The 233,156-nt window shown below is 48.6% G+C and overlaps 7 protein-coding genes and 1 non-coding gene across 22 annotated transcripts in view; 3 read left to right on the top strand and 5 right to left on the bottom strand.

Moving 5' to 3' along the window:
- The window catches only part of Tjap1 (tight junction associated protein 1), a 26,336-nt gene extending 12,874 nt beyond the window's left edge, over window positions 1-13,462 (bottom strand). For 2 of the 11 annotated variants that reach the window (XM_052745465.1, XM_052745455.1), the window contains exons 1-2: window positions 12,750-13,139; window positions 2,313-2,442 (exon numbers count right to left, since the gene is read on the bottom strand). The gene's annotated coding sequence lies outside the window, so the exon portion shown is untranslated. Of the gene's footprint in view, window positions 1-2,312; window positions 2,443-2,528; window positions 4,240-8,630; window positions 8,695-12,749; window positions 13,140-13,347 lie in introns of those variants that run through there. The other 9 variants (XM_052745457.1, XM_052745456.1, XM_052745462.1 and 6 more) reach the window with 9 other exon arrangements.
- Window positions 13,463-19,604: 6,142 nt separating this feature from the next.
- On the bottom strand, window positions 19,605-19,711 carry LOC128115082 (U6 spliceosomal RNA). Its single transcript, XR_008219979.1, has one exon. It is a non-coding gene; the product is annotated as a U6 spliceosomal RNA (small nuclear RNA).
- A 10,767-nt stretch (window positions 19,712-30,478) lies between these two features.
- Dlk2 (delta like non-canonical Notch ligand 2) lies at window positions 30,479-35,171 on the top strand. 2 transcript variants are annotated; one of them, XM_052745473.1, is made up of 6 exons: window positions 30,479-30,701; window positions 31,194-31,324; window positions 31,588-31,651; window positions 32,777-32,907; window positions 33,345-33,489; window positions 34,247-35,171. In XM_052745473.1, exons 2-6 carry the CDS (start codon window positions 31,249-31,251, stop codon window positions 34,983-34,985), a joined length of 1,155 nt encoding a protein of 384 aa, XP_052601433.1. In that variant the 5' UTR covers window positions 30,479-30,701; window positions 31,194-31,248; the 3' UTR covers window positions 34,986-35,171. The 2 variants fall into 2 exon arrangements, with proteins under 2 accessions (XP_052601433.1, XP_052601432.1); XM_052745472.1 differs by having other exon boundaries at window positions 30,594-30,701; window positions 32,777-32,889.
- Abcc10 (ATP binding cassette subfamily C member 10) lies at window positions 35,130-54,824 on the bottom strand. The gene is made up of 21 exons (XM_052745471.1): window positions 54,602-54,824; window positions 50,528-51,749; window positions 50,190-50,417; window positions 48,576-48,732; window positions 47,821-47,930; window positions 46,259-46,338; window positions 45,077-45,248; window positions 43,777-43,875; window positions 43,192-43,381; window positions 42,521-42,598; window positions 41,892-42,086; window positions 40,729-40,882; window positions 40,386-40,566; window positions 38,904-39,247; window positions 38,494-38,663; window positions 37,860-38,020; window positions 37,346-37,608; window positions 36,325-36,470; window positions 36,149-36,246; window positions 35,902-36,014; window positions 35,130-35,606 (listed from the first exon to the last, which is right to left on the bottom strand). Exons 1-21 carry the CDS (start codon window positions 54,760-54,762, stop codon window positions 35,441-35,443), a joined length of 4,488 nt encoding a protein of 1,495 aa, XP_052601431.1. The 5' UTR covers window positions 54,763-54,824; the 3' UTR covers window positions 35,130-35,440.
- A 53,634-nt stretch (window positions 54,825-108,458) lies between these two features.
- Window positions 108,459-159,880, top strand: Znf318 (zinc finger protein 318). 4 transcript variants are annotated; one of them, XR_008219950.1, is made up of 11 exons: window positions 108,459-108,994; window positions 111,278-111,429; window positions 120,275-120,917; window positions 122,227-123,684; window positions 126,010-126,109; window positions 128,495-128,799; window positions 133,642-133,842; window positions 144,873-145,025; window positions 157,111-158,203; window positions 158,882-159,174; window positions 159,494-159,880. XR_008219950.1 is itself a non-coding variant. In XM_052745474.1 (10 exons), exons 1-10 carry the CDS (start codon window positions 108,512-108,514, stop codon window positions 138,438-138,440), a joined length of 6,711 nt encoding a protein of 2,236 aa, XP_052601434.1. In that variant the 5' UTR covers window positions 108,459-108,511; the 3' UTR covers window positions 138,441-139,376. The 4 variants fall into 4 exon arrangements, 3 of the variants coding, with proteins under 3 accessions (XP_052601434.1, XP_052601436.1, XP_052601435.1); XM_052745474.1 differs by lacking the exons at window positions 144,873-145,025; window positions 157,111-158,203; window positions 158,882-159,174; window positions 159,494-159,880 and adding exons at window positions 134,303-134,402; window positions 134,887-135,005; window positions 135,291-139,376; XM_052745476.1 differs by lacking the exons at window positions 157,111-158,203; window positions 158,882-159,174.
- On the top strand, window positions 157,109-159,880 carry Crip3 (cysteine rich protein 3). The gene is made up of 8 exons (XM_052745477.1): window positions 157,109-157,171; window positions 157,453-157,547; window positions 157,919-157,976; window positions 158,072-158,203; window positions 158,882-158,953; window positions 159,080-159,174; window positions 159,268-159,325; window positions 159,494-159,880. The coding sequence occupies exons 1-8, from the start codon at window positions 157,129-157,131 to the stop codon at window positions 159,553-159,555; spliced, it is 615 nt and encodes a 204-aa protein (XP_052601437.1). The 5' UTR covers window positions 157,109-157,128; the 3' UTR covers window positions 159,556-159,880.
- Window positions 159,881-160,446: 566 nt separating this feature from the next.
- On the bottom strand, window positions 160,447-170,022 carry Slc22a7 (solute carrier family 22 member 7). Its single transcript, XM_052743799.1, is given in 11 exon segments — window positions 160,447-160,480; window positions 160,709-160,806; window positions 160,808-160,916; window positions 161,408-161,516; window positions 161,623-161,837; window positions 162,280-162,389; window positions 162,700-162,886; window positions 164,954-165,130; window positions 165,230-165,333; window positions 165,924-166,081; window positions 166,084-170,022. Coding segments are annotated over 11 exon segments (1,533 nt in total). The 5' UTR covers window positions 166,316-170,022.
- A 6,860-nt stretch (window positions 170,023-176,882) lies between these two features.
- On the bottom strand, window positions 176,883-222,449 carry Ttbk1 (tau tubulin kinase 1). Its single transcript, XM_052745478.1, is given in 16 exon segments — window positions 176,883-180,002; window positions 180,633-182,209; window positions 201,765-201,812; window positions 201,814-202,327; window positions 205,097-205,275; window positions 205,448-205,679; window positions 208,637-208,791; window positions 211,170-211,295; window positions 211,371-211,463; window positions 212,053-212,118; window positions 212,331-212,435; window positions 213,115-213,255; window positions 213,486-213,559; window positions 214,124-214,271; window positions 218,780-218,941; window positions 222,333-222,449. Coding segments are annotated over 15 exon segments (3,951 nt in total). The 5' UTR covers window positions 218,888-218,941; window positions 222,333-222,449; the 3' UTR covers window positions 176,883-179,617.
- Window positions 222,450-233,156: the final 10,707 nt, after the last annotated feature.

The following is a 233,156-nucleotide window of genomic DNA, read 5'->3' on the forward strand; positions in this document are numbered from 1 at the left end:
CACTGTGTTGCAAGGGTCGACCCTACAGCAAATGGCCCGGCAATGCAGCCCTGAGAACTACCCATGAAGAGCCCACCTCTGCAACAGAGCCCTCCACTCTGCCTGCTGTAAAGAGAGCAGCCCTCAGTCCAAGGCTGATTTAGCCTTCCCCACTGCACCCCACCCCCTTTCCTTTGCCTCAGCCCCCAGTTTCCGGCATGCAGCTGTTTCTGAGGTACATGAGCAAAGCCCTCAGCAATCCTGGGCGCGTGGCAGGCAGGCAGGCAGCCAGCGGCTCACAGGGTGGGGCCTGGGCAAAGATGCTGCTCTGAGCTGATGACTAGGGTAGGAGATGCCAGTCTGTGCCCAGACCAGCCCTGCCGCCCCTCCAAGAGCGATACATGCCTCTGGGCAAGTGCAACCTCACCCTCTTGGGATAAGCTGCCTCTAGCTTTCACCTGTCCCCTGCACTAAGCTGAAGGCCCAAAAGGGAGAGAATCATTCTAAGCACAGTCATCATGAAGCCTCAGAACCAGCACGGGTGACCTGTGAGAACTCCCCTGGTTCCCCACCTGAACAAACACCTTGTCTATCCACTTGGCCTCTCACCCAGAAAACACTTGACAGGAACAAAGGGTTTGAAAAAGACTCCTGATGCTGATCCAAGCAAACCAAACCCTCCCCAACCAAAGGAGTGCCAGAAATGTCCAAGTCCATGGCCTCACTTGACAGCAGACTCTATGCCCTCTCTTAAGGAAGAGAAAAGCAGCAACTCTGGCCAGGCTTCCTTTTCGCTTTTCTAGTCAGAGCCAAGCCCAAACCGCCTTCAGCTTGCTAACTCCCTACATTCTTAGGGAGCCTGGAAGCATCTATGTCCCTCATATTCACACACACCCTTCCCACACTGTAGTCAGGTCCCCCCTGCCTTCTCCCTCTCAGTCAACAGGAACAGAAACGGCCTGGAGGGCTTGCAAGTCTCAAGGCTCCAGGCCAGCCTCACCTTCAGAGCCTGGAGCCACAGTTTATGTACAGAGCTACTTGTTGGACCACCAGAGAACAAGGCAACTGACCTTCTTGGGACTGTCAGACGTCCCTTCTCTGTTCCAAAGATGGAAGAAAGGGCCTAGGGTAGCAGCTTCTCCATGCCAGGCAAAACTCACCCATCTCCGGGAAAGGCCAGGACCTTTCCTGCGCCTAAGGAATCCAAGGTCCTGCCTCGGCTCGCTGAGGCGCCCTTCCCAGTTCTCGGTTAAAGTCCGCCTGACACTGAGTGGAAACAGTAAGAGACCAAACTCCACCTCCCAGAGCAATGGTGACCAGCGGGAACATCATTACACAGATCCCTGAATCTGGCATTCAGCTTACTCCTCTCTCTGACCAAGAAGTCTCCAGAGCCAGGCCAAGGTAAGCCTCATTCTCCCAACCAAGAAGAGAACCTAGCTGGGCAGTGATGGTGCATGACTTTAATCCCAGCACTCAGGAGGCAGAGGCAGGTGGATCTCAGGCTGGTCTACAGAGGGAGTTCCAGGAAAATCAGGGCTACATAGAGAAACCCTGTCTCGGGGGGGGGGGGGGGGGGAGATAATAACCTAACTTCCTATTCTGAGTGAGAATAATGGTGGGACCATCCACATTCATTCACCCTCTAGATAGAGGGAAGAAAACTATCTGGGGTCTGGAAGGCGTATTCCTATCCTCCTCTTCCTGTCTCTGAGCAAAGAAGTGGGAACAGAGGGAGAGTCTCCAACTCCTTGTCGCTAAAAGCACAGGAATCAATTTGTTTGTGGGGGACTGAGGTGTCGCTATGGAAGAAGGGGAGAGGCAGAGGAGTCCTGTAGCAGGCCATCTCTCTTCTGACCATGAAGGGGGTGGTGGTTTGAATGAGACCGGCCCCTTAGACTCATACACCTGAATGCTTAGACCCCAGTTTGTGAAGGAGTAGGAGGTGTGGCCTTGTCCACTGGGGTGGGCTTTGTGGTTTCATGTGACTCCCAGCATTCCTAATGTCTGTCTCTGTGTGCTGGTCTGTTTCTGTCTCTCTCTCCCTCTCAGCTGCTCTCTCACTCTGTCATCAGACTCAACCCTCTGCAACTCTAAGACAAGTTCAACGCTTTCTTTTCTAAGTTGTCTTGGTGTTTCACACAACAACAGACAAGTAACTAAGACAAAGGAGGTATATCCCGCCCACATCATGGAAAAGAGGAAAGGCAGGGGCCCAGAAGGCGGAGGGAGCAAGGCTGAGGGAAAGAGGCAGGCAGCCTGGAGAGAAAACAGGAGGACGCACACTTCTGGGGGCACCCCAGGGCAGGTTAGCTAGCCAGAGTCAGACTCACAGGGTTAGTGTCTTCTCGCCAGCCAGCCAGCTCTCCTGGTTAGTGGTGTTAGCAACAGACTCATGGCAGACGCCCTCCAGGCACTCCATATAAACAGACAGCTGGGTGTGTGAGCAGCCCAGCTCTGGAGCTGCAAAGAGAGAGCACAGAAGACCAAGCTGCAGGATCCCTCAGGACTACACTGTACTCTCGTCCAGGAAAGCACCTCCAACTTACTGTGGGACTCAGGGGCTTCCCACCACCAGAAAGCACTCCTGGAGAGACCAACACTCCCCCTTGCCAACAGTGAGTCCAGCTTACTGACCCATACAACAAGGCTCTCTGGTTGGCCGAGAAGGCAGCTATTGTGGAAAGCTCCCAGTCTCTCTAGTTCCCAAACACTGCTGCCAGGCTGCACCAGGACTCTGAACACTGGCTTGTAAGAACCAACCCGCCCACAGCTGCAGCTGCCACCCGGCCAGGCCTATGCCCACAGACTCCGAGGGAAAGAACTCGAAGAGACTGTGGGGGTCAAAGGCTGTGACAAGTGCTGCTTCAGAATACACAGTACAATGGAGCAGTGTCCAACCTAGGCCAGAGCTGGGCCACTCAGGGAAAGGTGGCACACTGCCACCTCAGTTTCCACAAGGCCAGACAGAGGGCTTCCCAGGGAGCCCTCAGAGGACCCCAGAAAGTGCAGATGAAAGCCAGCCAGGCTCCCCAGCCTCCAACGGGCTCTTGCACCCTCTCAGAACCCCAGTCCTCCCAATACAGCAAGCCAGGAGAAGCACCACCACCTTCCCAACGCCTCCAGAAACATCCGGGGACGTGCTATAGTCCAGCTTAGAGACCTGGAAGTCAGTGCCAGCCACAACACTGGAATCTGACAAGATGGGTCCCCTGGGGCAGCAGGACCGGAAATTCGCTTCCAACATATCAGGAAAGAGCAGAAAGCTCCTCAGCCCTGCTTGAGAAGCCCTGCAGGCAGAGCAGTGATGAGCAAAATGGGAAGTACCGCTTCCATGCTGCCCCCATGAGGGGCTAGCAGTCAGCCCAGTTGCCCAGGACACTGAAGCAGGAGGGTGACGAGTTCAAGACTAGCCTGGGCAACTGAGACTCTGTCTCAAAATTTTAAAAAAAGGGGGAGGGGGAATGTGTGCTGAGGATATGGCTCAGTAGTAGAGTACTTACTTAGCATGTGTTAGACCCTGGATTTATTCCCCAGTATGGCACCACAAGAAAGTGCCAACAGATTCCTGAATTGCCCACTTACTGAGATCCCCATATTGCTCTGCCTACTGTCCCCAAAAGTTAAAAAAGCCTGCATGTGACTGAAGAAAAGACAGTGTGGTCTCGAGCAGTGGTTCTCACCCTTCCTGACACTGCGACCCTTTAACACAGCTCCTCATGTTGTGGGGACCCCAACCATAAAATGATTTCTGTTGCTACTTCATAACTGTAATTTTGCCAATGTTATGAATTGTAATGTAAATATCTGTCTTGTCCAATGGCCTTAGATGACACCCATGAAAGGGTTGTTTGACCCCCAGAAGAGTCTCGCCTCACAGACTGAGAACGCTGGTCTAGACAACCCCTAACTCCCTAAAGATTAGGAGGAAAGCCTGCCCACTGACGGACAGCCCTCAGAACCCTTACCCACAGGCACTCCAAGACAACAGCTAGCTTAGCTGATTAGCCTTCTAAAGGGAAACCAGCAGGTGTGCTGTGGAAGCACTCAGGAGGAAGAGGTGGTTGGAGCTCTGTGAGTTCAAGGCCAGCTGGGTCTACATAGTGAGTTCCGGGACAGCTACGGCTACACAGAAAAGCTCTGTCTCAAACAAGCAAAGAAAAGAAGAGAACACTGGGAGTGATGGTGGATGACCAAAATCCCAGCACAGAGTCTGGGGAAGGAGGATTGAAAGCTGGAGGCTAGCCTGAACTAACCTTGTCTCAAAAAAGCAAAATAAATAAATAAATAAATAAATAAATAAATAAAATAAAATAAAATAGTAGATCCAATCTAGCCTGGGCTTCAGAGTGAGATTTTGTCTGAAAAGGAAAAAAAAAGTCCTAAGTGAAAAGTTCTTTGCACCCTGATAAGCCTCTCTGCCAACGAAGCAATCCAATCAGACCGAATCAGACCGAATCAGACCAAATCAGACCAAATCAGAAAAAACCCCAGTTTAATGGGTAAAGCGTTCCCGGGTGATTCTCCAGAAAGGAGACTGGACGAGAGACTGAAAAACGACTGTGTCTGTTTTCTGGGAGGCAGTTTAAATATCCTGTGGAAGTGGTCTTGAGCATCTCTGGGGGAGGAGCCGTGTTTGGCGGGACTTTCTGAATGGAAGGGTCTGGGCAGAGAGATGGGGCTTCCACCAGAACATTCCAGAGTCTTTGGGTCTATGGATGCCAGGGTGCCAGCGGCTGAAGTGGAGCTTCCATCGGAACACTAAGAACTGAAAAAGTCATACCAGAGAGCTCTCATCTGCTTTAGCCTGCTCAGGAAGGATGGTCTGGGTCACATGGCAACCAGAGATGCTTAGCACTTTCTCACGGGACTTAATGTTTGCCTTCAGCTAAGGACCTTGCTCCTAAGTAGCCTCAGACTCAGATTTTCCCCTAACAGAGGGAAGATAGGTTAACAGTGACTCAGTGTGGTACATGCTTCGAGATCACTGAGGACAAGAAACTAGCTCAGGCAGAGATTTGTGGCCAGACAACATTGCTCTTCAGAGAACTGGAAGCTCTTCCTGATCTGACTGCAGATTCATGCTGGAGTGCCTTGCATGGCTGAAGAGATCCTGACTTCTAGAAACGAATTCCTGTGGCATGTGTTGAGAACTGGCATCTTAAAGACTGTCCCCTCACGACAGTGGAAAGGAAAATGCAAACAATAGATGATGACTAAATTCAGGGAGAGCATCAGGGGAGCCGTGGCACAAGACCACGGGGGCCTGAAGTCTGCCTTACTCAGTGCCTGCACACATCCCTCCGGGGTCCCAAAGCACTCTGTGCTGACTGGCTTGTCAACTTGACACAAGCTGGAGTCATCAGAGAGGAGGGAGCCTCAATTAAGAAGATGCCTCTATAAGACTGAGGTGCAGGTAAGCCTGTAGGGCATTTTCTTTATTAGTGATTGATGGGGGAGAGCCAAAGTTATGTGGGTGGTTCCACCCCTGGGCTAGTTATCCTGGGTTCTGTAAGAAAGCAGGCTGAGCAAGCCATGGGGAACAAGCCAGTGAGCAGCACCCCTTTGTGGCCCCCACATCAGCTCCTGCCTCCAGGTTCCTGCCCTGTTTGAGTTCCTGTCCTGACTTCCTTTGATGATGAACAATGATGTGGAAGAGTAAGGCAAATAAACCCTTTCCTCCCCAAGTTGCTTTGGTCACGGTGTATCATCACAACATGGTAAACATGGTAAACTAAGACACACTCCCTCTGGTCACTGGCTGTACGTAACCTTCTCTCTAGTGATTACGACCCACTATCCACTGGTCACACACGGGGGAGGTCACCTCCCCAGGACTGGGGAAGCTGGCAGTCACACGGTGGTCCACCAAGGTCTCTGCAGCCCAGGACAGGAGCAGCGCTGCAATCTGACTTTCACAGCTGCTCTGACGGTGCTCCCGTCCTCATGCTGGAGTCCTCACTGTTGCTTCATCGTAAGAAAGGAGACACCTCCATTTTACTCCCTACTCAAAAATGTTCCTGGCTTCTTGACAGAAATCAAGAAGCTTACTCTAGCTTGAATTTAAAAAAAAAAAGGGGGGGGGGGGACTGGAGAGATGACTGACTGCTCTTCCAGAGGTCCTGAGTTCAATTCCCAGCACCCGCATGGTGGCTCACAACCATCTGTAACGAGATCTGGCGCCCTCTTCTGTATACATAATAAAAAAATTAAAAAAAAAAAAAACTCCTTATCCACAGAGTCTCAAAACTGAGATTCAACAAATATTTAAGGACTGTCTTTCACATGCCAAGAACCATGCTATGTGTTATGATCTCACTGTCTCTAAAGTTCAATACTCTGGCAAATCAAAACAAACAAAAAACCACAGCACTCCCATTTCGTAGAGAATGAGACCAAGACTCCTACAGGTAAAGAAACTTGTCAACACTGCACAGCTGGCATAGTCCTATCTGAAAACAAGCCCATCTAGCTCCAAAAGCACAGCCACTCACACAGCTCCCAGCACTCACTGCACCAAATCCTTCCAACTGGGCGGAGATGTCCCCACACATGGTCAACAGAGTGCACTCACAACATACTGAGCACTGGAAAAGAGGTTCTAACAAAGACCCAGAGGCTTACAGTTTGGAAAGGAGAGAAGGAAGGCATGCACCAGGCATGGCAGCGGAGACCTGACCTACAATCCAGGCGTTTCGAAGAGAAGGCAGACGACAAGTGTGAAGTCACTCTGGGCTACACAGCAGTGGTGGTGGTGGTGGTTGTTTTTTAAAGGGGTGGGGAGAAAGCTTCTCATAGACGTGCCAAAGAAGTTAGGTCCTGGTGTGGAGACATTATGGACTGAGTGCAGTGGCCAGGTCAGAGGGGCTAGGTGAGGGACGACTAGAGCGGGGAGGGAGCAGTGAGGAACAGGACAGAGGGAGTGGCATGGCAGTGACGCACTCTAAAGGGCTGTACTGGTCTGTTTGTGCCAACTTTACACAAACTAGTCATCTGCAAAGAGGGACCCGCAATTAAGGAAAGCTGGGACCACTTTCTTGATTAATAAATGATACAGAAGGGCCCAGCCCACTGTGGACAGCAGACTGACCAAGCTATGGGTCAAACCACAGTATGAATGGGCCCCTCCATGATCTCTGCTTTGGTTCTTGCTCTAGCTTCCTCAATGATAGATTGTAACATGAAGTGTAAGTGAAAAAACCCTTTCCTTCCCAAGTCACTTTTCAGTGTGGGTTATTTTTGTTTGTCTGTTGTTTTTCTGAGGCAGGGTTTATCTGTTTAACAGCTCTAGCTGTTCCGGAACTCACTCTGTAGACCAGGTTGGCCTTGAACTCCACCTGCCTCTGCCCCTCTACCACCCAGTGCTGAGACTAAAGGTGCTCACCACCACCACTCAGCATCTTTTTTTAATGTGCACTGGTGTTTTGCCTGTGTGCGTGCCTGTCAGGTCCCCTGGAACTGGAGTTACAGACAGTTGTGAGCTGTCATGTGGGTGAAGGAATTGAGCCTAGGTCCTCTGGAAGAGCAGTGTTTATCACAGCAACAGAAAACAAACCAGGACAAGGGCCAGAGAGCGAACCAGAGCGCGAAGTGCTTTTTTGCACGCCAAGCTAGAAAGGATAAACCTGAAATGAAATAAGGGAGAACCGCAGCATTTCCAAAGGCACAGGCCGGGTTTGGTTTTTTTGGAGACAGGGTTCTGGAACTCAAATGTGCCTTGGTACCTGAGTGCTTGGGTACAGGTTTGCCCTCATGCTTGCTAGGGCAGAGGCTAGCCGGATGCAGGGAGAGAATGCCTGTCACACCTCGTTCATTCTAATGCGCCTCAGCATTTTAAACACTCACACTACCCCAAGTGCTGGGAATATGAAAGTAAATGCGACAAGTCCTTGATCTCAGGACACTTAAAGCCTGTGAGAGTCAGACAAAACAAAATAGGCAAATACAGTATCAGACTCAAGCCCAGAAGATAAAGAGAGACAGAGTCCGAAAGAAAGGGGCATTTAAGACAAGATCTGAAGGGAGCAAGGAGAGGTGTCCAGGAATATAAGCCTAGGAGCTCGAAAAAACTGAGCTAAGTCCAGACGGCCGCTGAGAAACTGTCTCCCGGGTGTTGTGGCACATGCCTCGATGCCAACACACCGGGGGCACAACTGGCAGATGTCTCTGAGCTCCAGGCAAGACAATGCTGCATAGGGAGACCTTGCCTCAAAAATAAAGAAATAAAATAAAATAAAAAAGCATGATGCCCTCTTCTGATCTCTGTGGGTATCTACATTTATGTGCATATAACCACACATACACACAATTGAAAAAAAAAAAAAACTCTTTAATCAGGAGGTGGTGGCACATAACTTTAATCTTAGCACTCAGGAGGCAGAGGCAGGCAGATCTCCGAGTTCAAGGCTAGCCTGGTCTACAGAGCAAGTGCCAGGACTACACAGAGAAACCCTGTCTCGAAAAACAAAACAAAATAAAAATCTTTAGAAAAAATAAAAGCACACAGACTCAGCTTATCAGGGGGTTCTTCAAATCTGGTGAGAAGGCAATAAAGGGATGAGATTTCAACGTCATGCTCAAATATGGGCATTTCAGGAGAAAACTAATTTAAACAATGGTAAGACAGGAGGACTGGTTCAAAACCCCCCTACCTTCACCGGCAGCCTGGTTACTTGCTAAGATGGAACCGAAGGCAGCAAGTCCGCAGATTTCGACAACAACACAAAGGTGCACTCCGTTAAGAGAACGAGTTGCAGCATGTTTCACTCCTGCACAAATCAAATCAAGGCGAAGTATGCTACCCTGGGACCGGTGGCTTCTAGACAAGGGGGAGAGCACAAGAAGGCCAGGTACCACAGCAGACAGGAAAGGTCACGATGGGGCCAGGCCAGATGTCTCAGGGGGAGTCCACAGACCTGGGCCTCCAAGTCCCCTCAAATCCGGTTATACACCAGGCACGTGCCCACTGGCAGGCTGGAGAGTCACTGAAGAAAAAGATGGCCCTAAGGGTGTGTTAAATAGACAGGACATGACTCAGACAAGAGCCAGGTAGTCAAACCTGAAGCTGGCCTCCGCCCTCAGGCTGCGGGCTGCCCCTGCCTGGGAACGGAGACTCACTTACACCCTGCACCAGGCAGCACAGCTTCAGGATAGGAACATCTGTTTTCCACTTTCACCAAATGTGAGAGGAAGAAGCTATTTAAAATGCCACCTATCTTTTCCTCTGCGTAGGCTGCTACTTTGAAAAGAATGAGAACATACAGACTATGAATTTAAAACTGTGACTACTTTATCTCCTCGTGTCAGTGATCAAAACCAAATGACAGCCTTAATGTTTACATCTACATTGACACAAAGGAACACATGCCTCTTAGAGCATGCTTCGAGTGCTGTGCTGTTTTGAAAATAGGTTTGGTACGTAGCCCTGGCTAGCCTGGACTCCCAAGGCCATCCTCATGTCTGTCTCTGGCCAGGGGCACTGCCATGCCTGAGTTATAATAGATCCCAATGTCACTTTGCAATGGGTAGTCACCAAACTGAATCCTGAAAGGAGAGAACGGGTCTGGCCAACATGGCACAGTGGGCTTCCTGAGCACTTCCTCTGCCTTATGTATTCTTTCTAAGAGTAAACAGAGGCCTGAGATGAAGTGCTGGGTTCCAGAAAAGACACGTTTCCCATGGGTGTACCTCTAACCAACCAGACAAACAAGCCAGAGCTGCAGCTCGCCTCTGGGTCTATTTAAAAGTTAACTGCACCACTCTGGAAGCTGAGGCAGAAGGATTATCTAAAGCCCGGAAGTGTTGTGGATTCAGTTCAGTGGTAGGGTTCATGCCTAGCTATGTGAACTCCAAGGTTCCAGAACCACAGAACAACAAAGTGTTCAGAATGCTGTGGCAAGCTGGGCCACAAAAAAAAGGTAACTTCACATTCATACAAATATTTGGGTGGGGAGGAGGCTAGAGAGCTATCTCAGCAGTTAGGAGCATGTACTCAGAGGACTCAAGTTCAATTCCCAGAACCCACATCAGGTGGTTCACAGCATGTGTAACTCTAATCCTGGGGGATACTATACTTCCACCTTCCAAGGGCACCTGCAGTCACACGCACACACCCATACTTACTTACACACACACACACACACACGATTAAAAATAAAGTAAATATATTTTTTAAATAGTAATGTGAGATAGGTGCCCTCACTGTCCCCTCTGAGCAATGAGAAACTGAGGTGCACAGAGCTATGCAATTAAGAAAGGTCAAATACGACAGTCAGATCCAACTAGCAACCTGGCTCTCTGCGTCAGTTTTAATTCTTTTGTTTTGTTTCTGAAACAGGTGAAATATGTAACTTGAGGATGGTCCTGAACTCCTGACCCTCCTGCCTCATTTCTCAAATGCTAAAGTTAATAGCGTATACCAGCTTCAATTCTTTTAGACACTCAACAAGTTGTTCTTTTTTCATCTCTCGCCCGTCCCTTCTTGGAAACAGGGTCTTTGTAGACAAGGCTGGCCTCAAACTACCAATCCTCTTTCCTTAGCCTTCTGAGTGCTAGGACTACAGGTGTGTGGAGTTCTACAGTTCTAGCTGATTACAATTCCCAAGGACTCACATACACAAATTCTCCTCAGGGGAAAAAAAAAAAAGGTTCCCAAACCTCCAGAAATGAATTTACAGCTAAATCTCATCAGATCTTCAGGTTCCTGGAAACCCTGAGGCCAGACTAGTGACACTGACTGAAGGTGTCCCATCTGGAGTAAACTTCTGGTGGTGAGAATGCATGTGCAATGAACGAGATATGATTAGTGAGTTTCTAGATCACGCCAGACCTTCCAGTTCAATCATCACACAGACGCAGGTCCCAAAACAGACTCCACTACGAAACCTGACTCCACTGGGCACAGAGCTGTACTCCTATACAGTCAGCTACCTGAGGAGCTGAGATGGGAGGGTCAACTGAGCCCAGAAGTCTAAGTCTAGCCTATAAAACTACCTCAAAAAAGAAAAGAAAAAAAGAGAGGGGGAAATAAAAAAAAAAAAAAAAAACACAAGCTGGTCACAGTCACTCATGTCTATAATCCCAGTAACTGGGAGGGACATGAGTTAGGAAAAGAGCTGTTCAAGACCAACCTGAGTGGGTTCCAGGCCAGACAGAACCAAAGTGAGACTATCTTCAAAAAAACAAACTGGGCACTGGAGAGATGGCTCAGCAGTTCAGCGTATATACTGCTCTTGTAGAAGACCCAGGTTCAATTCCCAGCACCCACACAGCAGCTCACATCTGCTTGTAAACCCAGGGGATCTGATGCCCTCTTCTGACCTCTGAGAGCTCCTGCACACACATGGTGCACACACACTCAGGTAAACATAAATGTATAAAAAACAAATAAATAGGGGCTGGAAAAACGACTTAGCAGTTAAGGGCACTGGTTGTTCTTCTAGAAGACGTTGGTTTAATTCTCAGCACCTACACGGCATCTTACAACCTTCTGTAACTCCAGTTCCAAGGGAGTTGACACCCTCTTCTGGCCTCCAAGGGCACCGGGCACACATGTGGTACATAAACATATGTGCAGACAAAGCGCTCATAAACATAAAATAGAAATAAATATTTTAATTAAAATAAATATTTAAAATTAACTACTTAAGCCAGGCATAATGTTCCACACCTTTAAAGCCAGCATTTAAGAGGCAGAGACCCATATATCTATGAATTCAAGGTCAGCCTTGTCCACATAAAGAGTTCTAAGCCAGCCAGGGCTACACAGTGACTCAAAAACAAATCCCAGCACTCGAGAGGCAGGTGGATCTCTGTGAGTTCGAGGCCAGCCAGGGATACACAGTGAAACCCTGTCTCCAAAAAAAAAAAACCAACCCACTAACAACAACAACAACAACTCTGTGTCTGCCCAGGACAGCAGCGGTAAGGACTGTACTTATACTCTGCCTTCAGTCCTTTCTCTCCAGCAGCGGGTCCACTGTGTGGAAGGCCATGATTCCTCTGAGCAGCTAAAACAATTATTGTTTTCTTTTCAAATGTGATTTGACGGATGAAGAGAAAGTTAACAGAAGAGGGCAAGTCCATAATTTTTCTTGCCTTTATCACACTGGTCCAACCGCAAAGTAACATTTTATCAGAGGTCTCAAGGATACAGTGACCTAAACTTTCCCCAAGTTACACTGACCCCTTACTATGTAAGCTCATCTGGATTTCTTCCTATTCCTACCCTCTTCCACTCACCTGGGGACACAGCTCCCCCAGGCCACACCCAAGGAACACTAAGTGAACTTTGCTTACCAAAAGAAAAAACGGAAAAGCAGACATGCAGCTTTTGGGACATTTGGGAGTTGCCCATAAAAAGACCTCAACCTCAGTGAACCCCATCTGAAATTTGCTTTCTTATAACTCTATCATGTCACCCACAAAAGGTCTACTTCCAGGCAGAATGTCAAACTGATGGTGTGAGGGGGAAATGGAAGAAGATATGGTGCACAAGTGGGAAACTGCTTTGTGATGGGAATGTGTTAAAATACTTCTAGCCTGTTCTTTGCCCTGAGTTGCTTATACAGATGAAGGCAAACAAAACTCAATTCTACACCAACTCCCAAGAGGGAGTCAGCAATCTAACCAAAACACCAACTTTAAGGATCACAGTCAACAGACAAACTCTCTAGAAGAGCAACTTTCTCATATTAACTGACCCTCCAAGCCCATGGATCCTCTCCCAGGGAGAATGCCACTCAGAAACCTGTCTTTGGAGACCATCTTACCCGCTCTGGGGTTGGGCTGGGGCAAGTCGCTACCTCTTCTTTCCGGGCAGGCAGTGTGGTTTCTTCCAGACCCTGGGGCCCCTGGGTCTTCAGCTGAAATGGGACAAATGTTGCTACAGGAGCTATGGAAAGGCTGACCTAAGCTTGGCAGAGGGTCATTTGACTGCCTTCGGTCCGCTCCTTGGGAGGCCCGCCCTGCAAACTCCAGATCGATCTCTCTCCCAATCCTTCCCGACCGCAAGTACAAGAGCCCTTTCCCTTCCCACTGGCCTGAGGGAGTCAGGCCTCCGTCCCAAACTCAGGTTTCTTTACTCTCGGAGAAGCAATTCTTTTTCAATTCGCGAGTGATTGCTTCTCCGGACTGCGAACCACACCCACTTCTGGCCCCCCTCCCCCTCGCCCCATCTCCTCCCCTAGGGCAGCCACAGGATTACAGGCCCCCTGCCCTCCGCCCCCATCGGTGTTGGTTGTTTTTTTTTTTTTTCTTCTCGCCTCCAACCCTCCTCCATCCTCCACCTCGGAGCTGGTCCCTCCCTCCATCCCTGCTCCATGCCAGGGTCCCGCAGGCCCCCCACGTCTCGCCTCCCAGCTCGCCTACTCAAAATCCCACAACAAACTTTCCGCCGGGGCCGAGTCTTCAGGCCGCCATCTTGCCGCGGGGCAGGCCGGGTAGGGCCCAGGGCCGCGGGAATCCCCACGCACCCGGCGCCGCGCGTCATCGGGGGCGGGGCCTGGGGGCGGGGCCTCGGGCAGAAGAACTGGGACTCCTGGTGATGCCGGGTCGGGGTGGGAGTTTCCTCCAAGCAGGCGTCGGAGACCTGGCGGGGGGAAGAAAGAAGGTGATGTCGGGAGTAGGGCACAACCGCGGGAAAGGGGGAAAGACTGTCACTGTGGGAAAACTGGGGAACACCGCTCAGAAATACAGTAGGAGATGCCCCTCATCCCAAGAAAAATACCAACACACCGCCAACCTCCTCACCTCCCACCCCTGCCCAGCAGGCTCTCAATGGCTGGCCTAGAACTCACAGAGATCCGCTTGCCTCTGCCTCCAGAGTGCCACGCACGGCAAAGAAAAATGCCAGTTTTCGTCCTGACAGAAGACAACACATGGCCCAGTTCCCATCACCTTCGCCAAGCCCATTTCCCACCTCTTCCAAAGTTTTCAGGTTCCTGAATTATCCTTTGTTATCGGAAAATGGAGCCTTTTGATCCAAAATGTAGTTCCAACCCCCCCACCAAGGTCAATTTTTCCTGTTCGGGGATGGGGGGAGGGTGATCTTCACACTGTAGCCCAGGCTGACCTCAAATTCATTATGTAGCCCAGGCAAGCCTCTTGCCTCACCTGGGATTACAGGTGTAAGCCTCCATGCCCAGTTTTCAGTTTTTAGCCCTCATCTTTAACTGTCACCTCTTCCAGAAAGCCTCTGATGCTCCTTTTACTGGGCAGCTCTAACAGGTCACAGACCTTCATTATGAATATCCTGTACCATAACTATTTATTAACTTATTTTATGTGTATGTACACTAAGTGCATGCAGGAGCCTACAGGGGTCAGAAAAGGATATTGGATCCTTGGGAACTGAAGTGATAGGCAGTTCTGAGCCTATGTGGGTGCTAGGAGCTGAACTCGGGTCCTCTGGAAGGGCAGCAAATGCTCTTAACTGCTGTACCATCTCTCCAGCTCCATAATTATTGCTTACTTACTGTATCCATTTTACCCTCATGTTTCTTCAAGTCAAAGGCATGTCTGAGTATATCTTTATTCCATAGCAGGTGCACGACTAGGTGGCTGGTTTTCCTGTCATGTGCTAAGGATATTTGTGCCTCAGAGTCTCCCAGTTTTCTGTTTTCTGTGACTGGAATGTTCTCCTTCTAGGTAGTCTCCGACAGTGTGTCCTTGCTCAAATGTCCTTACATCAGAGAAGTCCCTGGTCACCTCCATCACTCCCCTCCACTGTGCTCCATTTAACATTTGCTTTCATGGAGAGTATCATTACCTGACATCACAGTAAATATTTCTTTGTGTATTGACCATCTGTCCTACTACAATGAAAACTCCAGCAGTTTTTCTTTCTTCATTCAACACTACGTCCTCAGCGTCCAAATAATTGCTTGTCAAAGTAGGTACTCAATAAATATTTGTCATTCAATAAGTGATCTGGAAGTGAGTGACTGAAAGATTCTGGAATATGGTAGTGAGGAAGAAGAATTGAAAATGCAGTAAAATAAGAAAAGTCACACACACCCAGGACCACACTGGGTCCTGACAGGAATGACAGCAAAGACAAGCCCCACCTTCGACAAATGAAAACGTAGGATGAGAGCCAGCTAGAGTTCTGCATCTGGGTCTTCAGGAAGCACAGCTCTTCTGAAAAGATTCCAGGACAAGAAGCAGCCAGATAACGGAGATAGGGAGGCTTGTGGCCAAGACCTAAAGACAACATCTACCCCAAGCCCAGGCCCCTCTTGAGCAGATGGTTCCGGAGAAGCCTTAGCATCTGTCCCTCCATAAATTATCCAGTGCTCCTGCCTTCCAGTCTTCTCTGGTGACAGCCGGAACAATTGTCCCGGAATTCCATCTGCTGCTCCTGTGCTGATCCCCTGTACAGTTCATCAACATTTCATTGCACAGAAGTATCCCATTTCCCTGGCTCAAGATGGAAGTTGGGTCTGTCCCTGGGTAAGCTGATCTCCAGTACCCTCCCCCATCAACACAAACAAACACAACCTCTGCAGAGGATCCCAGATCTCTAGAGGAAGAGTCCCACATCTTTTACTTTCATTCTATTTCTCTTTCTGTCTATCTATCTATCTATCTATCTATCTATCTATCTATCTATCTATCTATCTATTTATTTCGTGTTACAGGGTCTCACTACATAGCTCTGACTATCCTGGAACTCACTCTGTAGACTAGGCTGGCCTCAAACTCAAGAGATTCACCAGCCTCTGCCTCCCAAGTGCTGGGATTAAAGGTATGCACCACAGCTCCCAGCTAGAGTCCCACATTTTATTTCCCATCCCTCCATGCTCTTCTAACACATATATTTTCTAAAAACAAATAAGATTACACTGAATAAATTAATCATATACTTTTTTAATGAAGCTCAAAATAAAGGGTTGGAGGTGCAGCTTGGGGCAGCTTGCTTATTTGACATAAGTAAGGCCCTATTTTGATCCTTCCCACCCAAAACAAAACAAAATGACTCCTGATCATTACACATCTCCACTTAATTCCCCTTAAATCGCTCATTCAGAACTTTAAAAATGAGACATTTGTTGTGAAAGAATATCACAAGCTCAAAATAAAGATAAATTAACTTGAAAGAAAAGAGTTTAAAAATAAAACTTTTAGCTGGGCAGTGGTAGCAAAAACACAGTTTTCAAAGGGAATAAGAATTTTTTTTTACTCTGGCTTAGTGGTGGTGGCACATGCTTTTAATCCCAACAACAAGAAAGCAGAAGATCTCTGAGTTCAAGGCCAGCCTGGTTTACAGAGCGAGTTCCAGGACAGCCAGAGCTACACAGAGAAACCATGTCTCTAAATAAATAAATAAAATAAAACTTCTAAAGGAAAAAAAAAATACCACAAGCTCAGCTTTTGAAGCCAGGAGGCTGCTGTACCTTTCTTTGTGACCTTGGTTGGACACACAGAGGACCAGAATTAATTCAGTTCCCTGTCTACATAGCAGTTATGAAGATGATTTCAGAACCTATAATCATACCACTGGGGAGGGAGGGAGAGACAGGACACGGAGTTCAAGATCATCCTAGGCTACATAGGGACTTGAAGACAAGCTTGAGCTACATGAGCCCCTGTCTAAAAAACAGACAACAAAAAGAGAATTTCGCCGGGCGGTGGTGGCGCACGCCTTTAATCCCAGCACTCGGGAGGCAGAGCCAGGCGGATCTCTGTGAGTTCGAGGCCAGCCTGGTCTCCAAAGCGAGTTCCAGGAAAGGCGCAAAGCTACACAGAGAAACCCTGTCTCGGAAAAAAAAAAAAAAAAAAAAAAAAGAGAATTTCAAAACTTCAAAAGGTGACCAGTTGATTTCCAGATCTCCTAACTCTTCTATTAGTTAAATCCAATAGGTCATGGGTAGAGCAAATACCACTACACACACACACACACACACTCACTCAAACTGAAAAGGTAGGAAGCTAGACATGATATCTCATGCCAATAATCTCAACACTCAGGAGACTGAAGCAGAATGATTGCAATGATCTCAAGGCCAGCCTGGTTTCCATAATGAGCTTTAGCCTGAGCTACAGTGTGAGACCCTGAGATGTGTGCCAGCATACACAGGCTTTGAGGACATTATGATAAGTGGAATAAGCTAGTTAAGAAGGACAGCAGGGGCCCAGCCTGGAGCTCAGCCTGGTGGCACAGGTCTGTAATTCTTGCTACTAGGGATGCTTAGACACAGGATCACAAGTTCAAGGGCAGCTTGGACAACTTATTGAGACCATGTCTAAAACAGAAAACCCAAAAAGGGTTTGGGGCTGTAGTTCAGCGATATTGTAATTGCTTAGCCCATAGGAGGCCACCAGCACTTCAGAAAATAAAAATAAAAAATAAAAATATGAGATGGCTATTATTTTAGTGACTTAGAGTAGTCACGTTTATAGAGATAGAAAACGGGTCCTGTTTGGCTATGCAGCCAGCAGTGAGACTGGGTGATTCCACGATCCCCATCTCTGCCAAACCAGCAAGGCTTCCCTCCACTCCAAGCCAGTGTGTGGGGCTTGGCCTTGGAATTCTGCTATCTTGTAAACTAAGCAGCTATGTTTATAGGAAAGGCAGGAAAGGGAGCTCCAGGTTTCAGAAGCATCCAGGAATGACACCTGAAGCAGCTGCCAGGGAGGCTGAGGCCGACTCACGCGGGGTCTCCGCCATCCCTATCTGCCCTGGCAGTCCAGGTGGCAGAGGCTCCACAGCATGGGAACACTTGGTACTACTGTGCCTTACGCTCGCTGTCTGTGAGCCTGTATCTGCATGTGCTCGCCGGTCTAAATGGCCCTGTTCCCTCTCCAGGCATTTCAAAAAGGAGCATACTCAACCCACCTTAGGCATGACCAACCCCCTATGACCTCTCAACACTCAGATGCCCACACTCTGTATCCACCCTAGCCTAGGTTTCTCCCTTGCCCTGGGCAGGAAATTCCAGGTATCCCAAGCATGGCATCCAGTCCCTGAGGCACACAATGGGCACACACACACACACACACACACACACACACACACACACTGGCCATAAGTGGGAAACAATAGCTTAACTTGGACTTCAGCTCTTGAACAGCTGGCTCTGACATTGGCTGCGAGGTAGGATGGAGGTGGGTGGAAAACAGGAAGCAGCAAGAGGGAGGGAACATTTGTTGCAGGACCCAAGGGCCCCTCTGCTGGCAAAACGCCCTGTGAAACATGTACTCCTTCAATACTCCAAGCACCGGCTCAGCCCGACGCTAGGACAGTGGTTCTCAACCCGTGGGTTGCAACCTTTGGGGTGGGGGGGTGTCAAGCGACCCTTTCACAGGGATCACGTTTCAAATATCCTGCATGTCAGATATTTACATTACGATTCCTAACAGCACCAAACTTACAGTTATGAAGCAGCAATGAAAATAAATACCTGAAGAACTGTATTAAAGGGTCGAGGCATTAGGAAGGTTAAGAATCACTGCTCTGGGGCCTCCACTGGACTGGCTAGAACTGGCTTAGAGAAAAACAGGACAACACAAGCGGATGATTGCCCTAACTTGGTGAGAACAAGGGTCAGATATGCATGCCCTCAGGATTCCATGAGGTCCAGAGCCCGCAGGTGCGCCTGGACTCTATGGGTGCATATGTGTGGGCAAATAAGGGCTAGAGGGGTGGTTCACGCAGTAGAGTGCCCCGACTGTACAAGCAAGCCAGACAGTGTCAAACGCTCGTAATCCCAGTACTCAGGAGGTGGAGGCAGGAGGATCACAAGTTCAGGTATCCTCAACTACATAGCCAGTTTGGACAGCCTGAGTTGTATGAGACTCAGGCTCAGAAAACAAAACAAGTAACTAATACTCACTGGGCATCTGGCACTGCCCTGGGGTTCTCTCTCTGCTCGCACCCACAGTATCTACCATCATGTAAGGCTCTGACAGCAAAAGAGGAGAAATGTTCATGGGTAGGTCAATGCATGCAAGAAAAAATGAGTGACCCCCTTCCCTAGTGTCTTGTATCTAATGTACAAGACATTGTGAAAAGGAGCCTAAGGAGAGAGGCAGAAAACTCGAGAACCCTCCTCTCAGATGGGAGTGAGGACACCTGGGGGCCCTGAAAGACAGATACTCAGAAAATACACGCTTAGGAAAGTGTGTAGTGGTTGTCTGTGCCACGCCCTGAAGCACCACCCCTAGTGAGGCAGCAGGTACCTGCCCCTTGGGTGTGGCCGCCAGGGACCCTTCAGACCTGGGACGCAGGTATGTGGGCTCTCTCTTTTCTTCCATACCTTGTGGTCTTGGATGCTGGGGCAGATCAAGGCAGAGCTCTCCTGAGAACCACGTTGGACCATGCCCCACTCCTCCAGGATTCTGAGACCAACTCCTTTATTCTGGTTGTGAGTTAACCCCCAAATAAATTCCTTTGACCATCAAATAGACTCTATGGATTTATCCCATTATCTGGCGCTCACGTGGGGCAAACTCCAAATGACTGTGCATCCTGAAGGCTGGGAGTTCTAGAGAAGTACAGCTATTGTCCAGATCTGGGATCAAAGCCAGAAATGAGCCTGCTTTGACTATTGATCACCACTGTGAAAGAAGACCTTAGCATCCCAAAGTCATCTGGGTGTCAGCAAAATCCGTTCCCAGGTTCTCCAAAGAACAGCCACCACATCATAAATTTGCATATCATCCTTGAGCAGGGGCCAAGCAAATCTTCTCTATATCGTTTCAATTTTAGTGTATGAGCTGGGGAAGCAAGCGCATTAAGTCATCTACTGAACAGCAGAAATTCAAGCCAAGAGTCGATGGGCATCAGCCAGGGTGCTCCTACCACCAGCTGAACCTGTCACTTTCCCCAAGCACAGGTCAGTGGTAAAATGGCCTCCAAAGCACACTGCCTGGGTTCATATGCCAGCTGTGGCCTCCATCTAGCTGTAAGAGCATAGACAAATGACTGAAGCTTCCTATGTCCATTGCCACATCTGTGAAAGCAGACTAAGCATGTACCCTACAGAACTGTGGGTAAAATGAACTCATGCACGGTCTCAGTTTTTTCCCATTGCTGTGATGAATGGCCCTGGCAAAGGCAACCTGAAGGAGAATGGGATTGTTTTGGTTCACAGTTGCAGCTTAGAGTCCATCACGGCAGGAAAGTCACAGCAGTAGGAGCTTGGGTGAGTCGGCAACATCATAGCCACACTCAGGTGGTGGAGAGCTTGTGTTCACCTAGCTTTCTCATTTTTGTACAGTCCAGGCCCCAAACCTGAGGAATGGTGCTACCCATTTTTTTTTAAAGATTTATTTATTATGTATACAGTGTTCTGCCTGTATGCCAGAAGAGGGCACCAGTTCTCATTACAGATGGTTGTGAGCCACCATGTGGTTGCTGGGAATAGAACTCAGGACCTCTGCAAGAACAGCCAGTGCTCTTAACCTCTGAGCCATCTCTCCAGCCCCCTCATTTTTTTTAAACAGGTTTTTTTTTTGTTTTTTTTTTCTGTTTTTTGTTTGTTTGTTTGTTTTTCTGTGTAGCTCTGGCTGTCCTGGAACTCACTCTGTAGATCAGGCTGGCCTTGAACTCACAGAGATCTGACTGCCTCTGCCTCCCAAGTGCTGGGATTAAAGGCATGTACCACCACTGCCCCAAGATGCCACCCATTTTTAATGTGGGTCTTCCCAAGTTACCTAATCAATATAATCCTTCGTCCACATCACCAGAGGCTAAAACAAGTGTTGGTCCTCTACTCATTGCTCTTCCCTTTTTATCAGACCAGGACCCCAGCCCAGGAGATGTGCCACTTACTTTTAAGGTGGTCCTCCCCCCTCAGTCAACCCTCTCTGGAATTACAGAAGTGACCAACACTGCTCCTAAGTGCTAAAGCCACTGAAGCTGACAGTGGAGATAAATTCCCAGGCACCCAGCTACAGGATAGAGCGAGGAAGTAGAGGAGGTTTTACTACTCTTTAATTTTTTATTACATTTATTTGTGCGTGCATGCATGTGTGTGCATGTAGAGGCCAGAGGACAATTTGCAGGAGTCAGTTCTCTCTTTCCACCATGCAGATACCCCGTTCAAATTCAGGTCACCCAGCTAGGTAGTGTGAACCACTGAGCCATTTTGCAGGCCCAAACGTTTAGTTCTCTCTCTCTCTCTCTCTCTTTTTATTTTAACTTTATTTATTTTACATCCCAACCACAGTTTCCCCTCCCACCTCCCCTCTGCCCCTTCCAACCCACTCCTCCTGTGTTTCTGTTCAGAAAGGTCAGGCCTCCCATGGATATTGACAAAACATGGCACATCAAGCTTCAGTAAGACTAAGCACCTCCCCTTGTATTCAGGCTGGGCAAGGTGACCCAGTATGAGGAATAGGGTCCCAAAAGTCAGCAAAAGAGTCAGAGACAATCCCTGCTCCCACTGTTAGGAGTCCCACAAGAAGACCAAGCTACAGAACTGTAACATATGTGCAGAGTGCTAGGTCAGCCCCATTCAGGCTCCCTGGTTGCCAGTTTAGACTTTGAGCGCTTATGAACCCAGCATGGTCGATTCTGTGGGTTTTCTTGTGATGTCCTTGACCCCTCTGGCTCCTACAATCCTTCCTCCCCCCTCTTCTGCTGGATTCTCCAAGCTTGGCCTAATGTTTGGCTGTGGGTCTCTGCATCTGTTTCCATCAGTTGCTGGGTGAAGTCTCTCTGATGACAGTTGAGCTAGGCACCAGTCTATGAGTACAGCAGAATATTGCTAGGCGTCATCACATTGACATTGGTCTTGACATCAGAATAGGAGTGATACGTGAGAGGATAACTTAGATATCGCCGAATGTTTAGCCTCAAGGCATACTGCAAAATGCATGATGGGAGAAAGGGGTGGGCCAGAAAGGCCACGATAGAAATGCTAGCGTGGTGAGGAAGAGGTAGACAAGGCAGAGGCATGGGACAGAAGGGTTCCTGGGCTGTGGTAAAAGGAGGACTGGACTAATCAAAGGATAAGGGAACAGAGAGAGAAGACTCAGTTACCTACAGGGTAGTGAGGCTTCTGCCAAACAGGGAAATCCAAGATGTGAGACTAGCCGGTATTCCTGGGGAGGTTTTTTTTTTTTTTTTTTTTTTTTTGGTTTTTCGAGACAGGGTTTCTCTGTGTAGCTTTGCGCCTTTCCTGGAACTCGCTTTGGAGACCAGGCTGGCCTTGAACTCACAGAGATCCACCTGGCTCTGCCTCCCGAGTGCTGGGATTAAAGGCGTGCGCCACCACCGCCCGGCCCTGGGGAGTTTTAAATGAAGGAGGGAGTGTATTAGCAAAATTCTTGCAGAGCCAGAAGTCTCGGCTGAAGTAAAGGGGTTGAAAGTGGACAGATTCCCAAAGATACTGCAACAGAGACATTTGGAGAGACAAGTCCCAGCGCAGCCCAGAACAGCCCAGCTCCACCTCCTGTCCTGGCTCTTCTTGCCAAACCCTGGTCCTACTCCAGGGCAAGAAAATGACTTTGACTCTACAAGGGACCCTCCACGGCCTCACCTGGGCCCCCGTTCCCCTGCTTCCTATACATACAAGTTCATTTCATCACAGGCTCCTTCAGCCCTCACAGCCAGTGAGGGAGAGAGGGAAGGAAGGAGGATGGGGGTGGGGGGGTAGAGGTGGGGGGGGGAGGTGGGAGGGAGAGGTAGGGAGCAGTTAGTGAGAACTTGGGATGTCTCTGTTTTACATACACAGAAACAGACACAAGAATGTCTCCAGCCTCAGGGCCCCACAGCAGATTCTAAGTCCTGGTCACTTTACTTTCAGGCACCACACTCTACCTCAGGAGACCCTGGACAGATGGAGCCAGGGCTGCCCACCACCTGTTCCCTAGACAGTCATTGGTGTCCACACACATTTGTTTTCTCCATAGGATTAAGAGATTCAGGTAAGTCAGTTGCCAGATGTCAAAGATGAGGTGAAATAGGCCGTGAGTTATATGGCAACGTTATCAAGCATTGACGCTAGAAGCATCCTTAGAGTCCATCGAACGAACTCCTTTTTACATGTGAAACTTGGGCTCAGAAATAAGAGACTTGGCTCCCATGGGACACTTCTTATGTTCCACCTGTCTTAGTCACTGTTCTATCGCTGTAAAGAGACACCATGACCATGGCAACTCCCATAAAGGAAAGCATTTAATTGGGGCTGGCTTACAGTTTCAGAGGTTTAGCCCATTGTTATCATGGCAGGGAGGAGCATGGCAGCATGCAGGCAGACGTGGTGCCCGAGGAATAGCTGAGGGTTCTACATCAGGATCCACAGACAGCAGCAAGAGAGACAGACTCTGGGACTGGCTTGGGCTTTTGAAACCCCCAAACCCACCCCCAGTGACACACGTCCTCCAACAAGGCCACGCCTCTTGTCCTTTCAAATAGTGCCATGCCCTAAGCAACCCAATATATGAGCCTGTGGAGGACATTTGTATTCAAACCACCACACCCTCGCTCCTTTTCTCACAGTTACCTGCCACTGCCCATAACAAATAACCCACTGATTTAGTGGCCGAAGACTATTTTATTACCGTTAAGATTTCTGCGTGTGGGGACTGAGGCAGGGCTCAGCTGTGTGGCTCTGACTGTCTTGGATGCAGATGCAGTCAGTTGGAGAGCTGGAGTGAAGCAGCACTGTCTGCCTGGGTGGCTGTCTGTGTTCAGGTCGTCTCAGGGCTTCTCTGTGTGGCCTCTCACCGGGGATGGTTTGGGCTTACAACAGTGATCTCAGGACACTCAGACTGATTACATGACAATTCATCATATCTCCAAATGCAACACCCCGAGAGAATCAGGTGAACCTGTGCCGTGTTTTGCCACTTGACATTAGAAGTCACATGGTGTCTCTTCTACTTTTATTACTTTTGGCAGCCTAGATACCACCTCCCAATGAGAAGAGTGTCAAAGTCACAGGGTAAGAACACGTCAGGAGCAGCTGGGTATGGTGGCGCACGCTTTTAGTCCCATCACTCAGGAGGCAGAAGTAGGCAGATCTCTCTGAGTTCGAAGCCAGCCTGGTCTACAAAGCGAGTTGCAGGACAGCCTGGGCTACACAGAGAAACCCTGTCTGGAAAAACAAACAAGAAAGAACAAACAGGGGCTGGAGAGATGACTCAGTGGTTAAGAGCCCTGAACTCAGAAGACCCGAGTTCAGTTCCCAGCACAAAAGCTGGATGATTTACAAGCTTCTGTAACTCTAGCTCCAGGGAATCTGATGCCCTCTTCTGGCCTCCAAGGGTACCTACACACATGTGAACATAAACTCATACACACATACACATAAATAATAAAAATAAATCTTAAAAATAAAACAAAAATAAGAACAACCAAAAAGAGTTACAAAGGCATAAAAGACAGTTCCCATATATCTTTTGTCCATTTTTATTTAGGGCTAACATTGTGTCACGGTATATTTGTCAAAGCTGAGAAACCACTACTAGTACCTTGGGATAAACTCCAGATTTTATTCATATTTTTCCAGATTCCCACTGCTTATTTATTTATTTATTTGTTTGTTTGTTTATAGTTTCATGTGCATTGGTGTTTTTCCTGAATATATGTCTGTATGAGGGTGTCATGAGCTGCCATGTGGGTGCTGGGAATTGAACCTGGGTCCTCTGAAAGAACAGTCAGCGCTCCCAACCACTGAGCCATCTCTCCAGCCCCTCCACTGATCATTTTTGATGGGAGTTTATCTCCTTATTTTTTATTATTACATTTATTTTGTATATACATGTGTGTAGGTGCGCATGCCTCAGCCCACATTCCGAGGCCAGAGAGTGACTTGTAGGAGCCGGTGCTTCCCTTTCACCACGTGGGTCTCCAGGATCTAATTCAGGAAGCACTTGAGGGCAAGTGCCTTCATCTGCCCAGCCACCTCACCGGCCCTCTACCAATTATTTCTCAGGATTTAATTTCAGAAACCATGTCTTATGTAGCTGACCTCACTTTGGTCAGGGTCACCCTGACTGACAAGACACATGGTAATAGAGGAGCATCCTGGGAGGCTGCAATATTTCAATGAAAAGGCAATGGTAGTGGGCCAGTGAGCTGGCTCAGCGGGTAAAGGTGTCTGCTGCCAATGCTGAGTTCGATCCCTAGAACCTACACAGTAGAAGGAGAGAACTGACTGCTGAAAGTTCCCCTTTGACCCCCACATGCAAGCTGTGGCGCATGTGCATCTGTAAACACAATAAATAATGAATAAGGAAAGCTGGAGGAAAAGGAAAGAGGCAACATGGGCCCGGACCAGGCTATTGGACGTCAAATTGTGAGAAGTAGTCAAAAGCCAAATTCTCCTTCTTCTTGTTGTTGTTTTGGTTTTGAGACAGGGTTTCTCTGTGTACCTCTGGCTGTCCTGGAACTTGTTCTGTATGGCTCTGGCTGTCCTCGAACTCACAGAGGCCTGCCTGCCTCTGCCGCCCGAGTGCTGGGATTAAAGGCGTGCGCCACCATGTCTGGCTAAGCTATTGGCAGATTTGAAGCAGAATTTGCAGGGTGTGGATTGTAAGAGGAAGAAGAGAGGCTGGGGAGAGAGAAGCAGGTACAGTGCTTGCTGAACAATCCTGAAGACTTGTCTGAATCTCCAGAACCTGCAAAAAGCTGGGTGTGCTGCAGCTTCGTGATTCCAGTGTTTCCAGAACTCTCTCTGAAGCTTGTGGACCAGCTAGGCTGGCATACCCAGCACACTGGTAAACACCAAAGATATCCTGCCTCAAACAAGGTGTCCTCTGACCTCCATATGCAGGTATGTGCCCCCACACATGTGCACACCATAAATATACATGCATGCACACACATACATACACATGCACACACACACACTTACACGAACATATATCATACATACATATGTAGGCACACACACACCATACATACACATGCACACACCACACATACACGTTGTACATATATGTGCATGCACACACACACACATACACGAACATATATCATACATATGTAGGCACACACACACCATACATACACATGCATGCACACACATACTATACACGCATACATGCACATTCACACATACATCATACATGCATGTGCATGCACACATCATACACACACACATATACACACACACACACACACACACACACACACACACACACACGCATACACACACACACACAAAGAGAAAGAAGAAGAAGGCTGGAGAGATGGCTCAGCAGTAAAGCTCTTGCTAGGCAACATGAGGACCTGAGTTTAATTCCAGAACTCATATAAAAAAGCCAAAGTTGGTGGCATGTGTTTATAATCCCTGGGCTCAATGACCAGCAGGCAGCTTTGCCTGCTCCATGAACTCTAGGCCAGTTGAGTGACCCTGTCTCAAAAAACAAGGTGGATAGCTGGGCAGTGGTGGCGCATGCCTTTAATCCAGCACATGGAGGCAGAGGCAGGTGGATCTCTGTGAGTTCAAGGCCAGCCTGGTCTACATACCCTGTCTTGGAAAAAAGAAAGACAAGGTGGATGGATAGAGCCAAGGGGGGTCAGTCCTCAGAGTCCCACATGTGCCCAAAGGGGGAGAGAGAGAGAGAGGGAGAGAGAGAGAGAGGTGAAACATGACATGATTTTGATGACTTTGGTCTAATATCCGACGGGTGGACTACCCCGATTGAGATGGGTAGCCCTGACAGAGGAAGGCTGTTTGGAGTGGAAATCGGAGCTTTGCGTTTGGGAACGCCAAGTCTGTTAATCCATGTGGAGGGTTTAGGCAGACAGGCCCTGAGTCTAGATTTCAGGGAGAAGGCTTAGCAGGGAACATAGAAATGAGAGTCTGTATCTTATAAAGCTAGATGTTCAATTGGGCTGAATGACATCGGAAAGAGAAGGCAGGAAAGATGACCTGGGGTGGAGTCCCAGGGGTGCAGAGAGCTGGGGGGGTGGGGGGATCCCTAGGGGAGTGAGGAAGTGGCCATGGCAGAAGGCAGAGAAGCTGAGAGTGACCCTAGATGTTGGGGAAGAGTTATGTCAAGTCACTTGACAGCCAGTGAGATGACAGCGGAGATTTCATGACTGGATTGGCGCTGATGGGGCGCTGGGGACCGTGGCTAGCGGCATCTTTCCACCTGGAGCTTATTATGCAGCCTAGGCTGACCTGAAATATGCAGAGATCTTACCTTAGTGCCTCCCCCCGCCAGTGCTTAGATTATAGGGGTGAGCCACCATAGCCAATCTAAACAAATACCTTTGAAGCATTTTTAGTAAAGGGGAGCAGGAAAAAATGTAGCTGGAATCTGTAGAGAACCAGTGGCTATCTCTTTGCTTCTTCTCTTAATTTTCTTTCTTTCTTTTTTCTTTTGACTTTTCAAGACAGGGTTTCTCTGTGTAGCCCTCACTGTCCTGGATCTCTCTCTGTAGACTAAGACTGGCCTCAAACTCACAGAGATCTGTCTGCCTCTGCTGCCCAAGCGTTCAGATTAAAGATGCGTGTCACCACTGAATGGCATTTTTTTTTTAAAGGCAGGCTTTCACTGTGTATCCCTGGCTGGTCTGAAACTGGAGAGGTAAACCAGGCTGGCTTCGGGAACTCATAGAGATCTGCTGGCCTCTGCTTCCCAAGTGTTGGGATTAAAGGCATGTGCCACCACATCCAGTTCTTAGCATGGACTTCTTTAATTAATGTTGGATGTATTGTAGGAGGGCCAAGGGCTGCTCCAAGGTCTCAGGGGACCCCGATGGGGTCATTTCTACTACATTCTGTTAGTCAAAGCAAGTCATAAAGTCGGCCCAAGTTCTAGGGACTCACCTCCTGCTGAGGAGCAGCCAAGCCCCGGGAATGGGTCCTCTGAGACAGGAGGCTGTGTAGTGGCCATCCTCACAAGCAATCTGCCACCCAGACTGGGGGAATTGTCTCTGTGGCACTGAGTCATTGAGAGCCCAGAACAATCTCCAGCCCCCGAAAAGAAGAAAAAAGTCATCAAGATTAGAAAGAAGTGGGAGGGAAGAGAACGGCAATGAGCTGGTGCTGACATCCCCACGGAACGAGGGGGAGGCAGGTGACTCCATCGGCTGCAAAAGCTCCCACTAGCTTTTCAGTTTGTCAGTGAATTTTAACACATTTCATCAATGAAAAGGAGTTGTTCCTTCGTCACAGCCCTTGGGCTCAGTCACTCATCAGGGAAAATGATGTTGCTCCACAGCAGAGTATCTGCCTATCGTACATGAATGGGGATCTGGGATCAATCTCCAGCACTGGAAGAAAAGTAGAGCTGCTGTTTCTCAGGAATCTGTGTTTCCACGGCCTAGGATGACATCTGTTGCCTGGTGCTGCACACAGACACTCAATACGTATTGAATGAGTTTATTTATTTTTGTATACTTTTAAAAAACTTTTTTATTTGTTATGTGCACTGGTGTTTTGCCTGCATGTATGTCTGGGTGAGGATGCCAGATCCCTGGAACAGGAGTTACAGACAGTTTTAAGCTGCCATGTGGGTGCTGGGAATGGAACCAGGGTCCTCCGGAAGAGCAGCCATTTCTCTTAACTGCTGAGACACCTCTCCAGCCCTTGTTGAATGAATTTATAATCACATACACACACACACACACACACACACACACACACACACACACACACACACAAGGTTTAAAAAATACGTGCTGCCAATACTCAGGACTAGGTTAAGTTATAGTGCACACAACCACTAAAAATTACGCTTCTGAGGACTAATAACATACGATGTGGGTTTTTAAAAAGCAGAATAGAGCATTGTAAGTACATCACAATTATACCTATGCACAAATACCTGGGTAGCAAAGATGGGGGGGGGTCCAATACCGATAACAGCTCTGGAGATCAAGGGTCACAGATGGCTCTCATTTCACCCCAGTCTTTAAGACGTTCTACATATTCACTGTGAGGAAAACAGAGACGATGAAAAGTTTAATAGGAAAAAAAGAATCAGAGCCAGGTGTGGTAAATGCATGCTTGTAATTCTGACACGAAGGAGAATCAGGAATTCAAGGTTATCCTTAGCTACATAGTAAGTTCCAGGCCAGCCTGGGCTACTTGATACCTTGTTAAAAGAAAGGGAAGGGAGGAATCAATTAATCAAGAAGGCAAACAGAGATTCTACCATCTTATCACAGAGAGAACTATTGCCAATATTGAAGTCCACTCTGTGTCTCTCCCCACCTTCCCACTCTGTGTATCTGTCAGAGAGAGAGAGAGAGAGAGAGAGAGAGAGAGAGAGAGAGAGAGAGAGAGAGATCTTCTCACATAGCCAAAGCTGCCTTCATCTTGAAATCCTCATTTTCTGAGGTCCATAGACTTCAGAAAGTTGAATAGTCACATAATATTGACATGCCAGGCTTATATTTCCTACACTAATTGTTGATACTATGGGTTTGCAACGCTTGCTAAAACAGTCAACAAAACTTAGAACAAAATAAATGATAGAAGCCATATCGTGACTCAAGTCCAGAGCGCCTCCTGTAAAAGTCAGAATGGAGAGGAAGTCAGCTATGGAGCTGGGGTGGGCGTGGGTTCTGTCAGGTGTAGACGGTGGCATTGCTCTGTCCCTGTAGTCACGTCAGTAGGCAGCCCCTCTGTACAGCTAGGGACATCACCTGCCAATGTTTTCAACTAAAGATAGGAAGTTCCGTTGGAAGACCTAGAGACTGTGTGCGGGCAGCCTTCCCCTTCTCTGGACTGTTACCCAACCAAACAACAACAAAAACACATTTGGGGGTCTTTGTCTTGCTCGGGTTTTTGAGTCATTGCCTCTGAGGGTAAAAAGGCCTACAAGGTCAGTTCTCCCCACCCTCCTAAGAAACTCTCAGTCCCAGATCTGGGGTAGTGAACGGATGTGGGGATGTTCAGAGGCAGGGACTTGCGGGGGAACACCGACAGGCAGGGGCGGTCTCGTCCGTCCGGGCAGGCTTCCCAGGGGTGGGCTTGGAGGGGAACGGGCTGAGAAGACCGACAGCAGACCGGAGAAAAGAGTGGAGCAACACTGGGGTGATATTTATGTAGGTATGGTCCATCCTGGAAGAGATAACGAGGAAAGAAAGAAGCCAACAGAGAGCAGGCGCTGACCGACGAAGCCTGTGACGAAGGCTCTGCAAGCCTGGGAGGCGTGGGCTGGTGACAGGAGGAGCAAGCATGTCTTCAGTGTGTTCAGGCTAAAACCTAAGAACCGTGAAGGGCTAATGAGAATCATGAAGGCAGCAGACAGGGGCGCGCGGAGGCGGGGCCTGGGTGGGGGGCAGAGTGGGGCAAGCGGCGGGGGTGGGGTGGGAGATGGGAAAACAGCGGGGCGCTCACCTCCGGCCCGCACTTTACAGTGTGTGCCCATTTCAGCCCCTTTGATAGTCTGATTTCGGGGGGGGGGGGGGGCGGAGAAAGCGAGGCTGGTGGGCTGGGGAGCTGGGGAGCCGCGAAGTGGGGGGGCCAGGAGGGCTGGGGGCGCCAGGGCCGAGTGGCAGCGCGAGGTGTGGCCGTGCGCGGCGGGGGTGGGCGCGGGGCGCAGTCGGTGCGGGGCGGGCCGCGGCGGCGGGAGGGGAGAGGCGGGCTCCGCCGGCACACGCCGCCCCTGGCAGGGGGCCGAGCGCGCGCGAGGAGCCGCCGCCGCCGCTCGGGGTCGCCTGCAGCCCCAGATTCCCGAGCGCTCGGCTGGCATGGCAGCCACCTCGGCGCCGCCGAGCCCCGCGGCCAGCTAGGGGCGGCCCCCCCGGCCCAGCCCGTCGGATCCCGCTTGACTCTGCGCCCTGGGGACGCGTCGCCTCCCAGCCGGAGGTGAGAAACCAGGAGGACACGGACGCGTGGAGGGGACCCCAGGCCCAAGCGCGGCGGAGCGAGCGGGGGTGGGGGGTGGGGGTGAGAGCCAGGCCTGGGTGGGTGGGTGTCGGAGGACCCGGGTGGAGACCGCTTGCGGCCGGGAACTGGGAGCCGTTCTTCCTTCCCCGGGCCCTCGGGTCCTGTCGCGCTTGCCTCTCAGCGCTGTCCCCATCCCTGCGGACCCCTCCACCTGGACCGTGATCCCAACCCTGGCCATTCCCGTCCCGTGGCCACGCTCGCCGCTACCCATCCTTGGCCTCTTTCCCGCAGACATGGCTAATGGGTTCCTGTCTCCAGTCCCTTCGCCTGCTCATCCCTTCCTCGCCTCCACCCTTTCGCTCCCCACCCTGGTCTTCAGTCCCTCTCCTTCTCCGGCTCCTGTCACTTGGAACCGGTATCAGTGCCGCTATTTCAGCGTCCGGCCGCCTCCTAGCCAGTGCCATCCCACAGGTGTCCACACGTCTGGCCGTTCATCCGTCCGTCCCTCCTGGGGCCGGAACTGACCATGCCCAGCGGCTGCCGCTGCCTACATCTCATGTGCCTGCTGTGCATCCTGGGGGCAACCAGCCAGCCTGCCAGAGGTGAGCGCGCCCCAGGGATCGGGTCGCGGCCCTGTTCAGCGGTCCTCGCTGGCACGTTGACCTCTGCCGGCTAGAGACGGCACTGCAGCCGCCCCATTCCATCCGGCCGGCGAGTCCCGGGTGATCCCTAGAATAGGACTCTCGTCGGTATTGCCATGCCCAAAGCTTGAGTCCATCTAACTACGGGAACCTCTGCCAAGTCCCGCGTCCCAGGAAGCCAGACCCTGACCCAGACTCACGCCTACTACGCCAATCTCTTTCAGCGGATGACTGCAGCTCCCACTGTGACCTGGCCCACGGCTGCTGTGCTCCTGACGGCTCCTGCAGGTACTTCCGCAGCACACGTGCGTCAAATCCTTTGCTCCCCACTTTTCCACCCATGAGCAGGTCAAAACCCAAAACAATGTCTAAGAGCTTAAGATGCTATTGTTTTCAGACAACAGGATGACCAGTTCCCCGTTCCCCCTCCTCCCCTTCCCTCATCTCCTTTTGCCTCTTACTGGAGAGCTTGGATAGTTGAGTTTTTATTCTCTCAAGGGCTTCTGTCCCTCATGATGCCCGTAGAGACATCTGCAGCTTGAGAGTTCAGAGCCTGAGAGCCCCGGGAAAGAGGGAAATAAAGAGAAGTGTTGCTTGGGAAGAAAGGCTGCGGGAGGGTGGGTGTTTTCCTTAGTGGATCCTGCAATGGCTTCACCAGGGCAGACTGGGCAAATTCTGTGGCAGAAAAGAGTCTGGACACAAGAAGTGAACCGACAAAGGCAGATTGTTACACGGGGCTCAAGTGCTGGAGTATTTGAAACTAGACATCCTTGGAGGGCTTATAAAAAAAAAAGTCACCTGGCAGTGGTGGCATATGCCTTTAATCCCAGCAAAGGCAGGTGAATCTCTGAGTTCAAGGCCAACCTGGTGAGTCCCAGGACAGCCAAGGCTACACAGAGAAACCCTGTCTTGAAAAACCAAAAACAAAACGACAGAAGTCTAGTGACTGTGAAGTGAGGCCAGGAAGATCAGGACTCCAGGTTAGCCTTATCGACTTAAGACTCTGATAAAAAGCAGGACAAAACGGACACCAGCCACTTGCTCTGGTGTCTGGAGGGACGATGACCCCGGTGACCTCAGAAGGTCACTCACTCTTTCAAATGTGTGTAACCAGACACTCCAGGGATGGCACCAGAGGCCTTTACAGACACTGTTTTGTTTCTTTAACAATACCCTTCAAGGGAGGTGTTTTCTCAGCTTCCATGTGACAGATAATGAAAAGCTAGATAAAACATAGATGCTGAGCTTGAATGCTGTTGTCTGTCTGATTGCTTATGTGTCTGTCTGCACAGCCCTCCACCTGCCTGGGGCTAGTTTGCTTTCCCTTTGGGGCTGCTGTCTGTCTAGAAGCCCTGGCTTTAACACATGCTCGTGTGTGCGCACACGTCCTGATCCTGTGTTTTGTCCCACCAGGTGTGACCCAGGCTGGGAGGGGCTACACTGTGAGCGCTGTGTGAGGATGCCTGGTTGCCAGCACGGTACCTGCCACCAGCCCTGGCAGTGCATCTGCCACAGCGGCTGGGCAGGCAAGTTCTGTGACAAAGGTAGGGTAGAGCAGCCATTGGCTACAGAGCCCATGTGTTCTAGAATGTTCTAGAAATCCATTACTATTTACTATTTACTGAGCACCTACTGTGTCTTGTTCAAATCCTCAAATATATCCTTACTGATCTCATTTCTACTTGATGTCTGAAAGGATCCTCAACATCACCTCATGATGTTGGAAAGACAGCTGCTAAAAAATTGTACCCATTTTAAACATGATGTAACTACAGTCCACAGAAGAGCTGTAGCTCCTCTAAAGTCAGTGTGACAGGCCAGGAACTTCCAGAACTCTACTTCAGTATAGCTTTCCCCAGCAGACCATAGCTGGGGATGGAGCTGAAGTATGAGCCACATGCACAGAGCTTTGGATCTGGTCCACATGGGTCCTGGGAACCGAATACGAGGGGCTATCCCACTCTTTTTATCTCCTCTCTAGATGAGCACGTCTGTACCTCACAGTCACCCTGCCAGAACGGAGGCCAGTGTGTGTACGATGGGGGTGGTGAGTACCACTGTGTGTGCCTGCCAGGCTTCCGTGGACGTGGCTGTGAGCGCAAGGCCGGACCCTGTGAGCAGGCAGGGTGAGTGCTGGGATCCTGGGGGAGCTAGACCAGAACCTGGCAGGGAGGAAAAAGGCAGGACTGTCAGTGGAGTAGGAGACTGAGGGTCAGACCCACACAAGGGCGCTTCAGGATAAAAGCCCCATTGTGGTAGTGTGCTGGGTTCAGATTCTCAACCATTTTTTTTCTATTTTATGTGTATGAGTATTTTGCCTGCATATATGGCTGTGCACCACATTCATGCTTGGTGCCCAAGGAGGTGGTGAGCCTCCATGTGGGTGCTGGGAATCGAACCCAGGTCCACTGCAACAAGAAGTGCTCTTAACCATTGAGCCAACTCTCTAGCCCCCCAGATTCTAAACCTTTTTCACCTCAAATGATGCTTTGGTAAGGAGGGTGGCGTGGGGAGGGAGGCTCCTAAGATTCCCTTTCCTTCCTCACAAAAGCAGACATGCGGCCTTAAAAGCTGGCTCTTCCTGTGGGGATTATGAAACGGCCACAGGGCTGGACTTGCCCCATTTCCGCTACAGGCCTAAGAGCCTGTGGAGATAATACAGAGCAAGCACTTCTCTGAGCCTTGACTTTGGGCCTGACCGCTGCTAACTGCTTGGGTTCCCTCACTTAGCCACACGATGTGGCTATTTTTATTCTCATTTTAAAAATAAGGTTATCTGAAACCCAGAAGGGGCAGCCTAAGGTGACGCGGCATGAAAGGGGGCGTCAGTGGTCAGGACACCGACTACTGGCGGGTTGATACCCGTGTTCTCTCCCACCCTAGCTCCCCATGCCGGAATGGCGGGCAGTGCCAGGATAACCAGGGCTTTGCCCTCAACTTCACGTGCCGCTGCTTGGCAGGATTCACGGGTGCCCGCTGCGAGGTGGATGTGGACGACTGCCTGATGCGACCTTGTGCTAACGGTGCCACTTGTATTGATGGCATAAACCGTTTTTCCTGCCTCTGTCCTGAGGGCTTTGCTGGACGATTCTGCACCATCAACCTAGATGACTGTGCCAGCCGCCCATGCCAGAGAGGGGCCCGCTGTCGGGACCGCATCCACGACTTCCACTGCCTCTGCCCCAGTGGCTATGGCGGCAAGACTTGTGAGCTTGTCTTACGTGCCCCAGCCCCTGCCACAGCGGGCACCCCACAGACACCCACCTCAGCCGTAGTAGTAGTTGTACCTGCTACAGGGGCAGCCCCCCACAGTGCGGGGGCAGGCCTCCTGAGGATCTCAGTGAAGGAGGTGGTGCGGAGGCAAGAGGCTGGGCTAGCTGAGTCCAGCCTGGTGGCCCTGGTGGTGTTTGGGTCCCTCACTGCCGCCCTGGTCCTGGCCACTGTGTTGCTGATCCTGAGGGCATGGCGCCGGGGCATATGCCCCACTGGACCCTGTTGCTTCCCAGCCCCACACTATGCCCCGGCTCGGCAGGATCAGGAGTGCCAGGTTAGCATGCTGCCAGCGGGGTTCCCTCTGCCGCCAGACTTGCCCCCTGAGCCTGGCAAGACCACAGCACTGTGATGGTGGCAGGGGCTCTCTGGCCCCCTTCCTCATCTCCTTCACACCTCAGACTGGAGGTCCGCCCTCACCAGCCCTCGGCTTTGGTCTACCCTTCCAGGGGATTTCAGCCTCACACCAGAAATACTATTTTTTTAAAACACAGAATGTAAGATAGGAATTTTATCAAATAAAATTATGAAAACGAAAGTGGGCTTCTATGGAAGAAAAACTGGCCCAGAATTCTGGGCAAAGAGGCCCACGGTGGGCCGGTTCTGAGGAAGCCTCAGCCTTCAACACACCGTGTGTGTGTGTGTGTGTGTGTGTGTGTGTGTGTGTGTGTGTGTGTGTGTGTGTGTTTTACATGGGGAAGCCAGGGTGCCCTTTTCCATCTGGGGCAGTGGAGGAGAGGTAGAACCTCAGAGGAGAATGTAAACAAGCAGCCCTGGTGGGAAGGAGCATAGCTCCCCTGGGCAGGCTCAGCGTCCTCCAGGGAGGGAGTGGGGGGCTCCCTGCTGGCTGCTCTGCAGGAGCTGCTGGAACAGTGACTGGGGCTGACTGCGCAGGACAGAGGGCGAGTCCAGTTCTACCACCCTCCCGGCTTGGAGCACCAGCACCCGGTCAGAGTTTAGGATTGTGTTGAGCCTGTGTGGGAGAAGATTGTCAGAGATGGGTACAATGTCCTAAAGAGAAAGCTGACCCGATTTCCCGCCAGGTCCCTCCAGACTGCACAGATCTGTCCCCCACAGGTTGGAGTCCCTGGTTCTGTGCTATGGGAAGAATGGTGGTGTTTTTCCAGATAATGTGCTACCGAGGGCCTGGGGCTGTACCTGAAGGAAGAGGAGCTGAGGTCCCCAGGCCTTGACCCCCTGCCCACCCAATGCTGTCTCTGGGGTCTGATCTCCCTCTGGGCCTGCACTGCCCCTCAGCGTCCTCACACCTGTGGGCAATCGTCAGCACTGTCTTGCTGGCAAAGCGTTTGCAGATGGTCTGCTGGAGCAGCTGGTCTGTCTTCTGGTCCACACTTGCGGTGGCCTCATCGATGCACAAGATCTGGACCGTTTGGAGCAGGGAGCGGAAGGAAGAGAAGACTGTAACCTACCTACAGTTCCCCACCCTCAGCTTCTCCCTGAAACCTCTCTCCAGCCCCCCTCCTCCCTCTTGGGTGTCCCTTCCTCTTGTCTTACCTTGGCATCTGTAAGAAGAGCCCTGGCCAGACACAGCAGCTGCCTCTGTCCCAGCGACAGGTTCCGGCCCCTCTCTCCCAGCTCTCCATCCAGACCACCTGGAAGCAGAGCATCTCCACTGCCGAGGGCTGCCCTTTGCTTCTCGCCTGCTCTTCAGGCCAGGGCCTGGCACTTACCCACAGCGCCGATCACCTCACTCAGGTGGCACTGCTCCAGGGCTTGCCACAGGGCCCCATCCTCATGGAGGCCCTGGGGGTCCAGGTTCTCCCGAACAGTCCCACTGAACAAAAAAGGCTCCTGGGGGATGACAGCTAGCTGGGATCTGGAGAAAAAGGACATGGGGGGCCAGGCTGGAGACGTGTCCATCTTCTGTGGCACAGATTTGCCTATGGGGCCTGGCATTTCTAAGGAAATCTGGGGGTGAGATCCAAACATCACTCCCTCTGTTTCCCACCCTTTCTCCACCAAATCATCAGTTGTCAGCCACACACCTAGGACAGCACTGGTACTGTGAGAAGTACCAAAGAGATAAAAGGCCTGGACCTGGCCTTAAGGAATTACACTTTATTGAGGTGTTCAAAGCCAGAACCAATGGGCTGACCTGTGGTACTGACCCCAGAGACGGCAGTGGTGAGGCAGGAAATGAGGTGGGAATGGGGTGCAGGCATTTCTAAGTGGGAGGAGGTCAAGGGGCGAGAAGGTCAAGCCATAAGATAAAACCATCACAACTCGAGAGAGGGCAGAAGAGGCAGGGCAGGGAGCTCTGGGCTTAGGATGAGACTTCCTTACCCTTTCCATGTTGTGGGACTGGGGGAAAACGATGCTAAGTTAAACTGGGAATAGGCATCTATAGCTTCAGATGAGGTCACTGTGGCCAAGTACACGTGACCCAGGCCCCAGGCTACACCATACTGCCTACCAAACCCGAGGCCTGAGGGCTCATGGCATCTTGGAATACAGCTCCTGAGAGGCTCTGATTTAGAAGGCAATGGCTAGTGTCTGGAGCAGAAGGTGTGCTCTGGGAAGTACAAGAAAGATGGAGATGGGGACGCACCCAAGCTGGGGTCGCAGCTGACCTGTCCTCACTTATCCACCTCATCTTCTTTGTCTGCTGACTGGCTGCCCTGAGTCTACTTACACTCCCCAGAGTAGTCCCACTGCCCTCCTCCCTCCTCACAAGTCACCTGTCCCCCAGACCTGAGCTCAGCCAGCTCCAGCTGGCTGGTGTCCACGCCGTCTAGCAGCACCCGCCCCGCGCTGGGCTCCAGGAGCCGGAAGAGCACCAAGAACAGGGAAGACTTGCCGGAGCCTGTGCGGCCTACAATGCCCAGCTTCTCTCCGGGCTCTACTCGGAAGGTCACCCTGTCCAGGGCATTTGGCAGCCCTGGCCGATATACCAACACCACGTCCTGGAACTCCACGCTTCCCTGGGTCAGCCACCTGATGCCCTGCTGGGGTGTCTGTGGGTCAGAGGCGAAGGGAGAATGATGTTGAGGACAGAGTCGGAGGATGGAAAGAGGAGATGAATGGAGAATGGCGGGTGTGATCACAGAGGTGCAGGAAACAGGGAGAGAGGAGAGGATGGACATGCACGGAGGGGACCGTGGAGAAAGGTGGCAGTCAGATGAAGAGGCTCAGGGATGTGGAAAGACGCCCAGGAGCTGAAGGCCAGGGACAGGGAAGGCTGGCCTAGGCGGCAGGGCAGACTCACCTGCGGTGGCTGGCCTCGGGGCTCCTGAGGAATGTCGCAGGAATACTCCTCCAGTCGCTCGACACTCACCATCATGCCTTCTGTCTGTGTGAAGCTGCTCACCAGGCCCGAGAGCAGGCCCGTCAAGGACAGGGCATAGGACAGCACAAGGCCCACCAGCCCTGGGGAGAGGGACAGCATCTGCTAGGGGATGTGTGTGGGGGAGGGTGTGCAGAACAAGAGGATCCAGCCCTGGACTGCAGGCGGTCAAAGGGGAGAGGAGCAGGCAGATGACAGGAGCTAGGCCGGGGCAGAGAAGGCTGGCTGGAAGGACTGGAGTCCCCTGGAGACGGACGCTCAGAGGGGGGGCGGGCAGAGACCAAGGAGGACCAGGGACAGAGCAGAAGGGCTAGGGGTGGGAGCGAGGAAAGGATGATCACAGAAGCCTTGGTCTGGTCCCAGATCCACCACTGCCTGTGGACTCCTTAGCATTAAATGGAGGGTGATGATGGTACTGATGAAGCATCCTCACAGGGAACACTGGGCAGGAGGTGACAGTGGCGGAGGAGGAGGGAGGGAGACACACCGGGGGGCTGGGTCAAGGACCTGGAATGACTTGCTCCTAAAGTAAGGGTGACGGGTCCCTGGGTGGCACCTGGGTTGGCAAGGCCCTGCTGGTGCTGTACCAGGGCGATGGCGGCGATGGCGCTGACCACGGCTGCCCCCATGAGCTGCAGTCGAATGTCCAGCCACTGCGTCGTGGCACAGGAAGCAAACTGGCACCTCTGGTTTAGCTCCAAGAGTCGCTGGTTCTCCTCCTCAAACCTGGGGAAGGAAGAGAAGCCACACCACTGCTGCGCTGGCCTCGCCCTTCCCCGGCACCCTTCCTGGAAGCCGGCCTACCACCTGCTCCACCTCACGCCCTGATTTTCACGCTTCCCAAGTGCCCTCTCCCCGCTGTCTACCCAAGGAGGACAGGCTCCTCTACTTCTAACCCTGTCCTGTATGCTCCCCCATTACCGTACCCATCCCCCCCCCCACCCCGACTCTGGCTGGGAGATGCACCTGTAAGTGGCCCCTGCAGCCCGGAGCACCGGGAGGCCTGCCAAGGTGTCAGCCAGGTGGGTGTAGAGCGGAGACAGGGTGAGGCTGCCCAGGCGCCGCAGCTCCCGGAAGGACGCTCTGTAGTGCCGCTGCACTCTGTAGTAGATGAAGCCCAGAGGCGGCAGCAGCAGCAGCAACCAGGGCAGACCGGAACCCAGCACAACCAGGAGGCCCAGCAGGCCTACGGAATTGGCCAGCAGGATGTTGAGGAGGAAGGGCAGGCTGTCGTCCACACAGGCTACATCTGAGGAGAAGCGGTTCAAGACCCGGCCCGAGGGCGTGGAGTCGAAGAAAGTCACCGGCGCCTGGAAGAGGGAGGGGGTTGGACAAGGTCAAGGGCTGAAGATAAAGAGCTGGAGGGCAGGTTGGTGAGGGGTGAGGTAGGAAAGATGGCCTTCAGTAGAGAAAAGAACAATGTATCCCCAAAGTGTGGGAAGAGAGGAATCGGTGGAACTTGGCGGGAACTACCTCAACGTGAGAAAGACTCCAGTTCCTCAGGCCAGTGGCAGCCCTACAAGGCCGTGCCAAGCATCCATTACCTTCTGGGCTGGACCCGCTTACCGCTCTTTCAAGAGCAGAGAGCTAATCTTTCTCTACGAGATGGGCACGTTAGGCCAACAAGTGAGCCGTAGACGTCAGGAGGAAAACCCTGCCCGTGGCTGGCTGGAGAGTGGCATTGCCAGTTAAAGGTGTGGTCATGGGCTGGCTTCAAACTCAACAGACTCCTGCCTCAACCTTCCAAAGGCTGGGCTTACCGGTGTGCACCACCAGGCCTGGGAGGAGTGGATCTCTGAAATAGCTCTAGATAAAAATTGCCAATAACTAGGAATAAAAATATATTCACAGAGCGGGGCGTAGTTGTGCACACCTTTAATCCCAGCCAAGATAGGTGGACCTCTGTGAGTTTGAGGCCAGCCTGGTCTTCATAGTGAGTTCCAGGACAGCCAGGGCTGCATAATGAGACACTCTCAAAAATAACAACAACAATACATGCACAAGAAATAAAAATTTAAAAACATGCATGCACATGAAACACAGGCATTCTCTAATGAACAAGCGAAAAAGATAACATATTAACCCCCTTAGTAAGGATGTGTATCGAGGAAGGGAAGGGAAGTGGAAACAGTATAGACATGAAGGGAGATAAAGAACACAAAAGGGAAAACAGGCCTTGCATGAACTACAAAGTCAAGCCTTAGCACCTCAAGTCCAAGATGAAACTCAGGAATGTTCTCTTGTTTGCCCTCTTTATGGATGAAAACAGGCTGAAACCATAGACTCAAACCCAGCCACACTGACTCCGAGGTTTCTGGTCTGAGATTGTTATACGCTGCCCCCTCTGTCAGAGGCTGCAGTGTGGACTGGGAATGTGAACGTGGTCCACGCACTGCGGGACACTGCGGGACACAAGCCAGGATCCCTCCCACCTTCCCGTCACCTCACCTTGAGGAGATGATGCAGCAGGCGGTGGTGTAAGGTGGCAGCTGCTTGAAGGGCGCCCACCGCAAAGAGCACCGCCCGGAGGAGGGTGCAGAAAGAGTTGACGCCAGCAATGGTGGCGTACACGGTGAGGTAGAAGTGGACATCTGAGGAGCCATTGGAAGCGGCTCCGAGCAGTGGGATGCTGAGTAGTGGGGAGGAGACTGTAGGTAACCCAAAGAAGGCCTACTCAGGGGTCCCTTCCCTTCTCTTTTCCCACCCTCTAAAAGACACAGTTCCAAGCCTGCCCTCCCTCCCTAGAGGTTACTGGAGAGCACCAGGCCTCCTCCCGGCCTCGGCCACTCACTAGAAGTTTCTGGAGGAGAAGAGAAGCAGCGGTGGGGAGAAGAGCACTGTGGATCCTGGGCTGGAGACAGCTGGGCCCTCCGGAGAGCTATTCCTGGCTGTCTTCAGCTGAGAGAGCCAGTGAGAGAGCCACCAGTCAGCACCGTTGCGTGTGGCTGGGCGTGAACGGGAGGAAGAAGCTGCAAACCTCATCTGCTTGCTCTGCTGCTCAGACACCACACTCTCGGCCCACAACAGTCTCCCTCTCCTGCACTCCGCCCTGGGCCTCCACATCTTACCACTACCCTTGCTTCTCCCTACTGCACACTGTCCCTAGACCTATCACCCCTCAGTTCTGTGGACAACTTGACCATTTCTGCAGAATGGAACTTGCCTGGATGGCAGATCAAAAGAGAGCTGTGGAAACCCAGCGTGGTGGTGCACACCTATAATTTCCATACTCAAAAGCTGAGGCTGGGGGATTGCAAATTCAAGGCCAACCAAACCAGCCTGAGCTGCACAGTGAGACCCTGTCTCAAAAAACCATAATAGGCCGGGCGGTGGTGGCGCACGCCTTTAATCCCAGCACTCGGGAGGCAGAGGCAGGCGGATCTCTGTGAGTTCGAGGCCAGCCTGGTCTCCAAAAAGCGAGTTCCAGGAAAGGCGCAAAGCTACACAGAGAAACCCTGTCTCGAAAAACCAAAAAAAAAAAAAAAAAAAAAAAAACCATAATAGTACATTTTTTTTTTTTAAAAAAAAGATGACTATGATGAGGGATGGAGAGATGGCTCAGCAGTTAAGAGCACTTGCGGCTCTTGCAGAGATCCCAGGTTCAATTCTCCAAATCCACATGATCATTCACAACCATCGGTAACTCCAGTCCAGAGGATCCGACGTCTCCAGACCCATGTGCACCAAACACACATGGTGCACGACACACATGCAGGCAAACATCACACAGAAAATGGATATTTAATTAAAAAGGAGGACTATGATGGAGTACTAAGTCTAGCTGACCACCGGAATCCTCAAAATTGGGGCACACTTTTTGTGCAACTGTTGTCTATGCGTGGTAAGGTTCTGAGCTTGGGGTGATTCCCAGGTGAATACAGTCATGAGCACCTGGACAGCACGGCTGGGGATGTGGTGGAGGGGGCAGCTAAGGACCTTCTGGGGCAGCCTCACCTTGCATGAGAAGCAGAGAGACGAGGATGGCGATGGCCAGGCCGCTGCCCATGGCCCTCCAGTATGCTTGGTACACATGCAGGGCCACAGCTCCCTCATTTTTGCTTTCTTCCTGCACTAGGCGACCAGATGTGCTCTGCTCCACCTCCAGCCCCTCTGCTGTTTTCTCTGGGTTCTGTACTGACAGGGACTTGCCTGTGAGAATCAGGAAGGCCTCAGAGGAATTACGCTTGACATGGGAATGTTTTACAGGAGCAGGCAGGCTTTAAAAATCATTTCCATTGTGTGCTGATAAAAAGCAGAGTTCCAGGACAGCCAGGATAAAACAGAGACACCCTGTCTCAAAAAGCAAAACAAAACAACACAACAAAAGCAGCCCAGGACTGGTGAGGGCAGCAAGCCTCTGCAGAGCATGACGGGTCCCAGAGTTTGACTCCTAGGACTTCGAGGAAAAACAAAAGAAAAACAAACATTGCCATGTGGTGACATAGCTATGATCTCTTGAGGTCAGTCTAGTCTACCCTGGAAGTTCAAGGCCAGCCTGGGCTGTATAGTGAGATCCTGTCTCATCTCCTCCATGACACACATCTAGACACAAAGGGGGAAACATCCCAGCCCCTTCTTCCCACCTGAGTCAGTCACTTGTTCCTCCTCAGCCCAGGCTGTGGGGGCAGCTTGAACCAATGGCAGAATCTCAGAGGGAGGCCCTGGAAGGCGGCAGGGGAGGAGGCTGTTATGGGTCTACACTATGCCTTTCTAAATGCGTGTGTAATCCCACCTTCCTTCCCCCTCTCTGGCCACTCTCCCCAGTCTGCCCAGGAGGACTCATTAGGTCCATTGCTGTGTGCCTGGAGTGTAGCCCACAGGCGTTCCAAAGCCGTGAGTAAGGCCCGCCCCCCACACCTGCACCGGTATCATCTGTCAATACTGCGGAACCTTTTCTCAGGTTCTACCTCAATTCCTGATATTCCGGCTGGGCCTCATGTCTCCCTACTGCTTTGCCAATGAGCTCTGCAGGTGGCCATGCCCCTCTGGACAATAATCCATCAGAGCTCTGCTGTTCTTTCTTTACAAGAAGGTTGTTCCTTCGGGTCAGGTCACTGCTCACTTCATGACTGCTTTCAAAGCTCCCAGGCAGCTAAGTTCTAAGAGCTCAGGCACAGTGCCATACACGCCCCCCCCCATCCCACCCCGTTCTCCTGTTTCCTCAGGCTGGTTCTGTGGAAGGGTGGCAGGATCCGCGACACTCCACCTGTCATTCCATATCACACCAGGGCAAGCGTTTTCTTCACCACGTTACCTGTTCGGACCAGGTGCCCGGCCTCCATCAACAGCACCGTGTCAGCCCTCTCCAGGTACTCAGTGCGGTGGGTGCACAGCAGCCGGGTGGTGTGGCCCAGCACTCCCAGGATGCACCTGTGTAGCAGGTGGTTGGCCACATCTGCATCCACAGCAGCCAGAGGGTCGTCAAGGAGATAGAACGCTTTCTCCTAGACAGAATGAACATGGCAGGCACCATGGCCCAAGCCCTCTAGCTGAGCTCAGAGGCTCTCCTAGACCCAGGTCTCAAGGCAATCAGAAGTGACAGGCGAGAAGGATTCTATGATAGTAGTAAAGACACGAGACATGACAGACTTCCCTCCAACTGAACGTAAAGTCAGAGACGTGCGTCTAGTGCTTTGCTGGGCGCCAGCACCTCAGGCCTTTATTTTTGCCTTGAATCGGAAAAGAGGGGGTAGGATAGCCAATAACTAGGAACATGGAGTGAGGGAGGGAGACATCAACAAAAATATTCCTAGCCCCTCCTCGGCCAAGCTCCCACAGTGCTAGATCACTTCCATACCCCTGACCTAACTACCTACGCACCCACCCAACCTTAACTTACCTGGTAGACAGCACGAGCGAGCGCAATCCGGGCCCGCTGTCCCCCACTGAGGGTCACACCCTTCTCCCCCACCTCTGTCTGGTCTCCAGCAGGCAGGATCTGAAGGGACAGACACTAGCGGTTAGCAAACTCCCCACACCTTCCACCATGTCTCCTTTCCTTTGTAGGAAAGATCACAAGGCCTTCTAAGCTTGAGACTGCACTTCAGTTTGGGACGAGTGATTTAGAGGAGATAAGCCCAAATTCCAACACCTGGCAGCTACTGAACACTTACTATGTACTTAACACCTTCTAGGCTGTGGTGGTTTAAACTAGAATGGTCTCCATAAGGCACTCATGTGTTTGAACACTTGGTCCCCAGCTGGTGGAACTGTTTAGGAAGGACTAGGAGGTGTGGTCTTGCTGGAGGAGGTGAGTCACTGCAGCCGGTCTTTGAGGTACAAAAGCCAATGTTATTCCCGGTTAGCCCTCTTTGCTTTGTGACTACAGTCTCAAGGTGTGAGCTGTTCACTACTACTCCAGCACCATGCCTGTCTGCCTGTTGCCATGCTCCCTGCCATGATGGTCAGGGACCTCTGCAACTGTAAGCCCTGATTAACTCTTCCATAAGTTGCCTTGGTCATGGTGTTTTATCACGGCAATAGAAAAGTAACTAAGACAGGAATTGTATCATTGGAAGCCAGGAAGATCTTATAAAGTTGGCATTATTTCCTCTCCACAGATGGGACCAAAGCACAGGTAGGTAAACCATCTTGCCTGTACGATGTGAAACAAATGATAAAGGGACACAAGATGACCGTTGATCAAAATCAAAGGCCTCCTGTCCAGGGAATTCCACATTTATCTGAGCAGGCCAGGGGTGACAACAGTCCTAGAGGAGACATGGGGATTGGCTGGAGAACTCACAGGAAAAATCTGGTTTCTCTCTTATGCTTTAAGTACTTGGCTTGTGGGTATGGGGCAACGTAATGGGCTGGGCAGCTTTCCCAAGGATTCTAAAGAAGACTTTGACTCTTCCAAACCTTCCTATTGGGTAGGCCAAGCCTCACAGAGAACTAGCCTGGTTTTGGAGGCCTCAGGGCTCTTCTAGCTGCTGTGTGCAACACCCTCCCCATGCTCCTTGGGCCTTACAGGGAAGTGGGGACCACGCAGCTGAACACTCTAGGAGACCCAGGGGCTGATGCTTGCCCTAGATGTGTGACACCTGTGCAGAAGCCCTTCCCAGAGAAGTAAGTCTAGTCTGGAGTGTTGGGGACATATGGGGAAGCAGGCAGGTGAGGGTGTCGAGACAGGTACTCACGCTGAGATCATCGTTGAGGGCACAGGCCTCCAGCACCTCCATGTACAGCCGGGCATCAAATGTCTTCCCAAAGAGGATATTGTCTCGGATGGTGGCACACTGGATCCAGGGCTCCTGGGTGGCCAGTCCAAAGCCTTTGGACAGCCCTGACACTGCCACTGACCCACAGAGCCTGCAGAGAGCCAGGGCAGCATGGGGACCAGCTCCTTACTGAGCCCTTGCATACCCAGGCCCTGTCCCCCAGATGCTTCCTCAGATGTAGCTGGCAGCCTCTGAGGTCAAGGGGTCCTAGCTGTGGGCTCACTATGGACTGGAGAAAGCAGCTCTTTGGCTCCAGCCCAGCAGCGTCCTATAGACACTGTGGAACCCAGGTGTGGCTCATCCTCACCTGCAAGCATGCCTCCCTCAAATCTTCACCCCTCTCTGGACCTCTTCCCTATGTAGCCACATCTATGACAGCAGAGGTGACCTCTCTTCTTGTTCTAACTCTATGACGTGCTACTGCAGCGGTTCTCAACCTGTGGGTCTTGACCCCTAAGCCCACCAGAAAACACAGATATTTACATTATAATTCATAGAAGTAGCAAAATTACAGTTATGAAGTAGCAACAAAAAATAATTTTATGGCTGGGGGTCCCCACAACATGAGGAACTGTATTAAAGGGTCGCAGCGTCAGGAAGGGTGAGGACCCCTGATCTAGTGTTAACAATGATCTCCCCTGCTCCTTTTCTTTGGCGAGTTTTGTCAGATTTTTTGAGATAGGACCTGCTGTATAGCCAAGGATGACTTAAACTTCTTATCCTCCTGCCTCCACCTCCTGAGAGCTGAGATTGCAGATTTATACCACTATGCCCAGTTTTATGTGGTACAAGTTAGGCAAGCGCTTTACCAGTTGAGCAAATCCTAGCCCAGATTTACTTTGACAACCTCTGAATCTCCAGACTGAAACCACCACCCTAGAAAGGGGCTGAACTTTACCCTTTTTGGTATATATGCACCCCCCCACTCCTACACACACACACACACACACACACACACACACACAAAACACACAAAACACACACACACACAAACACACACACACACACACACACTCACAACATTTCCACATACAGCAGGGGCCCAGGAAACCGCTACTGAAGGGTGGAGCCAGAGTCAGGGGCACACTGACAGTTTGTTACCTGTGGAGCTCCCCAGTGATGGCGGCCAGCAGCGAACTCTTCCCACAGCCCACCTTTCCCACGATGCCCACCAGGACGCCCTGCAGGGAAGCCACACAGTCAGCACTGCCTGACTGCGGGGGGAGGGGTTGGAGCAACAGTCTCCCTCATGATGTTCTTGACTGACCCTCTGGGCCTCTCTGGGCCTCAGGTAAGTCTTCAGGGAAAGACATCTCTCCACCCCTCGGACAGTGTGGGCCTCAGTGACGGCCTGCGTCTGTCCCAGAGAAGGTGCATGCTTTATTCTCAATTTCAGCCTATAAAAGGCCTCTGAGGGAGAGAGACCTGCCAGAGGGAAGAGGAAGGTATCTAGGACTCCTCAGGTATGCTGAGGCAGGCACAGGAGGAGGGATTCCTGTCTTTGGGGCCATGAGGCTGGGTTACATGCCTGTCACACTGGGCAAAGGCAAAGCTCTGCAACAGGCCCTTTCTTGCGATCTGAAATTTAAACCATCCTGTTCTTCCTTCATTTCTTAGTTGCGATGTACAGTCACAGAGCTGCTTCCCGGCTCACAAAGAAAATCCAGGAATGTGCAGGGGCCTTTGCAGCCTTGTCCAGGATGCCCACTCTATGTAAGCCTGGCTGACCTATCTGCAGGTGGGCATCTTTCTAGAAATGAGGGATCCGGGCTCAGGCCGCTTCTTCCTTGGCTAGAGCCTACATGTTGGAAGACCGGCTGCAGTCACACTTCTGCTCAACGGAGAGTCCGCAGACAGCGCGAGGCCAACACACAAGCCGGCCAGGAGCGCTGCAAGTTGAGGCCTGGTCCTGGGCTGCTTCTAAGATCTGTGTTCTTGTCTTGGACTCTGTGACTCATCTATGTATTCTTATTACAAATTCTTGTTTGCTTAGGCTAGCTCCAGTGGGTTTCTATGACTTCCATCTATCTATACGTAAAAAACCCCAACACATTAGTAAAATTCCTTTGAACAATTCCAGCCCTGTCTTGCCTGAACTAAGAAGAAAAACAAAACATTCAACAAAAGCCAGAAACGTGAGCCAAATGTGGTAGAGGCCATTCAGCCATTGCTGGAGAACTCTGGGTTGAGACATGGGTCAAAGGGTTAGACAAAGGTCAGGAGAGCAGAAACTCAGGACCAGAGTGAAGATGTCACCGTCCTGTGGGAATGTCCCATCACAAGCTCTTTGACTATATACGCCATGTCAGGAGTCACAAGGCATGACTTTTGTCATGAGACCACATGGGGACCACCTAAGTTGTTTGTAAAAGTCCCTGGGGTCTGTTCTGAACTGTCCTGCGGCTGGAAAGGGACACAGGAGGGGAACCAACACACCTTTGGACCAGGTGAGTGTGAGCTGCCCAGCCTGGGAGGGGCGAGCAGTGTGAGGAGGAGGTAGGGAGGGGTGGGATGCACACGTTAAGGGGCTGTCTCCCCTCGGATTGGAACCTGCACACCAAGCCCCACCTATCCTTCCCTCCCGGGACAGCTGCATCAGCCTTGGGTACCCGTCTGGGCAGCCTGCTTTTCGGGAGCTCTCCCAGGGTGTCTGCCCCACAAACCTTTTTCACGTTGAGGTGACTGATGAAGGTCTTCTGGCTCGTGCCAATCGGGTCCCAGGAGAACAGGGCTTCATGCAGCTCCAGTGCCGTGGATGGCTCCGCGGGGGGATCTAAACAGGGAAGGAGCTACTCATCCCATGCTCCTCTACCAACCACTCATCCCAATCACTCACCCCATGCTCCTCTACCAACCACTCACCCCATGCTCCTCTACTCATCCCATGCTCCTCTACCAACCACTCACCCCATGCTCCTCCACCACTCACCCCATGCTCCTCCACCACTCACCCCATGCTCCTCTACCAAGCACACATCCAGTGCTCATCCACCACTCATCTGCTGGGATGTAGTGGGGAAAGCAGTGGACGTCACTGAGTCACCTGTCCCTTATCGACCTGTCCAGAGCTAACTCAGCCAAGTCTATTGAGTCTAGCTTTTGTTCCTGACTTCTCTGGAAATATCTATGCACACAGTCCAAGAGGCTAAGGCTGGAGAGGTGACTCAGTGATTGTGAGCACTCTTCCAGAGGACCCCAGTTTGGTTCCCAGGATCCACATTATAGGGCTCACGCCTATTAACTTTAGTTCCAAGGGAACTTCTGGCCTCCATTGGGTATCTGCACACATGTGGTACACATACACATACTTAGGTATACGTACATACACAAAAAATAAAATAAGTCTTAAAACAAAAAGATTATATCACCCCCCTCACCGTGTACTGGGTTCTTCCCTCTAGCCCCTTCCCCCCGTTACCAGGGCTGTAGTAGGCCTCAGGGTTGTAGTTTGGAAGGTCGAGGAACCGCTGGATCCGGTCCAAGGATACTTTGGACTCCAAGAGGCCATTGATCACCCAGGGGAAGTTGTTGAGAGGAAGAATGAGCAGCCGTACCAGCGCCAGTGCCGTAAACACCTAAGTGGGGGTAAGGGTGAGGCATTAGTCCCTGAGTCTTGCTCTAAGGGTGGTCCTGTGGACTGATCTCCGGAGGCAAGAACAGGGCAGCAGCAGACCTAAGGAGCTGGCTGGGCTACCCTGGGGTTGGAAATGGCAGATGCCAGCCTGGTCTACAGAGTGAGTTCCAGGACAGCCAAGGCTACAAAGAGAAACCCTGTCTTGAACCCCCTCCCCCCAAAAAAGACAGAGGTGGCCATCCTAAGAATTTTAGAAATTCTGAATGTTCCTTAAGAATGTAGGTTACTATTTTTGTTTGTTGACTTTTTGAGACAGGGTTTCTCTGTGTAGCCCTGGTTGTTCTGGAACTCGCTTTGTAGACCAGGCTGGCCTCTAATTCACAGAGACTGCCTGCTTCTGCCTCCCAAGTACTGGGATTAAAGGCGTGCACCACCATGCTTGGCTGCAAGTTACTATGCTGATGCTGGAGACAGACCCAGAACCTCACACATGGTAAGCACTGGCTCCGACATGGAGCTACACACAAACCCCCAAGCTTCTCTTGATAAGCACATAACCTAGGTCACTCTGAGACTTCCTTGTAATCTGAGTGACAACAAAGGTCACTAGCCTTGGCCAGACCTAACACTAGATTATTGACCCCGGCCCCAAAGGCCACATCAATCCCAGTTAGATGGCAGCCTGGGCTACACAGGGACACCTTGTCTCTCTCTCTCTCTCATATATATATATGAATGCACTTCTCCACAAAAGGACTTAACCCCAATGGAAGTTGAAGATAAAGGAGAGGAAGAAAGGAACACCTTCACACACACAAAGAGCTCTATATCCAAGATCACAGAAAAATGCCCTCAGAGAGCACCCCTTCGCTGGGAAAGGACAAGGCAGCCAGGGGTCCTCTTTCTTCCCCGCCCCCAGTTAACACTAAGGGCCTGAGCCCACATTTCCACTCCATAGCAGCCCCTTCCCATTTCTTCCTAGGGCCGTCCTCCCCCTCTGCTGGCTGGTTTTCTGTCAACCTGACAAGAGCCAGCATCATCGGAGAGGACTTAAGAAATTGTCTCCAGAAAATCTTTCTCAACTGAGAAAATGCCTCCATAAGATCAGGCTGCAGGCAAGCCTGTAGGGCATTTTCTTAATCAGTGATTGATGGGGGAGGGTCCAGCCCACGGTGAGTGGTGCCATCTCTGGAGAGGTGGTCCTGGGTTCCATAAGCAAGCAGGCTGAGCAAGCCACGAGGAGGAAGCCAGTAACATGGCCTCTGCATCAGCTCCTGCCTCCAGTTCCTGTCCTGCCTGAGTTCCTGTCCTCACTGCTTTTGATGATAAACTGTTACATGGAACAGTGAGTGAAATAAACCCTTTCTGCCCCAAGTCGCTTTTGGTCATGCATTCCATCACAGCAACAGCAGTCTCGGCATAGTCTTGGTAACCCGAAGACCCCTCCCCAGCTCTCACCTTGGTGGCCGTGAGCTGGTGCCCCATGAGGACGTAGGTGACGAAGATGACAATGCAGGTGACGACGGGCAGAGCAGCCCACAGGTACACACAGGCTGCGTCCAGGTATTTGATGACCCGGAGTCGTCCCAACTCTTGAGACCGGAAGGCCTTTACTCGGTCCCCCAGGGCCTGCTCCCACCCGAAGAATTTGATGACTCGAATGCCACTCAGCAGCTCTGTCATGAGCTGGAGACAGGGACAAGAGAGCGGTGTGAAGCTGAGACATCGCTCACACACCTCCGCTTGGCTGCCGGGTGGGCTCTCCCTCTGGCTGGAGGACCCCAGAAGCCCCTCACCTTAACCCGGGCATCCTTGTGGTGCAGCATCTCCTGATTGCTGGCCATGATGCGGGTGGCAATCACTTTGTTGATGGGTACCAGCAGCAGTGCCAAGACCAACCCAGCCACGAAGGCCATGCCCACCTGCTGGTACAGCAGGTAGAGGGTGATGGCCAGTTGCAGAGGCAGGCCCCAGGCCTCATGGAAGCTGCCAGCAAAGTTGAGCAGCCTCTCGGAGTCGGTGCCTAGTAGGTTCAGGGCCTCCCCAGTGGGAGGGCGGCTAGGCCCAAGCTGCAAGGCCTTCCGGTAGAGGATGCTCAGCACAGCCCCCCGGGCCTGAAGCGTCACTTTCCGGAGCTCATACCCATATTGATTCTGCAGCACCGCACTTATCACAGCCCCACTGGCCAACCCTAGGACGTAGAGCAGGCCGTGGCTTAGGGGCTCCTGCCCTTCCTCCAGGAAGCCCACCAGTAGGGAGAGCAGCAGAGGCCCAGAGAACGCCAGCATGGTCCCCACCAGCTTCAATAGTCCAAGGACCAGGTAGCAACATCCAAAGGCCCCATACAGGGCCTTCCACAGTTGGGCCCCCTCCTTCCAGTGTGCTTGGAAGGCGCGGGCCAGGTAGGCAGGATGCAGCCTTCGGGGGAGTCGGCAAATGTCCTGGGGCTGCCGGAGCTCTCCACGGACTCCGCGAGCAAGCAAGGGTGCCAACCAGGCATAGGAAAAACGTGACAACCAACTCTCTCCATCTTCAGCCACCTCTGTTTCTTGACTCTCAGAGGTCAGGAAGTGTTCCTGAGTCCAGGGCTCTCGCGGCCCCCCAGGGGCTGCCCAGCCCAGTCCATAGGCCAAGACTGCTGCCAGCTGCAGAATGAGAAGACAGACACGGCCCAGGGGTCCTGGGAGAAGCGGGGGCAGGAACGTGCCTCGCTGGCAATGCCACAGCAGAGTCAGCACCAGGGCTGGAGCTGGTAGGAAGGCTGCCAGAGCCAAGGCCAAGGGTCCACGGGAGCGGCCATGACGGGAATGAACCAATGCCCACAGGGCCAGGCTGTGGGTGAACCAGGCCACAGCCGTCACACACCCTGCCAGCACCTCTAGTCCTATGGGCCCTGGGCGTGACCCCGGAGGCAGAGCAACTGGAAGGAGGTCTAGCAGCGGGAAGACAGACAGAAGGAAGGAAGCTGTGAGACGGAGGCGCCAGCCAGGACTGAAAGGTGGGATGTAATCGGAAGTCCTAGCAAAAAAGAAAAGGAGGTACATTATGGCTGACCCCAGGCTCAGACACGCCCATCACCTCCAACAGGCTAGATGAAATAAATTCCCTTTCTGGCCTGTGCATGGCCTCTCTGCTCTACTTTACCCTGGAACCCAAAGCCTTCCCTTACGGGAAGCCTTCTCAGATTGCCCAATCAATTTTCTCATTCACCCACAGGCTTTCTGATTCATTCTTTTGCTACAGGTACTAACAAGTCTGAGTTAAAGTTATATATACCATGAAGATTCTAATTAGGAAAAAAAACCCACAAATTTTACACAAAGATAAACATTTTTATAAAAAGGATCCACATGAGAGTACCCTAAATTCATCTGAAGCATCCTGGGGTGACACGTACTTATAACAGCTCTTGTCCTCTAACAGGAGAGTCTACATTTACAACACCTCAGAATTCTCTGCTCCAGCCTTCCCCCAGGTGTGGGTCTCTGTGTGACCTCTCAGCTCAAGAGGATCATCTTTCACTTCATCTATATTTTCTTAACATCAAAAATGGTTTTCACAAATGAAAGGTTTACATTAAGAATCAAATACAAGGGCTGGAAAGATGTCTCAGTGGTTAAGAGCATTTGCTGCTCTTCCCAAGGACCTGAGTTCAGTTCCCAGCAGCCATGTCAGGCAGCTTACAACTGCCCTTAACTCCAGCTCCAGAGAATCCTATACCCTCTGGACTCCACAGACTCAAGAAGTGCAACACACACACACACACACACACACACACACACACACACGAGAGAGAGAGAGAGAGAGAGAGAGAGAGAGAGAGAGAGAGAGAGAGAGCAAGCATACACTTGAACACACACATATACATATATTTAAAAAAAAAAGAATCAAATACAGGCTGGAACCAAGTGTGGAAGTACACACCTTTAATCCCAGCACTAGGAAGGCAGAGGAAGGTGGTCAGTTTGAACTCTGAGTTCGAGGCCAGCCTGGTCTACTTAGCAAGTTCCAGACCAACCAGGGAACTACATAGTAAAATCCTGAAAAAACAAAAAAACCTCAAATACAGGCTGGGTTTGGTGGAGCACATCTGGTAACCCAGCAGTTGGGAGGTAGGTTAGGAAGACCATTAGCTCCAGGCAAAACGGGGCTATTTGACACCCCATCTCAACACCTTTCGCCCCATAAATGGAATCAAACACAAGGCCAGGCATGATGGTACACCCTTGTAATCCCAGCACCAGACAGGGTGGAGATGCAAAGATCTTCATGAGTTAGAGGTCAGCCTGGTCTACACAGAAAGTTCCAGCCCAGCCTAGGCTACATAGCAAAGTTTTGTCAAAAAATCAAATAAAGAAAAATTTGTAGCAGTGAATGTCAGAATGCACTGAAAGTTCACATAAAAGAAAACTGGGCAGGGGAGGCATGGCACGGGACAGATGGCTGTTCTTTCGGAATCTGAGTTCGGCTCCAAGGACCTGCAGGATAGCTCACAGCCCTCTGTAACGGTACTTTCAGGGCACCCACTGCCTTCTTTTGCCCTCCAAGGGTACCAGACATGCATGTACTACATATAAATACATGCAGGCAAGCCCTCATATACATAAAATTCAAGAAAAAGAAAAGAAACAGAGGCTGGAAAGATGGCCTAGCAGTTAAGAGCACGGGCTGCTCTTCCAGAGGACCAAGGGGTTCAGTTCCCAGCAACCAGTTACACGGTGGCTCATAACTGTTTGAAACTCCAATTCCAGGTGATCTGATGCCCTCTCCTCTGGGTTCCTCAGGCACTGCACCCATGTGGTACACAGACATACACTCAGGAAAAATAAATAAATAAATCTTTAAAAACCGGAGGGTGAGGCCAGAGGCACGCCTTTGACCCCAGTGCTCTGGAGGCAGAAGCAGGCAGATCTCTGTGAGTTCCGGGTCAGCGTGGGCTACAGAGTGGCATTTTATTTCAACAAAACAAAACAATCAACCTGAGTCTGTTACGCTCTTTGGGATGCTGGGAAAGTTTAATCGTAAACAAAATACTTTGGTTATTTTTATTTTCCCTCACTTTGAAACGGGGTCTCACTATGTAGACCAGGCTGACTTCAAATGATCCTCCTGCCTCAGCCTCCAGAACAGCTTGGACTATAGGCATGTGCCACTTTGCCTAGCTAGGGCTGTTTTTTTTTGTTTGTTTGTTTGTTTTTGAGACAGCAGAGTCTCTCCACATAGCCCTGGCTGTCCTTGAACTCACTCACAGACAGCCACCTGCCTTTGCCTCCCAAGAACTGGGATGAAAGGCTACCATGCCTGGCCTGACTGGATCCATCAGAGCAGGCTGTGGGTAGCTGTGCTAACCTCCTCTAGGCTTTTGCCTCATTCTGCAAAAGAGACAGAAAGATTAACTTGGCCATCCAAGAACTAAATATAAAATCGGGGGAGTTTAGCATCAACATCTTACGACACTGAGCCAAGTTAGTTCTAAGGTTTTGATGTTGCTCTTCTTACTGCTTCCCTTCAGCTGAGTCTGCATCTGCTTTTAGACTAGGGATAGCACAGCAGGGTTTCATGGATCGAAGTGGTGTGCCACTGGCCCTATAACTTAAACACAAGTCATCTCTTTTAGAGAAAACGTTTACCCATGTTTGCCCCCAATCCATGGCAGTTGTGTTTGGACATTCAGAACTCTGCAAGACAAATGCATTGGCAACTGTAAGGATACGCCAGGTGCCGCACTACTTGTTTAAACGCCTTGTTTCATTGAACCCTCTCAACATTGCAACTGAGGGCGAACAGTCAGCTGCCCTACTCCAGAGACTTCGCAATTCCAGGGATACCTGGAAGAGATGTGAGTTGGCGTCTGGCTGCAGTCTACCCACCTTGGAGTGCCCAAGTAGCAGGCACTGAGGACGGCGAGGAGCGCGTGCGGAAGGACGCTGAGCACCAGCTGGGTGAAGCAGTGGCCCGTGGTGTCGCCTTCCCACAGCGGGAGCGGTCGCGCCGCATCGGTGCCACACAGCTGGGCCAGGAGCTGCTCCATAGACACCTCAACAGGGTGAAAGCCCAGAGCGACAGAGCTCCGCACACTGTGCCCAGCCAAACTCCGCCCCCTCGCCCGGACCGCCCCGCACTTCCGCCTCGCGCTAGGGCCCGCCCATTCTTGCGGTACTTCCGGAGCTAGGTAGGAAGTCTAGGTACCCAGAGTAGGCCAGTTTCTAGATCCTGGTACTCACTCTGCTGCTTCTGTCTGCAGCGCCCCCCGAATCCAGAACTGCAACCCTAAAGACGTTTGTGCCAAGTTTTAATATCCCGAGTGTTGGTGGGGAGAAAGGACGCGCGGGCAGGTCAGGGCGCTGGGCCAAGGCCGCGAGCGCCCCCTAGAGGCAGGAAGACCTGTCAGCGGATGCTGTTGGTCCCGCCCACACACAAGCCTCTGCGCTGCACACAGCTCTCTGCAGCTAGCGCCTCTGTGAGCTGCTCCCAGAGCGTGGTTGTGTTAGGGCACGTTTCTGTCATTTTGCTTGCGCAGGGACCCAGCCCTGTCCTAGTGCAAATTCATGTCATGTGGAGTGCTCGCTCCAACTTATCTACTGCGTACTAGCTGGCACATGTACACTTCTAATGTTTAAAGAGCTGGAAAGCCTTTAAACATGCCTACCATACTGAGGAATGCTTAAGGACACGTAACCGTTTATCCCCGTATCCTAAGGCTGCATGATCTTGTCGGAAATTATCTAATCTATTTGAACCTAGATTTTTTTTTTTTTTGCTATGGAGATAGTAATACCCAATTACTGTTGATTTGTATATGTAATAATAATGTGCCGGGCGGTGGTGGCGCACGCCTTTAATCCCAGCACTCGGGAGGCAGAGCCAGGCGGATCTCTGTGAGTTCGAGGCCAGCCTGGGCTACCAAGTGAGTTCCAGGAAAAGGCGCAAAGCTACACAGAGAAACCCTGTCTCGAAAAACCAAAAAAAAAATGTATATGTAATAATAATGTATATGTATAATATGTATAATAATTTGTATATGTAATAATATGTAATAAGAGCTGAAGCGGTGGCCCAGAGGTTAAGAGTGCTTCCTGCTCTTTCAGAGGACGTGAATTTGATTTCCAGTACCCATGTTAGGAGGCTCACAACTGCCTATGACTCCAGCTCCAGGGATCTAAGGCCTTCTTGGCCTCTGTAAGCACTTGCACACGTTCATATACACGTAATTTGTTTGTTAGTTTTTGATTTTTTGAGACAGGGTTTCTCTTTGTAGCCTTGGCTGTCCTGGAACTTGCTCAGTAGACCAGGCTGGCCTCAAATTCAAAGATCCGCCTGCTTCTGCCTCGAGAGTGCTGGGATTAAAGGTGGGTACCACCACCATCCGGCCCATACATGTAATTTTTTATAAAGAATGCTCAGGTCAAGTGCTTTGCTTAGTCATTTCTAAATATTTCATAGTAATGAGAAAAATGGAAAATTTTGGATATGCAGATGGATATGGGTTCGAATCCTGACCCACCAATTTTAACAGTGTGATGACATTTAGGCAAGTTACATTTTAGCTTTATGTTTACAAGGTGTATATTGGTATCTACTTCATAGGTATCTACTTCACAGGAGTGTACAGTGTTGTGGAAATAGTTTTTTCAAAAATAACTCTTGCCTTCTGAAACTGAAGACCTTGCAACCAAGTTAATGAATGATATGCCTTGAGACATTTGAAACTATGTACCCAGTCTGTTTCCCTATTGTGTATTCAGTCTGTTTAACTTGCCTGTAAGAAAACAATGTAGCCACCTTTATTAAGCCTTGGACTTCTCTGGTAATCAGCGTTTACAACCTAAGTAAAACCTATAGTTTTCATCTTAAATTAGGTATTCTTCCATGTCCCTGATCCAGACACAATTGTGTGTGTGTGTGTGTGTGTGTGTGTGTGTGTGTGTGTGTGTGTGTGTGTGTGTTAATCATTTGCTAAAAGCAGCCAATAGGTTGAATGCAACCTTAAGGAAAGCAAATATCTACCATAAATGTTGGAAGCAACATATGGATATAGGTTGATAACGCCTGTTTTCAGTTTGGGGTGCTATACTGGGTTGGTTGGTTGGTAAGTAAAGTAACTTTTTCCTTTGGAAAACCCTGTTAAATTTTTCTGTAAAAGCCAGGAGTGGTGGCACACACCTTTATTCCCAGTCTGGGGTGGGGGTGGGGTACAGAAGCAAACAGATCTCTGTGAGTTCAAATCCAGACTGTTTTACGTGGCAAGTTCCAGACCAGTCAATGCTGCAGAGTGAAACCTTGTCTCAAAAATATTTCTGGAGCCCATCTGTGATGGTGCATGCCTTCAGTCCTAGCCCTTAGGAGGCAGAAGCAGGCAGATCTCTGTGAGTTTGAGTCCAGCCTGGTCCTCAAAGTAACTTACAGGACAGCCAGGACTGTTAAACAGAAAAATCCTGTCTCAGGAGATGTGTGTGTGTGTATACCATATATATTCCATATATATACATTCTATATATATGTTTTCATATATATGATAGAAGAAAGCCCTCATCCCTTTTCAATACCATGTTTTCTGTTCTATAAATATATAGCAAAGAACTTTGTTAGGGATGGATGTCACTCACACAACCAGAGTTAATAGACAGAGTAGACAAGAGAGACAGAAGGGACAGGGAGAGAAATGGAGAACTCACATTTGGGCTCACTCTTGACTTAAACCACTCAAAGAGAAAGAGCCTTTTTTCCTCCTCGGTGTGGCATGGGCACACAGTGTCTACTTCACGTGAGGGTCTCCCTGAGGAAAAGTAGTTTAACAGATAATTGTGACGGTTCTCTTTGGGTCACAATAAGAAGTCCTATATTTCTTTCTTTTTTTTTACTTATTTATTTTTATTTTATGCATATGTGTGTATTGCTTGCATGTATGTCTGTGCACCACATTCTGCATTACCTGCAGAGGCCAGAAGAGAGACTCCAGTCCTCTGGGACTGGAGTTACAGACAGTAGTGAGCTGCCATATGGGTGCTGGGAACTGAACCCAGGTTCTCTGCAAGAGCAGGGTTCTCAACCACTGAGCCATCTCTGCAGCCCAAGCCTGGGTTCTTTTTTTTTTTTTTGAATGGAACAGAAATTTAGAAAATTTAGCATAGTGAATAAAGTCACCTGTTCTCAAGCCCAAGGACCTGAGCTTAACCCCAGGCCCACCTTGGTTGAAAGAGTGAAGTGGCTCTGACAGGTTGTTCTCTGCCCTCTACTCATGCCATAGCACATGTCACCTGCACAGACACACACTCACACACATGTACACAAACACAAAGTAAACACATTAAGAAAATAGGGTGATTACTGTGATTTTAGGTGGTACAGAGAAAGAGGATTTCGAATTGCAGGAAGCTTAGGAAATGCCGCATCTGCCCAAGTTTCCAGTTGCCATAATGAAAGTAAATGAATACGGTTAGCTATTAAATAGTTCCCAGAATCACCAGGGAAGCTGGAGAGTCAGGTTTGGAACAACTGCTTCATGAACAGTGTCTGTCTGGTAAGGGCACCTTATCTACTAGACACCACCTTGGACATCGCTAACTCCATAGGAAGTAGCTGCTGTGGACACCAGAAGGTGGGTAACAGAGTCAAAGTGTAGGAGAGGGGTGCACGTGATTGATTCAGCCCCAGTGAGAGCCAGCCACTTACTGCAAAGGAGGCTGGAAAAGCACAAATATGGCATTTTTAGTGTCTCTACGGATGTCTCATTGGTGATTGGGGGTCTAGGCTGGATGTTTCCCGGTTCTCCGCTGCTTATTCAAAGGGCTGAAATGAGAGATCACACAGATTTACAGCAGTAGAAAGGTAGCTTTTACATAAACAATATAAAGTATACAAAATAATACAAATAAGAGTCGTGTATCATGTGCACATTGATACTGACCAGAGGTGAAGGTATTCAAGAGTCCTATCTATTGATTGTTTTTTTTTATTTTATGTGTGTTGGTGTTTTGCCTTTGTGTATGTCTGTGTGAGGGTTGGATCCCCTGGAACTGGAGTTACAGACAGTTGTGAGCTGCCATGTGGGCGCTGGGAATTGAACCCGGGTCCTCTGGAAGAGCTGCCAGTGCCCTTAACTGCTGAGCCATCTCTCCAGTTCAACTGATACTTTTTAAGAGGATATTTTCCTTGGCTAACCACCACATCTCTCCTCAATGTTATCAATGCACCCCACATTCCACAGCACATTTAGGGGTCGCTCTACCCACATGAGGAATAAGAAGAAAGTTGCCAAGGTGGATGTAAGAGGGGATGGGATTTTTTTCTGGAGGATTATTAAACCAGATCCTTCAAAATTCCAAGAGAATATGTATTTTCAGGAGCTCACCGATTGGGTAGACTGACTGGTCAGAGAGCACCCGGGGTCTGTGTGTCTCTGTATCTCCCCAGTGCCGGGGTCCAGCCACACTCAGCTTCTACATGGATGCTGCGGTCGGAGCTCAGGTCCTGCTTGTGAAACAAGCACTTTAGTGACTGAACCGTCACCCCGGTCCCCAAACTCTTTCAGCCAGAATGGAGCAGCCGATTGTCAGCCCATCAGACATTTTCCCTTCATTGGTAACTACACCTCTTCTCAGCTCACAGATTTGAGTAGAATTGCAAACTGGATGTAGGAAAGGCTCAGCAGAAACATTCTTTTCCCTTGGCTACAGGGACTGGCTGAGGGAGACTATGTTAAAAGAGGGGCTGGAGAGATGACTCAGCGGCTGAGACCACTCGCTGCTCTTGTACAGGGTCAAGTTCAGTCCCCAGCACCCACATGGCAGCTCATAACCCCCTGTTACTCCAATTTCAAGAGAATTCAACACCCTTTTCTGAACCCTTGGTTTCCTGCAGGCACATGGTGCACATACATACACTCTGGCACGCGCGCGCGCGCGCGCGCGCACACACACACACACACACACACACACACACACACACACACACACACTAATTCTTTTTTTAACAGACAAGGGGGTGCTGTCTCTGGGAGGGAAGCAGCAGCCCTTGCCTGAGTTTGAAGCTGAGGGCTCTGGGCCTGGCTCACGGCAGCCCTCTTGAGTCTGGGGGAGATGCTAATGTGGAAGCAGCAGACCTCGATTTTGGCAACACCCTTGAACCTCTGTCACCCCCTCAACAGCCTTTCTCCAGCCTTATCAATGTGTTTTTAACCAAAGGCAGATCATATCTGTCACTCATTTTACCCATTTTCATGGGCTGTTCTGCTGTAATCGTTTTAAGCCTAGAGATTTGATTCTGATAACTTGACTTAGCAGCTGCAGGAGAGTCCTGGAACGGTTACTGTTCATTTTCATTTTTATAAGTCAGGGGTTCTTTCCTCTCTGACACCAAATGCAAATCTTCCCCAGCACCACTTCGCCAGCTCTCTGGGTCTTCCATGCTAACCCGGTACCCAGCAATTCAACACAGACCCCCCCAGCATGTGAAACCCATGGGTGAGGGGACCCCGTTCATGACTGTTCCCACTTCAGATGACTGATACCAGTATTAGGCACTTCTGTTTGACTTAGTTACAAGGTTGGGGGTTCCCATGATTCCCCATGCCTGTCCTTAGTTTTCATAACTAACTAAAAGAAGATCCAAAGAACTCAGTAAAATGCTTTATTTACTACCATTACTATTTATAAGGGACACATCTCAGTACTCAAATGGAGTTGCATAAGGCAAGATATAAGGGGTGTATTTGTGTGTGTGTGTGTGTGTGTGTGTGTGTGTGTGTGTGTGTGTGTGATGTGTATAGCTTTCATACCTTTTCTTGGGACATCATCTTCCCTGAACATTGGTGTCTTCACCAACCTGGAAGCTCATCAAATGTCCTTGTTGAAGAATTATAGTGTGGGACACATAACTCAGTGGACAGAGTGCTTGCCGAGCATACATGAAGCCTTGGGCTTTATCCCCAGCACTGCACAAACAGGACGCAGTGGCACAGTCCTGTTCTAGCTCTCAGGGGTGCAGACAGAAGCATCAAAAGTTCAAGGTCATCCTTAGCTACAAAGTAAATTTAAGGCCTGCCTGGAATACAGGCAACCTTGACAAAGGAAGAGGCAGGAAGGAGGGAGGGAGGGAGGAAAGAGGAAGGTGCGGAAGAGGGAGTTATTGTAGAGCCAGGCAGGTGTAGGTAGTACAGCTCTATAATCCGGCACTTCAGAATCTGAGGCAGGAGGATTCAATTTGAGGCCAGCATGGGTTCCATAAGACCCTTTCTCAATAAATAAATAAATAAATAAATAAATAAATAAACGAATAATAAATAGATAAATAGATAAATGGATAAATAAATAGCTCAGCAGATAGAGCACTTGTTGCACAAACCTGACAACCCAAATTTGATTCCTAGAACCCACATACAGGCAGAAGGAGAGAACCAAGTCCACCAAGTCATCTGCTGGCCTCTGAGTGAACACACGCTACATGCACATCATACACCAGAGAAAAAAAGCAAGACCTAGAAAGAAAGGAAGAAAATAAAACCACAGAGCTCAATCTCTAGCACTTTTCTTTCTTTTTTTTTTTTTTTTTAAAGAAGATATTGCCGCTGGGCAGTGGTGGCACACGCCTTTAGTCCCATCACTCAGGAGGCAGAACCAGGCAGATCTCTGTGAGCCCGAGGCCAGTCTGTTCTACAGAGCGAGATCCAGGACAGACACCAAAACTACACAGAGAAACCCTGTCTCTAAACAAAAACAAAAACAAACAGACAAACAAAATAAAAAGATATTGCACCAGGTGTGGTGGTACACACCTTTGATCCCAGCACTTGGGAGGTAGAGGCAGGCAAATCTCAGTGAGTTCGAGACCAGTCTGGTCTACATAGTGAGTTCCAGGACAGCCAAGGCAACACAGAGAAACTCTGTCTTGAAAAACTACAATAAAGAATAGGAGGAGGAGGAGGAGGAGGAGGAGGAGGAGGAGGAGGAGGAGGAGGAGATTGCTGTGTAATCCAGGCTGGTCTCAAACTCATGATCCCCCTGACCTGGTCTTCTGAGCATGAGTGCTAGCTGGTATGTGAGACTAAAAGTTCTAACACCTAACCACATATTTAGTCTCTGGATGTAATTCTGTATTTAACATTTGATCACAATGCCAAACAGTTTTCCAAAGTGGTAGCCACATACTGGTCAATGCTTCTTACTGACTTTTAAAAAGTTTGGCCACCATAATGGAGTCATCTAAGTGTCCTTTGATGTTAATTTGTATTTCCTTAATGTCTAATAATATCAGACAGCTTTCATGCTTGCTGCCAAATTGTACATCTTCTTTGGAGAAATGTCTCTTCAGGTCCCTAGGATAGATTTATTTCTTTTAAAAAATATTTATTTTGGCCGGGTGGTAGTGGCGCACGCCTTTAATCCCAGCACTCGGGAGGCAGAGCCAGGCGGATCTCTGTGAGTTCGAGGCCAGCCTGGTCTACAAAGTGAGTTCCAGGAAAGGCGCAAAAAACTACAGAGAAACCCTATCTCGAAAAAACCAAAACAAACAAACAAAAAAAAATATTTATTTTATTTTAGAGGTCAGAAGAACATATTGTATCCCTTGGAACTGGAATTATATGCAGTTTAATTTAATTATGGCACAGTTTCAAGGTGCCATGTGGGTGCTAAGGACCAAACCTAGGTCTTCTGCATGAGTACAGTACTAGCCCCAGAATAAGTTTATTTCTAATTAACTCATAGTCCATGATTGCAGTCCTTTAGGATTTTTTTAAAATAAATTTTTTGTTAAGAGATTTTTCTATTCATTTTACATACCAACCACAGATTCTCCTGTCCTCCCTCCTCTGGTCCTCCAGCCTTCCCCCCCAACACACCCCCATTCCCACCTCCTCCAAGGCAAAGTTTCCCATGGGGAGTCAGCAGAGCCTGGTACATTCAGTTGAGGTGGGTCCAGGCCCCTCCTCCCTGCACCAAGGCTGTGCAGAGTGTCTCACCATAGCACTATGTTCCAAAAAGCCGGCTCATGCACCAGGGACAGGTCCTGATCCCACTGCCTGGGGGCCCCCTAAACAGTTCAAGCTAAAGAACTGTCTCGCTTATCCAGAGGGCCTAGTTCAGTTCCATGGAGGCTCCTCAGGTATTGGTCCATGGTTCATGTGTTTCCACTAGTTTGGCTAGTTGTCTCTGTACTTTTTCTAGTCATGGTCTCGATGTCCCTTGCTCATAGAATCCCTCCTCTCTCTCATCGATTGGACTCCTAGAGCTCTGCCTGGGACCGGGTCGTGGATCTCTGCATCTGCTTCCATCAGTCACTGGATGAGGGTTCTATCATGACAGTTAGGGTGTTCAGCCATCCAGTCACCAGAGTAGACCAGCTCAGGCACCCTCTCGACCATTGCCAGTAGTCTATGGTGGAGTCATCTTTGTGGATTCCTGGGAACCTCCCTAGCACTCTGTTTCTCCCTATTCCCATGGTGTCTTCATTTATCATGGTATCTCTTCCCTCACTCTCCCACTCTGTTCCCATTTCAGTTCTAACCTCCTGCTCCCCTAAGCTCTCATCCCCCATCCCTTGCCTTCCATTACCCCCTCTCACCCCCAGTTTGCTCATGTAGATCTCATCCATCATAACTTCTGTTAGGTCCCTTATTTCTCTGTTAAGTTTCAGTCTGATAGATCTATCCAGTGGTTAGAGCGGTGTGTTGAAATCTCCCACTACTAGTGTGTGGGGTTTGATGTGTGATTTGAGCTTTAGTAATGTTTCTTTTACAAATGTGGGTGCCTTTGTATTTGGGGAATAAATGGTCATAATTGAGACTTCATCTTGGTGGGTTTTCCCTCTGATAAGTATGTAATGTCCTTCCCCATCTCTTTCGACTGATTTTAGTTTGAAGTCTATTTTATTAGATATTAGGATAGCTACACCAGCTTGCTTCTTAAGTCCATTTGATTGGAAAGTCTTTTCCCAGCCTTTTACTCTGAGATAGTGTCTGTCTTTAAAGTTGAGGTGTGTTTCTTGTATGCAGCAGAAGCAATGGATCCTGTTTTCGTATCCATTATGTCAGCCTGTGGCTTTTTATAGGCGAATTGAGACCATTGATATTGATGGATATTAATAACCAGTGATTGTTAATTCTTGTTTTTGTTTTTTTTTTTTTTTTTTTGGTTTTTCGAGACAGGGTTTCTCTGTGTAGCTTTGCACCTCTCCTGGAACTCACTTGGTAGCCCAGGCTGGCCTCGAACTCACAGAGATCCGCCTGGCTCTGCCTCCCGAGTGCTGGGATTAAAGGCGTGGGCCACCACCGCCCGGCTAATTCTTGTTATTTTTTTGTTGGTAGTGTTGTGTGCTTCTCTTCTTTGATATTTGTTGGTGTGGGATTATCTATTGCCTGAGTTTTCATGGGTGTGTCTAATTTCCTTAGGTTGGATTTTTCCTTCTAGTGCTTTCTGTTGGGCTGGATTTGTGGATAGGTATTGTTTAAATCTGGGCATGGTGGTACATACCTTTTATCCCAGCACTTGGGAGGCAGAGGGAGGCCAACCAGGGCTATGTAGTGAGACCCTGTTGATGATGACGACGACGATGATGGGGATGATGATGATGGTGATGATGAACAGCAAGAGATAGTTAGAAAGACAGACATCGAATTGAGTGCTGAAAACACCCAGCAGAAATCAGCTGGAGAAGTCCCATTGAGGCAGTGGGCTAGAGTTTGCAATAGAGAGAATCTCAGACAGAGTGTACACTCCGGTGAGGCTTCCAGCTAAAAAGAACAAATAGCCACGGATAGAGACGATATAATCAAATCCAGCAGACATCAACTATGGAAGTTGAGGTGTTCAGCTGGAGTTTACAGTTGAGCTTTCTCTGTGGACGAGCTTCTGGCTTCTTCTCCTGACGGCTAACATTTTATATCATGGGATAGACAAGATCAACATCCCTTGGAAATGATTTACCTTCTAAACTTTCTCAAGGATACAGTGTTTTTAATCTACTCACTTTGCTGTTTTCTTCCTTTCCTGTCACAGAGTGGTGATGGGGACAACTCATCTTCAGACAAGGGGTCCTGGAGGACATTTTGAGACAAACATGCTTGGATCAAGAATGGGGCAGGGGAACTTCACTTCCAGAGGCAGATTCTCAGTGAGCTCAACAACACACAACAATTCACCAATGTAACGTGCATTACACCCTGGATTTCAGCCACAAGTCTCTAAACCGAGGGCTTCGGTTCACTTGACATAGCAACGTTCACAAGGTGCACAGCTAATTCAATGTTTGATTCTTCTTCCCCCACTCCCCAGGTTTCTGTTTGCTGTCATCCATGCATGCATTCAGGGCGTTTTATGACTCTGAGTAGGAAGTTTGACATATAGGCCTATTTTACCATGCTGCCAGAAGTTGAGTTTGTTACTATTTTTATCTCTTCTCTTCTATTTTTAAATAATTAAAAATAGTGAGGTATAGTCTATATACCAATGTTTGCTGATTAAACGTGTAGTTCCACAAGCTGACAAATGTATGCATCCAGGTAAAGCCCACCACCATCAACAGGTAGGTTTCTATCACCTAACAAACTCTCTTTGCATCCCTCTGTGGTCATTCCCTCACTTTACCCGGGTTCCAGGCAGCCATTGCCCTGCTACTGTTGTTTATGTCTTTGGCCTTTCCAAGAATGTATAGTGGTTTTTTTTTTTAGCATTTCTTCTTAATTTTCATTTTTTAATTTTATTACATGTGTATGAGTGCTTTGCCTGCATGCATGCATCACGTGCATGCCTGGTACCTGCAGAGGCCTGAAGAGAACATTCAAACCCTTGGAACTAGCATTACAGAAGTTTATAGTCTGCCAGTGTGTCACAGGGTACTGGAAATCAGATCCTCTGGAAGAGCAGCCAGTGGTCCTAACTCCGGAGCTAGCTCTCCAGCCCCATGCAGGTAATTTTTGTTTTGCTTTGTATTTTTAAGACAGGGTCTCACTTCGTAGCCCTGGCTAGCCTGGAATTTACAATGTAGACCAGGCTAGTCTGGAACTCACTGAGATTTGTCTGTGGAGTGCTGGAATCGATTAATTATCAGCCATGCAGGTAACTTTTTGAGAGAGAGTTTCTGTGTCTTTCAGAACAGAGAAAAAGGAGTCAGTACTTAGGAGGCGAGGTGCTACTATGGATGTTTGATCTGGAAAATTCCTGCAATATAGTCGACGTCAAATAAATACTGTCCATCTCTTTTCTCAAATCTAAAGGCCTAAATTCCCTATTTAATATAAACTAATAAAATTTCAGAGCCTGGCCTTATAAGCCAAGTGTCAAAAATTAATTTAAAAATCATGGTGGCACACATCTTTAATACCAGAATTCAGTTCCAGGCCAGCCAGGTCTACAAGGTGAGATGCTGTCTCAAAAGAAAAAAAATTAACAAACATATCTCTGAAAACAAATGATGCCCCATTTCATTGAAACTACACAAGGAAAAGTATCGTTTTGCATTATAAAGCTAGTTCAGAGCTGATGGTACACCTCTGTTGTTAGAGCCCTTACCCTAGTACATTCAAGATTGAATTTGACTCCACCACTGTTGGGAGTGGTGAGTTCAAAGACTCAGATTCGACTGAGGATGTAGCTCTGTTGTTACAGTGCTTGTCCAGCTTCCAGGAAGCCCTGAGTTTGCTCTCCAGAGCTACATAAACCAGGTGAGGCAGTGTAATCCTGCAAGTCTAGCCCTGGGGAGGGAGCAGAAGGATTGGGAGTCCAAGGTCATTATCGAGGAATACACAGAAACCTGCCTTTAAAAAAAAAAATCAGGGGCTGGAGAGATGTCTCAGCAGAGATGTGTCTGGCTGTTCTTGCAGAGGACCAGGTTCAGTTACCAGCACCAACATGGTGGTCCACAACCATCTGTAATTCCAGTTCCAGGGGATCCAGTGCTCTCTTCTGGCCTCTGCAGGCACTGGGCACTCACATGGTGCACATGCATACATGCAGGCAAATCACTCATACACATAAAATAAGACACATAGACGTTCAAAAAAAAAAAACAAAACTAACGTCAGGGAGTGCAAACAGTTGTGGAAGGAGCTCCCCCTAGAGGTGGGAAAGATGACAGCCATTTCCACCCGGAACATGTGGAATCACAGTGTGATACAAGTGTTTGCAAACACTCGTGCCAAGAATAGCATTTGTCATCTATAACTGACCAGACCTTCTGCACACCCTGAGCTATGCGTGCTAGCAAACACACTTGTTTGCTAACTTACCTCACTCTCTCCATTTCTTTTGGTTCAAACAGACTGTTCTGGGCAAAACAACTGCTTGGCTCCTCTCTGGTCAGTAGACGGCCTTCTCATCTCCTTGCCTCTCTCTAATTTTGTTTCCTGGGAGTGTAACTAGGTTATGGAGGGTCTCACTATGTAGCCCTGGCTGGACTGGAATTCCATATGTGGACCAGGCTGCCCTCGAACTCCTCTATATTCACTTATTTAAAAAAATCTTTAATTTACTCCTTGTCAATTTCTTACAAGCATACAGCTATCCTGCTGCTATGTCCTCCTCCTCCCCTGCGTTGCCTGGATGCCCACTGACGCATCCCCTTCTTACCTTCACGTCCTCTTTTCTGTTTGTCTGTTTCTGTCGCTGTTATTTTTGTAAACCGCTGAGTTCGATCAGTGCTGCCTGCTGGAAGGTTAGCCAGTCTTGTGGGCTTGCTCTTGTGTAGTAACCACAGCTGAATGCGTTCATGAGTGCAATGGCCGAGGCGTGTGAGGACAGCACCTCACGGCACTTCTTCCCCATCTTCCACCCACTCTTCCGCAATGTTCCCCTGAGCCTCTGGCAGTGTGTGTGTGTGTGTGTGTGTGTGATGTAGGTGTTATACTTAAGGCTGAGCACTCAGCTGCCACAGTCTCAGCAGCTGGACAAGTTGTGAGTCCTCTGTATTCACTGCTGCCCACCACAGAAAGACTCTTCTCTGGCCACGGCTGAGAGCGGCACTAACCTATGTGTATAAACATAAATACTTAGAGGGCCGTTTGACAGCATGTCCACTTGGCAGGACCAAGTAGCAGGTTCCTCCCTAGAGCCTATGATCTCCTGAGCCACATGCTTCTGACCAGGCCCACGGTTTATCAAGGAACAAGAGGAAAGCATGGGCCACAGCCTTTACGGGGGTTTCTGAAGAAAGTACAATGCAGGACAGTAAATAGCTCAGCATTAGCTGCTTTGATAATGTTGACGGCTCTGGAACATAGGAGTAGTTTCTAGTGTTGGGTGTCTGGCCCTGAGAGATTCTGGGCAGAGGAGACATTATCCTGGAATGTGGGAGTTAGATAAGGAAATAGTGGTATGGGTTCAGGATTAATGTGGCAATTCGTCACATTTTTGCTGCCTGCAAAAGCTGGGTCCAAGGATGAGTTATACATTGGTTTGGCCCCGTGATTAAAGAATGCCAAACAGACAAACCCAGAGTGTGAGACGCCATAGAACAGCACTTCCACTGGAAAGACTAGGAGAAGGAGAAAAGTGACTACCAACATGTGACTGGGACACAGAGCAACTGTGATTTCCGACACTGTCGGTGAGCGGCAGCCAAGAGAAGGAAAAAGCAAAAACTCCAAACAGCAATTAAGGATTGTAGAGCCAAGTGTGGCCTGCAATCCCAATACTCGGGAGTCAGAGGCAGGAGAATCACAGTGAGTTCCAGGCCAGCCAGGGCTTCGTAGTGAGAGCCTGTTTCAAATTCAGGGTATCAGACTCGGTGGCTGGCATTGTAAGTCATCCCATGGGCCTCCTGTTTAAAAAAAAAATTCCTTTTTGGGGAATTAAAAGTTTTCACTGTAGAGGTCTTTCACCTCCTTGGTTAAGTTTATTCCAAGTTTGTGTGTTTTGCATTGGGACCCATTTGTCTATTGTTGGCATTAATTTTTGCACAATTGGAGTCCTGTTCAGAAAGTGCTGGAGTGTGACTCCAACTTTTTCTTCCAGCAGTTTCAAGTTTTACATTCAGGCCTTTGATCCATTTAGAGCTTATTTTTTGCAGGCTGAGAGATAAGGGTCTCACTTCATCCTTGTACATGCAAGTGTACAGTTTTTCCAACACCATTTGTTGAAATTTCAATCTTTCCTCCAGTGACTGACCATTTTGGCATCAAACTATATTAAAATCAGGTAGCTGTTATCGTGTGGACTTACATCTGAGTCTTCACCCCTGTTCCATTAATCCACATGTCTGTTCCTGTGTCAGTGCTATGCTGTTTTTATTACTGTATCTCTGTAGTATAATTTGAGGTCAGATAAGGTGAGGCCTCCAGCATTATTATTTGGCTCCAAATGGCTTTGGCTAGCTGGGGTCTTTTGTGATTCCATATGATGCTTCCATTTTAAGATTTTTTTTCTATTTCTATGAAGACTGTCAGGAGGACTTTGCCTGGGATTGCATTGAATCTGCAGATTGTTTTTGGTAGGACGACCATTTTCACAACATTACTTTTACCAATCTACAAGCAAGGGAGGTCTTTCCATTGTATCTTCTTCAATTTCCTCTTGAGGATTTAAAAGTTTTCACTGTAGGGGTCTTTTATCTCCTTGGTTATGTGTTTTGCACTCTGTTTTTTAATTTTTTTTTGTTATTGCACTCTTGCCCCTTTCAACAGGGTCTCATTATACGTAGTCATGGCTGGCCTGGAACTTGCTATATAGACCAAGCTGGCCTCAAACTCAGAGATCCACCTACCTCTGTCTCCCAAACGCTGGGATCAAGAGTGAACACCACTGCACTTGGGTTTGAATTTTTTCCTTCCTTCCTTCCTTCCTTCCTTCCTTCCTTCCTTCCTCCCTCCCTCCCTCCCTTCCTCCCTCCCTCTCCCTCCGTCCCTCCCTCCTCCCCTTCCTTCTTTCCTTCCTTTCTTTCTTTTTCTGAGATAGGGTTTCCTCTGTGTAGTCCTGACTGTCCTGGAACTCATAGACCAGGTTGGCCGTGAACTAATGTACATCAACCTGCCTCTGCCTCCAAGTGACTAAAGGTGTCACCAGGCCTGGGGATTTGTGTTTCTTTTGTTGTTGTTTCTTTGTTTGTTGAGACTATTCTGGATGGGGTTGATTCCCTGATTTCTTTCTCATTGTGTTTGTTTTTCATATATATAAAGACTACTGACTTCTATATGTTTATTTTGTGTCTCAATACTTTGCTGAAAGTATTGACCAGTTCCAGGAGTTTTTTGGTGGAGTCTTTGGGACCTCTTAAGTATTGTATCATATCATATGCAAACAAGAATAATTTAATTTCTTTTCTTCTCTGTATCCTTTTAATTTCCTTCTTTTGTCTTATTGCTCTAGTTAGGGCCTCAAGCACTGTATTGAAAAGGAGTTAGGGTAGGTGTCATTTTACCAACTGAGCTAAGACTACATTCCCAGATGTCACTCTCTTCTCTCTCTCCCTTTCCTCCTACATTTATTTATTTTGTGTTGGGGAGGGATGTGTGAAGCCAGGGGGTAACTTGAAGGTGTCAGTAATTTCTCCAGCGTGTGGGTTCCCAGCGTCAGACTCAGGTCTACTAGGCTGAGTAGCGAGTGTCTTTACTGGCTGAGCCACCGTGCCAGCCCAAGCCCTCCACCCTTCCCTCCCTCCTCCACTCCTCTCTTGTCTTTGGAGATGAGGGTCTCATGTAGTGCAGGCTGGAACTTCCTATGTAGCTGAGGATAACCTCCAGCTTCTGAGTGCCGTGATCGCATGAGTACGCCATGACACACTGCCACAGTCACTTAGTTTTCTGCTGAAGTTAGCCAGGGTCAGTTCTTCCTCGTGGCTATCCTGTCCCACCTCCACACCTGGTAGCTCCTTCTTCCTAAAGCACAGAAAGGGGAGATCTCTTCATTCTCCGATCTCTGCAGGGTGGGTAGCCTGGGGAGCCCTGAAGCCTCCACCAGGCTAATGCCAACCTGTCTTTCCAAATATGTCTTTGTCTTCTCTACCCTAAAAAGTCTCACACTCAAGCCAAATCGGCTCTGGGTGGCTTGGGCATCACCAAAATCATAATGGGATCTTCCCTTAGGATAGCCTGATCTCTAAGTGGTCTCCATGCACCGAGCTCTTGACTACATCTGAATATAAGGATTCAATACCTGTTTTGTTTGGTTTTTGGCTAAAACATTTTATGGAAAAATACAATATGTTCAAGTTGTATTTTCTTGTCCACATGTAAGATTATAAAGTTTTTACCCCAGTCTTCTGGAAGAGCAGCTGCACTTAACCACTGACCCATTTCTCCAGCCCCGCTCCCAGTTTTTCGTTAATAACTTATTTAATTTTATTTCATGTGCATTGGTGTGAGGGTGTCAGATCTCCTGGAACTGGAGCTATAGACAGATGTGAGCTGCCATGTGGATGCTGGGAATTGAACCTGGGTCCTCTGGGAGAGCAGCCAGTGCTCTTAACTCCTGAGTCATCTCTCCAGCCCCCTCCCAGGTTTTTTTTTTTGTTCTTCATACAATATATTCTGATCATGGTTTCCCCTTCCCCAACTCCACATAGATCTTTTCCACTCTCCTGACCCATCCAACTTCATACCCTTTCTTTCTCTCACTCTTTAGGAAGCAAACAGGTAAAATAAAACAAATTAAAAATAAAATAAAACAAAACCCAAACTGGAATTTAAAAAAAGAAAAAACAAGAAAAACAGAACAACAAAAAAGAAAAAAGAAAGAAAGAAAAGCAAACAAAAGAAACACACACAAAATCCATAAAAACACAAAACCAGAAAACATGATACATAAGCAAAAGACCAGTGTAGAAGTAACCAACAATCTTATTCAATAAGAAACACAGAGATGGGCTGGAGAGGTGGCTCAGAGGTTAAGAGCACCGACTGTTCTTCCAGAGGTCCTGAGTTCAATTCCCAGCAACCACATGGTGGCTCACAACCATCTGTAATGAGATCTGGCGCCCTCTTCTGGCCTGCAGGCGTACATGCAGACAGAACATTGTATACATAATAAATAAATCTTTAAAAAAAAAAAAACACAGAGCCAATACAGAGATAAAAGCCAAGAGGTCAGAGCAATAGCTAAGAGCTAAAAACCTTACCCTTCACTATTGCGGTGGTCCTACCTCTCTTAGAGACCTACTTCCTGTGTGTCTGTCTTTATAAAGACTTTCTGTTCTGCCTTCTCATTGGTTGTAAACCCAACCACATGACCGCCTCGTCACTGTCTGTCTGTACAGACCTCCAGGTCTTCTATGGTTGATATTGAGATTAAAGGCGTGTGTCCCCCAATGCTGGCTGTATCCTTGAACACACAGAGATCTACCTAGCTCTGCCTACCAAATGCTAGGATTAAAGGCGCGCACCACCACCGCCCAGCTTCTGCGATGGCTTGCTATTAGCTCTGACCTCTTGGCTTTTATCTCTGAATTGGCTCTGTGTTTCTTATTTAATAAGACGGGTGGTTACTTCTACAGACCAGTAAGACAAGAAATGTCCAAACAAAGCAGCATGAGACACAAGTCTACAGAATACCACTGTATTCACTTTGTGTTGACCATCGATTGCTCAGCACAGGGTCTACACTTATGCATGGTTAATATACTCAGTGAGACTCACTGGAGAAATTTCCTGTGCAAGCAGGTGTCAGTGGCAGGTAGCTTCTTGGTTAGGAGTGAAAGGGGGTGTCCACTTCTGCCTTTCAGCAATGGGGCCCTGTGTGTGCTGCCACAAGTCTCTAGGAGTTCATGTGTCCTTTTGTTTCTGGAAGACGCTGTTTTCTTGGAGTCATTTATCCCTTTTGGCTTTTGTTTGTTTGTTTTATTTTCTAAGACAGGGTCTCTCTGTGTAGCCTTTGGCTGTCCTGGAACTTGCTCTATAGATCAGGCTGGCCTCATAGAGATCTACCTGCCTCTGCCTCCCCAGTGCTGGGATTAAAGCTTTCCCTGGCTCTTACAATCTTTCTACCTCCTCTTCTGCGTAGCTCCCAGCACCCCAAAGGCAGAGTGTAATGGAGACTTCCCATTTAGGACTGAGTGTCCAGTTGTGGGTCTCTGTGCTAGCCCCCATCTACTTCAAGCAAAAGTTTCTGGCCACTGGGGGTCCCTGGTAGAAAGTGGTCCCTGGTAGGCATCTGTGGCTGACACAAGGAACAGAGATGGGATAGAAGGGAAGGCTGGGGGAGTCTCCACTAAGAGGCAGTCTCCAGGGGATGGAGGTAGGATGGGAGGGGGACCACCTGCAAGCAGAATGTTGCAGGGCTGGAGGTGAGACTGGAGAAATCAGAATGGAGGACTGGAAGGATAGTGAAAATCATTTGGCAGAGGCCTGTAGACTGAAGTTTCTCAGTCCAGCCCAGTCCTGCCTAGGCAGTAGCTGTTTTTATAAAATCACTCAGAGGCTTAATATTAATTACAAACTGTTTGGCCTATGGCAGCTTATTGCTAGCTACCTATTACATCTTAAATTAACCCATTTCTATTAATCGATACATTGCCATGTGCCATGGTGTTATCGGTCTGTTGGCATGTTGCTCCTTGGGTAGCGGGCTGGTGTCTGCTCTGACTCCACTTTTCTTCTCCCTGTATCTTTGCTTGGATTTCCTGCCTGGCTATAACCTGTCTTGCCATAGGCCAAGGAAGCTTCTTTATAACCAATGATAGCAACACAATCACAGCACACAGAAAGACCATCCCACAGCACTTCTCCTTTTCTGTCTAATCAAAAAGGAAAGTTTTCATTTTAACATAGTAAAATTGCATATAGCAAAAACAGTTATCAAGCAAGAATTACAGTTACAATATCTAGTCTATTTGTATTTGGCAAAATTAAAGAAAATACTCTATCATCTATCCTATTTTTGTGAGTCTAAAGTTTTATATCTAATTTACCTTTTATTTTAACTAAGGAAAACTATAATTATAACTATGTAATTTTCAACTGCATCAAAGACCCCCAGAAAGATATAATATTACCTAAGTAAACAGTAAGTGCATTGTAAGCAACTTCCAAAATTCTAGAAATGACAGAGACATCTGGCTGCCTAGACAGTCACCCAAAGTTCTTCTGTAACATTGGGGCATCCATCTTCAGCCTGCAGGCCTAGAGTATCTGGCATACTTTTTAGTGAAACAGGAAATTTGAAGGACTTTCAGTCTAACAGCAAAGTCCATCAATCGCTTTCCTCTGTGTCCTGCAGAATGTCTGGCAATTTCTTCTGCAAAGCATGAAGGACCATCCTGTCTTGTTTTGGCAAAGTTCAATGGTCACCTTCCTATGGGTCCTGTATGTCCAGTTTATATAGCATAGTGTCAAGCAGTCCAGGCAAGAGCAGTTCCTTGCCCAAAAAACTAGCCTTTTCTATATTATAAGCAAACTCCATAACGAGTTTCTTTGATCCCCATCATCTCCTTTGAAGTAATTGGTGCTGCCAGGAGCAGATATGTCTCAGTGTCCAGAAAAGTCTAAGTTCTTAAAACATTTTAAATGCCATATTTTGTAGGTCTTTGAAATATATCTCTGCATATATATAAAACCTAACTAACATAGCTGTAAGTTTGACTATTATAGATGACTATTAATTTGTATTTCTTAACTATACACTACATTTTTAAATGAGCTGCATAAACATAATACCCCAAACAAGAGTAGAAATATACATATAGTATGATAAAATTGACCTTAAATTTGTATCAATAAGCCAAATCCATATCAATGTAAAGTATTTTGAGATTAACAGTTGTTTTTTAAATGAAAGCAGATTCAACAATCTATCTTTTTTTATTATTTCTATATCAATCCCCCTTTTTTCTTTAGAAAGACATTGCATTTATAATCAGTCCACTTTAAATAAAAACAAACATTTATAAACAATATTTTGGGAATTTGGGTGTAGCTTTTCATACTGCTTCCTGCTGACTGGGGGCACTGGCAATCTTATGGGGATCCTGAGAAAATTTAGAATTATGGCCAAGTCTTGACTGTAGTAGTCTGTGAGGCTACATCATCTCAGCCAGTTGCCTTGAAGCTGTTCTGGATGTTGGATTATCTGGGCCATAGATCCCTTTGGAGAACTCTCAGGGGGTCTTCCTTGATGGAACTGTATTAACCTAGAAGAAGTTCACAGCTCATCTTCTGTGGAAACAAAAGCAGAACCTCTTTTCCAAAGTAACCCATCCTTAGACCCAAATTTGGATATCAAGATACCTTTTAAGATACATATGTTGGTTTAACTTGGCAGTCCCCAAAAATCAAATGTTTCTCTGCAGTTAAAAAATTCCCAAAGACAATACACTAATATACAGTATACAGACTCTCTGTGTATTTTCCATCTTTATGTGGCTTTTTAAAATTCTATTTCTTGGCCGGGCGGTGGTGGCGCACGCCTTTAATCCCAGCACTCGGGAGGCAGAGCCAGGCGGATCTCTGTGAGTTCGAGGCCAGCCTGGGCTACCAAGTGAGTTCCAGGAAAAGGCACAAAGCTACACAGAGAAACCCTGTCTTGAAAAACCAAAAAAAAAAAAATTCTATTTCTTTCTTAAGGACTATCCTTTTTCTTTTCTCTCCCAAGCCTACATATATTTTTAAACACTGTAACCTGTTTAGAGTTTTTTTTCCCATCTGAATCTGTTTTATTGTGTATCTGTAATCCTTTTTCAACCAGGAGAATTTTTTTTTGTTTTTTGTTTTGTTTGTTTGTTTTTATTTTTTAAGATTTATTTATTTATTATGTATAGTGTTCTGCCTGCATGTATGCCTGCAGGCCAGAAGAGGGCACCAGATCTCAATACAGATGGCTGTGAGCCACCATGTGGTTGTTGGGAATTAAACTCAGGACCTCTGAAAGAGCAGCCAGTGCTCTTAACCTCTGAGCCATCTCTCCAGCACCCAGGAGAGTTTTTAAACTGCTAAGCTGTGTGGTAGGACAGAAGCAGCAGCCTGGCAGCTGGCTCTGCCATGCTCGGCTTTTCAACATGGCACAGGTACCAATGAGTCAAGCTTAACTCCCCAGTTCTGCGAAGCAGTGTTAAATAGCTTGTAGTCGTGTTTTTAAGCATGTGGCTGTGTTCTCAACCCCGCAGTCAGCGGCTGGGAGAAGCAGCCTGTGGGAGAGACTGTGGAATCCACCATGATGCTTCATGGCGGCTGGCGGCCAGCTCCACCTCGCAGGCACCTGTCGGGAGACGTATCTCTGTGCTGCTGTTGACATGAGAATGCAAGACCAGGAAGCCCAGTGTGGCTCTGCTTCTGTGCGTTCAGAATCTATTTTAAGCTTTTTAGGTCTATGTGGATCCATGCCAGATGGTGGGCGCCAATTGTAGACCGAAGTTTCTCAGTCCAACCCAGTCCTGCCCGGGCAGCAGCTGTTTTTATAAAATTATCACTCAGAGGCTTAGTATTAATTACAAACTGTTTGGTCTATGGCTCAGGCTTTAAATCTTAAATTAACCCATTTCTATTAATCTATACATTGCCATGTGGCCATGGCGTTATTGGTCTGCCGGCACGTTGCTCCTTGGGCAGCGGGCTGGTGTCTGCTCTGACTCCGCCTTTCTTCTCCCTGTGTCTTTGCTTGAATTCCCCGCCTGGTTATAACCTGTCTTTCCATAGGCCAAAGCAACTTCTTTGTTAATCAATGGTAGCAACACATATTAACGGTACACAGAAAGACCATCCCACAGCAGAGTCCCTGCCTGATGTGGCCACTGGGCTTCTGGGTACACAGTGTTTTTAGGTGTTGGAGGCTGACATGAAGGAACAAAGATGGGCTAGAAGGGAAGGCAAAGAGGGGCTGCAGGATGGAGCTAAGTTGGGTTTGCAGGAGAGAATGTAGAATCTCCAGGGAGTGGAGGTAGGCTGGGAGTTATGACGTGTTTTTTAAAATTGCTGTCATGAGTTGCTACAGGAAACAGAATTAGCAAAACAAAATTGTAATGGCTGATCTTGGCTATTAACTTTTGACACACCTGAGAAGAGAGCACCTCAATGGAGGGATCGCTTCCATCAGATTGGCTTGTGGAGTGTTTCCTTGATTGTTAAATGATGTAGAGGGCCCGGCCCACTGTGGTTGGTCTCTCCCCTAGGCAGGGGAACAGGGTTGCATACAAAAGCAAGCTAAGCAGGCCAAGCAAGCTCGAAGGAGCAAGCCAGAAAACAGCATTCCTCCATGGTTTCTGCTTCCAAGCTCCTGCCTTGAGTTCCTGCCGTGGCTCACCTCGATAATGAACTGTAACTTGTAAGATGTAGTAAACTCACTTCTCTCCAAGTTCCTGTAGGTCATGGGGTTTATCACGGCAACAGAAAGCTAACTAGGACAGAACCCCTATGAGCATCTCAAAGATACAGATCATGCTTTATTCATCTTTATAGACAAGAATCAGAAATGGTCCTTAAGAACTACTGTTAAGATTTTTTTGTTGTTGTTGTTGTTGAGTTTTTCTGTTTGTTTGTTTGTTTCTTGAGATAGGGTTTCTATGTGTAACAGCTCTGGCTGTCCTGGAACTCACTCTGTAGACCAAGTTGGCCTCAAACTCACTGAGATCCACCTGCCTCTGAGTGCTGGGATTAAAGGCATGTGTAGATGTAACCAACCGTCTTATTAAATAAGAAACACAGAGCCGATTCAGAGAAGAAAGCCAAGAGGTCAGAGCTAAGAGCCTTACCCTTCCTGCTTCAGCGATCCTCTTCAGCCAAGAGGGCTCTCCAAAAGGGGGCTACTTTCTGTGTGTTTGTCTTTATAGCCTTTCTGTTCTGCCTTCTCATTGGTCGTAAACCCGAACATGTGACTGCCTCGTCACTGCCTGTATGTACAGACTTCCAGGTTTTATGATTGGGATTGAGATTAAAGGCATGTGTCTCCAATGCTGGCTGTATCTTTTTACATACAGAGATCTACCTAGCTCTGTCTACCAAGTGCTGGGATTAAAGGCGTGTGCCACCACCGCCATGCTCTTGCTATGGCTCTAATAGCTCTGACCCCCGGGCAACTTTGTTTATTAACATACAATTAAAATCACATTTCAGAACAAGTAAAATACCACCACATTTCCCCTTTTCTATTTTAGGCATGCGCCACTACACCTGACTTTGTTTTGTTTTTTGAGACAGAGTTTCTCTGTGTAGCTTTGACTGTCCTGGAACTTGCTCTGTAGACCAGGCTGGCCTTGAACTCACAGAGATCTACCTGCCTCGGCCCCTGCATGTTGTATTAAAGGCATGTGCCACCACCACCGGATTATTGTTAAGAGTTTTACAGAGAGCTGGAGAAATTGCTCAATGGTTAAAAACACCTTCTGCTCATTCAGGGGACCTAGGTTCAGTTCCCAGCATCCATGTGGCGGCAACCACCAGCAATTCCTGTTTCCAAGGATTCAACACCTCGTCTGGCCTCAGTGCACAGATATACATGTAGGCAAAAACATCCATACACACAAGCTAAAAATAAATAAATCTTTTAAAAACAAAGTTCAGGAACTGTACTTCTGTACAGTGTCAACAATGATAGTTTTAATTTTTACAAGGACAATATAAAACACAAACAAGGGCAGGCATTAAAAGAAAACTCACAAGAAAAATAAATACATGCTGGAGTTGTTTTTCAAGAGTTGATTATAAATTTTTGAGAAATGGACGAAAACTGTGGCTAACAAAGGACTTAGAATAGCTCTGATTACACACACTGGGCACTGGTGGCACACATCTTTAATCCCAGCACTTGGGAGGCAGAGGCAGGTGTATCTCTGTAAGTTTGAGGACAGCCTGGTCTACAGAGTGAGTTCCAGGACAGCCAGGGCTACAAAAAGAAACCCTGTCTTGAAAAACAAAAACAACAAAAAAAGAAATAGTTATGATTACAGTTTTGCAGGAAGTTAAACAATCTATAATGCAGGCTAGTCATCTTCCATTAGAGTCATCTTGAGCTATCTATAAAGGGATCGTTTGAAAGATATTAACAGGTAGACAGGAAACCTTGACTTTGTTAAGGCTCAATTTCTTTGGTAGTTAAAAACAGAAAACGGATGCCGGGCGGTGGTGTGGTGGCACACGCCTTTAATCCCAGCACTCGGGAGGCAGAGCCAGGCGGATCTCTGTGAGTTTGAGGCCAGCCTGGGCTACCAAGTGAGTTCCAGGAAAAGGCGCAAAGCTACACAGAGAAACCCTGTCTCGAAAAAAACAAAAAAACAACAACAACAACAAAAAAAAACCCAGAAAACGGTACCAGGAAATGCAAGTAATCATCCTGATTAAATATAAATTTTTTTTTTTTAATTTTTAAAAATTCATATATGCATGTGCCTATGTATGTGTGTATTAGTGTGGACCTTCATATGGCACAGTGCGTGTATGGAGGTCCTAGGAGAACTTTCTGGAGTTATTCTCACCTTCCACTTTGTTGAGAAAGGGTCTCTCTCACTGTTTCCTCCACTTGGCCATGTCCAATAGGTTAGCAGGCCTGAGAGCTCTTGGCCTATTCTTCTGTCTTTGCCTCCAATACCCTTAAGAGCGCTGGGATCACATGTCTGCCACAGCGTCTGGCTTTTTATGGAAGGTCCTTGGATGGAATTCGAGTCCTCAGGCTCGCACAAGTGTCTTTAACCACTGAGCCGCCTCTCTAGGCCACTCTGTGTTAAGCCAGTTTGCTTCCAAAAGCACAGCAATGTTTTAAGAGCACCACAGGGGACTAAAATCTAGCTCTCTACCAGAATGCTGAATTGTGTGTGTGTGTGTGTGTGTGTGTGTGTGTGTGTGTACACGAGTGTATACCATAAGTGTACAAGCTGCCCATGGAGGCCAGAAGAGGGTGTTGGCTCCTGTAGCTGGAGCTCCAGGTGGTTGTAAGCTGTCTAACATGGGGTCAGGGGGCCAAACTGAGGTCCTCTGAAGAGCAGGAAGAGCTCTTAGTGGCCAAGTCACCTCTCCATTCCCCATTTTGACTTTAGGAATTTTTTTTCAATACTGGAGGTTGGACCCAGAGCCTTGCACACTCCAGAAAGATACTCTCCCACTGAGAGACATCCCAGCTCAACCTTGGGAATTCTAATCATTTTAATCGCTGTCCTCCACAAACTTGGCCTGGCTTACCCAGACCTTCTGTGACGTGTTTAAACTTCCTGGTTTTGCCCTCATCTTCCTTTTTCTAATTTGGAAAAATCTAGTAATTTTACCTGAGGAAAGAATCTTATTTTACCATACAAAATCCTTCCTTAGAAACCCCACCCCTTACACACTATGTATCCCTGTACATGGATTCGTCCCATTTCCTTTCTCCTGCTTATTGGTCTCCTCTTGCTTTATTTCCTTCCTGTCTTGTGGAAGAGCAGCATAACAAACAAATGTACCGTCTTACTAAAAGAATCCAAATCACACTTAAAACAAAGTAACAAATTAAGATTACCTGTTACACACTGTTTACACATTGTTACACTCTAGCTTCTTTTTTTGTGATAGGACTTAAGCAGACTTTATTTCAGTTTAGATTATTTTTGGTTTTGTTTGTTTGTTTTTTCAAGACATGGTTTCTCTGTATAGTCCTGACTGCCCTGGAATTCATTCTGTAGACCAGGCTGGCCTGGAACTCACAGAGATCTGCCAGCCTCTGCCTCCTAGGTGCTGAGATTAAAGGCATGTGTAACCTTAGTGCAGGGCTGCTGCTTAGATTTTTAAAGACTCTCTTATTTTTTTTCTCGTGGTCTGACATGAATCTGAGGATTACAGAATGTTATATTTCATAATCAGTTGGTCACTATTACCAAAGCTTCCAGTGGGCTTGAACTCTCTGATATAAACAAGAAAGCAGAAGGGAGAGGAAATCCACTGAGCCGAAAAATCTGTATACGTTAACTCTGTAGGTTAGTTTTATATGAAGAGGCATCTGTCTCCCCGATGAACTAGAGTAGATAACAAATGGCTACTTTTCCCCAGAGAGCAAAGGAGAAAAAGGGGCAGAGAGAGGTTATCCCATCGTGCAGACTGGGCGGAGACTTGATGTGTGGTTTAGAAAAAAGGGCAGAGAGGTTACCCCATCATGCAGACTGGGCGGAGACTTGCTGTGGGGTTTAGAAAAAAGGGCAGAGAGAGGTTACCCCATCATGCAGACTGGGCGGAGACTTGCTGTGGGGTTTAGAAAAAAGGGCAGAGAGGTTACCGCATCATGCAGACTGGGCGGAGACTTGCTGTGGGGTTTAGCCCTAGCAGGCTGGACCCAGAGACTTTGCATGTTCATTTAAATACGGATCTAACAAAGAGGCTCTAAATCTAATATTGACCAGGTTTGGTACTCCAGGACTTTAGGGCCAGATTAAGTTTCCTCCCATCCTATTTTAGACAAATACTACAGTAATTCCTCTATTACTGTAATTTCAAGTGCAGTCTTAAGGAGAAACAAGATTTGCCACCCCTTTTCCTCCTGAGATTTATTTATTTAGAAGAATGCTCTGTCTGCATGTACATCTGAATGCCAGTAGACAGCATCATATCCCATTACAGATGTGAGCTGCCATGCAGTTGCTGGGAATTGAACTCAGGACTTCTTGTAGGGAAAAGGGTCTGGCTAAAGAAACCCACCCTGACCCTGGAGCCTAGAACTAGGGAAAGATGGCTCAGATCAGGGCCGAAAGAAACACAGCTTGGCTCAGATCAGAGCCATCTCTGCCCCTGGCCAACTGACCTGTGAAACCAACCAATCACAGAGCAGGAAAGTAGTACCCTGGCTCTGAAGCCCAGAACCAGGCAAAGAAACAGCCTGGGTTTGGGACCTGAGCCAGAGAAATGAATACTTTATCCCCAAACCCAGAACCAAGGAACATGCCCTGACTCTAAAACCAATACCAAAGAAACACTCTAGAATCAGAGTCAAAGAAATATGCTCTGGCCTTAGAATTAGTGTCAAAAAGCCAAGAAAGGCCAGTGAAAGACACACAGTTTGGCTCTGAAATCAGGGCCATCTCTGTCTCTAGTCCACAAAACTGACCAATCCCTGGGCAGGAAAAAACTGCTTGTATCCGCTCCCAAGACATCATCTATAAACCACCCTGCCTGGTCAGTTGTGGGCTGTTCTCTCTACCCTGGTAGAGGCAGCTACTCTCCTGGACTCCTCCTTCCCAAATAAATCTCTTTCTCAAAAGAGTTTTGATTGTGAAGGTCTTCATTCATTGGCGCAGAGAAGGACCTTGCTGAGAAGTCCCATGGTGGACAGAGCAAGGAGGAGCGGAACAGAAGATCCTTGATGAGACATCCCTCAGTGGACAGAGCAAGGGAGAGCTGAAAAAGTAACACTTTTCTCCGTAGCTTAAGGAGATTGCTACATTTCTGCAGGAGTTTCCCCATTTGCAGAGTGAAGCAAAAGAAGCAACATCTTAGGCAGGAGAAGCAGAGCTCTGCTAGGAAGCCCCCTTGAGTGGGGGCCAAGCAAAGCTCAGCTGTAGCAGCTGTCCAGGAGAGAAGCAGGATTGCTATATCCTGTGGGGAGACCATCCTCCCCCACACCAGGTACAGCCTGACTCCGGAACAGTAAGGATGCCCTTTCCTGATGAGCTGTCCTAGCAGCTCTAGGCCTGACTCTTCCTGAGCATTCAGGATAATTTCCTCTCCAGGACAGAGCTGTCTTAAGCAGCTGGAGGTATCCAGGATACCACCAGGGCTGAGCTGCCCTAAGCAGCTCGAGGTATCAGGGATATCTCCAGGGCTGAGCTGCCATAAGCGGCTTGAGGTATCCAGGATACCTTGCCCTCCAGTCGGCAGAGCTGTCCTAAGCAGCTCGAGGTATCTGGGATACCTTGCCCTCCAGGGCTGCAGTCTCATCGCAGCTCCAGCCATCGCCTGACTCTCCAAGTGGTCAGGATGCCTCTCCCCCAGAGTTGCAAAACTCACATTTTGGTGCCGAAATCCAGGACCAAACCCAGAGTTGCAACAAATAAACTTACTTACACTTCTAAGAAGAGCAGCCAGTGCTATTAACTGCTAAGCCATCTCTCCCAGGTTTACCACTCTTAGATAGAACCTCCTTCAGTGAAAACAAAAGATCAGAAAGTGAAGCTTGTCATATAGACTGATAATAGCTTTTTCTATTTCCAATCCTTGGTGAAAAACTCTACTTATAAAATAGTGTCAATTTTATTTATTTATTGTTTGCTTGTTGTTTTTGTTGTTGTTTTCTGAGGCAGAGTTTCTCTGTGTAACAGCCCTGGTTGTCCTGGAACTCGATTTTGTAGACCAGGCTGGCCTTGAACTTACAGAGATCTGCCTGCCTCTGCCTCCCTAGTGCTAGGATTAAAGGTGTGCCCCACCAAACCTGGCAAAATTAATTTTTAATTAAAATATTTATTTTAGTTTATGTGTATGAGTGTTTTGTTTGCATGTACCTGGTGTCCATGGATGTCAAAAGAGGACATCAGATCCCCTGGAACTGGAACTATAGATGATTGTGAGCCACCATGTGGGTGCTGGAAACTAAATCCAGGTCCTCTGCAAGAGCAGTAAGTGCTCTTAACTGATGAGCCTTCTCTCTAGCTCATAGCGTGATAGCTTAGAGATCCATTTAATGGTTGCCTCTGCCCCCTACCCCAGGACTCAATACGTAGAGTGGCTGAGCTGGATTACAGTCACATACCATTTTCCTCGTTTTTAAAGGGTTATAAGCATAATCAGACCAATCTTTCAGGATGCTCCAACAAAGCTGTTGTCAGAACTGGAGGCTACAATATTAATAATTCTAACAGCGCTCTGACAGACATCAGGCAAAGCATGAAGTATTTTTAAGCCAGGAAGGAAACCAGAAAGTACAATGCTTCAGTTTGTTAAAGCAAACCGACGGGGAGCTGAGACCCGGGAAAGAGGAAGCCCTCATGAGAAATTACTTGGCAGCTGCTACAAAGTCCCTGTGCAGGCTGATTTTGTGAACTTGACACAAGCCAGAGTCATTTGGGAAGAGGAACTGCAATGAAAAATTGCGCCCATCAGACTGACCTTTGGGAAAGCCTGTAGGGTGTTTTCTTGATTGCTGGTTGATGGGGTAGGGCCCAGGTCACCGAGGACCACACCACCTCCCTACCCAGCTGGTGCTATAAGAAAGCAGGCTGGGCTGGAGAGATGGCTCAGAGGTTAAGAGCACTGACTGCTCTTCCAGAGGTCCTGAGTTCAATTCCCAGCAACCAAATGGTGGCTCACAACCACCTGTAATGAGATCTGGTGCCCTCTTCTGGCCTGCAGTCACATATGCTGTATATATAATAAATAAATAAATCTTTAAAAAAAAATAAGAATTTAAAAAAAAGAAAGAAAGAAAGAAAGCAGGCTGATGCTGGGCAGTGGTAGCACACTCCTTTAATCCCAGCACTCGGGAGGCAGAGGCAGGCAGCTCTCTGTGAGTTTGAGGCCAGCCTGATCTACAGAGCAAGTTCCAGGACAGGCTCCAAAGCCCCACAGAGAAACCCTGTCTCAAAAAACAAGCAAGCAAACAAACAAACAAAAAACACACACAAAACACACACACACACACACACACACACAAAGAAAGCAGGCTGAGCAAGCCATGTGGAACAAGCCAATAAGCAGTGTTCCTCTATTGCCTCAGGTCATTCCTATACGTTCCTGTCCTGATTTCCCTGAGTGATGGACTGCTGTGGAACTGAAACACACCCTTTCCTCTGCAAGTTGCTTTTGGTCGTGGCATTTTATCATAGCACTAAGAACTCCATCTAGGACAGTCTCCTAGTCTGGAGTCTTTGGGTTCCTAGTTTAGACAGCCATCCTGATTCCTCACTAACTCTATCTACGGGAGACTTCCAAAGTCACCACAGAAGAGCTGCCACAATATGTGACTGGGATGCGGAAGCTCATGCTGCCTGGCACCACAAACATGAACAGAGACGAGAAGTCAGTCTTTAAGCAAGCTTTGCTCAGAGAGCTAGTGATCTGCAAAGACAGCAGGTTAGCTCTTCCAGAACCAGACTGTTTTCCATCTCATTTCCAGCACAAACAGGCTCTAGAGGAAGGGGGCAATTATTCTGGAACTCCGGCTGGTCCCTTTGGTCAGGTGGTCAGTCACATTTCTGGGATGAGTGTTTTATAAATGTTGTTTCTATAGAATTATGTGGGTGTTTTTTGGTAGTTTTGTTTTGTTTTGTTTTCAGACATGGTCTCGTTGTGTATCTCTACTTAACCTGTAACTCACTATGTGAACCAGGCTGGCCTCAAACTCACAGAAATTCACCTACCTCTTAAGTGCTGGGACTGAAGGTGTGCACCACCATGCCGGGCACTGATGTAGGTGGGTATCTTTTGTTTGCTTGTTTTTCTGTGTATCGTTACTGTGAGGGGCTGTCTTCCAAGCCAAGCAACAGCCATCTTGAGAAGTTCAGCTGTCACCCTTGCAAACTGATTATCTCAGCTGGGCTTGCTGCCCACACAAATGGGAGGGGTGGGAGTGGGGTCATGAGGTCCTCAGCTGAGTAGCCAGTGGCTCCTTACCACCTGTTGTCTGCTACTCTGCCTGAATTGCAGGTGACCTCTAGGAGGCACTAGAGTATAGAGGTGGGGAAGGCCAGCAGAGGAGTTCCGCCAGCTGCTATGGGGAAACCCTCCTCCCTGCTGGGTGAAGTCTGCTGCCGGTTCAGGGGGAGGAGCATCCACATCCCCTTAAGTAACCTTTCACCTATGCTTGGTAAGAAACCCCCAATAGAAGGCTTTGCCCTGGAGGAGATGGGAATGGACGGGGGTGGGGGGGTGGGGATGGGGGAGGTGGGGGTGGATGAGGGGGACGGGAGGGGGGAGGGGAGAGAACAAGGGAATCCGTGGCTGATATGTAGAACTGAATGGTATTGCAAAATAAAAAAAAAAAAAAAAAAACATAAAAATTAAAAAAAAAAAAAAGAAAGAAAGAAACCCCCAATAAACTCATTGGTTTCCCAGAGCGAACTTTAGCAGAATCGTGCCTTCGTTTGTCCCTGGGACCCAGATGGGGGGTTAGCCCTTGCTTCTGTCTCCCCCTGGAAAGCAAGTTTAGCAACAAGCATATAATTTCTTTCTCCGCATTTTTCTTTCTTTCTTTCTTTCTTTCTTTCTTTCTTTCTTTCTTTCTTTCTTTCTATCTTTCTTTCTTTCTTTTCAATTGTGTTTACAGAATCTCACCCTGTAATTGACCTCGCCTGGAACTTAAGATCCTCCTGCCTCAGCCTCCTGAGTGTTGGAATTACAGGTATGACTCACCATGCCCTGCTCCATCCCCTTCTCTCCCCTCCCTGCTCTCTTCCTTTCTTAGTTTTTCAGACACTGTCTTTCATTAAATCTGGAGCTCACACATTTTCCTAGACTGGCTGGATTGCTAGTCCCAGTGATCTTGTCTCTAACTCCCCAGCCCTGGAATTACAGGCATGCACCCACTGCCTTGCTCATTGTGTGTGTGTGTGTGTGTGTGTGTGTGTGTGTGTGTGTGTGTGTGTGTGTGTGTGGCAGGTACTGGGGATCACAAGTCTGCATGCTTTTGTAGAAAGTACTTTACAAACTAAGTTATCTCCTCAGCCCCAATTTAATTTTCTTACTGTTGTTTTCTGATAAGCAGAAACTAATTTCAATCAAGTAAAATATACGAATATGTTCTTATTAGTTTGCTACCCTCGATTCCCCAGAAACCAGAACCTGGTTCAGGGACTCCAAGACACAGGTGTGAAGGACAAACAGAAGCAGCGGAAGTAAGGATGAACATGGCAGTGCTTCTTGGACATGGACACAAGTCAGTTAAACTGCTTGCTCAATCTGAGGATTATGTCCTCACTAAACAAATTGTTTCTTTTCCCATCTATACGTTTTACATATATAGATATATAGATATATCGTCTCGGAGACATTGCTCAGTGGCTAAGAGCACCTACTGCTCTTCCAGAGTGTAAGTGTTGCAGCTCGGATGGAAAGGTTTCCTGGCAGGTGGGAGCCAAGGAATAAATACCAGAGTCACACGTTGCAGCTCTGCTCTGGTGGAAGTGTTACAGCTCTGCCCTGGGGAAACGTTCCTCAGTGCAAGTGTTACTGCTCTGCTCAGGTCCCCTGAAATGTCACAACTCTGCCTCGACAGGAGGAGAAAGTTTCCCTAGGAAAAGTGTTCCGGTTCTGCTCAGTCCAGCAAAAACATCACAGCTGGACTCTGCTCCCATGAAGCGTCACATCTCAGAGATCAACAGGTGATGGGGAGCCCAAGCTCATAGATATATCTGTGTCACAATTTGTGACTGTACGGCTCAGAAAACATCGCTGAGAGTATGCAGAAAGATTGTAAGAACCAGAATACTGGGCTCTACTCAGGCAAAAGTGTCACACTGCACAACAAACCTCACTCAAGAGATTTATCAGGAAGGAAAAATCCAGGAGGGTGGCTGCCTCTGCTAGGGTGAGGAGCAGCAGCAAACTGAACAGAGTACAGAGCTCATATGGGGTCTCTTGGTGGATTCAGGGTGGCTTGAGATTGGTTTTTGTGGCCTGATTCTGGGGCAAGCTCAGGGATTGGTAGGATTCTGTGGCCTGACTTTGGGGGAAGCCCAGGGACTAGTAGGAGTCTGTGGCCTGTGGGGCAAGCTCAGGGATTGGTGGGATTTCAAGTCTTTGGCCCTGGTCTTGGGGTTAAGTTAGGGTCAGGGTGTTTTTTCCCTGGCCTTTTATCCTACATTTCCCCGCTTGGTTCCCTGAGTTCAGTTTCCAGCACCCATGATGTCAGGCAACTCACAACTGACATAACTTCAGTTCCAGAAGATCTGACACCATCTTCTTGTCCCCTCAGGTGCTGTGGGATGGTCTTTCTGTACTCTGTGAATATGTGTTGCTATGATTGGTTAGTAAAGAAGCTGCTCTGGCCTATGGCAAGTCGAGTTATAGCCAGGTGGGAAATCCAAGAGAGAGACAGGAAGAAGAAAGACAGAGGAGGGAGAGATGCCAGCCCGCTGCCCAAGGAGCAACATGCCAGCAGACTGGTAATGCCACAGCCATGTGGCAAAACATAGATTAATAGAAATGGGTTAATTTAAGATGATAGAGCTAGCTAGCAAGAAAGTTAAGCCATTGGCCATAAAGTTTGTAAACAATATAAGCCTCTGAGTGATTATTTTATAAGCGGCTGCGGGATTGCGGGGCTGGGTGGGACTGGAGAAACTGGTGAGACTGGAGAAACTTCCATCTACACTCAGGTACCACTAACGACAGGCCAATCAACCACCAGGGACTGTGGTGGCCACTGTGGGTTCCAGCCTTTGTTCCAGATCCCTCACTCCCCAAGCTGCACAAGGCAGAAAGGAGGCCTGGGTTAATCTTGTCCCGCCATGGTTGTCATGGCAAACACCTTGGGCTCCTCCACCAGAAGTCCACACCGAGGAGGCCAACTGAAAAGTCCCAAGATGGCCTGCTTCGGTCCCTCTGAGTCCAAAGAGTTGTATTTTCCAGTAAAATGATCTTAAGGACCTCAGAGGCGGTGGCTGCACCTCCTTCAACAAATTCTATCTTGGCAATCCTGGAGACATGAGGTAAGGGAGGAAAACTCCATCCTGTGAGTCTTATCACCCTCACACTTCCCAGTCCTACATATGCATTTATACTTTTTTGATTTTGTTTTTTGAGAATGGGTTTCTCTGTGTGCCTTGCTGTCCTGTAGACCAGGTTGGACTTGAACTCACAGAGCTCCTCCTGCCTCTGCCTCCTGAGTACTGGGATTAAAGGCACACACCACCTCTGCCAGGCAGCAACCAAGTTTTTAATGCATGAGCCTTTAGGGGGCCGCTTCTTATCTAAACTATCATACAAGGAGTGCCTAGGCCCAGTTCTCTAAAGACTGTCAATGTTTTTATCTTCCCACTCACTTGGCACAGAGCTCTCAATAAAGATATAGCCCCAAGCAGAAGGTTGGCAACTGTCTTGTTCATCTTGCGTGTAGAGGCAAGGGTGCCCTTGGCTGTCAGCGGAAAATCTGGCACAGGTCCTCCTATTCCGATGAGGCCCTTACCTCTCCATTTCCTCATAGGGGAACACACTAGCAGCAACCCTTCTTTATAGATCCATTCCCGAGCCCAGTGGCCTGCAGCGTCAGCATTTCCATTGTGAGGGGAAGACAGAGAATGTGTCTTACTTCTCAGGCTCTGTGTTAGTTTGACATTTTGTTGTTGTGAAAAGGTACCTGACAAACAGCTCAAGAGAGTGACGTGCTTAGGCTTATGGTGTCAGTGGCCTTGTCTTCATAGATTGTAACCGACTTTCTTTTGGGCCACCAACCCGCTCCCAAATCATGTCATGGAGACTTAATATTAGTTATGAATACTTGGCCTTTTATTATGCTTGTCCCATTGGCTCCTATAACTTAATTAACCTGTTTCTCTTTGTCTACACTTTGCCTCTAGGCTTTTTTACCTTTCTTTCATTCTGTACATTCTCCATGTCTGACTGGCTGGCGGCTGCCTGGCTGGCTGGCCCCAGGCATCTCCCTCTCCTCCCTCATTCTCTCTCCAGCCTAGATTTCTCCTCCTACTTATTCTCTCTGCCCTCCAGTCCTTCCTATCCCTCTGCTACCTAGCTATTGGCCATTCAGACTTTTATTAGACCAAGCAGGTGCCTTAGGTAGGCAAAGCAACACATCTTTACATCATTAAACAAATGCAGCATAAGCAAATGTAACCCATTTTTGCCTAGTTAAAGTAATATTCCACAATTGATTCTGCACCAATAGCCTTGGAAACCTGAGGCTGAGGCTACTCACCTCGTCAGACAGGAAGCAGAGAGAGGAAGGGACACTGGAGGCCAGGTGTAACCTGCAGAGTCCAGTGTTCAACATTATACAATGGAAGCTTCTAGGGCAGGCTAGAATTTCCCCTCACATTTCCATCACTTCTCAGATTAGCATGAGCACCTGGGACCAGGCCTCCACCACATAAGCCTATGGGGGACATTACATATTGAAATCATAGCATTCAATCCCTAATCACCAAAGGTTCATGGACTTTTTTCATAACACAAACAGTATTTAGTTCCATTCCCAAAGTCCCCCAAATCTTAACAGTTCCAACATTGTTCAAGGAGCTGGAAAGATTGTTCAGCAGTTAAGAGCACTGGTTCCTCTTTCAGAGGACCCATGTTTGATTCCCAGCACCCGCATGGTTGGCTCACAAACATTTGTAACTCCAGTTCCAAGGGCTCTGATGCACTCTTCTGGCCTCCATAGGCACCAGCTACACACTTGGTGCATAGATCTGCATGCAGGCAAAACACCCAACGTTGTCCAAAAGTCCATATTAAATGTCAGTTCTTAGCTGTGGGCCCCTGAAAAAAAAAAAAAAGAAAATGTATACTTCCATAATAAGTGGAATAGAGTAAACATTCTCATTCCAAAAGGGAGGAATAGCAAGGAAGGAATGGATCAAAACCCAGCAACTCCTGTATCTTTGTGTCCAGCAACAGAGCAGGGTATGAGCTCCTCCTGGCTTGGGCAGTCTGCTTTATGGCCTTGACATTTGTAGCCCATGTGGCATGTTTCTTGGGCTGGCTCCATTTATTGTTGTCTACCACTTTCCTTGGCCGAATCTCTAATATCCTGGGGCCACCAATGAAGCTGAGACTTTACGCTCACAGCTTTGAGCATTGCTTTCTCAGGGGCTGCCTGCAAGGACTTAGAACTTTCAGATACTGCTTGGGTTCTCATATTTCCTCTAAAACTTGAGTGAAAAAAAACCTCTACAACCATGCGGATTCTTTGTGCCTGCAAAATCAGCAATGTGTGGACGATTCTAAGATCTGCTGTTGGCTCAAGCACAGGCCAGGCCCCTGGAACCGACACCACATTTGCCTCCCTGGCCTTTGAGCATGAACCGTGATCCAGGAAAACAACTTCTTAGGTGTGCCTGTGTGAGCAAGGTGCCCTGGAGGTACTTTTCCCCCAAGGAAACATCTTTCATATGACTTTACTCTTTCTTACTCTTGGGTCGGTAAAGGGTGAAGCCTGGACAATTATTTAGATTCCTTGGATGTGTTTCCTATCTTCTGACGCAAAATACTTCATTTAGTTTTTTAATTATTTATTTATTTATTTATTTATTTTTTTTTTTTTTTGGTTTTTCGAGACAGGGTTTCTCTGTGTAGCTTTGCGCCTTTCCTGGAACTCACTTGGTAGTCCAGGCTGGCCTCGAACTCACAGAGATCCGCCTGGCTCTGCCTCCCGAGTGCTGGGATTAAAGGCGTGCGCCACCACCGCCCGGCCCTAATTATTTATTTTTATGTGTATGAGTACTTTGCCTGCATGTATGTGTGTGCACCATGTGTGTGCCTGATGACCATGGAGACCAGAAAAGGGACAAGTTATAGGCAGTTGTGAGCCACCCTATAGGTTTTGGGAACTAATCTGGATCCTCTAGAATAGGTAGTGCTCTTTTTTTTTAATTAAGAAAAATTTTTTTTTTTGTACTTTTTTTTTTTTTTTGAATTTATTTTAATTTATTTTGCAATACAATTCAGTTCTACATATATCGGTCACGGATTCCCTTGTTCTCCCCCCTCCCGTCCCCCTCACCTTCCCCCCAATGCCCCCCCCCCATTCCCATCTCCTCCAGGGCAAAGCCTTCCCCACAGACTGAGGTCAACCTGGTAGACTCAGTCCAGGTAGGTCTAGTCCCCTCCTCCCAGGCCGAGCCAAACAATCCTGCATAGGCCCCAGGTTTCAAACAGCCAACTCATGCAATGAGCACAAGATCTGGTCCCACTGCCTGGATGCCTCCCAAACAGATCAAGCCAATCAACTGTCTCACCCATTCGGAGGGCCTGATCCAGTGTGGACCCCTCAGCCATTGGTTCATAGTTCATGTGTTTCCATTCGTTTGGCTATTTGTCCCTGTGCTTTATCCAACCTTGGTCTCAACAATTCTCGCTCATATAAACCCTCCTCATTCTCGTTAATTGGACTCCCAGAGATCCACCCAGGGCCTAGTCATGGATCTCTGCATCCAGATCCCTCAGTAGTTGGATGAGGTTTCTAGCACAACAATTAGGGTGTTTGGCCATCCCATCACCAGAGTAGGTCAGTTCGGGCTGTCTCTCGACCATTGCCGGCAGTCTGTTGTGTGGGTATCTTTGTGGATTTCTGTGGGCCTCTCTAGCACTTTGCTTCTTCCTGTTCTCATGTGGTCTTCATTTACCATGGTCTCCTATTCCTTGTTCTCCCTCTCTGTTGTTGATCCAGCTGGGATCTCCCGCTCCCCCAAGCTCTCTTTCCCTCGACCCTCGCCTTTCATTACCCCCACTCATGTCCAGGCTGCTCAGCAGAAAAAAACAATGGCATCATGAGGTTTGTAGACAAATGGATGGATCTAGAAAAAATCATCCTGAGTGAGGTAACCCAGACTCAGAAAGACAAACATGGTATGTACTCACTCATAGCAGGATACTAGACATGAAACAAGGATGAATTGTCTGCTACTCACATCACCAGGGAGGCTACCCGGAAAACAGGACCCCAAGAAAGACACAGGGATTGCCCAATGACAGAGAAATGGAATGAGATCTAATTAAGAAAATTTTTATTCATTCTACATACCAACCACAGATTCCCCTCTGCTGTGGGATGTTCTGTATGTCAAATGTGTTGCTGATTGGTCAATAAATAAAACATTGATTGGCCATTGGCTAGGCAGGAAGTATAGGCGGGACAAGAAGGAGAATAAAGCTGGGAAGTGGAAAGCTGAGTCAGAGAGACACTGACAGCTGCCACCATGATGAGAAACAGCATGTGAAGATGCCGGTAAGCCATGAGCCATTCCTTTGATCCATTCCTTCCTTGCTGATTTTGCAGGCACAAAGAATCTGCATGGTTGTAGAGGTTTTTTTTCACTCAAGTTTTAGAGGAAATATGAGAACCCAAGCAGTATCTGAAAGTTCTAAGTCCTTGCAGGCAGCCCCTGAGAAAGCAATGCCACTATACCTGTGGCAAGGTATAGATTAATAGAAATGGATTAATTTAAGCTGTAAGAACAGTTAGCAAGAAGCCTGGTACGGCCATACAGTTTGTAACCAATATAAGTCTCTGTGTTTACTTGGTCGGGTTTGAGCGGCTGTGGGACTGGCGGGTGAGAAAGATTTTTCCTGACTGTGGGTCAGGCAGGAAAACTCTAGCTACACCCCTCTTTTCCCTCCTCCTGCCCCTCAGCATTCCCCCAACCTACCTCCCATTTCCTCCTCAGACAAGGCAAGGCCTCCCATGGAGAGTCAGCAGAGCCTGGTACATTCAGTAGAGGCACGTCCAAGCCCCTCCCCCTGCCTCAAGGCTGTGGGAGGTGTCCCACCATAGGCACTGGGCTTCAAAAAGCCAGCTCATGCACCAGGGATGGATCCTGATCCTACTGCCAGGGGTTCCTTAAGCAGATCAAGCTACACAACTGTCTCGCTTATGCAGAGGGCCTAGTCTAGTCCCATGGAGGCTCCACAGGTGTTGGTCTAAATTTAATGAGCTCCCACTAGTTTGATTCTGTTGTCTCTGTAGATTTCCCCATCATGATCTTGACGCTCCCCCCTGCTCATAGAATCCCTCTTCTCTCTCTTTGACTGGATTCCTGGAGCTCAGCCTGGTGTTTGGCTGTGGATCTCTGCATCTGCTTCCATCAGTCACTGGATGAAGGCTCTATGATGACAGTTAGGGTAGTAACCAATCTGATTACAGGGGTAAGCCAGTTCAGGCACCCTCTCCACTATTGCTGGGTCATCCTTGTAGATCCCTGGGAACTTCCCTAGCACCCAGTTTCTCCCTATCCCCATGATGTCTCCCTCTATCATGGTATCTCTTTCATTGCTGTCCCACTCCATCCCTGTTCCAGCTCAACCATCCCACTCCCTTATGTTCCCCCACCCCCTACCTTCTATTGCCCCCCTCTCACTCCCAGTTTACTCATGGAAATCTCATCTATTTCCCCTTCCCTCTTAGGGTCTTCCTTGTTAGCTAGCTTCTCTGGAGTAGACAGTGCTCTTAGCCCCTCAGCCACCTCTCCAGCCCCACTCCCTTTTTTGAGACAGAGTGTCTCTACATAGCCCTGGCTGTCCTGGAACTCAGTATGCAGACCATGCTGGCCTTGAACTCACAGAGATCTGCCTGCCTCTGCCTTCTAAGTGCTGAGATCAAAGGCTTGCACTACACACTCAGTCCTCTTATTAATTATGCTGATATCTTCAGAAACCATGTCTTCTGTATTGTCACTTAGTCTCAACTTGCTCTGGATTTTCTTAACTGAACTACAAGTTTCTCGTGTATTTTTTGATTTGCTTTCTGCTACTGATTTTTGTGGTGATATTTTGTTTGTGATCTAACAAATAAAGCTTGCCTGAAGATCAGAGTGTCGAGCTAAGCCACTAGTTAGCCATAGAGGCCAGGCAGTGGTGGCACATACCTTTAATCCCAGCACTTGGGAGGTGGAGGCAGAGGCAGACAGATCTCTGTGAGTTCAAGGCCACCCTGGGCTACACAAGATTGATCCAGTCTAAAAGAGAAATGGAGCCAGGCAGTGGTGGCACAAGCCTTTGATCTCAGCACTTGGGACCTCTCATGCCTTTAATCCCAGCACTAGGAAGGTGGAGACAAGAAGTGATATGGCTGGGTGGAGAGAGGAGTATAAGGCGAGAGGAAACATGAGCTCAGCTCCCTTTCAGGTTGAAGATTCCGTAGAGGTAAGAAGTCTTTCTAGTGGCTGGCTGCTCTGCTTCTCTGATCTTTCAGCATTCACCCTGATATCTGACTCCAGGTTTTTATTATTAAGACCAATTAAGATTCATGTTACATCTGGGGTCCAACTTTGGGGCATGAATTCATGAAAAAGCTGCCTTTCTGCAGGCACCAGCACAGGACAGAGCTGCACATAGCTGGAGTCACTACCCTGCTGGCTAAGTTTCTGCTGCAGCCTATCTGCAGCAAACTCCATAGGGTTTGGGGCTCCAAAAGCCGCAGGAGTTAGCTGCTTTTGCACGTTCCCTCATGCAGATGGCCGGCTCTTTAGCTTCTTCTCCCCCCAGTGGGTTATGGGCTCTCCCTGGACCCTCTCCTCAGGCTGCTATCATACTAGGTAGCTGCCTTGAAACCTGCTCAGGCTTCTACTGTTCTACACAGAAGCAGTCAGACTCACATCTGAATTGTCATTACTGGCAGATTTGGTGAGATAACTGGGAATTCTTTTTTTTTTTTTTTTTTTTTTTGGTTTTTCGAGATAGGGTTTCTCTGTGTAGCTTTGTGCCTTTCCGGGATCTTGCTCTGTAGACCAGGCTGGCCTCAAACTCACAAAGATCCGACTGGCTCTGCCTCCAGAGTGCTGAGATTAAAGGCGTGAGCCACCACCGCCTAGCATAACTGGGAATTCTTCTTTTTTTTAATTTTTTAATTTTTTAATTTTTTAAATTACACTCATAATATTCATTAATTACACTCATGATATTCATCACATTTGTAGTATTCATAGATTACATTCGCAGTATTCATTCAATTATATATATATATAAATTTTTTATATATGTATATAAATTTTAAATGCCGAATGTCATTATTGAAGGAGGGAGGAGGTCTTAAATACAGGCTTACAGCACAATGGGAGAACCCCAGAGGGCACAAGTTCGCTACTGATGTTTTACAATCTTGCATCTAAACTGTTAACACACATTATTCAGGATACACAGACAAGGAACTTCCCTTTAGTATTCAGGAGGGTGGAACCTGGCAGGGAATTAGCATAGGGAAGATATCAAGGTCAAGATCCTCAAGCAAGGCAACAGTTACCCAAAACGGGGGCCAGGGCCCTACAGGTCCCCCTTTTATTAAAAAATGAGCTTCTGACTTGGGTTGCGTGGGACGTCAGCAGGTCACCTTATCCGTCATGGAGATGCCTGCCCAGGCCACACAGGTGCTCTGTCTTAGGTTGGTGAGCACCCCACAGGAATTACCTGTCTCTGAATACTCATTATCATACAGGCTCAATCCTGTGTGAGCTGCAGAGTTAACTGCTGCCAAAGATCTCAAAGTGGCGCTGGGCTTGCAATCTGTGTGTTCGACACAGAAAAGACCAACAGAAGTCCTATCCCATCCATAGCCAGTAGGCTAAAGGCAACTGGGCCATTCCCTTCCTTAACGAGCCTTACTGCAAATTGGAGTCCTTGTAAGATGTTATCCCAAAAGCAACTGAAACTTGAGTTTATAAATTTATAATTTTCAAAGCCAATCAAGATGTATATAACTACTGAATTAAATTTATCATGCCCAATAGAATGGAAGATTAACTAACTGTGGTAGCTACTTTTGCTGCCAGGGTCTCCACTGTGCTAGCTGTAGTAAGCAATTATGAAATGGTAATCCCAGAAACAGTAGCAGCGGAGGCCGCCATTGCTATAACATCAACAGCGGCAGCTGTTGTCAAATTCTCTTCTGGAGTGTGTGAACATCCACTGGCATGGACACAACTCCAGGAACACGAACCACCAAGGCCCATTTTTCTTGATCCCAGCACGACTTTAGCTGGCAGTTCTGGAGAATCCAGTCTCATGGCTACAGTTCCTAGGCTTACATTAATGCTTGCCAAAGCTGGCAATATTGGGCTCTCAATCTCCATTGGCATCAGAAGGGTAGATGTTTTCATGAAGACCCATTTGGTCTCTGTCATGTTGGGCTTCAGGAGCAGCCACAGGGCACATTCAGTGCTCAGGAATCCAAAGAGGAACCTCATTGTCCTGAGGAAAGACATAAACAGAACCCTGGGGCCACACCAACACTAGATCGGGTCTCCTCCCTGTGCTAGTAGAAAGATCCTTCCATCGCTCCAGAGGGTGATTTGCAACAGGAGCCCTCCAGTGTTTATCTGCATTCGATACTCCAGCAGAGTCTACCGATAAACTCCAGCAGAATCCACCGATATAAAATTTAAAATATATAAAACAAGGGAAAGAATAGATTGTAGAGAGGAATGATGAGTCCCTAGTTCTCCCTTTTTTTACTTTAGTAAAATGTTTGTTTGTTTGTTTAAAATTTCAATTTTTTTATTTTTATTCATTTTTTAAAATTAATTAATTTATTTATTTTTCTATTATCAGCTTGATACAGTATGTATTCTTATCTTAATAGTGAGATGTTTCATTGAGGCTTGCTCAGTAATTGAGTAAAACCGAAATTTATTATAAGCCACAGTTGTCCTAGGGACCTCTATGCTATATATATATATATAGCCTTCATGGTTCTGCGGGTTGTAGTTTGATTGTTCTTTATTTTATATCTAGAATCCACTTATGAGTGAGTACATGCCATGTTTGTCTTTCTGGGTTTGGGTTACCTCACTCAGGATGATTTTTCTAGTTCTACCCATTTGCCTGCAAATTTCATGCTTTCATTGTTTTTCTCTGCTGAGTAGTACTCCACTGTGTATATGTACCACATTTTCTTCATCCATTCTTCAGTTGACAGGCATCTAGGTTGTTTCCAGGTTCTGGCTATTACAAATAGTGCTGCTATGAACATAGTTGAGCATGTATCTTTATGGTATGAATCAGCATTCGTTGGGTATATGACCAAGAGTGGTATGGCTGGGTCTTGAGGGAGTTTGATTCCTAATTTTCTGAGAAACCGCCATACTGATTTCCACAGTGGTTGTACAAGCTTGCATTCCCACCAACAGTGGAGGAGTGTTCCCTTTGCTCCACATCCTCTCCAACATTGACTGTCATTGGTGTTTTTGATCGTAGCCATTCTGACAAGTGTAAGGTGGTATCTCAGAGTCATTTTGATTTGCATTTCTCTGATGATTAAGGATGTTGAGCATTTCTTTAAATGTCTTTCAGCCATTTGTGATTCTTGTTTTGTGAATTCTCTGTTTAGCTCTTTAGCCCACTTTTTAATTGGATTGTTTAGTATTTTGATGTCTAGAGTCTTGAGTTCTTTATATACTGTGGAGATCAATCCTCTGTCAGATGTGAGGTTGGTGAAGATATTTTCCCATTCTGTTGACTGTCTTTTTGTCTTATTGACCATGTCTTTCACCCTGCAAAAGCTTCTCAATTTCGAGAGGTCCCATTTATTAATTGTTGTGCTCAGGGTCTGTGCTGTTGGTGTTATATTTAGAAAATGGTCTCCGGTGCCAATGCGTTCAAGAGTACTTCCTACTTTCTTTTCTATTAAGTTTAGTGTAACTGGATTTATGTTGAGGTCCTTGATCCACTTGGACTTGAGTTTTGTGCATGGTGACAGATATGGATCTATTTGTAATCTTTTACATATTGACATCCAGTTATGCCAGCACCATTTGTTGAAGATACTTTCTTTTTTTCCATTGTATAGTTTTGGCTTCTTTGTCAAAAACCAGGTGTTCATATGTGCATGGATTAATGTCAGGGTCTTCAATTCAATTCCATTGGTCTGTATGTCGGTTTTTATACCAGTACCAAGCTGTTTTTATTACTATAGCTCTATAGTAGAGTTTGAGGTCAGGGATGGTGATGCCTCCAAAGGTTGCTTTATCGTATAGGATTCTTTTAGCTATCCTGGGTCTTTTGTTTTTCCATATGAAGTTGAGTATTTTTCTTTCCAAGTCTATGAAGAATTGTGTTGGGATTTGATGGGGATTGCATTGAATCTGTAGACTGCTTTTGGTAAGATTGCCATTTTTACTATGTTAATCCTACCTATCCATGAGCATGGGAGATCCTTCCATTTTCTCATATCTTCTTAAATTTCTTTCTTTAGAGATTTAAAGTTCTTATCAAAAAGGTCCTTCATTTGTTTAGTTAGTGTTATCCCAAGGTATTTTATATTATTTGTGGCTATTGTAAAGGGTGGTGTTTTTCTGACTTCTTTCTCAGCCCTTTTATCATTTGTGTATAGGAGGGCTACTGATTTTTTTGAGTTGATCTTGTATCCTGCCACTTTACTGAAGGAGTATGTCAGCTGTAGGAGTTCCCTGGTAGAATTTTTGGGGTCACTTATGTATACTATCATATCATCTGCAAATAGTGAAAGTTTGACTTCTTCCTTTCCAATTTGTATCCCTTTGATCTCCTTTTGTTGTCTTATTGCTCTAGCTAGAACTTCTAGTACTATATTGAATAAATATGGGGAGAGTGGACAGCCTTGTCTTGTTCCTGAATTTAAAGGTATCACTTTGAGTTTCTCTCCATTTAATTTGATGTTTGCTGTTGGCTTGCTATAAATTGCCTTTATTATGTTTAGGAATGTTCCTTGTATTCCTGATCTTTCTAAGACCTTTATCATGAAGGGGTGTTGGACTTTGTCAAAGGCTTTTTCAGCATCTAATGAGATGATCATGTTTTTTTTTTCTTTTAGTTTGTTTATATGGTGTATTACATTGACAGATTTTCGTATGTTGAACCATCCTTGCATCCCTGGGATGAATCCTACTTGGTTGTGATGGATAATTTTTTTGATGTATTCTTGGATTCGGTTTGCCAATATTTTGTTGAGTATTTTTGCATCAATGTTCATGAGGGAGATTGGTCTGTAGTTCTCTTTCTTTGTTGCATCTTTGTGTGGTTTGGGTATCAGGGTAATTGTAGCCTCATAAAAAGAGTTTGGTAGTGTTCCTTCTGTTTCTATTGTGTGGAACAATTTGAAGAGTATTGGAATTAGTTCTTCTTTGAAAGTCTGGTAGAATTCTGCACTGAAACCATCTGGTCCTGGGCTTTTTTTGGTTGGGAGACTTTTGATGACTGTTTCTATTTCTTTAGGGGTTATTGGTCTATTTAGATGGTTTATCTGGTCTTGATTTAATTTTGGTATGTGGTATTTGTCCAGAAAATTGTCCATTTCTTCCAGATTTTCCATTTTTGTGGAGTACAGGTTTTTGAAGTATGATCTGATGATTCTCTGGATTTCCTCGTTGTCTGTTGTTATATCTCCCTTTTCATTTCTGATTTTGTTAATTTGGGTGCTCTCTCTTTGCCTTTTGGTTAATTTGGCTCAGGGTTTGTCTATCTTGTTGATTTTTTCAAAGAACCAACTCTTTGTTTCATTGATTTTTTTGTATTGTTCTCTTGTTTTCTATTTCATTGATTTCAGCCCTCAATTTGATTATTTCCTGGCGTCTATTTCTCCTGGGTGAGTTTGTTTCTTTTTGTTCTAGAGTTTTCAGTTGTGCTGTTAATTCATTGGTATGGGATTGCTCCATCTTCTTTATGTGTGCATTTAGAGCTATGAATTTTCCTCTTAGCACTGCTTTCATAGTGTCCCATAAGTTTGGGTATGTTGTATTTGCATTTTCATTGAATTCTAGGAAATCTTTAATTTCTTTCTTTATTCCTTCCTTGACCCATTGGTGCTTCAGTTGGGCATTATTGAGTTTCCATGAGACTGTAGGCTTTCTGTAAATTTTGTTGTTGTTGAAATCTAACTTTTAGGCATAGTGGTCCGATAAAATACAGGAGGTTATTCCAATGTTTTTGTATCTGTTGAGATTTGCTTTGTGACTGAGCATGTGGTCAATTTTCGAGGTTCCATGGGGTGCTGAGAAGAAGGTATATTCTTTTGTGCTAGGGTAGGATGTTCTATAGATATCTATTATGTCCTTTTGAGTCATAACATCTGTTAGGTCCTTTATTTCTCTGTTAAGTTTCAGCCTGGTAGATCTCTCCATTGGTGAGAGTGGTGTGTTGAAATCTCCCACTACTAGTGTGTGGGGTTTGATGTGTGATTTGAGCTTTAGTAATGTTTCTTTTACAAATGTGGGTGCCTTTGTATTTGGGGAATAAATGGTCATAATTGAGACTTCATCTTGGTGGATTTTCCCTGTGATAAATATGTAATGTTCTTCCTGATCACTTTTGATTGAGTTTAATTTGAAGTCTATTTTATTAGATATTAGGAGAGCTACACCAGCTTGCTTATTAAGTCCATTTGATTGGAAAACCCTTTCCCAGCCTTTTACTCTGAGGTAGTGTCTGTCTTTGAAGTTGAGGTGTGTTTCTTGTATGCAGCAGAAGCAATGGATCCTGTTTTTGTACCCATTCTGTTAGCCTGTGTCTTTTTATAGGTGAGTTGAGACCATTGCTATTGATGGATATTAATGACCAGTGATTGTCAATTCCTGTTTTTTTTTTTGTTGGTAGTGTTGTGTGCTTCTCTTCTTTGGTATTTTTTGGTGTGGGATTACCTATTGCCGGATTTTTCACGGGTGTGTCTAATTTCCTTAGGTTGGATTTTTCCTTCTAGTGCTTTCTGTTGGGCTGGATTTGTGGATAGGTATTGCTTAAATCTGGTTTTATCATGGAATATTTTGTTTACTCTGTCTATGAGAGTTTTGCTGGGTATAATAGTCTGAGTTGGCATCCATGGTCTCTTAGTGTCTGCATAACGTTTGCCCAGGACCTTCTAGCTTTCATAGTCTCCATTGAGAAGTCAGGTGTTATTCTGATGTGTCTGCCTTTATATGTTACTTGGCCTTTTTCCTTTGTAGCTCTTAATATTTTTTCTTTATTCTGTATGTTTAGTGGTTTGATTATTATGTGGCAAGGTGTCTTCTTTTTTTGGATCCAGCCTATTTGGTGTTCTGTAAGCTTTTTGTATCTTCATAGGAATTTCTTTCTTTAGGTTGGGAAAGTTTTCTTCTATGATTTTGTTGAATATATTTTCTGTGCCTTTGAGTTGGTATTCTTCTCCTTCTATCCCTATTATTCTTAGGTTTGGTCTTTTCATGGTGTCCCAAATTTCCTGGATGTTTTTTGTTAAAACTTTTTTGGCTTTAGTGTTTTCTTTGACTGACAAATCTATTTTTTCTATTGTGTCTTCAACGTCAGAGATTCTCTGTCCCATGTCTTGCATTCTGTTGATTATGCTTGCATCTGTAGTTCCTGTTCATTTAGTCAGATTTTTCTATTTCCAGCATTCCCTCAGTTTGTGTCTTCTTTGTTTTCTCAGTTTCAATTTTTAAATCTTGAATTGTTTCCTTCATCTGTTTAATTGCTTTTTCTTGGCTTTCTTTGATTTCTCACAATTTTTTGTTTTTTTTCCCTCCATTTTTCATTTCCTCTTTAAGGGAGTTTTTCATTTCCCCTTTAAGAGAATTTTTCATTTCCTCTTTAAGGGCCTCTATCATCTTCTTAAAGTCATTTTTAGGATTGATTTCTTCTGCTTCTGCATTGGTATGTTCAGGTCTTGTAGGTGTAGAACCACTAGGTTCTGATGGTGTCATATAGGTCTTTATGTTGTTGCCTGTATTTTTGCACTGGCATCTACGAATCTCTTCCTCCACTCCGTGCAGGCAGTGTCTGTGTCTGAGGGTGCCTCTCTTGTTCCAATTGGTTGTCTTGGTCCACTGGGAGTTCTTGGTCAAACAGTACTGATGGGCTCTGTTTCTCCAGGAGCAGCTTACTCCAATCGGTGTTAATGGGTTCTGTCTCAGGGAGCAGCTGTTCCCAGTGTGGGCTTATGGCTCGGGTGGTTGTTGGTGTCACATGGGATGGTTTTATTGGCGAGGGGGCAGGGATAGAGACCACTGACCAGTCCCTGGGGCTCCAATGGCTGTTCCCAGTTGGTGCAGGGTGGGCTTATGACTCCAGTGGTCATTGGGGTTACAGAGGCTGGTTCTTGGTGAGGGAGCAGGGAAAGGCAGCTGCCTGGTCCCTGGGGCTCCAATGGCTGGGGGTGGGGGGGAGCAGCATGTAATGTGCCCCCAGGACCTAGGGGCTAGAGACCTGGTCTACCGGTCTGGAGATGGAGCTTTACCTGTTTCCAGTCAGTGTAGGGTGGGCTTATTGACTCCGGTGACCTGGTTCAATGGTTGGACAGCTCCTTTTCTTGCATTCTCTCTGGTAGTGCTCTGCTTGCTCAGTAACTCCTCAGCTGATCTTGTTTCCTCAGACTGTAGGCTTCTGAGACCTCTCCCAAATGGATCTCAGCTGAACAGGTTGATCAATAGAGCAATCTCACCAATGCCTCCAAGTTGTTCAACTTCGAACGATCAGCAACTGAACCCCAGGCTGGCCTTGGGCAGAATGCTCGGGTCCAATCTGGTCATGTCCCACGGCAGCAGCTTCTTCCCTGAGTGCTCTATGAAATCCTCAGCTGTTCCCAGTCGGTATAGGATGGGCTTATGACTCCGGTGACCTGGTTCGGTGGCTGAACATCTCCTTCTCTGTGTTCTCGGGTTGAGCTCTGCTCACTCATCTGCCAACTCCTCAGTTGATCTTGTTTCCTCCAAAACCATTGTTTTAAATCTTTTCAAAAGTAGACAGGATGGCCTTTGGTGATGATACTGCCCTGTAATTCTAACACTTCCATCTCCCTTTCTTTCTCCCTCATTCTCTTCTCTCATTCTCCTCTCCAGAGTTTTTAAAGTTTTAAAATTTGGGTTTGTCTAAGGTTTCTTCATTAATTAATTTGGGTTGTGCCTTTGTAAACTGCTCTTGAAGTTACATTGTGAGTTTCTTACTGGAGTTTACTTTCTTTGTTGCAAAGTTAGGCACTGGGCTAGAAAATGCCCTTACCTTGACTGCTGACAGTGTGCTGTCCAAATGGGATAAGCAGGACACAAAAGAAAGGACTCTGAACCTTGCCAAGACAAGGTAGGACAGCCATTCAGAAGACCCTACTTCACAGAAAAGTCTGTCAGATATTCTAGGCCAGTAAGCGGAACATGGATACCACAACATTGCAAAGGAACCTTGGGTGACTGTCCAGACAGCCAGATGTTTCTGTCATTTCTCACATTTTTTGCAAGTTGCTTGCTTGCACTTCCTGCTTACTCAGGTAATATTATTTCCTTCTCGGGTCTCTGATGGAGTTGAAGACTAGATAGTTATATAGTTATAGTTTTCCTTATTTACCAAACTCAGAAAAGAAACTCACTAAAGAGGTGTAAAGTGTATAGGGTTGAGAGACATTAAAAGACAGCTTTGGATGGTAATGCAAGTTAGGATCAAAAGTGTATTAGGCCGGGCGGTGGTGGCGCACGCCTTTAATCCCAGCACTCGGGAGGCAGAGGTAGTCGGATCTCTGTGAGTTCGAGGCCAGCCTGGTCTACAGAGTGAGTTCCAGGAAAGGCGCAAAGCTACACAGAGAAACCCTGTCTCAAAAAACCAAAAAAAAAAAAAAAAAAAAGTGTATTAGGTATAAGACTTTGGACTCACCAAGATAGGCCAGATAATGGAGTATTTTCTCTGAATTTGTCAAATGCAAATGGACTAGATGTTGTTGATGTATTTATTGCCTGTATATATTGTATATAGTTATTGTACTTATTGTACATAGCTTTTCTTATATTAGTTATAACCTTCTATTTTTATTTTAGACAAAAAAGGGGAAATGTGGTGATATTTTGTTTGTGATCTAACAAATAAAGCTTGCCTGAAGATCAGAATGTAGAGCTAAGCCACTAGTTAGCCACAGAGGCCAGGCAGTGGTGGCGCATACCTTTAATCCCCGCACTTGGGAGGCAGAGGCAGACAGATCTCTGTGAGTTCAAGGCCAGCCTGGACAACTGGCACAAATCATTCGATGCTTTGTCAAGCAAGAGAATGAGGGCCAGGGTATATGCAGCCTGAGGACGAGGGTCTGACAGCGAGAACGATATCTCAGACCACAGTCGTGGGAAATGGCTAAAGATTTAAGCCTGCAATGGGGGCCGACCATAGCTGATGAAGGCTGTGGATGGGGGTTGCCCCAGCCCCGAGGACACCAGAGGGACACTGGATGACCGATGGTCATTCCCATGGGTTCAGGCAACTGTTTACGCTGGCTGGTAAAGGGAAAACTCACCCAATTGTAGCAGCTGGTATTGTGCGAAGTGGTTCAGCGGCTGGGCAAATGGAAAAGTGGGCAGTTGTAGGTAGAGCAAACCTTGCTACAGGATCCCAGGCACAGGGTACTGGGAGGGCCCACTTCGTCTTGGCACCAATGTTATTTATTAAGTGGCACTGTTTACCATTCTAGAGAAGCCACTAGGCACAACAAAACCCACTATAAGAGTTTATTAGGGGAAGGGAATAGAAAGGGTGTGCATAGGCCTATGGAATGACTGTGCAGGAAGAGAGAAAAGGAATAGGTGGAATCTGCTTTTATAGGTCTCCCCTCCCCTGCACATGCACATATGGGTTTACATAGCCACACCACGCATGAGCATAGATTATGTGATCACGCAGCGCACAAATGACTAAGCATCTTGCTTGGCTACTGGACCACAAATGCGTGGTCATGTAACTGGGGGAGTGGCTAGAAATTCTAGCACCGTTGCCTTTTTTTCTTTTTTCTTTTTCTTTTCTTTCTTTCTTTATTTTTTTCTTTTTTTTTTTTTTCTTTTTTGTTTTTCGAGACAGGGTTTCTCTGTGTAGTTTTGGTGCCTTTCCTGGAGCTCGCGCTGTAGCCCAGGCTGGCCTCGAACTCACAGAGATCCACCTGCCTCTGCCTCCCGAGTGCTGGGATTAAAGCGTGCGCCACCACCGCCTGGCCTCTTTTTTTTTTTTTTTTTAAGATAGCATTTCATTATATAGTCCTGGCTGGCCTGGAACTCCGTATGCAGGCCAGACTGGCCTCAAACTCAGAGATCTGCCTGCCTCTACCTCTGGATCTGGGATTAAAGGTAAGCATCGCCTTTTTAAAAAGCCCACCAAGGTGACAGCCGAGAAAAGAGCCATCACTTGTAAGCTAGCCATATGCATTTCGGGGAACGATTTTGGAAGATAACAGCATGCTGCACCACACAGGAAAGGCCTTGTTCTTTGGATCTCTTTCTGTGCCAAACCTTGCTGTCAGAAATGGCTGCCTGTCAGAGAGCAGACAGGAGCAAACTCCGGGGAGTAAAAGCCGGGCTGTGGAGCAGCCCAGCCCACTTCCTAAACCTACCAGGCTTCAAAGCTGGCGCTGAGAGCTGTTACCTGAAATGAAGTTTAAAGGTTTGTTTGGTTTGGTTCAGAGTTTTTGAGACTGGAACTCTGAAAGGCCATGAGGACGACCTTGCATGTTTGGTCTTCCTGCTGCTGTCTCCCAAGTTATGTGCCTCCTGCCTGCACAGGCTTTGTGACCCTGGGCTAGATATTTGCCCTGCCGCAGTAACACTACTCACAATACTGAAATGTGTGAAAAGTGAAGGATTCTGCAAAAACTTTCATCCAGGACACAATTCTTCATAGGGCAGGCATGAAGGGCAAAGAGGAGAGTTTCTCTGATTATATACTATAGAGACTTGCCCCTTTGATTAAAAAAAGTACTTTATTGTTGGAGAAAGACAGAAGAGGAAATGTTAATACTAGTATAGCAAACCCTGATTTAAAATATATTAATTCTGATTCTAAAGAGTAGTAATCCATATTTATGTTCCCAGCTCCTGGGAAGTAGAAGCAGGAGGATCAGGAATCCAAGGTCATCCTCTGATACATATCAAGTTTAAGACAGGCCTCAGGTAACTGCCACACAATGAGCATTGACTTCCAGTAACTTTACACTGTGATTTACCTTTTCTCACCTTTCCTTAAATTCCTGGGAGTGTAGATAACTAAATATATAGATAATATGATAAAGATGGGGCACATACCTCTGGTAGAGTAACTTTTTCATTAAATTAAATTTTATATTTAAAAATGAGAGGGCCAGGTAAATATCATAACAGGTTCCTGCTAACTCAGTTAAGAACTAGGCCTGGGCCAAACCCCTCCCCACCCTCACAGGTAATAACCAAATAAGGACAAGGCCTGGGACTTGTCCAGAATCACCCTAGAATGGAAAAGCTATAGCCTTAGCCCATCCCTGCTAGCACTAACCAATTAGAAATCTACTAATGTGATTGCCACCTTCATAAGCCAATCGTAGATAAAAATGGCCTAACTGTCCTAGGAACTCCCCTTAGCTGTGCTTAAAAGGAGTTTACATATCCCTCCCGGGTCATCAACATTTTGTACAGGTGAGCTACCCCACATGCATGTGGTATAATAACACTTGCTGATTCCATCGTCACTGGTGGTCTTTTACGGGACTTCTTGAGGACTCTAACAAAAAATTATATCCATTATAATCAATTATATAGGATAAAATAAGATGAATGTAAGGGAATCCAGTTGGTAAAATTTTTATACTGGGATCAGGTGGGAGGCAGAGGTAGGCAGATCTCTAGGAGTTCAATGTCAGCCTGGTCTACATAACAAATTCCAGACCAGTCAAGGCTGCATAGTGAGACCCTACCTAAAAAAAAAAAAAAAAAAAAGCCAAAAAATAAACAAGCAAAATTTTATAATGAAATATGATGAGGTAAGCATGTCTTTATAAATATATAATCGGTTATATTTTAAACATAAATTAGCAAGTAGAAATATTTTATAATTTATGTTTTATTTGTTTTGCCTTTGCTTTGAAAATCAGGTTTCTCTGTGTAGCTTTGCGCCTTTCCTGGTACTCACTCTGTAGCTCAGGCTGGCCTTGAACTCACAGAGATCCGCCTGGCTCTGCCTCCCGAGTGCTGGGATTACAGGCGTGCGCCACCACCGCCCGGCCCAGAAATCTGATTTTTATACAAATTTATGATTTTGTGTTTAGCTAGTGAAAAATATAAAGCTATTGCTTAGAGCCAACTTATTTTTATTTTTTATGTATATAAATGTCTGCATGAATGTCCGTGCATCATGTGGGTGCCTAGTGTCCAGAGAAGGTGGTGGGATCACCTGAACTGGCGTCCCAGATGGTTGTGAGCCACCATATGGGTGCTGGGAAAAGAACTCCTGAGCCATCTCTCCAGTCCCTATTTTCCTGTTTTGACTGACCCCTTATTTTGTCCTCCTCTTCTTTAAAGATTTATTTGTATTTTCTGTGTGTGAGTGTTTGCCTCCATGTATGTCTGTGCACCAACCCACGACAGGTGTCTGTAGAGGCCAGAGAGGGCGTTGGATCCCACAGAACTGGAAGTCATGAATGGTTGTGAGCCGCCTTTTGCTCTCTTTTTTTTTTTTCCCCGACTTTTTGTATTTAGGATGCAAATCCCTGACACTGGCATGTGGGGGAAATTATGCCTCTAGTCTGGAGAGGAAATTACTAATGTCTCCAAACTTGCCGGGCTTCTTCCTGCCTGTCAAGGTACGGGTTGCTCTGATGGTGAGCATCAACACCATGTTACCATAGCGCTTGGTCAGAACTTCTGGAAATTTTACTGCTCATGTACGACTTACCCCTCCCTGCACTTTCTCACCCTCAATTTAAACCTCAATGAATTATCGGACTGGAACGTTACTGACAATGTCAAGCTTCCTCTGTAGCGGGGAGGACGTCAGCCGGTGCTCCTGTTGAGGTTCACAGCCTCTGAGAGGGCTCCGGTGAGGCCGTCACTTCTGTTCTCACTCTAATCATTTACCGTAAAAGTCAGACGGGTCGAAGTGGGCAGGAAAGGCGCAGCCATGCTCCAGCAGCCCGAGAACCCACTCCCAGGGACACAGACCAGGGCCGCCCCGACGCCCCGCCCACCCGGCCGGGCCCCCCCTCGCGTCACGTGGGCGCCGGGGGAGGGGAAGTGGGTGGCTCGCCGGCCGCCATCTTGCGAGCCGAGAGGCGGGGCCTGCGGGTCTGTGGCCGCGCGTCCTCGGGGCTCGGGCGGCCTCCGCGCTCCTCCCCACTTTCCCCCCGCCCCGCTCGCTCGCTCGCGCGGCCGCTCTCTGCGTCCGGCCGCGGGGAGCCTGGGAGGGCGGGGGTGTGTCGGCGCGTGCCCGCGCCCTCCAACCGCTGGCCTCCGGGCGCGCTCGGCCGGGCCTCGGGGGCGGACGGCAGGGCGGACGGGGCGGCGGGGCGGCGGGGAGGGGGCTGCTCCGTCCGCGAGGGCGGCGCGCTGCGGGCTTGGCGGCGGCGGCTGCAGCGGTGGCGGCGCGCTCGGGGCCCGCGTCCGCGGCGCTCCCGGGCGCCATGTACCGCAGCGGCTCCCGCTCCTCTGTCTCTTCGCACCGGCCGAAGGACGGCGGCGTGAGCGGCTCGCGAGCCGGCCGCCCGGGGGGCTCCTCCTCAGGCTCGGCGCGCCGCCCCTCCTCGCCGCCGCCCTCCGGCTCGGCGCGCCTCCCCTCCCGCCGGCCCCGCTCGCCCTCAGGCCACCGCGGGCGCCGGGCCTCGCCGTCCCCGCCTCGGGGTCGTCGCGGCTCCCCGTCCCCGCCCCGTGGCCGCCGGGCCTCGCCGTCCCCGCCCCGTGGCCGCCGGGCCTCGCCGTCCCCGCCTCGGGGTCGTCGCGTCTCCCCGTCCCCGCCGCGCGCCCGTCGCGGCTCCCCGTCGCCACCGCGGAGCCGGCGACTCTACCCGCCGGGCCTGGCTGGCTTCCGAGGCAGCATTCGAAGCGAGTCCCGCGCCGACTTCGCTCGGGACGGCCGCGGAGACCATCCAGGCGACGGCGGCAGTCGGGTAATCCCACCCTTCGCCTGGGTCGCCCCTCGATCCCAAGCCCCGGGGCCTCCGCGCTGGAGTCCGAAGGTCCACGTCTACCCCGCTCCCTGACAGCCGCGGGCGCCTGGTTTACACAATAACGGACCCGAGACCCTCTCGGTCGCCGGGTCGCAGCAGAACGCCCGGTTTCTTGGAAGAGGCTTTCGCTATGTGGAAAAGTTAAAGCGAGGGGAATTTCGTCCATACTTATTGGCGCCTTGAGGTTTCCCTGGGGTTTGGTGAGATTCATTTCCCTTAAGGCCTGAGTTTAGGAAAGCGTGAACCAAAGCAGGCTGGATGGTGGAGCTGTCATGGGGGTCTCAGTTGGAGCTGTTGCTCCGAAACGAGGTGTGCATAATCAATTATTGTGATTGCTGCCCACCGGTTAGCGACGTGACAGCAGCTCCCAGCATTCTGTTAGTGCTCACAGCCCCTTGAGGTAAAGCAGTGAGTGTTACTCCTTTTCTCACAGCTGAGGAATCCGCTCAGAAAGGTTTAAGTAACTGAATCAAGGTGACAGAGCTACAAGTGATGGGCTGTGGTTCAGTTCACATGTTTGATTCTCACAGCCCGCGGTTTTAAATGTTAAAATGTACTGCTAGAGGAACAGCGTGACATTAATTTATGGTGATGGGGGGGTATAGGTCCGAAGTGGAGGGCTCGCAAAAGTATGAAACCCGACTTGGATCCTCAGCATCCTGTTAAAAAAAGAAAGCATAGATTTGATATTGACCTCTCAGGTAGCGCTACAATTCTAGTAGAGTCTCTGCATGTGGCCTGGTGTTTGGGAGTTTTTGTTTGTTTGGTTTCAGTCCATTTGTCTTTGTTAGTGAAGAGTTTCTCTTGAATAGCACAATATAAAACACGTCCTTGGACTCTGATCATAGATAAACTGATTTGTCACACTGTTAAGACTTTGAAAAGCCCCTCACTACAGAGGAATCAAGAATAGAATACTGTACTCCTGCCTCCAGTCTCTTCTGGATACTGTATTTGCTCCAGTTCTCTGGCCTGTAGGAAATTTTTATCTCCTTTCTCTTCTGTCCAATCTGAACATTTACCTCATCTGACCTGTTAGGTGTACCTTCAGGGTAAATCCCCAGCACTCTGATGGTCCTCTTACCTCTTCCTTCGATTGTTAACATCTGCCTTCTTTACAATTTAGTCTTGCTACTCACCAGTTTTTTTCTGTGTTTAGCAATCAAGCTGTTTTTTAAAAATATTCTTAATTAATTGTATTCATGTGTACCTGTGTGGGGGTATGTCCATAGTAGTGCATATGCTAATGGAGACTTTGGATCCCTTGGTGCTAGTTGTTAGCTGCCTGAGGGGGGTGTCATGAACCAAACTGGTCCTTTGCAAGAACAATACTCACTCTCAGCTGGCACCCCAAACTGATTGTAAGCCTTCACTTTATACATTTAGTAAGCATAGATTGAGCATCTGTGGTCTTGGCGGTGGTCTGTGGTGTGTTAAATGTGATTAAGGGCTAAAACCAAAATTAAGCAGTGAGTTACCATTTTTCATAGGATTTCAAGGGAAAGAACCTCCTGAGATGTGAGCTTTGAATGAAGACCCTAGAGATTGAGAGATCTAGTAGTGTAGGCTCCTGAGGAAGAGTATAGTTGGGTCACATGACATTGATACTTAGACCCCTTCTATGGCTCTCACCACACTAAGAGTCCAGTCCAGATTTCCTAAGAGTTTTGTTCTCTTCTGTCTGTCACATTGCTGCAGCTGTGCTGACCTCTTCTGATGCCCAGAGCACGCCAGTTCATTCCTGAGATGTTGCTTCCCTTGGCCTGAAACATCTGTTTTCTTTGAAAGACCTATAAGCTTCCCACTTCCTTCTCAAGTTAAATGACAACTTCTCAGAAATGCTGCCTTTAGCCACCCTATCTGGGGAGACTCCTCCTTTTCCTTAGTCTTTTACAGTTCATTTTTTAGTGACTGGGCCACTTACTGCTGCTCTCAAGTCCTTAGAGCTGGTTTGGCTTTTCCCCTTTAAGCCAGATGTGTGTCGGTCCTGAAGGCAGGGGTTTATTTACTTGGCTACCCCATGTTCCATAAGAGTAAGAGGCCATGTCTCAGGAGTGGGGAATATGAGCTTTTATCTCTGAGGCTATTTCTAAAACTCTTTTTTATTGTGGAATGATTCCTTACCTTGATAGACAACAATTTTATGAGTAGGGAATACATTCTGGAGCATAGAGATGTCTTCATATGTTGACTATCATATATTTTTGTCTTTTAACTTTGTAGAGACGTTCTCCTGGTCTGTGTTCTGATTCTTCTTTGGAGCAGAGTCTAAGAATCACTGTTGGCAATGACCACTTCTGTGTTAACACACCAGAACGGCGTCGACTTAGTGACCGGTTGGGATCACCAGTTGATAATCTGGAGGATGTGGACAGGTAGGTTTCAACTATGGCAGGGCACTTCATATTAGTTCTGGAAGGCAGAAATACTGCTGGTTCTCTAAGTGACGTGTTTGAAAGTATGGTGCCAGCACTGAAGTTATCCTTATGTCTGTGTCTAGTAGAAGATCTAACACTGGGAAAGGCTGAGTAGGAAGAGTGTGTTGACGTAGACTTATGTTTCTGAATGAAATGTGTGCCAGAAAGAGAACATTATCGTACAGCTAGAAAGAGAAGGCTAGGGGACACAGTCAAATTCTGGATTAAAATAAAATTTAAGAGGAGCCCCCCCTTTAACAAAATGGGAAGTCTTTGTTTGCTTTCTTTCTTTTTTTTTTTCCCCCCAAGAATGGCTTCTGTGTGTAGCCCTAGCTGTCTTGGAACTCACTCTGTAGACCAGGCTAGCCTCAAACTCAGAGATCCACCTGTTTCTGCCTCCTGAGTGCTGGGATTAAAGGCGTGCGCCACCATGCCTAGCTTTTGTTTTCTTATTGATGGAGAATTTATTTATTTGAGATCGAGTCTCACTATGTAGCCCTAGATGGCTTTGAACTCACAGAGATAGGCCTGCCTAGTGCTAGAATTAAAGGCCTGGGGTACTACACTTGGCTTTTGGGGGGCATAGGGCAGTCTGTGTAGTCCTGGCTGATCTGGAACTCACAGAAATCGTCCTCCCCCTGCTTCCTGAGTGCTGAGATTACAAGCATGAGCCCAACACTCTGCTTAAAATAATGTTCTTAATGATTCTTTTTTAGCTTGTCCAGGCTAGAATATAGATACTGAAAGCATTTAAATAAACTACTGGATAATGCATGTATGTATATTAAGTGTATGAAGTAGTAATAGAAACTTAGAGATCTTTAAAATGTGTGGCCGGGCAGTGGTGGCACACACCTTTAATCCCAGCACTTGGGAGATAGAGGCAGGTGAATGTCTGTGAGCTCAAGGCCAGCCTGGTCTACAAAGTTCCAGGACAGCTAGAGCTGTTACACAGAGAAACCCTCTTTCAAAAAAACAAACAGAAAATGTTGAGTGCTAAGGAAGGACAAATAAACTACACAGTGTGGAACATAGACTTCAATTATATATATTATATATGGGGAGTAAATAATTTTATTACCTCACAAATGTAAAAGGTAAAGATGAGAGTATAGGACAGCATTTTCTCCATCCTAGAGCATATCTGTTTTAGTCTCTAGCACATTGGGGTTTCATAAATGATTCATTAGTGATTAATCAAGGAAATATTGTTTATTACAGGTAATGTTGAGTTTTGTATAGAGTATAGGCAGGCAAATGGAGACAGCTGGGCAGGAAGTTTGAGGACAGAGGTGCTACTGGTGCTCTTTACTTCAAGGCTCCAATGGCTATGGATGCAGTGAAGCAAGGCAGGACAGCCTTATGTAACATTGAGGTTTCTGAAGATAGGGCTGCAAGGTATGTGACTGGATCGTTAATGGAGTCACCAGCTCTTGCCCTTCAGTCGGCTGCTATTTTGGGAGGTGACTGAGTAGGTGGACTAGGGTGGTGGTACAGGGTGTGATTCTCTTCCTTCCTTGCGGGGTTTCCTTTTGTGGGGCCTAACCTGACATTTCCTCTTCGTTATGCACATATGCTCCTGATAAGCAGCTATCTTTTTAAGTTAGAAAAATTTAATTTCCTTCATAAGGTATTTAGAACTGTAATATTTCCAGAATCATGTGTTTTAGAGAAATCTGCTTTACAGAATGTGAGAATAAGGGTCTAAATGGGAGCTGAGAGTCTTGTGTGTGTGTGTGTGTGTGTGTGTGTGTGTGTGTGTGTGTGTATTTTTGTTTTCCAGTTTTCTCAAGATAGGATCTCTCTGTGTAGCCCTGGCTGTCCTGGAACTCAGGATGTAGACCAGGCTGGCCTCCTACCTCTGCCTCCCGAGTACTGGGATTAAGGTGTGAACCACCACCAGCACTCAGTTTTCTGTTTTATATTTTACCACCTGCACATTTGTGATTACCTTTTTTTAAATTAATTTATTTTTATTTAATGTGCATCGGTGTTTTGGCATGGGTGTTGGGTCCCCTGGAACTGGAATGACAGACAGTTGTGAGCTGCCGTGTGGGTGCTGGGAATTGAACCAGATCATCTGGAAGAATGGTCTCCATCCTGTGATTACTTTTTATGTGGATAGTTACCATCCAGTAAAATAAGGTTGTAGAGTCATTAGCATATTCAGTATGTTTCCTGATGGTGGGTCTGGTCTTCAGCTAATTAAATAGACCATTTCCAGGGCTGGAGGGATTGCTCAGCAGTTAAGAGCACTGACTGCTTTTCCAGTGGTCCTAAGTTCAATTCTCAGCAACCACATGGTGGCTCACAACCACCTGTAATGAGATCTGGTGCCCTCTTCTGGCCTGCAGGGATACAGGCAGAACACTGTATACATAATAAATAAATAAGAATAAATTTTAAAAAAAAAGAACACTTGCTGTTCTTGCAGAGGACCTGAGTTCAGTTTCTAAAACCCATGTCCAGCAACACACAACCAGTTGCAAACCTGTAACTCCAGTTCCAAGGAATCCAATGCCCACTTCTGGCCTCCATGTACTCCAGTGGACACAGCAGAACACAGACACAGAAACACACACACACAAACACACTTCACTCTTTCTAAATAAAAACTTTAGGCCAGGCGGTGGTGGCGCACGCCTTTAATCCCAGCACTCGGGAGGCAGAGCCAGGCGGATCTCTGTGAGTTCGAGGCCAGCCTGGGCTACCAAGTGAGTTCCAGGAAAGGCGCAAAGCTACACAGAGAAACCCTGTCTCGAAAAACCAAAAAAAAAAAAAAAAAAAAACTTTAGGCCAATTTCCAAAAGGCCATGTTAATTTTTCTTTTTCTTCTTGAGACCACTGCCCCCAATATTTTCCCTCTTACTGAATCTGTCAAGTCTTGCTATTAGTTTTTTTTGGTAACAGCCAGAGTGTCTTAGTTAGAGTTTCTATTTCTATGATAAACACCATGACCAAAAGCAAGTTGGGGAGGAAAGGATTTGTTTGGCTTACATTTCCACATCATAGTTTATCACTGAAGGAAGTCAGGACAGGAACTCAAGCAAGGCAGGAACCTGAAGACAGGAGCTGATGCAGAAGTCATGGAGGGGTGCTGCTTACTGGCTTGCTCCACCTGATTTCTTATAGAATCCAGGACAACCACCCTAGGGTGATGGTTAATGCTCCTCCACAGGCTTCCTACAGCCCGATCTTATGGAGGGATTTTCTTTCTTTTTTTTTTTTTTTTTTTTTTTTTTTTTTTTTTCAAGACAGGGTTTCTCTGTGTAGCTTTGAGCCTTTCCTGGAACTCACTCTGTAGACCAGGCTGGCCTCGAACTCACAGACATCCGCCTGGCTCTGCCTCCCGAGTGCTGGGATTAAAGGCGTGCACCACCACTGCCCGGCTTTTCTTTTTTCTTTTTTCTTCTTAAATTTGTTTATGTGTGTTGGTGTTTTTGTCTGCATATATGTCTGTGTGAGGGTGTCAGATCTTGGAGTTACAGGCAGTTGTGAGCTGCCATGCCATATGGGCGCTGGGAATTGAACCTGGGTCCTCTGGAAGAGCAGTCAGTGCTCTCAACCTCTGAACCATCTCTCCAGCCCAGGAGGCATTTTCTTAAGTGAGGTTCCCTTCTCTCAGATGACTACAGCTTGTGTCAAGTTGGCATAAAACTAGCCAGGACACCAAGTTATCAAGATTATGGTCTAACCTTAACAGCCCTAACTGGAGTATCTCTTATTCTAAAATGGGAGTGTGAACAAGTTGAGTGAAAAATTCTAAGACATTTGGACACTAAGATACATATTTACAGAGTTGTGTTTCCACTGTTACAACGAATTTTATAATATTTTTATTATGACTGGAGAAATCCTGATATACTTACCCTTACTGCCCTCACCTTATCTCAGTTCTAGGTAATATTTTTATTTATTTATTTATTTGTTTGTTTGACTGTTTCTCTGTGTAACAGTCCTGGTTGTTCTGGAACTCTCTATATAGACCAGGCTGTCCTTGAACTCACAGAGATCTGCCTCTGCCTCCCCAGTGCTGGGATTAAAGGTACATGCTACCACCGCCCAGCTGTGCTTTCTACTTTTATAGGAACAATGTATGTTTTTCTTTTAAGATTTACTTATTTACTATGTATACAGTGTTCTGCCTGCACCAGATTTCATTACAGATGGCTATGAGTCACTATATGGTTGCTAGGAATTGAACTCAGGACCTCTGGAAGAGCAGCCAGTGCTCTCAACCTCTGAACCATCTCTCCAGCCCCAATGTATAATTCTTTTCAACTAGCTTTCACATATTTTAAGGTTCATCTATGTTTATAGTGTTTGTTTTTATTGCCAATAATATTTCATTGTATGGATATACCAAATTCTGTTTTTTCTTTATTAGTAAATGGATGAATATCATTGGGTTGCCTTTTCTTTTAGCTGTTATAAATAACTCTACTATGAATGTTGTTGTACAAGCTTCTTTGTGGATTTATATATCTGTAGACCAGTGGTTCTCAACCTTCCCAATGCTGCTTTAATACACTTTAATACAGTTCTTCATGTTGTGGTGACCCCCAACCATACAATTATTTTCGTCACTACATCATAACTGTAATTTTGCTACTGTTATGAATTGTAAATATCTGATATGCAGGATATCTGATATGCAACCCCTGTGGAAGGGTCGATTAATAACCCCCCCATGGGTCATGACCCATAGGTTGAGAACCACTGCTATAGACAGATACATTGTTGTCAGTTCTTGCTCTTTGGGGGCCCACCATCCAGCTCCCAAATAAATCACACATGAAAGTTTATTCTTTTTTTTTTTTTTTTTTTTTTTTTTTTGTTTTTCGAGACAGGGTTTCTCTGTGTAGCTTTGCGCTTTTCCTGGATCTCGCGCTGTAGACCAGGCTGGCCTCGAACTCACAGAGATCCGCCTGCTCTGCCTCCCGAGTGCTGGGATTAAAGGCGTGCGCTACCACCGCCCGGCGAAAGTTTATTCTTAACTATGAATGTAGCTGGATAATTTCTCTCCAGGTCCTGCCAATCCCCCCTCCTTCCACCCACCCCCCCCCCACCCCACCCCCCACCCCCCCCCCACCCACCCCCCACCCCCCCCCCACCCCCCCGCAGTCCCGCAGTCCACTTATAAAATAATCACTCAGAAGCTTATATTACTTATAAACTGTATGGTCATGACAGGTTTCTTGCTATCTAGTTCTTATATCTTAAATTAACCCATTTCTATTCATCTATATGTTGCCACATGACTTGTGGCTTACCAGTATCTTAACATCTGCTTGTCATGGCGGCGACTGGCAGCGTCTCCTGACCCAGCCTTCCTGTTCCAGAATCCTCCTCTCTCTTTGTCCTGACTATACTTCCTGCCTGGCTACTGGCCAATCAGCACTTTATTTATTAACCAGTCAGAGCAACACATTCACAGCATAGAGAACATCCCACAGCATATGAATACCTGGCCTTAGCTTAGATTGTTTCTAGCCAACTTTTCTTAACTTTAAATTATCCCATCCACCTTTTCCCTCTGGGCCTTTCCCGTTCTCTTACTTCTGTAAATCTTACCCTTACTCCATGGCTGGCTGTGTGGCTGGGTGACTGGTTCCTGCAGTCCTCCTCCCTCTCTGGCTCCTTCCTTTTCCTTCCATATCTCTCCTATATATTCTCTGTGCCTGCCGGACTCACCAATCCTTTCTCTTCTCTCGCCATTGGCCATTCAACTCTATTAGACCATCAGGTGTTTCGCACAGGCAAAGTATCACAGCCTCACAGTAACATAGGGCCAGCTGGAGAGATGGCATGGTGACTAAGAATGTAATGTACACTGATCTTTTAGAGTATCTAAGTTTGGTTTCCAGCTCCCAACTGCCTCTAAGCTCCAGAGGATCCAAAACCCTCTTCTAGAAACCCCGGGCGGGGCCTTCCTCTTCGCTGTTGCTAGTTGTGAGTCCCAAATGCAAAACTTGAGCTGTCCCTCCTATGCCATGTAGCTCTTCTGTGTCACAATGAGATTTTTTGATAAAAAAAAAAAAAAAAGATGTTAATAATTACTTTCCTCTGGATGGTAATTCATTCTGGATTTTTTTTTTTTTTTTTGGAGACTGAGTTCCATTTTAACGTTCAGGCAACTCATTCTAGCCAGTCTGGTCTCAAACTCACAGTGATTATCCTACCTCAGCCTCCTAAGTCCTAAGATTACTGGTTTCATAATTATTTTTTTTAGATGAATTAGATTTCTAAAACTCTAGAGGATCTCCTGGTATAAAGGATGTCTGGGCCGGCGAGATGGCTCAGCAGGTAGAAGCACTGACCACTGAGCCTGGAGACCTGCGTTTGATCCCTAGGACACATATAACAGAAGGAGAGAACCGACTCCTCTTGTTCTCATCTGACCTCCACACATGCGCCACAGAACACATGTGCCCACATACATAGAGACATACACACACACAATTTGTTTGTTTTTGTTTTTCAAGACAGGGTTTCTCTGTGTAGCTTTGGAGCCTGTCCTGGAATTTGCTCTGTAGACCAGGCTGGCCTCGAACTCACAGAGATCCGCCTGGCTCTGCCTCCCAAGTACTGGGACTAAAGACATGAGTCTCCACTGCCCGGCACAAAAAATTTTTTTAAATGCAATTTAAAAAAAATCCTAGAGGATCTTTATTTCCATTTGTGATTTAAATCAAAACCCTGGTCTTTTGGATCATAGAAGCTCTGTGACCAACCATAGTACCCTGCTTCTGAACTAAAAGGAAAACCATCTCATCCTGAATTTTTACATTTGTGTTATGAAGATCTGAAATCTTTGTATTTCTGAAAAATAAAAATACACAGTGAGCCAAAACATCACTTATTGCCGGATCCTGTGGTAGGAGACTGCTTGTAGATCCAAGACAAGGCAGGAAAGAGCATGACCAAACAGTTTTTGGGGTCTTAGTTATCCTTATAATCAAACTTTTCCCCCAGTAGAAATATGTCAGACTTGGTATGTAGACGGGAAGTTGGACTGGTAGGTACCACTTTCATGAGGTGGAAAGTCTAGAACCTCCCTGACTGCTGTCCCAGCTTCTTTCCTTAGGTAGCTCCTAAGTGCTTGTAGAGTCTCTGTGGGCTGGAGATACATATATATGCTCAGTGATAAGCACTTGCTGTTAGATGTGGAAGCCCAGGATCTATCCCCTATACAGCTAAGGAAAACAAAACAGATTAAGAAACAACCCCAAGCCGGGCGGGTGGTGGCGCACACCTTTAATTCCAGCACTTGGGAGGCAGAGCCAGGCGGATCTCTGTGAGTTCGAGGCCAGCCTGGACTACCAAGTGAGTTCCAGGACAGGCCCCAAAGCTACACAGAGAAACCTTGTCTCAAAAAAACCGAGAGAGAGAGAGAGAGAGAGGAGAGAGAGAGAGAGAGAGAGAGAGAGAGAGAGAGAGAGAGAGAAGCAACCCATGGGACAAAGCTTGGAAGCCATTGTTCTTGAATGATGTTTCTCAAACTTTAAAGCACATTCAAATCACCTGTGAATCTCATTAAAATTCAAACTGTGGCCCAGTAGGTGTGAGATGGAGCCTAAAAATTTGTATTTCTTTTTTTGTTTGTTTTTCTGTTTTGTTTTTGAGATAGGGTCCTACAGCCAATCTGTCCTCAAACTCACTATGCTCACTGGTATTACAGATATGGACCATCATGTATCATTATTAGAATCACTATTTCATAATAAATTCTCAGTTAATGCTAGGGATGCTGGTCCTGATAAAGAGCTTAAATTTAGTTAGTCAAGTTTTTGTTGTTATTGTTTTTAAGATTTATTTATTTTTATATGTGTGGGTGTTTTTCCTGCGTGTATGTCTGTGTACTATGTGTATGAATGGTGCCTGAGGAAGAGGCCTGAAGAGGGCATTGGATTCCCTGGAATTGGTAGTAACAGTTGGTTGTGAAACCATCATGTGGGTTCTGGGAATCAAACCCATGTCCTCTAGAGGAGCATGCAGTGCTTTTAACGGGTGAGTCATCTTTCCAGCCCGTTATGTCTTTTGTTTGTCTAAGAAAGTGTTTGAGTATGTAGCCCTGGAATTGAGAGCTACCTGCCTCCATGGTGCCGGGATTAAAGGTCCAGCTAGTCAAGTTGTATCAATTAGGACTCTGCCTTTTTTTTTTTTTTTTTTTGAGATTTATTTTTATTTTTCAGTTTTATGTATACATGTGCTTCTGTGTGAGTATGCACATGTGGATGCAAGTGCCCTTATAATCCAGAAGAGAGTGTCTAATCCCCTGAAACGGGAGTAAGCCATTGAACATGGGTATGGGAACTGAACTTGGTTCTATTTTTTTTTTTTTTTCTCCCAGAGCTGAGGCCCGAACTCAGGGCCTTGCGCTTGCTAGGCAAGCGCTTTACCACTGAGCTAAATCCCCAACCCCTGAACTTGGTTCTTGTAGAAGATAGTACGCAGTCTTAACTGCTGAATCATTTCTGTAGCTTCTTTGTGATGCTTGTATCTCCTGAGCTCCAGTGCATCCTCAGACTACTCTGCATCCTCAGACTAATTAAAACAATAATTAGCTTAAGAGTTCTGTAGCTGTATTAGTAATAGTAACTCTTGATGAGACGCTAAAGCAGCTGGTGACCCTGGGAAAGGGAGAGGGAATGTTCTGTGTGTAATCTCTCTTTGAATTTCAATCATTTGCTTTTGCTTTAAGCATTCTTTTGTTCCCTTCCTAAATAATACTATCTTAGCATTGTCTGGCCTTTCTCTCTCCAAGGCCAATATATTCAGTGATGCTTGTCTCTTTTCTCAGGGATGATCTGGCTGATGATTCTGTCTTCACTCGAAGCTCCCAGTGCTCTCGGGGCCTTGAAAGATACATTTCTCGGGAGGAGGGGCCGCTTAGTCCATTATTGGGACAACTCGATGAGGACTACCGAGCAAGAGAAACGTTTTTGCACAGATCTGAGTATAGTCCCCATATCAGTTGCCATGGTGAACTGTTGAGGGGAGCAGAACGGAGTAGAGACAAACTCAGAAGCTCCTCCTACTCTACACGATCTGAGGAAAGAGGCCGGGAGACCAAAAGACCCCGTTATGACGACACAGAAAAGGTACATGGCATAGGAGGGGACCACTCAAGTTTTACATACGGGACCCGCAGCTATCGACAGCGAAGAAGAAGCCCCAGCCCAGGGTTTCTCGACCCCGAGTTTCGAGAACTGGACCTTGCCAGGCGAAAGCGAGAGGAAGAAGAAGAACAAAATAGGAGCTTGAGTCAGGAGCTTGTGGGAGTTGATGATGATGATGGAACTAGCTGTTCCATCCCTGGATTGTCAGATGTCCTAGCAACAGAGCCAGGATATCCTTTGCATCAGCCTGAAGAAGTGCCTGTGATGCCCAAGAAGTCCATTCTGAAGAAGCGAATTGAAGTGGACATGAAGCCTTCCTTTCAGGTCTCTGTTGTATTTCTCTTGATAGTCCCTCTGATATCCTAAATCCTGATACTTTCCTGTGACCATGTTCCTTAATAGTATCTGTGTAACATGTGCTGTGCTGCTGACATCCTTATGCCTAATAGTGAGCTACTCCTAGGATTCTCCAGATTAAACTGTAGGCTCATAATGTATCAACAAGGGCTTCTGTTACTACATTACTTTCTAAATAGATTGAGGAGAGTATCTGCCTTGATTTTTTTCCCCCATAAATTGAATAGCCCTACAGGAATCTCTGAATGTGGATTCTTGGAAATTAAGCCTAAGGGCAAAAGGAGAAGATAATCTTGATTTCTTTATCTTTTAGGAAGAAGACAATGTATGAGTTGTAGGACATTAGACTAGAGATCAAGTGGTTCTGATTTAGGAACATCAACTTCCTGTGTAAATTTTAGATGAGTCACAACAGTCCTGGCCTTGACATTGCTTTTCCTTCCTATGAAAAGATGGTCAGGCAAGACTACTCGTGTGACTCGAGGCTCCTGAGCACGCACTGAGACATTCAGAAAACAAGACGTTGACCACTTAGAGTTCCAGAGCATCCTGTCTCCAGAGTAGTCCTACTTGTGTGTTTCCTTTGGTCATCAGTAGATAGGGAGATAAGGTGGGTAAGGCGGTGTGCACCTATAACCCCAGCAGCTGAGAGACCGGTGCAGGGGGGCTCTAAGTTCAAGTCTGTTAGGGCACATTGCAAGTTAAGGCCAGCCTGGGCTACATAGTTAGACCCCCACCATTTCTGGGGGCAAGCCTGATGACTTAAGTTTGATTCCCAGATCCTGACTCCTATAAAATCCACACATATAGTGCTCTTGTGTGCCCATATATTCACACACCTTCCCCCTCCCCCTTCTTTCTCTCTCACACACACTGTGCTCAGTGTGTGCCCATATATTCACACACTTCCCTTCTCTCCCTCCCCCTCCCCCCCATACACACAGTGTGTTCACGAGTGTCCGTATATTCACACACCTCCTACCCTAACAACAACAATAAGAAGCACAGTTCTTAAAACAAAAAAGGGAGACAAGCTAGGGAAAATGTCTAAAATCCTTTTGAATTCAAATTCCTTGATGAAGAATAGAACACATGGGTAAAGGTCACGACCACTCAGTCTGGCAGAGACAGTTGGAGAGATGGGGACTTAGTTTTGAGCTTGGCTGAAATGACTTCTTTTTATAACTTAGATCTCTTCTATTGAAGAAACATCTCAGTTCTAGTGTTCTGTGATTCTTCCCAGATGCTAAATCAGTGTGCTTGCTTGTGTTTGCAGCTGGAGAGCTTTTCCAGCAGACCCAGCTCCGGTCGGGATCACCCTCTCTATTCGGAACATTCACCTCCTCCACTAGGTGGTGCCATTCCTGCTTTTGCTTCAGAGATTGAAAGTAAGGGAACTACAGTGGAGGTTGACCCGAAGGAACCTCAGAGTAACCCATACCAGTGGGGTCCCCTCCGTGAGATCCCTAAAGACAGCAATCCTCTCAGTGACAAATTGGACAGTTTTCTGTGCTATAAGGAAAAGTTGAACTTGAAGGCTGAGGGACTTGAGCGACATACAGACTTCTTACTGCCCCATGAGAGAGCTAGCCAGGATGGCAGTGGCTTTTCCCGAATTCTGAGCATGTTGGCTGATCCTACCAGTACACAGGAAAAAAGAAGACGAAGTTTCCCTGATATTGAGGATGAGGAGAAATTTCTCTATGGGGATGAAGAGGAGGATATAAAAGCAGAATCTCCACCTAAGGCCCTCGGGGACTCCGAGAGTAAAGGTTTGAGACAGAAAGCAAGCTCTCTGCCCTCAACTCCAGCCATAAAGCTAGAATCACTAGAAGAGAGCAATCCAGAATATGCCAAGATTCATGACTTGCTTAAGACCATAGGGCTGGATATTGGAGTAGCAGAAATTAGTAAATTGGCTGCACGTACCCAGGAGCGACTTCATGGCAAGAAGCCATCGTCACGCTCCTTAGCTGACCGGCGTTCATCTGCTGACCGACACTTTTCAGCTGACCGCTGTTCCTCAGTTGACCACAGTTTCTCGACTGATCGGCGCTCATCAGATTCTCACAGACTTGAGAGCAGGGAGGCACATGCCAGCAATACTCAGTCCCCAGAAGTATCTCATCCACACCCAGCCTCCCCGGTAGATCCTTACCTGCTCACAAAAAATAGCCCTCCATTCTTAAAGTCTGACCATCCAATGGTTCATGTTTCAGGACCAGACGTAGTTGGCAGTGGGTTTCAATCACCTGTTCCCGTTAGGTGCATGTTGCCATCGGCTCCATCTGCTCCAATTAGACTTCCACACCCTGCCCCTTTAACCCAGTTCCATATACCAAGGCCACCGCCCCAGTTTGCTCCACCTCGGTTACCTCCAAACTACCAGGGATCTGTCATTCCCTCTCCTTCCTTTGATGCCTATAGGCACTACATGGCATACACAGCCCCAAGGTGGCCCATGTATCCTGCCTCTCAACCATCAAGCCTCCCTGTATCGGAACCACACAGGCTAATACCAACAATCATCAAACAAGCTACAAACAAACAAGCTAGTCGTCCCAATCTCCTTGTGATCCCCACTGTGACTCCTGAAAAGTCCAAACAAGAGGTGTCAGTGCTAGGCTCGGTTTCTGCTAAGCAAGTTCCTGTGCAGGTGTCCATTCCATCACTCATAAGATATAATCCAGAGAAGACCTCTGACGAGAAGAACCGTGCTTCCCAGAAGCAGAAGGTGAATATTAGCTTTGGTCATCTCATGCCTGAGTTTTCTGTTTCTATTTAACAAAAACAGATAGTTTGTACCTGTTTTTTAGAGGAGGTTTACATCATTACCAAGTAATATATGTAATAGTCCCTTTGAGCTGCTAATGTTTTGTCCTTAACAGTTTTTAAGTATTTCTCTGTCATGTATAGTCTGAAGATACAGAGGGTAGAAGCTGGGAACCTTGAAGCATCATATAGTCTCGTCTTTTTCCACATAAAGAAATGTAATCTTTGGAAGACAAAAACATTTTAATTTTGTATGGTATTCAAATACTTTGAACTTTAGCCTTAAGTCTCATTGACAGTCTTAAGTTTCAAAAAAAGAAAAAACAAAAGCGTCAAGAAAGTGTTTGGAGACTGAGCACTTTCCCTTTAAGAGCCTCACACTAAGTCAGGGCTGATAATACATGGTTTTTCTCATTTGTCTATTAAAGACAAGCCATATTTGCCTTTTTTTCTTCTTCTGTTAGCTGGTAGTACTGGTTAAGAGATAATAAAATTCAGGACAGCTATATCTCTTTGGTTGTGTGTTTGTTTTGGGACCATGGTCTTGCTATATAGCCCTGGCTAGCCTAGAACTCACTCTGTAGACCAGACTGGCCTAAAACTCAAAGGATCCACCTGCCTCTGCCTCCTGAGTGCAGGATTAAATGAATGTGCTACCATGCCCAATCTGTATCTGTATTTTAACTTTGACTTTTGTGATCTGGGGTGAGGTTTGTTTGTTTGTTTATTTGTTTGGTTTTGTTTGGTTTGTTGTTGTTGTTTATTTTTTGTTTTTTTCTGAGACGGTTTCTCTGTGTAACCCTGGCTGTCCTGGAACTCGCTTTGTAGACCAGGCTGGCCTCGAACTCACAGAGATCCACCTGAGTGCGGGGATTAAAGGCATGTGCTGCCACCATCTGGTGAGTTGTTTTTCTTTTTCTTTTTTTTTTAATTCTTTTTATTTTTTAATTTAAGAATTTATTTAGTTTATGTGAATGAGTGTTTTGTTTGCATGTGTGTCTATGCACTATATACGTACCTGGTGTTTTAGAGACCAGAAGAGGGCTTCAGATCTCCTGAGACTGCAGAGTTACAGGGGGTTGTGAGCCACTGTGTAGGTGCAGGAAATATATAGGACCCAGATTTTCTAAAAGAGCAGCAATGTTCTTAACCACTGAGCTACCTCCAGCTCTAAGATTTATTTTTAATAATAATAAATATATATATATTTGTATCTGTATATGGACTCATGCACATGTGAGTGCAGGTACCCAAGGAGTCCAGAAGAGGATGTGGGATGCCCTGGAACTAGAGTTACAGGCAGTTGTGAGCCACCTGATATGGGTATTGGGAACTGAACTCAGATCCTCTACAAGATCAATACTGCTCTTAGCTGCTGAGCATTTCTAACCCCGAGATACTGACTCCTACATGACCTTACTTTTCCTAATGTAAAATAGAGAAAATGTAAAGCTTAAATAACATGAAATGTGTAATACAATATAGTGAGTCATAACCACATTTCATTCCTTCATGTTTACCCCTGGGTTCAGAGAGAAACTCTTGTTTTGAAAAAAAAAAAAAAAGTATTCTGGAGCCAAATGTAAGTGTCTGTGGCCCAGGAACACAAATACCATGTTTCATTCTGGCTATAATTGCGTGAGGTTTTTGTTATTGTTGTTTTTCTCTTTGATTTGCTTGTTGTTACTTTTGTTTGTTTGTTGTTATTGTTGTTTTGAAACAGGGTCTCTAGTCCTGGCTGTCCTGGAACTCACTCTGTAGACCAGGCAGGCCTTGAACTCTCAGAGATCCCCCTGCCTTTGTCTCCTGAGTGCTGGGACTAAAGATGTGCGCCACCACCGCCCAGCTAAGTTATGTGAGATTTTTGTTAGTTACAGAACAAAATGAGTTATAAAAATATTTACAGAATACGTTGGTAGGGAGGCACAAGTAAGACAGGTCCAGCAAAGGAGGAACCTTGCTCGAGGTTCATGTGGTGGTCAGTGCTGGTCTTAGCTTTTGAATTGATAGAAGCTGTGGTCTGCTAAGAATACGTTATATGATTTTGGGAATCATAAGGATGTTAGATCAGACAGTCCACAGGTGTGGGCTATGGATATTTTAAAGGGAGTAAAAATAGCTCAAAATAGTTTGGCTCTGGTCTTCAACATTTTAGCTCTCCATAATCTTGAAGTTCAGTCATATCACCATATAGAATCTTTGAACACAGGTGCAACTCTCCTCACACACACACACCCTCCTGACCTCTTTTGGGAACTTCAGATGATAACCATTTTCTACTCTCTAGGTTATTGAAGAGCGGGAAAAATTGAAGACTGACCAGGAAGCCAGGCAGAAGAAACTGTTTTCTCTCAGGACTGAGCTGGAGCGGCTTCATAAACAACAAGGTACCAGCCAACTCCTTGTCTGCCTGCCTTGTCGTGTAGATAGTAACTGAGTAGGAACCCAGTGCAGAGGTGCTGGTGCTCAGATGGCGTCAGCGAGAACAGTGTGGGCAGGAACCTGGAGAAAAGTGGGAGTAGCCATGCAAAGAATCCTCAGGTAGTCCTCACTTCTCCAGTTATTAACAGTTCTAGTCTCGTTCTCTCTCTCTTCCTACCCCCTCTCTTTCTTCTTCCTTTTGTATTTGAGTGTCAATTTGTGTTGTTTTTATTTTTCAAGACAGGGTTTCTCAGTGTAGCTCTGGCTGTCCTGGAACTCACTCTGTAGACCAGGCTGGCCTCGAACTCAGATCCACCTGCCTCTGCCTCCTGAGTGCTGGGGTTAAAGGCGGTCACCACCATGCTTGGCACTGCGTGTGTCATTTTTCCTGAACTCTTTCAGAGTGAATTGTAGATATGATACCTTTGAGAACTTCAGTATGTATTTCCTAATAAGAATTCAAGTGCACAATACACTAATCATTATTAGAGAATTAGGGTAGGGTGATGGCTTAGGGGTAAAGGACTTGCTGTGCCAGCATGAGGCCCTGAGTTTAGATTCTCAGAACCCACAGAAGTTAGATACAGTAGCATGCATCTACAATCCCAGCATTTCTATGGCAAGATGGGAGGTAAACAGAGACTCCCCAGAAGCCTGGTGTCTGCAGCAGCAGCAGAAATCCTGTCCGGAGAGATGGAAGGTGAGGACAGATACCCAAGGTTGCCCTTTGACCTCCAGTAGGATGTGTTTCCCTGTACTCATACATGTGAACATGTGCACACACAGAGAGTCTCACACACACACACACACACACACACACACACACACACACACACACGCATGCAAAAGATTTTTAAAATTAGGAAATGAATTGTATTATCTAGTCTACCAATCTCACATATTTTACCGGTTGTTTTATAATTGTCCTTTATAGAAGAAAAAATAAATTATCACATTCAGTTGTCAGTCTTTTAGCCTTTGCCTTTTAGTAATAGTTCCTGAGCCTTTCCATTCATAATTTGATATTTTAGAAAAAAGGTCATGTATTTTATAGAATATGTCTTCATTTTTGTTTATGTGATTTTTTTTATAATTAAGTTTAGCTTATATGTTTTGGCAAGACTATGATGAAAGCAATGTCAAGTTCACATTGGGAATGTCTTTTGGGGAATCTTTGAGACGATAGTAAAAATCACTCTTGAAGCTTCTTCCCACCAGTTTTAATTAATGTTTCTGAGAAACATTTTTTGTTTTGATGTTTTGCTAAATCATGTTTTGATTTGTTTCGTTAAAACATGTTTTGATGGTTGCTAGATAATGATTTTTCTAATTTTATTATTCCTTCCATGTAGTGTGGTTTCTTTTTGAAGGAGGAACTTCTAACCCTACTCCAATTTGTTTAGTCATTGTATGAGTGTATGTTGTATATTCGTTAGTGATAGTAGGTTATCATCTGTTGTTGACATTATTTATTTCATGCTCAAATTTTTCCAAGTTTAGCTAGGGGGAGCCACTTTGAGTTGATTATAGTTTCCTTTTGGTATCTTCTCATCACTTTAAGAGCTTTCTTTTTAGCCCAAAATGTTCTGTGATGTTCTATTTTTTTATTCTATTTCCCTCTCCTCCTCTTATTTTGTTTTTGTTTTTGTTTTGTTTTGTTTGTATTTTTTGTAGCCCACACTAGCCTCACATTCACTGTGTGGCTCAGGAGGACCTTGAACTCCTGATCCTCCTGTCTCTACCTTCAAAGTGGTGGGATTCCAGATATGCACGGCTATGCCTTCCATTTCTTCATTTGTGCTTTTAAAAATTCATATGCATGAGGGAAAAAAATAACAATGCTTCTAAATACTGCAACTGGATAATAGTATGAAAGAGAAGAGAACAGAAAAAGATAATTGTTTCTGTCTGAATTTGTAATGTTTAAAATGAAAAACTTAGTTATTTTGACCTGTAAGGATTGACCCATGAAGGAAGACCTGCAGTTTGGAACAAGAGATGACATTAGGCATAAACCAGTGTAGAAATTGGCAAAGTGTTCTTAAATCAGATAAAGTCACATACTCTTTTCAGGAGACACATATATACAAACCTGCATATATCACTTGGAGAGTTTCTGGAGCTCCTGAACTCCTGTCTGTAGAGCCTTCGCTCATTATCCATTAACAAAAGAGAATATGATCACTTGTCCTTCAACCCCATATGGAAACAGAATCTTACTTGCTTTGTTTTTTGGTGGAAAATGATTTTGTAGTCATATAGCTCTGTAGGCTGCTACTTACAAATTTAAAAAATGAATTCTCTTAGTTTATCTCCCTTGGATTTCTTTTGGTAAACATTTGACCATTCAGGGGAGATGTTGCGCAAGAAACGAAGGGAGAAGGATGGTCACAAAGACCCACTTCTGATGGAGGTGAGTCGACTTCAGGATAGCATTATGAAGGACATTGCAGACCTACATAAAGAGTCAGAAGAAGCAGAAAAGAAGCAATCTGAACTGGACAAAGTGGCACAGATCTTGGGAATTGACATCTTTGATAAACCCCTGAAATCTTCAAATGACAGTAAAGAGTCTACAGAGAAGCCTGAAAAAGGAGAAAAATCTAAGAGCCCAGAGAAAGAGTTGTCACCCTTTAACTCTTCTTCTACCAACAAGGTAATGATACTACTTTTCTGTTGTTTTTTTTCCCCCTAGGGACTGCTGCAGAGGCTTACAAATATGTTTTTGTTTGTTTTGTTTTGTTTTTGAGACAGGGTTTCTTTGTGTAGTTTTGGTGCCTGTCCTGGAACTTGCTCTGTAGACCAGGCTGGCCTCGAACTCACAGAGATCTGCCTGGCTCTGCCTCCCAAGTGCTGGGATTAAAAGTGTGTGCCGCCGCCGCCGCCGCCGCCGCCGCCGCCGCCGCCGCCGCCGCCGCCGCCTGGCACAAATATGTTTTTGAAACAAGTTCTTCCTATGTAGCCTTGGCTGGCCTGAAGCTCACTATGTAGACCATGCTAGCCCTGAACTGACAGACATCCCCTTTAACTCTAGAGTGCTGGGATTAAAGACATGTACCACCACACTCGGTGCTACCACATTCTCAATCTTCTGGTCACACAAAGCTTGTGATTGTTATACTCCCTTACCTGCTTCATGGCCTCATCATGTTGCTCTTCTTTCTTGTTCACTATAATTCATCTAACCACGATTCTCATTTCCTAAGTGCCTTTTTCCAGCCTAGTGATGAATTCATATAAATAAAAGTATTTGTTATTGATAGCTATTGGGGAGTTATATTTTAAAAGAGAATTCTGGCTGGGTAGCTTGTTCAGCAGGTAGAAGCACTTAACTATACAAGCTGGATAACTTGAGTAATTCTCAGAACTGTAAAAAGTGGGATTCAGTGTCATTTTGTTTTATAATTCCAGCACTTCTAAGATGAGATGGCCAGTAGAAACAGAAGAATGAGCCAGAAGCTCAAGGGTTACTGTCTTAGGGTTTCTGTTGCTGTGAAGAGACACCATTGACCAACACTTATAAAGGAAAACATTTAATTGAGGTGGCACCTTACAGGTTCAGAGGTTTAGTCCATTATCATCATGGTGGAAAGCATGACAGCACACAGGCAGACATGGTGCTGGAGAGGTAGCTAAGAGTTCTACATCCAATCGACAGGCAGCTGGAAGTCAATGTCACACTAGATCTAACTTGAGCTTCTGAGACCTCAAAGTCCACCCCCCAGTGACACACCTCCTCCAACAAAGCCACACCTACTTCAACAAGACCACACCTCCTAATAGTGCCACTCCCTGTGTCAAACCACCACATTCTGCTCCCTGGCCCTCATAGACTTGTAGCCATATCATAATGCAAAATGTATTTAGTCCAACTTCAAAGGTCCCCATAGTCTATAACAGTCTCAAACTTGTTTAAAAATTCTGAGATTCATGCAGTCTCTTAACTGTAATCCCCTGTAAAATCAATGAAAAAGCAGACCACATACTTTCAACATATAATGGCACAGGATATACATTACCATTCCAGAAGGGAGCATAGTGAAGAAATACTGGGCCAAAGCAAGACCAAAAACCAGCTGGGCAAACTCTGCAGCTCCATGTATGATGTCAAAGCTCTCTTCAGATCTCCAACTCCTTTTAGTTTTTGTTGACTGCAACACACTTCTCTCTCTTGGACTGGTTCCACTCCCTGTTAGCAGCTCTCCTCAGCAGGTATCCCACAGATCTGGCATCTCTAACATCTTGGGGTCTCCAAGGCAATCCAGGTTTCACCTTCACAGTTTCACACAATGGCCTCTTTAGGCCTCCATGCAAGGACACCCCTGATATATGCCTGGCCTCAGCAGTTTTCCTTAGTTGCGGAGGCAAATTCCATAGCCCCTTTTCTTCTATCCTTTATCTAAAGCCAGAACCATGTGGCCAAAGCTTCCAAGTTCTGCTGTTTGCTGGGACTGATCCACTTGTTCAATTACATCTTTACCAGCTTTCTATTTTTGATGGTTTCCTTTACTGGCTGTCCTGGAACTTGCTCTGTAGACCAGGCTGGCCTCAAACTCAGAGGTCCACCTGCCTCTGCCTCTGCCTCTGCCTCTGGAGTGCTAGGATTAAAAGTGTGCTCCCACCATATCCAGCCCTAAACTTTTCTTTAATTCCTTTTTACAAGTTGGAAGCAGTTGGATGGGATCTTGCCTTGAGGTCACTGCTCCCTTTATTCAATGTAACATCAGGCTTTTCTTTAATCTGTTTTTATCTCCTTGAACACAGGATTTAGTTCCATTCCACTTCCTGGTGCCCCTTTCTCCTCAAACTGTACATTTTGTATTTTTCTTTACTCAGCTTGCTTTGTTTCATTATAGATCTTCATAAGAGTGATTAATAACCACATGACAGAGTCAATACTAGGCTGTTTTGAAATTTCCTCTACCATTAATCCAAAACTGGTTAATTTAGTCTCAAGCAGACTTTTCAGACAAGGACAAAAAGCAGCTACATTCTTGGCCATAAAATCTTAAGAACAATCTTTAGGCCACATATTAATATTCTCCTCTGATTAGTTGTTCTCTGAAACCTCTTGAGACAGGCCCCCACAGTTCAAATCAACCTCAGTACCACTGTCTTCCATCCTCCTCTTAGTATGGCCCATTAACCCTCGCTTAGAGCATTACACTGCTTTCCTAACCCAAAGTGCACATTCCTCCAAACAAAAGCGTGGTCTGGCCTATCATAGCAATACCCCAGTCCCTAGTATCAACTTGTTCTTAGGGTTTTATTGCTGTGAAGAGATACCATGACCACAGCAACTCTTATAAAGGAAAACATTTAGTTGAGGCTGGCTTACATTTTTGGAGGTTTAGTCCATTATAGTCATGGCGGGAAGCTTGGTGGCACACAGGCAGACATGGTGCTGGAGAGGTAGCTGAGAGTTCTATAACCAGATTAGAATGTCAGGCAGCAGGAAGCGAATGTCACACTTGACCTGGCTTGAGCTTCTGAGACCTCATAGTCCACCCCCTAGTGACACACTTCTTCCAACAAGACCACACCTCTTAATAGTGCCACTCCCTATGGGCCTGTAGGGGCCATTTTTATTCAAATCACCACAGCCATCTAGCTTAGAATATACATCATAGCAGCAGAAACAAAAGGTTTCTTTCCTTGGGGCTGGAAAGATGACTGAGAGGTTAAGAGCACTGGCTACTCTTCCAGAGGACCCAGGTTCAATTCCCAACAATCACATGATGGCTCACAACCATCTCTAGTGAGATCTGATGCCCATTCTGGCATGCAGGAATACATGCAGGCAGAACACTGTATACATAATAAAAAAATAATAATAAATTTTCCTTATATCTTTCCTCAATAAAGTAGAAGGCAAGAACTGATTCCACATTTTGTTCTCTGATCTCCAAACACATGCCTTGGCATACATGAACCTACATGTACACACACACACTCTGCATGGAGTTGTTAAAGTTAACTTGTGTTGGTGACTTTTAGGCAGTTTAGGAATATTTGATGTGATCCCTTTAGGTCAGTCTGTGGACATTACTGTCTGCTTTATGTATGTGTAGCATTGGCTTTCCATATGTACCAGGACACACAAGAACAGTGATTTGACCTGTGACTTATTTTCTTCATATTCTTTTTTTTTTTTTTTACAATATAATTTAGTTCTACATATCAACCACGGATTCCCTTGTTCTCCCCCCCTCCTGCCCCCCTCCCCTTCTCCCCAGCCCACCCCCCATTCTCATCTTCTCCAGGGCAAAGATTCCCCCGAGGATTGAGATCAACCTGGTAGACGCAGTCCAGGCAGGTCCAGTCCCTCCTCCCAGACTTGAGCTTTTGACCTGCTCGCTGCCTTTCACATTTCCTCTTCTCTCTCTAGTTATTTTGATTTTGAGTTAGCATATTTGTTTCTATAGGTAATACATTGAACATCTACTAAAGGGCATAGTGAGATGACTCCTTCCCACTGTTCTCTAGTTCCCGTCAACAGCAGCAGTCAAATCATTCTACAGTCTTGGCTAGTCTCTCATATCTCATATACACACACACACACACACACACACACACACACACACACACACATACATATACATGTATACACATATGTATATATATATGATGTTATAGATATACACACACTTATGTATGGATGAACATACATATATAATTATTTTATTTAGGTGTATGTGTGATAGCACATGTGAGGAGGTAAGAAGACAACTTTCAGGAGTTACTTCTCTCCTTCCACTTTGTTTTTGAGGCAGGGTCTCTCTTGGTGTCTCTGCTGAGCTTCAAATTACAGGCTGTCTGGCCCATGAGCTTCCAGACATTTCTCCTGTTTCTTCCTTCCACCTCTCCCTAGGAGGGCTAGAATTACAAATGTATGACACCAAATTTAGTGGTCTATATGAGTTCTGGAAATCAAACTCAGATCATCAGGCTTTTACCTGCTGAGCCATCTCACTTATCCCGTATGATCTTGATATTCTTCTAGAGAAACTTTAGGATATATAAGTATATGTGGGTTTTTTTTAAGATTCTATATTTTTATGTGTATGAATAATATGCCTGCATGTATGTATACCTCATGCATGCAGTGCCCTCAGAGGCCAGCAGAGGGTGTCCAAGCCCCTGGAACTGGAGTTACAGGCAGTTGGTTGTGAGCCATTATGTGGGTACTTGGAACTGATTCCTGGTCCTCTACAAGAGCATCCAGTGCTCTTAAAAGCCATCTCTCCAGCCCCAGTAGTTTTGTTCTTGATATGAAAGAACTGTAGGGTCTAAATTATTTTCTTGAGCTTTGAATGCATGCTCAATCTTCTATTAAGATTCTCCCCATCTTATATAGCTTTTTATTTTAGGCATTAGACATATGGTCATTCATAATTCCTATGGTCATATTTCCTATAATTATAACCACCTGTTTTAAGAGTAGATAAATCTATTAGTCTGCCTTGAATTATTTGTAAGTGTAAGTTTTTCTCTCTAGGAATCAAAAGTAAATGAAAAGTCCTATATTAAGAGCCCTAATTCTACTGAAAGCCTCCAGCCAGCCTCTAAGCAGTCTGAGCAGCCTGTTGCTGGTTATGAGTATTACGACGCTGGCAATCACTGGTGCAAAGACTGCAACACCATATGTGGGACCATGTTTGACTTCTTCACGCATATGCACAATAAGAAGCATGCACAGGTAGGTGTCCTGACCACTGTTGTTTCCGCTATCCCCTCACTCCTCTCCAACTGCTATGCATCCATCTGCATTACAAAGCTGGAAAATGAAACGTTCTCAAATGGACAGGAGCCCCAATCTGAAGAGCCAAGAGATAAGAACAAAAGAGATACTCTCCCCAGGGCTCAGTTCAGGGGACCTACTAGAACTAAACACCATCCAAGTGTAAGTGAGGCTTCTGTCTCTTTTGATTCCTTGAGTACCTGAATTTTTATTTGTCTGTTTCTAGTACTTGAGCTAACGCGTTTTTACCTTTTCCACAGGTGATTCCGTTTAAACAGTTGGCAGAGTTGGTGGGTGGGGGTGGGTAGCTAAGGACTACTGGTTCCCTGGTCTGATATTTAGGGGAAGAAAAAGAGAGAAAAATGGGTCGTTGAGATTTTAGTGCTGTTGTGTGAGCGCCTCTGCCTCTTGCAAATAGACACTGGATCCCTACAACAGACCTTGGGCTTCAAAGACCCAGAGTGAGGCTAAGCAAGACACTGGAAAGCGAACTGACAAGATAACTGTTCCTGCAAAAGGTAGGTTTCCTCCCTCCCTGCCCTTTCAACTAAAATCTGTAAGATTTTGAAGTGTTTTTTATTAAGAAGTTTGAGAAGTCAGATGCCTTTGAAATTTTGCTTCTTGCCTTTGTAAGTAGTCATTGTGCTTACTGCATCTGTTTAGAGATGATCCCTGAGGACTTAGTACCCACATGAGAGCCCCTCATGCAAATGAGGGAGTTAACTATTTGAGAACATGGTTCTTAAAGCTCCTCTAAGATGCTCGGTGCATGTTAGAGTTTAAGGAGTGGACCTGGCTAGGGGTGTACCCAAGAGGTAGAAAGACTAGCTCTAGAGTTCAGGCCTTAGGCTAGAAAGAGTGTGTCCTTAGGAGTCATTTAAATGCCACTTCTGACGCCACAGTGGGTACAGTCATCTTACTGCAAAAGAGGGATGGCATTTGCCTTTGGTTGCTGTCATTCTTGATGGAAAAGGCTTGCTTCCTCTTTTCTATTTCTTTCAGGCTCTGAGTTTCTGATTCCCATCACTGGATTTTACTGCCAACTTTGTGAGGAATTTTTGGGGGATCCAATTTCTGGAGAGCAACATGTGAAGGGTCACCAGCACAATGAGAAATACAAGGTTGGTCTGTGTAGTCCTTGTGGGGCTCCCCACTTTTCTGTTTAATTCCATTGACTTTGTCAGATACCAGCGTTAGAAAGTGGCTGACATTTCACATCCCATCTAACCACTAGGAAGTTCTTGGTCCTAGTGAGAGATGCTAAGTTAATCAAATTATCTGTAGTTCTTGAAAAGATTTTCCAATGATTTATTCTTAAATGAGTTCGAGTAGTGGCAAGGGCCAAGACTTTCTCTCTTATAGCAACTTGATAGTTTACTGAGCCTCTTCATCTTTTCTCTTTCCAGAACTATGTGGAAGAAAACCCATTGTATGAAGAACGAAGAAATCTGGACCGCCAAGCTGGCTTGGCTGTGGTCCTAGAGACAGAGCGACGGCGGCAGAGTGAGCTGAAGCGCAAACTCAGTGAGAAACCAAAGGAGGAGAAGGTAGACAAAAAGGCAAAGGTTGTCCGAGAACCGAAGGAAGAGGACAAGGCCTCCACAGACTTGGAGGACCAGCTGTGTGAGGGTGGGGACTCCCCTGAAAAGGGTGACGTTAGAAGGCACGCTAGCCTCAAACTCCCCGGAAGAGAAGAGGTAAAGAAGGAGTCATCAGTAGCATCTTCTTTTGGAAAGTTCAGTTGGAAGAAGCCAGAGAAAGAAGAGGAAAAAAGTTCAGCAGTGGCCCCAGGTGCCCCTAAGGAAGACACTATGGAAAACAGTAAGGACAAAGATGATGGAAAAGCTGAAACCGGAAAGGCAAAACCCATCAAAATCAAGCTTTCTGGGAAAACTGTTGTTGCGCATACCAGCCCCTGGACACCTGTTGTTACAACTTCAACACAGACTAAGATCCGACCCAACCTGCCTATCCCATCCACAGTACTCCGCAAATCAGGGTCAGCCACAGTGAGCAAGCCTGCCCCTCTTAACACCTTTCTGTCCATCAAGTCCTCTGGGACGTCTGCCAGACCTCTGCCAGTGGTTAAAGAATCTTCATCTGATCTACTCTTGCCTCCAGATATCATCTCCAAAGCTTTTGGAGGGGAAGAGGTGATTCTAAAAGGATCTCCAGAGGAAAAAGTGGAACTGGCTGAAAAGAATGAGCCATCCCAAGTACCTGAGCAAATGTTGGCTCTGCCACCACCGCCTCCACCACCACCACCTCCACCTCCACCTCCACCACCCCTGGTTATACCTCCTCCGTCTGCCCCATCTCCTACTCAAGCAAATGTCTTAGCTCCAGTGAAATCCGATTCAGTTATATCTCAGACTCTCAGTAGTGGCTTCCAAGGTCCTAAGATTTTGAACCCCGCTTTGCCTGTAGCCTTCACGGCCTCAGAACAGCCAGTTGCTATTCCTTCTGATGAGACAGCTCCTGGGGTGAGTGAGAGTGACCGCGACCAGACCCTAATCTCTATGTTAGTGCGGCCTCCACCACCCCTCTCAAGCGTATTCAGTGAGCAGGCCAAAAAATTAGAAAAGCGAAACCTGTGCTTAGCGACAGCCAATGCTAAGGACCTGTATGATATATTCTACAGCCGTGGTGGGAAGGGAGCCCATGAGACTAAGCTGAGTAGTAGTCCATTGGCCAACGGGGAAAGTAGCAGCCTCTCCAGAACTGAAAGTTCAGGTATCTCTTCCACTGCTGCTTTGAACAGTAGTGAATCCCCAGAGGACCTGCCTCAAGACAGTGGTGTGGTCACTGCTCCTGTATTTAGCCAACTTGAAGATTCCATTTCAAAAGGTCTGGTGTCTGTAGAGAAATGGTCAGTTGTAGAGCATATAGATCCCCAAAGTAGAGACAGCAGCTATAGCTTCCTACAGCCTCTGACAAGGTTGTACCAAAATAGGCCTTATGAAATGGTTACCCCAAAGACAGAGACTTCGGCCATGTGGACTTCTGCTTCCTTCCAGAGTAACACTGATAAGGATAGCCCTCCAGAGGGGAAAATCAAATTTGACCTGGGAGAGCCAGGGACATCTGGTACAGACTCAGCTTCTCATCTATCAGACACACACTGTCATACCAAGGGGTCTCAGAAGTTGGTAGAAACTAACTTTGTAGATAGCCAAAACAAGAACCAAGAGTTGAACCAGTCTGAGAACTGTAGAGAAAGAGAAGTGAAGAGAAATACTGAACTAAAAGGAAAGGGAGCAGTTGAAGAAGGAGCAGGAGCCAACATTGGACTCCACAGCGTAGAAGATTCCAGTTTGAACCACGGCCACAGAAACACATGGGAAGGAGAAATAGGACAACCCAAATTATCAACAACTGACCAAGAGGTGGAGCGGTCCAGGAAGTTGATGTCAGGCCATGAAGACCCAAGACAAGCAGGAATTGAATTGAGTCAGTCTCCCTCTTCCAAAAGGGCAGAAGTAGATTCATTTCCATCGTTGCTCCAGAGTCCAAAAAGTATGCCTGAATTACTTCTGCTGTCCCCACCTAGATCAGATATGTGTTTAAAGAAACCAGAGGCTTGGGAGAGCCCAAAGAAACTAGGAAGGAGCCCAGAGAAGCTAGGGGTGGAAGCTGTGGAGCTACAAGACCCCTGTCCAGAACTAACAGTGACAATAGAAAGCAAAGCCCTGGAAAACTTGGACGCTCCACACTTAAAGGTAGAGGGGCTTGATGCCCTGAAGAACCTGGGGGATGTGTGTGCTGATTTCTGCAATGCTCAGGTAGAACGAGCACATAGATCACCAACAGCCCCGTCCCAGAAAATGTGTGAAGACAATTCTGTACTATCTGTAGTGTGTAATCCTTCCAGCCCCACTGACTTTGAACCAATACCGTCTTTTTCTGGGTTTCCGTTAGAATCTCCCAAAACTTTGGTGCTTAATTTTGAAACAGAGGGTGAACATAGTTCATCTAATTCCAGAAATGGGAGAATCACCTCCAACTGTCTAGAAACAGGACACCCTGTAGAAAACATTGACCATGACTTAGGAGGTGAGAGAACGCACCAGGCCCTTGACTTATTGGCTGGAGGAATGTTGTCTGAGGAAGTAAAAGAAACTTCACAATTACCGAAAGATTTACTCAGAATGGAATCCACAACAGTCAGTCCTTCAGGCCTTGGACCATCTCCTTGCCTTCCAGACCTTGTTGATTTTGTCACACGGACAGCTGGAGTTCCAAAAGAGAAAATGTGCTCTCCGCTCTCTGAGCCAGATGACTTTCTTACGTGTAATTCCTTGGAGATGGGCTCACCACCGCTGGGAGTTCTGAATGTACCTGGTTCAGAGGCAGTTCCTCAAGTAAGTGCAGACATTGGCAGTGCTGTGAACTTGGTGAGAACTCCACCCTCGGCGTCCCCCTCAAGGGATCAGGTAGTCAGAGGCAATCTAGGCCCTCAGGAAATGTCTGAACAAGAAGCTGCAGTTGATGTCATCCCAGACCACATAAGAGCAAGTGTTCAGGACTACGACAGCCAGGACTACCTGAATGGATGAGTCATACTGGGTTGTAGAAATTGGAGCCCAGCTGATCCAGGACTAGTTGGCAATCTGGAACCTTCACAGTAAATGTTCATGGGAGCTAAGAAAATTTGCCTGTTTCTCCCACTCCTTTCCCTTTGAAATATTAGACAAATCGGTCTTAACTTCTCTACATATCTGTTAAAAATATTTTCTGTTAATTTTTTAAAATTTTTGGCCAAAATCTTTTCTCTTTGTCATTAAAATCCAATGTCTCTCTGGCTCACCTTAAAGTGTGCTTTGATTCGGGCTGTGAGGAGTGTGAGGGGAGGGAGACAGCTGACTCAGTTACTGTGGTGTATTCCTGCCCACTTTTCTGGGCAGTTGTTGGCTCTCTGGGAGAAACACCAGAAAAGCTAGCTGAAATGGAAAACTCGTGAAGAAAGACTTGTTCCTCCCTTAGGTTTCCATTCATTCGGAAGAGACTGCCTTACCTTGTTAGAAATGCGCAACGTGAGTAGCTCTTGGGCTTGCTGTTTAACTTCTCTTACTGGCATGTTAGCTCCATCCTTCCTTACCTTGTTGCCTTGGCTTCAGATGGTCCTGGTCACTTACAGACTTGTTTGGAAATGGCCTCGGTAAACGAAAGAAAGCTGGCAGGCTCAGGTTTTTAAGACAGCAAACCGGTAAGGCTTATTCGTGACTCAATACCAGAGCGTTTGTGTTTCTGAGGTCACTTTTAGTTTTGAAATGGCCTTTGCTCCTTAAATTGTGATCCGGTAACATTGATGTTAAATTATCAGCCATTTCTGTTGTGAACTCTAGCAGATCTGAAATTGGGATTGGACGAATTCTGTGTTCCACAAGCATAGATGTAACCCCTCTACCTCTCCCTTACCCAAGTTATTACTGCCATAGTGTGATGTTTGGGGTTGTACATTGTGTTTAATAAAAGATTAAAGAATTGATGAAGTTGGCTTGGACAAGTTGAACTGTTTTCAATGTGTTAATGTTTTGGAATAAATGTACTCATCTCATACTTCTTTCTGGATGTTTGTCTTGACACCATACACATTTGCGCTTCACAGGAAACTAGACTGGTGAACTGCTGCCCTGCTGTCTACACAGCCTGCAGCTGTCCTTCTCTCAAGCCACTTCCTGCTTGTCAGAAGAGTAGGTTGTAGAGTCTGTACCCTGTGCTGCCTCGGTGTGAAGAAAAGACAGAACTAGTCTAGTACTGGGATCTCCTGTTGGGAAGCTCTTTCTATAAGTGCCCTTGTGTTGGCTCTCCCTGGGTGCTTCTGGAAATGGAGCTCCAGCAGGACATTCAGGTGCTGGAGCAGGATGCACTTGGGAATTGGGGCCCAGGCCTTGGGCTTTGTACACTCTGTTCCAGTTTCCTTCTGCCGTTCCTTGGCCAGCAGTTTGTAACCTGGCTTAACGGAGACTTGAGCAGAATCAGCCTTACCAATCTCTTTCTTTAGGATTCCTTCCCTGTTTCCTTATACAGACTCCCTAGATTGCGTTTGGTTTTTCCAGAGCCTAAGTTAATTCCAACTTACCAGTCATGGCCTCTGTTGTGAAAAGGCATGGGTGTGAGAGACCTAGATCCTTGAATGTCTCAGCCATTTGCCATGATTTTGGACACGTTGCTTTACATCATCAGAGTTGGCATGTTGTATTTGTTCCTTTAAAGGTGAGGATTATTACCTCATCTCAGAATCAAATATTTACCTGAGTAACCTTTGATCTACTTTTTCAAAGTAAAGTGTTGGTGTGTGTGTTTGTGTGGTGTGTGAGAAGGCATGCACATGGATGTCAGAAGACAACTTTGTGGAGCTTGTTCCAGGGATTGAACTTAGGTCATCAGGCTTACGTGGAAAGCACTTGACACACAGGTCCTCCAGCTCTTTTTAAACGGAAGTTTGAGTTGAATGTACTCTTGGCCTAGAAACCGTAGAGTGACTTGAGAAAGTGCTCTGTGGAAAAACTGAAATTCCGGTGGGTTTCAGAAGAGATCCGTTTCTTCAGAAGGCGTCTCCTTTCCTACTGGAGGAGGTCGTCTACAGAAGTTTGGGGAAAGATAAGTTAAAATGCCAGTTTGTGCTCACTCTCAGGCCTCAGTTCCACTTCTCTTTGGGAAGAGGAATTAATCCTACTTTTCAGAGTAAGAATCTTTCCCTCTAGTTTAGTAGGGCTAGAGAGGCTGGGAAGGGAAGAGGCAGTATGTAAGGGCAGACTGGTTTCAGCTGCTGGATCTGCCTTAAACTGCATAAAGAACTTTGAGCCTTCACTTTAAAAAACTGAAGAATTGCTTTGAGGTCTGTTTCAAAGTCGTCTATAAATCCAGGGTTTCTTGTAGACTATTCCCTTGTAGGAGTTGAAGGAATGCCATTCTTCAGATCTGCCCTAAACCAGCACAGGGAACCGACCGCTTTTAGGACACTGTAGTTTGCAGGATGTGCTGTTGGCTCCACCCGTTGGTTAATGACGTCTAGCTTTGGAGCCCATCCAGAAAAGCCAGGTGAAAGAAAGTAAGTGCAGAAGTCTAGCCCAGGAGCTGGCACTTAGACATTTTACTGTTTGTTATCACAGTACTAAACGTTTGACCTTGGAGATTAGGAGTGGGCTCAGATCTTTTACATGAGCTGTGCTGTAACAGAATTATGGTTAAGTCAGGAACAATTTTTTAATTTATTTTTACTTTATGTTCATTGGTATTTTGCCTGAATGTATGTCTGTGAGGACATCCGAAGCCCTGAAACTGGAATTACAGACAGGTGTAAACTGCCATGTGGTTGCTGGCAATTGAACCCGGGTCCTCTGGAAGAGCAGCCAGTGTCTTAACTGCTAAGCCATCTCTCCAGCCCGCCAGGGACAATTCCTCCTGGATGACTTAAGCAATGAGAAATTAGCAGTAATGTTTAAATGTGGACAAATGCCTATTTTTGCCCTGTTTGTTTACATTACCACCTGAAAGTGCTCTTTGCTTTGTGAATGCTTTTTTCCTGCCTTACATGCCAACTTTCTATTTATAACTGGTCTCACAGAGCATGTAATACTTGAGTGATCTTTCTGCTAACCCTGCTGAGCAATATAGTAAAATACTCCTACCTAACCATCCCACTTGATTTCTAAAAAATGAAAAAGTGAAAAAAGTGTTTGGGTATGAAGCATGTGAAAATACATATCTTATCAGATCTCCAGCTTCTGGGACTGAAGAAAATGGAGAATGAACACACATAATATAAAAACTGTGTGGTGGGGGGTGGGGTGGTGGGGTGTGTAAGTGGAGGAGGCCTCAGAGGAGAGAGCCTGTAGCAGAATTAAGTGGGGGTGGTTTCATTTTCATGTACTTCAAAGAATTGTGTCTCCTCACTAAAGCTCACCTAAGTCTTCATTCATTGATAATTTATTTGAAAACAATAGAAATGTGGAGGTAGTTTGGGATTATAAGCACATTTTTCTTTATTTAGAGTTTAAGTGTTTATACATTTGTATTTATCAATACTATAAACAATGACTGTTTAACCCAATGCAGCACAAATACCTATTTGGTCCTTTCACAGAATTTATTTTCTTTTCAAGATTATAATTACAACATTTCTCCCTCCAACATTTCTACCCTTCTTGCTCTCTTTCAAATTCATAGTCTCTTTTTTTCATTATTGGTTATTGCATGCATATATATGGACATATATATGCCTAAATATATAACCTGTTCAGTCTGTACAATGTTGTTACTTGTATGTATGTTTTCAGGGCTGACAATTTGTATTGGATAATCAATTGTTGTGCTCTTCCTGGAGAAGACTGTTTCTCAGCTTTCCTCAGTGTCCTGAAGCTCTGTGTAGGTTGAGGTCTTGTGGGCGTGTCTTTTGGTGTCATCCTAGGTCAGCTCATGTTTCGCAGTCATGTTGGTGAGACTTCATGGGTGTAGCTTCTGACATAGCTGGGAGGCACACTCTCCCAGCAAACTCTCCGCTGCTCTGGCTCTTACAAGTGCTTTCCGCCCTCTTCTACAGGGTTTCCTGAGCCTTAGGTACAGGAGTGTTTTGTGGCTGGATCCACTGGGACTGGACAGAGTTTAGTTTTGCAGTTATGTTTATTTAATTTCATTTTGGTTGTGTGGGGTAGTTTTTTTAAGACAGCTCCTCATGCTAGCCCAGACTGGCCTAGAATTACCTGTAGAAAAGGGTAGACCTAAATTTGCAGCAGTCTTTTTGCCTCAGCCTCCCAAGGGCCAGGATTATAGGCATGTACCAACATGTCTGGCTTGCCTGTGTAATTTTAATTATGTATACAGTAATGTTCTCACTAATAGTGCAATTTTGAGAGTTTATAATCTTGTTAAAAAGTCACCAGTATCCAAATACCCTGACCCATATACACTTGGAAGAAAACATCCATAAAAGTGTATGTTTATGTGGAAGCATTTAACATGGTTATAATTTTACCCTTCCCTGTCTCTTGGACTAACATGCCCACTAACCACTGTAAGAGAGGTCGTTTTTGCTTACCATGCTCTCCCTCGTTGTAGTCACAGTGCACAGTTGCCTAGTACGTAGAGCACACTCAATAAAAATGTTGTTGGGAAAAAGCACTGTGGTGATAGCTGTTTTCCTGTACTGAATGTTAATACTTAGCAGTTTGTACGTGGATTCAAAATTCTCAGTTGCTGCCTGTGTTTGCTGAATGCTGAGCATTCTAGAAGCCAACTGTCTTTTTGTCCTTCTGTTCTCAACACACAAAGCTCTGTGGCAGTTAATGTGTAACAAGGATGCAGGTGGTCCCCTCTTTTCGTAACATTCTGGAATAGTGATACCTGGTTAGGAGGGGAGCACTACCCTTACAACTCCTAGAAAAGAAACTGAGGTGGGAAGGAGAGAAACTGAGTAAGCTGAGAGTTAGCACGAAAAGGGCTGGAGGCATTTTGAGAACTCTGATTTTCAGTTGGCCTCTTTTTTCCTTCCAGCCAAATAGGCATGTTGGTGTCAGCCAGTTAAACTCTAAAATTTCTATGATTTGGCTAAAGGAATAATTCAATGTTTTATGTCCTAACTTTTTCTTGACATTTTATCAAAACTAAAACTATTCCATTTCATGGAAACAAACAAAAACCATACAAAATTATCTTGTAGGAGGAAGGAGGAGCATTTTTCATTTTTATTTGTATTGTCTGCTGTGTTTCAACCTTCTGACAATGAAAATGTACTTTATATAAAAATAATTCTGTACATATGTATGTATTCACACACACAAGATTATGTTAAAATTGTCTAGAACTAAAAAAATTACAGGTCAGGGTTGTTGTTTTTCTTTTTTTGTATAGATCTGTGTGCTGGACATTTTTCAAGGCTGTGTCTTTCCTGTTTACTGCATCCCTGACTTGAGCTTCTGCTGTTGGTTTTATTCCATCAGCACAAATAGGTCCTGATGTTTCCCCTCAAAACTTAGCAAATTACTGCCACTGCCGCCAAGGCAACACACCTTCTTCAAGAGTCTCCAGTCACTTTTATTCTACTCTGTACAAACACTTGGACAGTAAATGTTGTCTAGACATTTGTCTTCACAAAGCTTACTTTTGCAGATTCACAACAGACATCCAAGTTGTTACTATAGACAATAGATTGAAAGGTAGTCCATAGCTAGATGTATTAACTTACAGCTTTACAAGCTTGTGTTACTTCCATTCATGAATGATCTGGGTTAGGTGATTGATTAATTAATGTTTCTGTTTGGTGAGATGGCTCTGCAGGTAAAGGTGCTGGAGCCTGATGACCTGAATTCAGTCCCGCCAACAGGGTAGAAGAAAAGAACTAACTCTTGTAGGTTGTCCTCTGACTTCCACACACGTGTGCCTACACACATACTCTGACTTCCACACACGTGGGCCTACACACATACTCTGACTTCCACACACGTGTGTCTACACACATACTCTGACTTCCACACACACGTGTGTCTACACACATACACAAATACATGTAAACAAAATTAAGGGGTTTTGCAGAAAATAAGTATGCTTAAAATCAGTGAATAAGTAGGAAAAAACAATTACATAATGAAAGAACAAAGGATAGAGTTCTGAGTATAAGCATGTACTGCTCTTGTAAAAGACTCAAGCTAGGTTCCCAGCACTCACATCAGAAAGCTAGCTCATAACCACCCATGACTCCAGCTTCAGGAGATCTGGCACCCTCTTCCGGCCTTTGTGGGTACCTTCACAAATGTGCACACCCCACCACCACCACAAGCACAAAATAATTAAAAATGTTTAAAAGACTTTGTAAAAAATAATGTGGAGAAAGCAAAGACGTAAAAATCAACCATATTGAAGCATTACTGCATCATTACTTTGATACTTGGTTAAGATTTCATTCAGCTTTCCTGTACCCTCCTACATTAAGTAATTATGATCACATTGTTATTGACTCTCACCCATCTATCTCTTTTTTTTTTCCCCAGGGGGTGTCTCAGAAGTTTCCAGATTTTCAAAAGGAAGGACTGAAGCAGACATCTCTGCTCCAGGAATGCAGAGATAGAAAACACAGAGATCACGGAACTAATAAGCGTCCTTGTGGCCAGTAGACAGTCACCCTTAGGCCTAACTTACAGAAGGTGGGTATGGCTGTTTACAACCGTATGGAGAAAGCCCTTCATTTTAGCTGCCAGGAACCAGTTGGTGAGTAAATACATATATTTGTGTCTTTATATCTAGAGGAAGAACGAGATAAGAATAGACGTAATGGGTGTATGTGTTAGATTTGCCACTGTACACCTAATCTAGCATTGAATAAATTACTCAACTCCATCTCTAATGTTAAAATTGTGGGAAGTGGTAAGATGTTTCAGTCAATAAAGGTGCTTGCTACCAACCCTGGTGACCTGACTCTAGTCCCTGGGACCCACAGTGGAAGGACAGAACCAACTCCTCCAAGCTGTCTTCTGACCTCCACACACATGCATGGCACGTGCACAGATGTAGTTTTGAGAAAACCGGACTGCAGGCTTTCTTGTTTTTTCTGGGCCATGTGTCCCAGAGTCTTCAGCAGGTAGGCTCTGTCTCGTTCTAGCCTCACTTCCTAGTTCATGTAAGAATAGAGGTAAAATTGCATGTGGTGTTAGAAGAATGGGATACAGACGTTCAGAAGAGGGTCAGAAAGGAGGGGTGATCACAGAGAGGGTGCTTAAGAAGTACTAGGCTGGGTGTGTTGGTGCATGCCTTTAGTAACCCAGCATGTGGGAGGAGAGGCAGGCAGGTCTCTGTGAGTTCAGTGTCAGCCTGGTCTACATACTGAGTTCTAGGCCAGCCAGGGCAACATAGTGAGACCCTCTTAAACAAGAAAGATGGAAGGAAGGAAGGAAGGAAGGAAGGAAGGAAGGAAGGAAAGGGAAAAAGGAAAAAAGGAAAAAAAGGGAAAGGGAAAGGGAAAAAGGGAAAAAAGGGAAAGGGAAAGGGGGAAAAAAGGGGGGGAAAGGGGGGGAAAAAGGGGGGGGAAAGGGGGAAAAAAGGGGGAAAAAGGGAAAGGAAAAGGAAAGGGAAAGGAAAAGGAAAAGGAAAGGAAAAGGAAAGGGAAAGGAAAAGGAAAGGGAAAGGAAAAGGAAAGGGAAAGGAAAAGGAAAGGGAAGGGAAAGGGAAAGGAAAGGAAAGGGAAAGGGAAAGGAAAGGGAAAGGAAGGAAAGGAAAAGAAAGACTAACCTTATGCACATAGGCCTGTGAAGACCAGAAGAAGGTATCAGATCCCCTAGAACTGGAATTACAGACAATTGTGAGCCACTATGTGGGTGCTGGGTATTGAATCCAGGTCCTTTGGAAGAGCAACCAGTGCTGTTAACTGCTGAGCCACCTCTGCAGCCCCTCCAGTCTTACTGCCTCTATACACACTGAAACATGTGGTTGGCACACAGACAAACAAGCATCCTTACAATTACTAAGGAAACTCCTTATTCTGCTCATCTCAAATGCTGGTAAGGTTGGTACTTTTATGAGCCTCTGTGACTTAGATATTGTGGGCCTAGTACCATAGTGGAAAGGAGAACCAGGACCCAACAAATCTTGGCCTGACTTAGCCTTTTAAATGCCTGTGATCATTTAAATGTCATCTACCAGTTACAGATCTATCCAGAAAACTGTTAGCCTAATTTTTCTCATGATCTGTAAATCTAGGCACTTTCAGAGTCATGGACTATGGTTTTGGTAACTTTTGTAACACTATAAATACAAATCTAAAAAAAAAAAAAAATTACTGAAGCCGATGAGAAGTAAAGTGTCTCAGGGCTTCTACAGAAAGGTTTCTAAAGCAGGACAGTGCAGGTGAACCTGTGTTCTGGGTTGCAGTAGGGGTGGGGGTGTCAGTCCAAGAAAGAGGGTGACTCCAAATGTAATGCAGGTTTAGCAACAGCAGCAGAAGAACCCGCCTCTTATGAACTGACTGCTCCTGGCTTTGCAAAAGCCTCCTTTAGGCCAGGCACATGCCTTTGATTCCAGCACTCAGAGACAGAGGCAGGTGGATCTCTGTAAGTTCGAGGCCAGCCTGATCTACAGAGCGAGATCCAGGATAGGCACCAAAACCACACAGAAAAACCCTGTCTCGAAAACATCCCCCTGCAAAAAAAAAAAAACCTCTTTTGTTGTTACATGAATTATACTTCTTAGTAAGTTAATTTCCAAATACCAAAAGCCCTTATCTGGAGTTGTTTGAAGGAGCCATTTGCCTAAGCAATTCTCGGCCATGAGACCTCGTGGTTTGCCAGGGCCTCTCAAGACTAAGTTATTCAAAGACTCTAATTCCTTCCAAAGAGCAACTCAAATAGTAATCACTGAGTTTAAACCAAACTTGAGAGCCGAGGTGCTAGCACTTGGAAATTCCAGCCAGATGCAGTGGCTCTGTGCAATCTCAGGAAGGAGCCAGTAGAAAGATGGCTGACACTTTGTCACCACAGTGTTCTCTGACTCCAAACCTGTTCTCATCTCCTGTCATGTTCCTCTTCCCAGGGACAGTCAGAGATTTTGGTCACAAGCTCTCATCTCAGATTGCTCTTCTTGTTCTGTGCCAGCTCCTTGTCTACTTACCCTCTGTTCTCCAGGGGTGTCTGGAGTCTGTGACTGAGGTGTACTGGGGTAGTCCCAGGGGAAGAGACCATTTCTAAAGAATGCTTTCCCATCAAGTGTTTATTTATTATGCCGGAATCCACATATATTAAAATGATAAACTGTTAGCTGAGCAGTGGTAGCACACGCCTTCAATTCTAGCACTTGGGGCAGAGGCAGGCAGAAGCCAGCCTTGTCTACAGAGCTAGTTCTGGACAGCAAGGGCTACATGGAGAAACCCTGTCTCACAAAAGAAAAACCTAAACTTTTTTTTCTTTTTTCTTTTTTTGAATGTAAAAACATTTTATGTACAACTGCAGGAGAAATAATACACAGAGAGCTTGAACATAAAAACAGGTTATAATTCAAAAGTCCAGGGTTATTTGAAACAGCAAAATATTTTCTCTGTAGAAAATAGTAAAAATGATAACATTTCCCATTTATAACATTAAAAGATAAGCCCTTTTAAGCCAAATGATAGCTGAATTATACATATAAATATTGATTAGATTCTGGGATACAGAAAAAAACCTGTCGTCATCTGTTCAGAGCTATAAAACCTAAACTTTAATATAAAATTTGATTTTTATTATAAAACTTATCATTTACAGTTTACAGCTGTCACCACTAATTCCAGAGTTTTTTCATGCTTCCCCTGAAAAGTTTTTGCACCCCGATAAGCCTCTCCGCCAATGCAGCAATCCAAATCCTACTGAATTAGAAAAAGCCCCAGTTTAATGGGTAAAGTGTTCCTGGGTGATTCTCCAGCCCCAGAGAGAAGAGACAGGCAAGAAAGACCAAAAAACCACATGTCTGTTTTCTGGGGTGCAGTTTAAATATCCTGTGGAAGTGGTCTTGAGCATCTCTGGGGGAGGAGCCGTGTTTGGCGGGACTTTCTGAGTGGAAGGGTCTGGGCAGAGATGGGGCTTCCACCAGAACATTCCAGAGTCTTTGGGTCTATGGATGCCAGGGTGCCAGCGGCTGAAGTGGAGCTTCCACCAGAACATCCCCCACCTCTAACCCACGCATCAGCAGGTTCTTAATCACCCTATTCTCAGGCCACGCCTACCATTGGCAACCAACAGTGCTTTCTGTCCTTATGCCTTTACCGTTCTAGACACGTCATAAATGTGTGGCCTTTTGTGTCTGCTTCCTTCTACTTAGCATAATGTTCAGGTATCATATATCACTACGTCATATCTTATGGCTGAAGACTATTCCATTATAGGGACATACAATATTTTTATCCTACTAGTTTAGGATTGTAATAACACTGTATCCACATACAAGTTTTCTGTGTGGGCATGTTTTCAGTTCTCTTAGATGTGCACCCATTAATAGATAACACAGGGGCTGGAGAGATGGCTCAGAGGTTAAGAGCACCGACCACTCTTCCAGAGGTCCTGAGTTCAATTCCCAGCACCCACATGGTGGCTCACAACCATCTGTAATGAGATCTGGCACCCTCTTCTGTATACATAATAAATTAATAAATCTTTAAAAAAAATAGATAACACAGTAACTATCTTTAAAAATAAACATATTAAAGTGTAGTACTCATTTTTAAAAGCATACACATTATGATTGTTAATAATAATGTAATAATAATTTCTGTAAAGTGAACATAACTCATTAGTTAACACCAAGTAAAAAAAATAGTGTATTAGCTGGCTCTGGTGGTGCACACCGTTAGTCCCAGCACCCAGGAGGTGGAGGCTGGCAAGTCTTTGTGAGTTCTAGGCCAGCCAAGGCTACATCGTGAGACCTCTTATGTTCTCTTCCAGGCAGTACTTTCCAAAATGTAACTACCATTCTAACTGCTGTCTCAGTGTTTCTTTTAATTGAGGAAAAAATCACATCATAAAATAGGTGACATTTTCTCCTAGTATGAATGTTCATGTTTATAATCCCTGCACTAAAAAAATTTTGAGACAGTCTTACTCCATACCCAGGCTAGCCTGGAACCCACCAAGTTATCAAGTTGGATGATCCTCCTGCCTTAGTTAGCCTCCCAAGTGCTGAAATTTTCGGCATGGGCCAACATGCCGACTTTCTAGCTTTTGATGCCTTTTCTTGCCTAATTGCTCACTTTGCCCTTCTAGTGGTGCTGAGTAGAATGGGTGAAACTGGCACGTGTATTTGTTTCTGCCTTTTTTTTTTTTGTTTGTTTATTTGTGTTTTTCAAGACAGGTTTTCTCTGTGTAGCCCTGGCTGTCCTGGAACTTGCTCTGTAGACCAGAGATCTGCCTCCCAAACACTGGGATTAAAGACCTGCACCACCACCACTCCAGCTTCTCTTTCTCTCTCTCTCTCTGTGTGTGTGTGTGTGTGTGTGTGTGTGTGTGTGTGTGTGTGTGTGTGTGTGTGTATTATATATTATTTTCATTTTATATTATAAATTTTATATTATATATAATTTATTTTTATTTTACGTGCATTGGTGTTTTGCCTATATGTTTGTCTGTGTGAAGGCATCAGAAGCCCTGGAACTGGAGTTAGAAACAAGTGTGAGCTGCCATGTGGGTGCTGGGAATTGAACCTGGGTCCTCGGGAAGAGTGCCAGTGCTCTTAACCTCTGAGCTGCCTCTCTAGCCCTTTGTTTCTGCTTTTAACAGGATCAGTATTTCTCCATGCAGTATGATGTTAGCTGTGGATTTTTCATAAATGCCTTTATCATATTGGAGTTCCCTTTTATTCCTAATATTCTGAGAATTTTTATTATGATAGTGTTGCATTTTGTTAAATAATCCTGAATAAACTGAATTGATCATGAGTGATTTTCCTTTCATTCTATTAATGTAGTTAATATTAGTTCACAATTATTTCTTAGAAATACAGATGTAAAACTCCTCAGTGAAATAATAGCAGACCAAACCCAATGACATATAGTTATTTTTATATACTAGTGTATAAGATGCATTGACACTTGAGAAGCCAATCTTATCTTTCCTAACTGGGTGTGGTGGGTGTGAAGTCCAGCCTCGACTACATAATGAATTCTAGGTCAGCCTAGACTAGAATGGATGCATCTCAACCCTCACTGCCCCCAAACCAATCCATTTTTCCTTTTCCTAAACTTGATTCTGAATTATTTCGGTTGACTCCACCAAGTCACAAAGTGTAGCCCACTCAACAGCTCCAAGCATTTAATGTTGGTAACCATATTCAGAGTTGGCTCAAAGCTTGTAAGGAAGGAGGCAGGCATTGGTGGCGAACACCTTTAATCCCAACACTTGGGAGGCAGAGGCTGGCAGATCTCTGAGTTTGAGGCCAGCCTGGTCTACATAGTCAGTTACAAGACAGCCAGGGATGCACAGAGAAACCCTTTCTCAAAAAAAAAAAAAAAAAAAAAAAAAGGAGCCGGGCAGTGGTGGCGCACGCCTTTAATCCCAGCACTCGGAAGGCAGAGGCAGGTGGATCTCTGTGAGTTCGAGGCCAGCCTGGTCTCCAAAGCGAGTACCAGGAAAGGCGCAAAGCTACACAGAGAAACCCTGTCTTGAAAAATAAAATAAAAGGAAAAGAAAAAGCTTACAAGGGTAAGATGGTGCTGGAGAACAAGAGAGATGATACATGATTAGCCATACACACAGGTTCTCTACAAGGTGGGGATTGCTGTTTTCAAGAAAGCAAATTCAGAGTCAACCTCTTAGTCTTGCAGTCTTTCTCAGTCTGTCTCTCTCCCTCCCCTCTGTGTCTGTGTGTGTGTGTGTGTGTGTGTGTGTGTGTGTGTGTGTGTGTGTGTGTGTGTGTGTCTGTCTGTCTGTCTGTGTGTGTGTCTGTGTGTATGTATGCCAGGATGCTGGGGATTGAGCCTAGTACCTTGTACATGTTAGGCATGAATCCTATTACTAACTGACAGTCTCTACTCTTCTTTTTTTTTTAAATTAAGGAATACAAACTACAAAAAGTAGAGCTTCCTAGTTAAAGGGCATATACAATGAGAAAACACACAGAATATTGGCAATAAGGGTTAAAAAATAGCTAATCTTTCATTAACTTACAGAACTGAGTTATTTTCCTTTCAAAAGTTTTCTAGTCCATTAGTGTATTTTAGATTTATTTAATATTCATGGATATGGGTGTTTTGCTTGCATGTGTCTCTGTGTACCACAAGTCTGTGTACCTGCAGAGATCAAAAGAGGGCATTGGGTACCCTGGAACCAGAGTTATGAATGGTTGTGAGCTGCCATGTCAATGCTGGGAATCAAACCCCTCAGGCCTCTGCAAAAAAAGTGTTCTGAGCTCTGAGTCAGCTCTCCAGCCCTCTAGTCAATTAAAGTTTGAAACAGTCATCTAGAACAAAGGGGTTTTGTGTGTTTGTTTTTTTGATTAGGGTGGCATGGTATAGTTGGGACAGGTCTCTTGGTATAACCCAGACTGGCCTCAATCTGCCATCCTTCTGCCTGAGGGGGTTACAGGCATTTGCCACATGCCCAGCTCACAGTTTTTGGTATTGCCTTACAAGTCACAGGCATGTGATCATATACACGAGCCAGTCTAGAGAGACATAAAATTAGTAAAGTTTATAATTGTAATCAAACTTACCAAATCAAAGTTAACCAAACACATAATAACAGTGATACACATATGGAGCTCTATAGTTTACACCACACTTTCCCACATTCTCTCATTTGCCGCGTATTTAATGATACATATAATTTGTGCTACATGCTAATTAAGCTTAATTAGTAGGTCTTGTGAATGACTATAAATAGTAGGGATGGTTTGCTGCCAAAGCAAATTTTCAGGTTTTTTAAATTAGTTACCTGATGTCTTTGTTTGGTTGGTTGGCTTTTTGTTTTGTTTTTGTTTTTGATTTTTTTTGTTTGTTTGTTTTCAAGACAAGGTTTCTCTGTGTAACCCTGGCTGTCCTGGAACTTTCCCTGTAGCCCAGGCTGGCCTTGAATTGAGAGATCCACCTGCCTCTGCCTCTCTAGTGCTGGGATAAAAGGTGTGTGCCACCACACCCAGGTTAGTCATCTAATATTTATAATCGGGCTTAGTTTAATCATATTGTTTTGCATCATACTTGTTGATAGTTATGTGTTTTAAGAAATGAACTACATAGTTGGGAATATAGTTCAGTGGTAGAGCACTTGCCTAGCATGATCAATCCCTGAGTTCAATCCCAAGTGCTGGAAAAAAAAGAAAGAAGGAGCCGGGCGGTGGTGGCACACACCTTTAATCCCAGCACTCTGAGAGGCAGAGGCAGGCGGATCTCCGTGAGTTCGAGGCCAGCCTGGGCTACAGAGTGAGTTCCAGGAAAGGCACAAAGCTACACAGAGAAACCTTGTCTCGAAAAACCAAAAAAAAAAAAAAAAAAAGAAAAAGAAAAAGAAACAAAAAAAAAAAGACCTTGCACCTAGGCAGCTGAGCTTCCCTCGATCCAAAGCCTTCCTTGTTACCAATTCTTGAGTACTACTGGACCCCTCTTTTCTCCACATCTCTTCCATTAGTACCAGTATTCATACCCAGGAAACGTTTGGATAGTACTCTACATTCATTCACCAACATACATTATTTATTGAGCATTATATGCGAGAGATTGAGCAAGGCATTGGAAATACTACGTACTAGGCGGGACTGCCCTGGTCCTTACACTGTGGAGTTCACTGACTGAGGGACCAGACACTTATATTTGGTCATGTGGAGAGGTAAGAACAAGAAGTTGGCAGCCCTAATTTACCTCTAGAGTATATTTGCCTTTTTAATTTTTAATCAGGCTCAGCTGTTCTGGGTCGGGTTCTGTCTACCCTCCAGCAGCGGATGATGCTATACGAGTCACTAGTAGTGCTCATAGCCTGGTATTGGGTACATGAAGGGGAGCTGCTGCGGTTGGGCAGGAATTGATAAGGTGGCATATAAAGAGAACCATGCTTCTTTTGTTAATGTTTTTACGGTTTACCCATGCTGCAGCATGCACCAGTACTGTATTCCTTTTACCACAGAATAATGTTCTATAGTATGGGCACCGTCCTGGTGTGTTTTCTGTTGCTGTGAAAGACACCACGACCAAAGCAACAGACGGAGGAGGAGAGGGTCTATTCCATCCTATAACTTATAGTTCTTCATGACGGGAAATCAGGGCAGGAACTTAAACGCAAGAACCGAAGCAGAACCACAGAAGAATGCTACAGACTGGCTTGTTCTCCAGGGCTTGCTCAGCCTGATTTCTTACCACCAGGACCACCTACCTAGGGGTGGCACCACCAGGACCACCTACCTAGGGGTAGCACTGCCTGAAGTGGGCCAGACCCCTCACATCAGGCAGTAGTGAAGGACAGGCCCCACTGGCATGCATACAAGCTAGTCTGATGGAGGCAGCTCTGCAGTTGAGGTTTCTAGTTCTGTGTCAAGTTGACACAATTGACCAGCACATCTAAATACCACATGTTCATCCACTTACCAGTTGATGAACTCTACAGATTTTTTTTTTACCTATCACCTATTGCAATTAGTGGTATGAACATTCAAATGCAAGTTTTTATGTGAACATATTTCTTTTAAAATATTTTAAATTTTATTATTTTAGAGGTTGCAAATAGGGGCTGGAGGGATGGCTCAGGGGTTAAGAGCACTTGACTGTTCTTTCAGAGGTCCTGAGTTTAGTTCCCAGCAACCACATGGTGGCTCACAACCATCTGTAATGGGATCAGATTCCTTCTTCTGGTGTGCATGAAGACAGAGCACTCATATACATACGAGTAAATGAATAAATAAATAAATCTTTAAAAGTTACAAATAGCTGGGCAGTGGTGGAGCATATCTTCAATCCCAACACTCAGGAGGCAGAGGCAGGCAGATCTCTGTGAGTTCAAGGCCAGCCTGGTCTACTGAGTGAGTAGCAGGACAGCCAGGGCTACACAGAAAACCTGCCTCAAAAAACCAAAACCAAAAAAAAAAAGGGAAAGAACACTGAACCCAGCGCTCACTAGTTGACTAGACTGGTGGCCAGCAAGCCTCGGGGTCCTCATTTTCTACCTCTCTGGGGATTATAGGCATGTGCCATAGTGCCTGGGTTCGAGAGATCCAAATTCAGCATCTCAAGATTGCGTAGCAGGCATTTTTACCGAGTGAGATCACTCCCCAGCCTTGGGCTATTTTTGACACATTTTAAAATCTTTTTACATCTGTGTTTTTATTTACACTACTTTGTTAAATGTCATTTTTTAAAAAACTCCTCAGTGTAGAATTCAGCAAATCTTTCTGAGATCCCAAGAGGAATTCAGGACAACATCAAAACTCTTAAAGACCTGGTGCAAAAATAAATCTGGGGTCCAGAGCCGGTAACATCAAGAACATTTTTATTCTACATTTCAATTTGTACAAGATGTGCTTGAAATGATGTTTGATATTGTTGAACATGGCTTCAGTTACATTCCTGAGTGTCTCAAATGTGTTGCGTTAGATCTTCCATCTGTAACAGTTGTTCATCTTAGGCATGATCGTGTCTGGCTGTGTAACTTCAAATTTGTGTTTAATGAATGAATACTTATTGATTATTGTTGGGAAGGTATAATAATGGCAGTATTTTAATTGGTGGCACTTATAAAAATATAATAAATAAATGTATGGAATAGTCATTAAAAAAAAAAATCCCATCTGACCAGGTGGTGGCGGCAGCGGTGCACGCATTTAGTCCCAGCACTCAGCAGGCGGATCTCTGTGAGTTCGAGATCAGCCTGGTCTACAAAGTGAGTTCCAGGACAGGCTCCAAAGCTACACAGAGAAACCCTGTCTGGAAAAACAAAACAAACAACAACAACAAAAATCACATCTGACTAGGGCTGGAGAAATGGCTCAGCAGTTAAGAGCACTAGCGGCCCAGAAGCCATACAGCAGAGCCCAGCCATCTCTAAGTCCAGGGTTAGGGATCCCACTCTCTCTTCTGGTCTCTGTGGGCTCTGCATGCACATAGTGCATCAGTATACACACAGGTAAAACACCTATCCACATAAAATAAAAATCTAAAGACTGATCTGAATAACTGGCAACACATTTAGTATTTATAATAAAGTCTGGCTTAAAAGTTAAGATGCTTCTATAACTTAAATCTATTCTATCAGACTTTGGGGGCAGTGGTTGCTAAGGGGTTTTCCATTTTTAAATTAGTCATCTGTCAGTTTCATACATGTGTGTAATATATCTGATTGCTGCCATCCTACACACCTTCTCATCTCTTTCTTTACCACCACCACCATCCCCAGGCCCTCCTAGTCCCTTACCAGGTTCATGATTTTCAGGTCGGGTTTTTGTTTGTGACCCATTTAGTTTAATCAGTGTCAGCTGTGTGACCACTGGGTTGGAACTATCCATTTCATCCTGTATAGTCATCAGTGACTACGCAACATTTTTTTTTTTTTTTTGGTTTTTTTGAGACAGGGTTTCGACTACACAACATTTTAAAGGCTTTAACTAAGTTAGAAATATGTGGCTGGTATTTAACTGAAACTTCCAAATTTAACAAGCGTGATAATCTTATGAGCAAGCCATAGATTGTATGCAGGACCACATTTGGTGACTTACAGACTGGCTTATGAGTTCATTTAAAGGACTCTTCATTGTTGTTTGAGTTTTCCTGCCTGGCCCACAGTCAGGACAAATCTCTGACACCCGCCAGTCCCACAGCCATTCAGACCCGACCAAGTAAACACAGAGACTTATATTGGTTACAAACTGTATGGCCGTACCAGGCTTCTTGCTAACTTTTCTTACAGCTTAAATTAATCCATTTCCATTAATCTATATCTTGCCACATGGCTCGTGGCTTACCGGCATCTTCACATGCTGTTTGTCATCGTGGTGGCTGGCAGTGTCTCTCTGACTCAGCCTTCCACTTCCCAGCTTTATTCTCCTCCTTGTCCCGCCTACACTTCCTGCCTAGCCAATGGCCAAACAGTGTTTTATTTATTGACCCATCAGCAACACATTTGCCATACAGAACATCCCACAGCACTTCATATCACTTGCATAGCAGTTATATGCTAGGCACTGTTGAGATTAATTTACCCAATTCCCATTACAACCCACGAGACCGTTACCAAGTTACTATTCTTTGTACAAACAAGAAAATGGAGGCAGAGGGGGTGAGTTACTTGAAAGGTGGGCTTTGCCAGGCGGTGGTGGCGCATGCCTTTAATCCCAGCACTCGGGAGGCAGAGGCAGGCGGATCTCTGTGAGTTCGAGGCCAGCCTGGACTACCAAGTGAGTTCCAGGAAAGGCACAAAGCTACACAGAGAAACCCTATCTCGAAAAAAAAAAAAAAAAAAAAGGAAAAGAAAGAAAGGTGGGCTTCACAGCCCCTTGGTCCCGGCCCGCTCCACTAAGGAGGAATTAACCACTTAGAAGAATGCCTGCCTGCCCCCTGCTTGCTTGCTTTCACTGACCTAGAAAGGAGCCATTGAACTCAGGGCTCCTTCCCTCCAAGTCTGGATCGCACTCATTCTTTTAAGTTCTTTAAAGTAAATTGATGAATTGCCCTGTCCCTCAGCTCTAAGGTTTTGGTGTCCAATGAGCGTCCACAACTCGATGAGATCAAAGCTGGACAGTGGGCGGGGCTGGTGGAGGGGCGGGACTTACCTGCGGGGTGCCTATTGTTGCTGTTTGGATTAGGCTGTCCTGTGAAGAACCATGAGCTGGACTTGTCCGCAATGCCAGCAACCGGTTTACTTCGGTGAGGCTGGGACCAAGGAGTAAAGATAAGCGTGAGCCCCCCGGGGTCCCTTTGTGTGTGTGTGTGTCCATGTCCCCGTGTCCGAGTGCGTGCTACACCTCCAAGAGCCTAAGGCAAGAGGCACCAGGGTGGGCTGAAGCTTCCTCCTGGAGATGCTATTCATTGTCTCCAGAGAGCGAGACTGGCTGGGCTGGTTCCCCCAGAAAGCTAACAGGATAAAAGGAGGGCTTCTCTGGCGCTGGACCGAACTTTGCAGCCCGGACCCACCTTGTTCCCCACAGCTGAGAAAGTGAGCTCCTTAGGCAAGAACTGGCACCGTTTCTGCCTGAAATGCGAGCACTGTCACAGCGTCTTGTCCCCTGGCGGGCATGCAGAGGTGAGGCCTGATCAGGGTGACAACCTTCTCACACCCCCCCACCCTGATAGACCCCAATTTCAGCCTTGGAAACCTGCCAAAGGCAACCTCAGGGGCTACCCCTCTGATAGGCCTCATACCAGCCAAAATTTGGGAGTCTGGATGCTGCTGGCCCACGGCTTTGAGGGAGGGTAAGCGGCTGCTCTGTGCCCCACCCACACCCTCAACCCCTGTACCACAGTGGCAGTCCTGACATGTTAGCCTATCACCCAGCCCTGTCAGACCCATCAGGCTAGTTACAGTGCACATTTGCACCTGACGGCCAATACTGAGAGGGCCTGTGAGGCAGGCCCCTTGGCCCTGAATGACCCCTGCCCTCTGCCTGTGCCCAGCACAACGGGAGGCCATACTGCCACAAGCCTTGCTATGGGGCTCTCTTTGGACCTAGAGGTAAGTTCCAGCCTAGAAGGGGCCAGGGGCCACACAACTCTCCCTGTGGCTAGGAACCAGAGCCTGACCTCCTTTATCGGGTCTTCTCTCTACAGGGGTCAACACTGGTGGTGTGGGTTGCTATCTCTACAGTCTCCCTGTTCCCTCCCCTGCCAGCAGAGTTTCCCTCAGCCCCAGCAACTTTAGCCCCCCAAGGCCAAGGGCTGGCCTCCCCCAGGCCAAGAAAAGTAAGTGAAGGTGGGCTTCAAATGTTGTGCTCCCCGACCCTTCAGGCTGCAGTGGACACTACGTCACCCACCCTGCCCTCTGCGCCACAGGCCTGGGACGCTCTGAGCAGTCCATTTCTAGTCTCTCATGTGAGGAGTTTAAAAGGTAAACTGGACAGATAGCATGATCACCCTCATTTTGCAATGACGCCCAGAGAAGACAGACGACTGCTAGTCAGAAGTAAGGCTGGCCTGGGATCTGGGCCCCTTCCCAGGCCGGAGCAGTAGAGAGAAAGACCCAAAGTGAGGGAGGGAGGGCTCCTTAGGATGGGCCAGCTCCTCAGCTGCTTCTCTAGTCCCTGATCCTTCCTTAAGCCCCCCACAGTGGGCAGTGACACCAGGTTCCCCAACACCTGACACCACTGCCCTGGCCGGCCAACTCCTGTGTCAGCTCAGGTTTCCTGGTGCTTGAGTTACTCCCAACACTGCCACATTGAACTGGTGGGCTCATGAGGCCCTGGGGGGTGACAGGGAAGCAGGTGGTCCCTAATGGAGATGGGCAGTAGGTGGAATGAGTCTTGAACTCAAGCAAGGCAGATTTCATGGCTGCCTGGGCTGTGGTGGGGTGGGGTGGGGATGAATGGGTTTGGGGATAAGAGAGGGGCTGGAGGCTCTAGCTGGGGCCTCTTCCCATTAAAGGCCCTCCCTACACGAAGACATTCACTGGGGAGACCTCACTGTGCCCTGGATGTGGAGAACCTGTCTATTTTGGTAAGTGCCAACAGAAGACTTGAAGAGGAGTACTGATGAGGCGGCAGAGGGCAGAGGGTGACGAGGCAGGGGGTTGGCCTTGCCTGCCCCTCGAATGGACGACACATCGCTTCTCTCCACTACCAGCGGAGAAGGTGATGGCTCTGGGCAGAAACTGGCACCGACCCTGCCTCAGGTGCCAACGTTGCAAGAAGACCTTGACTGCTGGGAGTCACGCAGAGGTGAGCATGGCGGGATTGGAAGTGACGTTGGGAGGAAGGAGTCCAGAAGTAGGAAGAGAGACAGGCTGAGGAGATTCTTTTTCTGTGTTCCAGCATGACGGCATACCCTACTGCCACATCCCCTGCTATGGATACCTGTTTGGCCCCAAAGGTGGGCAGCCTGACCCCAGACACTGATCCTAAGCTGTCAGAGCCTATGGGAATGTGTGGACAGCTTCCCTTGTGGTCAGACATCCCAGGACCCTCCTCTCTCTCCCTTCAGCCCTCAGCCCAACACCCATTCCACCAAAGCCCCTGGTGACAAGGCTTTCTCCTACAGGTGTGAACATTGGCAATGTGGGCTGCTACATCTATGACCCAGTGGAGATAAGATCCAAATGAGCCATTCATGGGAGTGACCATCCTAACTCGGGCTTCCACCCTCTCCTCCATGGTCCACTGGAAGCTCTGGAATTCCCTAGTCTTTTCGAGAGGGAGAAGAAATCCCAGGGCCTGGGCCTGGGCCTGGGCTCTGAGGTAGACCCCACTCTAGACTTTCTCTGCCAACTCTTTGCTTCCCCGTTCCTACTTGGATAGGCTACCCCACTTAGAATGGTAATCGCCTGGCTTCTCGGTTCCTTCTCCCAGCAATGCTGGTGTTGGGAGGTCATTTGCCGGGTCTCTGCTCTCTGGCCTCTCTAATAAAATGTTGACTCTCACACCTTCAGCTCTATAGCTGTGGAGCCTAGACAGTGATGGGGAGCAGAAGCACAAGTCCGCTGCTTCAAAGGTAACCCTGGCAACAAGAAGCTCCATCTGTTGGTCCCGGCCTTGCAATTGGGCAGATCCTAGCCCTGCACCGTAGACAGCCTACCCATCAGCCTCATGTGTACTAGAGATAATCATAGGACTTTAGCAACATTTCTAGAATCACCATGTTCAGTTTGAGCATGACAATGAATCCTGTCTTGGAGGAAGTTTCACTATCCACTTGGGAGATGAACAGTGGCAAGTCAATGGCTCCCCATCTGGAGATCTCCGCAAATCTCAATGCTGCCCCAACCCATGAGGCATCTTTATTTACAGAATCCCCCAGGCATGAGGGGTGCCTGTAATCTCCAGTAGCCCAGTGTATTCTGGGAGGCTATCCTGTCACTGGAGACAGGATGAATACAGAAGGTGCCAGTGGCAACTCCGTCCTTAGGCATAGGGACGTGATGTCCCAGTTTCAAGAGCCTGCCTTCTGTCCCAAGCTCCTGTAGAGCTCCTGTGGAGGGCTATCTCAAGTCTCACTCAGTTCTGGATCGGCGTATCTTCTTCCTGAATACTGGACAGGACAATGAGGAAGGAGGGGGTCAGGAATATGGTGTTTAGTCCTGGAGCCTACAAGGGCTGGCTCAGGGTTTGTCCCAGCTCCTTGCATACAAGCATACATACTCCCTCCCACAAGTGTAGTTTTGCGACCGTCTTCCGCTTTGCATCCTAAGTGTCATGGGCTTAGGCATTTGAACCCACGAATACCCCCCACCTCCCCCAAACACACATACACACACACCTCTTTCTTTCCACATCCTGGATGGTCTCTGGCAGCTGGGCTGCCTTTGTCTCAGGTAGCAGGAGTACAGTGCAGGCAGCCAGCAGGGCAATTCCCCCCGTAAACAAATTTGGGCAGCATCAGCCATACTCCATCCAGCAAGGCCGCCAGTGGAGCCAAAGAGGCCCCTAGCCGGCCCAGGAGTGCAGTGATCCCCAATCCCGTCTGTCTGCTCAAGAGAGGATGAGGGGGGCCATGCATTACAAGGCTCCCCTCCTGGGCTGGCAGCCCCTGATACTAGCTTCTCACCCACTACCTAGACTAGGAACTCTTAAACCAGTACCCTCCAGAGGATGAGACCCTATTCTGACAGAGCTACTCAGGGACCGCTACAAGATGATAGTGTGGAAGGGAGATCTGTAGCTCACACAGGCGCCGCCATCTGAGGGAAGCCCCTGGCCTTGTGCCCAGAGACAGTCCCCAAGGGCTCAGCAACACCGTGGTCAGGATGGGTATTCCTGGGACTGTTTTCTTCAAAGAAGCCCCATAAGGCTGCCTTGGCCCAAGGTCACACAGTACAGAAGATAAAACTCCCTGTGTTCTCCAAGACTTGGGCAAACAGCCACAATGTATCTGGCTGTAGCTAAAGAATGGATAGGGCAGTGCGTGACCACAGATGCCTTCGTTAAGGCAGGTCAGTCGCCTGGGACCCCAACTCACCTGAGCACAGTAGGGTACAACTCAGACGTGAACAGGTAGGCTGTAGTGAAAGCAGCTTCAGAAAACACTTTTCCCAACACCAACAGAGCAGTGATCCAGGACTTGGTCTCTGGAGGGAAAAGGATTCTTGTAGTAAAGGGCCGATGCCAGGAACTCCCTGGATTCGAGGCGGAGGCTAGGCCCGGGCAGAGCCAAACTGCCAGACCTCAGCTCACCCAAGGACACCAGCAGGCTGATGCCAAAGGTCAGAGCGGCCCCCAGCAGCATTCCAGCCTCCGTGAGGCGGCGTCCCACGCAATGTACAAGGAAGTAGACTGTGACTTTGGCAGGCAGCTCCACAGCCCCGAACATCAGCTGCACCTGGTACACGTTCAGCCCCAGCCCGGACACGTCCAGAGTCAGGCCATAGTAGGGAAAGTTCACTCCAAACCTGAACAGAATCCCTGTTATCCTCAAGAGCCCTCTCCTGCCCTACCTCTCTTGTCCTTTGGCTCTTCAGAGCCTGCAGCCTAGGATCCCCCTCACCACCAGCCACCCAGAATCCCCAAGTAGGTTACCAGTGGCCAAAATGCCTTTACCCTAATCATCGTAGCAACCCTGTGACGCAGGAATGAACAGCAACCCGTTCGTCTCACAAAAATCGATGCTCAGGATAAGAATGGTCACATAGGAAGTCATAGAGTCGAAATCGAGCCTGCATGTCTCTGCTGCCTACTCCACCGGACCTGTGACAGTCAGATTCTCCTCCCTGCCCCCAAGAGCATGAGTGATCCTCATACCCTCCAAAGCTACACTCCCCTCTCTCACACCCAGCCCCTTCCATCACCCTCACTCCGCCAGACCCGACTCGGCCCCTCTTACACCCCTCTTACCACACCACCATGCAACACAGTGAGATATGCCGGAGCTGCGGTGTTCGGAACAGGTCTAGGTATGAGGGTCTTTGCTGCCCCCCTTCCATGGCGACCACTTTGTTCAGGGCCTGGTGAGAGAGAAAGCAAGGTTGTGACATCAGAGCTTGTCTCAGAAGCCAGTGTGCTCTCTCTGTGTTTGTCTCTCTCCTCAGCAGTACTGGGGGTGGGAGTACGCATGGAAGATTTGGAGTAAAGGAGATGACCCCCCCAGAGCCAGGCAGACTATTCTAACACTAGGCTCTCTCCACTGGAAGGCAAAGGCTTTTCTAGTCATATATGGTGGACCCAGGAGAAGGGGCACTTAGACACACCCACCCTCCCCAACGTCCCCACCCACCCACCCCTGTGCACTTTCTCATACAAAACTGCCACCCTCACCTCCTGGCTCAGGCTGTCCTCACCCACAGGCTTCCCATTGAGCGTGGCACAGCGGAACAAGTATGTCTGGGCCTCCTCCACACGGCCCTGGGTTAGAAGCCATCGTGCAGACTCAGGTACCCACCTAGGGGAGAAAGTCTTGCAAGTCACCTCTACCTCCTGAGCTCGCAGGCTGTAGATTCCAGGTCTTCACGCATGCAGTCCCCTCTGCCTGAAAAGACACCCCACCCCCAGATCTCCTACTGCCCAGCCCCAGGAACTCCTGTTCAAGCCCAATTTAAAAGCTACCTTGTGGTGGTGGTGGTGGCACATGCCTTTAATCCCAGCACTTGGAAAGCAGAGGCAGGCAGATCTCTAAGTTCGAGGCCAGCCTGTTCTACAGAGTGAGTCCCAGGACAGCCAGGGCTACACAGAGAAACTCTGTCTTGAAAAACAAAACAAAATAAAGCTACCTCTCCCCCACCCCACCCTAAGTCCTCCAAGGCATCCTTTCCTTACTCAACTGAATTGGTCTTACCCTCAAAACCTTAGCCCCTGGGGAGGGGGGGGATGGGGATGGGAGAAGGGGAGGGATGGGGAACAGGGGTTGGTATGTAAAATGAAAAAAAAACCAAAACCCTTAGCCCCTACCCAGCACCAGCCAACACTTCCAGCGGAAGGATACTGATGAACTGCTACATAGTTCACCGCTGGGGGCAGTAACATGCCCACCTTGCTAGGCCCGCCACTCTTCTGCCTGAGTTCCCAGCACCCTGCTGGCCATGTCCGCTGGCCCTTGAAGGCAAACCCCGCCTCCACTGGGTGGTGTCTGACTCTCCTGTCTGTGTGTCCCTGCTTGTCTCTGTGTCTCCACTGGACCCTCTGAATCACCTTTCAGTCCTGGCCTGGTACTCACCACCTCTCCCAGGCTCAGCCTCTAGCTCCTCGTGTCTTGCTCTCTGCTCCTGTGTCTTGTGGCATCTTTCTGTTGGCTTCTGTCTTTCTGACTTCTCTTGATACCTTTTTTTTTTTGTTTTTTTTTTTTTGTTTTTTTTTCGAGACAGGGTTTCTCTGTGTAGCTTTGCGCCTTTCCTGGAACTCACTTGGTAGCCCAGACTGGCCTCGAACTCACAGAGATCCACCTGGCTCTGCCTCCCGAGTGCTGGGATTAAAGGCGTGCGCCACCACCGCCAGGCCTCTTGATACCTTTTTGTCTCTTGGTCTCTGGTTCTGTTTCTGCATCTCTTAGTTTCTCTCTGTCTCTGTCTCTGTCTCTGTCTCTCTGTCTCTGTGTGTGTGTGTGTGGCATATGCATGTGTACATGTTTGTATGTGTGCACATGTGTACACAGAGGTTCAGGTGACATCATGTGTCTTCCTGAATCACTTTCCACCTTAGTTTTTTGAGACAGGGTCTCTCACTGAACCTGGAACTTGATTTGGGTAGACGGGCTGGCCAGCAAGCCCAGATCTTCCTATCTCTACCTCCCTATCTCCTAAAGGATTATGAGTACACATCTCTGTGCCATGCTTTTTACATGGGAGCTGGGGATCTGAACACAGATCCTCAGGCTTTGCATGGCAAGTATTTTACCTACTGAGATATTTTCCAAGACAGCCATATTTTTTCTTTTACTTCCCCCTCCCCAAGACAGGGTCTTATGTAACCCAGGCTGCCCTTAAACTCCCTATGTAGTTGAGGATGACCTTGATCCTCATGCCTCTCTAAGTATCGTGAATAGAGGCATATGCCATCACGACTGGTTCATTCAGTGCCGAGGATAAACCCAGGGCTTTGTATATGCTAGGTTACCACTGAGCTAAGCCCCAGCCCCTCCTTCAGTCTCCCTGTTCTTTTGTTTGTTTTCATTATTTTTAGTTGAGAGTGTGTGTGTGTGTGTGTGTGTGTGTGTGTGTGTGTGTGTGTGTGTGTGTGTTGTGTGTGTGTCTGTGTCTGTGTTTGGTGTGTGTATTTGAGTGTGTGTGTGTGTGTGTGTTGTGTGTGTGTCTGTGTCTGTACTTGGTGTGTGTGTGTTGTGTTGTGTGTCTGTGTCTATGTTTGGTGTGTGTGTTTGAGTGTGTGTGTGTTGTGTCTGTGTCTGTGTCTGTTCTTGGGGTGTGTGTGTGTGTGTGTGTGTGTGTGTGTGTGTGTGTGTGTGTGCAGGTGCCCTTAGAGGCCAGAGATATTTGATCCCCTAGAGCTGGACTTGCATGCTGCCTGACGTGTGTCCTGGGAATTGAACTTGGGTCCTCCAGTGTGAGCTGTTACCAACTACGCCACCTCTCCAGCCCCTGTTTTAAAACCCCACACAATGATGGTGAACCCAGCTAGGGCTAAGCCAGTGAGGGTGCGGGTGAGGACAAACATGATATAGTTGACTGAGGCTGCACATGCCAAGCTCAGCACCAGGAAGCTCACGTAGGTCACCAGTAGAAGCCGGCGCCGGCCAAACCTGCACAGGGCCATGCAAGGTCAGATCCCACTGGGGCGTCCCAGCACTGAGAGAGAGTCCCCTCAGCCTGGTCCCTTATCTGTCTGGTACCCAGCTCACCTGTCCGACAAGTATCCGTACACCACAGCCCCCAGCAGCACACCGATGAAGAAGCAGGTGGATGTAATTTTGTTCAGTCCTCTCTGTTCACACACCAGATCCCACTGCAGACAGGCAAGGGAGGGGCCTTTGGTGTGTATGAGCCCCTCTCCAGCCAGGCCCTCCTCTCCAGGCTCCAGGGCAACTTTGATGTTCCAGAAGATACCCCCATCCTTGGCTAGCAACCTCAGCTTTGGAAAGGGAAGACTCCCTCTCCCTGGACCCTCACCACTGCCCAGGAATCCTGTTGCCTCTCCCCCACCCCCCGGGGAGCCTCCATCTCCACCCACCCTTCCTCTCTGGATGAATTATGGAAATCTCAGACCTAGGCCTGGAATGAGGGACAGAAGAGAAATGGAGGCCTCTGCGGTTTCTCCATCCTTCTCAGCTTTCTGTTCCAACCCCCCCCACTAGCCCCCCCGGGAGCCCCTTAGCTCTCCCTCCCCTGCCTTCATCATCTCCCAGTGAATCAGAGCAAATGAACCTCTCAGTTCAATCTCAGAACTCAACTCAGGGCTTTATATCCATAGACCCTCTCTACACAGGCAAACAAAAACTCTGAGAGCCCAGGACGGTTATCTCACACCCACACAACAAGCCCCAAGGCAGTGAAAGACCCAACCCATTCACACATCCCTCACCCTGGCTCAGGTACCTCAGTTGCAATGGTGGAGGAGAATTCTGAGTGGTCGTACTCCCAGCCCTGAGAGCAGGGCACTGTGGAGGGCTCATCCTCGGGCTTCCCAGAGCCGTGTGCCTCTGTCCCCAAGGTGGTATTGGGGAGAGGCTGGGGATGCTCAAAACGGAGGCAGGGCTAAAGCTGCCATCAGTCTCCCGGGGTAGATGGGCCTCCAGCCACAAGTCCTGGTGAGTGAGGTTGGCAGGGGCACCAGGCAGGGCACAGTGGTGGTCAGGCACGGAGGCCATGAAGATGGGCAAGAGAAAATGCATGGGTACCAGCACTCGGGGCAGGGCCAGTAGTGCCAGATTCCGTAGCTGGAAGGGACCAAAGCCACCCACCTTGTCCAGGAGCTCCTCAAAGCCCATGCTGCCCACCCACCAGAGGTCCCTCTGTTGTGTCTAGCACAGCTCAACCTGCTCACCACATGGACCTTTGGACTCTGGAAGTGGAAGGGGTTGTACTGATGAGTGGAGAGTCTGTAGCCAGAATCCAGCCCTCAGGGGCTGGCCCAGGCCTGAGCCCTCCCCCATCATCCACACTTCTAGGGATCTTACATTACTAGCCTACTGCCAACGGGAAAGGGCTACCATCCATCAGAGGTCACGGTGTCCATGGATCTGGCCTTCATACGGTGGACCTCAGAAGCCAGGCAAGAGAGCCAAGGGCCAACATAGGAGGGTAGCTGGGTGCCAAGAAGGCACTGGGACCCTAGCTACTTATTATAGTGTCAAGGCCATCTAGAGGAGGAGGTGCCCTGGACACAGCACCTGTTGTCCTGGATGGCCTTTGTCCTGTGAAGCTTTAGGTCAATCTTGTCTGTTTGCAGTCACAGCATAGTTTGGCCTACAGCCCAGGATTCGGGATGAGGGCTGCACTTACGTAAGGGAGCCATCTGCTGAACCCCCCAAGCTTTCCTTATACCCCTCACCCATGTCTGGAGTGGATGCCCCAACCTAAGTCACCCCTGGGACTGTGCTGGCCCCTCTTGGGGTCTCAGGAACACTCTTTGGCCATCCAATCTGCCTCTCCTCAAGATCATCCCAGATGACCCGTTGGAGTACTGTTTTCCCCAGTTGCCAAGAATCCATGTAGCACCTTCGAGAAGCTCCACTGATTCTCATCTACTGGGCCAGTTTTATGTCAACTTCACACAAGCTAGAGTTAACTGAGAAAATGTCTCATAATATCTATCAGCTGTTGCTGTGGGATGTTCTGTATGGCAAATGTGTTGCTGATTAGTCAATAAATAAAACACTGATTGGCCATTGGCTAGGCAGGAAGTGTAGGTGGGACAAGGAGGAGAATAAAGCTGGGAAGTGGAAGGCTGAGTCAGAGAGACACTGCCAGCCGCCATGATGAGAAACAGCATGTGAAGATGCCGGTAAGCCACGAGCCACGTGGCAAGGTATAGATTAATGGAAATGGATTAATTTAAGCTGTAAGAACAGTTAGCAAGAAGCCTGGTACGGCCATACAGTTTGTAACCAATATAAGTCTCTGTGTTTACTTGGTCGGGTCTGAGAGGCTGTGGGGCTGGCAGGTGAGAGAGATTTATCCTGACTGTGGGCCAGGCAGGAAAACTCTAGCTACAAGCTGTAGGCAGGAAGTCTGTAGAGCATTTTCTTAATCACTGATCGAGGGAGGGCCCAGTCCATTGTGGGTGGTGCCATCCCTGCACACGTGGCCCTCGGTTCTATAACTATAAGAAAGCAGACTGAACAAGCCAGTAAGCAGCACCCCTCCACAGCCTCTGCATCAGCTCCTGCCTCCAGGATCCTGCCCTGTTTGAGTTCCTGTCCTGACTTCCTTCAGTGACGAACTACAACATAGAGGTGAAATATGCCCTTTCCTCCCCAAGTTGCTTTTGGTCATGGTGTTTCATCAAAATAACAGACACTGAAGCTGATTCCCCAAATGCCAAAGCCCCCTTGGGTATTCTTTGAGAAAAGATCTACTATATTTTTTAAAAATTTACAAAGCACTGTTTGATCTATCTCCCACTTTGAACAGATAAAGAAACCAAAGACAGGGTGGGGACCTGTTGGGTTTGTACAATGACAAAGCCAGAGAGCCAAGAAACCCAGGAACACAGTCCCACACACCCGAGCTGCTGACAGGATCTGTGCCAGTCAGCTCCAGGCTGCCCCAGACACTCACAGAGATGGCTCAGAGGGACTCGATCTGCAACGTTTGGTGTGTGCTGATAGGCACACGGTGATGGTGGGGTTGTTTGGTGTGTGCTGATAGGCACACGGTGATGGTCGGGTTGTTGTTTGGTGTGTGCTGATAGGCACACGGTGATGGTCGGGTTGTTGTTTGGTGTGTGCTGATAGGCACACGGTGATGGTCGGGTTGTTGTTTGGTGTGTGCTGATAGGCACACGGTGATGGTCGGGTTGTTGTTTGGTGTGTGCTGATAGGCACACGGTGATGGTCGGGTTGTTGTTTGGTGTGTGCTGATAGGCACACGGTGATGGTCGGGTTGTTGTTTGGTGTGTGCTGATAGGCACACGGTGATGGTCGGGTTGTTGTTTGGTGTGTGCTGATAGGCAGGAAAGAGGGGCTGGTGCAGGGTTAAAAGGACAGATGCTTGCTTAGTCTAATGCATCTCAGGCATTCCGCAGGACGCAGAGATGCTTCAGACAAGTTTCTGCCCGTAGGGGATCCACGGAAGGTTCAGCCAGGTTACAAACCTGAGGAAAGTGTGTGTGTGCCTCTGTTGAAGAGGGGTCATGAGTGGGCTGAGGAAAGGGGCTAAGTCCTGGGAGGTCAAACAGCCTCAGCTGAAGACCAGGACTTTCCGCCTGTCTTAGTTAAGGTTTCTATTGCTGTGAAGAGACACCATGACCACAGCAACTCTTGTAAAGAAAACTTTTAACTGGGACGGCTCGCTTACAGTTTCAGAGGTTCAGTCCATTATCATCATAGAGGCGTGCAGACAAGATGTAGTACTGGAGCTGAGAGTCCTACATCTTAGAGGCAACAGGAAGTCAACTTAGACACTGGATGGTATCCTGAGCATAGGAAACCTCAAAGCCCACCCCCACAGTGACACACTTCCTCCAACAAGGCCACACCTCCTAATAATGCCACGCCCTTTGGGGGGCATTTTCTTTCACACCACCGCACGCCTCCAGCAATGGGAGCTAGTGAAGGTCTCAGCAGGACCGTCACACTGCCGTTGTATTTAGTTATTGTGGTTTTTCTTGTTTTTGTTTTGTTTTTTTGAGACAGGGTCTCTCGTAGCCAAGGTTGACCTTAAACTCACTATGTTCCTGAGGATGACCTTGAATTCATGATCTTGTCTCTACATCCCAAGTGTTGGGATTCAAGGCAAGAACTGCAGTGCCTAACTCAGGCATTTTATTTGATTGATTTATTGTTATACTACTACTACTATTATTATCATTGAATAAATAACACAGTGGTCACCTCTCCCTCTTTATACCTTGGCTATAGGTAAATCTACACCTGCAAGCCTTTTCTTCAGAGAGGAATTTGTACCTTGGCTTCATCTTCCCTGACCCCCTCAACATGGCAGGGCTCTTCTCCAGTGTCATTGAGAATGATGGTGGCAATGACCACAGTGTTTAGAGGCGCAAGACGATATGGATGACAGGTATGAAGCACCGAGTCTGATAAGAGCTTTAATTGGAGTGCACGCACGTGTGTGTGTGTGTGTGTGTGGGGGGGGGGGGAGATGTGTGTATTGAGTGTATGTGTGCAAGTGTGTGTATGTATGTGGGTATATGTGTATATTGAGCGTGTGTAAGTGTATGTAGGTATGTATGTGTGCAGGTTGGTGTATGTATGTATTGAGTGTGTGTAGGTGTGTGTGTGTATTGAGTCTATGTGTGTAGGTATGTGTGTGTGTGTGTGTGTGTGTGTGTAAGTGTATGTAGGTGTGTGTGTATATGTGTAGTGAGCTGCTGAGACTGGGCTTGTAGACTATTTCCCTCTCGCTCCTGGCTGAGTTTTCAGAGCCTGCATATTCTCTACTCATCACCATCAATGTCTGCCTCAATACTGTTGGGAAAGGAAAAGGGACACCCTGACTCTCCTTTAGCCATGACCTCAGCTTTTATGTTTCCTCCCTCCTTCCTCCCTCCCTCCATCCCTCCCTCCTTCCTTTTCTTCCCTCCTTCCCTCCATCCCTCCCTCCTTCCTCCCTCCCTCCATCCCTCCCTCCTTCCTTTTCTTCCCTCCTTCCCTCCATCCCTCCCTCCTTCCTTTTCTTCCCTCCTTCCCTCCATCCCTCCCTCCATCCCTCCCTCCTTCCTTTTCTTCCCTCCTTCCCTCCATCCCTCCCTCCATCCCTCCCTCCTTCCTTTTCTTCCCTCCTTCCCTCCATCCCTCCCTCCTTCCTTTTCTTCCTCCCTCCCTCCCTCATTCTGAGATAGCGTCTCACTGTGTAGCCCAGGCTGTCCTTGAATCCAGGGTGTTTCTCCTTCCTCAGCTGTGGAGTGCTGAGGTTACAGGTGTGAACGATCCTGGCTTCAGTCCTGGCTAGCACTTGTTCTGGCCTCCATGAGAAGCCAATGGGAAATCTCAGCAGACCCTGTACCCAGTGACCGGGGACATCTTAGTTTCTTCTCTAGGGTGTCCCCTCCACTTGACATGAGCTCCTTCTGGGCTGGAGAGATGGCCCAGTGGTTAAAGCACTTGCTGCTCTTGCAGAGGACCTGGGTTCAGTTCTCAGCACCCACATGGTGGCTCACAACCATCTGTAACTCCAATTCTAGGGGATCCAGTGCCCTCTCCTGGCCTCCACAGGCACTGCATGTACACCGTGTACATAGATAGGTGCAGGCATTAATATTCACACATACAAAATAAAAATAAATATTTTTTCTTTTGGCTTTTTGAGACAGGATTTCTCTGTGTAGACCTGGCTGTCCTAGAACTTTGTAGACTAGGCTGGTCTCAAACTCAGATCCTCTAGCCTCTGCCTCCTGGTGCGAGATTAAAGGTGTGCGTCACCACCACCCGGCAAAAATAAATCTTTTTAAAAAGCCCCTCCCACTGTTCTATGTCTCCATCTAGACTAGATGACCTTGTCTAAGCCAAGCCTCTCTCTGGGTCTCTGTCTCAGTCTTGTCTTTGACCACAGAACAGAAAAGAGGAAGCTTTCTTAGAGAGAGTTGGGAGATTTGTACCAGGGGATTTTCCCCCCCCAAAGCAGAGTTTCTCTGTGCAGCTCTGGCTGTCCTGAAACTCACTCTGTAGACCAGACTGGCCTCAAACTCATCCACCTGCCTCTGCCTTTCGACTATTGGGATTAAAGGCGAGTGCCACCACGGCCCGCATGATGAACAGATTCTTGTCTGTGGGCGTCAGGTAGTTCCTACAACTGAGTTGGACTTCGGCATGTCTTGGGATCCTAGGGAAGGGCCTGAGCAGAGGGTCTCTGGAGTCCCCTTACTGTCTTACATGGCGTAGCCCACCCTTGCAGGACCCGGGCCTGCTCAGTCTCTACCCCCACCTTGTACTCCCTGGTTTGTGCCTGTGACCAATGAGCTACCGCCACTCACGCCTGTGCACATTGCTCAGCTGGAGGTTCAGCGGGGAGTGTCCTGTCCTGTTCAGCTGCTCACTCCTGCTGGTCCAGAATCTGGTTCAAGAGGCACATTGCGATGCAGGAGCTGCGGCGAGGCGAGGGTTTGCAGTGAAGCCCAGTCAGCCCTTACTGAGAAGCTTGAGCTGGGGTTCCTTTTGCTTCAGATATGCTGAGAGCTGCAGAGCGGAAGAAAGACACCCAGGCATCGTGCTGGCCAGACGGGGAGCAAGCGGGTAATCTGTGAGCTCGGAGAAGGATCCAGAGGAGCCAGTGCGCCCCAGGAGAAAGGTGTCCTCCAGCCTGCAGCTACCATCCCCGAGGGGCATGCATTTGAACCTCCACAGATCTGATTCCTGACTCCAATCATTCAACAATTGGTTCTGGCAGAAGGATTTGTCTAAATAATAGTTTCATCTTGCCAACAAGAGGTATGTGGAGACAGTCCCTCACCCCGAGATCTTCCCGACCTCCATGTGGAGCCCGGTCCCTCACCCCGAGATCTTCCCAACCTCCATGTGGAGCCCGGTCCCTCACCCCGAGTCTTCCTTAGTTACATTCAGCTGCTCGTGTTACCAGCCCTGATGACCTGCTCATGGCTGACATTTCCTCACTATTTAAACATGATAAGCCAATCTTCCTCGTGAATGCTGGACAGTGGATAGAGACGCACGCAAGACAGAAACCGGGCATGAAGACGAGACACTGGGCAGCTGAGAAGCGTGGGCATAGCCGCCGCGGGGGTCTTCTCGTCCCCTTCACCAGCGGCTTCTTTGACACAGTGGTCTCGGTTGTTTGCTTTTCTTTCATTTTTTCTTTGTATTTGATATTATAATTTTTGTACCCTATGAAATACATTGTGTACATTTATTTTGCTACACAGTGATTTCCTAAAATACAGTTTATTCATTCATTTACTTGTTTGTTTGTTTGAGGCAGGGTCTCACTACATAGCCCTGGCTGGGCTGGAACTCACTATGTAGACCAGGCTAACCTTGAATTCACAAAGCTCTGCCTGCCTCTGCCTCCTGAGGTTAAAGGCGTGCGCCACCACACCTGCTAGTTTGTTTTATCTTGCACATATGTATTTTGAAAGGTAATTTTAAATCTTTGCATGTGTGCCTCTGTGTGTGTGTGTGTGTGTGTGCAGGCACACATGTGGAAGTCAGGACATCTTTGGACATTACTCTTCACTTTCCGTCTCTTGCTGTCTGTCACTATGTGTGCCTTGCTAGCTGGTCCCATCTCAGTGCAGGTGGGCTGGGAGTGCAGATGCTCAGGAAGTTCTGGCTTTATGTGGGTTCTGAGGACCTGCCTATCCTCACGCTTTAGCGGCTACCACTCCACCCAACTCGTCACCACCTTGAAAGCTTTTTAGTTATAAAACTCTCTAGCTCTTGTATGTGTATAGATGTTTTGGCCTGCATGTGTCTTCGCATCTTGTCCACACCTAGTGCCTGCAGAGGCCAGAAAGGGGCCTCAGGTCCCCTGGAAATGGAGTGACAGGCAGTCGTGAGCTGCCATGTGGGTGCTGGGAATTGAACCCAGGTCCTCTGGAAGAACAGTCAATGCTCTTACTGCTGAGCCATCTTTCCAGCCTCTTGAACAGTTTTTTTTTTTTTTTTTTTTTTTTGAGACAGGGTTTCTCTTTATAACCCTGGCTGGTCTGGAACTCACTCTGTAGACCAGGCTGGCCTTGAACTCACAGATATCCACCTGCCTCTGCCTCCCAGGTGCTGGGATTAAAGGTGTGTGCCACCACAGCCCAGCTCCCTTGAAAACTTCCAAACATGAAAAATAATCACTTGATTTTTTTTAAAAGAGGCACATCCAACAAGGAGTCATTCTTCATGTTCCCAGTCTGACATACCACACGGAAAATGAAAGTTTATTCCCAACCACTATACCTGTTCGTCCCTGCATCTGAGAAGGTATGGTGCCAGACAAAGGTGCTGGGCAGGTGCAGCCCAGCAATGGCCCAGATAGTTTACCAACTAAACGGGAGGAGGGAGCCAGCCTGATGGAGCACACCTATAGCTCCAGCACTCAGAGGGCGGAGGTGGGAGGAAAAGGCATTCAAAAGTCACCCTTAGCTACATAGGGAGTTTGAGGCCACCCTAGGCTGCACAAAACCCTATCTCAGAAAAGAAATAGGCTGAGAAATCATTTATGGGCTGGACACCAACATAATTAACATGTAATCTGTGGCATTTTTTCATTCAATCAATAATAAGCAACTTAAAAATAGAAGAAAATACTATTTTCTTCCGTTGGTTTGTGCTGGGAATCCCTAGATAAGCATTTTCAGGACTAAGGGAACTTCAGAACCATGATATTCACTTTGGCATGAGTGAGATGCAGTATGATGAGAAGCCCGTAGGGAACTGGTTAAGTTAAATGCAAAACATTTGTGTGGTGTGACATTATTATATAGTCATTAAAAAGAACACAGAGGCCATTGTTACTGTTGGTACAAATGGAAAAAAATGGAAAATTGGTGATTCCTCAAAATGTTAAATGTGGCATTATCACATGACCTAGCAATTCAACACACACACACATACACACACACACACACACACACACACACACACACACACACACACACACACAAAGTAATGAAACACATTCAAAAACTTGCATGTAGTAGCATTATTTGTAATAATCAAAATAGTTCATCAACTTATGAGTAGAAAAGTAAAATGCCATGTGTCCATATAGTAGAATATCATTTGTTAAATTATAAAGGGGAAGAAATTATGCTAACTGAAAGATCACAGAATGATCCTATATGATTTTATGTATATAAAATGTCTAAAATCAGCAGTTGGGGTTTTGTTGTTATTGGTTTGAGATAAAGTTTTCTGTACCCAGTCTGGCCTCGACTCACTACCTGTCTGAGTATGACCTTGGATTTCTAATCCTTCTGCCCTCTGAGTGCTGGGATTGCAGCAGGTATCAACATACCCAGTTTATGCAGGGCCAGGATTCAAACCCATGGCCTTGTGTATGGTAGACCAACACTCTACAAAAATGAGTTACATTCCAGCCCCCAAATAGGTGGACCTATAGACAGATTAGTGACTGCCTAAGGCTATGCGGTTAAGTAGAAATGGAGTAGATGCTAATTAATGGGCAGGGAGTTTCTCTGTGGATGATGGAAATGCTCTGCAATTGATTGTGGTCACGGCTATACAACTGTGAACACACTGAGTTGTGTAATTTAAGTTGGAAAGCTGTATGTAAATTATATAACAACAAAATACTTGTTTTTCCCTGAGACAGGGTTTCTCTGTGTAGCCCTGGCCATACTGGAAATCACTCTGTAGACCAGGCTGGCCTTGAACTCAGAGATCCACCTGCCTCTGCCTCCCGAGTGCTGGGATTAAAGGCATGCGCCACCACCTCCCGGCATATTTTATAAATTAATAATAACCGTTTTGAAATGGAGTGAAGCTGGAGACTGCCCAGCAGGAGAGCACTTGCCTAGATGCACAAGACTCTGGATTGATCCTGCGTCACAGGGCGGGGAGGAAGTGTATTTCAGCACATACTGTTGGGAATAAAAGTCACATTTCTGAACAGTAGTTATAATATGCTCCTCTTTTATTTATAAGAAATATATATGGACAGAGAGAGATAGGTATTATTATAAACATAAAAAAGGTCCGTGATGGTACACACCAAGCCGTTCACAGATCTTTCGATGGTCAGGGTCATGCACAGGAGTTGTCTGTATTTGATATGCTTTTAGCATTTACTCCAAGTATGTCCTGCTCTGGACATGTTAAACAAGAAGGAAAGAGAAAGTACACCCTGCCGAAGGCCCCGGAGCCCACTGGCATTCAGGTTAGAGGAATGCTGAGGTTCTGCATATCCAAGCGCAGCACCCCCAGGCAGGGAGAGGCTTTCAAGCCTGGATGGTCTCACTTCCCTCCCAGGTGTGGCTCAGAGCCAGGCCTCAGGGAGAAACTAACTGTCCACTAAGTGAAAAGACTCACTTATGGTGAATTTAGGATTCAAAATACAAAGGGTACTTCCTGTCTCACCCCATGGCAACCTCCCTTCATCCAGCCCACCCCCTTAGGGCTACAGACACTCAGCATCCAACTGCCTTGTGTTCCAAGAGCCTCATGGCCTCACACATCGCTTTGTCTTAGTTGTGGAGACTGGTCTATAAGAACATGAGCACTTCCTTCGAGTCTCACAGTACCCCACAGTGGAGTCCTTGTCATACACACGGACCTTGCTTTGCTGACCACCCCAAACAATGGCCAATAAGATCACTCCTGAGCCCTTTCTTTTCCTGGACCACAATCTCTTACCAAAACCATTGCCATCACAGAAGAAAGATAGATGAAATACTTTTTTTTTTTTAAAGGAAAAAAAAGAAATTCCATGCATAGTCCATATATTATAAATAGGGTCAAGAGCGGTGTCTCCATATCAAAGACGTTAACATCGCCACCTAACTAAGCATAGTGGTACACACCTGTGATCCCAGCACTTGGGAAGTTGAAGCAGGAGGATGGCACATTTGAGGCCAGCCTGGGCTACCTGGCAAAACCTTGTCTCAAAAATTTTGTCATTCCACTGAAAACATGTATAAGTGAAATTAATAAATACAAATAGCTTGCCATGGCTTTTTCTTTCTTTTCTGAGACAGTCTTACATTTAGTCTAGGCTGGCCCTGAACTTTCTGTGTAGTCCAGGCTGGCCTTGAGCTTTCAAAAACTCCCCCTGCTTTAGGTCCTGTGGCTACCAGGATTACAGGCCTGAGGCCACTGAGCCTGGCTCTTCTGTTGGGCTTGGATATGGAACGAATGGGGACCATCCCAGGCGAACTCTCCCTGTTTGCACAACTTCCTGGGTTTCAGATTCGTAGGCAAGGCTCTGCAGAGCTGCACGAAGATCGGCACGGGGTGACTCTGAACTTGTGTCGTCCCCCAAGTGTATCCATAGGATAAACTTGTAGCTGTGCGAGGCCGAGTCACAGGTGGTGGTCAGGGCGGGTTCTGCTGTGGCGTGCCTGTGAGCTGCTCCGCCTTTGCCTCTCCAGACAGTCACTTCTAGCTGCTTCTTTTAGGGCAATGATAGTTTTGCTTCTCCTATCTCTGTGCCAGGCCAAATGGAGAGTCTACAGCCTTCCGCAGGGACAACCAGGGAGCTGAGTACAAGTTTCGCTTGGACACTTTTCCTTCTGTGAGACCCTGAACAAATCACCCACACCCGACAAGCTGAACTTCCTCTTCCTTCTCTGTGCAGATGACGTCTCTGCCCACTTGGTACCATCCTGTCTCTTCTCTCCTGCCCACCCCCGCCCTCAGGGGCTGGGCTTTGCCCTGCCCTCCCTAGAGGGAAAAAGAGTCCAGGCCAACAGAAAGGTCCACAGGCTTTTTAATGGTGTAATGGCTACTTCCCTTTGGAGACCCCATCTGGTTGTGACAGCTTCTTCCAAGGTGTTGGTGTCAGGGGGGTGGGCGGTCACAGGGTGGGCAGAGGCCATGCAGTGACTGGGAGGGGTGGCCAAGGGCTGTTACATTCTGTTTGGCATGTAAACATTCTTCTGTTGCTTCCCAGGGAGGGGGAGGGAATTCCCTGTCCCCTAACACCTGCCCAAGGGGCTCAGGAGACTGAGCAGGCTGGGCCCCTCAGGAGGAGCTGGGAAGCCAGAGAGCCATGTGCCTGGGGCAGGGCCCTTCTCCTGCACCCCTCTGCACACGGTACGACTGGGTGGGGGGAGGCATATTAAGGTGAACACACCCCACATCTGAGCCAGTGACATGAGCAGAAAGGATTGGGACATGAGGGATGGTGGTGGTGGTGTGATACTCTCATAGAGGAGGGGTAGGAACCTGAAGGGCCTAGCACAAAGGATGGATGATTCTCAAGAAAGGGCTTCAGCTGGGGGTGAGGGGTGGGCATTGGGAGATGTGGTGCCCTCTGCCCTGGTTCCTTCCTGGAGAGAGGAGCCACTTGGCCCCCTCACCACTCACCTCTGCTGGTCCTCAGTCCCTCCTTCCCCCTAGCCTGATGACACTATTGACGCAGAGGCCTGAGGTTGGTTGGAGCCCTGTGGAGGTCTGGAGTCACAAGGGTAGACTGGGTTTTACATCTGTGCCAGCTCAAGTGCTGGCTGAAGCTGGGGGTGGGGTGAGCCTGGGGCTTTCTCAGGCCTCCCTTTCCTCCCATCTCCAAACCAAAGTGTTGTTGGTCCTAGAGCAGAAATGAGACTGAGGGGGGCCCTACATTCATGGTTCGGTTGGTGGCAAGGAGCAGGCCCAGGGCCTGGGCACCAGGGGTCATGCCCTGGTCCCCACCTGGCATGAGCTGATTGTCATTCATAAAAGCTCTGGGTGGGAGGAAGTGGGCCCTCTACCCCTCTGCTAGACTAGAGGGCAGTTAGAGGGGAGCCTCGGGGTGACAAAGATAACTGAATCCGAGAGGTTTCCTGAGTGTTCTGGGAGCTTCTGCACAGCGTGGGATAGACCTCAAAGACTATCCACCCTGATGTCCTCCCCGGGCTGGTCTGCAGAGCTGCCTTCTTCCCGTGGAAGCAACTGGCCAGACCTGCTGACCCCCCTGAGGAGTTCAGCGGGCACCGAGCTGCTTCCGGTCAGTCATCCTGGGTACAGATGCGGCCGGACCGCTGGCACACCGCGGCCTGCCTTTCTTCCTCATCATCTGAATGTCTTGGTTTGCTCTCTGTGGCTCAGGGAAGGACAGGAGGGCCAGAACGGGGGATGGAGGCTGGGAGTGCTTTAAAGGAGGCCTGCAGGGAGTCCCTGCCCCAGATAGGAGGGGCTGCTGCCTGTCCCTTCTGCAGCCAGAGTGACGCTTGCCCCAGATGTTAGCAGCTGAGGCTCCTGATGAGGTGGGCGAGCTAATGCAGAAGCCAAAATGCAGGCACAGAGCATCTCAGCTGTGTGGGCTGGCTCAGAGCAAGAGGGGCCCAGGGTGAACTGGGGTGGGGCTGGGGTGGGCACCAGCTAGCATCACACACAGTCTAAAGTGAGAAGGGCCTTCTGCCTCGGGGAGCCACTTCGCCTCATCCTGCTTCCTCTGCCCACTGAGGAGGAGGATGCCTAGGCCAGCCCACTGCCCACAGCAGAGGTGGCAGGATGACCAGAACCGAGTCCCTGAATTCTCAAATGACCAGCACACAGAAGGTGATAACCAGTCCCTCCACCTGCATGGAACTCTGAAAGACGAGAGTTGACTGAAACTTGAAGATGCAAAATTGAGGTTAGACAGCAGGAAGGACTTCCTGATGGTAAGGGGTCCTGAGCACTAGACCAGAGGACCAGAGAAGTGAGTAACCTTTTTAAAGCCCCATTCCAGGTTCCCGCTGGGAGACACTTGCCCAGAGAGGCAGCTCCGAGCTTCTAGAGGCCCCATTCATTTCTATCCAGGAAAGGTATTTCTGTTCCCCAGAGGCACCGGGAGTAACCCCCTCTCAAGAATCATATGCCCTGTGCTTCGCATAGAGCCGACTTTAGCCAGACCAGAGGTGTCCCCTGAAGCCTAAATAAGCCAATGACCCCCGGGTCCCACTTCCCCAATCCCAGCTTGGCCTGCCATGAACACCATGGCTCCTAGGAGACTGTGGGCAGGCCAGAGCCTGCACACATCTGGAATTTGAGGCTGTTTCTCCTGTTGGGTAGGGTTGGAGGCTGAAGAAGATGGGGATGAGGACAAGATGGGCCGCAGGAGGTGTAAGCAGATGTAAACCTCTTGGGTGGGGGGCGTAGAGATCAGCCAAGACCTGGTGGATGAAGGGGACGGGCCCTAAAAGCGGGGCGGTGAGTGGCTGAGCCTTCCCGGGGCAGAGGATCTGCGGTGAGCCTGTCCCTGCAGAGGGGGCGGTAGGAGGGAGGGAGGACGCAGAGAGAGGAACCGAGACAACTGACCAACTCCGGGGTCAGTGGGCTGGCTGGGCTGCAGGGCGCAACATGTGCTCACGTGTGCGTCCTGGTGGGTGCAGGCGGGAAGCTGGGGCCGCGGTGGCGCGCGGGCGCGTAAGGCTGTGCTGGAAGCTGCTCCAGTGTGGCCGGCTGCGGGTGGGGACCGGGGTGAGGGTAGGGGGCGCCGCAGAGAGCCGCGGGCGGATGTCATTATCTGGTCCCGGGCCGGCCCTCCGAGACTGCCGCCCGGCCTTTGGTTGCTGCGCGCTGAGTCTGCGGTTGTTTCCCTCTGGGTCCTTTCTTGGGGGGCCCTGGAGAGGCCTCGGGCTGAGATCTGGCCTGGAGGACCCCCCGAGGGGGAGGGGCTCCGGGCCGGGCTTGATGCGACGCGGAGGAGCTCTCTTTGCGGGACAGGGACTGGCTCCGCGGGGACCCGCTGGGGTGGCGCGCGGTGGAGGCGGCGGGGAGGCCGGGACTGCGGGGCGCTGCCGGCCTGGAGACTTGGGCGCGACCTGGGCCAGGACCCCGGCTCGAGGAGTGTTTGGGACGGAGGTCCGCAGCAGTGGCCGACCCTGAGGGCTTCTGAAGCTGGAGCCTGCTGAGGGGCAGAGGGCAAGAGAAAAGGACGTGGGTAGGGGACAAGGGGACATTTTCAGAATGACTTTGAGCATCGAGCCCTAGAGATCTGCGGCATCAAAGCTGGGTAAGGTGGAAGAGGTCAGGCACAGATGAGTAAACAGGCCTGGTGTTCCATCCTGCAGTGCAGGGCCTTTTGGGCTGTGACTGGAGGAGCCTGCTACAGGTTTTTCTTAAGGGCCATGTGTCATCTTTAAAATATCCATGGGTTTTGTATTCTAATCTAGAATATGCTTACGTTAATATCAATACAAAATACTATTTCATGCCAGTTACTGGATGCCCAAGGCTTTACCCTTTTGTTTCAAATGTCCCATGTGAACTAGGGACTGTGTGTGGGTTCTGCTGGTCTCCAGCAGCCTCCCCTGGTCCCACCTCACCGTATCCCCCTCTAGTAATGCTGTTCCTGTTCCCTTGTGCCCAGTGACAGAGCTAACACTTGAGTCACAAGTAACACAGTGCCCAGATGGGAGCTGGTAGACCCGAGAGATGTCGGAGGATGTCATAGTCCTTAACATTGGTTCTATGACATCCCTGGAGGACTTCTCTGGCCACTCTGCCCACAACGAGTCCCGGCAGGGTTTCTCACCTGCTGGTGATAGCCAAGTCAGACGCTGAGGCTGCACCGTGGGGTCTGCCAGGAAGCTGCTGCCCTTCTGCAGGCGTGGGCACACCGATGGGGCGAGGAATCCGGCTCCGGGTGGTCAGTGCCCGCCCAGCCTTCCTAGGCAAGGCTGCTGTGGGCTCTGAGGCAGGTGTGTCCTCCTCAGAGCCTGTACCAGAGAGTGTCTCAGAGGCACGGCGCTGCTCTTCGCTAGAGGAGGATGAGGCTCCTGAGGCCAGCCTCAGCAACAGGCGACCCTGCCTCTTCTCCATCACCAGCCGCGCCAGGTCCTGCTGTGGCCTAACCCTCTTGCTCCACCGCTCTTTGGCGGACAGTGAGCCCGAAGGCTCTGAGCCCGTGTCCTCTTCAGACAACAAGACAGGAATACGGCTCCTGGGGCGAGAGCCTGGCATAGCATGGCGGCTGGGGGAGACAGTGGGCCCTTTCTTGGTGACTGGCTCCAGTGGGGATGTTGGAGCTGGCCCATCAGCAAGGGCTGGGCCATTGGGCAATGAGTCTGTGACCACTTCTGAGGGTGTTTCCCCGGGAAGACCAGACAGGGCACAACTCTCGGTTTCAGTTCCATCCAGCCCTGGCAAAGCCATGCCATTCTCCAGAGGCACTCGGGCCCTCTCCTCTGCAATGCCCGCCTCAGAGAGCGCCTCCAGGCCCAGCTCACCCCCAGTGCTAAACTCCTCTGGCCTGGAGGCCTGCCCTCCGGAAGACATGACATTGAGGTGGGATTTCTCTGCAATGTGAACAAAGGTCCTCTCAACTTTGGTGAAGGGGGAGGAGGTGACTGCCACCAGCCCACCAGTGGCCACCAGCCCAACCCCAAGCCCTGCTCCAGGTCCTGAGGGCTTGGGTTCAGACTTGAGGATGGAGGACAGGGTGCCCGGCTCCGATACATCTAGCTGACTTCCAGTAGGCTGGGGCTGCTCATGCTGAGGGGTGAGGGCCGCCAAGGTGCCCAGATCAGGGTCAGGGGCCAGTTCGGCAGTGACTGGCGACTTCTTCATGTCACCAGGGGAGACGAGCACCAGCGTTTTGGATCCCTCCTCAGGCTCCAGGTCCCCATCCGCCACGGAGGCCCGGCCCCTGGCCTCTTTCTGATCGTCAGCCAGCAGTGTGGATGGGGCGCCCTCCTGGCTCCGCTCTGTGCTCCGCTCGCTCCCCTCGCTGCTAGAACCACTTCGAGGCCCCAGCACCTCCCCAAGGGCCCCTGCCTCCTCCTCCTCCTCTTCATCTTCATCTTCCTCCTCCTCCTCTTCCTCCTCCTCTTCTTCGTCTTCTTCATCTTCTTCTTCCTCCTCCTCCTCCTCCTCTTCCTCCTCCTCCTCCTCCTCTCCCTCCTTCCCATTGGCCTGAGGCTGAAAGGGAGCCAATGGGACCTGTGGGGTGGTGAGCAGCATGTGCGAGAAGCCCACCCTCCGGACCCTGTTGAGCAGTCGGGCCCGTTCTCGGTAGTCAGAGAGGTCTCTCTTGAAGTCCTGGTAGGGCAAGCCCAGAGGCACAGCTCGTGGAAGGCCATTCACCTCAAACGGGGGCGCCACAGAGAACACCTGTAAGGGGCACACATAGGGACCCACTGAGGTCACCCACCCTCAAGGGCCCCGGGAGGCCTCACCTGTACCCTAAGCTAGGAGACCCCACCCTGACCCCTGCCAGAAGGAAGACAGTGGGTCTGTTTTGTTGTTGTCGTGGCCTCGGGACCTAAAATGATCCCTGGCACCTAGAAAGGCTCAGGGGATCCCTGTCCGAGGGCAGATCCTAGCGTCTCTCCTTCCTCCCTGCCCCCTCTCCCTCACCAGACAGAGCCAACTTTAGGGTATGACTGGTAGCACAAAATAACCCCAAAGTGTGAGCATCTCAGAAAACCCTTTTATAGGTGACCAGGCAGGAGGGGCTGAGTCACTTCCTGGAATGTACTGTGCTTACAGATGTCCATCCTTAGCCCCTCTCCCAGGGGCAGGTCCTCTGTAGCTGCTGTCCAGGACCCCGAGAGCCTGTGAGGGAAGGGCCTCTCACACTACAGTGGGAACAGGCTCACTGGAGCACCAGCCTGTTTCCTCGCCTGTCCTTCCGGCCGGTCAGCGAGAACTGTGTCCAGTCCTCTCTCCCAGGAACCCAGTTAAGTTTTCCTCTTTGAAGCCGTGTGTGGAGCCCTTGGCGATCCCATCACGGCTGAACCTCTTCCTTCTGTTAGACCCCCACGACATCCTTTCTGCCTCCTCTTCTAGACTAGAAAGGCCCAGCCTCCTTGGCAGGACTGACTGTCTCCTACACTCCTTGGTCCCTTCTCCGTCTGTGCCTCCCTCCAATCCACTCCACAGACATCCTCAGACAACACTACATCAGGTCTGTGGGCTTTGTTCCACAGAGGGGGTGGAGGGCGGTGCTCAGTGTCCAGCACTTTCTTAGGCTTTCTTTCTTTCTTTTTCTTTCTTTCTTTCTTTCTTTCTTTCTCTTTCTTTCTTTCTTTCTTTCTTTCTTCCTTCCTTTCTTTCTTTCTTTCTTTCTACACACTGGCCCTCTGTCTTCCTAAACCAACAGGGCACAGTCCATCCAGTCGAGACGCCTGAAGGGGGAAATAATTCTGTCACTTCCCGCATCACAGCCCCACATAACCATCTCAGCGTCTGCTCCCCCAGAGCTCCCACGGACGTTTCCTGCCAGTCTAGTATTCCACAGCCACCAGCCTGTTGCCTCAGCCCTGGCACTGCCAGCCATCTTTCTCACAACCACCCGACTGAGCTTCCCAAAACTCAGATCCCATCTGTCTCTCTGCAGCGGTCATCACAGTGCACACATGATTGTGCCCATCCTTGGCGTGGCACAGGAGCCATCTCTCAGCCCCGCCCTGCCTCCTACCTTCTCCCTACCTCAGCCTGAGATGGGAAGCACCCCTGCCCCTGCCCCATCCATGCTCTAGCCATTGATGTTATCAGCATCTCCCCGGGGTGTCATGCATCTCACACCTGTCTGTTATCAGCTCTTCCTCCAAAGCCTTCCTGTTCATCAGCTTTCCTTCCTACCTGCGTGCCAGACTCTTCCATGTGTGTATGTGGCTCTCTTTTTTTGTGAATGAAGTCCCTGGAGGGTTTTGTTGTTGTTCATTCACTCAAGAGGTCCTTAACCACCTGCGGTGGCACATACTTGTAACCCTAGCTCTTGGGAAGCAGAGTTATGGAGATCAGGAGTTCAAGGCTAGTCTTGGCTGCAGATTGAATTTGAGGCCAGCCTGGGCTCTATGAGACTGTGTTTTTAAAATAAGAGGGGGTCATGGGGATCCACCCCAAACAAAGAACTATAGACAAATAAGGACAGCCGAGAGAGGGGGATTGCTCTTTCCCAGGGGCCAGCTCCCTTAATTGCCTATCTAATACAAAGCAGTCAGCCCTGAACTCATAAACACAGAGGCAATGCTAAATGAACTCAGCAGCTTGTATTTATATATTCGTGTGTGTGTGTGTGTGTGTGTGTGTGTGTGTGTGTGTGTGTGTGAATAACAATCAAAGAAACTAGGCCATCAGTTTAAGAGAGTAAGGTGGGATAGAGGAGGAATTGGAGGGAGGAAAGGGGGAAATTATGTCATTATATTGTAATTATTTTTTTAAAGAGCAGGGGCTGGGGGCAGATGGTTCAGTTGGTAAAGTGCTTGCCACTTAATTTGAGCCAGGTATGTGGTGTGTGCTTGTAATCCCAGTGCTGGGGAGGTAGAGACTGGTAGGATTCTGGGAGCTAACTGGCTGGTCAGCCTAGCCTAATCTGCAAGTCCAGACCCCAATGAGAGACCCTGCCTCAGAAAACAAAGTGGACTGTTCAGGATGATGAATAAGGCTGGTCTCCAGCTTTACACACACAAAGTGTCCCGGTCGCTATGTGAGACATTAAAAATCTATGGGTCAAGTATTGAATAATGCAGACATGCGTTTATTTGAGTGCAGCAAGGGAGAAGAACTGGGCACAAGGCCAACCCCACAAAGGTCCTAAGCATAAAGGGGTCACATAAGCAGATAGCTCAAAGAGTATTTGCTCACTCCCCTTTGCTCTGTTCACCCTGGTTTGTAGATCACTGCCCCTTCCAACCTCACCATGATTTTTGGCGTAGGCAAAGGAGATGCCCAACCAGTAGCTTCAGTATACTCAACTCTGAGGCTGGTGGAGAATGAGACAGGAATCTCCAAAGCTGCGCATCTGTCGCCCTGGTGACATCCCCCTCAACATTCACCATCTTCCGCATAATCCACTGTCTGAGAGGACTCATTGTGGGCGTGAGTAGTAGCAGGTAGACAGCCTGTATCTGGTGTGCTGGCACATGCCTGTAACCCTAACACGGAGGAGACTGAGGCAGGAAGATTGCTGTGAGTCTACAGTCAATCTGGGCTACGTAGCGAATTTAGACTGTCTCAGGAACACCGAAACAGGCAGTGGCAGAGGGTGCTGGGGGTGACTCAGTGGTAATGCACTTGCTGTACAAACTTGAGGCCCCGAGTTCAAATCACTAGTGCCCCAGTGAAAAGCCAGGATGTAGTGGCACATGCCTGGGGGGAAATTTCCCTAGCTGGCTCTCCAGTCAGTCTAACCATTTGATGAGCTCCAGATTCAGAGAGAGACCCTGTCTTGGCACAGCCATATCTGAACGGAATGGCAGAAGTCACAAGCCAGCACAGCTGCTTGACAAAGATCCAGCAAAGCTGAGCCACATGATGGCTGCCATGCCACCTTTGGTTTTCACCTCCACCTGTTACATACTTGGGGCACTTTTAATATTTGTACAATTTTGGGATGTTGGGTTGGTGGAAAATTCCTTATGAATCATTTATGCCTTCTCCCAGGAATGCTGCTTCTAAGCTTATCCAGGAAAGTCCTGAACATACTATCCCCGCACACACACACACACACACACACACACACACTTTGAGGGAGATACCCTTATCTACTTGAAGGTCTTCCTTATGCCTTGGAGGTTGTGACACATAAAGTAGCCATAGGTCTCTTTATGAGGCTATGAGACATTCTTGAAACATCTGTCCCTCTACTTACACAGGAACAAGATATTCAAAACAAAGTAAATTTAAAATGTCAATAAGATTCAGTGGACTAGAGGAACTGTCCACAGTTCAGATTACAAGGCTCTTCCCACTGTACACTCAGACAATTATGTGGCATACAACTGCCCCACACAAAGACAATTGATGAGCAAAGTGTGGAGTGGAAAGATAAAAGTATGAGGTGTTAGGACCTCCCTCTCTTAGAAGTTAGCTCATGTAGAGCCACTATAATGTCATATGTCCAAGGAACAACAGAATGCCAGGATTAGACATTCTATAAAGATATAAATATGAACATTGTATTATGCCAGAATTTGAATAATAACTAGATCAGGTTTAGTCTGAGGATTTTTCCTGGGCACTCTGACCACTAAGAGTTAATAATACATTGCTTGGGACATGGCAAAATGCCCAGGGTGGTTGAAGATTTTTGTTTTGGTCTAGTGTCCTTGAAGCAACCAAAACAACCAGCCTGAGCACAGGCTATCATATGCCTCTAGATTCTCAAAAATTGGGTTATGGGGTTAATGAGTGAGAATGATAATTCTTTATTAATGATGTCAAAACTTGAGGGGAAATGATTGGAAATAATAACTCTGTTCTGTCATAGTTTATTAATGATGACTAAAAGATGAGCAAAAGGAAGTGAAACACATGTCCAAAAACAAAAACGATATGATCTATGTTTTGGAACATCATGAATGTATCCCTGCTAACTAAGTTCTGTATAAATAAAGAAACACTCTGGCTGCTAGTCAGTCAGGCTGCAAGATTCTCCCGACCACCATGGCCTGGCTCACATCCTTCTCCCACCGACTCCTTACACCCTCTGCAGGACCCATCCACCGCCGCCGGGGGATGGTTCCCGGCACTGTCTTGAAAAATAAGGTCTGGAGAGATGGCTCAGCAGTTCAGAGCACTTGCTCTTGCAGAGGACCTGGTTGGTTCATAGCACTCACAGGGTGGCTCACAACCATCCATAGCCCCAGTGCCAGGGATCTGACACCCTCTTTGACCTCTGTGGGCCTCAGGCACACACAATGCACAGACATACATGCAGGCAAACACTCATGCACATAAAATAAATAAATCCATTTTTTTATTTGAAAAATAAGGTAGAAAGTGATAGAGGAGGATGCCTGACCTTGACCTCTGACCTCCACATTCATGTGCGCACTGTTGTGTAAACACATGTGCAGAGACAGGTAGCCTTGGCCCCCAAAGGAACTTCTGATGGTCTAGAAGCTTCCTTAGAACTTCTTCCTCTTTACACCCCCGTGGAAGTCCCCAGTAGCTGGGTTTTGTTTTGTTTTGTTTTAGTTTTTGCCCACACTACTTTTCCATTCTTGCTTCAACCCTTCATCCACTGATGTGCCTTCCAGTGTCACAGCTGCGGAAAACAGCTGGCCGAGTGGACAAGGCTGCTTAAGTGGCGTTGGGCATCTTGGGCTGGGTGAATGCACTGACAGCAGCGGGCAGGAAGACACTTGGCAGCTTTGCTCATACCTTCCTACCCAGCGCCAGACTCGCGTGCTCGGTGCAGGCGCCCCTGAGCCCTACCCCTCAGCAGCTCTCTACTGAACAGCTGCTGACATCCCCACCCCACTTCCGTGGTCTTGGACACTTCAGTTAGAAACACCTTTTCTCCCACACCTGGCCAAGTCCTGAATCTCTACACAAAAGCCCCGTTCAAGGGAGACCCACCCCTGCCAGCAGCTGGATAACTAGAGGAAAAGTCCTCTCCTCCCATAGTTGTTTGGGGAAGAGGAGAACTGAGAACCAACCAGGCTGGCGAGGGAGCAAGAAGCCCTGACCAAGCATTGGCCCAAACTGGAAAGTGTGTTGACAAGGGCTACCAAGACTCAGAATTTGTTAGCACCTCTCTGTCTCCCACACAGGAGAATGGAGGACCTTCTGCATTTGGGGGAGGGTGGGGGGGAAGGAGGCTGTAGATCTCAGAGCTTTGCCAACAGGATCAGGGCCACCCACACTAGCCTGGGTACACTGGGTTTCTGTTTAAGTCCCCCTGGCCCCTCCCCCACCTACTGTCCTTCTAGGAAGGAGTTCCCTCCTCAGACAGAAGCTGAGGACTCTCGCTGCCTCTCCCAGGATGTCTAGTGAGCTATTTGCCCTCTTGAACTCCAAGTCTGCTGGTACCTCCAGGATGCTTTCTGTGTACTTGGCCATGGAAGCCTGAGGAAACTCTGGGAGGGCAGCACACCCCAGCCGTGTGGAGGACTAGCTGGCCTGAAGGAGATCACACCTCTCCCCAGGGCAGTGACCCTTATGATCCTCACTTGTTTGTGTAGGCTCCCAGGCCTGCCTTGGCTCCGCTCATCCCACTGATCTGAAGTTCCCTGGTTGCCAGGCGGTGGTGGCACAAAGCTTTAATCCCAGCACTCAGGAGGCAGAGGCTGGGGGTCTCTGTGAGTGCAAGGTCAGCCTGGTCTACTTGGTTCCAGACCAAACAAGACCCCATAGTGAGACTGTTTCAAAAGCAGCTCGGGATGATCCAGAGTTCAGCAGAAGGTGGCACTGGCTGTTTTATGACCCAAGGGGAAGCAGGCCATTCAAGCGGAGATCCTCAGAGAGAGCAAAAGCCCCAGGCTTCTGCTCCCCACACTGTCCCTCCAGCTTCAAAGGCCAGCTGAAGTTGTGCCCGCTCCTTCAGCACCACACACAAAGGGAGATGGCCGGACCTGGTCCCCTTTTGCTACTGAGTGAGCTGGTGTCCCGTTAGCCCAGGGAGAACTTGTGAAGACTTTCCACTCCACCTCATCCCAGTGCCCACACAGGGTGCATGAGGTGACTCTCCTGCCTGGACCCTGGCCAAGCCATACCTGGAACCACGCTCCAGCTCAAAGTCCCAAGGTCGTGGGGGATGGGACAGGCTGAGTGCCAAAGCAAAGGGTTAGCTGACACACCCCCCACGTTGACCAGGGAAAGGATGTGTGTCTGTCAGGACTGCCTAATGGCCCACATCCCTTCCTCTGCTCTGGAAGGTGAACTAGCTAAGAAAACATGCTCCACCACCCTGGCCCCCAGCCACGCAGCCATGCCAGGCCTCAGAGGTAAGGACATGGAGACTAAGTAGCTGCTGGCAGCTCTTCAACCACATCTGCTGCGTCACTAGCCTGCCTCAGTCTACCTGCTCCCCTCGGAGTATTTCTGTCCAGCCAAGAGCCCTCCCTCCACCCCACCGTGGCCACCCAAGAGGGAGAGCCCAGCTCTCAAAGTGGCTACTCCTGCTAAGGAAGAGGAAGGTGGGAACATGGCTACCAGGTCTGCTCAGACCTCACACACATGACTAGATCTCCGTGTCTCCCTCCACATCTGCTCTAGGACCCAGAGCCAACAAGCATGTGGGGGAGGGCCTTCTGAGCCCCCTGGGGAAGAGGAACTGTGGCTGCCACTGGCCCTTCACCTCCCACTTGCTTTGGGCCCCAAGGGGAAGGTTGCTTCCCTTCAGCAGCTGGAGGAACTCACCCACTAGCCAGAACCTGTCCCAGGCAGTCCCAGTCACCAGTATACTAGCTCCTGTCTTCTGCCCAGCCAGGGTGAGGGGCAAAAGAGAGGCAGGACCCAGGAGATTTGTCTGCTCAGCCTGCTTCTGCCGTGCTGGCCTTCTTAGTCTAGACCCTTTGACTGCCTGCGCGCCCTGAGCTAAATCTGCATGGGTGCTGTCCCTTCACCGAGCAGGGGCAGTATCGGGGCATGGCAGAAAGCACAGGGCATTCTGTCTAGCATTCTGGCACCCCACCTCCACCGCACTCGCTCGGTGGGACCTAACCTACTACCAATGGCATTCCTCTCTGTCCAGTCGGCACCTGGAGCAGGGTCCCAGAGACCAGAGTCGGCTCATCAGCTTCTCCCAAGAAAGGAGGGGCGGGGGCGGGGGCGGGGGCGGGGCGGGGGCGGGGCGGGGGCGGGGCGGGGCGGGTAATTCGAGTCCCGCTGATTAGCACTCCTCAGGGAGCAGTCCCGGCCCCCTGCCCTCCGCCCTGCCCCTGGAGCTGAGGTCCTCACGGACCTGAGTGGGGCGGTGAAAGAAAGCAGGCCAAGGCAAAGGTTCCTGGAAGGCGTCTTTAATCAGGATTTGGTAGTACACAAGCTCTCCGGATTGTCTGCATGAACATACAGGGACTTTAAAAGGCACAAGATCCCTCGCACAGCGACGCCTGACGGCGGGGCGCCCCCACCCCCGCCCGTGCACGGCCGTGTGCGCGTGGGTGCGTGTCCGTGTCCCACCCCCGTGGCGGCGCCGCGCGTGTGCGTGTCGGTTTCAAGTGTTGGATTTGTACAGTACTCGCAGTCTGGGGTGGGGGTGGGGGGCTCAGTGCATGCTTTTCTACCCGGGTCCGGGGCCCCTGACGCCGCTATATACACTAAGGAGGACGCACCCCGGAGAGAAACAGGGAAAAAGGAGAAGAGAAAAGAAAAAGAAATGAAAAGAAAGAAAGAAAGAAAGAAAGAAAAAGAAGAAGAAGAAGAAGAAGAAAAGAAAAAGCGTCCCATCTTCGTGTGTGTGGTTTTGAGTTTCTCGTGCATGCTTAGGCTGGCCGGGGTAAGGGAATAGTGCAAGCGTATAATACAGTATTATTGCAATACAAAAGGGGGCTGAGGAAAGACTTGGGATGAGAGGGAGGGGCGCTCAGGAATAAACCGGCTGGGGCTGGAGACCTCCGGGAGGGTCTTCTTGCCAACCCCCTCCCATCCCTCGCTTCACCCCATCCCCGGGAGGCGGGATAAGGGGTCTTTGTAGGGAGGGAGCTCAGTTAGGTCCTGGGGCTGAGTTTCCCCACACCACCAGTCCACCTTTCACGGGGCAGGGGCCAGCCCCTCTCTGCGTCAATACTGTCAATCAACTCTAGGGGCCCTGGAACCCGCCCCTTCCCCCACGGAAGCCCCTCCACCTGGGGGACGGGTCGACGGAGCAAGTGCAAAGGAAGCAGATGTTGGTCCCTGAGTTTTATTTTCGGGGGTGGGGGTGGGGAAGAGTTGGAAGTGGGGGCATGTTTGGGGAGCCCCCAGGGCCCTTAGTGGCGGGAGGGATGGGACAAGGGACGCGGACCGGAGCATGGGCAAAGGGGAGTGGGGTTGGGTGGCTCTGAGAGACCTAGGCTCAAAGTTTGGCTCTCCCCTCAACTCTGGGCTCTTTGGCATCCAATGGCAAGGCCAAGGGTGGGGACAGCCCTATGGGCGGTGAGGTAACCGGAATCGGGATGGGGGGTCGGGCTCTAGGAGCCAGCTCCTCCCAAGTCCCCCCTCCCCCGCCCCTGGTCTGCACCCTAACCCTGGAAGCACTCAGGGGCGAGTTCCTCCAGGCCAGGGACCCAGCGGCCGCGAGCCCGCAGAAAGGAACAGCAAACAAAACCGAGAGCGAAGGCAGACAGCGGGGGCGGTAACCCAAGAGAAGGATTTTAGCAGCAGGCAGCTTGGCGGGGCGGGGACCGGAGCTGGGGTCCGGGCAGGCCGGGGGCGGGGCTGGACGGGGACTCCGAGGCCGGCGGTACCGGGGGCACGCCAAGTAGCAGCTGGTTAAAAAGACCGAACGTACATTCGAGGTGCGACGGCTGCAGGGGTTGGGGTGGCGGGGAGGACGGGCCCCGGGGTGGGGACAGAGCTGGAGTGGGCGACAGACGTCCCTTACAGTTAGAGATCTGCGACAGGGGCTCGGGGGCGCTCCGGGTCGGGGCTGCTGTTTGCTGTCCGGAGAGTGGGTGAAGTGTACGCGAGGCTGCGGAGTGTGAGCGTGCGTGTGCGTGGGTGGTCATTCTCCCCACCGACAGCCTGTGCAGGATCCGAGGGCCAGTGGTGGGGTGACAGGAAAACCCAGGGAAAGGTGAGGGCTGGGGAAGGTTCCCCGATTCCTTCCCCACCTCTTCTTGGGTGGGCTCAGGGGCCTCCCAGGTTGGGAAGTCCACTGAGTATGTGTGGGGTTATCTGAGGGAGATGGTCCTCAGCCTTGGGGCCTCTCCCTTAGGGAGAAGGATGCCTTTAAATGTCAGACAGTGTGGGGCGGACGTGGCTCCCACCCTCCAGTTAGGAGCGTCCCATATCTAAGTGGAGATTGAGGTACAGCAGAAATTGCCCTTAGATGTCTACACTGCACCCCAATTGCCACATCAACTCAAGGACAGCGGAGAACACATCATCTGTGTCCCCAACCCCAACAGAGCATCCCAACCTCCAATGGGAACCACATCCCTCCCAAGCATGGTTCCTCCCCAAACCACCCATTAACACTGACACAGCCCCCTCTATCCTCCTCAGTGGCCCAGGCTCCCCCACCCCTGTCTGAACAGACAGCACCACCCTGCCCCAGAAAAAGAGACCAAGGCAGGGCAGAGGACAGAGGCAGGAAGGAGTGTGCTGGGACCAGCCTGGCTCCGAGCTGCCTCCCCACAACCCACTGGGAAGGGCTGGGTCTGTTTTCCCTCTAACTAGAAATGCCAAGAGAGATTGGTTATTGGGCTCAGGGTTAGTGGTTGGGATGAATGCTGAGTGGTTATTGCTGTGGCCCAAGCTGCCTTGAGTGTATGGGGTATGTCTTGATTACGAAGAATTTAATACAGCATTTTTCACTGGCCTACAGTCCTCAGGACACCCTCTCCCACTGAGAAAACACTGGCCCTATCAGACAGCTCTAGTCCACTCACAATGAAAAAATCCAGTGGCTTCACACACTGAGCTCACCATGGCGACATGCACACTAGCACACACACACACACATACACATGCTCACACACACCACCACCACCACCACCACCACCACCACCACCACCACCACCACCACCGTGCCCCTCTAGCTCAGCAGCTAGCTTTCTAAGTGGCTGCCTGCCTTGAGTGCCTGCTGGAGAACGGCCTTGCTTTGAGAGCTGCAGCCCTGGACAGAGGAGGCAGCGAGGAGTCCTCAGGGCCACCGAAGTCAGGTCACCAGCTCTTCCCAGAAACTGCTGTGTGTGTGTGTGTGTGTGTGTGTGTGTGTGTGTGTGTGTGTGTGTGTAACCAATAATTAAAAATTTGGAGAGTTCACATAAAAATTGGAAGACAGTGGCAACAACGGGCTGAGCTGAGCAGAGTGACTGGAGTGGGGGTTTCCTTCATGGTAAATTTACTGGCACTGTTTGGCCTCCTGTATGAGTTGGTGACACCCTCTCAAAGTCCCCTGTCAGTGCTCAGCAAGTGATGCGGATTTCTGCTGAGCCTGACCCCTCGGATCCTCCAGGGGGACTAAACGGGTCCAGGTGTCTGCTTTCTTACGGTATCTTTGTCTGCCCACCTAATCTTCAGCGCTGGTCCAGGTGCCTGCTTTCTTACGGTATCTTTGCAGTCCACCTAATCTTCAGCGCTGCTGTACAACACTTGGGGCAATGTGGGATCAAGGGGGTGGTCATAGGACCAAGACAGAGTCCAGCCAATTCAACTGACCCCAGTGTTCTGGGGTGCCTCATTCTGGATGCAATCCCATGCCAAGGAGAGACTGGGACAGGACAGGATGGTTCAGAGACAACCCTCCTCTTCCAGGAGGGGACCAGCAGGAAAACAACACCCAGACCAAAATATCTTGAGATTCCTGTGGAACGAGAGCTCAGTTACTCAGCATCGGTGGCTTTTCTATTAATTTATGTTCTTGTAAAGGGAGTATCTGGTTAACCTATGAAATGCAGTAGCATTGAGATCTATCGCATAGGTTAGAATGGGGTTCAAGTGAGTTCATTTTGTCAGGTGCCCAGATCACGGCCTAGCACACAGGAAGCACTGTATGCCAGTGACAGGATGAACTACAGAGCACCCGAGAACACCACTATATGCAGGGTGTGGGTACCAAGTACGAAAACACCATGCTTTAAGCATGGCCAAGAGGGCTGCCCACTGGCAAAGCTGGCTTTGGAGAAGCTGTACACCTCCCCCTGGCACACACCAAATATGCTCTGTTCTCTGGGAAATTCTCAGAGGAAAAGCGTCTGATACCACTACAGGCTCTTCCTAGCCCTACACACGGAGACTCAGCCCCAAACCACGCAAAGCTCCACCCAGTTCCACATGACCACGGTCTAACACAGTGGCTTAGAGGAGACTTGAGCAGTTTGAAACAGTCAGAGCACCCCAAAGACACAGTCTGTCAAGATCACTTCCGGTGGGCTTACAAATTCCTCCACCACAGAGGCCAATGCAAAAGGATGCCTTCTGGAGGGCCAGGCATTTTGAGTGTTGTCCTTTGTGACTGAGAGGTAGGGGACAGATTCCCCCATCCCGATAAGCTTGGGGAATAATTATATGAATATAATGCTAAAACTGAGGCTCAAGCCAGTGCCATTATCTTTGACTAAGCATTAAGGCACTTGGGGATCTCAGAACACCTCAGGGACAATTCTGGCCACTGAGGTGGAACTCTGCTCAGGTCTGGTGGTGGAACACTCTGGAAAGGAATGCCAGATAGCAAAGTACTTGGTGTCATGGAACCCCAGCGCGGCTGGCTTATGGAGCAGATGAACAGAGGACTCCTGCTGCTGTCACATGGGAGAGGAGGGCAGAGGGTAAGGGGAGGGGGCAGTGCTGGAAGCAGGGTGGGGCTGCCGTATAGCCCCACCCCTCACCTTGTGCTATGTGTTCTGTTCTTTCTCAAGGAGTCTCCACGGACTCCCTCCCACAACTCCTGCCTGGGCAGAAGGCAAAGCCATCTAGAACAGCCCAGAGGGCAAGAGAGCCCTGGGATGGAGGACATTCCAAAATGAGCAGCCTGGCTTGAGAAGGGCATACGGTTAGAACTGGGGTCTGGCTTTGGTTGCTACATGGAAGAGATGCTCTTGGACCAGGCATTAGTGTTTAAAAAAAAAAGAAAAGAAAAGAAAAAGTTTTAGAGAAGTAAGTTGGTCATGTGCATATGTGGATAGCTTGGCTCCTGGCCACTGCCCACTAGATATAAGCATCCCCATATTGGTCCAGGAGCCCTAAGACCTCTACTAAAATCAGGGATATTTGAGGAAGTTGATGGACCACAGGTTGGGGACGAAACAGAGGTCAGAGGGAAATGCATAAATAGCAGAGCAAAAATAGGGACCTAGGAAGCTACCGGAGACCACACACACACACACACACACACACACACACACACACACACACACACAGCTGCAGCACCGTGTAACTTCAGTAGGTGCTGGTCATACCAGGGTCTACATAAGTAGCATTCTCTGGAATTGTGCCCGACACAGCCTGAGCATTCACCCCTGACAGCCCTGCTGTGTGTACAGTCACGGATTAGCACGCTCACGTGGGTACGACACATGTATTCCCCCAAGCTCACCAAAACACATGGTCTGCAAACTCTCTAGCCTCCTCCCCTCCCCCGTCACTAGCCTTCCTGGCAGCCCTCCTCACCACCACGCCCGAAGCCTTGCTGGCTGGCATGGGCAGGGATGAAGAGAGGAAAGAGTGGGGTCCCTGCAGTGACAGGCTGGGGAACTGAGAAGTGGGCAGAGGGGACACTCCCAACAGTGTCTAGGTCCTCTTCTGGCCTCCCTACCTTGTGTCCTGTCTGCACCACACCCAGGGTACCTCCAGGGGGAGCCCCTGAGAGTGGCAGATCTGAGCTGTCGGGGACTTGTTGTGAGACAAGCTGTCCCTGTGCCCAGGATCTGGCGGGTCCTGGCTCCTTTACCACATTCTCCATCTCGCCTGCAGGTTGGTCCTTGGGAACCCCTCTATCCATCCCCAGCTCCTGAAGACAAGCCAGTCAGGCCTCTCAGGCAGTGACACAGAAGGGTCTTGGGGATGGTGTGGATGTGGAAGGAAAGGGTCTCTGACCTTGGTGGTGGTGGCATGGGAAATGTTCACTAGGTCACAGGGCCGTCCACTCCCCACCACTGAGTATAGACACTCTCTCACCACACCCCCAGCCGGGTTTGACCAGCCTGCATCACACTCCTATCCCAGATCAACTAGACAGACACCGACGCACATCTACAGAGGTTCGAGTCCCAACAACCCGTCAGGGGTGGATCCGACCCAGCCCCACCAAGACACTACAGAGTAAACAGAACCTGATCCCACAGCCGGACTGCTCTCCCACATCTTGGTTTCCCCTGGACTCCGGAGCCGCTGATAGCTCCATCTCAGGGCCCCTGTCCTTTCCAACTGCGCCAGCACACCACCCCTCCCTGCACCATTTTGGCTGGCCCCTAGCGAAGGAGCCCACCCGGGACAGAGTCTCTGGGGACAGAGCCTCTGGTGGGGCGGGAGTTTTACAGTATCTCGGGCCAGCCTTCTAGGGGGGCGTATTGCACGTGGGTGGGATGGGCTGTGCGGCCTGTGATTATTGCGTCCTGGGAAGGAACCATGGTCTCTGTCTGCTCCCCAGCCCCCCCCCCACCTGCCCCCTCCAGGAGGGGGGGGGCCCAGCCTAGGTCTTGTGGGTGAACCGCGCCCACACCTGCTGCAGCTGGGACCGCGAGATGCGGAGCACCGAGGGCACGAGTCTGTGGTTGCCGGCGGCCAGGGGCGCGTGGCGCCGGTGGGGAGCACGCACGGGGCTGCTCTCGGCCGAGCGGCTGCGCTGAATGAGGGAACCGGAGGAGCCCGAGGAGCCGCCGCCGCCGGGGTGAGGGTAGTGCTCCGTCTCCAGCGTGGAGGAGGAGAACACGGAGGACGCCAGTCGTCGCAGGGGGCTGTACCGCGGGAGGGAGTGCCCCGAGAGTCTGTCCTCCTCCAACTGAAAGAGACCAAGAGAGTGGAGGGAAAAGAGGCATCAGGCACAGACTGGACAGCTCTTCTCGGGGACCACCCACCGCTCACAGCCCCCGCGGCACCGGCGTCCCTGGCAGGGGGCAGATGGCGCTGGAGGAGGGGGCGCAGGCTGCCCACCCAAGGTCCAGCCTCGGAACTGCCAGCGCCCTGCCCACCTCCTCCTCTCACAGCACGGTCTCTGGGTGAGAGACCTTGATCACTCACCTCCTCCGGGAAGCCTTCTGGGCTGGAACCTTCCAGTCAGGAAGGCCCTTTTGTTGGGTCTCTTAGCCAAGTGCCGCCACCCTTGCTAACCCGGCCACACCGCACACTCCTCCAGATCATTTTTAACGTATTTGTGGTGCTGGAGCTTGAATCGGGGTCTCCTGCTTGCCTAGCAAGTGCTCTGTCAGTGAGCTATGACCCCCATCCTGCCTCATGAGATCTAAAACATCAAGCTCCCCCCTCCTTGGCACCCTCAGCCTCCTTATGGGAGATGTCAGGAGTCTCGGGGACAGTGGATGAACTCTGGAGTCCAAGTACTCACACTTATTTGCAAGAAGTCAAGAGAGTGTTTTGTTTGTTTTGCAGTTTGGGGGATGGAGCCCAGGGCCCTGTGCTTGCTGGGCAAGCCCTCTACCAGCAGAGCTTTTTTGGGTGTTTTGTTTTGAGAAAGGGTTTCACTCTGTACCCCACACTGGCCTAAAACTCACTACGTAGCCCAGGCTGGTCTCTGACTCTTGGCAATCCTCCTGGGTCTGCCTTCCAAGCGCTGGCATTACATGCACGGGGCATCACCCCCCCCCCCCCCCCGCACCAACCCAAAGATGTCTTAACCCCAACTCTCTATCACTTACTGCAGGGTGACCCTTGACCTCAGTTCTCTGTGCCTCAAGTTCTTCCCCTGTAAAATGGAGTAAAAGTGGTGCCACCTCCTCGGGTTTGAGGACCAGATATGCGGGACACTTACAGCAGTGAGGGACTGTGTGTTCAGGAGCCCTTCAAAGACACTCTTCAGAATGACAGGCCCAGAGGGTTGCTGAGCTGGGGGGGCTACAAATTAGTGGTGGCCCTCAGAATCCCTCTTTGTGCCCTCCTGTCCCCTGGGACACAGGGGACACTTCCCAAGCATATGGGGATGGACATGGTAGCCCGGTGTCTGCAGAATTTGTCTCGCCTTGTGCCTCGCTCTCCCTGCGGCTGAGGACTGGCTGGGCCAGCTCCAGGGGAATGAAGGGGCAAATCGGGAAGGGACTGGGGCCAGCCAGCTCCAGTGTGCATTGCTGGTGTCAGAAAGGGGGGTCACAAGAGACCCCCTTCGGGGAGGGGACGGGGAACACCATCATCTGCTCCACACCACACCAGTTTCCTTCCTCCGTCAGCTTCTTTGGGGGCCAAGTTTGGGCTCCTTATTTTCTGTTTACAGTGAGATGGGGCCCAGACGCCCAGAGGCTCCTCTCACAGCACGTGTGGGTGCCTTGAGTACAACACCCAGTCAGAGTTTATTCCCCATCAAAGAGGCCTTAGGAGCTGAAACTGGATCCCAGCATGTTCCCTGCTCCAGGCCAGGCATCACTTGTGACCACTCACTTGTCCTCAATACCCAGTGTGAAGTCACCTTTGTGAGGATACCCCAGCTTCCCTCATAAGTCCCTAGAGCAGATGAAAGTTCTTCCTTCTCCTGATGGTCCTAACTGTGAGTGCCCATCTTCCAGCCCGTCCTCCCAGCCCACTCCTCTGGACTGCAAGCTCTGCCCTGAGGACTGAGAAGGAGGCCTTGCTCATCTTTGTTCCCAAGCCCAGCACACTGCCCAGCTCCTAACAAGGCAGTGTTTGGTGGCTTTGCAGCAGACATCTGTGTGGTTAAGGAATGCTAACCTGCTGTGCTATTGGCCTCCGACATCTAGACAAGACACAGTCAACCCCAAACCATTCCCTCTGCATTCCCTCTGTCCAAGCTGAGCTGTCTCCTTGCCTCCTGCCAATTTGCACCTGGAGGGAGCCAGGTATTCCCATATCCACACTATGCACACCAAGGAACAAGCCAACGCCTAGCTCCACATCCGCTCCCACAGCTGTTGGTTACTGCGTTCATGTGGTAATGACTTCTGCAGGGACAGTTCACACATTAGACTCAGAGCCTGCCACACTAGGTCTAGGAGGGATTCCTGGAAGAAAGGTGGTGGAGGATGGGGTGGGGGTGTTCTTTCTAGTCATCCAGGAATGGAGAGGAACCTCACAGGTTTATTGCAACGTGTAACAAAGCACGCAGCCCCAGCCTAGCCCAAAGCACCCCGTGCCCCACAACCAAGTGAGCACACGCCAGTCTGGTTTGCTCCCTGTGCCTTGGAGAACAAAGGGCTTGCCTCACCCTGATGTCCTGAAATACATACAGCACGTGTCCTGTCCCATCTGTCTCACCCGTAGGCACCCAAAGGCACTATGGACATGCCTGCGGGCACATCTGCCAATGAGGCCAGCCAGCTGGTGTGCCAGGCATGTGCGTGCACACATACACATTCAGATGCTCCAGGCACTGTGACCCTGCGCAGACTGACTGCTTCTCTGACCTGCATTGGCTTCTCTACATGTTTGACACGCACGCCTTAGACTGGGCTCCCAGGCGGAGACCCTGACCCAGCTGCCTGGTGTCATGTCCTGGCTTGACCATTTAGCGGCTCCAGCCGGAAAGCCTGCTCATTTATTTCAGATTACTACTTTGAGGCTCTTTCCCCAACTTGTAAGCCAAGGCTGCCAGCGTGTAGTGTTGCTATGAGGACCGTTCACGGAAGTCCGCAAGTGCGTCTTCCGGTGTCCCGCGCTGGCTGCCATCTCTGTCATTTCCCTCATTGTCTTCCCTGCTCTGGTTCCCCCACGAGCTCCCAGATGCAATGATGTGTGCACATCCGTCCACACCCACAAACAATGTAAACTCAAGATCAGTGGGCTCAGACAAGCACACACGTAATTGTAGGATGTTAAGCCACCTCAATTCTGTACAGTGTGGGGAAACCGAGGCTGGCAAACACCTCCCCCTCCCCTTACCCCACAGACACAATCACTTCCCTGTCCATGTTATACACCATGACTGCACAATAGGCCTGTCCCCGGTCATGACACCTAGGATGTACAAAGTATCCGCAGGAGAGCTCAACCTGAGAGGAAGCTTGGCTCTCTTGGTCTGAGGCCCGGAAGGAGACAGCAGTCAGCCCACAGGGACAGGAAGGAACAACAGAAAAGAGAGCCGACTTTATCCGTGTTTTCCTCCCCTCCAGCACCACAGTCTATGCCCTTGCCCCAACTCTGCGTTTCCTGGGAGCCCATCCCCTGTGCCTGTCCCTTTGGTATCTCTGCCACCTGGCAGATAACAAATGTTCGGAGGTGCTGATTAGGAAGAACAGGGAGTGAGAAGTCCTGAGAACATCTTGTTTGCCCCCACCTTCCCCAGAGCCATTTGTGGGAACATTGGTCATGGCCTGATCATACCAGCCCGCATACTGCCAGAGCGAAGCCTCCACATCAGGCAGCTGGGGTCTCACTACTATTTCCAAGTACAAGGCAAAGCCAGATATTCTCCAGACTCTGAACCAGAGCATCACTTCTAGAAAGGCTCTCCTGACATGAACAAGGCCCAATGCACTCCTCCCCAGAGCTGCCCTCTCCAAGGCACCCATGCCATCCCAGGCCAGACCTCCCAACCGGAGTGCATGGCAGAGCTGGTTCCTAGGCTGTACCTAGGCACCACACAAAGCTCCACCATAAGACCACCAAGTGGAACAAGCCTCAGGCCCTGAGACTGTGTAAGAGATGATGTTCACTTCTCAGTCAGAGGTCAGTTGGCATGCCATATAGAGAAGCTTGGCCAGAACAGTGGCTGCAAACCTATTCTAACAGGGTTGTCCTTAACAGGAAACATGACACACACACTCACACACCACCGTTGCCACCATGAGACATGCTTCAGATCCTCAGACCAGCATTTCCAAATCCTTTACCCTCCCACCCTGCTTCTTCAGCCTATTCCTCTAAACCAGGTAGAGTTGTGCGGGCCTGTAACCTCACACGCTCTGAAGGCTGTCAAAAGGACTGGAAACCAGCCCGGGCCACACAGTGGGACCCTGTCTCAAAACACCAAGAGGAAGAGGAGGAGGAGGAGGAGGAAGAAGAAGAGAAGGAGGAGACACTGAAGCCAGACAGGGCTCCCAACATGTCTATTCTTGTGAACTCACTATGCAGCTTAGGATGACCTTGACCTGCCAATCTTCCTGCCCCTACCTCCCAAGTACTGGAGTTACAGGAGTTTTGTGTGGCATTGGGAATCGAACCCAGGGCTTTGTCCATGCTTTCCTGTCCCGAGTCTTCCCTGGTTGCCGTCAGTCATATCCCATCCTGATTTTGCTCACCTCCCTCCCTATTCCTTCTTCCACATTCTGGTTCCTCTGGTCAGGATTAAGGACTCCCTTTTCTCTCGCTCCTCTGTATGTGAGCATTTCCTAGGTCCTGCCCCAGCTCTTGGACCCCCCACCCTACATGTGGGTGACAGCACCCACTCCCACGGTTCCTGTGAGTTCAGGTGAGATCTCTCTCCTGAGCAACGGATAACACAGCACGGTCATCCTTCAACTATCAAGAGGTCACTGTGCCCAATCTGAATCCACACACACACACACCCTCAAAGCCACTCAGCAATGTTGCCATCAGAAGCCCGGGCATCTAGTAAGATATTGTCACCCCCAACCTGCCCTCCATCATAGCCTTTCTGTTCTCCATCCATCCACCTTGCCCCATGTCACAGTCTACAGAGGCCACCAGGGTACTCCTGCCACTGAGGACACGTGGCCTTCCTGCTTCTAACTTTTTACCCTTTCAATTCATTTCTACAAAGCAGCCCAAGGGATTGCTCAGAAGTCTCAAAGCCACCATAGTGCCATACTATGTAAAAGTCTTCAGTGGGCTACCATGCCTTCAGGGTCAGTCCCATCCCTTCAGTGTGGTACCAGAGCTTCCGTGACAGCCCCAGGACTTGCTTCACACCCTCATGGTACTGTGCTGAAGACTGCCTGCCACCACAAGGCCTTTGTAGGCTGTCCCTGGGGCCCAGGGGGCCTTTATCCTGCTGTGTCACCTCGCTGTACTCCTCACAGTGCAGGACTTATCCCACAACCTAAGCCTGTCTGTCTCCACACGTGGTGTGGACCCTTCATACCTGGCTGTCTCCACCATGGCCCTGTCACTGCCAGGTTCCTAGGCCAGGGGGGGCACAATGGGGCACACAAGGCCTGCCTGCAGAACTCTGGGGGTCTCAGAATAGGGAAGTCATACACAAGCCCAGTCTTACCTGTCTCTGAGGGCCTGTGGGATCCGACTCTCTCCGTCGAGGGCGGGGGTCCCGAGTGCAGGGGCGAGTGGGAAAGGCTGCCAGGCGTGGGTGGCTGTGATGTCTCTGATCGGCCATCAGCCTGGCTCAGCTGAGGTGGTGCAGGCTGGGGCAGCATCTGCCGCAGGTCCTCCTCTGCCAGCGTCTGCATGCCACGCCCTCGGGGCCTGACAGCGGGCTCTGTCCCCAGACGTCTCCTTTCCTCACCCTCCTCAGGCAAAGGCCGCAGCTCCTCGGGTTCCTCATCCGTGGTTCCTGACGTGCTCGGCTCAGCCCCAGGAGGGAAGTCCTTCAGCTCCGTCTCCTTGTCAATAATGACCCATTCCTTACTGTCAAAGTCTTCCTCCTCAGCCAGTGGCACCGAGCGGAAGGCGTTGCTCAAGGCCTCCTGCTCCACAGAGGCTGACACGTCCATCCGGCCGCTGGCCTGCCTGTCAGCATGGCCTGTGTCCACTGACAACATCTGAGCTGGCTGTGAGGAGCAGGCCTGTCGCGACGGTGAGCCAGGCAAATCCATCCGTGACCTGCAAGAGCCACCCGAACAGAGCTCAGTGCCAGCCTCTGAAGTCCCAAGGACATCAAGCCAGGGGCAGGGTAGGGTGTGACTCCTGCAACATAGCTTTCTAAGAAACACTTCAGTTATCCATCCACCTACCATGCATTCATTCAACAAGTATTCCTTGATGCTTACCATATCCCAGGCACATGAGCATGCAGAAAACGAGTCCATCCCTCTCCTCTGGGCTACCCCAGGGAAGCTAGTCTTTCCAACACTCAGCAGGTGCTTATGCTCCATCTGTGGCTCCCTCCCGCTGCATCCAGGGCAAATGTACCAGCTGGCTCTTGAGTTTACAGATGGCTTCTAGCTCCACTACTGACACCCTCGGGTCCTGCCCAGCTGGTGCTTTTAACCCCAGGTAGGCTGGGCCTTGCAGTCCCCAGCCGCAAGTCAGGGCCTGCGCTCCTTAGCCTGTATGCAGGGCCTCTCTTTCCCTAACCAGGTCTATCTCAGATCACCCACTTCTCCTTAACCCTCACCCCCACAGCCAGTGCCTCCATCCTCTGCTCTCCGACCCTACTCTGAAGCACTTCCTGGAGTGAACCCTCCCCTTCTTGCACGGACAGTTACTTGCCCCCACAAGGCACCCTGAGCCCCCACCACACCATGGACCTCAGATCTGCTGGTGGATCTGTCTTCCTTACAGATAGACTGTGACCTCTGCCTGGCAAGGCCTGGGTTCCTCTAACCTTTGACCTCAGGGCACGGATCCTGCCTGGGACATCTTCCGTCGTCACCTTGAACTATGCCTCTGACTCCCACCCAACACCCAGAACATCTGTTTGGCATGGTGCCAACCCCACAGGGAAGGTGCTTCTCATACCGTATGGTTGTGTGTGTGTGTGGTGAAAGAAGATGCTACATGTGGAGGAAGTGTTGGCTCCTGACCCCAGAACACCAGGAAAACTAACTCCTCTGGGATCTGGGCTCCGGGCAGGGGCAGCGTTCAGTGACTCAGCTGCAGAGGGAAGATGTGCGGAGCGGATTCCCGTTAGCGCTTCTAAAAGACCCCGTCCAGCCTGCGCGGGCACCGCCCGATCCCACTCTACACCGTATTTGTATCGATTTGTTAGTAAGGCTTAAAATAAAACACCATTGACGGAGGCCGCCCCGGGACTCCCTGCACATGGCTGCTCACGTTCTTTCCCTGAGAGCAGTTTGTTCTGAGGGACATGAAGGACAGAAGGTAACGAAATGGAAGGTGAGCTGTGTGTGCACGTCCCTGCGTGTGTAGAGGACGAGAGAGAGAGAAAGAGAGAGAGAGAGACAGAGACAGAGAGAGAGACAGAGAGACAGAGAGAGAGACAGAGACAGAGAGAGACAGAGAGAGAGACAGAGACAGACAGACAGACAGAGACAGAGACAGACAGACAGACAGAGACAGACAGACAGAGACAGACAGAGACAGACAGAGACAGACAGACAGACAGAGACAGAGACAGACAGACAGAGACAGAGACAGACAGACAGACTGACAGAGACAGAGACGGAGAGACAGAGACAGAGAGACAGACAGAGACAGAGACAGACAGACAGAGACAGAGACAGAGAGAGAGCTGGGACACCCCAGCCTTGTCTGCTCCACACTTTCTTGTGCCCCAAGTGCCACCAAGCCATCCTACCCCTTCCCTGCCTGTGACATCCTGAACCTTCTGTAACAGACACTCTCTCTAGCCCGCCCCTTCCTGCCACTTCTGAAGGGGTGCTTCCTGTGACCCGAACCGACTTGCTCCAAGTTCCTTCTGAGAGGGCAGCTCTTCAAAACTGTCTTGCTCGGGACACTTGCCCCTCTCGTCTCCACTCATATCCCTTCCTTACTTCTCCGTGTCCAGAACCCTCTCTACCAAGGGACCCCATGCTGCCATGGGTGGAGATGAGGTGTCTGGCGCCCGGCAGGACAGCCCAGGTAAGTGAGTGAGCTGTCACACTCCCAGGGACCCAGCCCTGCCTGTGGTTTGTCTAGCCCCCAGACTGGCACTGTGTTCATCTGGGAGGCTAGGACAGTTTAGGGCAGGGTCCGGGGGAGGGGCCGTGGCTGGTGCAGGTCATGGTGCCCGAAAGACACTGAGTGGGTATCAGAAAGGCTGCCCTCTTCCTGCATGGCCGAATGGGCCTCTTTTCCCTTTCCTAGTGCACAGAAGGCCCTGGTCTACTATGGAGCAAAGGAAAACTCGTGACATTTCCTCCTCCAGATGCCCCCCACCTGGTGTCCCACTCACTCAGGTGGTGACTCGGCTAACCCCTGCCAGCTACACGCCACCCACGGCCGACTTTACTGTCCTCCCACTTCCCAAAGGCCAATTCCCTCAGCGCCCCACCCCCTGCCCCTCATTAGCCAGATTCCTGCTGGGTCCCCCCTGCTCTCAATTCATACCCCTTACACCCCAAAACTCATCCCACCCTGCCACCAGCAGCCTCTTCACCCCCTTTCTCAGCTCTCTGCAGGTCAAAGGCAATCCATCTCTGCTGCTCTCCAGGCATCTAGGAATCGTTGTCTAGGAAAAAGTCATCTAGAACCGAGGCCTGGGCCCAGAAACTGGCCTGTCCCACTCTCTCCTCTCTGGATACCCCACCACAGGCCACCGACTGACCCCAAGCCAAGCACACCCCCACCATGCTTTCTAGGGTTCCTCAACTCCTGCCTCACACATGAACTTTCACAGACCGCCACGCTGATGAAGGCGGACGGGACCAGAGGGCCGTTGTCACCCCGAACCCCTGTCTACAAACTCACCTCCTCTCATGCAGCTCTACCCGCCCATCAGCTGCTGTCGACAGCCTCTCCGACTCTGGGCTGTTGACCCTTCGGTAGCGTAGAGACCGTACTGGAGTTGTTGGGGAGTCTGGGGGGGCACGCACTGGGGAGCTGGGGACCCCTACTCCCCGACTCTGCTCTTCCTCCACGCAGGGGGTCTGTAGGAGAGGCGATGCTGTGAGTTGGGGTTGACAAGCTGGCTAAGGGTGAGAGGCTTTCTCAGGGGAGAAGAGACATGAGGCGGGGGGGTGGGGGACTGGGAGGATGGGGTCAAGGGCTGGGAACCCAGATGGGGAAGGCCGCCCACACCCTCTGCCTGGGTGCAATTACTTTGCCGATGTTGATGCGCAGCTTGTTGCGGTTGACATCTGTCTCCTCCCACACTTCAGCCTCGGGACCCCCAGGGTGCGGCACAAGGTGGGGACTAGGCCCCAACCCCTCCGGAGGCCTCCCAGGCAGGATCGGGGGTGCGTTCTCCTGGTCACTCAGGTGCTCGCCTTGTAGCACATCCTCAGTGTTCTCACGAAGCAGGTCCCCGGGCACCGGTGTCACATTGACCACTCTGGAGAGGCCAGGGAGAGTCATGGGTAAGGCGGGCAGGGATGCCCCTCTCTCTTTTCTCCTTTAATCTCTGCCAGCACAGGCCCTGGGGACCCTCCAGAGTGGACATTCCATTGCCATCCCTGACCCACAAGGCCTCTGAGACCAGATCATCCTCAAGTTGGCAGGGGCTGCAAGGAAATGTGGCCAGCAGGGACTAGAACATGTCCACCCTTGCTGCAGCCCACGGTCAGTGTCTGGCTCCCTTCAGACCCTGGAACAAGTCTGTAAACAACCCTTTATACTCTTTATCTGGAGAACTTTTAAAAAGAGATGTAGTTACTTTTATGTGTAAGAGTGTTTTGCCTGCATGTATGTATGCGCACCGTGTGTGTGCAGTGCCTGAGAAAGCCAGAAGAGGGCGCTGGGTCCCCTGCTCTGGAGTTACAGACAACTGTGAACCACCATGTGGGTGCTGGGAATCAAACCCAGGTCCTCTGCAAGAACAGCCAGTGTTCTTAACTGCCAAGCTATCTCTCCAGCTCCACATGTTACCTCCTTGATAAATTTTATTTACTTTCTGTTTTTGTTTAGTTTATTTTTATCTTTGTGAGTCTGTGTACACAAGTGTATATGACACAGTATGCATGTGGAGGTTGGATGACAACCTTAGCTGTTGGCTCTGCCTCCATCTTGAGACATAATTGTGGGGTGTGTGTGTGTGTGTGTGTGTGTGTGTATGCATGTGGAGGCCAGAGGTTGGTGTGGGAATGTCTTCCTCTATGGTTCTTCACTTTGTTTTGTTTTTGTTTTTGTTCATATTTATTTATTTGTTTGTTTATTTATTGGTTCTTTTCGAGACAGGGTTTCTCTGTGTAGCTTTGAGACAGGGTTTCTCTGTGTAGCTTTGGAGCCTGTCTTGGATCTCATTCTGGGGATCAGGCTGGCCTCGAACTCACAGAGATCCACCTGGCTCTGGCTCTGCCTCCCAAGTGCTGGGATTAAAGGCGTGTGCCACCACCGCCCCGCATTTGTTTGTTTTATTTTTTGAGACAGGGTCTTACTATGTAGTCCTGGCTGATCTGGAACTTGCTATGTAGACCAGGCTGGTCTCAAATTCCCAGAGATCTGCCTGCCTCTGTCTCCTGAGTGCTGAGATCAAAAGTGTGAGCCACCACACCTAGCCCTCACCCTGTTTTTTGAGATAAGGTCTCTCAGTGAACCTGGAACTTGCTATTTCAGCTAGACTGACTGGCAACTAGCCCCCAGGATCCACTGAGGTAAGGCTCTCTTGTGCATCAGGCTGGCTGAGCTGCAAGCTTCCCGGGGGCTTTCTGGCCTTGCGTCCCATCTCACCATAGGGACACACGGATTACAGGGACACAATACTGTGTCCCCCTTATGCGGGTTCTGGGAACCCTAACTCAGGTCCTCATGATTGGGCTGAGAGTGCTTTATCCACTGAGCCACATTTCCCAGACTCCTCTCTGTTTTCAAAACAAGGTCTCCCTGTGTAGTCCAGGCTAGTCTCAAACTCATAATCCTCCTGCCTCATCCTTCCAAAAATGCTAGAAGTAGGTATGTACCATCATACCCCACTTCCTCGAGCAGCCTCAGCACAGAATTGGGCCATCGTGGTGTGCCAGCAATTTCTATGACATCTCCCTCCCAAAGGTGACCCTGGATTAGGTGATGTGACGGCTATTCTTGGTTATCAACTTGACTACATCTGCATTTAACTAAAACCCAAATGACTGGGTACACCTGTGAGGGAGTTTTTTTTTTTTTTTTTTTTGGTTTTTCGAGACAGGGTTTCTCTGTGTAGCTTTGCACCTTTCCTGGAACTTGCTTTGTAGACCAGGCCGGCCTCGAACTCACAGAGATCCGCCTGCCTCTGCCTCCCGAGTGCTGGGATTAAAGGCGTGCGCCACCACCGCCCGGCTGAGTTTTCTTAATTAAATAATTTGAAATGCATTTCTAATCTGGATCTTTAAAGTGGAAAGCTACACCTTTAATCCAGATCTTTCAAAATCTGAAGATCCACTTTTAATCTGGGCATGCCTTCTGCTGGCCACCTACATAAAGGACATGGGAGAAGGAAGCTTGCTCTCTTTGCTTCTTCTTGCTCTGGCTCTCACTGGCAAATCCATTCCTTCACTGGCCTTAGAGCCTACTTCTTCAGGATTCTGATGTGTACTGAAGACCAGCTGAGACATTCAGCTTCAGGGGCTGAACAACTTCTAATTCTTGGACCTTCCATTGATAGATAGCCATTGTTGGACTAGCTGGATCACAGCCTATAAGTCATTCTAATAAATACATTCATTCTATCAGTTCTGGTCCCCTAGAGAATCCTGGCTAGTAGAGGTGGGAACACTTCTTAGTCAGGAGCCTCCCCAGGTACCCTTCTACATGCCCCACATGTTTCGGAAACTACTTCCCCACATCGGCTGAGGCCCTGTGAAGACAGGAACCAATGTCTCCCTGAGCCCCTGCAGTGTTCAGATGATGTAAGACACACATGTTCGTTATTTACAATGAGAAAGGCAGACTGTGGGGTTCAAGTTGATTCACCAGGATTTCTTCCTTAGTCAAAAGCTCTAAATGAAGAAGGTACCCACTCCATGCTTAGATTCAAGGTAGACTATGATAGGACAGCCAAGAATCCAGCATAAAGATACAACTAGGGGGCTGGAGAGATGGCTCAGAGGTTAAGAGCACTGACTGCTCTTCCAAAGGTCCTGAGTTCAATTCCCAGCAACCACATGGTGGCTCACAACCATCTGTAATGAGATCTGGTGCCCTCTCTGGCCTGCAGTCATACATGCTGTATACATAATAAATAAATAAATCTTTAAAAAAAAAAAAGATACAACTAGGGGTGTCCAAGGAGGATGAGAGGGCTGGCTTCTGGGATGATGGCTCCAGGTGAGGGTCACTGACCACCCCACCCACCCTGATGCCCCCACTCAGACTCACCCGAACATGGCTGCTGTCTGCCGGGTGTTCTGCTGGGGTGGGGTGGAGGTGCTTGTGGACAGGAGGGCGTCGGTGCCCGCCTTCTCCCAGTCAAAGGCCTCATTCTCAGCAATGCCCCGCTCCTTCATGCTGTTCTCAAACACCGACATGATCAACTGCAGCGGATGGGGGCAGCAGGAAGATAGAGGGGTGACCCCAGGGCCGGCCAGGTGGAAGGGGCAAGAGCCGGGATTGCAGCGGGGCCAGGGATGGGCCGAGAGGGGGCATTGGAAGAAGTGCTTGTTGACTTTAAATGAAAACACAGCACAAAGCAGGATGCAAATTCTCCTCTTGGATTAAGCCCCACCAGATGGGTGCTAGTCCTCTGAGACCTGTCCTTTGAGGACAGTCTCCAGACTCTGCTGCCTTTTCTGTCATCTGAACAGGCACATCAGTGGCCCTGAACCACTGGGTTCCCTCATGGTCTTAGGACTCTCTGCAGGCTACTGCCTCTGATGGGTGCCTCTCTCACAGTCCTCTCCTGGCACCTGACTCACTCCCATCCAGTTCCCCTCTCAGCACTGGGCACAGAGCATCCATTTTGCATCACTTCTTGCATGCTTCCCTGCCAATTCTACATCTCTAGCCATCATCACAGGGCTCAACAGGTAGGTGTTCATAACTGTGTGGACCAAGGGACTCTCAATGAGGCTGAGCCAGGACAAGGAGTCGGGGGTCAGCTCCACCAGCAACTGGGACGTCGGGTTCAAGAGGTAGCAGGTGGCTACAAGACCTCTGAGAAGCCCAAGCCATTCAGCGTTGGGCTGGCTCGCTTCAGAGCCCGGGGAAGGCACTTGATGATAGGGTCCACTTGCTTCAATGTCTGCTGCTGTGTGATTGACACTCTCCAATTCCCCTCATTGTGCAGCACTGTGCCTCATCCAGAGTGGCTTCTGGGCAAACACTGATGATATATCTCTACATTCTGTCAACAGCATGATAGGTCCTATGAGGTGTGGTGACGGAGTCATGGGGAGAGCATTAGACCTGGAGTCAGTGTCCTTCACCACAGTGATGTATATGAGGATGGTGCCATGAAGTTATTGAGAAGCTGGAAAATTCCTATCACCTGGTCATGTGACATTGTATAACAACATTAATTCAGTGTGTGGTGGTGCTGGTATCATCAGTCATATGATTATGCAGTACATAACACTATGTGTTTGATTTTTGATTTTGTGTTTATTTTATTTAAAAAATTATGTGTATGTTTGTATGTGTGTGTGAGGGGGTGTTATACACATGAATGCAGGTGCCTGTGGGTGCCAGAAGATGTGAAACTCCTGGGAATTGAACTTGGGTCCGCTGCAAAATCAGCACGTGCTGTTGACTGATAAAGCATTTCTCTAGCCCCGATCTTTGTTGTTGTTGAGAGAGAGTCTCCCTATGTAGCCCAGGCTGACCTCAAATTCGTGATGCTCCTGCCTCTGCCTCATGAGTTCTGGGATTGCAGCTGTGAATCGCCACACCTGGCCAATTATTTTTAAATCACTATTTTAGAACATACACCCTCTACTTACAAAAGAGAAGTTTACTGGGGTTGGTTATGTGGCTATGTTAGTGGAAGGTCTGCTTGCTTAGCATGCAGGAAGCTCTGGGTTCAGTCTCAGGCACGGTGAAACATGGGGCATGGTGGCACACGTCTAAAATCCCAGCACTTGGGAGGTGGAGGCAGGAGGGTCAGAAGTTCAAGGTTATCTCCAGCTACATATTGAGTTTGAGGACAGCTGGTCTACATGAATCCCTGTCTCAAGAACAACAGAAACTGTAATTTGCTACAGCATGCTATGTTAGGCCAGGAGAAGCTTGAGAGTCTCAGGTGCACTGCTTCTCTTGTCTGGATCATTATCTGGTCTTGTCTGCCACACTGTAGGACAGGGTTGATGAAGGGAGGGCCTGTCCAGGTTTGGGAAGTGAGCTCTACAATGGCTATACAGTGAGATACTAAGGACAGTCTGCTTCCGCCACTAAGCAATGTATTACTGTCTGAACCCAGCCCTGCTCTTAACCATGACGTCTATCTAATCTCGGTTCCCACCTCTGAACAATCATCCCAGTTGGCTTCCTGCAGAGTTCTGCTGTCAAACATCATATCATGATCCTTCCCCTACCCAGGCTCTCACTGTGTACCCCAGCTGGCCTGGAACTCTCTATGCAGAGCAGAGACCAGGCTGTCCTCAAACTCACAGAGACATCCACCCCCACCCCAAGTGCTAGAATTAAAGATGTGTATGATCATGCCCCTGCCCCAGACCCTTAATTTGAAGCTTGAATGTGGTAACACATGAACAGTACTTATACTGGGGAGGGTCAGCTCTTGAGAAATCTTAGCAGTGACTGCTGTTTGCAAGGGCAAGAACAGTTTGGTATAGTTAGAAGTCCAAGGGGCAGATGCAGGGGCATTGAAGTATGCCAGGCTGCGGGGGCGGGGGGGGGGGCAGTCACTGTTGGGGGCCAGCAACCTCTGAGTGGTGCCCCAGGCTGGGGGTCGCACCTGGTAATCAGGCTTGGTGAAGTAGTCAAGGCTGGCGATGTGGTCCAGGAAGAGATGGAACTCAGATGGCATGTGCTTCAGGAGCATCCGGTGCTCGTACTTCTCCTTGATCATCCCCACCTGCTCCTGGAGGGGAGCGGACACAGGAGGTAAGGCCCCAGCTAGTCCCCTCGCCTCTTCCACCCAGCTGGGGGGGCTCACCTTGTCCTTGATCTTCCTCCAGGGCAGCTGGCCCACTGCGAACTCCACCAACATGTAGAAGAGAGACCACAGGTCATCGTGGCGGCCCATCTCCTGAGAGGGAAGGGGAGAGTCACCTCAAGTTCTCAAGTCCTCCTCTGGGAAGGGGTGGTGGACCCTTTTCTGGGGACATCTGACACCCAGACCCAGAAAGGCAATGCTAGGGTCTCTCTGAGGCTGTGGCTCATCCTACACCTCAGCACAAAGACACCACAGTAAAAAGTTCTGAGTATGGTTTGGTTTTGTTTGGTTTTGGTTTTGGTTTTTTTCAAGACAGGGTTTCTCTGTGTAGTTGGTGCCTGTCCCGGATCTCACTCTGTAGACCAGGCTGGCCTTGAACTCACAGAGATCCCCCTGGCTCTGCCTCCCAAATGCTGGGCTTAAAGGCATGTGCCACCACCGCCCGGCCTGAGTATGTTTTGTCTCTTCAAAAAAAAAGGGGGTGGATTTTCAGTGGGGAGAGAGATAATGGAGGTCCAGAAGAGAAGGACATCAGGGCAGCCAACAGGGACACCTTCCTCCATCTCCAGGCTGCAGCCCATACTCCATTCTTTTCTCCCCACCTTGACATCCACGGCTCCCTCCATACCCAGCTTTGTCTTTCTGCCCTTAGCCCTTAACTCAGGGCATGCCACCCACTCACCCGGTTCTTGTGGGCATTGACCGAGGCATAGCGAACAGTCCCCCGGAACCCGGCCACATTCCGAGGCTGCAAAAAAGAGACCACACCTCAGCCACACTGCCAACCCTACCGCCACCAAGACTGACTGCCCACCTCACCCAGGTACCAGCTGTCATCCCACGGTTGGATGTACTGGTCCTTAAAAGAACACCAAGCCTGCTTAGGAAGCTATGAGGAGAAATGTCCCCATACCAGAGAATTCTTAGAACCCCACCACCCTGACGCCTAGTGGTACTCACGGGCCGGACGTCTCCTGTAGTGTTAGTGTACTGCCGGGCCAGCCCGAAGTCCAACATGTAGCACTTTCTGTAGGTGGAGGGCAGCCGGCCCATGGCAAAGTTGGACTGTGGGAAGAGAGCAGCCGTGAGCTGGGGTCCAGCACCCCCAGACTCACTAAGGTTTTGCTATGCCAGTGCTGAAGGGCCCCCAGCCCATGGATTCTTACACCCACCCAGATTCGCGAGAGTATGACTGTGGCATCTCAGCAACAGAGCAGGAGTGACTATCCTCATTTAGAGACACTGAAGGGAAGGTCCAAGGCTGAGGACGCTTCTCTGAATCACAGAACCGGTGAGAGAGCAGCTTCGAGCGCTGCTCCATCCTGCTCTAAATCCTCAGCTCCCAAAGGGGCAGCGGGGCTTGGTACGGCTGCCGGCTCAGAATCAGCCGCCCTGCACCTTTCTTGCTGTGTGCCCTGGGGCCGTCCACTCAGCCTTCCCACACTTCTCTCTTGACCCTTTTAAATGAGAGGATTTTACTTTCCTTTTCTAGCACCAAGATCCAAGATGGCCTCCCCTGACCTCCTCACCTCTAGACTGAAGGACTACAGAGGGTCGTGGGTGAGAGATGAAGAATGGACAGAGATGAGTGCTGGGCACTCGGGCCTGACATGGCCAAGAGGTGAGAACGAGGAGATGGGGTTTGGTGTGGATCAAGAAGTGTTTAAGTAGAAGAGGTTCCTGAGGTTCAACCACTGGAGTGGAGCGGCCAGGCCCCACAGGAGCGCCCAGGCACACTGCTCACCGGCTTGATGTCACGGTGCAGGAAGCCCACGGAGTGGATGGCTTCGATGGACTCCAGGATCTGCTTGCCCAGCCTCAGTGTGGTGCTTAGCGTGAAAGTGCCCCTCGGCTGGCTGCGGCGCAGGTCAGCCAGGTTCCGGCCCTGGGTAGGGTGGACGAGATGGATGAGATGGGATAGGACGGGAAAGGGAGGGGGAAGACTCATCTCTGCCACATCCCAGCTACCACCACTATGACAGCCTTGCCCCCAAAGGGTCGTGCCTACCCTCTACCCATCCCATCAGGGACCGATGCTTCCCTTCCCCATGCCACACCCAAGTCACACTCCAGCTCTCGGGGAAAGAGGCAGGTGGACAGGTCCCAGGCACACACCTGCAGCTGCATCACCACATAGTTGAACTTCTCGTTCCTGCCACAGCCAATGAACCTGCACACGTGGTCCTTCCCTGAAGGGCACAAAAAACAGGGGCCTCCCAAGTCCCATTCCTTCCTCCTCACCAGCCAAAGACAGGCTCTGGTGTGCCCCCCTACCCCCACCCCAGTGCGCGCACGCACACACACACACACACACACCACTTTGTTGTGTGTGGTGTGTATGTGTGCCATGCCCACCTAGCGCTGATGTGGGTTCTGAGAATCTGAAGTGCTTTGACCCTGCAGCCATTTAGCCACCCCTCTGGCACCCTCTCGAATCCTGTTCCAGCCCCGGTTCCCGGAATGCCTCTGTAACAGCCCTGCAACTCCCACCCTCGGTCCCACCTTCTTTCTAACGCTCTGGTCACACTGTTGTCTGTAAGCCATGACCCACCTCACTTGGCCATCACCGACAATCTCCCTCATCACTCCCCGTCGCTCTCCTAGCCTCTGGTCCCATCTTTCTTAGATCCTGGCTCCATCACCTTCTTCCTCAACCATATTACATTTCCTCACTCAAGCCTCTGATCTCATCATTTTCCCAGCCCCTGGCTCCATCACCTCTTCCTTCCCACGCCCCAGCCCCAGGGTGGTACCTTGAAGCTTTTTGAGCACAGCCACCTCCATCTTGAGGACCTGCTTAGGCTGCTGGGCTGACTCCACCTTGAGGGCCACATTCTCCCTGGTCAGCAGGTCCATGGCCTCGTAGATCTCACCAAAGCCCCCGCCCCCGATCTTTTTCAGCTGTGGATGAGGGGAAGAATTGTGCTCAGGGATCCAGCTGGACAGCTCCTCAGCCCACCTCTGCTGACTCTATTCTCCACTGATGGGCAGGTGATATTCTTGAAGGAGAGGACACACACACACACACACACACACACACACACACACACACACACGGCACCGGACAGGTATCTAAATAGGAGCAGAATATAAGAGACACACGGCTTCAGGCAGACATGGAGACTGCCCTGATGACACAGGGTTCTAGAGATTGTGGGTCATCTGGAGGGCAGGGCCGGGGTGTAGCTTGGTCAGCAGAGTGCTTGCTTGTCACACAAGAAGCCCCAGGTTCGATCCCAGTACCACATCCACCAGGCACGGTGGTGCACACTGGGAGAAGGAGGTAAAGGTTCAGTACCAGCCTGCGCTACATAGCAGGGCTAGCCTGGGATATTTGAGTCCCTGTCTCCAAAGAAGGGGAGGGAGGGGGAAGGAGAGAGGGAGGAACACCATGGGTAGGAGCTTAGCAAGTAAAGGTGCTTGCTGCAAGCCTGACATCCTGGGTTTGATCCCCAAGACCCACATGGAAGGAGAGCCAACTGCCTCATGCTGTCCTCTGACTTCCCCACACACATCATGACACACAAAGCCACAGCACACTTCGATAAATGTAAAAACAGTCATAACAATAAAGGACAGAAGAGAAGCCAGCACTGTGAGGAAAGGCGAAGGTTCTTGAGGCAGGGGAGGAAACACGGAAAGAGAAAGGGCAGAGGGCGGAAGGAGCGGGCAGCACCTTACTCTGATGGAAGCTAGTGACAAGAGACACCTAACAACCAGGTGGGAAGGACCCAGCCTCGAGACAGCGGCCTGTCTCCGGGGAGCTCTAGCCTCGGGAGACAATAGCCTAGTCCGCATCCTTCTACAGCTGCGTGTGAGCACAGAGGACAGACAGGGTAGGCGCGTGAGGGGCTCACAGACCTCACCACAGTCAGTCCCAGGCTCTGCAGCACAAGGGAGGAGGGTCGCCTGACTCCCCGTGGTGCACACGGGGACAGTCACAAGGCCCAGGGCCTGCCATGCTTTGGCTAGGCCACACGGCTAGTAGATAACTGGGCTGCATTTTCTCCAAACTGCATCAGCTGGAGACAGAACCTACCGGTGTAGGAGCCATAGGTTACGGGATGTGGACCACTGAGCACGTAAGTGTGGATGCTGACACTCAAGCCATCAGACTCCCTGCTGTGGGAACACGCCTAACGCCTGCTCCCCGGCTCCCAGCTTCCCGGGGCCCAGCTTCTCTATTGGCCTTTCCCCCAAACTGAACCTCCTTTACTTCTCTCCCCATCCCTAGGGAGGGGTCTGGTTGCTGGCATTCACTCAGCCAGCATCCTTTCCTTCTGCTCTGCGATGAGGGCATTCTCATCCACTGGCCACAGTGACTAGGCCCCTCACATTTTTTGGGATCCATGAAAAGTGGGGTTGGAGAGATGGCTCAGCCGTTGAAGGCAAGGCTCACAACCAAAAGATAAAGATGAACTTTTAGACCAAAAAGAAAATCTCGGTCTAGAATATGAATGTATTACTCTCTGTAACAATGTGTCATAAAAATGCAATTTTTAGTACCCTGTTATAAAAGGAGGTGTCGGCCGGGCGGTGGTGGTGCACGCCTTTAATCCCAGCACTCGGGAGGCAGAGCCAGGCAGATCTCTGTGAGTTCGAGGCCAGCCTGGGCTACTAAGTGAGTTCCAGGAAAGGCACAAAGCTACACAGAGAAACCCTGTCTCGAAAAACCAAAAAATAAATAAATAAATAAATAAATAAATAAATAAATAAATAAATAAATAAATAAATAAATAAAAATAAAAATAAAAGGAGGTGTCATGAGACAAAAGTGCCCAGGGCCCGTGAACGTCACAAGGCGCCCCTGCTCAAAGCCCCTTAAGAGAACACCCTTCGGACCCTTAGCAGGCCCCGTTTCTCTGCTTCTGTGTGTTTTAACGATCCCAACCCCCATTGAAGGACCTCCCTAAACCAGAGAAGAAACACAACACAAGAGAGCCTGGGTTTATTTGGCACAGACACCCTTCTCTTGGTCCCACTCTGGACAACCTAAAGTTATCTACATTTTGTTAACTTTTGAGTCTCTGCTTTTTCTCCTCAATAAGAGAGTCAGATTGAGTTGGGCGGTGGTGGCGCATGCCTTTAATCCCAGCACTCGGGAGGCAGAGCCAGGAGGATCTCTGTGAATTCGAGGCCAGCCTGGGCTACAGAGTGAGATCCAGGACAGGGACCAAAAACTACACAAAGAAACCCTGTCTCAGAGAGAGAGAGAGAGAGAGAGAGAGAGAGAGAGAGAGAGAGAGAGAGAGAGAGAGTTGGATTGAAACAAGTCACAAAGATCTTTCATCCCTAAGGCCCCAAGTCTCACATGGGCTGATATTTATACTGACTGTGTTCATGTGGCAGACAGACCTCAGCCTGTCTTCTGATCATGAAACTGGCAAGTTAGCTGACCACACCTATGAAACAGGTGTGCTGGTGACTGCCGTATCTAACATCAGTTCCTGAGATAACCCCCGGAGGGCACCTTCACAGCCTCTGAGAACAAGAAAGAGGGGCTGGAGAGATGGCTCAGCGGTTAAGAGCACTGGTGTTCTTCCAGAGGACCCAGGTTCAATTCCCAGCACCCACATGACAGCTCACAACCATCTGTAACTCCAAGATCTGACATCTCACACAGATACACATGCAGGCAAAACACCAATGCACATAAAACAAATAAGTTATCTTTTAAAAGGTACAGCACAAACACTAGGATTTTTATTGCTGTTGTTTGCTATGCTGCTTGCAAGGATCACCCCTCAAGAACGACTTACTGTTTTTATTTTATTTTATTTTGTAGCACAAAGACATTTATTTACAACTTCCTGTTTTTAAATATTCTTCCTAGATCGCTGACCCCGCTTCTCCTGGCTGCAGCGCCTCTCTGGTCCATGACTCCCGGTTCCCACACTCACACATCAGTCCCATCCCTGCCTGAAAATGGCTGGCTGCATCTGGCACCTGGTCTCCAGCTCTCCGGGGGAAGGAGCAGGAGACAGCCTTAAGGACAGTCCAGGTCTGGCATACTCGCCCTCCCCCACAGCCCCCGCCACTCCCTCTGCCATCTCTCTCCCTGCACACTCCCATCGCCCTTCCACAGAGCACAACAAGGTCTTTAGTCTAAACTCAGTGTGTGTGAACAGTCTTTTTCTTGCCTTTTCAGTACAAATGTTATTCAGCCTCCCATCTGCCAGACACCAAGCTCGTGTGCCAGGGACCCGGGGGTCTTGAAGGAGCGCTTCTCACTTTGCCAAACACCCCTTCCTTTTCTGGTTGCCCCGGCTCCTCCTGCATTTCTGTCCAGTTACTCTTTCTCAGGAATCCCGCTTCAGGGGCCCTAAGAATCTCCTAACACCCCCACTCCCAATTCCTGAAAATGCTACTCTGCCTCTCTCCGTGGACCTCTAGGGGACCTGCGCGGCCGGGGGACTGCTGCCATGGAGATCCGCCGGCACCCAGGCCCCACCCTCCTCTCCAACCCAGCACCCCTAGTAAGCTGAGCCGCACCACACCAAAGCCCAGGGACGCGCACACGCGAACACCACAACTGTACACAGTGAAAACATCTGACCTCTATGGTTCTTTCTTCCCCTCTGGATCCCCATTTCTGTGCATACCCCACAGCCGCACACACTTTTCCCACACTATACCATCCTACATCATCATCCCACCCGACAATAAAGGGGACACCAGGATGCTTTAAAACGATGGAGAAAAAAGGGTTTGGACGAGGCTGACTGACAGTAGGTCTGATTCCCCAGACACAACCACTGTCCGGACCCTTACGTGAACCCCTCCCACCCCAGGATATCATCTCCCCCTGGCCCCGCCCCGCCCCCGCCACGAATAAACTCGGACTACAACTCCCAGCAGGCCAAGGAGCCCAAAGTCCTGGGTTAGCGGAACAGGGCACGCTGGGAGATGGAGTCTCGGCGTGTTGCACCTGCCGCAGGAACCCGGGAAGGGAGGAGGGTGGATGGAGAAGATGGAGTGCGGATGCGGTGGGAGCAGCCCGCAGGGCCTCTTTCCCCAGACCCAAGCCTTTCCGTCCTCTGCGGAAGCGGAGGAACACATGCTCACTCAATGTCCTTCCCCAAGGTGCGGCAGAGAAGGAGCCCCCTCCCCCACCACCCTCCTCCGCACCCGGGCTCTGCAGCTCGCACCTAGACATCCACCTAGGAGTCGTTCAGGCTGAGCTGGACCAGCACGACCTAGCCCGGGCAGGGGTGAGAGGGAGCCGGGCTGGAGAGAGGGTACTGGGAGAATGTGTGGGCAAAGATAACATTTGAGCGGTATGCAAACGAGCTCGAGGACACCTCCCACTTAGGGTAAGGGCTCCAAGGGCACCAGTCTTAGGGAGTCTCCAGATCTCTTCTTCTCCTTTCCCAAACCCCTCCCGCTGCCCAGCTAGGTCACTCACTCACCACCTTCCAGCGATCTTTGACCACGTAGTTGGCCGGCAGGATGTCGGCCTGCTCCCCTCCCCCACTCATGTTGGTTCCGTCCTTAAGAGCAGCCGCTAGGCACTGCATCCGCCAGCCGGACGGAGAGGTGTCCGCAGGGCCTGCCCTTGGTGGGCCATCTACCTGGGGGAGTGAGGAAGGGCAGTGAACAGCCTGGCTGCCACCCTAGACCACCTGACAGCTGGGGAAAGGAGCCCCATCCTGCTGGCAGGCATCCTTCCCAAGGCGGGGTGGGGTGGAGTGGGGTTGGGGGGGGGGGCCTCTGATGCTCAAGGAGTTACTGGGAGAAATACTTCTGGTGATGGAGGTCAGTGGAAAGGAGGTAATATAAACCACAAATGGGAAGTGTGAAAAATCAGCAACAGGACACACACAGGACGAAAACAGGAGAGGGCAGTGAAGTGTGAATAAGCCATGGGGGAAACGTTTACCATAGAGACATTCCAAAGGAAGGAGGGGAAGATGCACTAGCCAGGGGGCAATCCTAGGAGGAGACCCAAGAATGACAAGCCTGAGTCACTCACTACCTGTGGTCCCAGTTGGTCCCAGTTGTCCCCACCTAGCCTGGGCCACACAACTCCTGTGGAGCTGTGCTTTGCTGGCTGGCTGAGAGGGAAGACTTGCTGAGCATGGGTAAGCCATGGAATACCCTCATCAGACTGGCCACCCAGCCAACCAGAGAGATGTGACCATCAAGAAAAACAAGGACATGCACAATGGCCCCTTGAGGGTGGCATGGAGGCAGCTGGACTGTTGAGAGGTGACCACCACCCTCAGTGGACGCTGGCCCCGCTGGCAGCCACAAGACTGGGAAGCCAGGATGTGTGCCAACAGTGAACACAAGACCATGGACTCAAGCCATGGATTTCAGAGGGATGACACTCCAGTGTCTACTCCACGAGGGCCAAACTCAACTGGGAGAGAGCAGAGTAGTGGGTGCTGTCTGAGGGAAGGCAGAGAGTGATAGAGAACCACAGTCTGGGTAGGTGGGGGTGAGCAAGCCCCTTTCTACCTCTATGTGGAGCCAGCCTGGAGGAGTGCAGCTTCTAATGTGCTTAGGTGGATAGAAGTTGAGTACTGGAACTAGTATCCCAACCTTCAGAGGTACTAAGATGTATGTTATCCAAAGAAACATGTGTGTGTGCATCTGTGTGTGCCTGTGTTCATGTACCCCTCTGTATGAGTGTACATGTCTTGCTTTGTGTGCGAATGTGTAGAGAGGGGGCCAATAAAGGTGACTTTCTGGTATTTCTGCCAAGCCAGCACAGGATTTGGAAACAGCATCTTTTCTTCTCATCTTTCATCTATAGATACTTTATGTGCTCTCTGCCACACTAACCATGACGCTGGAGAGCCAACACAGGAGTGAAGGGAGTCATTCAGCCTGGGGACTGGGCATAGGAGAGGTGGAAAGTTCTTTGTAAATGGGGTGGGACACTACAATTACTAATTGTAGCTAAGCTCTTTGTAAATGGGGGAAAAGGACATTACAGTTACTCCATGAGCCTGGCACTCCTTTAGAGGGCTAACTTCTCAGGTCCTGTGTCTAGACATCCTGATAAGGGCAGGATGGGTTGTGAAGGACCTGAGACATCTTCTCCAGGTCACAGTGTTCCCGTGGGACACGAAGAGAAAGCATTTCCATTGTCACTCTTTTTTAGCTTTTTTGGAAATGACTGAGCTGAAATGTCTCCTCCAATCCGTACAACGCCAGGTCTACGGGCCTTCAGGAGTTCGGAAGTCAGGGACGACAAAGGCAAGACGGAAGGAAATGGGGTGGGGTTCCGGAATATAGGTCGAGGACAAGACCGAGGCAGCTGGTCTTGGTACCACACACCTGGGATCCCAGCACTCTGGAGGTGAGGCAGGAGGATGAGGGATTTGAGACTAGTCTTGGCTATACAGCAAGTTCAAGGCCAGCCTGGGCTACAAGATACGCTGGCTGAAAACAACTAAACAAAAAAGACTGGAGAAGCAATCAAACTTGTGTGGAGGAGCCTCAGCTGGAGCCCGGCTGGAACTTAATCCTAATGTGCAGGAGGCCACGGCCCCAGCCCCAGCCCCAGCACAGGGGGAAAGAAAAGAGTTAAATTCAGGCTGGGGAGGAAGCTCAGTGGTGGAGCACATGTCCAGCACGGTCAAGGCTCCAGCTTCAACTCCCAACACCACCAAAAATGAACTTTTTAATAAAAAGGGGGCTGGGGGCCTGCCAGGACAGTTCTGTGAGAAAAGGCCCTCACCATCAAGTCTGATTCCTGAGACCCATGTGAAGAACAGAGGGAACCAGACCCTCCCTGCATCTTGTCCTCTGACCTCCACATGTGTGCCGTGGCAGGCATACACCCTCCACACACAAGATAAATAAAATGTAATCCAAAGGGGAGGATTGAGATACGGCAAGATATTGGCCTAACAAGTCAGTACAGGGCCCTACATTCAGTTCCCAGTACTGGAAAAAAAATTATAATTTAAAAAGTTGAACAATTGGAGGGGCCTTAGTCCTGTATGGTGGGCTCTGTAGGCGGATGAGGAAAGTCTGTGTGCTGCTCACAGATGATACTTGGAAAAGTCTAAAAGGAATGGGTGTGGGGTGGGGGGAGAACTGGCCATCCTATCCACCACCCTTCCCAGAGGATGCCTCCGTGGACCCCAGCTATCCCAGACTGGGTTGACAAGCTTGGGTGCTTGATTACTGCCCTCTGAGGTCCGTGTGTGTGTGTGTGTGTGTGTGTGTGTGTGTGTGTGTGTGTGTGTATGTGTGTGTGTGTGTGTGTGTGTGTGTGTGTGTGTGTGTGTGTGTGTGTGTGTGTGAAGGCATGGCTGTGTGCATGCACGAGAATGTGGGGTAAGTGGAGAGAGAGCACTAAGTGCTTAGGAGCATATTGTGGTTTGGGAGCAGAAGTGTTGATGTGTGGCTGTGCAAGGTGTGAGGCAGGTGTGTGTGGGAATCTCAGAGGCCAGGTAAAGAGAGAGGAGGCCATGAGGAGGATGAGAACAGGAGAGAAGAGGTGAGGAGAGTGCAGAGAACAGGGCCTGTCAGAGAGACAGGATGAGGGGAGGGGGTAAGACAAGAGACGGGAGGAGATCGTGGTGGCAGGAACGGAGTGACCCCAAGAGACCACGGGAGGGGCTTCTGGACACAGCTGGGGAGTCAAAAGGGAGGCTGGTGGGAGGAAGGGAGGGTCTGAGGATGAGAGAGGGGGTCTGGAGACCGCTGAATGACCTGTCAGAGGTGACAGGAGAGTGAGGAGGGAAATCACAGGGAGGGAGCTGGGGAGGGGCCGCTGCGGGGGATGGGCTGGGAAGGGTGGGTCTGTGCGGGGGCAGGGAGCGGCTCCAGGCCTCAGGCTGCGGCCCAGCCAGTGTAGGCCAGTGTCCCAGCTCCCGATGGCAGCCTCGGAGACCGAAGACCGCTGCGGGATGCGAGCCGAGCCCTGGAGGTGAGCCCGGCGGGAGGCCCGATGCACCCCAGAAGGGACCCCCGGCCCGCCCGCCTGGCCCCGCCCCGCCTCACCTGCTCGGTGTCCGCTGCGGCTGCGGCTGCGGCTGCGGCGGTGAAGGCAGCGGCACGGGGCGGCGCATCCCCCGGGGCCGGGGCGGGGCGGGGGCGGCTCAGTGCGGCGCTGGGCGGCCCGCTCTCTCCCGCGGCGGCGGCGGCCTCCCGACCCCGACCATCCCGGCCCGGCCCGGCCCGACCCGGATCCTCCTCGGGCGACGGCGGCGGCGGCGGCGGCGGCAGCAGCAGCGGAGTGGGGAGCTGCCCACAATGCACTGCGCCGCCAGCATCAGCACCAGCCCTGACATCACCGCCCCACCGCCCCAGCCTTTACATCACTGCCGTTTTTTCTGACATCACGTTCCACTCTGCCCCCCCTAGACCCTGCCTGAGCACTCTCAGATGGTCCCGTAAGAGCTGCCGGGTCTTCTTAACTGACCTGTACCATTCACTTGACCACAGGCTCCTTACCTGTCTCCATCACCTTTTATCTCCCCCACTTCCCAGAATATCCCCATTACTCATTTAGCCTCACCTGACCCCCATTCCATCCTCCACATAGCCGTCGTACTTCCCTCTTAAGCCCGTTCCTCTACCTGAACCCATCCTCCCCATACGTCTCTATCGTGGTCTCTTCTAACACCGTCCCACATTCGGACACACCACCCCTCACCTGGAACCCTCTCCTCATCATATGCTTCTCTCCTGGTTTACCTTCTCTTTCTTTGGCCCTTTCTTCCAACTGCTGATACACTCTATCATTGTTTCTTATTGCTTACCAAATAAGATACACACTCTTTATTGTGACATTAAAAACTCTTTCCGACGCGAGCCCATCAGGCTATTACTCTCCTGACAGATGGGATTACTCAATATTCTCCGAGTATACTCTGCGCCCTGCCTCTCTCGGCTCCTTCTCCCATTGCTTATATCCTCCACAAATGCAGAGGGAGCATCCTCAACAATAATAACAGTAGCCACACCTGCCAGACACATTAACTCATCTGCTCTCTCTGAGCGCCCTATGGAGCAAGAGCACTCACTGCGCAGGCATAGTGACCCGAGTTTGGATCCCAGACCCCGGGTGAAAAGCCAGGAGCTGTGGTGCGCGGCTCCAGACCCAGCACCGGGGAAGCAGACAGGTGAATCCTCAAAGCTTGCTGGCCAATTTCGCTCCAGATTCAGTGAAAGAAGACACTCTATCACAAAGCAATCAAAGAGGAGAATTCTCTGGCCTTCACGTATGTGAGTGCACCTGTGTGCACAGGCACATGCGTGTGCACACACACACAGCTGGAAAGATGGCTCAGTGGGCAGTGTTTGCCTCAGAGGCCCGACAACCTTAGTTCTAACCCTAGACCACCAAACGTTGTCTTCTGACCACCACATATGCACTAAAGCATGTATGCAACCTAGCACACACTCCCACACTCATCATGCACACGCACAATACTAATAACAACAATAATACACTTTATAAATGAAATCATGGCATCTTCAGGAATGTAGATGCCGCTGGAAATCATTATGTTAAGTGAAGAAGCAGATTGAAAAAGACAACTGCTTCATGTTTTCTATCAAATGCAGGACTTCGGCTGGCAGTGTGTAAAGGAGCCTGTGGCCAAGCCACAGATACACACACAGACACAGATGCACACACATACACAGGTACACACACATACACAGGTACACACACACACAGGTCACACACACACAGGTCACACACACAGACACAGATACACACACAGACACAGATACACACACATACACAGGTACACACACACACAGGTCACACACACACAGGTCACACACACACAGGTCACACACACAGACACAGATACACACACACACAGGTACACACACACACAGGTCACACACACACACACAGGTCACACACACAGACACAGATACACACAGAGACACAGGTACACACACACAGGTACACACACACACAGGTCACACACACACACACAGGTCACACACACAGACACAGATACACACAGAGACACAGGTACACACACACAGGTCACACACAGAGACACAGAGACACACACAACACAGGTACACACGCAGAGATACACACACAGACACAGATACACACAGACCCACACTTAACAGAGATAACACACTCACACTCAGATACACACAGACCCACACTTAACAGAGATACACACACTCACACTCAGATACACACAGACCCACACTTAACAGAGATACACACACTCACACTCAGATACACACATACTCACACTACACACACAGGAGAGACAGAGAGAAACAGAGATACAGGAAGAGAATGGAGAGTGAAAGAGAGAAGGAGAATGAGAAGAAGAACTCTAGGCCAGTGAGCTGGTCACACTTTTAACCCAGCACTGGGGAGGCAGATGCGGACAGATGTCTGTGAGTTCCAGACCAGCCAGCACTGCAGAGTGAGACACTGTCTTAAAAAAAAAAAAAAAAAAGTTTTCTACGGCTCATAGCTCAGGTGGTAGGATGCCTGCTTTGCATGCTCAAGGCCCCAGGGGAACATCCCTGATCCTCTGCTTCCCAGATCATCTACATTTCGTAACATGTTCAATTTTTCTTGTAACTTTCAAAGTATGAAATAATTACAACTGTTTTAATGCCCTTATCTATTAACCTCTTTTTCTGAGTAATTTCTGGGTAATTTAATTTTAATTTATCATCTGACTATTGGTCATATATTTTTCTGTTTATTTCCATACTTAGCATTTTTTCAACCTTTAAAATTAAAAAAAAAATAAAACAAAAGTCCAGGGTCTTGGGGCTGGAGGGTGGGCTCAGTGGTTAGGGTGGACTGGTGGGTGGACTCAGTGGTTAGGGTGGGCTGGTGGGTGGTCTCAGTGGTTAGGGTGGACTGGTGGGTGGACTCAGTGGTTAGGGTGGGCTGGTGGGTGGTCTCAGTGGTTAGGGTGGACTGGAGGGTGGGCTCAGTGGTTAGGTTGGGGCTGGAGGGTGGGCTCAGTGGTTAGGGTGGGCTGGAGGGTGGGCTCAGTGGTTAGGGTGGGCTGGAGGGTGGGCTCAGTGGTTAGGTTGGGCTGGAGGGTGGGCTCAGTGGTTAGGGTGGGCTGGAGGGTGGGCTCAGTGGTGAGGGTGGGCTGGAGGGTGGGCTCAGTGGCTAGGAGCTGCTGCTCGGGTTTTGTTGCTGCCGTTTGGGGTTTGGTTTTCTTGTTTGTTCTTCTGTCATTGTTACCAGCTGTTTTTTTTTTTTTTTGGTTTTTTGAGACAGGGTTTCTCTGTGTAGCTTTGCGCCTTTCCTGGAACTCACTTGGTAGCCCAGGCTGGCCTCGAACTCACAGAGATCCGCCTGGCTCTGCCTCCCGAGTGCTGGGATTAAAGGCGTGCGCCACCACCGCCCGGCTTACCAGCTGTTTTTAATTGAGATCTTTTTTCATCCACGCATCTCTTACGGGGCGCTTGGGTCACTTCCTGCTTGTCCACTGTGCATAGCACTGAAAAGTATATGCAGTGCATGTGTTGCTTAGAAATTCTGATTTAAATGCCTTTTAAAAAGAATTAGTTTATTTATTTTATGCGTACGGCTATTTTGTCTGCGTGTAAATCTGTGCAGACTCATGATGCCCGAGGGAAACCAGGTCCAAATCCCTGGAATTGGAGTCACAGGCAGTTTGTGAGCCACCATGCGGGTTCTGGGAATCGAATCCTGGTCCTCTGGAAGAGCAGCCAGTGTGCGTAACTGCTGAGCCATCTCTCCAGCCTATTGATTTAGATTCTTTAGTACACACACCCATAGCTTTGATCCCCGGTCCATATGGAGTTCCTTTTGAATCCTCTGAGAAGTCTCATGCTTTCTTCATAGCTTCTAAGTCATACCTTCCACCCCCTCACAACCCAGTCGACACTTCTCTGTGGTTTTGGTGTAGATTTTTCAGTTGTTGCTTTGTTACTGTTATTGTTTAAAACAAGGCCTCATGGAGCCCAGGCTGGCCTCAGATATTCTATGTAGCTGAGGCTGGCCTTGAACTCCTGATCCTTCTGCCTCTATCTCTCAAGGCAGAGATTATAGGCATATGCCACCACACCTGGCTCACAATTTTCTTTTAACAAAATTTATTCTAACAGATGAGCTGATGTTTTGTTTTTAACTTATTTTTAATTTTTATTTATTTATTCGTTATGTGTATGGATATTTCATCTGTATATATGACTGAGTACCACATGCATGCCTGGTGCTGGCAGAGGTCAAAAGCAGGTGTTGGATTCCCTGGAACTGGAGCTGCCCTGTGGCTGCTGGGAACCAACTCATGTCCTGTGCAGGAGCAGCCAGTGCTCCCAACTGCTGAGCCGTCTCTCCAGCCCCAGACCTTTTTTATTGGGTGTCAAACACTGTGAACCAGCCCCATGGATTTCTCACTCTGCCCTCTGTGTGTGTGTGTATGTGTGTGTGTGTGTGTGTGTGTGTGTGTGTGTGTGTGTGTGTGTGTATGTGTGTGTGTGGTGCATGTGTGTGTGTGGTGCATGTGTGTGTGTATGTGGTGTGTATGTGTGTGTGGTGCGTGTGTGTGTGTGTGTGTGTGGTGTGTATGTGTGTGTGGTGTGTATGTGTGTGTGTGGTGTGTATATGTGTGTGTGTGTGGTATGTGTGTATGTGTGGTGTGTGTGGTGTGTGGTGTGTATGTGTGTGTGGTGTGTGGTGTGTATATGTGTGTGGTGTGTGTGTATGTGTGGTGTGTGTGTGGTGTGTGTGGTGTGTGTGTGTATGTGTGTGTATGGTGTATCTGTGTGGTATGTGTGTGTGTATGTGTGGTGTGTGTGTATGTGTGTGTATGTGTGTGTGTGTGGTATGTGTGGTGTGTGTGTGTGGTGTGTGTGTATGTGTGGTGTGTGGTGTGTGTGTGTGTGGTGTGTGGTGTGTATATGTGTGTGGTGTGTGTGTGTGTGGTGTGTGTGTGTGTATGTGTGTGTATGGTGTGTCTGTGTGGTATATGTGTGTGTATGTGTGGTGTGTGTGTATGTGTGTGTGTGTGGTGTGTGTGTGTGTACATAGCCAGCTCAGCCTGAGCTGGTTCGCTGTGGCCTGGAACTCGACAAGGGGGGAGCTGGGGCCAATGTCATGTCCACTGCTCCTGCTTTGTCTTTCGCACACACCTGGCCCTGCACTGCCTGACCCCGTTGTTTGACCATAGCCAGTCCAGCTTTCTAGGTTTACATCTGGCTACCTCTTCCCGTCAGGGAACACATCCAGTCTGGCTGTCAATGGCAAAAACGTGGAGATGAACTGGAAGGAACCCTCCACGGGCTTTGTCTCTGCTTCTTGGCGTGTGAGTGCTCCAACGCTCAAAGCACAGCCATATCGCGGCACTGGCTACCACCCTCCTTCCCATTCTGGAGCTAGGGCTCGGTCTTTCCAAAGCCAAACGGACCCCAAAGGCTCACGTTCCTTTTTATAGTTCCTTCAGTGCCACTGAGTGTCTTACACAAAACAGACACATTAAAAATGTGTCCCAATTTGTCTATTAAAGGAGAACTACAAGACATAATATGGGCCCCTGGTGAGATGGCCCAGCACGTACAGATATCTGCTATGAAACTAGCAACCTGAGTTGGAACCTGGAACTCACATAGTAGAAGGAGAAAGCATCCCACACAAGTTGTCCTCTAACCTACACACACACACACACACACACACACACACACATCACACACACACACACCACATACACATCACAACATACCACACACACACACCACATACACATCACACACACTGCACACACATGCACATCACACATATATACCACATTCACACATACACACACCAGACATATACACCACACACACATTCTCACACACACACACACACACGCACACACGCACACACACACACACACCATATACACATACCACACAAACATCACCAGGTATATGCACCACATTCACACACATCACACACACACACACATCCCAAACGTCCCACACATGCACACACACAGACACACATATACACACACACACACACACACACACACACACACACACACACACACCCCACACACTAGGAGGGATTGGAGGGATGTCTCAGCAGTAAAGAGCATTCATTGCTGCTCTTCAGAGGATTCAGGTTCGGTTCCCAGCACTGTTTACAGCTGCCTGTAATTCCAGTGCCGGGGACCCACTGCCCATTCCTGGTCTGTTCAGGGACTGTATATGTGTGGTACACACGCATACACGCAGGCACAATGCTCACAAACATAAAGGAAAAGGAATCTTAAAACAAAAACAGGGGCTGGAGAGATGGCTCAGAGGTTAAGAGCACTGGCTGCTCTTCCAGAGGTCCTGAGTTCAATTCCCAGCAACCACATGGTGGCTCACAACCACCTGTAATGAGATCTGGTGCCCTCTTCTGGCCTGCAAGGACACATGCAGGCAGAATACTGTATATGTAATAAATAAATAAATCTTAAAACAAAACAAACAAACAAACAAACAAAAAACGAAACAGGTCTCACTCTGTACCAATGACTGCCCTGAAACTCAGAGATTGGTCTGCCTGTGTCTCCTGAATGCTGGGATTAAAAGTGTACGATCATGTCTGCTGGCAAGAAAATAAATCTTTAAAAAAAGAAAGGAAGAGATGGCTCAGAGGTTAAGAACACTGGCTGTTCTTCCAGAGGTCCTGAGTTCAATTCCCAGCACCCACATGGTGGCTCACAACCATCTGTAATGAGATCTGGCGCCCTCTTCTGGCCGGCAGGGATACATGCAGGCAGAACACTATACATAATAAATAAATAAATCTTTAAAAAAAATAAATAAAAAAAGAAAAGAAGGAAGGAGAGGAGAGGAGGGGAGAAGGGAGGGAGAAGAGAGGGGGAGAGAGAGAGAGAGAGAGAGAGAGAGAGAGAGAGAGAGAGAGAGAAGAAAGAAAAAATGATGGGGCTAGAGATGACTCAGAGGTTAAGAGCACTGACTGCTCTTGCAGAGGACCTGAGTTCAATTCCCAGCACCCACATGGTGGCTCACAGCTGCCTTTAACTCCAGCTCCAGAGGACCTAGCATCCTCTTCTGTTCTTCTTGGGTACCAGGTACCCACATGTTGCACAGACCTACATCCAGGCCTAACAACCATACACATAAAATTTTAAAAAATAAAGAAAAAAAATATTTTTAAGCTGGGCGGTGGTGGCACATGCCTTTAATCCCAGCACTCAGGAGACAGAGGCAGGCGGATCTCTGTGAGTCGAGGCCAGCCTGGTCTACAGAGTGAGATCCAGGGCAGCCAGGGCTACACAGAGAAACCCTGTCTCGGAAAACCAAAAACCAAAACCAAACCCAAAAACAAAAACACAAACAAAAAAACCTAAACGAAAAACAAAACATATGTATTTTTTATTTATTTATTTTTTTATTTTTAAAGATTTATTTATTATGTGTACAATGTTCTGTCTGCATGTATGCCTGCAGGCCAGAAGAGGGCGCCAAATCTCATTACGGATGGTTGTGAGCCACCATGTGGTTGCTGGGAATTGAACTCAGGACCTCTGGAAGAGCAGTCAGTGCTCTTAACCCCTGAGCCATCTCTCCAGCCCCCATATGTATTTTTTAAAAGATAGCCTTTTTAAAAAAGACATAATATGAGTAAAAATTAAACCAAAGTATGGAAGGTGCAAATTTGTGATGAAACCTTTAAAATGTGATAAATCTTAGCTATGGAGTTTTGTATTTACTATGAAAATAAGGGCAGTACTTATTTTTGGAGGGATTAAAGGGTGTGAGGGGTTGTGAGTTGAATGAGGCATACAGAAACTTCTAGAGAACTGAAACTAATCCCTTCCCTTCTCTCCCTGTCTGTGCGCCTCCTGCAGCACACACAAGTGCTCTACACTACCCCAAACCTGAACATCTCTTTTATTTATTTATTTGTTTATTTATTTATTGTGCATACAGTGTTCTGTCTGCATGTATCCCTGCAGGCCAGAAGAGAGCACCAGATCTCATTATGGATGACTGTGAGCCACCACGTGGTTGCTGGGAATTGAGCTCAGGACCTCTGTAAGAGCAGCCAGTGCTCTTAACCTCTGAGTCATCTCTCCAGCCCGACCATCTCTTTCTCGACACAGTGGTGGCAATGAGCTCGTTTGTCCTGTAATTATTAATTGCTTGCTGTATTTGAGACAGGGTCTGGGTCTTGGGTTAGGTTCAGTTGGTTGAGTGCTTGCCTAGGATGCACGAAGCCTTGGTGCTTCTCTAAGCCTTGGTCAACACACTCCAAAAGATTTACTAGCAGTCACAGGACGTTAGACCAGACACAGAAGGGGACCATGCAAGGCTATTAAGGGAACTAGAGATAGCCTAAGGTGATTTGGCTGCCAGTCTACAACATTCCAACGCTGGGAAGTCAATCACCTTTGGAGGACCTTTAACATAATTATGGCTTTCTCTTCGGAATGTCATTAATAAAGTTTCCCTTTTAAATTGTTCTTTGACAATTTCATACCTGGATATATTCCTCTCTCTCTCTCTCTCTCTCTCTCTCTCTCTCTCTCTCTCTCTCTCTCTCTCTCTGTTTTTCCAGACAGGGTTTCTCTGTGTAGCTCTGGCTGTCCTGGATCTCACTTTGTAGACCAGGCTGGCCTGGAACTCACAGAGATCCACCTGCCTCTGCCTCCCGAGTGCTGGGATTACAGTCGTGCACCAGCACTGCCTGGCCCTTTACTCTCTCTTATCTCCCCCCCACGCCCCGCAACCCCCCCCCACAACCCCATTTTCCCCTTCCCTACCAATGGCTTTCGAAATTCATGGTTTTTTTTTTTTTTGTTTTTTTGGTTTTTTTTTGGTTTTTCGAGACAGGGTTTCTCTGGAAATTCATGGTTTTTGTTTTGGTTTTGTGACCACTTAGTTTAACCAGGGCCGTCTGTGTGACCATTGGATTAGGACTAATGAGTGGAGCCTGGTGGATCTGGGTCACCAGCGGGTACACAGCTCAGAGCGGTGACTCCTCTTTCCTTAACCTATTAGTTCAGCATGAAGGTGGGCCTCGTCCGTCCAGGCTTGGCTGTTGATAGCCTCGTTCTTCGGCAGGCACAGGGCGGTGACTGCAATGGCTGTGTTCTCCCCAGAAGCTGCATCCACAGCTCTTCTCTAACTTGTGGGCCACTGGATTGTTTTGGTTTTCCTTTTTAGTTTTATCCCAAGTAAGATGGGGTCCCTGAGAGTTTCCCGTCTCCTCCGTGTGCTCTGCACAGCTGCAGAGTGCTCTGCAGACCGTGACAGGAAGAGGTGGGGCCAGGAGGTCTGGAAAGGGCCAGGGCCAGCGTGGTGGCCATGGGGTGGGGGGAGTCAAATCCTACAAAGTGTAATAGTCTTGCCCAATTTCTTATCTCTGTACCCACAGATTAGCGCATATCTTGGCCCTCATCAGACATGCTTCTTTTTGTGGTAGACCCAGATTTAATGCAGAGTCCCACAACTGTAGTGTATGAATGTAAATGTGCCATCTCCATGTGCCATACCCCCTCCCTCTGAGGTTCAGGGATCATTCTAGAAGAGTGGGTGAAAGATTGTAAGGGAGAGAGGGAGTACTGTCATGACATGGGGCACCACACAGGAACGCAAAGCAGCTGTGACCGCCTGCACAAAGTCAAGCTGGCCCAAATCCCAGTTTGTGTGAAGGGGAACCATGACAAGTAGCTGAGGACTGCTGGGGCAGACAGAGTCATTTTTCTTCAGGGATGCAGGCCCTGAGAGGCTGCCTGTACCTCCTCCTGTAGACGGTTCCATACCATGCACACATGGGTAATACCTAGTGGATTCAGTTAATATTACATTAAAGTGGGGAGGGGAGGCTGGAGCGATGGCTCAGTGGTTAAGAGCACTCACTGTCTGCTTTCCCAGAGAATCTGGGTTTGATTTCTCAGCACCCTCTTGGTGGCTCACAACATCCATAACTCCCGTTCCAGGATATCCCATTGTGCTCCTTTGGCCTCTTGGGGCACCAGGCATGCTCCACGGTATACAGAGGTACACACAGACAAAACACGTATACACATAAAATTAGTAGTAGTAGTAGTAAAAGAGCACGTGAAGCTGGTGTAGCTGGTAGAGAAGGGATTGGAGGGGAGAGATTGGGGGTGGATTGGATTAAATCACACTACATATTCTCTGTATAGCCCTGGCTGTCCTGGAACTCCCTCTGTAAACCAGGCTGGTCTAGAACTAACAGAGATCCACCTGCCACTGCCTCCGGAGTGCTTGGACTAAAGGCATGCGCCACCACCGCCAGGAGAATGATAAAATGTTTTTAAAAACAAATTAACGGGCTGGAGAGATGGCTCAGAGGTGAAAAACACTGGCTGCTCTTCTAGAGGTCCTGAGTTCAATTCCCAGCACCCACATGGTGGCTCACAACCATCTGTAATGAGATCTGGCGCCCTCTTCTGGCCGGCAGGGATACATGCAGGCAGAACACTATACATAATAAATAAATAAATCTTTAAAAAAAATAAATAAAAAAAGAAAAGAAGGAAGGAGAGGAGAGGAGGGGAGAAGGGAGGGAGAAGAGAGGGGGAGAGAGAGAGAGAGAGAGAGAGAGAGAGAGAGAGAGAGAGAGAGAGAGAGAGAAGAAAGAAAAAATGATGGGGCTAGAGATGACTCAGAGGTTAAGAGCACTGACTGCTCTTGCAGAGGACCTGAGTTCAATTCCCAGCACCCACATGGTGGCTCACAGCTGCCTTTAACTCCAGCTCCAGAGGACCTAGCATCCTCTTCTGTTCTTCTTGGGTACCAGGTACCCACATGTTGCACAGACCTACATCCAGGCCTAACAACCATACACATAAAATTTTAAAAAATAAAGAAAAA

The sequence above is a fragment of the Peromyscus californicus genome, unplaced genomic scaffold, assembly GCF_007827085.1.
Source record: "Peromyscus californicus insignis strain IS unplaced genomic scaffold, ASM782708v3 Scaffold_19__1_contigs__length_69161282, whole genome shotgun sequence".
NCBI lineage: Eukaryota > Metazoa > Chordata > Mammalia > Rodentia > Cricetidae > Peromyscus > Peromyscus californicus.

What these genes read in the sequence shown, in the direction of transcription:
- Znf318 (XM_052745474.1), top strand. Translation starts at nt 108,512, where the DNA reads ATGTACCGCAGCGGCTCCCGCTCCTCTGTCTCTTCGCACCGGCCGAAG. An exon ending in AATCTGGAGGATGTGGACAG is followed by an intron (nt 111,430 to 120,274) that starts GTAGGTTTCAAC and finishes CTCTTTTCTCAG; the next exon opens with GGATGATCTGGCTGATGATT. An exon ending in ACATGAAGCCTTCCTTTCAG is followed by an intron (nt 120,918 to 122,226) that starts GTCTCTGTTGTA and finishes TTGTGTTTGCAG; the next exon opens with CTGGAGAGCTTTTCCAGCAG.
- Dlk2 (XM_052745473.1), top strand. Translation starts at nt 31,249, where the DNA reads ATGCCCAGCGGCTGCCGCTGCCTACATCTCATGTGCCTGCTGTGCATC. An exon ending in AACCAGCCAGCCTGCCAGAG is followed by an intron (nt 31,325 to 31,587) that starts GTGAGCGCGCCC and finishes AATCTCTTTCAG; the next exon opens with CGGATGACTGCAGCTCCCAC. An exon ending in GCTCCTGACGGCTCCTGCAG is followed by an intron (nt 31,652 to 32,776) that starts GTACTTCCGCAG and finishes TTGTCCCACCAG; the next exon opens with GTGTGACCCAGGCTGGGAGG.
- Abcc10 (XM_052745471.1), bottom strand. Translation starts at nt 54,762, where the DNA reads ATGGAGCAGCTCCTGGCCCAGCTGTGTGGCACCGATGCGGCGCGACCG. An exon ending in ATCACTGGGGAGCTCCACAG is followed by an intron (nt 45,249 to 46,258) that starts GTAACAAACTGT and finishes GGCTCTCTGCAG; the next exon opens with GCTCTGTGGGTCAGTGGCAG. An exon ending in CCCGAGGCCAGCCACCGCAG is followed by an intron (nt 37,609 to 37,859) that starts GTGAGTCTGCCC and finishes TCTGACCCACAG; the next exon opens with ACACCCCAGCAGGGCATCAG.
- Crip3 (XM_052745477.1), top strand. Translation starts at nt 157,129, where the DNA reads ATGAGCTGGACTTGTCCGCAATGCCAGCAACCGGTTTACTTCG. An exon ending in CCCCTGGCGGGCATGCAGAG is followed by an intron (nt 157,548 to 157,918) that starts GTGAGGCCTGAT and finishes GCCTGTGCCCAG; the next exon opens with CACAACGGGAGGCCATACTG. An exon ending in CTGCTGGGAGTCACGCAGAG is followed by an intron (nt 159,175 to 159,267) that starts GTGAGCATGGCG and finishes TCTGTGTTCCAG; the next exon opens with CATGACGGCATACCCTACTG.